Source organism: Thyridium curvatum, assembly GCF_004353045.1.
Source record: "Thyridium curvatum strain D216 chromosome Unknown NODE_74_length_206198_cov_80.914379, whole genome shotgun sequence".
Taxonomy (NCBI): domain Eukaryota; kingdom Fungi; phylum Ascomycota; class Sordariomycetes; order Thyridiales; family Thyridiaceae; genus Thyridium; species Thyridium curvatum.
Genome location: NW_022156829.1, coordinates 1 through 206,198, shown reverse-complemented (window position 1 = coordinate 206,198; position 206,198 = coordinate 1). Strand labels below are relative to the sequence as shown.

At 56.5% G+C, this 206,198-nt stretch overlaps 53 protein-coding genes across 53 annotated transcripts; 22 read left to right on the top strand and 31 right to left on the bottom strand.

The window, feature by feature from the left end:
* Positions 1–3,493: 3,493 nt before the first annotated feature.
* E0L32_009824 (uncharacterized protein) lies at positions 3,494–5,374 on the top strand (the record flags this gene model as incomplete). The annotated part of the gene is made up of 5 exons (XM_031144829.1): positions 3,494–3,835; positions 3,893–4,018; positions 4,072–4,231; positions 4,285–4,887; positions 4,950–5,374. The coding sequence occupies 5 exons, from the start codon at positions 3,494–3,496 to the stop codon at positions 5,372–5,374; spliced, it is 1,656 nt and encodes a 551-aa protein (XP_030990473.1).
* A 16,310-nt stretch (positions 5,375–21,684) lies between these two features.
* On the top strand, positions 21,685–24,085 carry E0L32_009823 (uncharacterized protein; the record flags this gene model as incomplete). Its single annotated transcript, XM_031144828.1, has 8 exons — positions 21,685–21,719; positions 21,778–21,810; positions 21,879–21,920; positions 21,979–22,278; positions 22,346–22,573; positions 22,632–22,668; positions 22,728–23,722; positions 23,833–24,085. 8 exons carry the CDS (start codon positions 21,685–21,687, stop codon positions 24,083–24,085), a joined length of 1,923 nt encoding a protein of 640 aa, XP_030990472.1.
* A 4,219-nt stretch (positions 24,086–28,304) lies between these two features.
* Positions 28,305–30,455, bottom strand: E0L32_009822 (uncharacterized protein; the record flags this gene model as incomplete). The annotated part of the gene is made up of 1 exon (XM_031144827.1): positions 28,305–30,455. One exon carries the CDS (start codon positions 30,453–30,455, stop codon positions 28,305–28,307), a length of 2,151 nt encoding a protein of 716 aa, XP_030990471.1.
* Positions 30,456–31,771: 1,316 nt separating this feature from the next.
* On the bottom strand, positions 31,772–34,749 carry E0L32_009821 (uncharacterized protein; the record flags this gene model as incomplete). The annotated part of the gene is made up of 3 exons (XM_031144826.1): positions 31,772–31,873; positions 31,947–34,568; positions 34,648–34,749. 3 exons carry the CDS (start codon positions 34,747–34,749, stop codon positions 31,772–31,774), a joined length of 2,826 nt encoding a protein of 941 aa, XP_030990470.1.
* A 2,009-nt stretch (positions 34,750–36,758) lies between these two features.
* Positions 36,759–37,169, bottom strand: E0L32_009820 (uncharacterized protein; the record flags this gene model as incomplete). The annotated part of the gene is made up of 2 exons (XM_031144825.1): positions 36,759–36,985; positions 37,085–37,169. The coding sequence occupies 2 exons, from the start codon at positions 37,167–37,169 to the stop codon at positions 36,759–36,761; spliced, it is 312 nt and encodes a 103-aa protein (XP_030990469.1).
* A 581-nt stretch (positions 37,170–37,750) lies between these two features.
* On the top strand, positions 37,751–39,229 carry E0L32_009819 (uncharacterized protein; the record flags this gene model as incomplete). Its single annotated transcript, XM_031144824.1, has 2 exons — positions 37,751–37,869; positions 37,996–39,229. The coding sequence occupies 2 exons, from the start codon at positions 37,751–37,753 to the stop codon at positions 39,227–39,229; spliced, it is 1,353 nt and encodes a 450-aa protein (XP_030990468.1).
* A 293-nt stretch (positions 39,230–39,522) lies between these two features.
* On the top strand, positions 39,523–40,437 carry E0L32_009818 (uncharacterized protein; the record flags this gene model as incomplete). The annotated part of the gene is made up of 1 exon (XM_031144823.1): positions 39,523–40,437. The coding sequence occupies one exon, from the start codon at positions 39,523–39,525 to the stop codon at positions 40,435–40,437; it is 915 nt and encodes a 304-aa protein (XP_030990467.1).
* Positions 40,438–41,193: 756 nt separating this feature from the next.
* Positions 41,194–43,677, bottom strand: E0L32_009817 (uncharacterized protein; the record flags this gene model as incomplete). The annotated part of the gene is made up of 1 exon (XM_031144822.1): positions 41,194–43,677. One exon carries the CDS (start codon positions 43,675–43,677, stop codon positions 41,194–41,196), a length of 2,484 nt encoding a protein of 827 aa, XP_030990466.1.
* Positions 43,678–44,680: 1,003 nt separating this feature from the next.
* Positions 44,681–46,426, top strand: E0L32_009816 (uncharacterized protein; the record flags this gene model as incomplete). Its single annotated transcript, XM_031144821.1, has 3 exons — positions 44,681–45,048; positions 45,110–45,241; positions 45,301–46,426. 3 exons carry the CDS (start codon positions 44,681–44,683, stop codon positions 46,424–46,426), a joined length of 1,626 nt encoding a protein of 541 aa, XP_030990465.1.
* A 485-nt stretch (positions 46,427–46,911) lies between these two features.
* E0L32_009815 (uncharacterized protein) lies at positions 46,912–47,682 on the bottom strand (the record flags this gene model as incomplete). Its single annotated transcript, XM_031144820.1, has 1 exon — positions 46,912–47,682. The coding sequence occupies one exon, from the start codon at positions 47,680–47,682 to the stop codon at positions 46,912–46,914; it is 771 nt and encodes a 256-aa protein (XP_030990464.1).
* A 1,651-nt stretch (positions 47,683–49,333) lies between these two features.
* Positions 49,334–52,438, bottom strand: E0L32_009814 (uncharacterized protein; the record flags this gene model as incomplete). The annotated part of the gene is made up of 2 exons (XM_031144818.1): positions 49,334–50,618; positions 50,838–52,438. 2 exons carry the CDS (start codon positions 52,436–52,438, stop codon positions 49,334–49,336), a joined length of 2,886 nt encoding a protein of 961 aa, XP_030990463.1.
* A 1,462-nt stretch (positions 52,439–53,900) lies between these two features.
* E0L32_009813 (uncharacterized protein) lies at positions 53,901–56,340 on the bottom strand (the record flags this gene model as incomplete). Its single annotated transcript, XM_031144817.1, has 2 exons — positions 53,901–56,049; positions 56,309–56,340. 2 exons carry the CDS (start codon positions 56,338–56,340, stop codon positions 53,901–53,903), a joined length of 2,181 nt encoding a protein of 726 aa, XP_030990462.1.
* A 5,963-nt stretch (positions 56,341–62,303) lies between these two features.
* Positions 62,304–63,916, bottom strand: E0L32_009812 (uncharacterized protein; the record flags this gene model as incomplete). The annotated part of the gene is made up of 3 exons (XM_031144816.1): positions 62,304–63,208; positions 63,265–63,570; positions 63,649–63,916. 3 exons carry the CDS (start codon positions 63,914–63,916, stop codon positions 62,304–62,306), a joined length of 1,479 nt encoding a protein of 492 aa, XP_030990461.1.
* A 2,204-nt stretch (positions 63,917–66,120) lies between these two features.
* On the bottom strand, positions 66,121–68,005 carry E0L32_009811 (uncharacterized protein; the record flags this gene model as incomplete). The annotated part of the gene is made up of 3 exons (XM_031144815.1): positions 66,121–67,178; positions 67,298–67,937; positions 67,997–68,005. 3 exons carry the CDS (start codon positions 68,003–68,005, stop codon positions 66,121–66,123), a joined length of 1,707 nt encoding a protein of 568 aa, XP_030990460.1.
* Positions 68,006–69,260: 1,255 nt separating this feature from the next.
* Positions 69,261–71,144, bottom strand: E0L32_009810 (uncharacterized protein; the record flags this gene model as incomplete). The annotated part of the gene is made up of 4 exons (XM_031144814.1): positions 69,261–69,528; positions 69,611–70,137; positions 70,196–71,017; positions 71,130–71,144. 4 exons carry the CDS (start codon positions 71,142–71,144, stop codon positions 69,261–69,263), a joined length of 1,632 nt encoding a protein of 543 aa, XP_030990459.1.
* A 919-nt stretch (positions 71,145–72,063) lies between these two features.
* Positions 72,064–73,680, top strand: E0L32_009809 (uncharacterized protein; the record flags this gene model as incomplete). Its single annotated transcript, XM_031144813.1, has 5 exons — positions 72,064–72,079; positions 72,126–72,304; positions 72,358–72,370; positions 72,412–72,553; positions 72,612–73,680. 5 exons carry the CDS (start codon positions 72,064–72,066, stop codon positions 73,678–73,680), a joined length of 1,419 nt encoding a protein of 472 aa, XP_030990458.1.
* Positions 73,681–75,064: 1,384 nt separating this feature from the next.
* On the bottom strand, positions 75,065–79,654 carry E0L32_009808 (uncharacterized protein; the record flags this gene model as incomplete). Its single annotated transcript, XM_031144812.1, has 1 exon — positions 75,065–79,654. One exon carries the CDS (start codon positions 79,652–79,654, stop codon positions 75,065–75,067), a length of 4,590 nt encoding a protein of 1,529 aa, XP_030990457.1.
* Positions 79,655–87,238: 7,584 nt separating this feature from the next.
* Positions 87,239–88,302, bottom strand: E0L32_009807 (uncharacterized protein; the record flags this gene model as incomplete). The annotated part of the gene is made up of 2 exons (XM_031144811.1): positions 87,239–88,032; positions 88,149–88,302. The coding sequence occupies 2 exons, from the start codon at positions 88,300–88,302 to the stop codon at positions 87,239–87,241; spliced, it is 948 nt and encodes a 315-aa protein (XP_030990456.1).
* A 988-nt stretch (positions 88,303–89,290) lies between these two features.
* On the bottom strand, positions 89,291–95,129 carry E0L32_009806 (uncharacterized protein; the record flags this gene model as incomplete). Its single annotated transcript, XM_031144810.1, has 2 exons — positions 89,291–91,843; positions 91,911–95,129. The coding sequence occupies 2 exons, from the start codon at positions 95,127–95,129 to the stop codon at positions 89,291–89,293; spliced, it is 5,772 nt and encodes a 1,923-aa protein (XP_030990455.1).
* Positions 95,130–97,166: 2,037 nt separating this feature from the next.
* Positions 97,167–98,000, bottom strand: E0L32_009805 (uncharacterized protein; the record flags this gene model as incomplete). The annotated part of the gene is made up of 1 exon (XM_031144809.1): positions 97,167–98,000. The coding sequence occupies one exon, from the start codon at positions 97,998–98,000 to the stop codon at positions 97,167–97,169; it is 834 nt and encodes a 277-aa protein (XP_030990454.1).
* A 1,697-nt stretch (positions 98,001–99,697) lies between these two features.
* E0L32_009804 (uncharacterized protein) lies at positions 99,698–100,558 on the top strand (the record flags this gene model as incomplete). Its single annotated transcript, XM_031144807.1, has 1 exon — positions 99,698–100,558. One exon carries the CDS (start codon positions 99,698–99,700, stop codon positions 100,556–100,558), a length of 861 nt encoding a protein of 286 aa, XP_030990453.1.
* Positions 100,559–101,654: 1,096 nt separating this feature from the next.
* On the bottom strand, positions 101,655–102,250 carry E0L32_009803 (uncharacterized protein; the record flags this gene model as incomplete). Its single annotated transcript, XM_031144806.1, has 2 exons — positions 101,655–101,971; positions 102,178–102,250. 2 exons carry the CDS (start codon positions 102,248–102,250, stop codon positions 101,655–101,657), a joined length of 390 nt encoding a protein of 129 aa, XP_030990452.1.
* Positions 102,251–104,080: 1,830 nt separating this feature from the next.
* On the top strand, positions 104,081–105,733 carry E0L32_009802 (uncharacterized protein; the record flags this gene model as incomplete). The annotated part of the gene is made up of 1 exon (XM_031144805.1): positions 104,081–105,733. One exon carries the CDS (start codon positions 104,081–104,083, stop codon positions 105,731–105,733), a length of 1,653 nt encoding a protein of 550 aa, XP_030990451.1.
* Positions 105,734–108,811: 3,078 nt separating this feature from the next.
* On the top strand, positions 108,812–110,146 carry E0L32_009801 (uncharacterized protein; the record flags this gene model as incomplete). The annotated part of the gene is made up of 1 exon (XM_031144804.1): positions 108,812–110,146. The coding sequence occupies one exon, from the start codon at positions 108,812–108,814 to the stop codon at positions 110,144–110,146; it is 1,335 nt and encodes a 444-aa protein (XP_030990450.1).
* Positions 110,147–111,233: 1,087 nt separating this feature from the next.
* Positions 111,234–113,444, top strand: E0L32_009800 (uncharacterized protein; the record flags this gene model as incomplete). The annotated part of the gene is made up of 2 exons (XM_031144803.1): positions 111,234–111,495; positions 112,420–113,444. The coding sequence occupies 2 exons, from the start codon at positions 111,234–111,236 to the stop codon at positions 113,442–113,444; spliced, it is 1,287 nt and encodes a 428-aa protein (XP_030990449.1).
* Positions 113,445–114,151: 707 nt separating this feature from the next.
* Positions 114,152–114,768, bottom strand: E0L32_009799 (uncharacterized protein; the record flags this gene model as incomplete). The annotated part of the gene is made up of 2 exons (XM_031144802.1): positions 114,152–114,405; positions 114,504–114,768. The coding sequence occupies 2 exons, from the start codon at positions 114,766–114,768 to the stop codon at positions 114,152–114,154; spliced, it is 519 nt and encodes a 172-aa protein (XP_030990448.1).
* Positions 114,769–118,448: 3,680 nt separating this feature from the next.
* E0L32_009798 (uncharacterized protein) lies at positions 118,449–119,455 on the bottom strand (the record flags this gene model as incomplete). The annotated part of the gene is made up of 4 exons (XM_031144801.1): positions 118,449–118,500; positions 118,617–119,086; positions 119,149–119,195; positions 119,254–119,455. The coding sequence occupies 4 exons, from the start codon at positions 119,453–119,455 to the stop codon at positions 118,449–118,451; spliced, it is 771 nt and encodes a 256-aa protein (XP_030990447.1).
* Positions 119,456–121,156: 1,701 nt separating this feature from the next.
* E0L32_009797 (uncharacterized protein) lies at positions 121,157–121,465 on the bottom strand (the record flags this gene model as incomplete). Its single annotated transcript, XM_031144800.1, has 1 exon — positions 121,157–121,465. The coding sequence occupies one exon, from the start codon at positions 121,463–121,465 to the stop codon at positions 121,157–121,159; it is 309 nt and encodes a 102-aa protein (XP_030990446.1).
* Positions 121,466–122,130: 665 nt separating this feature from the next.
* Positions 122,131–122,781, top strand: E0L32_009796 (uncharacterized protein; the record flags this gene model as incomplete). The annotated part of the gene is made up of 1 exon (XM_031144799.1): positions 122,131–122,781. The coding sequence occupies one exon, from the start codon at positions 122,131–122,133 to the stop codon at positions 122,779–122,781; it is 651 nt and encodes a 216-aa protein (XP_030990445.1).
* A 524-nt stretch (positions 122,782–123,305) lies between these two features.
* E0L32_009795 (uncharacterized protein) lies at positions 123,306–125,323 on the bottom strand (the record flags this gene model as incomplete). The annotated part of the gene is made up of 4 exons (XM_031144798.1): positions 123,306–123,461; positions 123,540–124,142; positions 124,208–124,588; positions 124,679–125,323. 4 exons carry the CDS (start codon positions 125,321–125,323, stop codon positions 123,306–123,308), a joined length of 1,785 nt encoding a protein of 594 aa, XP_030990444.1.
* A 571-nt stretch (positions 125,324–125,894) lies between these two features.
* Positions 125,895–128,621, bottom strand: E0L32_009794 (uncharacterized protein; the record flags this gene model as incomplete). The annotated part of the gene is made up of 4 exons (XM_031144796.1): positions 125,895–127,038; positions 127,096–127,901; positions 127,961–128,224; positions 128,472–128,621. 4 exons carry the CDS (start codon positions 128,619–128,621, stop codon positions 125,895–125,897), a joined length of 2,364 nt encoding a protein of 787 aa, XP_030990443.1.
* A 650-nt stretch (positions 128,622–129,271) lies between these two features.
* E0L32_009793 (uncharacterized protein) lies at positions 129,272–129,886 on the top strand (the record flags this gene model as incomplete). Its single annotated transcript, XM_031144795.1, has 2 exons — positions 129,272–129,364; positions 129,437–129,886. 2 exons carry the CDS (start codon positions 129,272–129,274, stop codon positions 129,884–129,886), a joined length of 543 nt encoding a protein of 180 aa, XP_030990442.1.
* A 224-nt stretch (positions 129,887–130,110) lies between these two features.
* Positions 130,111–130,790, bottom strand: E0L32_009792 (uncharacterized protein; the record flags this gene model as incomplete). The annotated part of the gene is made up of 4 exons (XM_031144794.1): positions 130,111–130,201; positions 130,257–130,308; positions 130,372–130,477; positions 130,557–130,790. The coding sequence occupies 4 exons, from the start codon at positions 130,788–130,790 to the stop codon at positions 130,111–130,113; spliced, it is 483 nt and encodes a 160-aa protein (XP_030990441.1).
* A 1,336-nt stretch (positions 130,791–132,126) lies between these two features.
* On the bottom strand, positions 132,127–135,257 carry E0L32_009791 (uncharacterized protein; the record flags this gene model as incomplete). The annotated part of the gene is made up of 2 exons (XM_031144793.1): positions 132,127–134,662; positions 134,716–135,257. 2 exons carry the CDS (start codon positions 135,255–135,257, stop codon positions 132,127–132,129), a joined length of 3,078 nt encoding a protein of 1,025 aa, XP_030990440.1.
* A 735-nt stretch (positions 135,258–135,992) lies between these two features.
* Positions 135,993–139,503, top strand: E0L32_009790 (uncharacterized protein; the record flags this gene model as incomplete). The annotated part of the gene is made up of 2 exons (XM_031144792.1): positions 135,993–135,995; positions 136,087–139,503. 2 exons carry the CDS (start codon positions 135,993–135,995, stop codon positions 139,501–139,503), a joined length of 3,420 nt encoding a protein of 1,139 aa, XP_030990439.1.
* A 586-nt stretch (positions 139,504–140,089) lies between these two features.
* On the bottom strand, positions 140,090–143,581 carry E0L32_009789 (uncharacterized protein; the record flags this gene model as incomplete). Its single annotated transcript, XM_031144791.1, has 9 exons — positions 140,090–140,686; positions 140,744–141,064; positions 141,121–141,344; positions 141,540–141,757; positions 141,830–142,213; positions 142,601–142,802; positions 142,866–143,033; positions 143,103–143,160; positions 143,264–143,581. The coding sequence occupies 9 exons, from the start codon at positions 143,579–143,581 to the stop codon at positions 140,090–140,092; spliced, it is 2,490 nt and encodes an 829-aa protein (XP_030990438.1).
* A 1,087-nt stretch (positions 143,582–144,668) lies between these two features.
* On the bottom strand, positions 144,669–145,956 carry E0L32_009788 (uncharacterized protein; the record flags this gene model as incomplete). The annotated part of the gene is made up of 2 exons (XM_031144790.1): positions 144,669–145,414; positions 145,629–145,956. 2 exons carry the CDS (start codon positions 145,954–145,956, stop codon positions 144,669–144,671), a joined length of 1,074 nt encoding a protein of 357 aa, XP_030990437.1.
* Positions 145,957–146,420: 464 nt separating this feature from the next.
* On the top strand, positions 146,421–147,954 carry E0L32_009787 (uncharacterized protein; the record flags this gene model as incomplete). The annotated part of the gene is made up of 2 exons (XM_031144789.1): positions 146,421–146,637; positions 146,696–147,954. The coding sequence occupies 2 exons, from the start codon at positions 146,421–146,423 to the stop codon at positions 147,952–147,954; spliced, it is 1,476 nt and encodes a 491-aa protein (XP_030990436.1).
* Positions 147,955–148,111: 157 nt separating this feature from the next.
* Positions 148,112–151,596, bottom strand: E0L32_009786 (uncharacterized protein; the record flags this gene model as incomplete). The annotated part of the gene is made up of 4 exons (XM_031144788.1): positions 148,112–150,390; positions 150,439–150,670; positions 150,720–151,524; positions 151,577–151,596. 4 exons carry the CDS (start codon positions 151,594–151,596, stop codon positions 148,112–148,114), a joined length of 3,336 nt encoding a protein of 1,111 aa, XP_030990435.1.
* A 388-nt stretch (positions 151,597–151,984) lies between these two features.
* On the top strand, positions 151,985–153,128 carry E0L32_009785 (uncharacterized protein; the record flags this gene model as incomplete). Its single annotated transcript, XM_031144787.1, has 4 exons — positions 151,985–152,362; positions 152,418–152,624; positions 152,681–152,839; positions 152,892–153,128. 4 exons carry the CDS (start codon positions 151,985–151,987, stop codon positions 153,126–153,128), a joined length of 981 nt encoding a protein of 326 aa, XP_030990434.1.
* Positions 153,129–158,255: 5,127 nt separating this feature from the next.
* On the top strand, positions 158,256–160,559 carry E0L32_009784 (uncharacterized protein; the record flags this gene model as incomplete). The annotated part of the gene is made up of 3 exons (XM_031144785.1): positions 158,256–158,260; positions 158,421–159,969; positions 160,035–160,559. 3 exons carry the CDS (start codon positions 158,256–158,258, stop codon positions 160,557–160,559), a joined length of 2,079 nt encoding a protein of 692 aa, XP_030990433.1.
* A 1,242-nt stretch (positions 160,560–161,801) lies between these two features.
* Positions 161,802–162,740, bottom strand: E0L32_009783 (uncharacterized protein; the record flags this gene model as incomplete). The annotated part of the gene is made up of 1 exon (XM_031144784.1): positions 161,802–162,740. One exon carries the CDS (start codon positions 162,738–162,740, stop codon positions 161,802–161,804), a length of 939 nt encoding a protein of 312 aa, XP_030990432.1.
* Positions 162,741–163,355: 615 nt separating this feature from the next.
* On the top strand, positions 163,356–164,326 carry E0L32_009782 (uncharacterized protein; the record flags this gene model as incomplete). The annotated part of the gene is made up of 2 exons (XM_031144783.1): positions 163,356–163,955; positions 164,036–164,326. 2 exons carry the CDS (start codon positions 163,356–163,358, stop codon positions 164,324–164,326), a joined length of 891 nt encoding a protein of 296 aa, XP_030990431.1.
* A 711-nt stretch (positions 164,327–165,037) lies between these two features.
* Positions 165,038–167,188, top strand: E0L32_009781 (uncharacterized protein; the record flags this gene model as incomplete). Its single annotated transcript, XM_031144782.1, has 1 exon — positions 165,038–167,188. The coding sequence occupies one exon, from the start codon at positions 165,038–165,040 to the stop codon at positions 167,186–167,188; it is 2,151 nt and encodes a 716-aa protein (XP_030990430.1).
* Positions 167,189–168,025: 837 nt separating this feature from the next.
* On the bottom strand, positions 168,026–170,890 carry E0L32_009780 (uncharacterized protein; the record flags this gene model as incomplete). The annotated part of the gene is made up of 4 exons (XM_031144781.1): positions 168,026–168,588; positions 168,648–170,252; positions 170,312–170,813; positions 170,870–170,890. 4 exons carry the CDS (start codon positions 170,888–170,890, stop codon positions 168,026–168,028), a joined length of 2,691 nt encoding a protein of 896 aa, XP_030990429.1.
* Positions 170,891–172,640: 1,750 nt separating this feature from the next.
* Positions 172,641–173,180, top strand: E0L32_009779 (uncharacterized protein; the record flags this gene model as incomplete). Its single annotated transcript, XM_031144780.1, has 1 exon — positions 172,641–173,180. One exon carries the CDS (start codon positions 172,641–172,643, stop codon positions 173,178–173,180), a length of 540 nt encoding a protein of 179 aa, XP_030990428.1.
* A 235-nt stretch (positions 173,181–173,415) lies between these two features.
* Positions 173,416–179,752, bottom strand: E0L32_009778 (uncharacterized protein; the record flags this gene model as incomplete). The annotated part of the gene is made up of 3 exons (XM_031144779.1): positions 173,416–174,611; positions 174,967–179,256; positions 179,551–179,752. The coding sequence occupies 3 exons, from the start codon at positions 179,750–179,752 to the stop codon at positions 173,416–173,418; spliced, it is 5,688 nt and encodes a 1,895-aa protein (XP_030990427.1).
* A 3,123-nt stretch (positions 179,753–182,875) lies between these two features.
* Positions 182,876–185,245, top strand: E0L32_009777 (uncharacterized protein; the record flags this gene model as incomplete). Its single annotated transcript, XM_031144778.1, has 3 exons — positions 182,876–183,024; positions 183,139–184,669; positions 185,201–185,245. 3 exons carry the CDS (start codon positions 182,876–182,878, stop codon positions 185,243–185,245), a joined length of 1,725 nt encoding a protein of 574 aa, XP_030990426.1.
* A 1,286-nt stretch (positions 185,246–186,531) lies between these two features.
* E0L32_009776 (uncharacterized protein) lies at positions 186,532–188,283 on the bottom strand (the record flags this gene model as incomplete). The annotated part of the gene is made up of 1 exon (XM_031144777.1): positions 186,532–188,283. The coding sequence occupies one exon, from the start codon at positions 188,281–188,283 to the stop codon at positions 186,532–186,534; it is 1,752 nt and encodes a 583-aa protein (XP_030990425.1).
* Positions 188,284–197,286: 9,003 nt separating this feature from the next.
* Positions 197,287–198,664, bottom strand: E0L32_009775 (uncharacterized protein; the record flags this gene model as incomplete). The annotated part of the gene is made up of 3 exons (XM_031144776.1): positions 197,287–198,311; positions 198,369–198,429; positions 198,533–198,664. The coding sequence occupies 3 exons, from the start codon at positions 198,662–198,664 to the stop codon at positions 197,287–197,289; spliced, it is 1,218 nt and encodes a 405-aa protein (XP_030990424.1).
* A 2,181-nt stretch (positions 198,665–200,845) lies between these two features.
* On the top strand, positions 200,846–202,576 carry E0L32_009774 (uncharacterized protein; the record flags this gene model as incomplete). The annotated part of the gene is made up of 2 exons (XM_031144773.1): positions 200,846–200,953; positions 201,068–202,576. The coding sequence occupies 2 exons, from the start codon at positions 200,846–200,848 to the stop codon at positions 202,574–202,576; spliced, it is 1,617 nt and encodes a 538-aa protein (XP_030990423.1).
* A 1,577-nt stretch (positions 202,577–204,153) lies between these two features.
* On the bottom strand, positions 204,154–204,669 carry E0L32_009773 (uncharacterized protein; the record flags this gene model as incomplete). Its single annotated transcript, XM_031144772.1, has 1 exon — positions 204,154–204,669. The coding sequence occupies one exon, from the start codon at positions 204,667–204,669 to the stop codon at positions 204,154–204,156; it is 516 nt and encodes a 171-aa protein (XP_030990422.1).
* Positions 204,670–205,564: 895 nt separating this feature from the next.
* On the top strand, positions 205,565–206,198 carry E0L32_009772 (uncharacterized protein; the record flags this gene model as incomplete). The annotated part of the gene is made up of 1 exon (XM_031144771.1): positions 205,565–206,198. A coding segment is annotated over one exon (634 nt), but the record flags the coding sequence as incomplete, so codon positions are not given.

Here is a 206,198-nt window from a genome sequence, read left to right as displayed (position 1 = left end):
GGGGGGGGGGGGGGGGGGGGGGGGGATGGATTTCAGATGCATATGGACGGGAGCCCGCAGCATGGTGATACTGGGGATAAACAACATGAGCAATCACGGTCTTAGGCATACTCGAGAGCTAATCTCATCATGACAACGTAAATTGCGAGGCATTCATTGATTGACATGTCACTCATTAGCGCCCGCTTCCACCGGCCCCACTGACACGCATGCACCCGGCGCGGGCCGGGACCCCAACGATCAAAAATGTGCTGACTCCACTGACCGGATCCAACTCCATCATCAGGATCGGGTTTTCAGTTCGCAGGGTGCGGGAGGGACAAGAAGATACGACAATCTCGACCGGTGAATTATGCGGCAGCATCGTACGCGGGGAGAAGTGCACATGATCAAACGTATCTCGCCTCTTATCGGTTGGAGGTGCATGAAGGTGGGGTGGGATTGTCCGGGGAGCCTACGGAGGGGGGTTAGGGAAAAGGCGTCCCCAGGATCTGCTGCTGCACCGTAGCGTGCAGGGCGGGATGCTGACTGCATGCGTATGGCAAGATAAAAGACACCACTCAAGTGTCGGGGAGAGATAGAGAGAGGGAGCGGTGTGCGCAAAACGCCAAAGAGGTGGGGGGGATTCCTAAGCCAACCGGTAAGGAAGTGCAACCATAACACGGCAAGGAGTTCCTCCGCCGTGGAAGGCAACCCCAGAATGCCCGGCCTGTCCCCTATTACCGCGTGATGACCAGCCCTGTCGCAGTGTATGGCCGCCTCCCTGGGACAAGACAGTACAGGGCGGCGGCGGCGGCGGCGGCAGGCCGCATCGGTGTGAGGATGGCCCACGCCATCTCCAGCCTGATCGTGTATACCCAACTATCTCCATGCCGTGGAACATGGGGTGTTGTGTGTCTCTCTCTTGACCCTGTCCTTCTACGGAGAAAATTGCACTTTTTCTTTCCCTTCCTTGTCCTCTGCGTGAATTTTTGCGAGGGCTGAGGCACCCGGATGGAAAGGGATGCGGGAAGATGCATTATTGGCAATGATGTTCGGCCAAGGGACAAGCACACACATGTGGGATTGCGTGTGGCTGTTTTCTACATCTCGCACCTTTGTTTGTGCAACTATTTTCTCGTTGGTGCACAATCAACCACGTGCATGAGGGATGACGGTACGGCACTTCTCGAGGTATTGTGATCGGAACTGGGTGCCGATGGTGGTACGTCAAGTACGAGGAGCAGGCAGCCGAGTCCAGTCGTTATTCTTCGACGGTCACGGCTGACGGCGTAAGAGAGATGTCGGCGACTCCAGGTTCAGTTCTGGCGGCTGCCTTCATTTTTTTTTCCGTTTCGTCCTGGCCGCGACCGAGGCCGGCCTCGATACGGTCCATCTCGGCTAGAGGACTGACCACCCACGGAGCAGCATTTGTTAGGCCATCTTCAAAACACTGCTCACGTTTGGCGACTCTGTCCTGGATGGGCCCCCCACCCGGTTGTGAGCTCCTTGAGAGAATCGAGTCGAGGCTACATGAATGCCAAGAGCGAGGAGGCACACACACACACTTGACCGAACGCGGGATGAGAGCGGGTAGCAACACGCCATCGGCCCTCTGCCTCGCTATTCGAGGAAGTACTTGTAAAGAGGTAGGTAAGGTAAGGTAGGTAAGCGAGGGCCGGGCCTGGAACCAGCCCAGAGCCTGGTCCCGAGAGAGATAGGCTTGTTTGATGGCGAAACAATGACAAGCAGGCCTCTTCCATGCCCGCGCGCCTTGGCAGGCCCAGCAGGAGAGCAGGCGAGGCAAGTGCAAGCTACGCATGACGGCAAGGGTCTGCAAACTGGGAAGGTACTACCTGGCCCTGTCAATTCTGGGGACGAGCCCGTTTCTCCCTGCAACTCGAGCTGTCTTGGAAACACTTGCAGCCTGTTATCAATCTTTTTTGCCGTGAAAAAAGGCGAGGCCAACTGGATTTTTCTCTCTTCCTTGGTCTTTTGGCGGGTCCATGAACGATCCAGCATGCAGGTTAGGACGTGGAGCTCTGAAGCTTCTTTCTCATGTAAGACGCCTTGGCGCTCTCTGATGAGTGCGACAATGGTGAGTTCCAGGCCACGGCTCGACCTTATTTCACTCCCGAGTTGATCGAAGCGAGGCGACGGGGGCCGGGGCGCGGAAAACCGACGTGGATTCCCAGCTTCTCCCGAGCCACGAGAAGGAAGCATCAATGATCTCAACTGATCTCGCGGAACAGACTCCACCGTGGCCCTGGAAAGGACAGATGCACAGAAACAGGAGTGTTCTCCGAAGCCTCTGGGCATTCTCGAACGTCGATTGTGTTTGAGAAGGCGTGTTTCCACACAGCAAAGGAACGGGGCCCTGAGAGGCGCGCACCGAGGGCTTGAGAGGCTGAACCCGCGCGCCCAATTAGCCTGTGGAGCGCGAACTGTCAGAGGAAACTCAATTACTCCCAGGTCTCTCTCTCTCTCTCACTCCCGGGCGGCGGACCCGCTGGACCACGGCACCTGCACCTTTTCTAGTGGGTCCCACCGCCCGGAACTGTGACAGCCGCAGCCCCTTTCCCACACACCAGACCCCTGCGGCCAGCGCTAAGGCTCGTTTCAGACCTGCCTGAGATCTCTTCGGCGATGTGCAAAGGTACGACGCAGAGGAGATCGGGTCTGAACCCTTCCACTGGGGGAGATCTCTCTTCCGACCTCTGTGTTTCCTTTGCACGCAGACTTGCTGGCGTATCAACCCAGACAGGAAAGGCGCATCTCCGCCCCTCCTCCTCCTCCGGGGGGGCCCTCGCCGTTCGTCTCCCCTTTGCGGCTTGATCCCTCCGCGACAGGGCTGGCGGCTGAAGCGTCGCGACGTGTGAGAAAGCTGAAAATCTTGGCAGGTATGCAGGGCTACCGCTCTGCACCGGCCCTCTGCTGTTCCCCTAACAGTCATGACCTCTCTCCTTGTCCCCGCTCGTGACCGTATAGACCAGGGTTCTGAATTCGGGACCGGCTGTGGCTCGTCTAGGAAGTCCCTGCCAAGGCTCTGCTCCCCCGGCATGCTACTGCCAACCTCTTGTGACCAACAACAGACTTTTAAGGTTATCTGTTCATGCTTGGCTCGAATCGTGTTCCTGATCGACTCTATCTTCCTTCTGCTATTTTGCCTCTTTGTCCATTGGCCGTCTTTGGCCAGGTGCCTCCCTTAAACGATCTTTGACAACGGCAATTCAAGCAGGGCGAGAGGCTCTTATCACTCATATTCGCCAATTTTCAGTGGAATAATTCAAAAGCGCAGCTTCGAAGCCGGAGGGACTGCGGTTGAAGAGGGACTCGGCTCGGATCATCAAGTTGATATTCAACCTGAGCTAAAAGGGTCTTGTGTGTTGATGGGCGTACTGGGTCAATGGTACCGCGGCGAAGTGTCACCTCAGACCCCTTCTGGGCTCAACACGTGGGACCGTCGCCGTTGAACAGGGTCTTCGGAAGGTGACATTGTACGCAAAGAGCGCAAATGTCAACATCATCACAACGAGCAGGGGCAGCTCAGGCCGACGATTTGTTCTGCCCTGCTTCTGCCATACCGCAGGCGATGGCTAACCACACAAACACCTACTTCGGCCCGGGTGGGATCCTGAGCAAGATGGAGTCGGTGGCCGACATATATCCCGTCGGCCAGTCATTATTACGACGAGGGGACCGGTTGAACTACTACATCGCGCTGGCGTGCGTCCTACTAGTCGCCTACTTCTTTCGGTCAAAACGAGAGAAACACGTGGAAGCGCCGTTCTTCAAGGCTGGGAAGTTGAAATGGATCTTTGATGCTGAGAATCAGATTCGGGCGAGCTACAACAAAGTTTGTTTTTCCAGATACTGTACCCCGGAAAGACGTCAATGACTGACCAGCATCAAGTTCTATAATAAAGTGTATCAAATCAAGGCGACGGAAGGCCTTCAGGTGTTGATACCACCGAGTCTTGTGGGGGAACTCAAAGGTCTCCCTGAGGATGTCTTGAGCGCACAAGAAGCAGTGCGCGAGGTGCGGCGTCATAATCAAACACTTGCAGGATGTGATGCTAACTCTTCGAGCAGGCTCTGATGAGCAACTACACAAAGTTCTCGCCAGGTGAAAATAGCGAGCTGCTCTCTGCACTCGTCCGGACGAAGCTTACACACAACTTGGCACGATTGGTGCCCCAGCTCAAGGATGAGCTCGAATACATCACGGCGACAGAGCTGTCGGAATGCAAGGGTAAGTGCTTGCGGCATTTTTGTACGATTCTCTTTACTGATATCACGGCCCAGACTGGACACCGGTGAAACTCCAGCCGTTTGCCCTCCGAACGATAGCTCGCTTAAGCGGTCGGGCATTTGTAGGTCCGTCTCTGAACCGCAACGAGGAATGGATGCAGACAAGCATCAAATATGCCATAGATGTGTTCTTGTCTGTGGTGGAACTACAATTCTTCCCGACGTGGATGCGGTCTGTTGCCCAGCACATCGTGCCGCATATCCGCAAGACGAGACGGAACGTCGCGAGGGCCAGGGCGCTTCTTCAGCCGATCCTGGAAGAGAGGGTGCGCGACATGGACGCGCCTGGCTTTGAAGCCCCCGACGATCTCTTGCAATGGGTGCTCGGGTCGTTGCCCGAGGAGCGGAGGACAGACTACCAGGCTCAGACCGAGCTTCAGCTCATACTGAGCGCAGCATCAATACACACGACCAACAGTCTTCTCGTCGACTGCTTCTTTGACCTCGCTGCGGAGACTGATGTCCAGGAAGAACTACGTCAAGAAGTACTGGAAGTCGTGGCAGATGACGACGAGTGGTCAAAGAAGGACTGCATCCCGAGGTTGAAGAAGCTGGACAGCTTCATCAAGGAGGTCCAGCGAACCTCGGGCAACATCAGTGAGTAACCTCTTCGCCACACAGCCAAACATTGACAAAGTATCTAACCAAATTGCTCCTAGCTTCCTTCATCCGCAAAGTCATCAAGCCCATCACCCTCTCGGACGGCACCTACCTGCCCGCGGGCACCAAGCTGCTGGCGCCGCAGACGGGCATCTCGCACGACGCGCGCTACTTCCCGGAGCCGGAGCGCTTCGACGCGCTGCGCTTCTACCGCCTGCGGCAGCAGTCGGACGACGACGCCAACCGGCACCAGCTGACGTCCCTGAGCGACGTCAACCTCAACTTTGGCGCGGGCAAGCACGCCTGCCCGGGCCGCTTCTTCGCCGGCAACGAGATCAAGCTCGTGCTGGCGTACTTCCTGCTCCACTACGACATGAAGCTGCGCGACGGGCAGGACCGGCCCCGGCCCGTCATGATGATGATGACCAAGACGCCGAACCCCAATGTCGAGATTGAGTTTCGGCGGCGGTCGTCGGTCGAGTGATAGGGGATTAGGGGATGTGATGTTATTAGAGAGGGGGGAATACCCCTTAGGAGATCGGATCATGATCATGGGGGCCAGAAAAAAGGGGGGAAGGCGAAAAAAGCTTACCGCATAGACAGCGAGCTCCGAAGCTGGTGGCAGTGACAAACAGGTCGGACGGGGGCCGGGAGCCTCTGTATCTTACCATAATGACGAGCACTTGCCACCGGGGACAGGGAGCCGTAAACCGCGGGATTGGGTTCGCGAGCGCTGGGGAACAAGGACTTGGCGCAAAAAAGCCAACATGTACTGAGACATTGGCCTAGAAGATGTCATCTAGACTCCGGTACGAGAAAGAGAGATGCCCTTGCGCATTGACTCAACATATCTTTGCAATCCTCAGTGGTTCCCCCCCCCCCCCTCCATGCATGCATGCACGCATTGCATGAATGATGAGAAAGTCTCTCCCCGCTGCCAGCCCTGTCTGCACCTGTCAGAATAGAGTTGTGCAACCGCATAAGCGCCGATGGTTGGGTTGACTGGAGCCTCTTGTGCGACGCGAACGAGCCCGAGGAGGAGGGCAGTTTCACCAAGTCCATTCGAGAAGGTGGTACTTTTACGTTCACGACGAACTGGCGATACCCGGTGCTGGTGGTACGATGGGGACCGTTTGGAGGAGTTCGGTTCCTTGGTATTCCAGGGGGTGGTCCAGCTCGTCCCTCGTGGCATAGCCAAATTTAGATCCTGGTGGTCTCTCGGCGTGACACACACACACGTACGTTGTCTCTGGCCGAGTTTCATTGGACTGGGAGCGATGTTTTCCTGGGCATCTTGGGAGGGAGCGGCGATGTGGCCATCTTGGGGGGGACGTTGTCCAACTGCAGCAAGGTTCTCTCATGATCACATCGGAGCCCAAGTTCCAAGTTCCGCCGGGGCTAATGGTACGACTCTCACTGGGAGTGTAAGCCCTTTTTGAAGAGTTGCACGAGACTTGTGTCCCGTCCGGAGATGCCCACGGGACGGTGTACATCTTGGAGAACTTTTTGCGTATATGCCTCGGCATGATGGATGCTCATCTCTATGAGCAAGACGAGCAACATGCATTTAGCTAGACTCTTCAATATACGAATCCTGTGACGTTACATTTAGTGTGAATTTGACACGGGCATTTCTTTCCAGGACGCCCGCCGCTTCCAGATAACCTATCATGAACGGATAGAGTCTATGCAAGAGATTCAAAAAGATATCGACGTGTCCAACGGTTTGAAACATGGGTTGAAAAGAGAGACACTGGTTGATCAACAGGTACTACTACCTACCAGTCGTGGGACCATGGCAATGCCGATCTGAATGCCTCTTAAGAGTAAATACAGACAAACAGCCGATGCTCCCGAGCGGCACCGAACCCACGGACCCGGCTTTCCAGCCCGAGAGGACAAGCGAGACAACTTCTCCGCCACGGTCGAGTCCCTTCTCTTTCCCATTTCCGACTTCTTCCCAGGGCTGATGAAGACTTCTTCTGCATTGCTCGAGCCACCGCACCACCAACAACAAGAGCCTCTCATGGCCGGATTTGGCCCATCAACATCTGCCGACATGAGCAAATAGCCCGGAAATAAGGAAACCTCATGCAGTCATTCACTATCACAGCACCAATAAACCCCCCTTGCAAACCCCCTTGCGATCATCTGACCACATGGGAATGTGATACCGCCAAGCGAGCCCTGCCCTGCCTGTGTAACCTGATGCAACCCCCTTTCCCCCCTTTTCTCACTCTCTGAGTTGTCAAAACGGTCTCTCTGTCTCTCTCTCTCCCCTTTAGCCGCGCAACCCTGAGTGGTGGAAAAGCCAGAATGCCTGTCAGCAATCCACTTTCGCTTTTTCCCTCTCTAATAAGGAAGAGAGGAAACCGACTCGGGGACCACTTTAAGATGACTTGTATGACTCCTTTTTTTTTTTCTGCATTGAACACACACACATTTGCCGCGCTTGGACACCAGGCAGGCAGCAGAATTAAACGAAGTCCGACACTTCCTCTCCGCCTCTGCAGGGTGACCAAAAACATGCACGCTCTCTCACCCGCAGCACTGTCACTTTTGGCAGACAAGAGCAAAATATGACATGTAGACAAATGAAAACACCCATGCGGACAGAGCGGGAACGATGGATCGTTACAGAAAAGATCCAAGCAAGGCATGCCAGGACGCTTACTGTGCATAATACCTAGTGCTTGAAAGCGTCTTGATGAGTTATGCGCGTAACTTGGAAAGAGAGCGGCGACAACGTTGGCAAGCTTCGGGGGGACATGTGTTACACCAGATGACAAACTGCCGCGTGTAAGAGAGTCGGTGCAACGGGGGGCCCAATATCAGAAAGACGAGATAATAAGCGCCAAGGAAAAGGGAAGATAAAGTCTGTCAGCAGGAACCCCCCCGGTCAGAACTTCAACCTCGAGCTGCTTTAGGTATGTCCGAGCAAATTAGGGCTTAGCCTATCTCGTGCACGCCTTGACGACTCTTGTCCCCAACAGCCCGTTTCAAGAGGATGAAAGACGACATGGTAATCCATCCATTACTCACAATAGGTAGGGTCCGAGCTGTTCCGGCACTTGGATACCCAGATACCAGGCAATATCACCAAAACGACGTACAGCAATCTACAACTCCGCCACAACCGTGACCGTGTTCGTCACAGACATGTAAACGCACAAGTATCAATACCTTCACCTCATCCGCAGTCTGGCCCAACATCCCCATGCGCACTTGCACAGGATCACACGTTCCATGGCATCGGGCAACCGTAGATCAGGACCAAAACCACTTCCTTTGCAACAGAAGATCTCACATCACTCTAAGCAACTCTCGGTACGCACTCCACCGACAGCCCTACAGTCCCGAAGCGAGGGCCCGGATGGGGAAAGAAAAAGGTCCAAGAAGAACCGAAAACAGCCCAATATAGACACGAACTCCCGTAGATCCCTTCCCTGATGCATGCAAGGAGGGAATCCGACTTTGGCACTTGTACAAATCCAATCTTAGAACCGTAATTGACAGCAAACATGGGGGGAGGCAGTGCAGATGTGACAAACCCGTCCAATAGGCCTTTTTTCCCCAAGAGACAAAAATCCTTGCCGGTTCGGGGAGCACGTCCTGCTTCTTCGGTGTTTACCTCGAGTTCCCGGATGGGGGAACTGGGTTCCAAGGGTTCACCTGTCAGCTTGTCAAAAACCCCGGGCCGGGGGGGCCAGCGAGGTGAGCCATGGTGAAGGTGAAGACCCCAGCCACACATGCCGATCGACCGTACAGCGGGAACCCTATGAGATCGAAAATCCTCACTAGAACGACCCCATAATCATCGAAATTGGGGAAATGGTTCAAAATCCGACGTGGGAGATCCTCCCCCCCCAAAAAAAGTATCGAAAGTAACAGTTTGCGTTTTTGCGGTCTGACATCGGGCCGTTCATGACGTGTTCAGCTCGCCTGCCAGGGCTGCTCAGCCCCCCCTTCGCGACCCCTAAACTCCAAACCACTATTCCGTACAGGTCAGCCCGGCGAGCAATGTAAGACAAATGTCCCCAAAGCCAAGAGCGACAATTCCCAAGGCCAGCCACTCAGGAAACAGAAATCGACCCAAGGGACCTTGCAGGTCAGCAGGTACAAGCTGGCGAGGTATCTATTGTTGCATTGCCAGCACTGGCCCAAACAAGACGGGGAAGAAGAAAAAGAAAAGAACACAAGGATTGACATAATTTTCGATTTACTCCGCAAATGATCGCCAGCTACTGCACCATGTAAAGTGCGGTGACATGTAAGGTGGTAAAAAGGAAACAAGCTAAGCAAAGGCTTTCGGACTATGCCGAAAGATTGGCCCAAACGAGATGTGCGAATCCCTGAATGTGTCTCCTTTCCTCTCTCAGGGCTGCTACTTGCAGGGTGATGTACAGGTTCAGGTTAGAGACTGTACAGCAGAGTTAATAGACGCAGACGTCGTCTCTCAGGACCACACCGCCTTCCGAGCCGTGCAAGGCTGAAAGGCGGACGGCGGTCGGCTGTTGGACGGGCAAGTACCAGACGTGCTCTTTTCTTTTTCACCTTTCTAGAAGGCTGAGAATTGATGGCGAGCGGGAACAGCTTAATCGGCCCGCAGCGGGAAGCGGGAAGCGGGAAGAGGTCTCTCCTCTATCTTCATCAACCGCGACCCGGGTGCAGCAAAACGACAACGGCACGGCAACAGAATTCATGTACGTCAATGACCCTGGAGGCTGGCTGAAAAGCACGGCACGATTGGCAGGTCTGCGGTCGCACAAGGGAGAAGAGAAGGTAATGCCACGGGCTGCCATCCGGAAACCCATCCTCCCGTCTCCTCCTTGCCTTTGGGCTTCAAATTGGCCGTCAGAGACTAGTTAGATAGCTGAGGTGTTGTCGCGCAAATAACCAAGAAAAAGCCAGGTACGAAATTGAATGCATTGGGTATTGGACCTGCCGCTCTGTTGGAGAGGCGGGCACCAGCATCGGAACCGTTTCCTTGGTCCAACCCGTACCTGGTTCTGTCACACGCTTCTATTTGCTCCTGTTGTTCGACCGCCAGACGCTGTGTAAGGGAGGTAAGCTGGAGACTGGGATGGGGAATATACATGAAAGCAGCGGTAAAGGGCGAGCAGGTGATCATCCCAGAGGTGCACCTTCCCACCGCCGTCCTCCCCCATCCCCTCCCAGAGCACCGCTTAAGCAAGATCAAAGGATGCTCGCCTCGATTCCGCACAGAGCCACGGACTAGAGGGATACACAGCGCTCACTTCAGCCCGGACAAGACTGGTCGCATTGCAGGATGGGTGGTCCAATTCCGCGGTGTGCGCGCGAGGGCCGCAGAATGGAAAGCCTCCTGCAGGTATCGTTGAACAGCATTCGACAGCAGAGGTCTGAGCAAGGCAGGCCCTAGGAGCATATGGCCCTGCTTCCCTGCACGCAATACCGCCTTTTGCCCTGCTTGACGAGAGATGCTGCTATTGACGCTTGTTTGTTTTTCTGTGCTGCACATGCTGTGCGATGCGACCAGCCTGTATTGCTGCCGGCGCCGGGGCGCGAATCAAAGACGTCGCAAGGGACGCGGGAAGAAAAGGGGGGGGAGGGCGTCATCTAGTGACCGAGAGCGGTCTGCGATGATAGCCTGCATGCAAGCACTTGAGAGGCATGAGAAGAAGAGAGGCAGTGCAGTTGGCGCGTAACGAGAAAGCCACTAGGCTTTGGATAGAGAATCCCTGAAGGCTTAAAAGAGTGCGCGCCAGGAGCATGACGAAGGAAGCCCAGTGTTTCTGCATTCACCGCGCGTGCAGCACAAGGGGAATTCCCGTTGCCTAATCCCCCCACAATCCTCCCAAGCAGCGCCTTGCGCCGTACCCGTCAATCAGATCAGTCGACGTGGGTGTTTTCAAACCAGTCCCCGAGGCTCTGAATAATCAGAGACAAAGACCCTTGGGGCCAAGACAGGAGTCAAAGTCAAAATATCGGCCGCCTGGCTTTTTCAGGGATCAAGCACGGGGCGAAGGATGGGGACACGCGTCCGGCATAGATGCATGGCTTTTTTGTCAGCATCTTGTTGGTTTCTGTCGGGTGCAGAGGACGGAAAGACCCCAATGCAGGCATTCAATGCATCGCGGAATGACGGCTGTGTCGTGGTGCAGCTGTTTGACGGGCGTGCCCTTTGCTGCGACAGGAGCTGGGTGGTGCCAACGCCTAGCTCGGGCGACAAATGCCACATCGTGGCAACGGGTGTTGCAAAGACATCCATGCTCTCAGAGCAGCAGAGACGCCCAGACCAGCCGAACGTGTTGCATACCAAGATAAGGTACTATTGAGTCTTCCGAAAAGGCTCCACCAGCGGCAGTCGGTGATCTGTCATCACCTCGGCTGCCAGCCGCACTCCGGTCGAGAGGTGGTTGGCGTGTGCTTGGCCAACCTGCCATTCGCTTGCGGACAGGTCCGTGGCATTGTGTCCGTTCCGTCCACCGGTCGCCGATGACCCTTCCCTATCTTGGCTGTTGTGCCCGTGGCAAAGCTGGGAAGCAGAGAATGCATTGTAATAGGCTTTCTGCGGGTCACATGGTCAATGAGAGCGACGGGGCCAAGAGCCTTGGAGGAGAAGGAGAGAGATCTCACCTGAGGTAATATGCAGCAAGGATTGCCTCTTTGGGCAATTCATAGAGCCAGTCGGGGAGGAGAGTTCGGTGGTGGATGGATGTGATGCATGCATGCCAGGGGCCGACCCAATGTCTATTTTTAGAAGCAAAGACACACAACACAGATCATTGAACCACCTCGCACAGGCACGCACCATGTCGATGCCCGGTCAAATATCGGAAGAGAGTAGAGCGCCGAGCCAGGGAGACATCAAATGGCAGCTAATGACCTCGGCCTGCCACCTGTTGGCACTTCCCTTGGAAGAGTGGCCCATCATCATAGGTAGTGAATTCCGAGAGAATACCCTTCTCGTCGGTCCGTTTCCTCCTCGAGGGTAGACAAACAAACAGGGAAGGACATCGATCATAGCAGCGATGAAGACTGAACGGGGTCAGACGCAGCTTGGACCATTCCCTGCCAAAAGCTCAGGCTACCTAGTTACCTGGTATCAAGATGCCGACTTGATCTGCTCAGCGCAGTTGCCCTTTGTTAGGACTAGCCTAACTAACAACATGCACTTGCCTATCCCGTCCGGCAACGACAAACGAACCTGCCGTCCAGAAAAAAAGTACGCGATGGCAAACTACTACGCTCCTCCCTCGGTTGTTGCTGCTTGACGTCCCTAGCTGATTTCCCCTCACTTTCGAACCCCTCCGAGCCCCTGTCCTGTGCTGCAAGCGAGCATACAAGTACATGGTCGTCGGCACGATCAGGTATTTGCTGGCGAGGAGGAGGAGGAGGAGAAACATCGAGACAAGGGCTTTTTGTGATGCTTGCAGGGCCAAGTGCGTGCCAGGTTGGCCCCTGCTTGATTCTACCAGCTACTGCATGACGACAACAAGCATCCTCCCCGCCCCATGCAATGCAGAGCCTAGCAGGGGGAGGAAAGCGTGCAAAAGGCGAGGAAGCTAAACCCAGCGAGTCGAAAGCGCGCTGCAACTAGCACCGTTGCCCGCCTCTCCGCTCCTTGCTCAACGCCCCAAGGACCGGAGGGTTTAACTGAGGTCATCATGGTTCGATGTCACAGCGGCGCCCCGCTTTATTATTCTCTAGCCCTTCCATGCCGTCTTCCATATGCTCTTTTTTCTGTGTGCTTTCAGCTGTTTCAGGCAGGCCCCGGCTCTCATGCTACGAGACGAGTTCCTTCGCTCCATTGGGCGTTGTTTTACCTTCTCAAGGGAACTTGTGTGTGTTTCTTTCCTTGGCCATTCCTATCCGGCCCGGCGCCGCCATAGAACAACAACTCTTCCCAAACGCGCGCCGGCGTCAAGTTTAAACACCGCAACGGCCTCTCTAGCCGGCTCCGAGCTCCCCAGCCAATCGGCCGATCGACACATATCTCAGTAGTGTCTATAGGCACGTGCGGTAAGCTCGTGCTTCACATGCCTCCAAGAAGGTTTGCAGGTGGAAGAAAGGAACACCAACCAAAAGTGACTGTGTGATGTCAGAACATGGCCTGTAAGCGATTGACAGGGGAACAAATGGACCAGAATCTCCGATCCCCGATCGCGCGCGTGTGTGGGTTCCCAGAGGGTGATTCGCATGCTGGGAGATCAACGGACCTTTTCTTTTTCGTTTCTTTTTCTGCCGGGGCACTTCTCTCGCGCGTTTGCGCATATAACCTCCAGATGCAGGCCTCTGTCCTGTTGATCCCCTAAACTAGAATGTGTCCACCACCCGTGATCGATACTGCTAGGAAGGCGAGCGAACAGTTACTCCGCTCCAGACAGTAACTACAAGTACAGCAGAGTGCATACCTACATCTACAAGTAGTAGGTATCTCCACATCTTCCCCGCCCAAAAAGGCACAACGAAAAGAAAAGGGACCCCTGGATCAGCTAGGTGTCTGGAGGAGAGATCCATGCACCCTATGGAGCCTCCCCTTCGCCAAGCACAGGCCAGCTAGCGAAAAGATCAGGGATTCCACGTCTCTGCAAGTGTATCACAATGACCAGAGACCTGAGACTTCTTGCACCACCTACCAGACAAGTAACCAGTTCCTACCTAGCCTTCTCTAGGCTCTGTCCTCCGGCGGCGCGGGGAAAATCGATTGGCCAACCCTGTTTCTGTTCCAACAAAAGTCGCAGAAGACACCGCATCAGAACACTGGGCCTGACCGCCTCGACAAGGGAGCGCCAGGTCCAATACAGTCTAGCTGACCAGACGGTGCCCAGGCAGCCGAATTTCTCTGGCAATTTGATCCAGTCCTCCTCAAGTTATCAATCCCGTCCGACGCGACACTGCAGGACCCCTTCCGCGTCGACCAATCCCCACCCCGAGCCCACACATCCGTGCTCGCCCAACCACGTTGAAAAAAAAGTGATCGACTTTTCGACCGCGCCATTCTGTTTTTCTTTTCTCCCCTCAGCGCACCGGCTAAAAGTGCCGGTTTTCGTTGAGCGGAGAAATTTCCATCTTTTTTTTGCCATCAAGATTGGACGTAGAGGACAAGCTAGCTGGATGATCTGACCCTTTCTAACCCTCTTTTGCCCAGGGTTTGTTGAGCCCGTGGCAGCAGACAACTGTTCATGATATGATGTGACCCGTCCGATTCCTGACTCATCTGATACATTTTGGACCTGTGGCTGGCTGGTCGTTGCGCATGGCATGGCATGGCATGCACATGGTTGCTGGTGTGTTTTGTATGTCGTGAACCTTGTGATAGGTTGCGCTGTAACCCCCCCTTCTCTTGTCTCTGAGGAGCTCGGGATATCGGCCTAGCTATCCTCGAGCCTAACCCACCCCAAGGTTTTGGCTAATCAAGAAAACAACACTTGGTGCTTGTGCTAGTAAGGCCGGCACTATCGAACCTTCGCATGCTCACCGACGGTTCTGACCTGCCATCTGCCCGGCTTGATCCATTTTCGAGGCCACAACCCCTGGCGACGAACGAGATCTGACAAGGGCGGCTCTCTCCTTGAACGTGCCTGGGGCCGCTATGGGCCGGCTGTTGGCACACCATAGTTCGGTCGCTGAGGTCATAAGAGGTCATCGTGACGGGTCACAGTCAAAGTCAAAAGCGCTCAGTGGATGGGCGCCCCACGCCGTGTCAAACAAATGACTTTATGCCGCCCGGAGCCAAAGGGCTCCTGAAACGTTGCAGTCGTAAATTCGCCGCTCTGAGTGCTGCTTAGGGGTCGAAGGTGAGCGGCAAAGGGGTTGAACAGGCGCTAAATACGAAGGACCGCTAAATTGTTTTGTTGATCATCTTTCCTATGTTAGTCTCATGCCTTTCTTTCATGCTAATTGTGCTGTGGTAGACCACTTCTGTGAGAAATTTCTCCCTGCGGTCGTGGTTCGGTCGCCTTACCGAGGCTAACAAATGTTGCCAAGCTTGGACTAATCAAAAGGTTAAGGATAATAATAGAAACGGTTCAGGCCCGAACTAGACTAGTGGCCAGCGCTGGTCTGGTGTTCCTTGGGCAACTGAACATGCGATTGTGGGAAGCTCGGGTTGAGATCATGCCGGGGTGGATGAGTGAATGCACTACAACGCCACAAGGGTCCTGTGCATGGGCAAGAAAGCTCCAAGCTATGTCATATGACTGCTGCGCTACACATGGTCAGGTTACTCATCAGAATGATGCCGTGATGCTTCTTGCTTCTTGTACGTGCAGGAAGATTCGGTGCGAGGATCGGTGTGGCAGTGTCTGTGCCGTGGTCGCCGAGCCGTTGCAGGAAAGTCCGCGGAGACCGGAGCTGCTGAGCATCACGTTGAATAACTAATCGTGATGGCCAAGTAGTCCAAGCACCCTTGGAACCCTTCTCCAAGGCATGCGCTCGTGAGATAGCCCATGAGGTTTGTAAGAAAGCCCTAATGAGGTACGCTTCCGTGCGTTGTCCACAGGGCTTGGTTACATTGGCGGGTGATCATGAAACATAGCCTTTCTTTGACGACCAACCTGAGATCATCTGACAGGGGTGTTTTTGACCGATGCGAAATTCGGAGCACCTGAGACGGTGACTTGTGATTGGTGACAAGACAGGACCGCGTCGCGGGGAGGGCCATACGGAACAATTGTGATACCTAGCTTGATAGTCCCTGGTATTTCAAAGCGGTAAGGCTAGCGTCAGGCTGTCTGCCATGGGGAGCCAAACGGCACGTGGATTGCATCCCAGTAGATAACCATCCGTATTGTGATACAGGCGCAACGCTTTCCGTGTTAGAGCTGGGCTTCGGCGAACTACCCTCTGCGACTGGCCTATCGATGCAGGGATAGGAGCTGTGCACGGGGCATGGAGGAAATGCGGCAAGCGCAGCCAAAAAAGGATACGAGAAACTGGCGTTTCATCCAACCAGAACGAGTAACGGACAGACGGTGATAATCCGATCTACCAGCATGTGGCGACCAGGGGGCCTGCACGACAGCAAACGGCATGTCTCCCAGGGCCAAACCCCTGGTCCAGGACAAGGATCTTCATGCGGGGCGGGATTTCCAGACTAGGGCTTTGGGCTTGGTGGGAAGAAGCCTCGCCAGGGGAGGCTCAATTGTGAACGGCAGCCCATCCGATAACCCTTTAGACAATATCCGCCGCATCCATGCTGACTTTCGTGTTTGTATGGAAGGATGATGGCCCTAGAAACGCGGCCGCGCTTGCGTAAAATGCCCATAGTATTGTCTTTTTTCTTTGGCTCCTGGTTTGTCTCTAAGTGCCCTTAGCGTGTCGGTTGGCCTCTTCTGGGCTGAAAAGGTGTCTCAGAAATGCTTCTCCACCTGTGAAGGATGTACCTTGTAGGCGGAGGCGGAGGTGGATAGGAACTATGGTTTTAGTTTCCGCTACCAAGCTCCTTTCACAAATAATGACATAGCAATTGCTCATCGGCTTGGCCCGCGGGAGGTTGGTGCCACGATGGGTTTTCATAGATCTTCGAACAAGCACCGAGGTTCACTGATCTGGTCTGTGATGGGCCCGCACGCCTGCTCACGGAATCAGAGGCTGACTAAGTGGAGAGAGAGCGCAGGGGCTCAGGTGTTGAATGACTGATTCGGTGTTGCTGATCATAACTCTGGAAGTTGTCGTGGGCCGTCCTTTACCTGCACCCCGGACCCATGGCATTGGCAGATTGAGGGTATTGTCTGGTGACGCGACGCACCCATACCTGGACATGGTTGACCTCAAGATCATTTATTGTGTTGTCGTCTCGGAATGTGATTTGATAGGTGCATCGTGGGCCGAGAATTGAGAGAAAGAGTAGACACATCTGGCAGGGTAGCGAAGGGTCCGGCGATGATCTCGGAAGACTGGCGGTTTGAGAAGATGCCCGTCATGCACGGTGAATGGTGCCATCAACACCCTCCTTGTAGTGGATCTGGTGGGACAAGTCATGCCTGATGCCTCGGAACCCAGTTTTCTGGGTTATGCTGGAACCTACCAAGAGCGCGAGACGAGGCGTACCTGCCTCGATAATGACATTGATGCCGGGGACCTGTGCTCAGCTTTGACAATGGCGCCGCCTTGTCCTTCACGAGTCGCGTGTGAAGCACTCCATGTGGGCCGCAGTGATCCCAGACAAGCCTGCGGGAGCGATGCGGCAGAGAGGAACACCCGCTGCGGCGGAATCGTTGGCACCCCTCGCCAGCCCGGGGAAGGGAAAGGGGACAGAGTGCTTGTGGCCGCGTGCGGAGTACCATGGCAGAGAGGTCTGATGCCGCGGTTGCCTTTTCGCAGGACGAGCGTGATATCGTGCGCACTTTTCATGGAGGGAACATCGTTTCGGAATCATATCAGAACGGTGGGCGAAGGCATATAGAGAGCCGGGATATGTCCCGCATCGGGAATCGCGGCATGGCACGATGTGAAATCGGGTGCCGGGGACGATGGTTTATTTGGCGGAGTCGAAGCAATATCCTGATCAACCATGGGTCAGAAGGGAGTGTGCGAGCATACGCCAAATTGAGATGGTCATGTCCTGCTGATCAAGTTCAAAGAGGTGACCAAGCTGCAGGTGGACTGCTTGGACACTGCAGGAAAAATTGATCGGGTATTCTGGGCGCATGCAGCACATCGTCGACTGTTGTTCTAGGGTAGAAGGGCACAAAGGCGGTGAGGTGAGCGTGGGGGAATACTATCATGGGCGAAAGTCCTGAAGTGGTAACGAAGAGTGATTCACAGACAGGCAAGTACTTTTCCCTTAGTCGACAGATACAGTAGCTCCTTCCTTGCAGGTCGGATGCATTTGAAGCGAACGAGGAGAGTGCGACTCTGCTGGGCCAATCGCGAGGGGGAAGGGACACATGGACGACAAGGCCTGGACCCGGCCTGGCTAAGTTGCTTGCTTGCATCTGATAGAGGCGAAGCGCTTTGGGTACAGATGCATGCCACCACACCAGAAAGCTCCAGAAAGGCGAATCTCCATGTCGAAAGCAGGCCAGCATGCGGAGCAGTGCCACCCCTAGGACTGTGCCGCAGCGGTGGTGCTGTCAAAAGTTGGTCATGGAGGAGAAGGTTCCAGCAGCGACTACTGACGAGAGGGAAAGCATCGGCTCCAAGCCTACGTTTTCCGGGTCATACCAAGGACCGATATGGTCCGTCCAAGCACGGCAAGGAAAACTCAGAATAACGGAGTCTCATGCAGCAATTCGGACAATAATAGAGTAGTTCAGCTTGTTGCCGCTGAGAAGTAACAAGCCATCCGGGCTGACGTCCAAGACCGCAGGAGGCAGGATACGGTAGCCGAACGGACGGGCCTCAGCTCAAGCGAACCTGTGGAGCTCGAGCGGCGCGCAACTAAAACGCCACCACTGTGGCATGGCTTTGGGCTTGGCTCCATGACTGTGCAATGGGAAAGTGCAAGCAGGAAAGTATCAGCAAAATAAGGCCGAGATGGGTGAGCGATGACACGGGACGTCAGAGGGAGAGGCCGGAGATGCCATAGACTGAGAATAGCAAGAAGCTTCTTTGTTCGTTTTTCTTCCCACTTACATCCCGTAAGTCCAGTCTGTCCAGTCTTTGAGGCAATGAATGATCCCGGTGGAAGAAATCCCCGTCCTGGAAACGTTGTTTCAGCCTAGCAAAATCTCGGCGTCTCCGCCTCAGACGGGACCAACGATGGATAGCACCCGTCTGACGGGCAATATTTTACACACTAGAGTACCTACTTGCAGTAGGTAGTTTACCAGGACGTACTCCGTAGTTTACAACACAATGAAATACTGAGGAGCGGAGCGACAGGGCAAGACGGAGTGGAGTAGGATCCGTCGGTTTTGGGGCTAAGGGTTCAACTTTTTTGGTACTTGTAGAGTCCCATGGCAACGACAAGAGCACTGTGTGGTGTGTGTGCGCGAGAGAAAGCCGTCTCTGCACATCCAGACGCCAGATCGATGATGGATGGGTCTGTTGCAGATCTATGGCACCAGCTGTGCTCCATGATCTGAGTTGTTGGTGTGGGCAGAATGTCCACTTTTCCTCCTCCCTCTCCTCCAACATATCCGGTTGGAGAGAAAAGGGAGACTGTATTTGCGCACAACTGCACGCGGTGCAGCATTTTTCTAACAACCTGCATATGGCATCATCCTCATCATCATCGTCATCACCACCACCACCACCACCACCACCACCGTCAAGGGATGGATGGCAATACCGGCGGGAGTCAGTCGGTGTCACTCTACTCTGGGGTCGGAAGACGCCGTTGTAATCGTGGCGGCATACGAGAGCATCATCCACGGATGATGCTCCTCACGCGTGCTGCTGTCCGTTCCTTGTGCGCACACACGCCCTTGCGCCACTGGCGGTGGCCGGTGTCGGTTTTTTTGGGTTTTGTACTGGCTGGAGCTTGCTTGTGAATGTGATGATGGTTGGTGCTTGCTGCTGGTGTGCGGCCGAGCAGTCCCCGGGCGGCCCCACGCCCACAGAGGCAAACCCAGGTCAAAGTCCCAAGGCACCGGCTCCCTTGGCCGTTGAGTGTTATTTTTAGGACTCGCCTAGCCTGAGCTAAGGCCCGTTGCGGGCTAGCAGCGCCGCCTTTTGCCCGCTCTAAGCACGATACCCATCCTTCTAGTCTGCCCATCTCCACGAAATGCAAACAACATTTTGGCTGTGCTCGAGCCACGGCGCCTTACTCTTGCCTCTCTCTTCAGCCAATCTTGCCCATTCTCCAGACATGCTTCCCACGCTTCGTACATGACACCCCTGTACCTCATGCACGGGAACTTCCCTATCTGTCCAGAGTTATAGCCTCATGTTACCGTCGCTACATAGTCCGGTGGGCCCTGGATTAAGGTCGGAATCATCGTCCTCTTGGACCCTCTGTGCTGGTATGGCATGGAGACATGCCCACCGGGACGAGGAAGTGGGGAATGAGATTCAAGAAGAGTCGGAATCAGAGCTTCTCCAAAGAGGTTGTTCTCCATCTGTACTTGTCGTCGTCCACCGGGTGAGGACAAGCATCCAGAGGGCTCTCCATACACGTTGACCGTCAATGACACGAGTTATCGATGCCGTGCTGTGATCTTGAGGACAGAAGAGGTATGTGAAACATGCCCTTTGACACGGATGAATGCGCTGAGGGATCAATGTTTCTTCTTCTCGTGTAGGCAAAGCTTTTTTAATCCAGGTTGGGGTACCTGTCTGACAGGACATGGCACGCATGTACCTAGCCAATTCCCAGCCCTTGTGACGACGAAAAGAGTTACACCCCTTCGCAATTCCATGCTTGAGCAAAAGCATTGGGCCACCGCTCTGGTGGCTCCCCACACCTGCAGAGGTACCTGGAGTACCAGTACCCTGCCTGAGCGATGCACCCAGAGGGCCACCCACGTCCCCTAAAATACACCCCTAGTCAGCTGCTGAGTGTGGACACACCCGGCCACATCCATCCCAAGGGAATCCACCCGTCAAATCCATGCCCACCCACCACCTAACGCGCTACCTGGTCTACCCTACTGGGTAGTACCTCGAACCCCCCCCCCCGGAGCAACGCAACAATGCGCGGCGGCCAGCACAATGGAGGCCACATCATTCGTCGTCTGGTGAGCCCAGCATCGAGGGCTACCTTCCTTACCCACCCGCCAGCCCTGGGGCCCTGCCCTGCCACTGGAGAAAGCGGAAGAAGGGGGGGAGGGAAGGCACCACTCGCTCACTCCATCTCCCGTCGCCGCCGCCGCCGCCCAAAAGCATGTACCCTACCCATGAAGTCACTCGCCGTCCGTCTTGTCTCGTCCTCGCTAGGCTCAGGCCGGGTGGTGGGCGGTACTCGGAGCTCCATTGTTGGGCCTGCTGGCCGCCATGCTACTCGTTTCTTTGTATTTAATTACTGTCACGTCCCCTCCCTCCAACGCCACGGCCCTCTCCTCCCCTTCCTGATCGATCAACAGATTCACTATCTCAGCCACGTCGCTGCAACGTTCACCACTCACCTTCGCTTGATTCTCAATCTACTCTAGGAAGTCCTCGTTGGCTCCTGTCACTCGCTTTTAATTTTCTTTGATTACGGTTTGGAGACTTGGAGAAGATAGCCGTCTTACACAGACCCATATCCTCTCACCCCAAATCCCAATACAGCTTTCCGTAGTCTTGTATCAGCCTCTCTCGCACATATATCGAGTCCTTCTGCTGCTGCTTTCCAGCACAGAACCTGATCAAGGCTTTCCTCTCCGTACCTGCTACGCCTATGGAGAAGCATATCTGGGCGACCCTCTAGTCTTTTTCCCAAACTAATTCACCAACACTATTGTATACGATCGCTACGTCCGCAAAGGGAGGAAGATTCTCACCAAAGGAGGGAACGAAGCCCAGAGCCATCACGACCAACACCACCAACAGGCAGGCTATCGGCTATCCCGTCGTCTTGTCCAGCAGCCACGGCGCCTCTTCCTGTCAACTCCGGCCCGTCCTGTCTTCAGCTGTGCCTCTGACCCGCCTCTATCCCCGGCTAAGAAGACTGTCTCACTCAGCTCATTAGACGGCTTCATCAAGTGTGCAGCCTCTTATAATAATCTGACCAACCTCTGCAACTCGTTCGCTACCCGGGCACGAAAGTCATTTCGTGTCCACCTTCGTGTAAGTCAGCCAATATCAAGACTGCCACGCGCCATCGCCAACTCCCCTGGGACTTGCACCAGTACTCCCTTCACTATTAAGACTTTGCCAAGGAAACTGACCAGGTCTCCGGCATCTAGTTACTTTCGTTTTAAACCAAAAACCCCGAACGCAGCAATGGCTGGCCCTGGCGGTGGTCCTCCTCGACGGAGGTAAGTAGTGAGCCTCGTACCTTGCTGAAGGAGTGTGGTGCTAACGATGAGTCTTCAGCCACACCAAGTCCCGGAAGGGCTGTGATGCGTGGTATGTAGACACACCGCTCGGAAAAGTGTTCCAAAGAGACGATCCGGGAGACTGACCTTGGAAATCAGCAAACGCCGCCACATCCGGTGTGACGAGAACTTTCCCCAGTGGTATGTAGAAACCTCCTCCAGCTTGGACAATAAAACAGCCACTGATGCCTATGTCCAGCCGCAACTGCACCAAGCACAAGATCCGCTGCCCCTACAATGACATTCCTGTCCCTGATGATAGGTCTACTACCCCCGACAAGCCGGATCTCATGTGGACCCCGGAAATCGAGGCCGTCATTGAGCAGTGGCAGCGCACTGGCATCTTCCCGTTCCCGAGCCTCAACATCTATCCGGCGCCCAACCCGCAAGTCTTCACTGTCGAGGAGTTGCGCCTGATCCACCATGCCGCCTCCATCAGCCATCAGTTGAGGCTCATTGACGCCGACGGCTTCACTATTTGGACCCGCCAGATTCCCACGTAAGGATGAGTCCCGGTTGGCTTTGAGAAGTAGGGCTGAAGGCCAGAGGCTAACGAAGGCTTCCAGAATCATCAAGATCGGCGCAACCCAGGGTTACGTTATGCATTCCCTGCTAGCTTTCTCCGCCATGCACCTCGCTTTCCTCACCGACTGCCCATTGGTCGGCAACATGGCTTATGAGCACCGTGGCATCGCCCTGAAGGGATTGCAGGAGGCCATTGGCACTTTCTCGCGAGAGACCTCCGATGCGATTCTCGCCGCCTCGCTCGTCCTCTCGTGGCAAGCTACAGATTGGTAAGCAATAACTCTGCAGCCTTCCGCATCAGCGTAACAAGGGCTAACCTCGATGCAGGCGGAGCTGGACCCAGTTGATGCAGGGAACCCGTTCGGTAAGTCGTACAGAGTACAAGATGTGGCGCACCATCCCTGACTTTGAGTTCGCATAAAGGTTATCGAGGCCATGGACCCCTGGAAGCACGAGTCCCAATTCGGTGACTTCATCGCGGAGAGCAGCACGTTCCCAACGGCCCCGCCCTCGCCCACCCCCGACCACAAGCCGAGCCAGCCGCGCCAGGAGGACCTCGACATCTTCCAGCACACGCTCCTGCAGCTTCAAAAGGTCGAGACACACCTCAAGCAGCAACGCGGGGATACGAAGGCTGTGCAACAGCTGATCACCTTCGTCAAGGGCGCACGCAAGGTCAGCCCGACCCTCTCGGTGGCCCAGCAGTTCGAGCGCCTGCGGCCGTTGCGGACTTGGCTCTTCTGGCTGCCGGTCATGTTCCTGCAGCAGACCGGGGGCTCGCCAAGCGCCCTGCTCGTCATTGCGCACTACTACACGGCCGCTCTGCTCATGGAGCGTCTCTTCCCCGAGATTGGCGCTGCCTACTTTGGCAGTCTCTCCATCGGCCCTGTCGAGGAGATCGCCCGCCGGCTCCTGTCCATCAATGTCTCTGGCGGCTCCGAGGGCGACACACAGAACGCGCTCACCCTGATGGAGTTCCCCATCGACACCGTCAACGGCTTCCGCCAGCGCATGGGCTGGGTGCAGCCCACGCGCACGCCGTCCTTCCCGCAGTTCAACCCGCCCAACTTCTACCGCGAGGATTCCACCCCGTCGCAGATGCCGCCGACCTCGGAGTTCCTGCCGTATGCCGACAGCCCTGCGTTCAGCTACAGCACCGAGGACCTGTCGATGCTCAGCGCAGATCCCGGCCCGAGCGCCGCCAGCGCCATCAACCCTCTGCACTTCGCCAACCCGCAGTACCTGAACATCCCGAGTCCCTCGTACGGCGGATACAGCCCCGCGTCCAGCACCTTTGGTGACTTTGGCGACGGCGCGTCGATGGGCTACAGCGACAACGAGGAATTTGCTACTTATGACATGGCTTCTTACCCTTCGGCCGATCCGATGATGGGAGGACACAACAGCTATGGTGCCGGGTTCGTCACTCCAATCCAGACCGTGTGGATCTAGAGTCTAGATGGTACACCACACCGGCCGCCCTCCAACCGGTTCGAAAGGGCAAAAAGTGATTGACCGTTACGCCCAGGACCCCCTTCATGACAAGCACACCCACCTATCCGCCACCCGAGGACCCGTCCACGCTCCTGTCCACCTCACTACCTGCTGCTGCACCCTCGCCATTCCTCAGGTCCGAGCCCTTCCACATGCTCCCTCTTCCCGAGTCACCCGTCCCCAACTTGGGATTCCCGCAGCTCCCGGGCCATCGTCACAATCTCTCCACCTCGTCCGCCCCGACACCCGGCGGTGACAGGGAGAAAGGCAAGGACAGAGCGACATGACACTGCTCTTGTGCCTTGCCTTCTCTCCCAATGACTTCACTTTCTCAAACCCCCCACCAAATTCGACAACAACCCTTCTGGAAACGCACATGCAACCCACGCTCCTTAGCACACACGATCGTTATACCCGACAACAGCATCAACACGTCAAACCAACTAGTACGACTTTCCTTCTGACGCAATATCCACCCCCCAGGGCCGCATGGCCAGGTTCTCATTTCGAGACCCACGACGCTCCTTTGTCCAACACAACCAATGATACCCCGGATCATAGACACTCCTTTCTGTTTTAATTAGACGCTCCTTTGACGACCACCACAACTCACGACGACGACTTGCATTTTTCGGCATAGACAACCATATTACACCCTACAAATACGCTCCTTACGGACATGATGATCAAGATACCCCCCTACTGCATAGCGACATTAATCTAATTTTTTTTTGGCAACGTTGAGCGTTCTGTTTGTCCCAGCCCTTGGGATAAGGGGGGACTCAAAAGCACACAAGAGGAGAAGGAAAGAGAGACACGCTGGCGCGTGCTCAAGGGAAATTGCATTGGGCGGAGTTCAATCTGTTTTTGGTATAACAATGCTTTTGTTTTTGGTTACCTGCTTGTTGTTGTTTTTTGTTTTACACGATTTCGTTTTCTAGCAGAGCGATTTCCTCTTAATCTCTATTGGAATGTTTATTGGTTCTTTGGAACATAATGCCGCCACCCCTGAATGACCAGGGGGCGAGAGGGCAGATGGGATCACCGGGTATATCACAGGAGCTTTTGTTCACGTCTTGTCTGGTTTCACTTGCATTTTGGATGAACGTCTCTTGTTCTTCTTGGATCATGAGCGGCTGCTGCTACCACTATTAGAGTGGATGCTTCTCAACGCTTAATCAAACATGGATAATGCCTTTCCACAACTTGTCCCTCCCTTGCAGGATCTCTCTCCCCCGTGGTACATTGTGAGCTTGTATCTCTGCGAGCCGGAGACTTGGACGGAATCTACCGCAGGTCCTAATGAAGCCCAGGCCTGGCCACCCTGCAAGCCAGCGGGACTTGTCAAATAAAAAAAAGGCTCTCGTACCTTACCGGTGCCTTGAACCCCCCTGTCCTCTTGCGAATAGCCTCTTGTGTCACCGTGACGAGCCTCTTGCCAGGCGACGGGGTTGACGCCGATCTGGCACCGGCACGTGGGGAACAAGGAGCCGGGTCCTATGCGGATCCCCTTGGATTGGATGAGTAGTTTAATCCCAAACAACTTCTCCTTTTGGCGGCAGCCTACGGCGGGCGTGTGTCACCGTCTCCGGGGCCTTGGGCTTTGCTGCTTCGAGCTAAGCCTCTGGACTTGTTCAGGTGGGAAAGGTCAGGCTATGAAACGTAGCTTCATTCTTCTTAGGACCTCGGTGTATTTTTTTCCGGGGAGCACGAGCGTGCGCCTGGTGTCTCCGTCTCGCCTTGCCTTATGACGGGACGGTTTTGCTTCCTTCCCCCGAGTCTAGCCTTGGTGTAAGTCGGAGCAAGACAGAGTCCCCCGGCAACTCTAGGTAATTGTCCATGTGTCCACACAGGTACACAGCAGCAAGCCATCGTCATGACGGGTGTCTGTCTGGCGTGTGGTCCAAGCCAATTCCACTTCAATGGTTTGTTATACTTGGCAAAAAAGGTCAAGCTTTTTAACAGTTTGTAACTATTGCTTGTACGAGTAGTGTCCTCGACCCCCCCCCCCCCTCCCCCCACTGCTAGGGAAACCTCTGTGGCGCCCCCGTAGCCGGTTGTAGCAACCCGCCGCCCTAGTTATGTCACGTTAAAAAAAAAAGATTGGGGACTTGTCCTCTCCCCCCCGAATGACGAGATCATCGGTACCTAGGCAGTGCTGCCCTACACCAGCTGAAAGCGAGTGGAGAGAGAAAGAAGCGCGGTTAGGGAGGACTCGAAGAGAAAAGTGGTGCGACACACACGCGTGTGGAGTTGAGGAACGGCAACCCGGTGCGTGCTCAAACTGGCGCTGGGGCTGGTGCTCGGTGCTTGCTGGCATGACAGCCTCGTATTCACGGGTAGGGCCCAAGTTGACAGTGGCAGGCAGCCAGGGGGGGCGGGCGCTTGACCTTGCCAAACCAATGGGCGGAAAATGCGGCGCCCAGCACACACAACAGGCGGAGCACTCCCCCGGCCGTTTTATTAGTGGCAGCAAGCAAAGCAGAAAAAACATCGCGGTTCTTGCCATCATCTCCCCCCCCCCCCCAGGACAGGGCTGGATCTCCTCCTCCTCCGGTCCTCTTCTCCTGGAGAAATGCCAAAAATAGACATACGCGGCGCCCACGCACACGCCCGGAGACGGCTGACTGTACGGAGTAAGTATATGGGGCGGTGGTCGGGAGAAGGCGGTTGTTTGGTAGGCTGGTGTACGGGGACGAACCACCCCGGAGGCATGGTCCGGACAATGACCCAAGAGAGACCCTTTCTTCCCCCTCGCGGGACTCTGGACAAGACAGACCCGACAGGGAGGAAGGAGGCCATTCATTTGTTGTCTAGTTGATACGAGCTTGCACCGCGGCTGCGGCTCTCCCCGCTGTTCGGCGCCTCTCTCCGCCAGGAACAAGGCACAAACAACCAGGCCCGTAAATAGATACGATATCCTGAAACATGACGTTTTTTTTTTTTTGGAAGGTTATGCTTAAATCGCTTTTTATCAGATCCCGTTATTCTCTTCGCCTCGAGCGAAACACATACGTTCGTGAAGAGCGAGTGGCGGGTGGCGGGCGCTGGGCTTCTGTACAATGTTGTTTTGTTTTTTATCCCGACTGGGTTTGGTTCTGCGCTGAACCTCGTATTCACTTTTCTTTCCCTCCCCCCGTTTCGCCCTGTAGGCACTCTCCTCTGGTCCTCACAGAGAAAAGACAGATCAGCAGTGAGAGATGGAGAGAGAAAGATGGAAAATTAAGCAAAAAAAAAAAGAAAAAACCCGCGGCATTAGCCAGCCTTCCTCGTCGTGATATCATTCGCTCCCCCCCGTAGACAGACGATCGTCCTGAGCGGTACGCCCACGGAACACGGAACAACAGATGGTACCTTCGAGGGAAAGCGGGCAATGCGGCTGACTTCTCTGGGTAACTCGGCACAGCCGTCGTGCTTTCGAGCAAGAAAAGCCAAGGGCAACGTCATGAAAGTCCTCTTGCTCTCCTCTCCTCCCCCACCCCCCCTAACCAGTCGAAACATTCATTCCCCCCCAAAGCAAAAGAGCGAAAGGACTTCTGACCCCCTGCCTGCCTGCCCATCATGAAGGCTTCAATTTCATGATCCTGCTCGTCCCTGTCCGCTGGGCTGTCAAACTGTGATCGTCACATAAGTAAGTCACAAGGGGCCGGCCCTCCCCAAGTTCCCACAACGCACGCCCGGCGCAAGCAAGGCAAACTTAAATCAACAAGGAACCACAGCACCCGAACGCAGCTATGCCCTACTATATCCCTTCGAGGACAAGGGAGCAAAAACAGCAAGGTTATGCTCTATCCTAACCTTCCCCTTCCATCTAGGTATCCATCCCCCCAAGGCAGCAGGACGGCCGGCATCAGGGCCAACCCCCTGAGAATGCCCGCGTCGAGGACACATCAGGACCCCCCAAAGTGAAGACGCAGCCCGGGAAGATCCCCTCCCAGGCATCCATCCTCCTCTGCTAACAAGACAAACTGCTTTCAGTCCCCCAAGTCCCTCCCTCCCTCCCTCACGTTCACCGACACGTACGTACACCCCGTCGGACCCAGACGCAGACGCACTCCCCGACGAAGCGGAACCCGTCCCGATCACAGGTTCCCACACGACCGAAACCCTAGTCAACGCTCGAAAGACCTATCACATCTACTAGCCTTGACTCAGCTGCTATGAGACAATCTCCATCGTTCGATTCTTGCTTCGTCTCTAGATCCAAAGGGGCATCGTCAGGGGGGGAGGGGGCGTGGCCCCAGCTGGGCAAAGGTACTTGATCAAGGTACAGGTACATCTGTTGGGTCACAGACACACACAAGACTACGGCATCCTATGCCAGAAGAAGGATAGGGATGCATAAGGTCCTTCTCATTTCTCTGCTCTCCTCTAACCTAGCATTGCCAGCATACCGAATATTTCCACAGCTTGCGATACCACCTAGTGCGCCGCCCCTTTCTCTCCATCCCCCGATACTCTGACGACAGTAACCAATGAATACCCTCTTCACCTTGTCGACCATCATCACTCCCTCCTTTTGCATCCAGGTCTTGCTGCTTCCCGTGCCCGATGTCGGCTTCTCGTGACATAGGCAACCCCAAACGCTGGAATGGGCCCACGAGTGCATTTCTTCTCAAGACGCTTGGTCGACCACCCGAAAAGGACTAGACCGTTTGAGATACTATGCCACCGACTCTTGTTGTTGTTGCCGTGCGTGCCTCTGTGATCCACAAGGACATGTTGGGCTTGGGCAGAGTGAGGGTCGGTCAAGGCAGCTGTAGCAGACTCGCACTGCTCTGGATAACCACAAGACAGCTTCCTGCCACGCCTCTGCGCACCCACCTCCAGACGGTCCCCGAAGCTTGGGAGGCCCGTACTGCAATCAGCATGTCTCAAAGTCGTCTCTGCTGCGTTACGCGCGGTGTTAGCCTCCGACCTCCTTGCAGATCCGTCCATGTGTATGGAGACTTCTGGGGTGCCGTACATGAAGCCTGATGCAGGTGTTCTTCCATTGATTGATCCAAAAATGGCAGCCTGTGCATCAATCCCCCAGTTGGTCTTCGGTGTAGACTGTTCGTTTGCACCCGGCCCATGATTGAGAGTGAGTCCCGGCAAATTGACAGGAGAGCTTGCTGCATCGTCTGTCGGGACATGGCGAATACTGCCATGGTGCATAGGTGATGCCTTGCTACCAGGTGAGTGATGACTGTCTTGTTCGCTGTCCACAGGCTTTTGGAAGAGAGCCTTGGTGCTGCATTGCGTGTCGAGTGACGATCTAATGGGCTCTGGGCCTTTGATCGACTCACCAAGACAGGCGTATCCAGGTCTCAACGGTATGCTGGAAGCCACGCGACGAAGCTTGCCGGCAAGCCCGCTCTTGTGAACTGGGATCTGTGAACGCGGCATGGTTCCGGCAGAAGAACACACCTCTCCCCCACGGAGGCGAGGGTCTTCGACAGCACCCCGAGAAGAAGCAGCTCTGGAACCACCACCGGAGCCACCGCCAGGGGGACCCCCGTTGGGAGGTTTGGGAAGCGGTTTGTTGGGAGGCGGACCTGGAGGAGGCGGTAGCGGAGTAGGATCGGAGCTTGGCACCACGCCTTTGTTCAGCCGGCTCGCGTCATCCTCCGAGTACTGGCTTCCAGCTTCGCTATAGAAGCTTACCACGGCACGGCCACTGGGGAGATCATCAGGAGCGTTTGTAGCATTGGGTTTTCGTAAGTTATTGGAGGGAGCTAAGTCTGCGGTAAGCAAGTCTGCCAGAGTCGTCGAGCCATTATGATTCCACGGGGCGAGGGTCATTCGTGGCTCATTTTGATAGGGCAACTTGCGCTTAACGGCATAGTACGCTCTGGCTTTGCCCTTTGCCTCGTGATCCGACACCGAGGACTGTGAGGTTGGGGGGCTCTCATGCTTTGTAGTCACTAAACTGGACCGCCTTGAAACATTGGTTGATGCTGTTGGCGCCACCGGAGATGCGTTGGTTTGCATCGCCGCACTGCTCGTGCATGATCGCTTTTGCTGTTCTTCTCGATCTCTCTGGCCGTCATTTTGAGCAGACTCCGAGCCGTTCGGAGGTAGAGTAGAGGAGGTGCTTGGTTCTTCTTGGTCTTGCGCGTGATCCTTCGCAGGATCGTCCGAAGCCGGTGGCGTGACCTTGTCCTTCTGCTGCTTCTGCTGCGGCGGCTCGCTCTCGGTGCCCAAGGCATTCTTGATGGCACCCCTTCCAAAAACTTTGGTCTTGCCCTTGCCGATGGACTTTTTCAGTGAATTCAGGTACTTGAGGCGAGAGGAGCCCTTGGGCAAACTCTTCTGGTCCATTGAAGTACATAGGCAGTTATGAGTCTCGTTTGGGGGGCAGCCACAAGTCCTGCCGCACCGACACCCGGGGTCGCAAAAACATGGCGGAGCATCGTCTCCGTTGATGGCAGGCGCTGGACATGAGGTCAGATAGGGAGTCAGGGCCAGCACTCCAGAGGCCGCACGGCCGGCAGTAGCAGTACGTTGGTCAGACGTACGTGGGACCTTGGACCTCGCAGCCTCCTCACTTGATCCAGAGTCGGTCTGTAGAGCCTGCTGGACCTGGGGATCTGGAGGGTCGAAAGTAAGCTGCATGTGGCTGCGGCGGATCCAGAAAGGGAACCGTTTGCGGAGTCTCTTCTCGGGGATAGCCATTATCAAGACCGGAGGCAGAGAAACGGATCGGATGGGACTTTGACTGCCGTCCACGACGAGCCAGGGCAAAGGAAGAAATGGTAGTCGAGTTCCGACGAGGGGAAGAGGGAGAAAGAAGGATGCCTCGGGCTATTCCAAAAAGCCAAGCAAAGGAGATGACGGTGGTAAGAGAGAAAAGAGAAACCTCTCTATCGATGTTTCGCCCACAAAGCATGAAGCACCAAAAAAAGCGAGGCAGTGGGAGTGTCGAAGGATGGGACAAGAAGAGGGAGAGAGATGGGAGAAACAGGACAGAAAGGGTTGGGCATGTTCCAGCTGCATCGGGAGATAGTAAACAAAGCACCATCAAGCCTTGCTCCTGCCATTGCTGACACGAAGGAGGTCCTGGGGAAGGCTCGAGCACAGAGGGAGCCAGTCTTGTAAAGAACGAGACGCGGTTGCGAGCTGCGAGGCACCAGAGGGAGTGTCCTTCCAGAACTTCATATCGCACTTGAGGCTGGCACCTGTTCTTTGCGCTGCCTGACATGGCAAGCGTGGATCTGTTAGATGTCTTCATGTTGCGAGTCCAAGTGTTGTCGGTAACGGATCAGATAGGTAGGTCCCAGGTCTCTGCAGTGAGAATAGAGAAAGCGCTGAGCACGGTTCTGAATTGTCAGGTCTGGTATGCAAGCCTCAAGGTGATATGACCACCCACGTCTCCTTGCCCGTAGGGGTTGGACGACGACGCCTGCCCGGCTCAAGTTCAACTAGGTAGATACAACAACGCACACAAGTCCTCTCTCCCGGTGACTGCCGCAGATGCTTCGCTCAAGAAAGATATCTCCGCCCTGCCGTCTGAAATGGTTTTTTATTTCTTCTCGTCACAGGCTGCACCTGTGCTTCTGTTGTCTGTTCTCTCCCCTTGTTTTTATTGTCGCCCGCCCATGTCTCTCATTCATGCATAACCCATTAGAGACGCCCCCCATGATTGTCAAGAAAAAAAAGCAAATCTATCTAAAGCGGTGACCTTGATTGGCCTTGTTGATGAAAGGGTTTCCTGCCATGTGTGAATCGCCGCCACGCTAGGCCCTTGTGTTTCGGTCGTATTCAGCCAGTAAAAGGGAGTTCCTATCAACAGAATAATACCGTATTCCATGCTGCCCAGTCGTAAAGTCCTCTTCTCGTTGGATCCATCAAAGTGTTGAATGATGCGATCGCCCGGCGGAGCAGGCAGCCAAGTACATCCGGCAAACGAGGAAGGACAAATGTGGCCAAAGTCGGCACCGCGTAACTATCTACCTATGCTATGTGATGTTGGTGATGAAGGAAAATGAGGCTCAAATCGTGTAGTTGGCTTTCAGCACCTCGAGATCCTGAGGATCCATCTGCTTGATGAAATCGTCAAATTGAGGAATGATTTGCCTGTAGACGTTGATGGCCTGACATAGATGTTAGTTGGCGAAAGGCGAGGGATGGGGAGAAGAAAACAAAAAGGCAGCATTGTGCACTTACATTCTGGAAGACATCATGGAGCTCGTGCTTAGCGGGGTTGCGCAGCTTGATGTCTCGGTAGCGCGCGATCGCGTTGAAGTAATGCAGCAACACGCTCTCCATGGCCTGAGGGTTCTGGCCCACGACCATGGTGAAGCCCCTGAAGGCGGTAGCCTTCTCCTCGGAGGGGTCGACGTCATCCATCGAGTTCAGGAACTCTTCAGCAAACGTCGGCAGGTGCGGGGCGAGCTGCTCGTAGTTCTCGAGGCCAAGCCGGCCAAGGGCGATGGCCGCATTCTCGTTGACACCCTTGGGCACGCGAGGGTTGGAAATGATCTCGACACATCGCTGCAGCAGCTCCTGGACATACGGCGCCATGTCCTTTCCATGCTGCATGGCAATCTCTCCAGCACTCCAGCACGCGTTATTTACCACGCTGAATCCTGCGTCGATCTCCTCGTCAAGGATGTTATCCAGATCGAGCTGCTTCAGCAGGATAGGGAAGAGTGTGTTCAACATAGGCTGGAGTTGGGGGAAGATGAAACGAGCACAGTCGCCAAGCAGAGCATAGGCAGACTGCCTGACCTCGTCGGCAGGGTCCTCCATACAGAAGCTCAGCAGCTCGAAGAAAGCTGGCTGTGTATCGGTGACCAACTCACTGGCCTTGTTGTCCTCCAGAGCCTGAATGACGGCACTAAGGAGATCCAGGCTGGTGACAAGGAAGTCCTTGTCCGGCTGGTCAAAGGTCGTGTTGCTGGCAGCTGCCAGTGACTGCTCCAAGTTCTGATGGATGATGTTGATACATCGTCTGAAGATGGGCTGGGCATAAGGTGAAAAGGAGTCGCCCAGTGCCATCGCAACATAGGAGAGGCACTCAAGGAGCGGGAAAAGCTCGCGCGACTGGTCGGTCACCTTCTGCCACCTGTCTATCAGGGCCGGCATCAACTGGCCAGAAAGCTCTGGGTTCGCCAGGAAGGGGCCGATGCACTCGGCAAGCGTCTGGACGCAGTCGTAGAGGATGTACATGTTGCGGTCCTTGTACTTGCCGAAGCATCGCACGAATTGCTGTATTATGGGACCGCAGTAGGGCTCCAGCGTCTTGCCCGCCTTCTCCTCCAGGTTCGCCATTGCAGAGGCTCCCGCTTCCTGCACCTTCTTGTTCTTGTCCAGCATCTTGTGGAGGATACCCTCCATCATCGGCACAAAGTAGGTGCTCTTCTGCACGGGGTCAGTCAGCTCGGCTGCCCACGAGGAGTATCTTCCCAGGGTCCAGCAAGTGATCTGTCGAACGACAGGCTCGGGGTCCTCGAGAAGGCTGATGAGATAGGGGACAAGCTCCGGCAGATGAGGCTTAACGGCCTCGATGCAGCCCTCGGCGACTGCACCAAGCGCGAGGACGGCTGCCTCACGGTAAGGCCACTCCTCGTGCTTGAGGTTGCTGGTGAGGTACGGTAGAATGCACTCGAACACGGGATTCCTAAAGTCGCGCGCAAACACGTCGAGGGCGGCGGCGGAGCACTTGCGAATGGTCCACTTCTCGTCAGGGTTCTCGTCACCATCATCGAGGTCGTCGTCGATCTCGCCCTCCTCGAGATCCTCGTCCATGTTGGCCAGCTTCTCGTATGCGTTACCGTTCTGCGCGGCATCTGTGGAAGCCTCAGCGTTGACATTGCGCTTCAAGTTCTTCTTGGCAAACTGCGGCTTGATGTCCTCCTCTCGGTCATCCTCGTCCTCGTCATCTGATGCGCCGCCCAGGAGAGCGATCTCGTCACCGCTGTACACCATGCACTTGAGCAGGACGGGGATGATCTTCTGGATGTAGGGTCCGAGCGCGGCCCAGAGCTCATCGTGTTCACCGACGGAAAGCCAGAACTCGGCGGCCTCGCAGGCCAGCTCCTCGTCATCGCTCTGCTGCTGGGTGATGATGTAATCGACGAGGCCAGAGATATGCGGCTGGAGCTTGTCTGGGCGGGTCTCAACCAACTGGACAAATGCGCGGCATACCTGCCGGCGCACGTCGGCGTTGGTGTCGCCAGCAAGAATGAAGAGGTGCTGTAGGAGGTCGTCGATGCAGTTGAGCATGGCCTGCGACTTGCGGGGCGTGAAGACGTTGATGGCGGACAGGGCCTGGGCGCGGACCTTGGGCAGCGGGCTCTTTGTCGCCTCGATGAACTTGGGCAGCATGAAGTTGAGAGGCCGCTGGCCGTTGTGTTCCCGCTCCAACATCTTGACGTTGTCCTCGCAGATCTTTGCCATGGCAGCCATGGCGCCTTCCTGCGCTTCGGTGGAGGACTGGCCGCCTTCGTTGCCAATCATCTTGATGAGGTCCTGCAGCAGTTCCGGCCAGCTGTAGACACCTCCCCTCCTCAACAACTCGGTGGCGATGTTTCCGGCATAGCTGCGAATCTGCGCGTTCTTGTCTTGGATGCCCATGGGCACGGCGAGCTTGATCAAGGCCAGGCTCTGCTCCGGTATTTGTTTGTAGTGCGTCTTGATGTTGTTCTTGATCATGATGGCCGCAGCAGATCGAACGACATGGAAATCCGAAGCGGAAAGAGAGACACCCTCGGGGGGGTCAACGCTCGAGAAGAGGTAGGCAAGATAGTTGTTGATATCTGGCGAGGACTTGGCCTGTCCGAGCATCTAGACAGGGAGGGGCACGGGTCAGTCGCAGGTCGCAAGACACTGGCGAGGGCACGCGTAGTTCTGGGAAGGTACTTACAATCTCGGCCTGCTTCTGGGCAGCCTTGTCGAAGCCGCTGAGCGAGTCCTTGAGGCATGTCGCCAGAGTCCGCAGGGACTCGGGCACAGGTTGCCAGGCCATGGTCGTCGAGTACGGTGATTGTGCAGAGAGGGGGGGCCTCGAGAAGCCGCGAGGGCAAATAGAGGGAGGTAAAGTCAACCGGGGGCAATCCAGCGACGAAAAGGGCACTGGCAACAAGGCGCAGATACCTCTGGGTGGTGTCGCTGGTCAGATTATCGACGGTGAAATGGCAGTGTGTTTGAATATCGTGGGGAGAGGTACCCCGGGCTCATCACTGCAAGCTCAGAAGTTGGTCAAGTTCGAGTGGGGGGGCCTTCACCCCTCTCAGCCTTTTTTTTTCTTTCCTGGCCTGATAAAAAAAGCTGGAGACGGGCAAAATTTGATGCAAGCACCTACGGACGAGGCTAGTACCTGGGAAGCTTAGTAGGTACCTAAGTAGGTACCTGAGAACTTCAAATATTGGGTCTAGCACATTGATACGTGCCTCTAAGAAAATCCGAGGGCGTAGAAGACACCTATTCTTGTCTCCAACTAGCATTCCACCTAAGATCTTCAACTGTTAAAGTCAGAGTTCGTTGATCATCTTGCTCAATTGAGGGCTAGGTACGGCATTTCCTGCCGGAAGGGTACCCTGACTTCCGGCTCTCGCCAGGAACTGGTGACAGCGGGGAACAGCGCCAGAAATGTTGATATCCAGGGACCTCAAGGAACCTTAGCCCCTAACGGTTTAGCGGCTGCTGGTCTTGATAAAATTTAACCTACAAGTAACCCAGGGCTTGCATTTCTCTGCTTGACGGAAAAAGAAATCAATTCATGATCGGCTCCTCTAAAGCAGAATATTATCTGATGGATTAGATGGTGTACCTCTACGTAGCGCGGCCAAAAGGTGTCACAGTACTCCATCCACTTGATGATGACATGTATCGGAGGGGAAGAGGTGCAGAGGAGTTTGCGCTAGAGCTCCAGCCCTGCTCCAGCCGAGTTTTGGCTTGCTGCTCTCTCGCACACCTGAGACAGGCCAATCGTGAAGAGTGGAAGCCAGGTCACCACTGCGCAGGCCGGATTGCTCGAGAAATGTACCTTTGTGAGAAGAACGAGGTGCTCATTGAGTCCACTGACGTTTTCGTGTATCACGACACCTCTTAGTTCTCTCCCGTTGCCCGCGTCGACATTGCCACGGCAAAGGCAGTGATACCCTCCGGCTTGCTGTCAACGACGGCAGATTGCCGTTGACAAGGTCATACGGTGATCACAGCCGGCACGGGGCTTCTCGCTTTCCAAGGCTAGAAGACTAGATAGGAACTAGAAAACAAGAGGCCACGGCGAGGAGTTGAAGAAGAGAAAAACGATCAGCAATAAAATTATGGGCGAGATGTGCAGATCAAACTGTTAGGAGTTCCTTCTGAAGCTGGGGAGAAACTCTAACAGCAGGGGTAGTGTTTTACGTGTCTGTGTGGCCGTTGTCTTCTGCGACGCCCGTGGGGACAATACACATTTTACTTGACTGTTGATCTTTGATTCAATTTCTCTGAGAAGCATGTAGAATGGTCTTGGGTTATTTTCGCTGGTGAGAACAGCTCTTCCATTTCCAGGCTCGCCTACCCATCCGCTTCCCGTCCCATGTTTGCTCCCGCGCAGGGAAGGTCATGCCGTAGAAAGCGGTTTGTCTGGTGCTTCCTGGCCAAACACCCACGTCCATGGCGCCCGTGGTGCTGCTCTATTACTCCAACCGATACCCGCCTGCGACCGGCCGGTTGCACTGCAGCAGGCGTTTGCCTCTCCGTACTACACTGTCGCCTCTCGAGTGACTCGTATTGTATCCATGCAGCTCGCTACCGGCAGCTTGTAGCGGTGCAGCAACCGTGGCGAGGGATTCCGAAAATAGCTCTAGCTGTCTGCCTGCTCTGCTCAACTCGTGCGCGTAGAGGGGCTGCACACGATCCGGTCTGGCCCTTCCTGCCAGGCCAGAGCCCTCGTGAGGCCCAAGCGCCGCGGGCATCCCAAGCGGCCTCCGTCCGTGGCCTGAGAAAGCAATGTTTGCGTGGTACGCCTCTCGACCGACACGAGTTTCACGAGCTGTTCACCCCGTTAGGCAAGGGGGCGGCGCCCTGCGCCAGGTGCTGGATCCGGGGCATGACGACCTCGACGACCTTCCTGTAGGCCTCCATCTCCTCCTCCATCGTGCCTCCGAGGCCGGTGCTGGCGAGACTGATCGAGTTGCTCACGTACGTGGGCAGCTGGGTCTTCTTGGCAACCAGCTTTGCCAGCCTCGAGGTGAACTCCAGAGTCGCCTCGACTGTGTACAGCGGGGTCGACAATGGTTCATTGGCGTTGAATCTCTGCGGTGTCTCTGGTCAGTGGCCTGCATAGAAGGATCGGGAGATTCACAATATACTTGCATCCGGGAGAGCGTAGACGAACGATCCTATGGGGGTTGGTGTCCCTATTTCTTCGGCGGAGGCGGTTGTGAGGGAGAGCATGATGCACTTGGCTTGTGTGGTGATTCGCACAAAGATTCTGGTATCGAGCGAGCGCGGCAAAGCCACGGATAGCTCGATCGTCTCACTCATCTTGAGATGGACAAAAGAGTCTACGACAGGTTTCCAGTTTGTGCAGGACAATATAGGTAGCTTGGCCAGTCCCACCAGGCAGTCCTGAATAAGGTAGTTAGGTAGCTCTGTGTTGATGATGTCGACAAGAGTCCGAGGTCGCTGAGTGGGGTGCCATTTTAGCACTCTTCAGCACCTGCAGTGGGCCGTCCAGTCCACACAGGCCGACTTCTAGTTATCATGTTTGATAGAGATAAGATGGAACCCCAACGTGTAAAAAAAACTCACCACAAGTTATGCACCACAACTATCTTTGCGATATCATTCTGGTTCTGTTTCTCCTCATCTCTAGGTGATGTGAAGGCTGTATTGGTGGATATGCACGTCGCTTCTGGGTTGCTTATAGGTTGAGTTGGCTGATCACCTCATCGCTCTTATCATCACGGCTCATCTCCCTCGTCATCAACACCCCGGCGTCCGGACAAGCCTCCAGCTATAGTTACAAAGTGAAAATGGCAGATCCACAGCCGTTTGAAGATGCCCCTGAAGATGGCAGATGGAATGGCGTCGAAAGCGCAACAGACGACCCGGAGGAGCTCAGAGTCATATTCTGTGCCATGGACTCGTTCCTGTGAGTCCTTCCTTTGTAACTTACATCGATACAACGATCCATATCGGGGCTCGATTACGATGAACAGATGTGCTCCAGCTTCTTCTGCATCTACATACATATTCTGACTGAAATACAAACCTACAGGCAGTACGGCAAAGCCGCCCACTTCAACTGCACCCACCTGCGCCGGCAGTCCTTCTACGCCCTGCCCCAAGCGCACTGGAAGATGCTCGCGGACCCGCCCTTCTCCTACCTGGACACGCTGGACAAGGTCGACGAGGCCATCGACTCCAACGCCGACCTCGCCCGGGCCATCGTCAAGTTCGGCCTGCCCGACTTCGTGGGCCCGCGTCCGCCGGGCCGGGAGCTCTCCATGCCGGACGAGTGGGTCGGCGCCGCCAAGCAGAACGACATCGACAAGGCGCGCAGCACCGTCCGCCAGTTCTACCGCGACTGGTCCGCCGAGGGCGCCCGCGAGCGCGAGGTCTGCTACGGGCCCGTCATGCGGGCCCTCGAGGACGAGCGCCGCGCCCGCACCCTACTGTCCTCATCCTCCCCTCCCTCCTCCCCTTCTCACAGCGGCGGCGGCGGCGGAGAAGAGAAACCGCGGCTGTCCGTGCTCGTCCCCGGCGCCGGCCTCGGCCGCCTCGTCTTCGACCTCTGCCGCGCGGGCTTCGACGTCGAGGGCAACGAGATCTCGTACCACCAGCTGCTGGCCTCCTCGTACGTTCTTAATGGGACCGCGCGCGCCGGCCAGCACACCGTCCACCCCTGGGTGCACACCTTCTCCAACCACGTCAGCCGCGCCAACCACCTGCGCGGCTACGCCGTGCCCGACGTGCACCCGGGCCGCGAGCTCGAGGCGCAGGTGGCGAGCGGGCAGGGCGTGGGCACGATGGCCATGTGCGCCGCCGACTTCCTCTGCCTGTACGGCGACGCCGCGCACGCGGCCGCCTACGACGCCGTCGCCAGCGTCTTCTTCCTCGACACGGCGCCCAACCTGGTCCGCTACCTGGCGACCGTCTACCACTGCCTCAGGCCGGGCGGCCTGCTCGTCAACGTCGGCCCCCTGCTCTGGCACTTTGAGAACAACGCGCCCGGCAACCACGGGCACGGGGACGACGGCGACGGCGAGCACGACCCGGGCAGCTCGTCGGGCATCGCGGACCCGGGCAGCTTCGAGCTGTCGGACGACGAGGTGCGCGCTCTGGTCGCGCGCGTCGGGTTCGCCGTGGAGCGGTGGGAGACGGGGATCGAGGCGCCGTACATCCAGGACGCGGACTCGATGCTGCAGACGACGTACCGGGCGAGCTCGTGGGTCGCGAGGAAGCCCGAGGCGGGACCCGCCGAGGCGCAGATCGGCGACGAGTATCAGTGATTGTACGGATGGGCGGACCTCCTTGGCGGAATAGAGAGAGGGTTCAAGAGATATGCATTGGAAGGTGTTTTTTTTTAAGGGCGTACATCCATGGAACAGACGGAAAAGGACAAGACGGCGTTCAAGTATAGCATGACTGGCAGTCAGTGCACCGGAGATCTCCAAGGGCAGAGGACAAGAATTTGAAGACCAATGTACGTCTCTCAATATAGAGAAACAATTACAATCCGAAAAGAGAAGAAAAAAAAAACTCCATAAAGATCCCTATGCCTGTGTCTACTGCTAATCTAAACATGTTTTCCCCAAACATCCACACACGCACACCCAAGCACCACTCAACTCAACTCAACTCGACTCAACTCAACTCACAGCTTCGACTCAGCAACGACATTCAGCTCGCCCCTCTGCCACATCGCGCCGCCGTCGATCGCCAGCGTCGCGGCGTTGACGTGCGCGCCCGCCCGGCTGCACAGGTACACCACCGCGCCGGCGATGTCCTCGGGCCGCCCGAGCCGGCCCATCGGGTTCCGCCGCCCCAGCTCCTCGGCCCCGCCCCCGATCTCCAGCAGGCCGTCGGCCATCTTGCTCGGGAAGAAGCCCGGCGCGATGCTGTTGACGCTGATGCCCCGGGGCCCGAGCTCGAGCGCCAGGTTGCGGCCCAGGTGCAGCGCGGCCGCCTTGCTCGCGCTGTACCCGTACGTGCCGTTGCTGCCGAGCGTGCCGACGCCGAGCCCGGCCACGCTCGCCGTGATGATGACCCGCGCCGGGTCCGCCAGCCGCTCCTCCCTGCCGCTCCTGGCGGCGACGGCCTTTTCCAGCAGCGGCGCGAAGAGCCGCACCGTGTTGAACACGGCGCGCACGTTGAGGTCGAGCACCTTGGCGATGGCGGCGTCCGGGTGCGTGTCGAACTTCTCGCCCCACGTGGCGCCCGCGTTGGCGAGCAGGATGTCGACGCGGTCCGTGTGCGCCGCCACCTGGTCGACGAGGCGCTGCACGCCCTCGACCGTCGCCGAGTCGGCCGGCACCGAGATGGCGCGGGCCCCGGGCGCCAGGTTGGGCAGGGCGTTGAGCGTGGCGACGGCCTGCTCGCAGGCCTTGGCCTTGCGGGACGAGATGAAGACCTTGGACGCGCCGGCCTGGAGGATGCTACATGCGTGCGAGCGCGAGAAGTTAGTGAAATGGAGGCAGAAGAGATCGGACACTTCTAAAAGAAACGTACGCCGATGCGGCGCTGAGGCCGAGACCCCTCGAGCCGCCGGTGATGACGGCGACCTTGCCCTTGAGGGAGAAGAGGGAGGGGAAGTCCTTGAGCTGCGCTTCGGCCATGGTTGCTGGTCCCGGTTGATCCGGTGTGCAATTGAATCAAGGTAATAGGAGTGAATGAATAGAGGAAAAACAAGAGAGGAAAGGTCAATGACAAGGTCCGTTTATCCAGGTCGTAAAAAGATATTAAGAAAAAGCGACCAATCCGGGGTGCCGAGGCCCCCCCCGTCACCACCTCTCCAAGCTCCCGAACAGTTTGCGGGGGATGATGGGTAGCTGCAAAAGGTGCCGAGGCTCGCCAGTGCCAAGGGGCGAAGAGGTGCGTCAGGGACTGGCCCCGACGCGGGCTACAGGACCGAATTAGGCAGTCTACAGCGGCGCCGGAGCGGGTGCTAGGAGCTTCCGGGAGAATAGCGGAGCCCCTTGCACTTGAGGGACGCCATTCCACCAGTTGACCGAATCAATATACTTTCAGGTTGTGAGGACATACTCCGTAGAAGGTGTTCCAACGGGCATTGTCAGCCTTGCAGAAAAAGAAAGATGCATATGGGTATTGCTACGACTGCTCCTTATCGAACAATCCGGGATCTCCGATCTAAGTAGGTAGTTAACTAGGGCATAGAATGCATATGTGAACCCTAAACGAATAACCTCCAACCCCCAAGCAAACTTGTCCACCCTGGCAACGAGTCTCAATATTCCTACACGTCGACGAGCGCGCCCTCCCGCGGAGCACTCGGCTGCTGCCCGCTCACAGCACCAGCCTCGCCTGAAGCACCGGCGCCAGCACGCTCTCCATTCTCAGCGCTCTGCGACACCGCCTCCGCACTCTTCTCCTGACCCTGGTCTTGACCCTCCCCCCCTGCATTCTCTCCCGCAGCCGCAGTCGCAGCCGCAGCCGCAGCAGCAGCCGCCTCCTCGGCCCTTCTGCGCTCCTCCGCCTCCCTCCGCTCCCTCTCCTCCCGCTCCTGCGCCTCCAGGTTCGCAATGTGCCGCTCCGCCACGCCGGGAGCGATGCTGGCGAGGAAGAGGAGGCCGGCCCTCTCCGCCCGGCGCACCTGGTTCATGAGCCAGTTCGCATTGTCGACCCTGTGCCGCGCCACCATCCTCTCCGCCGCCTCCCGCGGGTCCGGCTGCCGGTCCGCTCGCGCTGCTCCGTCTCCTGCACCGGCACCAGCAGCGGCACCAACACCACCGCCGGCCTGGCCCGGCGCCAGTGGGGCATTCGGGTCCTGCGGGTTCCGCGGCCGGCCGTGGTTGTCCACCATGGGGAGCAAGCCCTCGAGGTGCCGTCGGAAGGGGCCGAGGGCCTGGGGCGCAAAGTTGTCCAGCAGGCCCGTGTTGAAGATGAAGACTATCGTAGCGAGGCCGATGACCAGACTCCAGCGCGTCCAGCTCCAGTGCGGCGAGGTAAAGCACCAGATCACGACGGCCATCCTGATGAGCAGCCAGATGTGCGGCCACATGGCCGCGATGGCGCCCGCTCCGGGGTTGTTGACTTGTAGAGGGGGGCCCAGCGGCGGCATGGCGGCCTGTTGTTGCTGCTGACCCTCCTGGGCCTGCGCCTGTGCCAATTGCTGTGCGGCATGTTGCTGTTCCGCGTTCTGACGCCACTGCTCTACGATGTCGTTTGCCGGGTGGGGTGTGCCTGCTCGTTGAGGTGGCTGAGGAGCATGAACTGCCATCAACGGTGAGGTTGCAGGGTGAACCTGTACATGTACGGCTGGTGCAGGTGCAGCTCGTACAGCAGGAGTATAGAACGCCTCGGCATTATTGTTGATGAGAAGCGCCCGGGGCCCGCTAGGTGATGAGAGTATATACACCTCTGGGCGTCCCGAGGTGGCTTGTGCTCGCGACAAAGCGCTCGACATAGCCTGGGTCGGTGTGACGAGCAGATCGGGCGTTGCTGTTCTGCTCCTAATGCCATAATGATGGCCCGGGCGCAAGCCGGCGGGCACGGTCACCCCAAACGGCATCGGGCCATTAGCCATACCGGAAAGCGAGGCGCCCGACGCACTGCGGTGCATAGCGTTCGTCATGATCTGAGCGGCCTGGTTTGCGTCGGCCCCGCGGAGGATGTTTTGCACGTCTCCAACCGACAACGGGCCCCTAGGCGGTTGTGTGGTGTTGTGGACGTGCGCATGTTGGGGCTGCTGGCCCAGACCAGGACCAGGACTCTGTCGGGCCTGGTTCGCTTGAGTGTTCATCAACGGTCCTTGTGGGCCAATGACACTGCCATCCACAGTAATGCGCCAAGATCCGTTGGGTAAGACTCCCTCTCTCACCACCGTATGATGGGAAGGCTGGCCTGCTGGACTGTTCCGGCCGGTGTTATCGGCCTGACCGGCCTGGGCATTCCTCGCCGGATCGTGAATACCGTTGAAGCCCATCGCTGCCCTCTCCCGTTGATGCTGATTAAGCAGAGGTCCTAGGTTCGGCTGGCGATGCAGTTGGTTCATCCATCCCATAGCATTCTGCATCATGTGCTGTTGTTGTGCCAGAATTTGTTGCTGCTGGGCGAGAAATGCCGGCGGCAGGTTCGGGTGTGCTTGGCCCGGCTGCTGGGGGACCGCAAACGGTGACTGTTGCGTAGCAGGCGGCGTTTGGCCACCGAGAGTGAACCGCGCGTTCATGTTCTGTGCTCCCGGGAGGCCGTGTATATGTACATGTGCATGTGCCGGGTGGGCGTGCGGCGGGTGTGGTTGCTGTTGAGCATTGTTTGCCGGTCCCGGTGACGGTGTTGCTGTCGATGCTTGGGGTGCTGGCGGTGCAGGATGCGAGGATGGCTGGGAGGAAGTGTCTCGGAGAACAAGGTGCAAGGTCTGAGCCTTGCTCTCGCGAATCTGAAATAGGAAGGAAGTTAGCAATTCCTCCCAAGAGCGAGTGGCGATTGGAGAGGTTGTACGTACGGATGCAGCACCAAAGATGCGCTCGAGCGATGCCTGGTCATGGTCCAGCACACGACCTCGGTGGATCAAACGGAGCTGGACGTCTTGATGGTTCCCGCCACCAACCAAGCTGCTTCGGAGTCTGTCCTTGAGCCCTCCGACGGTAGTCGCTGCAGGAAGATCGGCAATGACCAATGGGTTCGGGACGCCCTGCGACGGCGAGACGATGCGCAGGTCGACAGCCAGGGGCTGCTCGTCGCCTGCCTGGGCGGGCGACGGGACGGTCGGTTCGGCCATTGCGTCAAACGGAAACTACTGCCCAAGAGGAAATACTCGAAAGGGTTGGATCTGAACTCATTTGACCTCGAGGTCACAGATCGGTGCACTCGGATGCCTGCCTCGAGCTCGCACGAGGGGGTTTGGATGATGTGAGCGCAAGGTATCTCGTTACAAATCGTGGAGCTGGGCCCAAGGGGTCACGTCGTCAGGACTCATGCTTGGCTGGCCGGCATGATGATTGCAGTGTGATGAGTAGTATGTCCTGTTCTTCTTCTCTCTAAGAAAAACTGTAAGGCGATGGAGGGGACTATTTCGACATGGCCTGGCCCCTTTGGTGAGAAGTGTCCTTTGCTTTTTCGTCAAAGAGAGGGACGGACTGGGTAAGACGGGATGGGATGGATGTAACTACCTGACTTACGGAGTATTAGAACAGCATAGATGAAGCTCCAAAGTTCCACGTATCCAGGTACAAGTAGTACTGTACTAGATCCCCCAAAGGTAGGGGCTACACATGTCGCCATATGTGGGACCGCGCGGGTTCGGGTACTGGGTACACCCATCTGTAGGGGATCCCTGAGCAGCGTCTTAGGTACTGCATTGGGGGCTAGCATTTGGACACACCTGGAGCAAATCTTGGAATGGAGTAACTCCCGTAACTAGGTACTGCTGCAGCTCCTCCGCCCGCCCAGAGCGGTCCGTCTCGAATGATTGACACATGCGCTGCACTAGCAGTCTAGCACTCCCCTTTCAACCAATTCTCACGCGCCAAAAACATGCACACCTTTGCGTCATTACCAGTCACGAACTCTTCGAGACCCTCCCCTCCATCACAGACGGCCGAGCTTGTAATCCGGGGCACAAAGGGACCTCTAGGGCTATTTTATTAGCACGACTTGGGCCCCCGATTGCTCCCTCCCCCTCCCCGGAGTCGCTCTCTACGACGCTGGCGGACCCGGATCGCGATCCCATCGCAGCCTCTCGCCCCATCTTCCTTCCAACAATTCCTCTCTGCGAAGACACCATGGTCTCGGTCATCATGACGCCTGGGTTGAGCGGGGCGAGAGGCCGCTGCACCTCGTGCCTCGCCCCCAACAGCTTCCTCCTGACCCAGCGCTTCCAGTCCCGTGTCCCGACCGTCGCGACCCGTCGGCTGATGTCGCAGCAGTCCCCCAAGCGGCCCAAGTTCTCGTCCCGGCTGAGGACCGCCTTGCGCAATACCAAGGTCCAATGGTATCAGATCCCTGTCGGCTTGGGAATTGGCTTCTTGGGCCTCGTCCAGTTCTACAAGGTCAGCTCGCGAGAAAAGGAGGCGCAGGAGCAAGCAGCTCGCGGGGGTGAGCCCGAGAGCCGGCCTAAGAAGCGGCCTCGCATTCGCCCAGATGGGCCATGGTACGCATCGAACGTGCTGCAAAAAATTATAGTGGTGCTTGAGTGTTGACCAGTTGCACAGGCAGGTTCAGGTTATGTCTACACTGCCGTTGAAGGCACTCTCCAGACTATGGGGCAGATTTAACGAACTGACCATTCCGTACTACCTCCGTGTTCCTGGCTTTAAGCTCTACTCTTGGGTGTTTGGCGTCAAGTATGTGGCGATCTATCTACACAATTCTTGTCGCCAAGTAAGTGGCTAACGATCCGCAGGATTCACGAAGCGAGCGAGGATGATCTTCATGTATACCCCAACTTGGCATCCTTCTTTTACCGACAACTCAAGCCCGGCGTTCGACCACTTGACCCGGACCCTCACGCTCTTCTGTCCCCCGCAGATGGCGTCGTCCTCCAGTTTGGCCAGATTGAGGGCGGCGACATTGAGCAGGTCAAAGGCATGACCTACAATATCGACGCCCTCCTGGGAGAGACCACCCCGTCAACCTCGCGGAGCTCAAGCGGGCTCTCAACTCCTTCCGACAACCAGGCCAGGCACGGGGAAAAGACTCTGACCGCCGAGGAAGAGCTCGTCAAGTCGGACGAGGAGTTTGCGCGCGTCAACGGCATCTCCTACACCCTCCCCAACCTCCTGTCGGGCCCGGCCATGGCCCAGCCCCACGAGGAGGCCACAGACCAGTCCGTCAAGCCCTCGCCCGTCTCCGTCTCCGAGGTCCGCGCCGACCTCGCCCTCGGCGAGAAGCCGTGGTACTCGCTGCTGTCGCACGAGTCCTCCAAGACGGCGCTCTACTACGCCGTCGTCTACCTGTCGCCGGGCGACTACCACCGCTTCCACTCGCCGACGAACTGGGTCGTCGAGCGCCGCCGCCACTTCGCCGGCGAGCTGTACTCGGTGTCCCCTTACCTGCAGCGCACCCTGCCGGGCCTCTTCACGCTCAACGAGCGCGTCGTGCTGCTCGGCCGCTGGCGCTACGGCTTCTTCAGCTTCGTGCCCGTCGGCGCCACCAACGTCGGCTCCATCGTCGTCAACTTTGACCGCGAGCTGCGCACCAACAGCCTGACGACCGACACGGCGGCCGACCGCGCCGCCGAGGAGGCCGCCGCCCGCGGGGAGCCGTACTCGGGCTTCGCCGAGGCGACGTACGAGGCCGCGAGCCCCGTGCTGCACGGGCACGCGCTGCGCCGCGGCGAGGAGATGGGCGGCTTCCAGCTCGGCAGCACCATCGTGCTCGTGTTCGAGGCGCCCGTCGCCCGGGCCGACCCCGGCGCGCCGGCCAGCGGCGCCGGCGGGGAGGCCGGCGGGTTCCACTGGCAGGTCGAGAAGGGGCAGAAGGTGCAGGTCGGGCAGGCGCTGGGGCGGATCGACGAGATTGGGTTTTGAGAAAGATGAAAGGAAAATAAAATAAATCAAGAAATAATATAGATGTGCGAAGTGAGAATGTGAAAGTTGAGTGAGATCCAATGTTACTACAGGTGGTAGCTTGTCTGGATGTGTGTGTGCATGTGCATGTGTGTGTGATGTGGTGGTGTTGAGAGTCGTGTGTTCTAATTGTTCGAGTGTTTGCACATGGACAAGCAGGCGTTTGTTGCGACGTACATGTAGGTAGTGTTCAACTGGCATCACCCCCTCGTCTAAATCAAACAAGTCACGAAATACAATGCGTTCAACCAGTCAAGCAGTTGTTTGCCAATATACGGTCTTCTTGATTTATTTGGTCTCTAGCAAGGTCTATAACCAAGTCATATAATCTCATTTGTTTTCATCTTTTGGGAGAAAAAAAGAACGAATTTCAAAACTCCAGATTTGCCCCAATGCTTTGTATATCAATCAAACTTTCATAACCGCGTCCTCCTGAGCCCGGACCCTCAGGCGCCGTAGCTCTTGTACGTCTCGGAGAAGGGCTTGAAGGTCTTCTCCTGGCCGGGGGCGCCGGGCCCGCCGTTGCGCGCGCCGACGACGAGCTGCGCCGTCAGGCGCCAGGTCTCGGGCACCTCCCACTCCTTGCGGACCTTGTCGTCGATGAGCGGGTTGTAGTGCTGCAGGTTGGCGCCGAGCCCTTCGGCCTCGAGCGCCGTCCAGACGACGAGCTGGAGCATGGCGCTGGAGTGGCCGGCCCAGGGCGCGAAGCGGTCGGCGTAGATGGCGAACTGCTCCTGCATGTGCCTGACGACGGCGTCGTCCTCGAAGAAGAGGACCGACGCGGCGCCGGCCTTGAAGCCGGCGATGCGCTGCTCCGTCGACGGCCACTGCTCGGCGGGGACGATGGCGCGCAGCGTCTCGGCCGTCAGGTCCCAGAGCTTGTCGTGGTGGGCGCCGAAGAGCACGACGACGCGGTTCGACTGCGAGTTGAAGGAGGACGGCACGTGCTTGAGCGACTCCTTGACGATCTCCTCGACGCGGGCGGGCGTCAGGTCGCCGAGGGACTTGGTCAGGCCGTAGTAGGTGCGGCGGTTGCGGACGTGCTCGAGCACGGTGTCGGCGGAGAGCTTGGACATGGCGGCTGTGGCTGTGGCGGCGGGTGTGGTGGAGGCGAAGGGGCGGCGGTGTGCGGCGGTGATGGGTTTGGCGGTAATAACGGCGCTGGATCTGAGCAAAGGGAGTCTGCTGCGGGAGAGGGCAGTTCGGAGTGCGTTCATGGGGGGGGAGAGAGAGTGGGAGATGCTGTCTTGGGGTACGAAAAGGGAGTGATGGGAGATGGGGGTTGGGAAGGAGGAGGGTCCGGATCTTTATATCTTTCTGTTCCGGAGGAGAAAGGCCTTCCCACGCTTACCTATCGATTACTTACCGTTCCCTCTCTCTCGCTCTCCATCTCTACTCTACTCTACTCCTACGAACGTCTCGGTATCGAAACATGCGACCCCACTGAGGGGAGGGAATTGCGCAAGAGGAGGAGACGAAGGCAGAATACGCGCGCGGGGAGAAAAGACCAAGACCCATCGCCAAAAGAAAAAAGTACCTTGGGGTACAACTGCCGCGCTGCGCCGAGTCGTTCTCGAGTAAGGGAAAACTATGTACATAGGTTAGTCGAGTTACCTGGTGGGGAGCTAGGCAGGTCGGTGCCGAACAGAACGGGACGGGGCTAGATCGGCTTGATCTGTCAACTACTTAACCACACACGCTTCCAAGGGGTTCCATCCGTTCCATCGTGTACTTCCCTTTCCAGAGGGGGGTACTGTTTGCGGTGAACAGATACTGGAGACGGTTGTGCAGTCTTGTCGCCCGTGTCCCCACTGGCCATGATGAGTTAAGCAAGACAAATCAAGTCCCGATGGAGCCGATACTTCGTGTGTCTGTCTGGTTGCGTCCCAACCCATGCGAGTGTGTGTGTACAGGCCTAATCCAGTGCTTCTGGGGCGCACTGGTGGGTTGAGCTGTCACAAAACAATATCTCTCCGTTGCCTTTCTTGAGTGTTGTCGTTGAAGTTCCTGTGTCGAGTCCTCGAGGCTTACAAGCTCTCGTGATGCCGGCCGTGATGCAATGCAGTGACTCTCGCTGTCCAGTTTGTTCACTATGAAAAAAAAAAGAACCATTCAGTTCCAGGTGTCTACCTCTGCAATCAAAAACCTCCAGATTTACACCTGATACTTCTCCCGCTTATCGCCTCCTCAGTCCTCAGTCCGAGAGCCTTTCGCACTTTGTGAACCCGTGTAAGTCGATGTAAGTAAGCAGAGCAGAAGCATGTCAGCAAATCACATCGCGGCTACCAGTGTGCGGCACATACCGTAAACTGATCGCCCCGGGTGCAAATCGTGCAGGGGCTGTCAGATTCTTAAAAACCAGGGCAAACCGGGCCCCCGAGACGTGGGTACGCTGACTTTTCTCCCCGGCGGCCAAGGTGGCTGAAACGGGCAGACTTCATCGCGCGCGGTGGCCCAAAGGGGAAAAGCTCTGGGGGGGGGGGGAGCAAACTGACTGACGGCCCACACAATCTTGGGCTGGATGCGCGCGCGCAGCTGACAAAAACTCCAGCTTCAACGAACTGTGGTTAATCAGCGGAGAGTAGGCATGTCAGCTTGATCGCAAATACTTTCGTACTCTACCTGCCCTTGCTTGGTCAGAGTTGCCTCTTGAGGTCTTTGACATAGCGCAGTGGTTTCGATGTCTCTCACATCAACACCATGCAATGAAAATCAGGCTCGGCTTATGTGCTTACGTGCCTCGCCCAAGTGCTCGAGTCTTGTTGCGCTGTGTTAACCTCCTGAGCCAGCTTTGACTTCTTGCGGAGTATCGCTACCTATTGCCGATTGCTTCCCCTCAATGCTATCAGTCTATCTGGGCATCTCAAGTTACAGAAGGCTTTGAAGGACCGCTTCGACCCTCGGAGTGACGTCGATGTGACCCCTCGCAAAGGACAGCAAATTCCCTTCCATTCTTTCATGGTGGACTGTCAAAGGGTTCACCTTTGTGAGGAGCTGCGCATAAAAGCCCCTCAGCTCCATGGTGGTCCTTGTGTCCAACTGCTCAGAAAACCGGTAATCCCGTGCGCCTCGGGCAGTCTCGCACGTCGCGGACTCGACGGAAAGACCTTGCAGCTCGAGAAAGTGGCGTAGCCTCCAGACAGATGGACGCTCTGCTCCTCCTCCTCCTCCGCAAGAGAGGAAGCCCTGCAGACGACCGAGGAGGTCGAGTTCAGGGGGGACATGCATGAATGCGCCTGGCGATGCCGCCGGCCGATACCTCTTGTCGAATACGGCCATGAGATCCCCCTCCTCCCACGCTCGCCAGAATTCCTCGAAACTGCACGTGCGGTCGGGCCCGGTGAGCATGCCGATGTACATTGAACTCAGGCGCGCTTCCTCGTGCCGGTCACTACATACGACAAACCCAAAGTCGAACCAATGACTATACCCCGTGTCCACGGGTGGTGGCCATGCATGGGCGTTGATCAGGCAGTAAAAACGGAAGCAGTGCATCTTTGCAAAAGGAGCCAGGTCCCCGACGTCTTTATGCCGGTCCTCGGGGGACAGGTACTTTCGGGCTCGAGCCTCCATCTCTTCCATCTGGGCCCTAGGGCAGAGCGCGCGAGGAACCGAAGGGTGGCCGTCCGGCAGCTCGAAGCGAGCCCGCAGTCCCCAGAACCAAGGGAAGTATCCTCCCCTGTAGCGCTCGGGCAACTCGTCGAATTTCTTGGCTATCGCCGCGACCAAGTAAGTGTTGCCGCCTGGATGCGATCTCCACTGGTGAAGCTCTTCGCGAGTGATGTAGTAGCGATGGTATCTAAGGAGGCCGGCAAAGACTCCAAGCAGGTGCGATTCTTCCCCCTTGCTTTGGCATCGGTCGAACCAGTAGTCCTGCCGTGCACCAGGGTCCGTCAGGATTGCGTCCTCGACAACGTCCTGGTAAAGGTAGTCTGCCGAGGTGACTTGCCGCATGTTGCATTTGATGAGGTGTGACAACGGCATCTGTCTTTCGCAGGCCTCGCCGCAGAACACGCCTCCTCCGCAGTGAGAACATCGTCGAGTGGTTTCTCTGTCGAAGCAACCAGCACATCGTTCCGCCCCGGTCTCTGTGGGCGTGCTGGCCTTGCTTCCAATGCTGGAGGCATCCTCGTCTTCGACGAGATCCAGGTGACTAGCCACAAACATTCCAGCATTAGGCCCTTTTCAAACATCCACAGAGGGCGGGGAATATGGGGTAGCAGATTCAAAAGCAATGCGGAAGGGAGGTGTTGAGCAAGACTACCGGGAAGGAGAAGCTCAGAAGGAGGAGAAACAAGGGGGAAGGGGAAAGGGGAGGGCGGACGGTGGACGTGAAGAAAGTAACAAACTACGCGCGCGACAAGGAACGCACCTCTTCTGCGTGGCTCGCATATAAGAGCTTTCAGCTCGTTGTCGGCGGAGGTGCTCGGACGCGCCGTAACTCTGCCGAGGACCGTCTCTGCCGTTCCCTGGGATGGCAATAATCGAGCTGCCACCAATCGTGGACTCCTTGACCTCTGGTCTCTTTTGAGCCGGAGACCTCGCTCTGCCAATGAGTTCCTGCCGCATCCACGATGTCACCTCCGCCACAGCCCCAGACAGCATCTGCAGCTCGCCTTGGCCCAAACCATCTCCGCGGGGGGGGACAGTCCAGCTATGGCTGTAAAGCTTGCCATGACACCCACGCGTCTGCAGGGCCTGGAAGTGGCAGAGGAACTTGGAGCACAGTAGACAACTGTACCTGCTGCACCCAATGTAGTCCAACTCCTTCCCGTTGGCGACTTCCTCCGGGTGGAGGAGGACAAAGAGTATCGTCTGGATCTCGGCGTGCACTTCCCAGGTCGGGGATCTGAGTTTAGAGAAGTCGTTCAGCAGTTTGTTCTTCGTCCACCTGCCCTTTGAGCCTGGCCGCCCCATGAGTATGTTCACCTCTGCATCGTTCAGCCGTCGGTTGAGAGCGCGAAACGTCTGGCTCAGACTCCACTCCTGCCGACATGCAGTCGAGACCTTGCCAGGCTTCGGTCTGACCACCGGGATCAGGGACAAGCAGTCAAACCCGGGCACTTGCCTGGTTGCTGTGACAAGCACCTGAAGGGACGTCTGGAGTCGACCCAGAAAGCCGATAGCCTGGCGGAGCTTGTCGCCCCCGGGGCCAAGGGCCCGGAAGAGCCCGGCAGGAAAGGTTCGGTAGATGACATGGCCGAGGCTCACGAGACGACGGTGTCTCTCCAGGTCCGGGTGGCTACCGCTGAAGAGAAACGTGGCCAGCAGCTTCAGGCAGTCCTCGAAACCAAGCACCACTGCGTCCGTGTCTGGCGGAAGAGCACTGACGGCAGTCGACTCCGGCAACGCATTTTGTGGAAGAAGGTGCCGGAAGCTGTGCATGACTTGCCGCAGTTCGGCCACGGCAGTGTTCAGTCTCGACGACTGGTGGCGAAGCAGCATGTCCCGGAGTGCGTGTATCTGCTCCTCTGTCTGATTATCTGCGAGAATTTGCATTAGCAAGACCTTCATGAGAGGGGGGGGGGGGGGGGGCTCCCTCCTTCGACAAACCAACCCGGAGCAGCAGCAATGCCATCGAGCGCTGTGCACAAGCCGCCCAAGAACTTGGACAGCAAATCGCCCCGGGAGAACCCCGAGTTTATCGCGACAAAGACTTTGGCCTTGTCGGGCCAGTAGACCATGCGGGCTGGCGACGACGTGAGAGCCTCCCTTCGTGGACGAGACGGTCTCGGATAGCCTGTTTAGGAAGTCGCGCCGCAGGCGATCCAAGTCAAGGTCACCGCCGAGAGGAGCATTCCTGGCTGAGCCGCAGTCGTCCTCGGCTTCATTTGGGGATGCATCGCCTTCGAGCTCGTGATACAGGGTCTTGTCTTCGTACTGGCGACCGCTGCGGAGAAAGAGCAGCTTTGCGTACGCGTGGAGCTCCTTGAGTTGGGCCTCAGCCAGGCTCTGTCCCGAGTGGCTCCCCATCTCCCATGAAACGGAGCAAGATAATCCAGGGACTCTATATCCCTCTTTCAGGGGCAGGAAAATGATGGCAAGTTCAACTGGGGGAAATGGAGAGGCAGATGAGGACAGTCCTTGCGCAGCATGTTGGGCAGCCAGGGTGACCCCTCATGCAACATATGAACACCGTTCCCAACCGCCTGCTTGAGGAAACCAGCCAATGGCATGGTGAATGGAATAACAGCATCCCGCCATGTGCTCCCACGCTTTCCAGTCAAAAGGCCATGAACGAAGCCAATGCTGGCCGTGGCATTACAGCAATCGCGCCATGTTCTGATGTCGCCGGGGGAAGGGGCCAGACGATCAGAAAGGATCAGAGATGATCAATGTATCTATCATAAACAGCCAGCCACAAACGGCACTTTCTCGTAAAGTATCCGGATTTCAGCGAGCCCGAGCAGCATTTCGCATCTCGGGGGGGTATGTAAATAAGCTCCCCAAAAGGCAATTTCCCACCATTGAGGTCTTTGTACCCCTGTGCTTACTGTCAGACGGATATAAACACGGGCCTGCGGCCTGCTCGCGAGATGTCCGCCCCGGACCAGAAAAAGGCCGGGTGCCAAGCCCCGAGTCCGTCTTAACCCCGCGCCGCCGAAAAGAGACCGGACAAATACGTGTCTATTCATATAAGAAACCCAGCATGCCTTTCTGAGATTGATACAGACAATCACACACTTGCTTTTCGTTTCAGTCGACGGGCAGGGTGTAAATCATATTTCACACAACGCGACACTTCATCGGTCTTTTGATAATCTTTTTTGATTCCCTCATCAAAAAGCTATGTACCGCTATGGCCCCTTGAGCCTCTCGTCTCTGCACCTAGCCCATATTATACTGTTCCCCGCCAAGAGAAAAAGGGACAGGAAGGAGAGGACCGAAGATTATATACAGCCCTTCCATGCAGCAACAAAAAGGCAGAAATCCGACTCGGGGCAATGAACGCCGTGCCGCGTCGAGTGAAAATCCCTCTCGATGCCCATGGTGGGAAAGGGGGGAGAAAAGAAAGAAGAGCACGCAGTAAGGTCGTTTCGTTCAATGCCTGTCGTCTAATGCAAAATAGTAAAGGAGGAGAAAAAAGGAAGTTCTGCATCTTGTTGCACCCGCGCTAGGTGCAAAGGTAGGCACAGTGATATGCCCCAGCAGATGTTTTCGAGGGTGACGGGGTTAAATGCTAAAAATGGTTTGTGGTAAAAGCACTCCCGATATGCCGCTCAGTCTAGATGGTATAATTTTTCCCCGCCTCTTCGATGCTGATGATGATGCGAAACCCGGCTGGTCGGAAAAAAGAGTTTCCATGCATGGGTGGGACAGGGAAACGGTAAAAACAAAAAAGGATGGAGAGCAGTCATGTCATATGTATGACTGACAGATCCAATAGGAAAGGGAGGAGAGAGAGAGAGAGAGAGACGAGTAAGCAGGACCAGCTTCACCACGTCTCGGCAATGTACTGGCCAGCCTCCTTCTTGAGCTGCCAGTAGTTGCGCGCCTCCTCGCGGCCGAGGTTGCCCTTCTCCATGGCCACGTCGACGAGGGCGTCCTCGACGCCCTCGCCCATGCCCTTGCTGCTACCGCAGACAAAGACGCGGCCGTCGACCGAGTTGATGATGTACCAGACCAGGTCGGACTGGTTGCGCACCTCCTCCTGGACGTACTTGCCCTCGCCGCGGCGGCTCTGCACCACGCGCTTGACCTCGTCCTCGTGCACGCCCCACTCGCCGCTGTAGATCTCGTCGACGAGCGAGTCGCGGATGCCCTGCAAGACCCAGACCTTGTTAGCGCAGTTGGCCGTCTTGAGGCGCCGCTGCACGAAGCCGCGGAAGGGAGCGATGCCCACGCCTGCACCAATAAGCAGCATGGGCCCGTCCGAGACGAACTGCTTGGCCAGCGGGTTCGACATGAGGCCCTTGAACATGGGCACAAACAGCTGCGGCTCCTTGACGCCCTTGGCGCGCTCCTCCATGAACCTGAGGGCCTGGCGCTGGAAGAAGCCGGAGCCGACGCCGTTGCGGGTGCCCGTCTGCCAGTCGTGGGTGGTGTGCACGGTGACGGCGATCTCGACGATGCGGTGCTGCTTGCCGTCGCGGACGGAGAAGGACTCGTGGGGGTCGTTGGAGAGCGAGTAGAAGCGGGGCATCAGCTGCTGCAGGTGTGACAGGATCTCGTCTAGCGGCGGCTTGGAGCTGGGGAAGGCCTGCAGCAGCTGAGCGAGGGTGATGTGGGGGCCGGTCCTGAAGTCGCAGAAGACGCCCTGGCCCTCGCCCGAGCAGAGGAAAAACAGGACCTTCCTCTCGGCCTCGTCGGTGGCATGCTCCGCCAGGATGCGCAGGATGGGCTTCGTGGGAGGGTACGAGGCGATGTCGCAGCACCATGTGAGGATGTCCCGGCGGGTGGTGACCAGCTGGCGGGGCTGATCCTCGCCCCAGACCGTCGGCCACCGGCCCTTGGTGGTGCGCAGAAGGACGGGCTTGTTGCGGAGGTATCGCGGGATCATCAGCAGGTCCAGGATCTCGTCGACACGGGCGTCCTCGTTCGGGGCGGTGATGCCAATGGCGCCGCCGACCTTGAACTCGCCAGCCTCGAGATCGGGGTAGTTGGTGATATCAATGTCGAAGTGGAAGGTGCGCTTCTCGGCACCCTGCTTCGTCAGCTCGCGCGTGTTCTCGATGCGGGCGGGGAAAACGTGGTATGGAGGGTGGGGTTGCACAAAGGAGGGCGGTTGGATGGATGTGTCGAGGTCCTCGAGTCTGAGGCTCTCCAAGGTCTTTTGCGCCTCTGCAATCGGGGTTTCGCTGTCATTGTCGTCGCCAAGGGAGATGCCAGAGTCAGTGGGAGAGAGCGAGGGGACCGAAGGCACCGAAGGCTGGCGTATGGATTCCAGGAAGACGGTTTGCTCGGGGTAGTCGGCAACATTGGTGAGGCTGGTCGGGATCTCGTCGATCTTGAGGAGCAGGGAGCGGAATGCGTCATTGTCGGGCAGCTGCACGCGCTCGTACTCGATGCCTTCCTTCTTGCCCTCCAACTTCATGCAGCAGCCGCCACCGCAGCACCGGTTGATCAATTGGGCAGTGGACTCGCCCGTGATGCGCTGGATGTCTGCTGCGCTCTGGGCAATGAGTCTGGTGGAGGCGCGTCGGCGTCGTGGGGGTTCAGGGTGGGGTTCCTCCAAGTCGTGCTCGTCGGCCGACTCCGAGTATGTGAGAGAAGGTGCCAGCGAGGGGGAGCTGGGCTCCTCTGGCACGCTGTTGGCCGCATTCTCGGCAAGAATCTGGTCCACCCGAGAATGCATGGCTGCGGTCATTCTCCCAAGCTTGCGAGGCGAGTGGTTCAGAGTGGGAGGAGCGGGAGTGCGAGGCGGAAAAGAGATGGAAGTTGAGGTGGGCGGCGCGGTGAGAGTAGAGATGATGCGCGAGTTGAGGTGAATGGAATGGTGGTTTTCAGCAAGCCGAATGCATGGCCGAGTACGCAGTGCCAGAGGGAGGAGCGGTCGAGGGAGAGGCCGAGGTGAGTGGCGGCCCAGGTTGTTGAAGAAGAATTGACCAGACGATAATGACGCTTTCAGATTGGCGCTGGACTGGCTGTGTCAGGATTATCAGATGGACAGTCAGGAATTGGCTAAGCAGGTGCGTGAAACGGTGAATTGCAGATTGATAAGGACATGCACAGATCAGATAAGGAAAAACTCAAGCAGGTCCTGTGCCCTGAAGGGGAAGAAGGGGTGCAAGGTGTGCGTGGAAAGAGGAGGAAGAGGGAATCAACAAGAGACGAGGCGAAAAGTCAGGAAGGGCGTGACAAGCCTCTTTTGAAGTCTAAGAGGACTAAGAGGACTAGCCGTACCGAAGGGGATGTTCCAAGGCTTTGCCGAGCATTTCCTCTGTGGATCGGCCAGAATCGTAAGTGCAGAATACCAAAGTACAAGTAGTACGGAGTATGAGCAAAAAAGCACACTTTATTAGCTCGGTTTTCTCTTGTGGTTCTGGGTTCTGGGATGAACCGTGAGGGAAATGCTGGGGGAAAGGACCAGACGCCGGTCCAGGCCACCGTATCAACCAACCCTGGGCCGAGCAATCAGATGGCCAGAACTGGGCCACAAGCCGGTGCCTCTCAGGCTTTCTTGCCTCCTTCTGAGCGGGCTAAAAAGGCTCGCACTGTGCGGCAGTGGACCCGAGAAATGGACCCAACAGGTCTCCATCTGATAACAGCAGAGAAAAAACTGCCACTAGCGCTGCCTCGCCGCACGCCGGGGAACTCTTGGAAGACCTGCATTTTGCGGGGAGTTGCTCCGGTGGGAAAGGTCACCCGCACGTGTCTCTCTTGGGGCGGGCGAGATTCGTTGACAGCACGTATCAATTCCATCATATCATCCATCGGGGTTGATCATTCGAGGAGCCTGACTAAGAGGGCCCCTGAACCCCTGCCTCATTCCCAGCCAAGACCCCTGGGAACAATGATACATGGATGCTTCAATCGGCGACTTGATTCCTCTATTCGGGACGAGTCGCTTTACTTTTGGGGTGTTTTGGTTCTTTGTTTCGTTGGGGCAGCCGAGGGGGGAATGGGAAGTGTAGGGGAATCAAAATTTGGGTGTGCGACGATGGGGTGATGTCGGGAGGAGCTCATCCCATTGCCACCCGATCCCCAGTGCGCGCAAATCCATTTTTCCCACCACACCACCCAAAACGAACCCAAGCGACTGCCACTGCCGAACCGATCCCGCCTGCTCAACCTGCTGCTGTCCTACCCGTACACTCAACTGTAGTCAGAAGCCAATTTGGGCGGAGCAGATGGGGGGTCTGATCCGAGGAAGAACCATCCTCCAGTCCTCATCCTCCCATCTCCCCGACCCCATTCCCCGTCCCGTTTCCCTCGTGTGCGGGTCAACTCCTCGGATTGCGTGCACATGACCGGCCGGCGGTCTCTTGGAGATGCCATCCCTCCATCGGGGACCAACCTGCAGAGCCGACTGCCATTCCCCCATTCCAATCGCCTGGCCTCCCAGAACCCCCTCTTCTGCAATCAAGAAAAGAATGAACCGGAAAGCTTGAGCGCATACCGCTCCCTTCTCCGGTTTCGTGATCGAGGGACAGAGCCGGCACATGGGCGGATGCTCATGCGCCGCCAAAGTTGCTAAAGTTCTTCCCCTGCCCCAGCGCCTAGTGAAGGCACCACAATAAAACAGCCACTCTCCTGCACTCCAGGTTTCTGTCCGGCTTGCTGGGAATTCTGGCAATATCCATTATTTCTTCGCAAAGGCCCCCCCGTCCGTGCTGGCTAATCTCTCGGGCGGGATTAATAACGGTGCCTGACGCGCGCACGCACATTGATCACGCCTTGGAGCATGCGAGTCTGCGCGAAATTTGGAGCAATTGGAGCCCCGGACAAGCAAGCGCCGGTCTGTTTCGCACACTGTCCTGGACTGGATTGCATCGTCGTGGAACCGAATGACACATGTCCTGAGGTTTGCAGCCAATACCGGGTGCGCCTGGTGAAGGCCGACAGCAGGGCCTCCGAGATCGGGTGGTCCTTTGGGTGGCCATGCAAGTCATGGCTGGCTGGGCTTCAGGCCAATGACAGAATGATCGACGCTGCTAGGGCCCTCCGGTTTTTCCTTGGCAGCCCGCCCAGTAAAAAATCGAAACAAAACGCCCGAGACCCAAGTGCGGTTAATCAATCCCACACTTCAACCCTTATCTGATTCCATCATATCTCATCTAATCAATCTGCCAACCCCCCTATTCCCCCCCTACCGAAATGACATTCCACTGGGACGCCAGGCAGGGGTCGGGGAGATTTTGGCCGGATCAGATAAGATTCGATGGTTCCAGAAAAGCCCTCCTTGCAAACATGGTTGCTTTTTTTTCTCTTGTCTCAGTCGAATCCCCATCGGCGCTAGGTAGCTCAGCCCTTTTGCCCTGCTTCCTTCTCAACCTTCTCTGGCCAAGAGCATTTACGAGGTTCATCTCCCTGGTTCCACCTGTTCTCATGCTCCTCCATGCTTTTCTCCTCCTTCGTAAGCGGACTCCTGCGGTGACCGACTGCTCCACGAGGATGCCCCTGTATCTCCATGCTCAGGAAACTGGAAACAACTTGGGTCTTTTTGATCCCCTCCACTTGGTGCGGTGGTCCTACTCCCGCGGAAGCCACCCGGGGGGGGATGTTGTGTGTTTGGCTGGCTGGGAAGTGCCGGCATGGAAATTCTCTCACTGGCTTTGTGTGACGTGGTTGTACAAGTACTCTTGTTTGCCTAGGTATTAGTGGACGAGAGAATCTGATAAGCCAGCTGGTCTCCCTTGGCCCCGTGTCGGTGGCTTTTTCTTGATCGCCCATCGTCAGGCTAGCGTTACATTGCGATGCACAGCACTACTACCTGAGGGCCACAGGTACTTGTAGACCGCCTCACGCGTGCCGTGCGAGTCCTTGCGCGCGTGTCCCCTATTCCCATGTGTGTAAACTTTGCCCTCCCTGGCGATGTCCTGTTGGAGGCCGTCTGGCGAATCGAGAAAAACGTTGTTCTCTTTCTAGCTGCATCGTCATCCAACCACGGTAGGTAAACCACCGGTATAACCGATCTCGTAAAATTCGAGCTGGTGCGTGGGAAAAGGGGAGGCAAGTACGTAAAACAGAACATCACGAAACAGGTTGCGAAAACAAGAGACGTATCACGGACCTCTTCCCCTGGGACCCCTTGTTGCTGGAGAGTAAAGGCGCAGCCATCCACGGCATCCGCCGCCGACGACGCGTACGGAGGTTGTACGTAGGTAGGTACTTCAGATCCCATGGAACAACCCCTTGCAGAAAAACGCTCCGTAGCCTGCCCTGCGAGTCACCTTACAAGTACACACATAGGCGCACACCCCCAGCCCAGTCCACCCAGTGTCTCCCACACGGACGGGCCCCTGTATGAGCCTCGCGCGTTCCTGGTCAACCGCAACCAGACGGCCGGGTTTTTGCTGCTGGAGTGGATAATCCCTCTCTTCTGGGCTCTCTTTCGACTTTCGGCTCCCCTGGCTGCCGGACCAGGGTAAGATGAGGCGATTCCTCTGTCGGGACATTTCCTGATTGTTGGGAATGGGGACAGGAACAGGAAAGGAGGCTGACGACTCCTTGGGCACCCCCCCAATATTCCGTGTTCGTATCCTTTATTGAAACTGCCGTGTTTCGATGGATGATTGGTACTCCTACCTTCATCAGGCAGGGGGGCTTTGTCTCGTCTATCCGTCATGGGCCGGGAGAAACAGGCTCGTTGCATCGCCCATGGTCCGAACAGACATCGAGGATCCTCTTAATTCCCTCAGGGCAGCCGAGACTGGTTCACAACACAAACCTTGCTCCCGGATGAAAGGTACGTCAGGGATCGTTAGGGGGTGTAGGGTGTAGTGTCTACAGGTAAGCAACAATTCTTGTCGGACAAGGCAGGAACACTCTCTATCGCGAACAGTGCCGGTTCACTCTGCCGAGCGTTCCCATCTCTGACCTCCCCTTCCCCCTTTGCTCTACGGGTCCTGATGCACCCTTGCGGCCATGTGAAACTGCTTGGTGCGACTTCGTGGCTCGGCTCAGAGCTCTCTGGACTCCGGTCAAGCCGTCTTCGAAGACTGCTCCTGAGTAGTATGGGTTGCAAGCATTACATAATGTATAATTTGCCAGCCAGAAGCTCTCCGGCCGAGATTGAACCGCTCTATTAGCACTTGACATTGACAGATAGTTCCTAGTTTGCACAGAGAGGGGTGAAGCAGCCGTCTCCCTCCGGGATCAATATTGTACGGACGCTCTGTTCCAGGGGAGGACACGCTCGTTGGGAAACAGAGATCAGGGGACAGGACAGGCATTGACATGTGACGCACAGAGCAAAATGACACACTTCTTCTTCTGACTTGTCGGAAAAGTCCCCCCCCCCAGCGGCAACAGCATGCATTCTCAACAGACTCAGTTATCTGCGCTGCGCTGCGCTGCGGAATAATAACCCTTGCCTCTCGTTCGTCCTATCAGCGCGTCGTCGTCGAATACGTTGGGGCCACATACAAGACACTTGGCAATTACAATCTGCACCAGATCAAATGAGGTCTGAGTAGGCAAGCATTCTTCCCGACCTCCAGGCCGTGGCATATTTCAACTTTTTGGCCAGCAAAGGACCAGGGTTGTCGACAGGATCGAGATAAAAGGGCATTAGTCGTCGCCCTAGGGACTCCGTCGTGAGTATGCCGCCGTCCTTGCCGACAGCCTTCTATCAAGAGATCAGTCAAGTCAAACTCCCGAACGTGCGTGCCCTGGACTGGGCGACGCGTACTGGCAAGAATGGGCACCACCCAGCCGGAGAAAAAAGTCCAGTTCGAGCCTGTACTCATGATAGCGCGCGCATCATCTCATAAGCATTGACAACATTGGGGGTTCCGTCTGCGAGCCCCCCGGGCATCATCCGAGCTCCCGGACCCGGGCCGGAAGGGGAGCACCGCCCCTCTCTCTCTCTCTCTCTTCTCACTGCCTCCTATCCTGCCTGCCCTTACCGATCTATTACCGCTCAGCTCCCCCCCCAGCCCAGCAGTATGACCCCCGAAAGCAGTGGTGCTCCTAATTAGTCGGCATACAAGACCGCCCCGGGGGCACCGCCGTCACCCCGTGGGCCCGAGACTCCACCACCACCCAAAGCTCCGAGTCTCCCATCGTCACGACCGAGTCCCACTACGGCACCCCCAAGGCGCCCCCAAGCCCGGGCCCGGACTGAGCGAAGATGGGATTGAAGACCCGCAACCCTCTCTGAATAGTGCGGAGCTGCCGACCACATTCGAGGAGCCAGTTGAAGAAGTGTTTTTTTTTTTCTTTTTGTGGAGAAACAAGAGAAGAAGCGCTCGAGAGGGTGGCTCTTTGACACCTAGACACTGCAACTCAAGAGGGGATACACCCAATACAGCGCCCATGAGGAGTATAACGGAGAAAGACAAGTCTCCTGGACGGGCGGTGGCAATATCCACTACAGCAAAGGTCAGAGCAAGGGTGCATTGCAAGTAGTAGATCGAGCAGTACTCTCACAGTGACCGAGCCGCACGTCAACTTGAATGCCGGACAAACCAACCAAGCTTTGTCTGCTAGAGTTTGACTTGATCCACAGGAACAGAAGAGCAAGTGATAACAATTAGACGTCAAATTCACACCAAATGGACAAGAACCAACACACAACACCTCTCTCGGACAGCAATTTCCATTATTCTTTCCTAAATAAGCCATGCAGCCCAACGCCGATGACACCATCAGGGCGTATCATGGGCAGCCTCGACTCTCGGGCAGGCCCCTCGTAGTCGGCGACATAGTCAAGGTACGTCTCAATGGGGGGAAGAAACCACCTGCGCAAACCGCACACGAATGTGGGTATCAAGCGTCCGGCCAAACGAGATAATTCCCAGTATCAAAGTCCCCCCCGCCAAAAAACCAGCAGTCTCCCTGTAAACTCCATTTCCGATGAAAAAAAGAAAAAGAGCAAGAGAAAAGCCAAAGTCTGCCTCCCATTTTTGTGGGTGCACATGGCTTTGCCGACATGGTGTCGTCTCTCCTGTTGGTCCCCGCCGTTTCGCTAATGCTCCGTTGGGGTAATTCCAGATGCAAATGTGTGTGGTCGACCGTGAAAAAAAAGCAAAGGAAAAATCAGGTTGTAGTGTGGTATCATAGTGGTATATATCGTGTCAGTTCCGGGGATCTTCTGGGCTCCCTCTTTTGTGTTGTGCCCGAGCGTTTGTCTGGCCCCCGGTGCCAGAATATCAACGTCAGCACCAAAGCAAGACCCGCTCGCCCTTCTCTCATTGACCTCGACCCTTCGACCTCAACCCTTCGTAGTTGGATGTTACGTCCGGTTCGATCTCGTACTGTCGCTACGGTCTCGGCCAGCACCTTGACGGACAGCATCATGGTAGCTGGGAATCGGTGGACCGTCGATGTGTGGCGTGGTAGTGTTAGCCCGGAGTGTCGCTGCCGAAGCACCCCGGCTTCGTCCCCCTCGAATCAGAGGCGTGCTGTCGCTATCAGAGCTGTTCCGACGACTGCCGGCCTCCGAATGCTCGGGACTCGTATACTCGGGTGGTGGCGGGTGGCTAGGGTGGTCGACTCCGAGTCCAACCACGGCCGTGCCTCCTTCGCCAGCGGCGCTACTGCTAGGCTCGCCGGGCTCCTCATTGGGCATTAGCTGGGCAAGTGAGATGTCGGTGGGGCTTCGCACCGGACCCGGGCTCGTGGGTGGCAGCATGCGGAAGTTTCCTGACCGAGAGCGATTATGAGTGTGCGTGTCGGAAGGGTTGGGCTGGGTGCGGTAGGTCTGAAGAGATTGGCTGTAGCCGTGGCCTCTAGCCGGTGCACCGGTGTAGCCATCCTTCCTGCCTGATTCCAACAGGATGCTGCCTTGCTCGGAGCCGTACGGCGGCGGAGGCGCGAGGGAGCCTGTGACCGGTGCGAGCCCCCACTTCTTCACATTGGCCTCGATGAAAACAAAGCCGGCCTGACCGAAGTTGACATGAATCGTCGCGGGGCCGGTGGCGCCTATCGCCGGGAAGAAGTTCTGAGACTTGAGGCCGTGGACCACATCCTCGAGCTTCTTGCCGTTGCGCGTGAAGAAGATCGTCCCGGTGCGAGGTCGATATCCTACGCCGATGACATCTCCTTGCACGTACTGCGGACCATAGGAAACGGGAGTGAAGGGTTGGTTGTAGCGGCGGAATCCGGAAGAGAGGTAGCCAACGGACTGTTTGTGGAAGCCTAGAGGATACGTTAGCACGGGAGCAAATAGGCGACGATCAAGGACGCAAACGTACCGGGAAGCCTGAACAACGGGTACGGTTTCGTTGCCATGCCGATGCTGAGCAACGTTGACTCGGGCTTCTCGTACAGCTTTGCTTCCCAGTAGTAGACCTCGTTCTGTTTGGGCACCGGTAGATTGCTCATGACGGTACATTCAGAGTCGAAGAACTCGATCTCGGTGCGGCCTTCGACAAAACAGTTGGCGATCTCGAGCTCGGGCTCAAACTCCCAGGCAGACACGCCCTTCTCTTGTATGGCAAGATACTGCGATAGAGAGATGTCGGTCTGTGCGGACTCGGGTGGATTCGCTGCGATAAATGCTGCAGGTGGGATGTCAAGGTCAGTATTCGTGGTATGGAATGTAGCAGAACAGGAAGCTTGTCTGGGGTTCAACGAACCTTTTGCCCTCAGGTATTCCGTCCGCTGCATCTCGTCCATCGTCTCCAGCGCCTCCTCCTCCTCCCGCGCAAAGGCCTGTTCGTCATCGTACTCGCCCGGCCGGCCGATCCTGTCGAGGAGGATGCGTCCCGATTGTGTGTAGCGGAAGAAGTAGATGATGAGGAAGATGAGGGCGATGAGGATGGCGGAGCCGAAGGAGGACAGCAGGCCGATGACGACGCCGCTGAGGGCGGAGCCCCCGTCGCCCGGCCGCTCGTACGGCGCCATTGTGATGTGGGCTCGTTTGGATGGACGAGGGAGAAAGGAATGACCGGCTGTGTGGTTGTTTTGAAATCGTCGTGTTTGGGGTGAGGGGATGGTTGCGTCACCGGCTGAAGTCGGGCATGCGAGGCAGTCGTTGGTCGTCTGAGGACGGCGATAAGGCAGACAAGGGAGATTCAGGGTATTTGGTCTATTCTGAGGGGAGGCACGGCAAAGAAAAAGAATCGAGGCTGAGGAAAGGATTCGACGAGTCTGAGGACTTGGAGATGGTGGTGAGGAGAGGAGCGGTTGGTCAGGTGTGGTGATCAGGTTTCGGTCGGGGGGTGGTGGTTGCGCCTCCAAACACAAGCCGACGTCAAACTCCCAGGCGCTGTGTCAGTTCTAGAATGGCTGGCGCGGATCCGAATCCTCCGCCCGCAGCAGTGCGCCTGGACCAGACCCCGTTGGAGATTGATTGATCGCTGAAGGGCCTCGAAGCGGGGGGGTTGAAGAGAGCAAATGTACCGGACGTGCAGGAAGGCGAATGCCTATTGAGGGGAGGAAGAAGAAAACAAACGAAACAAACAAACTATGTGGGTGTGTGTGTGTATGGAAGGCTCGTCGTCAAGAGTGAGTGAGTGAGTACAAGAAGTAAGGTAAGAAATGCTGTGCAATCTGCAATCCAGGCGGGAAAGACATGAGGAATGTGGACTGGGGAAAGGGAAGACGGAATGGCCGCCCGCCATGGGACGGAGTGGGTTCCTCTCTCTCCGCCAGCTGGAGGCGCCCAGGCGACACTCACTCGTACTCCGTAGTGGTCACTGGTCTCGCAGCAGTGTTCCCCTCTGCCTGCCCAGGAGCGAGCACTGACTTGCGCCCGCCCTGCCCGTGGTACCCGGCTACTACTCGTGCTGTGCTGCCAAAAGCACCCACTATTCTCCCCCCCAAAACTCGGACGGGCATCAGGTTAGTTGCAGATGGCTTGGCCCTTGACTCTCCGACCTGAAGTAGCGGGGACTTGTTATCGTGCTTTGGGCTGCTAGGTATCCCCACACGTTTTCTCGAACTGACTAGCATTTCCAGCCAGTTCGTCGAGTATCTTGGACAAGGTGCCCCAGTGTTCTGGGCCCTGAATTCCTCCCAGTGCGTAGGGCCCTGTCTGACGGATGACGCTGCTGCTTGCGACGATCCCTTCTCCACAGTCCACCGCCCCAGGCTGCGGTTGTGGTATGGCAAGGCATGGCATGGCATTCAAGGCAAATACAAGTACAAGTAGTAGTCTTTCTTGATCAGAGTGGATTCACAGCTCGTCCGATGTTGGACAGGGCGAGATACTCGAGACGAAGACAAACCTCTTGTTGCTCATCCCTGCACTCGTGTATTGCAATAGTCACCTGTAGTAGTGCGTCATGAGATTAGTTACATAGCTGCCCTTCCCTGCCTTACTCACCACGCAAGGAGGACCTGGAGATGCCTCAATCATCTCAGCTCCTCGCGTGTTCATCGGTCCCCTATCGCTTCTTTTTTCTTCCCTTCTCCTTTAGCCTCTGATTAGGTACGTGACACATTCAGCAGCAAGGCACCCATTCTTTGCTCCCGTTGCATCTGTGCATGTCAGCCCGTAGCGCATGAACCTAAGGCCTCGTGCATGTGCGACGCCTTGGAGTGGGTGGGGATCGTTCCCGTCAGTCAGGGCCATCCAACAGCCAATCGTTTCAAATGCATTGTAACCAACCGCACTCCCTTAATTCCAGGTCGTGCAGAGTGTACGTTTCGGTGGACTCAAAGGGTCGGACTTCATATAATGCTACGGAAGAATCGCAAGCTCAATGTTGAACAAGTAGAAAAGACAGGGAAGAGAAGAGAAGACAAACATCCAGACCCTAACTAGGTAGTCAGTACATGGATCTGTGCACTCGTCTGCAGAATTCGAAGCTTAGTTACCCCGTACACCGCTCCCTCGCTCAGGGACACACCCATGTCCTCGTTTGGTATCACGGCTAGTTAACCCCGGAGCGTAGCAATGCTTGGACCCTGAATTGTCGCATGCCGACGGCCGACAAGCTCCTTGATGAACGCTCCTTGATGAACGCTCCTTGATGAACGCTCCTTGTCTTGGGGGGTGTTCCAGACTTTTAAACTCTCGATCCCTTCCCTTATTGATCATTCCGCGGTGAATAAGCCATCTTCCTTCCCTTCTAAAGATAATCTAGAAACGTGCAACCCGAGTCTCACACAATCTTGACCGTGGCCCTCTTCGCCCTGCGCCCACGTATCATGGTCATCGCGGTGTGGAACTTGCACTTCGCCAGGCCCAGCCGGGTGTAGTCGCCTCCTGATCTGCCCAAGACAAGGAACATGGAGACCCCGTTGGGCCGAGCGGATGGTACCGAGTCGACTGCTCCCGAAGCCAGCCGTCTGCTTTCACGTGTCTGGTTCTCTCGCGGAGGCGCAGCAACAGCTCCGTCGCCGCCCCTATCGCCGTGTCCTGCTGGAGGAGGAGGTTTCGACGGCTCGCTGCCCGACGAGCAGCTCTCGCCGTCAGTCGTGACCCAAACGTCTTCTTGTGGGCTGGTGCCGTCGTCTTCAGGACCGTCGCGCTCCGAAGACGACAGATCGCTGCTGCTGATGTGATCGGTGCCGGCCATTCTATACATGAAGGTGCCTACCAGGAGGCACCATACCTTGCCCGATACCCGAGGCGGAATCTGGCCTAAGCTAGCCGTTCCCTTGTATCTCTTGACGCTCTCTCCATCCTGTTCCAAGAGACAGTCGACATCCAGTAGCCATGATCTGCCCCATGACAGATGATAGTTAAAGTCGGAGGTTAGTGGCCCAGAACCGCTCTTGAGAAGACCATGCAATACAAACCCCTCCAGGATGATGTGTCCAGCGCTCACGACACCATAAGGGTTACTCCCTTTGACAGTGCAAGCTGCCTCTACGACCGACGCTTCTTCACCAAAATGTTGCTCTAGAGTATCGCTGGCGTACCGGGTACTACCTTGCCATTGGACACGCCAGACAATAGAAGCCCATGTCCAGGAAGGCCCCAGATACTCCGCCACTTGCGGCTGCAGGACCTCGTCTCTGAGCCACCGCATTCGATACCAGCACAGCTGTGCCAGCAGAGAATCACCCCAAAGGCCACCCAGGTATTTGGCGCCCGTCATCCTTCCATAGAGTGCCGCTATCCCACTGATTGCCGGGAGTCTGTCCTGTATGTAAGTGAGGTCTCGTTGGCTGTACGCATGGACAGCACTCTCCCAGAACAGATATTGTCGGTGGCCTGGTCAAGCCAATCGGTCAGTTCAAGAGATCGATAGGGGAAGCCTTTCCTTTTCGGTCATGTAGCCTTCTGTGGTGAGAGGAGAGGTTCAGAAGAAAAGGACAAGTTACAAAACGAACCTTTGAAGAACAGACGCTGTATAGATGGAGAGATGGAATTGTCGGACGAGAATCGTTCTGGAAAATGGTGTTCTCCTACTATCTCATCTCGGCAGGTCCAGGCCAGGCCATCATTGTTGAAATGAATAGCTCGCGGTGATAGCACTGACTCCTGGTAAGCCCAAGCCCGCGTAGTGAGCTTCCCAGTCATTTCAGCTGGGGACGTAGATGATAATTGTATCCACTTCACAAAAATCTTGTGTGGCTTCCCACCAACCCGAACGGGGAACGAGATAGGTGACCATTTGGGGTCGCGTTGTGTGAGGAAGGGAACGTTATGGCTCGGGGAGGAGGCAGTCGATATGGTTAGGAAAGAGTTCGAATAGTAGTCGCCCATCTTTGCAGCTTCCTCTTCCCAGTCCTCCGGACTGTCCTGGACGATACATAGCGAGTCGATCCAGATGAATCGGATTCCCAATTTGCGTGCTACTGTAATTGCTTCAGCAAAGACAACGGGCAGATCTCCGAATGGAATCCGTCTAAGCATATTATCCAAGCTAGAACGTGTCGTCTTGAGAGGTTGGAGGTCTGGGTCTCCCCAGCAGTGACTCAATGTCACGTAATGAGCCTTGATGGCCTTGGTTTCGACTAGTTTAACATCCTGATCCCATGTTCCAATATCGAGTACACGCCGTGGCAGTGGCTGTATCTGATGCTGACAGTGCGCATGATGTCCTATACACTCTGAGAGGTTCTTATTTATAAAAGATACTGCAGTTGAAATGTCAACCCGTTTCCGGTAAGGAGGCAGACACCCTGCCGATGTGGTCTGAAAGAAACCATGAGCGGAGAGTCATTCTGGCGACCGTGGAATCTCTTACTGGGTGTGTTGTGTATACAAGGTACCAGGCCAATGGGCTAATACTGCCCCAGACCGTCACGGTCATCCTCTCCGTATATTTCTGCCGAGGACTCACGGTGATGTGAGTCAATATATCCTCGAACTTATAAGAGATTTGTCTAAACACGCGACAAAGCGGACAATCTTTATCAAGAGTCGCGAGCTTAATACCCCTCATGTAAAGTTGCAGGAGCCTTTCTCGGTTGAACCCATTAAGCTCGTCACATTGCTGACAGCATCCCTCTATTGGTAGTGTCGGATGCCCGATCTCCCAGACGACTGCGCAGAGCGGGATGGAGTGTTCAAACGTCCGTCCTAGCCGGCGTATTGAGGTGGCATGTAGAAATTGACTTGCAGCTGTGCAAAAGTAACAACCAAACTTGGCATGAGGGAACGCTTCTTCGCCGCTTCTGCGATACCGTAGACGTCCTCCGCGGAGTCTTCGGCGGACGAGAGGCCGAAGCTTTGCCATCGCAACGAAACCCGGTTGACTTGATTTGAAGGGAAGAGAGGAGAAAAATTACGAGAGGCCCGGGTTCTGTAGAGGGGTCTCACATCTTCAGGCTCACTGCAGAGGCAGCCTGATGAAGAGAACCAATCACAAGAGGTCAGTTCCAGCTCTGCAGGGGTGGCGGTTAGCCAAGGCATCTTCACAGGCGAATAATCGAGGCACTGCAACCGCCTGGTATCCAAGCAGTCGTGTCGTTGTTAGTCATGAAAATGTACCCCCAAATTGCGAAGCCAATCATTGTACTGGCTGAGTCCCTACCCTCCACCACCACCTCTTATATTTCGCACGCGTAGGAACTCATCAAACCCATGCACAGCAGGGCTGTAAGAATGGCTCGAGATATCGGTCATCAAAGTTGAGTTGTCATACATTGCATAAACCAAAAAGAAGGACCGGACCAGTCCCAAGTAAGTACTTATCTATCTTAGCCTGAACCGCTCCTAGTAAAGCACATTCCGTCCGCTGTCCCCAGCGCCCATGAGAAAACCTCTCTTTCCATGCCGTAGACGTGGAGAGAGGATGGGGATGAGATAATATAAGACGGAAAACGCCCATCGCAAACATCTCCCCCTTTAGCCCTCCATCGGCGCAACCGGCTTGCCGGCGTCGACGATGATCTGCTCGTCGACCTTCTTGCCCACCTCGTCGCCGTACTCCACCCGCTTCCACGTCGTGATGCGCGCCTCGTTGAAGTCAAAGTCGAAGACGCGGAGCCTGCGCACGAAGCCGCCGTAGCCGCCGTAGCCACCGAACCCGACACCTCCGGCGTAGCACATCCAGAGCGCGGGCAGCTGCTTCTCCGTATTCATCGACATGGCGCAGTACTCGTTTGCGTGATCACTGCAAAAAAAGAGAAACATCAATGTCAGCACAGGGTTTCCCCAGAACGAGGCCAAAACGTTTGTCTGCGGTGTCAACTCACTGTCCACAGCTGACCATCACGACGCCCTGCTCGACAAGGGCGTCCCGGAACCCGGAATTGTACGTAGGCGCCGTGACGGCCTCTCTCCACTGGCCTTTGAACACCTGCTTCGGGTCTCTGTACTCGGGGAGCGGGATGTGGATAAAAGCGACGTCCATGTGCACGTGCGAATACTCCTTATGTTTCGGCTTGAGGCTGTTGGCCGTCTGCTTGAACCAGTCGATCTGGTTCTTCTTGAGCCAGTCGTAGCCGTGATACTTCTTCTCATCGGGCGAGTAGGCGTGGGTGTCGAGCAGGTAGACCGTCAGCGCCGAGTGGGTCGTCTTGCCGCGACCGAGGACCTCCACATAGTAGTTGCCCACGCCGTCGAGATCCTCTGGCCCAGCTCGAGAAAGGGAATAGGGCAGGGTCTCTATAAGAGACATCTGAGCGGCTCTTGGCAAGGAACCCTCATCATCATGGTTGCCAAAGATACAGGCATAAGGTATTTTACGCTTGATCAAGAGCGAAGCGTACTTGAAGATGGCCTAGACATCGTTAGCAAGCGCGCCCTCGCTTACGGAGGAGAACCGTGGTTGAACCTACCGACTGCGCATCTGGTGCAGTTTCGCCGTTGACCTGGTCTCCACTAAGAACCACCATATCCGGGCGTTCCTCATCGAGCATCTTGCTCACAAAGTCCAGAGTCCGGGGGTCGGCCTCACACTTGCCACCATTGTAGCTGTCCGGAACGGCCTCTCGACATGCGCCGACGCCAGTACTCAGGTGCAGATCCGCCAACTGCATAATCTTGAATTTTCCAGTGTCATGTATACGGGGCTGTGGCCTTTGAGCCGGCTGCTGGGTGCCTCGGCGGATGGTGATGTGCGCCGCGGGAATGGACCCCGAGTCCAGAAGCAACGGGACGCCCACTATGTTCCAGCCATCGCGTGCCTCCACTGCGTCATCCCCAAAGAGCACGTCGACGCCTGTCACTGCCGACTTGGAATCGCTCGCGTGTCGCTTTGCCGACCTCTTGATCCACAATCCGGACGGCCTGGCCTCCCACCTTTCGTCCTCTTGGCCCTTGACACTGGAACCCGGGTCGAGTCGGCCCACCGTGATGTCCATGACAACCTTGTCGTCAGGGGTTAACTCCTCCTCTTTTTTCCTTTGGATATGCACATATGCGGTCGACGTGAGGGCCTTGCCGAGGAAGAGGTCCTTCTCTATGCGGTGCCAGCTGTCGCCTTCGAGCTTGCATGATGAAAACGGGTTGATGCCAGAGCATCTCGTTATCGTGATGTCTGTGATTACAATGCCTGGGTGGTGCTGTGGTAGATATTCGTGTATTGAGGAGGGGAGAACGCGAAAATTGCGGTCGAGGAAGAAGAGGGTGACGATGGTGACGATGGCGGCGGCAGCCACCTGCGTGATGGTCCGAAACTGGTTGCAGGAAGATCCTTGTCAGCCCAAAAGAGTCGCCTGATGAGAGCTCGCGCCTCCTCAGATTGGTTGGGAGCCAAGATAGAACACTTACAATGCGCCGCGCCATGGTTACAAAGCTCCCAACGGTCCAAAGAGCCGCCGCGGAAGGCCCTCACGGGGGGAGCAGCCTCGCCGCTGTTGACGGTTATGAAGTATTTGGGATGTGTGCCGAGGACATGCCCAACGACATATCACCTCATGTCGAATGGGGGGGTGTAGAAAGCGTCTTTCCAAGGCCGGGCAGGGTGATGTATGAGGAGTGTTCAAAAGTTCTTTCTCAAAAAAGGTTCGAGATGAATGCAGGCCTTGAAAGAAGGTGAACTGAGGACAAGTTGTAGCGCCGAGATCTGATTTGCCATACCGGCTCTTGGCACAGTTACGAAAGTGGATTTCCTGGGTAATTTAGCATGTGCCCAGCTCTTGTCGATCCATTCAGGGGAAAGCTACAGTGGATTTTGGGCAGCTGAGGCGCTGTTTAGGGGACCGGTAGGCGCACTTACCGCCTGCCAAAAGCGGTAAGGAACTCACTGGCGTTCTAGAATCTGAAATCTGGGGGTATCCGCTGACCCACTAAAAATCTAGGGCCGAAGTTCAAAGTTGCTGCATCTTACAGGGAACTGAAGGATTGCCAACTTTGAAGAGGAGAGCCATTCAACTTCCCATATCTTTAAAGAGAGTGCCACCTGATATGTTCGGAGACAACCCGCATCATATGAAAGCCTGTTCCTAACACCGAATCTACTCACATGTGGTCAATGCCTTCGCGCGGGGCCTTGATGGCCTCAAGAGCGCTGCCCTTGCGGCAAAGGTCATCCCTTCAGACTCCCTTTCACATAAGCCGAGCGTACTCATTCCCACGGACTGTACAAGGTAAGAAGACTGGTTTTATCCCAAGAGAGAAGTTCAAATACCTGTTTGCTCTCATTAGACCTGTCTTACAAAACACAATCATCGTCTCATGATCTCACAAAACCCTACCCCTGAACATGCACGCGACACTTGGTCCCCATTCTCTGCCTCGGATACTGACTTGTTTTTTCCTCAACAGAGCACGATACTGTCTTCTTAGAAGCCCCTTACAAGGGTGGAGAATACAGGCTTCATCGCGCCGGACCGCTCAAGGCCGACGAGCCCGTCCAGCTCAAGGACGCCAGGCGCACCACCTTGGACGCTGCCCACATCATCGGCAAGTCGTCTCGCGATGTGATCAAGACTAGGAAGGGCCTGGTATTCCGCGTGCAAGAGCCAACTCTGGGCTCATTCATGCTGTGCGCTCCCAGGGGAGTGACCCCCGTACGTATATCTCTCACTTCACACTCTGCCCTCCCACACAGCTCTGGATGAGAGCGGCAAGACTAACACACAAGACCACTCCAAGATATACCCGGCAGATGCCAACTTCATCGTCAGCCTTCTGGATATCAACCTCCCGGTACCGGGTGAGGACCCCGACGCCGATGCACAGCCCCCCTTTGAGTAGGTCACCCTTCTGATGGAACCACATGATGATCATTACACTCATTCAACCCCACAGGATCTTCGAGGCCGGCACCGGCATGGGCTCCCTGACCCTCCACCTCGCCCGTGCCATCCACGGAGCCAACCCGCCAGTCTCGCCGTCCCTTCGGCAATCCCTCGTTGATGCACCCTATCAGCGATCCAATCACAACATCTTCACCTCGCCCGCGGACCCGGAACCCTCCTCAGACCCATCATCCACCTCCGAACCCACCACCACCACCACCACTGACCCATCTTCCGCGACCCTCAGCCACCACACCCTGGACTTCCCAACCGAGGCCCAGTCCCAAGCCTGGGAAGCCCACCTCTCCTCCCGCCGTGCCGTCATCCACACCCTCGACAACAGACCCGCCCACTCGCGCAGCGCCCACAAGAACGTCCGCCGCTTCCGCCGCGCGCTCTACCTCCCGGACATCGACTTCCACATCGGCTCCGTCCAGTCCTACCTCTCGGCCCGCCTGGCCGCAGCAGCAGCAGCAGCAACCTCCGCCCAGACCTCCCCCCTTTCCTGGCTGGAGGAGGAGGAGGACCACCCCTTCCTCGCGCACGCCATCCTCGACCTGCCCGACGCCTGGGACACGGCGGGCGAGCTGGCGATCCGCTGCCTCAAGCCCGACGGCCTGCTCGTCGTCTTCGCCGCCCAGCTCACGCAGGTCGTCCGCTTCGCCGCCGAGGCCGCCCGCTCCGGCGCCCCCGTGCGCCAGGAGCGCGTCGTCGAGCTCGCGACCAGCACCGTCGCCGGCGGCTCCGGCGGCGGCGAGGGCACGCTGTCGTCGAACCTGGCCGGTACCGGGGGCCGCGAGTGGGACGTCCGCCTCGTGCGCGGGATCAGGAAGACCGAGGCGGCCGAGGAGGCGGGCGGCGAGGTCGTCGACCTGCAGCAGACTCCCGAGGAGCGGCTCGTCACGGTGTGCCGGCCCAAGGTCGGCGCGTACACCGCCGGCGGAGGGTTTGTGGCGGTGTTCAGGAAGCTGGAGACGAGGAGCAGGAGCTGGGTGTCTGGCCAGGGGCGGGTAGATGCTGAGGGTGTTGCTGCTGTGGAGCAGAAGGAGATGGAGGTGAGGAGAAGGGAAACGGAGTGATTAAGAGGTTGTTGAGTTGGATGTTTGATATGTGTATAGATGTGAGCATGACTTCCTATCATAATGCTGTAAGATAAAGATCGTGTATCAAAGAAGGACAGAGATGGGCCTCATGAATCATAAAACAGAACCCTGAGTAGATCAGACTTCGACCCAACATTCGTATGGGGCATACTGCTCGGAAAGCCTGCCACCGTGTTCGAACCGTACCGTTTGCCTCCAGAGACCAAAGACATGGCTGGCAGAGAGTCAAGGTAGAGATGTGTATGAAGAAGACCAAAGCATATCTCGTGTTTCCATGCGTTGCTATCTTGATTTGCTACAAAGAGGAGGGGGTATCTCTCAGATGACGCTCGCTGCGAAGTCGCTCACTCGCTCTGCTCGCTATGAATATAGGAAACTCCCAGACGAAAGCCCAAGCCGAACCAATTACCCGATAATCAAATCCAATACACATACGTCAGTCCGTCCATCCGTCCGTCCGTCCACACTCAAGACCAGTTACCCGACCGAGTCCGAGGCTCACAACCTGCACTTCCCCAAAAGTCTCTCTCTCTCTCTCTCTCTCGCGCCCCAAGAAACGAAGAATGAACCTGGCCCACATCCGCCAGCATGTGTGAGAGACCCGCAAGAAGTGCAATGGAGCCAGCATTGCCACCATTAAGAAAAGGAAGCCCCTATTGAGACACAAGAACCATTAAGAATTCCCTTGCCAGTTTGAGGGTTTTGCAACCCGCCTGCTAGCCAGCCAGTGACGATGACAGTATTTGTGAAAAGGGGAGACAAGGAAAGTGAAAAGAAGAGCCAGATATCTCCTTGAACAAGAGAAGATCGCCCGAGTGTTTGTTGAAAGAAAGAAAAGACGCCCCTCTCTCCCAATAAAGGGGGTCCCGTGAGGGGATTGCGAGGGCGTCTTGCAGAAAACGCCGTACTGATGCCCGGCTATCCTGCGGTCTTTGTTCGTAGGGAAATGGGCCGAAGGCAGAGCTGGCTCTAGCCTTGTCCCGTGCCGTTGAAAAGGCTGATAATGTATAAGAATTAAAAAGACCTCGGGCTCGCGCCCTCTCTGATCTTGAGTCCTCCCTCTGGGTCACATCGATGTAGGCTTTGAATAGGATAGTGTAGCCATCCAGTACAATATGATGGATAGCCAGTACAGAAAATGTTGCAAATCATCAGTCGCGAGACTCGGGGTCTGTATAGATATGTCGTTGGGATGCCGGGAAGATACAGAAACAACATGGACAGATAACGTAGATATATAGAAGCGCATGGTCGGATGATGCGCCAAAAATAAAAAATAAAAAACGTCGCTTGGTAAACGAAGTTCGTAAGTCGTAGTAGGTGTCGTAGGTCGTGTAAAAACAAGGTAAACATTGTGGAATTAAATGCTCGCCACCCGCTTCACATCCGGGACCCTGGCGTAGCAAACCGTGAGCTTCAAGCTCGTGGCCCACTCCTCGCACTCGGCCAGCAGCGACCGGTCGTTCCAGATGCTGCCGGCGATGGCGCCGACATTGGCCGCGGACCCCTCGTAGCAGCGCGCGTGCCACCAGCGCCCGACCTTGGCCACCATGTTGGTGATGCTCTCGTCCGCCACGGGGCTCTCGTCGCTCATCATCTCCGCCAGGCTGCGGTCGTCCTTCTTGGGCCTCCTCTTGCCCTTGTTGTCCTTCCCGGCCGCCGTCCTCGCGGCGGCGGCGGCGGCGGTGGCGGCGGGGCCCTCCTTGCCCACGTCCGACGGGCGGCGGGCGATGGGGCTGGCGACGGGCACGCCCACGCGGCACGACTTGACGTCCGAGAACCCCCGCGCGGCCAGCATGCGCACGATGGCGTCGGCGCAGGACCCGATGCTCGTCTCGGGCGACCGCGCGTGGATGCGCTCCTTGAGCGCGCGCACGGCCCGGCGCGTGCGGGGCCCCATGTTGTGGAGGTCGAGGTCGAGGATCGACAGCTCGAGGTAGCCGCCCGGGCGGAGCACGCGGCGGGCCTCGGAGACGACGTTGCGGTAGTGCGCCTCGGGCGCCGCGGCGGGGAACCGGAAGACGACCGAGGTGAAGCTCTCGGGCGCGAAGGGGAACCGGTGCGCGTGCGAGGTATACTGGATCTGGTGGTGGTTCGGCGGGCTCAGGGGGAAGGCGGCGGCGCTCTTGTGCTCGGCCGGCAGGGGCGCGCGCGGAGAGAGGTTGAAGAAGGTCGCGGCCGGGTAGGTCTCGGCGGCGTAGAAGGACCAGTCGTCGTTGCCCAGGCCGTCGATGACCAGGATCGAGTGGCGCTTCAGCGAGCCGATCACCGGCACGAGCTCGTCCCGCGCGGGGCTGAAGAGGACGTGTCCAAAGGTGAGCCACTTGCTGACCGTCATCGAGCCGACGCGGAGGTTGACCTGCGAGAGGGGAGAGTTGTCCTCGGAGGACTGGGAGCAGGAGCTCGTAGTCGACGCCCTGGACCTCCGTTTGGTGCCCGTGGAAGCTCCGCTGTTGCGCTTCGACATCTGGCTCAGATCGCCGCTGATGTTGCGGTCGCCATACCCGGACACAAACTCGCCGACCGAGAACGGAGTCAATGGGTTCGCGTCCTGGTCGATCGCCTCGTTAAGTTTCGACACCACCTCGGCCTCGTAGATGCTAGAGGTTGCCAAGGGCTTCTCGGCCATCATGGCATCTACGCTCTTCGCGGGGTTTGGCGGCGGTGCGTAGACCGGCGACTCGAGTGGCTTGCCCTCCTCCTTGGCCAGCCTTCGCCCATACCCTTCAAGATGGAACGGCACTCCTTGCGAAGAGCCAGCAGACGGTGGGACCTTCAGAGATTCCTCACCGAGGAGGTCATTGTACTCATCCCAGATCTCGTCCTCAACCAAGGGGGCATGCGCATCCCGGATGATTGCTGTCGTGTCGGCGTAGCTGAGCATTCCGGAGCTGCTTGACGTGGTGCATGCAGTATCTTGGGAGCCCTTGCGCGGGGAGAATCTCAAGAATTCGTTGGCAATAGGATTGTTGGCGAGGCTATACCCTGCTGGTGGCGCGCGATGGCCATCCGAGTCAGTCGTATCGACAGTCGCGGTAGAACCGTCCCGGGTTAGTTCCGGTGTCGATGGCTTTGGTGGGCTCGGGCCCTTCGCTAGAGAATCCGTATCGACTACGACACTTGTCTGAGGTGGCAACTGCAGGCTGATCCGGTTGAAGGGCCTCGAAAAGCTCTTCGAAGATGTCTGCTCTGGCCGGGCGCTGATGACCTTGGGGATTCGGCCAACTTGAGGCAAGCGACTGGGACGTCCTGGTCGGGGAGGGGATGACTCTGTCCTGTCCGCTCGGTCCTGGGCAGGGTTGCTAAGCTGAGGGCTGTCAGTTCCCTCAGAACCTTGCCTTCGAGGCAGCTCTGCGGACCTGGCGAGACTTGGGACCGCAGAGTTCGATCTTTGCCTTGGTAGTCTCCCCTCAACACTAGGTGAAACGCCTCGACTCTCGATTGTCTCCTTGGGTGGTAGGTGCAGCACCTGGGCTTCACGTAGGATGTTCTGAACGGCAGGGATGTCCACATCATCTTCCTGCTCAGATGAGTCCATCATCGTGTAGAAAGCGACCGGCTTCGGCTCTTGCTTCACCTGCACGACCTTCACGCTCGTGGCCACTCTCGTAGCTGCCTTTGGCTGCTGCTGCGCAACTGCAGGCTGGCTCTGGGAACGGCCGAAGAGGTTCCACTTCCTGGGAGACCGCGTCCTCTTGGTGAGCTTCTTTGGCGCGGTGGCCTCCTTGCGTCCCCGTACTGGTTCCGGGGCAGGCTCCATGATGGAATCATCGGACATGATGGCAGTGTCCAGGCTACTGATGGAAGGTTGAGGGATACCCTGCGGCGGGCGGACGACAATCGGCTTCGGTAGGCGGATCTGTGGCTGGTCAGGTGCTTGATTGAGGCGCTGCATGGACCGTCGAAAAGCCAAAGTCGACCTCATCGCTACTCCTTCGAAATCACTGCTGTCGGAGGGCCGTCTAGAACCGATTGAAGAGGCCGTGGTTGTTCCACGTGGAAAGGCAGAAGGCCAGAGTGTTTGGCGTCCGTCCCGGGATGAAAGCGAGACCTGAGAATCGTTTCGAGAGTCGACACTCGGCCGGCCGAAAGGCAGACTCTGGTTACTCTCGGTGCGGCTCAGTTCAGAGCTGGTGTTCCTGTTCTCGATAACCTCGCCACTAGAGATGACAATGGGGTTCATCCTCTCCAGAAGGAACGGATCATGGGACTGAACACTGCTAAGACTCTCCTGAGATGATCCAGGAAGCTCACGGGAGCCAGAACCACTGGTGCTACTTCGCCTTCGGTGCGAACCAATGCGTCCATAGCCTTCATGGCCAGTACCAGCGGCCGGGCCTTTGCGGGCTTTCTTTTCCTTCTTGTCCACCTGGGGGATGTCTGACGTGGTTTTGGTGCGTCTGCCAAACAAGGGAAACCTAGTCCGGAAGGTTGACACGCTTGGACTGGGAGTTCTTGTGGTCCTGCCGGCCTCCTGGGCCTGAGGTTGGGGGATCTCTCTACTGGAGGCTGCTTCCTTTCCACGGGGCGCTTTGGAAGATATCTGGGGGCGGTCTACATTAGAAGCCGAAGCCGGGGTCACGGATCTGCTACCTGCGCTTGGTGGTGCCGGGCCGACGCTCGTTCGCCTGTTCTCTGTGAACGAGCTGGAAGACAGGTTGCTATGAATGACCGGCAGTGGAAATCCAAACTGGGAATGAAGATCCGGGGTGCCATCTCTGCTCGGACGGATGGGCGGCGTGGCGCGTGGAGAAGTCACAGGCTTCTGCCTCGGAGCGGGAGAAGCTTGCGGAGGAGGAGAGATAGGAAAGGGTTGGCTCTTGCCTCGAACCTGCTTGGAAGCAGGAGAGGCATCCTTCTGAGGGCTGGCCTTGAACTTCTGGGAGGATTTCCTTGGCGGCGGACTGGGAGGGGGAGGAGACAGCCTCTTCTTCTTCGTCTTCTCCTTTCTGTCCTCTGCCCTCACAGTCGAGTTGGACGAAGAGCTAGTCGACAGCTCCCGGATGGTGGACAGATTGGCCTTGGTGATTTCATCTTCCTCGTTTGTGCCCCTCCTCTGTCGTACCTGCGCCGGGCTGCTATGTTTGATGGTCCTTGGGCCGGGTGTCCGTATCGGCGCAACCAAGCAAGGAGACTGAGAAGAGATAGACGTGGGAGTGGTATCCCGAGAGTAGGGCCCTGGCCCGGGAGACTCCGAGAACCTGGTGGATGGGCTCCCACTGAACCCGCTGAGCTGACTGCTCGTGCCCGAGAACAATGGAGTAGGGGGTGGCAAGTCCTGGGTAGAAAGCTTGTAAGGAAGATCCAAGCCCAGGCCATCGGGCGTTGCAAAAGGCCTGACATCCCGATACCTGTCGAGCTCAGGGTATATCGTCACAGTATGAGCCGACGTCGCCGGTAGCTCCACTGCCTGTGCAACCTGGATCTCCATCGGGCTGGCGGTAATGAAACGGTCGAGGGTATGGGACGCGGATGAATCAGGTGTTGCCTGCGAGCGAGCTTCGCCGGACGAGCCACTGCCTCTCTCCGAGCTGGAATGAGAGCTGTCGGGCTGCGGGTTCGCCGGGCCTTGGAACCAATTTGCGGATTTCCTGCGCAAGACGTTGCGGGGTGACTTCGTCCGGGGATCGGCCAACTTGGCGGGCGGCGATGCAGAGGGAATGGCAGTCTGCGACGCAGACCTGGAAGAGACAGTACTGCTCACGGAATTCCAGGACTGGTTCTGGTGTGTAAGTGGCGGCCGGCTTCCCTGGCCCGGAAGAGATGGACGTCTCTGTGAAGGAGCTTGCGGTATCCTGCTGGTCGTGCTCGGCCTACTCGCGTCTTGCCTGGAAGGCCGCACAGTCGCCATGTCCTTTCGCGGTCTCGATTCCGGTCTTGAAGAGGTCCTGTCCGTGCTAGAATCCGAATGGCCAGCGACGAATTGCGAATGTTGCCCAGGACGCAACATCTTGGTCGGTTGTAAGCCAGGTCCACTCCTGGAAGCCATTATATATACCTAATCCAGATTCTCAACAGCGTCTTCCAACATCATACAGCTTTGTTGTATTAGGCTCGCATCCTAAAGGGTAATCGATCCGCAAGAGGCCTATTGCCACGATATCAGTATGACAACAGAAACACGGTAAGAATATCGTGGTACTGCATCAGACAGAGAAACACCGAGTATGGGTTTTCTTACTTGGATGGAGAGCTGAAGCCTCGGCAAAGAAAGTCCCGGATTGTTGTGCAACTCGAGAGCGGTTCGAGACGATGTACAAGCGGCTTGCCAACCCAGGTTTACTAAGCCAAGATGCGCGATCCGGGTTGAGGCTGATATGTCTATATACGGGGCCTCCCCTGGATTTGTGTATGTGTAAGATTGATGCGCGGCAGGCCGACGAGAGATTGTTCCTCAGCAGCGGCGGAACGATTTGCGCCGGGTGGTGCAGGGTATGAGAAGCAGTCAATGCTGTATGCCCCGAAGAACGGCTCGGGTCCTGATGGAGGGTAGGGAACAATTTTCTTCAGCAGATGGTGTGGTGGGCTCGTGGGGTGGTAGTACGAGTAGCCGGCAGAGGGGATGGGCGTCTAAGTGAAATCCTGCCGCCTCTCAGAGGAAAGCGTTGTCGTAATTCGTAATGCAAGCCGTGCTCCTAGGGTGGTATTCGTGTGAACGGGGGGCGACTGCTCGACTTGGAAGTCAAAGGGAGAGAAGCCGGGAAATGGAGAGATCAATGACAGGTTACGGAGACAAGAGAGAAAGAAGGTAAATATCAACAGTGAGGCAGTGGGATGCCATGAGCAGTGCGACGACTATATTGGTTTATACATCGACTACTCCGTGCTCGGCTTGACCTCGCCCGCTTGCTGCGTAGACCCAGCGAAAAGGACAAGCTGCAGCGGAGGTGTGCGTCTATCACAGCCAAAGAACATGGGGATGAAGCCGGGGTCAAGGACATCGACGAAGGCTGCCGGGATGTACGGTACCTCTTTGGGTTCTGCCAGGAACCCCAAAACAGATCACAGATGGGACAATGACAAGCGTGGCGTTTGCACCCTTGTCGATGTACTTGAACAGGCCAGGGCCAAGGGCCAGGTTGAAAGGGCATGCTGGGGATCACGCCTGTAAGTCAGGTGTCTCCGGGAAGGAAGAGGCATGGCCGGTCAACCCGTTGGATTGGCAGAGCAGGCGTGCATGTGGGAGCAGATCATACAGAACAGTCCCACTCCTTTGAGTCACCCGAGAAGGGCCGGCCTAGACGGCCAGGCCAGCCAGCCAGCCAGCCAGCCTTTACGGTACCTAGCGATACTGGCACGACTGGTCTTGTCTGTCGAGTAGTTAGGTAGCTAGACTTGCGAGAGAGGGGGCGCGGGCCGTTGAAGTGGAGACAAGGGACTACCCTGACATTAACAGCCGTTCACTAAGGTCGAAGAGCACCGGCGGCCCACGCCTTGCCGTTTCCACTGTAAGTCTTGGAGACGGCGTCGTCCTTGGAGCGGGCGAGAATAGGACGCGCATGATGCCATGATTGCCCGTGAGTGGTGAGGGCAGGTGGGAAACGGGGCGGATCAGCAGAAGTTTCTTCAGGTCGGTACCAGACGCACCAACCGCGCGCTCTCGCCAGTCTGTGCGAGCAGACTCTCTCTCTCTCTCTCTCTTTCTCACGCTACAAAGGCGCTGCCTGCAGCAGCGAACTGCGCCGCCATGCGCGTAAAAGCCAGGCCCTGGGAGATGCATATCTCGATGCCCTATGAGATCGCTCAAGTGGTGCCTGACGAACGCCATTGGGCAGGCGAGCCCTGTAACCTCGCAGCAACCCCTGCAAGAGACCCTGAGGTTTTCCTTCGAGAGGCCTCTGGTGCCTGCACTGCTCTCAGAGGCTGCTGCTGAAGCGAGAGACAACGATCGTCATGACGGCGATGGCGGCATGGTCGGTTGCATCATCTTGCGGTGAACAGTCGAGCCTAAGACACACTAGAAGAAGTAGGAGAGGGCACTTGATCAATGTGAGCCCGGTAAAAGAGTCGGTGAGACAGCAATGCCACATGGTCAAGGGCTCTCTTAGCTTCCAGGCATGGCGTGGGCGGGGGAGGAGCGCACACAACGTCCACGCGGAAAGAGAGGAGGATGGGAGAGACCACTTCGTAAAGGTGTGTGTGTGTGTGTGTGTGTGTGTGTGTGTGGGTGGGTGGGGAGGCAGCTGGGAGAGAGGCCATATCGGATGGAGGAAGGTCTGGTGTTGGCGGAGGGGGGAAAAAGAAAAGCTGGCCTGGGCTTCGGCGGGTATTGGCGGGGACACTTGCTCTGTTTGCTCTCTAGTGTCGCTTAAACCAGCGCCTAAAACAACTTCAGCACCGCCATACTGACCTCACTTCAGGTCCATGGGTGTCCAGACGATTTGGTTGGGACTTCCTCTCAAGCCATGAAATGCCGCCCTCTGGCCGACAGCTAACCACTTTACACGTCCGTTCCCTATGGCTGGCTGTCATCTCCATCTCTCATCCTACCAAGAAAACCGCAGATCGGACAGATGAACGCATTACTGGTCGATATCCGCCAGTCAGATGCCCATCCAGAGACGGCGTGTTTCCAGTTATGCAAGATCTGGCGATTGCTGCTGAGCAGCGCGTTCCCTCCAATCCTGAGGACTGGCAATGATGCTGCAGGCTTCACCCATGCGTCGAGCTGCATATCTGCATGTCTCACTCTGGCGACCAGCCGACCGGTCACTTTTAGCACATCCGGCACGTCTTCCTAGACCTGCATGTCTCCAAAGCTAAGGAACTAAGGAACCCTCAACGGCGCTTGTCAGGCCAGCGGGCGTGGAAACGAACGACCAACATTACTTGACTATCCATAATCCTTAGGTAACAGAGGTGTCCGTATGTATCGCACCGTAAAAGGACTCAGTCTGCGAACAAATGCTGATCCTGGCGGGGTAGGTAACCAGCAGGGACAAGGGTTCCGGACAAGGGTACGGAGAGACGGGCACCATTGCAACAACGTTGTCACCCACCCTCCAGCTGCTGCTCTTTGAACCACATTCTCGACGAGTGTCGTCCTTCGTTGCGTTCTGGGCTTTTCTCCTCTGTCCGCCGCAGTTGCCGTGCTGCTGTTCTGACCGTCCGAGCACCCTGTTCTTGGGAAAGGATGGGCGGGGAGTTAATAAGATCCCATCCTCCTGGAAACCAATGCTTCCTCAGGATTGCTCATTTTCGCAACCTGTACGACCCCAAACAGAAATGACAGTAACTGTTCGTTCGACAGGAGCCTTCACACCCCTCCCCACCCTCTTCATGGTTCGGACACCAACTGCTAGGCGCCCACATCCCCAGCCTCGCGACACCATTCGTCGCCTGTCGAGGTGGCACCTTGTTTACTGCCCGCTGATTTTTGTGATTGGATAGCTTCCTGCATTTTTGGACCAATCACTCCCGTCACTCTCCTTCGCTCCCTCGCTTCCCCTGAGTCCCGCCGAACCGGTGTCTCAAAGGAGCTTCTGCCATGCTACTGCATGTCTCTCCTTATCTACAGGAGGATCTCGCGATCTGCTCCTCCGACCAATGCCTTCGCAGTCTCCTTGCCTCATATCTCACCTTAATCTCGAGGACCAACATGATTGTCATCATGGTCTAAAAGGGGGGGGGGGGGGGGGGGGGGGGTGGGTACACTATCATAATTCCCATTCTTAGTCAGGCTTGACATCCTTCCGCGGATCCACTGAGGAAGGGAGTTTGAAGCCGGGCGAGGCGGAAGGGAGCCGGATGCACCATCTTTGGTTCTTTGCAGGCAGGCGAGAGTCAATTTGCCCTAATACCACTCAGGGTGCAAGCATAACACTGGTGGACATTGCCCACTCAACTGTGTCTCCGTATCTGATATGGAGAACCAACATCTGATGACTGCCGTTACGACATTACGCCTGGCCTCGAGACGCAAGCGTTTCAGCGATTGGGAAACGCAGCGTGTAAGGTAGCGCGACCGAAGGCCCTGTCCGATGCGGCCAGGGACAGAAATAGATTTTGCTGCAGGCCGATTCGCTGTGAGCTACTCCGGCTGGTATGCAGGAGTCGAAGATCACGCCCTTTTGATGGCTGGCAGTTGTCCTGCCTGCCGAGAACCAGTTTTAGAAAACTGGACGGATGAGAAGAAATCCGTTTTTGCCTTTTCTGTTTTACAGCTGCGGGTCGAAAAGGACGGCAGACCGACCTTTGCTCGCTCACCTGGCATAGAAGCAAGGCGAACTGGTCCAGCTGAAACGCCGCACTTTAGCGTGGCGAGATTGATGCGCTGGCAACGACGGCGAAAGTCAGCTGCGAGAACTGGCTTTCCTGCTTTTTTTCCCTTTCTTCACCTGGTCTGAGGTGAGAGGCCGCTTGGCCGCTCAGGCCCCCCGCCGTCCCAGATCCAATCTGACAAGGATGGCACCGATCGCGAATGCAACTCATCTGCAGCATTACCAAGTTTCTGGGATCGCCGAAGAGAGAAAGTGTGGCGAGTGCCCTAGTTTATCCCTGGTCGGCTGCCTGCCAACAAACAACTTCCTCCTGCACTCCGCCACAGCCAGGGGACCGCCGAGTGCCACCGTTTGCCCCAAAAAGGCGTCGTACTCGAGGCGAATAATGGAGAGTCTGAGGCTGGTGACGTGGCAGGCGACGGTGGCTGTTGAGCCCTAAGCGAATGCACGCTTGCTGGGACCTTGCATGGTATGTGTACACTGTACGTACGTAGATGGGGACCCGACGCCCGCGAATCGTTATGCAGGCTAGGGATTCACCGAAGGCAGACGTCAGTCTGCCTGTTTCTGCGCAATGCTCTGGCTCTCGACCCTCGAGAGACGAACGAGGAGAGAGAGAGACAAGGACAATCGATGACAGTCCTTCCATATTGAATGGGCGAGAGATATCTCTCTCTCCGCCAACGAGCTCGAATCCGCAATTGCGCAACCCCTGCACTCAATCCCGGACACCTCCATCCCCCAATGATAGCTGCCAAGAGCGCCATGACCAGGGGTCAAGTCCAGGTGGGCAGGGGTCTCGTAGAGTCTCGTAGATCTCATTGGACGTCCGAGTGAGACAGCCAGCGGCAGAGCCTTTTGGTCTCTGGCGTCGCAAAGAGGTAACGTGATGGCGAGTTGGTGTGAAGGCATCGACGTTGGAGCGTCGGAGAAGGGAGAGGGAGGGAGAAGCGCATGCAGGAATACGATGACGGAGCTGTGCGGTCTCCTGCTGGGCCTTTTTGCGTGGCCTTCTGGGGCAGACGGCGTCCTATGAGACGCATCGCAGACCGTGATCACGGGGTCAACCTGGAAGGCCGTACACATTTCCTCCTCTCTAACAGGTTTCTAGTCGTCCAGGAATGCTGACAGCGGCGTATCAATCCAAGCGCGACCTGTGCTCAATGCGGGATTAGCGCGATGCTTTGCCGCAGCTGACAGGAAGGACTCGCTTCTCGAGAGGTCGATGCTCTCCGGCTCCAAGCTTACGGTGCTCTCCATTCAGATCGCATTTATCCTGTCCTTTCCATCTCTCCCCAGACTACGAGACTGACTGGCTGGATCGGTCTGGTCTTGAGGAAGCCACTCTTCTTTCAGCCGGACAGGCCCGTTCTTGACGATTGATGAGTTGTCATAATGCTCTCTTGTCCTTTCGAGGCAGGAGGGACATCGGAGTGAAGTCCCAGTGTAGTCGTCTAGCGTTGGCCATAGGATGAAGGAATATCAGCGAACAAAATAGCATACAGCCATGGAAACTCCCTCCGGTTTATCATATGCTACTGGCTAGTCTTTCCAAGTGGACCTCTGCTCCGTGAGATATGCCATATAGGCGCTCGAGTGGAGAATGCCGCTTGCCATGACCCCCTTCTCCGCGAATGGTCTTGCATTCTGAATGACTTCTCCGCTCGCTGCGCGGACTTATTGCGGGCACGCCCTCTGGCTAGGTGCCGTTGACTTGTAGCTTATAGGTAGTTAGGATATGTCTTGTGTGTGTTTGATATCAGTGCTCCGGGTCCTTTCTGCGAACAAGGGCCGGCCCCCATCTCCTCACTCCTGCGGGGTCCGGCATTGATCGGCCATCTCTCCAGGTCTCTCGAGAACTGTCCTCAACTTTGCCAAAACAAAACCATCCCGATGGAAGAGGTCCCACTTCGTGAGAAGGGGGAAAGGGGGTGTAAAAAGGGGCCATCACGCCCCAAAGGAACGACCCGCGCCGCATCCCGCTCGCGGAGGAAGAGGAGGATCCCCCTTTGGTGGGCCGCCGCCGTCACTGAGCGGTCTCTCTGCTTTAAGTGACGGCAGGGTGCCGAGCTAAAGGGGGACGGACGGGTGTGATATGCGAAGCCACTGACAGGGCTGGACGTTCTCGTCACATCCCTCCTTCTGCATTCGGACAGGATCGCATGGAGGTTTGGTCATGTGGTCCCATCCTTTCCACCTGAGCGAAGCACAAACGCCGAGTGTCTGTCCGGTGCTGTCGTTCGTTGGGGGGGAGGACATGATGCGGGAATACTTCTATTGGGCTGGCCGCACTGCCTTTCGGTTCTCGCACTCTGCCCTATCAAGTACTGCTTCTTTCCCGGTGGAGAGGAGGGCGTTCGCATCGGAACGGAAATCGGACATATCGTGACGACAGGTGAGGGAGATCGTCATAGCAACGACACCTTGCGCTTCGTATGTGACTGTCGCTTACGGCAGATATTGATTTCTATGTCTATTTCAGTCTCGAATTCTCGTAGGAACTCTAACACGCGTCGGCGTGCTCAAGCCGATGGCTGTCATTGGTTTGTATGCTCTTTAGGAAGAACGACAGCGGACTGTAAAGCCAGCAGCGCAAAGAGGCTCGGGATGGAACCGTCATCGTTGGTGCTCCTAACCACAATCCCCAGGATAAATCAACACCTGTAGAACGAAGGTGTGTCGACTACGAAATAGCTCGAGCCATTCGGTGAGCAAGAGCAGCAGCCTCCCAACTTTTGCGCGAAGGCCTCTGCCACTTTATCCTGATATGCTTTACGTCATGCTCAGTCTTAGTTGCAGCCGTGCATAAGCCCTTTTGTATGGAGCAATCTTGTGGTCTTTCACACATGAAGTTGGACTGTTTTGGGACAAAGGGAATATATCAAAACATTGAGAGCACTTTTTGCCATTTTCTTATACAGCTTCCCTTTGACTTTCTATCCCAGAAACGCCAATCTGACCACCAACTCCGCAATCCCCTCCTCGTCCATAAAGATCTAGAAAGACCAGAGAGTAAAGTTTGAGAAGACAATGAAATTGCTTAGTATCCCCCTTTCTCAACAACAAAAAAGACCATAGTAAGAGACTATCTTGGAAATCTCCCAGCCTTTCCCATCCTCCCTTTCCTCTTGTAATTGAATAATGATACAGACGTCCTGAATTTCCCCAACACAGAGCCTCTTTTCACAAGTCTCCCTTGACAGGCTCCCGGGCTCCCTCCATCTCTAGGCTCCTGACAGCCTCGGGATATCGTCACCTCACCGGATTCGATTTCAAGCCGGCAAGCATCAGGCCACCAGTCGAGGTACCGGCATCTAGCTCCTGAACCTCGCAGCCCTGGCCTCGGCCTTCCTCCGCTCCTCGGGGTCATCAAGGATGTTCCTCTTCTGCTGCTGCTGGTTCTGGCCGCCACCACCACCGCCCTGCCTCCTCTGATTCTGGCCCTGGCCCTGACCCTGGCCCTGCCGGCCGCGGTTGTCACGCCGGTTGTGGTTGTTCCGGTCGCCAAACTGTCTCTTCTGGTCCCGCTCCCGCCCACCGTTGTCGTCGCCGCCGCGGCCCCGCTTGCGCGAGGGCTTGCGGTCGGGCAGCGCGCTGTCCAGGCCCTTGACGTTGGGACCGCTGCTGCCGTTGGTAGCAGTAGCGGCGCTGGCGCCGGCGTCGACGCCGAAGCGCGCCGCGCGCGCGGCCTTCTTCTTGGCGTCCTCGTCCAGGTCGGCCGCCGCCTCGCCGGCGGCCTTGTCGTCGTCCTTCTTGGTCTCCTCGACGACGAGACCGAAGCGCTTGGCGCGGGCGGCGCGCCGCTTGGCCTCCTCGTCGGCGTCGGTGTCGGCGAGGTGCTGGGAGAGCAGCTCCTTGGGGGCCTCGGGGACGGCCTCCTTTGTCTCGCTGGTGGTGGTCGTCGCCTCGGCGCTTGCGGCCGCGGGAGCGGGCGCGTCAGCCGGGGCGGCGGCTGCTGCAGGTGCGGGCTGGGCTGCGGGCTTGGCTGGCTCGGCGGCCGGAGCGGAGGCAGCAGCCGGCGCTGCTACTGCTGCGGCGGCGGGAGGCGCGGTGTCCTTCTTAAGGTCATCGTCGTCATCCCAGTCGATTTCGTCTTCGGCGGGCTCGGCTGTGATAGACATACACGTTAGCAATTCGGGAACGGACCATGATGGAGAAAGTCGTTCGAGGAAACGATTGTTGCGATGGGAAAGCAATGAAAAAAATCGCATGGCGCAAACTTACCAGGGGCGGGCTTTGCGGCGGCGCTGCCAGCCTTGGCCGTGTCGTCCTCCTGCAGTCGCGCGACCAGGTCTGCCTTGATGCCGGTCTGCGCGAGGCCGCGGCTGGCGAGCAGCTCCTTGAGGTCGGCGACCTTCATCTGGGCGTATGCGACCATGTTGAAGGTGTGTCTCGGTGCGGTTGCGCGGGTGGGTGGAACAAGGCTGAGACGGGGAGCTAAGGAGTCGAGAGTCGAGGCTATGGATGGCCCTTTCAAGGAGAAAGCGCGGAGTGAGAAGGGAGGGATTGTAGAAATACTATCGCATCAAAGGTAGTGACCGAAATGCGCAGAAGTAGTAAGGTTGAGAGCGGGTTGGAAGGGAGGAAGGAGATGGTGTTGATGTCGCAGAAGCAAGGGAATATAAAGAGCTTGCCGCTTGCGACACGGGCTGGCGCGCAGTAGTAGAAGGAGCCGATAATGGATAAGAACCTTGGAAGGGAGGGAGCTACCAAGGGCAACCAACCCATTGAGCCATTCAAGTCCAGTGAGCGTGTCCGCAAACAATACCCTCAATAAACTCGCGCGACCCGCTCATTGGCTGAGCCGGTGATGCAATGCTTATTCAGCAGAACATCGATCAATGCTAACAATAGCTTCGGTCGAGTCCAGAGGGCATGTGCATGCAACAAAGGGGAACATTGAGCATTGTTTTCAATACCAACTTGATCAATAATAACCATTTTCATTAATGTACCGGTTTTGGTATGAGAAGTTTCAAAATGCAACGTCTACCTCGCAAAGCGGATGCCTCAACTGGCTATGCCAATATGCAAGCCGTCGCAAGAGTCAAAAAGCAGTAAAACGGTAGATACATGCAGTCAAAACCGCCGCCCATCTTGAAATATGTACGCAGTTCCTCATGCCACCCTTTCTCTAAAATGCAAAATGAGCAAAAAAACAAAGACACGCTGATATATCCCTCGCTCGCTCTCATAAAAAAGTATGTAAAAAATGAGGACCTTCCCATAAGAGAAAAGAGCCTCCCTCCCAAAGTCCATCTATACACAACCCCCTCCCCGCCACCCCCTTGACCACCTAAGTACACAAAAGAAAGGGGAAAATAAAAACGATTCACAAGAACAAGGGTATTCGACAACAAACTCACTCAGGAGATGACAACCTCCTGCGCCACCAGCGCCAGGATCCAGCTCGCCTCCCGCGCGCTCGAGCACTGGAAGCACCACTTCTTGACCTTGCCGCTCAGCGCCCCGGCCTTGGGCACCACGCCCACCATGTTGTTCTCGTCCCGCAGGTCCTCCCACACGTTGAGCACGATCCCCCGCGCGCCCAGCCTCCCGAAGCACCGGCTGCCCAGCACCACGTCCAGCACCACGAGCGCCTTCTCCCCTTCCTTCTTGGGGATCGACGTCACGATGATGCGCTTCTCCATGCCGTGGTACAGGTTCAGCTCCTGCCGCATCCCCGGAGGCGGCCGCGTGATCTGCAGCAGGCAGTTGCCCTGGTCCTCCCACTTGGACGCCGACACGGCCAGGTGGCACCGGATCCGCAGGTTGTCCGACCCCAGCGCCTTGAGCCCGCGCGTGCTGCCCTCGGCGAGGCTGACCGACGGCGACCGCGGCGGCGTGCCGCCGCTGGCCGACGACGAGCCCTCCGAGGTGTACAGGCTCGCCGCCCCGCCGCTGCCGCTGCCGCTGCCCACGCGGCTCTGCTTGTCGACCGACGACTTGTCGATGTTGAACGACAGGTTGCCCCCGCCCGTGAGCCGCTTGAGGAAGCTCGACGCCGACACGCCCGTCGACGAGCTGCCCTGCGACTGCGACGGGGCCCGCGTGGACGCCCGGTAGCTGTTCTTGCGCCCGAACCAGCTCCGCCTGCGGCTGCTCGTGTCGTCCTCCTGACCTGCGTCCCCAGACGCGGCGGCCCCCATGCCGAACGACCGGAAGCGCGCCTCCTCCTCGAGCGCCTTGAACTTGGCGTTGTTGAGGCGCGACTGGTGCACCGCCACGTACAGCGTGCCCATCTCGCTCGCCGAGGGGGCGCGGAAGCGGAAGATGGAGCTCTCGATCTTGTTGAGCTTCGAGTACGGCCGGACAGGCGAGCGGATCTCGAGGTCGACGACCGTGCTCTGCCGGATCATGACGACAGGCGTCAGGTCCAGAGCGATGAGGGGTCTAGTTTCATCATTGGCATCGCCCGGGCTCGGCGAATTGCGGTGTGAGTGCGAGGCATCGAGGGGATACGCCTCGAGAAGACCTGGCTTGATGACGATCGAGCAGGGCTCTGGGCTGATGTCCTTCCAGATACCCTTGCGACTCGACCAGTACGATGTAAGGGCGACCGACTTGGTCAGATATTCAGTCTCGCCCTCGGCATTCTTGTTCACGCCAACCTGCGATGCCGAGTGGGAAGGGGTGATGCTGCTGTCGGAGATCACAGATTCTGTGGGGTTTGGCTCAGCGTTCTTGATGCTAATGCCGGGTAGCGTATCAGGGATGTCATCCTCCTCTAGCTCGTCGCTCGAGGAGTCGTCCGACTCCGACCCAGAGCTCTCGGAACTAGCAGAGCCCTCGGATGATACGTCAGATGGATGGTACTCGTGTTTCAGAGGAGATGAGGTCCGGCGCTTGACACGGGAGCTTGAAGTCAGCTCGACGGGTGGCGAGGCGGAAGACTTCTTCGGTGTGAGGGTGCGGTGGATTGGGGGAGGCGGTGCGCCATCTTCGCGGAAGGGAGTGCTGTTAGGAGGTGATGACTTGGCCAACCTGGCTGGGTCAGGTCGCATGTCCTCCCGAAGTGGCCGGCTCGAGTCCTCTGGTGACGAATGGCGAGCGTCGTAAGGAGCAGGAGACTTGTGGTACGTTGACTGGGTCGGCGTCTTGTCGGGTGATGACTCTCCATTCGGAGAATGCGTCGAAGTCGGAGTGGTCGGCCGACTCTGCCGTCGTTGATGGTATCGACTCGGCGTCTTAGGTGACCTCTGATGTTCCAGGCCCGGAGCAGCTGGCGGGATAAATGATCGTCTCGTTGGCGAGGCTTGCGGCTCGTCAACCACACTGGGCTCGCCCAGAGGAATGTCATCAACGTCCAGTTTGGACAGGGCCGTATCCTCCAACCGCAAGAGCGCGGTCGGACCCGGAGCAAAGAGGTCTGGAGGCGTCGGCTTCGTGCCCAAGATGTCCAGCCACTCCGTAACCGCCTCGTCGTCCTCAGCAGTGAGCGTCAGGAGCTCGTACCACTCCACCATGTTGTGCGAGCCCCGGATCATGGCGACGAGCGACCGCGAAGACTGCCCTCTCCGCGCAGAGATTTGTCCCGCCGGGACGGGTGGGAAGAGGAGCCATGATTGCCCGTGGTGTCCAGTCTCGCGGATGAGTACGTCACCGGGGTCTCTTCGGTCGTCCGCCTTGTCCCTGAAGACGAGTTCCACTTGACATTCCAGTCGCTGGCCGCTAGAGTGGGAGAGGTCCAGCGAGAACCAGTCCTTGGCGTAGACTTGGCGTGTCCGGTCGACGTGCACCGAGCTGATCGGGGCCAGATTCCTGAGGTCGCGCGCGCGCGTCGGGTCAGTATTGTTGGCGTCTTCGTCGGCTTTGCGGGCCATCTCTTCGCGGTGGCGCCGGCGGGCCTTCTCCTGCAGCGCCTCCAGCTTGACCACGATTTCTCCATCGATGAAACCGCCAAGAATCAATCGCGCTCCCTGTTTTGTTTGCGTATTAGTTTATCATACGCGGTCAATTCATGATGCAGCATGCATTGCAACCAACCTTGGCAAACTTCAATATCCACTTTATCCTCACCAGTGGCCTCTTCAGTAAGTGGGCCACGTCAACCCTCTCGCCATTATCGTCAAGCACATCTCCCTCCTCATTCAAAGGCATCGCGCCGACGAGCGAGTCTTCATCGCCGGGTCTCCCAATCAGAGGGGCAAGGTTGACAATGAGATCCTGAAAGCCGAGGCGCCAGACATCCAGGTAGTTATCATAGACTGGATACACGCTCTCCAGCCATGTGAGAAGAGCTTGAGCGTCATGTAACGGGACGCGTTTGTGAAAGTTCCTCAGCTTCTCCAGCGCGATGCCCATGCTGACCACAGACTTGGACAGGCTATCTGTTTTGTGCGATCCAGAAGACTTGGGATCGAACAGGTCTGTGGGTCGTCGCGAGTCACCATGCACGAACTGCGTGAGAAGGACGGGCACGACACCGTCGACAAGAGTCTTGAGCTCTCTGGAGTAGAGGTTCTCGTCTTCGGCGAACTCTCTGAGTAGGTCATCCAGCGTAGCATTGTCGAGCTTGCTTGTTTTTCTGTGAAGGCTTCGAGCAACTCTGATACTCTTTGTCCGCGCTGGCAATTGGGAGTCGTCGGGGAGCGAGAGGACGGACACCAGGTCGGAATGCTTGGTCAGCCGTCTCTTGAGGCCAGACCTGTTGCTCTTTTGGCGCGTCAAGTCAGTAGCCGTCAGGGCGGTGGTTTGAGTGATTGTCGTCTGCGAGACTGTCGATACCGTATCTGATTCGTGAGTGCTGTATGACGCCTCAGACACGATGGTAGATAGCTCGTGCATGCCGTTGGTGGGAGGCCTGCGCTTCGGGTATGTAGCGGGAAGAGAAGCAGAGTCTGTTGTAGTTGACTCGGTGATCGTTGACAAAGTCGGGTCGGGTGACGGTGATCTCCCCCTGGAGCCACCAATGGAACGGCGCCTAGATGATTCGTATCTCTCAGAGTCATCTTCGTCCTCGGTAAGCCGGTCGTCTTGAACAGTGTGATATGTCGTTGGCATGAAGTTGTGACCTCCAGACTCGCCCCGGAAAGCCTCCCTCAGCGCTTCCCGGAAAGTCTTTTTGGCACTTCCTGTCTTGAGCGGCGAAGCGGCACTCCTAGTCGCCATGCTTCTCTTCAGACCGCTTGACTTGGGGGTTGTTGAAGAAGCGGCATAGCTATCCCTCTTTGGCGTTTGCGGCGTCTCCTCATGTCTCTTCTTTTCATCAGGTTCCTTGGGGCTGATGTTCTCCTGATTCTCAACCTCTTCTGTCTCTTTCGGCGTCGTCTCTTCCTTAACAGCTTTAGGCTCTGGGGGAGGAGGTGGCGGCGTCTGCTCCTTGGCCTCCTTGGCCTCTTTATCACGAGAAGTAGACGTAGATCGCCTCTTGGCCTCATTGTCCCGAGAGGCGGACGTGGACCGCCTCTTCGCCTCGTCCTTCCAGTCCTCCTCGACCGAGTTCTTCCGCGGCGCCGGAGCATCTACGAATGGATCGACGGTCCCGCTGAGCCAGCTCTCAATGCTCGGCGGCTGGTTCACGACCGGCTTGGGCGGGTCCACCTGGTTGTGGATGATCTTCTTGCCCTCGCTCATCACCTTCTTCAACACCTTGGGCACCGCCTTCAGGCTAGGATTGCGCTGCGCCTTGGGTCTCCGCTGCCCGCTGCCACCGTGCGGGAGGTCCAACTCGCTGAATGCAGAGTAGCCAAAGGGGATATCGGCGAGGGATTTGCCAGGGGCACTGGATGGCTCGTAAGCTCCAACGGAGCTGTGATCGCCCGCCGACGAGGCCGAGTCCTCGTCTTGTTTTGTTGTCGCTTCCGTGACGCCGTCCGTTTGGGTGCCCGTGAAACTAGAGGCAACCTGGCTCTTCTTCGACTTTGACGCTTTGCGAGATTTCGGTTTCCTTGTCGGTGTCTCTACAGTAGACTCTGGCTCCTCAACGACCTCTATCCGCTCCGATGGCGAGCGATCACGTCTAGCGCTGGGGATGCGAGTACTACGCTCCGAGCCTTTCCTCACTGAGGAGTTATCGTCATTTGCTGACTTGGGACCTGGTCGTATCCGGATACCATCGTCTGGTAAGCTCGAGTTCGATGGCGTCACCCGGATCCCATCATCCTCATACGTCTTCTTCGGTTTGGGGCTGGGCTTGGCGTCCTCCACTCCCGCCTCTTTCTCGCTAGTCTTCTTCTTTCGAACGGGCCGCACACGAATGCCATCACCATCGCTCTTGCGACCGCTCTCGGCGTCTTCTTCGACCGTCACTGTATCCCCATACTTGGTGTTGTACGTCTTCACCTTCGGACTCTCCGGTGGCTCGACCCTCGTCGCCCAGTCCTTGATCTTGTTCTGCACTGAGGGGTTCTGCGCAGTGCGCTGGAGGAAGTCCCTGGGTATGGGTCTGCCCTCCGTCTTCGTCTTGGCCGGTGCTGTCCTCGGCGGGCTCTTCCTCCGCTTCTTCATCCAGTGCTCGTCACTGACGATCCTCTTCTTAGGAGGGCTTCGCGTCTTCGGTGTGTGCACTGGAGTATCGGCTGCCCCTCCTTCTTCTTCTCCGTCCTCCTCCCAGTCGCCCTGCGCATGGTCCTGCCCATCCTTGGACTCCTGAGACTCCTCGTGGCTGGTCTCGCTCTTGCCCTTGTGGTGTATCGCCGGCGCGGACCGCCGCTTCGCGCGCTGCCTCATCTTGATGCGGATCCGGTCCTCCTCCGTGACGCTCTCCTCGTCCAGCTGGGCGCCCACCTCGGTCGGCTCCGTCGGCGTGGCCTCGGGGTCGCCGCCGCCGGCCATGGCGGCGGCGTTGGCCTTCTGCCAGTTCTTGACCCGATCGCGCACGCCGCCGGGCTGCTGCAGCTTGCGCACCGAGGTCTGGCGCATCTCCTGGCGCAGCTCGGCCCTGACGGCTGCGGCGTCGATGCTCCTGCGCCGGGCGGCGGCGACGCGCGCGGGCGTCTGCCGGCCCAGCAGGAAGTCGCTCAGTAGGGTGGGCTGGGGCTTCATCGTGCTCGAGCGCTGCCTGTTTGCGCCGCCCGCGCCGCCCGCGCCGGCGGGTGCCTTGCGGCCGCTGGAGGAGGAAGGGGTTGCGCCGTCATCGTTCTTGTTGTTGGTGTTGTTCGGCGTGGCCTTCTTTGCGCCGCTGGCTGGGGACGAACGGTGAGGGGTGGAAGGGGTGGCAGGCCCCGGTGATGGGTCGTCGGGAGGTGGTTTGGGCGATGGCATGTTCTAGATTGGTGAGTTTCTCCGGGTTAGCTACATTCCTCGGTAGGAGGCGGTTTGCGATCCGGAATGCTTCGAGGTCGGGGTTCCTGCGGCCCTAGTAGGTAGGCTAGGAGACGATCACCTGGGGTGGGAGACGACCATCCGGGAGGGTTCAGATAGGAAGCAATTGGTAGATAGGCTGCGCAAACAGCAGAGAGAAGAAGCAAGTCAGAACAGACACACACACACCTAGGTGAACCGCATGCTGTCGGGCTGAGATTTGCTGATCGTCGCACAGCAAGGTCGCGGGCAGTAGTCGGGAAGGAAAGCAGTCGTCGTCAGAGCCTCGCCTAGCAACCGGTAGCGCCCGCGGCGGTCTACAACGTCAGTTGAGCTATTCGAGCTGGTGCGTAGGGCTGGCTGTCCACGCAGTCTATGCCTCTCTTCTGCAGCGTTGTCGGTCGGGGCTGTCTCTGCTGGTCATTGGGTGAAGCGCATTGGCGAGATCTCGCTACAAAAGAAACTTCATCTCGGGAGGAAGGAATTATTCCCTTTGGTCGGAAAGGGAAAAAAAATGGCTGCGGGCAGGGCTGCTCCAGTGATGCTGTGCTGTACTTTGCTGTGCTGTCTGCTGTGGAAAGACCGGGAGCAGATCAGGAAACCTGAATAACATGGTTGGCCTCGGCCAATGAAAAGCGCCGGTGAGCCCAGACATAAACAATGGCATGAGATCGAGGCATCCCTGTTCTTATGGGGGGGTCACCCAGCTCATCTGTACCGGCTAGCGCATCCCGCTAAACCCCCAACGGCCTAGGAGGCTCGCTCAGCAGCGCATGTGTACCCGCTCTAGGGCCGGCCGGGCTCGCCCATCCCTGGAAGCTCCCGGCTTTGGCCCCTCTGGTACCACTCGAGCCCACTGTGCGGTCCACCATCCCCCTCGGCGGGGCGCCATTTTCAGCAGCAACCTCCAACCGAAACCAAGATATTAACTGCACTGATCTGCCCAGTCGGCGTTGATCTCCAAGATTTGGGCCATCGCCAATCCGGAAAGTTTATTAAAACTACCGAGGGGCCTTGCTTTTGGTGGTATTGCACGCCGGTAGCGTCTCTTGTTGTTCATGCGTGGGCATTTCGCATCGCAGAGGACGCACATATGCGCATTTGGCTGTCAGATGATGGGCTTGGGGATATTGTGGCTTTTGCACCTCCATCTCAGTCCACCCATCCATCACAATACGGTTTGTCTGTCTGTCCATTGCGACACACTCTCCTTAGAAGGTGATATGTAGCAAAAGGGAACAAGTGGTCACACCCTCTCTCTTCCTCGGAAAGTGCGCCATGCGTCGAGTCGCCCGAGCCGACAAGCACTCTCTGCATGCGATTGTCCATGTCGGTGCCGCCGCCGCGGGCCTTGATTTGTTGTGATGACAGGCTGTGCTAAGGGAGGGCAGGACCGGGGCTGACATCATCCAGCTACAGACCAGGATCAGACACATGCTGGGGAAGCCCGTAAGACAGGACATCCTGGACCGTCCAATATCGTCCCGTGCAGCCAGCATCCTCTCATCGCCTTCGCTTCCCTTCGTGCCGCTGACAGAGTCCGAGTCTGGTACCGCGTAGAAAGCGAGTAGCTTGGACTTCCTCTCTCGGCGAAGGGGCGGCTGTTGCGACGGAAACTTGCATCTTCGACATGCAGCAGTTATTATCCTATCTGCTCATGTCGGTATGCTGACGGGAGGTAAGCTTAAATCAGCCACTTCACACATACTAGAGCGGGGACTTTGGTCGAGAGGTTTCAGCCAAATGAAGACGTTTCAAATTATGGTGCGAAGCAACGAAACATAACGACATGCTGGATCGACCAGGCCAGAGTAAACAACAAAACGAAAACGAGCCACCGAATGCTGTGTGACTGAGCATCCATCAACGCCACCCATGTAACCATGCCTGTGATGAACAATGCTGCAATCAATGCCTCAAAAAAAAAATGTATGCCAGAACGCCATCTAATGCAATGTTGACCAATCTCGTGTTCGCATTCCATCCCACAGCCCGTGATCATATCTCCTGAACGGGCAGCACAAAGCGTACCCTCTTCTTGGGCTTTGTGACTGGTGCTTCAGTAGCCGCCTGCGTGCCGCCTTCTGCGGTGCCCATCTCCACATCGTCCTCGGCCTCCTCCTCGATAGACCAGACATCAGGACTCGGCTCCCGCCAAGCTCTTGGTGATTGTCTTGTGGGTAGACTTTGAGTCCGCTCGCGGAGCCCAACTGAACGACGGGATCCAGGAGGCCCTGATCCAAATCGTACTGCGGAGCGGCCTCGTGACGAGGCATATGAGTTCGATGGTGGCATAGACGATGACGACGAAGAACCTGGTCCGGGAAAGCTATTGGGCGACAGGAGCGTCGGTCTCGACGTCTTCCCTGCAGAGGCTTTCTTCCTCAAGCCAGTAAACTCGCGGAGGCTGAATGGAAGATTGAGCGGGAGTCGGTAGCTTGTGCCGAGGCGAATGTACTCTTCCCCGTCATCGTCGTCGTCGGTTGTCGAATCGGGATCGGGCGAGAGCCGGCAAGGCGGAGAGCGTGGGGGTGTTGGCGGCCGGGGCGGCGGTCGGCTCAGGCCTCCCAGCGAGGAGGGACTCACAGACCGGACGATCTCAGTCTGGTTCTTGGGGTCTTCGATGCCGGCATCCATATCGAGGTCCATCATGTCTTCGTCCTCCATAGCGGGCGCAGGCGTGAGAAAGTATGTGAGAGGATCATCATCTATCAGGGCAAGATCAGGCTCGTCCTTGTTGATATTGTCGTGGTCCATCGTGCTACCGATGTGTACTTGAGTAGGGGGCCACGAGTCCCGCCGTGAGCGGCTGCCAGGAGTGGGAGTAGGCATTGTGTAGTACTGTGTTGATATTTGAGGAAATTTCCCGTTGAGAACAACAGGACAGCGAATGGTTTAAAAGTTGGTCATCCCAGGATGTCATTCACGGTAGTGACAGGCAGCCATTCCTCGGTGCACCTATGACTGAGATAGAAGTGGCCACCTTAGGCAGAGATGATAGCCTTAAGTAGATATCTCTCGAGAAGCAGATCCGGGATGCCCGACTTGGGCCTTGTTTATCAAATTTGATCGAGTCCAAGTCGGTAAGAAGGGAACCATGTATCGGCCCGTGAAAAAAAAAAAAAGGACAATCTGCACAACGGACGAGTGCCGATGCAGTGCAACCATGGGAAAAGGAGAAGAAGAAAAAGACCCAACCGATTGCAGTAATCCTATGCGTGCAGTACTCCGTACTGGGAGGCCAGGCCGATAGTATTATATAGATGCGTGCGTCGAGGGCTGCAAGCTCATGTGCACAGCTTCAGTCTGCTGGTACATGCCAGTCCATTCCCTCGTAAAGTGGCCGCTGTCACCGGCGAATATAGGACCAAAGGGGGGCGCATTCAGCCAGCCTTGTGAAGACAAAGGAGGGTGGTCACCCAGCTCAAGGTCTCACTTCGCGGGGCAGCTGCTGATGAGCCTTCGCACGTGCAGGGATCCAATAAGGGTCGATGAATCACTTTCCGACATCCCTGCGCCTCCCTGGGAAGGGCGAAGTGGTGTCCTGAACACGCAGCTTTGCAAGCCAAGGAGGTCATCACGAGCTGAAGCGGGGTTGCTTATCTGGACTGAAGAAAACCCTGTTCCAAGCAGCCGGTTCTTCTTCACCCTTCCACGAAGAAATCACATAGAGATATGTGATAGCGCAATCAATCCTGCTTGTGGGAAGCCAAGGTCGTGATGGAGCCTCGAGTAGTGCGTCCGCTCGGGGACCCGTGACAGCCTCGGGCGGTCGGATTACTCACTAGGGTGAGACACAAGACAGCCACACAATGCGCAGCCGTCCCGAAAGGTTAACCATCTGACTGTGCTGCCCACCACAAGCCACTCAGATGGTGCCGACTAATCCGGAACAGCAATGAGATTCTGTTGAGCGAGACAGCATATTCCGGATTCGTATCATCTGTGTGCACCGGCTTGGGAATGACCTGCGCATTTGATTCGCTTCAATAAGCAGATGCTGAACTGCGACCAGTCAATGGGCGAAGGCGGCAAAACGTGCCTTGCATGATGTGCCCATGCTGTCGCAGCCCAACAAGAGCTTTCTCGAAAAGTTGCATCCATTGAACGGTTCCTTGCCCCGGCATTGTCGATCCGGGTCCAGGATCGAGTCGACGATGGGAAGGAAAAGTGCAGTTTGAGCGAACAGCCGGGGGCCGCTTCTTGAAATCCAGGCACAGGCAGAGTAGCCAAATTTAGCATACACCGTGTTAGTCAGAGAATCTCCCGTCTTGGGCCCTTTGAGGCAACCGCGAGGGTTGATCCATCACGTGCATCTTGCCTTTTCACATCGTCACTCATGTTCCCGCAAAGCACTTGTGGATGGCTCGATCAATCATCTGTGGTCTGGTCGTTCCATTCTCGACTTAGTTCGTCATTAAAACCTCATTTGCGAAGCCTTGCCCGGCCAAGCTGCCCCTTCAAAGCCATTTCAGACGTTACTCCGTCGCCAGCTTTTTGACGTGCCCAGGCTTGGATGCGGACCAGACATGACACAAATAGATGCCCAAGAGCAGATACCTCTGCGCCTCATCACTCTCAATATACGATACGCAACAACGAGTCCGGCAGCGGAGGAGAAGCCGTGGGAGATACGCCGTCCAAAGCTGTGCTCTCAACTCAGTTTCGTCACACAGGGCCATGATAATGCGTTTGTGTGTCTACAGGAAGTCCTTCACGCTCAACTGGTTGACATTCAGGAGAGCCTAGGTAGTTCCTGGGCTTCCATTGGCCGGGGCCGTGACGACGGAGTGGCCGCCGGGGAGTTCTCCCCTATCTTCTACCAGCCAAGCAAATGGCAATGTGAACGACAGCGGATGTACTGGCTCAGCGAGACGCCCGATAAGCCCTCTCGAGGATGGGATGCCGACCTCAACCGTGTGGTGACTGTCGGTATATTCCGGAGCCAGCTCAGCGCTGCCCGTGTCATTGTCATGAGCACCCACTTTGACCACCGGGGGACCAAGGCTCGAATCGAAAGCGCCAAGCTGATCCTCGACATCGCCGAGATGTGGACGCAGGAATACGGAAACACACCAGTCTTTCTTGGGGGGGATCTCAACAGCACTCCGGATGATGGCGGCTACAGGACCATCACCTCACCGCCAAGGGGCATGGCAGACATATCGGAACTGGTGTCCAGTGAACGGAAGTACGGGAACCACGACATTACATACACTTCGTTCGGAGAGCCGAATGAGACACCCCAAAGGATTGACTTCCTATTCGTCAAGGAAGCCGGCAGCCGATCCGATTTTCTCACCTTTGGGATCCTCGCTAATCGGTTTGATGACGACATTTACTTGTCGGATCACCGGGCGGTTGTCGCTGATGTGTCACTCCTCTTGTAGGGAGTGAAAATGCCTTCAAGAGGACTGAAAACACATTCAAAACAATCCCTTCACTTCAACATCGTCTATAAAGTGGCGAGCAAAGTGAATTGTCAACCTCATCAGATGATATGGTCAATATCGATCTGGGAAATCCGGTTCCCGATGCCCGGTCTCTTCAAGAACGCCCTCCACGGTCTACCGGGGCCTGCCTCTCCTCAAATGGCACCCTCTTCTCTGCCACAAAGCAGAGGGTTGGCTCTCGGGACGGCTCCATGGCTTTCGGCCATTGGGGCACGTCTCCGGCAAAAAGGCGGTGTGGGTTGACTTGCATCTTCGCCGCTCTCCAAAGTCTTTAGTGCCGATCAAATTGTCTAGATGCAAGCTCTTTAACAGACCATTGAGAAGCTCCATATGAGCTAACTATCTTTGCTTGGCTGCATACACAACCATTTTCCTACTACCAATTGCGGCGCGGATTGGTTCAACGTTCCGGAAACGGTGGGATGCTACGGTTGTACCGCTGACCGAATCGTGAAGGATCTGGGTTGAGCAACTCGCAGCTCGGGTCTCAAAGAACCACAATTCGCTGGTGAGCCCATGAGTCAACACATGCTTTCCTGCATGCGTTTATATCATCATCAACAAACCACCATTGGCATCATAGAGCAGGCAGCTTTACATAAGCAGACTGTGAGGCACGGAGGTTCACAGGACCTATGTGGTTGGTGTGCTCGACGGCCACACCCTTGCAAGTGCGTCAATGCCTTATATGCAGTGTTCCCACCCAGCCGTCAAACCATGGCCATCCACGATTTCTCCAGGTGTACACACCTTTGTGAGTCAGATCGTTAATCTGGGCCACTCTCCAGTTTCAGGAGCTTGGTTTCAGCGGATGGCCAACAATACTTCAGCAGTGAAACACGAGTTCTCCGCAACTGAGCTGGCTGAAGAAGCAAGTGAGTGGCCACTTGACAGACAGAATGGTGCTTCGACGAGTGTTGCATATGGCATCAATGGCTTAGTAATGTGAATGCCGGCAAGGCAGAGGAAGCTAGGAGTCAAGCTTCGAAGTGCACCGGCCCTGGCTCCGATTGACCAACATTGCTTCTCAGCTTTACAGTGACGTGATCACCTGGTCAAGCACGATAGCGTCATCATCTAGGATGAGGCTCTGTTCCTGGCGATGAACTGGTCCGCAGTGATCTGGTAGATTGAGCACAAGATCGTCACTGACTAGCCCCTTCACTTGGACGCATGAGCCAGCTCGGATCCTAGACGCTCGTGTCGACGGCACGGGAGGTTGCTGGAGGCAAGTGCTGAGACTACTTCCCTTAGACGTGCCCTGTGCGTTACGTTCGGCTAGCGACTGCTCACAAGTGCTGCTCCTTGATTCGGCGGAGTCGGCCCAGAAGAGGATGGCAGCGTTCGCTTCTGTGCTGTGATAGCAGGAGCGTCGGGGTGTATGATGCAGAGAGTCTGCACACGAAGACAACAGACCCAATGAGAGGGCTAGTCGTGGCCTGGCGGCATGCTCTGATTGCACTACCAGCCGTCGTTGCCTGCACTCCGAATGGTTGCCTTCGGTGGGCCAGAAGAAAAAAACAACCCTTTGATAAGGAATGGGTTGAGAAGATGACGATTTCTGCCGAGAGCACGCTGTCCCTTGTTCTGCACAAGCTCCTCGAACTGGTTCCAAGGACCGAGGACCATGTTTGCAGGCTAGCCAGCAGCGAAAGGGAGGTCGATCCGAGGCCGAGGCGTTCGAAGCAGGTGCAGATCAGTTTCCGGTGTAGATGTTTGAGCAGTTTACTGCTTCTCAGGTCACCACACCATTGATACCCAAGCACCAAAGTAGGACCGTGGACCGCTGGGACGAGTGGCATCGGGCGCTGAAGCAGCCAGCAAACTGCGGTCGTTACAGGCCCACGACGCCGGGATTCGTGCTCTTTGCAACCCCGGTCAAGGTTCCCTCGCGCTGCACTGAGGTTCTTTTTTGGCCGTCCCATCAGTGCTTCGTTGCTCGACGCCAACCCCACAGTCCCTCAATCTTAGCTCTGGTGCAGGCCCACCAGGACGGTCCAGGGCCAACAGATCCAGAGGACCAGCGCGAGCCCAGTTGACGCCTTACGAAGCTACGGGGGGATCCTCCCACCCACAGTCGGCCCCCCGGCGCAAGCTGGCTGTTGTACTTTGAGGCTGCAAAGTACCTTGCAGGCTTGCTGGAGTAGCAGCGGTACATGGCAACTAAGGCCCCCCATCCTGGTAGACAGGCGACAGTGTCCACGGGGACGATTGGATTTCATCGTAGTGATCGTCCTCGAGCGTTACTGTAAGTAAGATCCCGGTTGGTTTTTTCCCATGCCAGACATAAGTCGCCTCCGCAAATGATACGGTCGGGCCACGAGACAGAGCAGATCCTGACTCGAGTGGGCAGCGTGCAAGGTGAATTGTTGTCCGGTAGCGAAGAGCGAATTCCAGTGTCCACGTCTGGTGCATGCAACACACTGAAAGGGGGACGAGAGGAAGCGGAGGGGGACATGACAGAGTACCTAGGTGCACAGCAGCTGGAAAAACGACCGTTTCTGGAGCAGCACAATTCGGCCAGACCAGCGAGCCAGCGAGCAGCATTGCATTGGTGAGCCAGTCGAGCCAGTCAGTGGGTCCCCTTTAGCTAGTGCTCCACCAAGCTTCGTCCCGCGTCCCGTCCGTCGTCCCTCCCTCCATGAGCCACAGAGGAGGGGAGGAGACCTTACGAAGTAGGTAAGGTACGTACTCCGTACGGAGTAGTTACTGCGATCGAGCGAGAGAAGGGACGCCGTCTGACACCTGGCAACCGTTCCTAACGTGGTGTCACATTCCCCCCCATTTGCCCATTTGCCCATTCTACCTAGTTAGTAGCAGATCCTCCTCCACAGGCTTTTGAATATTTGGCTCCCCTTGGTTCCCGTCCCACCCCCAACTTCCCATCCCCCCCTCTGGTCTGGTCTCTACCGGCCGGCTGCTCTGCTGGTGGTGGTACCCTAGAAAATAATTTATTAATTATTCCTTGCGCTGCTCTCGTCTCGATCGAACATCACCTCTCGCACACACCACCACCGCCGCCCAGAGACAGGACTGACACGTTTGGTGGTCTGTCAGCAACCCATCATACTCGTGGGCCAGCCCGCCTATTCTCCCTTTTATTAATAGGACCGCCACCTATTCCCCTACTCCCCCTCAGCACCTCCGTCGTCGCGATCTTCACCTCGCGAGAATTCCGCAGACGATCCAGTTCCAGAGCTTTAGCCCGGGGCTTACGCCTAAATCTTGGATCGCATCACATTTGTCGGATCATCCCCACTTACACACCATATCTTATCGCTGATCTACGCTCAACGCCCATCCCTCCTACCAAGCGATCTGAGATCAAAGCACCCACCAACGCCTCCTTCCAGAGGCTTCGGCCTCTTTTCTACCTCTTGTTCTCCCTCCGCTTCAGACCTTGCCCCTCGTCGCTCTTTTCCGCCTCGACTTCCACAGTCTTGACGAGACGCCGGCGCCATGTCCAGACGAGACAGCCTCAGGGCCAACACTGGTCACGTAGCTTATTGCGAGGATGCAGACGAAACTGGTGAAGCAATCGAGGGCACCGAGACGTACGCCGCTTCTGTTGTGCACAGCCCAACGAAAGAGAGACCAAATACCCGAAAGACGCGGAAGGGAGGCTCGGCATCCCCTCCCCATGGATATGACGACTCGGACTCGACCGCACATCCCCGCCGCTCGAGGAGAGAGTCAATGACGAGGCCGCGAGACAAGGAGAAGGAGAGGGCGGCGACCTCCAACAGCAAGAAGACGGTGACGGCTCGCCCCCCGAACAGGCACTCCAAAACCACGCCCGTACCAGTCATCGACAGCTCCAGGCGAGCACGAGATGACCCCTACTACTTTGGAGTTGAGACAGGCGCCATCACCACGCCTGCTTCGTCCCGTCCTAGGGCGTATACGTCCAGCCAGAGGCCCGCCAGCTACTATGGACCAACCTCCCGGCCGCCACTAACTTACAACAAGTACTTTCAACCCCCACCGCCATCGGCTGTGCCGCCGACGTCTTTCCCGCCCCCATCGTGGGCGGCAGCTGGCCCCGTCAGCTACCCTATGCCTCCACCGCCGCCCCCGATGACGGGCCACCCGCCCGAGTACTTCGTTCCCCGTTCGCACAACTCGCTCAGCTCGCGTTTTCAGCTCAACCGGCCTCAGTCGGCCATGTCTCACCGCCCTCCGGCCAGCATCGGCTACCCTGATGACTATGAGCAAGAAAATGAGAGAGGCGGGCTCGTAAGACGAGGATCGACTCGAAAGGCGAGGGAGGAAGAGGATCGCGCCCGGATGCCGCCACCTCCCCGGCCCATGTCGGCTCGTCCCTTGTCGATTCGGCCATCTCCATTCGCCCCACCCTCTTACGGATCTCGCCCAAGGCATATTGCCCACTTTGATGACGAAGAGTTCGATGGAGAGCCCGATCTTTACCAGGATGTTCCTCCGTTGGCCGCTTCGGTCTACGGCTCTCGCCAACGGCCCAGTCTTGGCAACCCGGCCGTCTCCTACGAAGTTGGATCTTACTCAACAGAAGTGGCAGCTTCTGGCGGCAGCCGCAGGAATTCCTACTACAACCGGCGTTCGTTGTCCTCGGGCAGCGGGTTGGAAGAGAAGCTCAGGGAGGCCGCTGCTTACCAGGATGATGTCAGTGGGGGCCCTTCCCTACCCTTGACGGCGGAGTCATTACGCCAAGCTGGCAAGGCAAGCGCACACAGCCGATCCACCAGGAGTTCGGGCAGCCACGAGGAGAGCGACTGGCGTCAGTCTGCCACGACACGGACGACAAGGTCCAGCAATGATGAAGACGTGACCATCCGCGTCAAGGGATCCGCCGTACTCAAGGTCGGCGGCGCCGAGATGCAATGCCAGGATGGCGCCGAGATCAACATCAGCTCGCGAGACAGGCCCTCGGTCCGTGGTGGCAGCAGTGACAAGTCGAGCTACATCGACATTGATGACCGGCGCACCAGGTTCGAGCGGCCAGCCATCAAGGCTCCTCGCTCGTCTTCGCAGGCAGGTTCCTACGGTCGCACGGCACCCATGCCCATGTATGACCCCTATGGGTATCATTACGAGTACGCTCCGCGACATGCACCCCCAGAGAACTGGCTCTAGAGGAGTCATCACGGGGACGGCCATGGAGAGCTTTGACGGCCACTGGTCGTCACCTGCAGGCTTCCCCGGAAGACGAAGATTTATGACGACAACAATCTCCTGAACGACGAAATCTCATGTTTACTACATTTTGCATATTTTACTCAGCGATTACGTGCGAGCGAGCGATGGTTTTTTTTTTCCCTTGGATACGGCTAATTCTCATTTCGAATTTCTTCCTGACCCAGCATGGAAGTGCGACGTCTGGCATGTCCGACGCATCACTCGGGCTTTGCCTCTTCTTTCGATTCCAATGCTTCTTTTCTGTAGCCTGTGCTACCTCTGCTATATCTCGCGACACACATCTTGCGTCATTGTCTTGATAGCGGCATGTTTGATACCCCTCCCGAACAAGGGCGCAGGCACTCAAAAGCAGGAGGATCTGGCTACATTTCCCCCCATCTCCTTCAGAACCTGTCACCGATTTTGACTTTCTTTACTGGGTCATGGGTTTCTTCTTGGTCTCTGTACACACCAGATTGACGAACGCAAGATGGCGGTGACTCGAACGAGTCGAATAATTCCGGTGTCTTGGATAGCAAAACGCCGTTAATCTTGTTATTTATTATTCAGTTGCCTGCTTTCTGCTGGGCCATTTGGAGAGACTGTGTGAATCCTAGTGGTTCCTACGGTTTCAACGTCTGGCCCCCTTTTCATATCATTTCTTTTCCTTTTGCCCCCTTTGTTTCTTTTGGCGGCGCCATTTCACACATGACTTTCTTGGGTTTCTCCCGTCCTCATCACGAGTTATGGCTGCGCCATGGCTCGTGCATTGGAACCTCTGTACTGAAGCTTGTCTTGACAATTACGGCATTGGCGCAGACATTTCTCCTCTCTTGGGGGGGCAATGGATTACTACTATAGATCTGTACGGCAGTGAAGTTCACACTTCTTCGCGGAAGGGCGGGTTTCTTGCATTTCTGCAGAATGAGGGCGGTTAGCGGCATATCGTCTTTTTTCTTTTACATTGTGTGGAGTTCCAGGCCTCTGTCCAACGTCCGTCGGGTCACGCAGGGAGAAGAGGGGTTTTCTGTGCTTCTGGACTACGTAATGCCTGGGAACAAGGTTGTCCTTCTGCTATCTGCCGAGACACAACGTTCTGTTCTTCGGCAGGTAGCCGGGTTGCATTCTGGACTTCTCCCCTCTGCCACCTGGCACAGGACTTGGAAGGACGCGCGTCTGGAGCTGCTCGGCACAGGGAAGGGGGACATGCAGTCGCAACCACCCGTTTTCTACAGCTATTCTTTGCAAGGAATGAGGGGGGCGGGGGGGGGGGGGGGGGGGGGGGGGGGGGGGGGGGGGGGGGGGGGGGGGGGACGAGAAACTCATTGTCGGTATAGATGGGCAAAGCTGGTGGGCCGGGGGGCTAATGAGATGCCGGCTTTCACGTTTTGTTCTAGGAGCCGGGTTGGTTATTTTGATGCTGGGAACAAAGGGGCATCGGGTTTATCTATCATTGGAGATTGAAATGACATCTTTCAGACACGAGGAGGGGGATACTGGGAAGGGAAGAACAGATTTCCCACACGACTCGTTCTATTTTCATAGTCTACGATGCTAGGTAGTCGCGAGAGAACAGCCCTGAGAGAAATGCGATATCAGGTGCTCGGCTGCGGAACCTGCTTCAACAAGAATGTATTCAACAATGACCGATATTGGACAAGACTGAGTGTGCTGTATGTGTGTGTCTTTTGCTCGTCTATGTGAAACTGGGAAGGGGCTAGGGGTGGGTGGCTGTTCGTTATGCGTGTGCGCATGGGAGACATGTTCTGGAAGGTGTGTTCGAATCGTCTGGATGACAAGGGCTACGTACAAGTATATCACTCCAAACCTATCATCGTATCAGTCAAGCCCCTTGGAGTTCCCTAGTACCTCGACCGAGGCTCATCGTTCGAGAAGGCCACGAGTTTTGCCTCTGCCATGGTTGGTAGTGTGCCGAGTCTCTCATGAGTTTCACATAGCACCCGTCACCTTCCGTCAATACCTAGGTAGTTACTCAAGAGCCAGGCATGCACATCCCCCTCTAAAGAGACACTGTGATGGGTGGGATATCTCACCACTTGCAGCGCAAGCTACGGGTACAACCCGCGACCAGTGGTTACAGACTTGCAGTGCAGTGATATCCATGCAGGCATGAATCTGGTGGTGGTGGGTCTTGTTGTCGATCTGCTACAGAAAAAAGGCCAAGGCCCGAAAGGAGTTTCCGCTGGCGCCGGCGCTGAAGCGTGGTGGAGCGCTGCCGTCTGGAAGGAGTCGCCTTCCGAGCGTGTGGGGGCCATGGATGTGTTGCCCTGCCAGCCACTCCTTTTTTGTTTACATCGACGTCACTGCACCCACCTCCAGGCTACCGCGCAATCCGTCCATCGCTGCTGAGCTGCAAAAAGACCTTCTGCGAAATCACCAGGGAAGTGCGATAACCAAATATTATCTGGCGTCTGCCGCAGGTCTCTTTAGGAGGAAACGAGACTCTTTTTGCCCGAGGAGAAGAATCGTTTTGTTTGGCTCTCGAGGGTCAATTGATAATTGGACAAGGGGAAGCCTGACTGTGTGCACCAACCTCGCTGTAAATCCCCTGCCCGCCAGCACCAGCCTCGCCCATTTCCCCTGTGGTTGGTTTCTGGGGGAACAAGAACACCACGACAACCGCCAAGTCGTCGGCTCACCAGTCCCTCTCCACCTCCATTCACTCTCTGCGCTACTCATCTGCCCATCAATCAATCTATTGACGCCTGCATTTTTTGCATCAAGCGTAGAAAGACATTCGCGCTTGCATCACGACATTCCAGTCGAACCAGCATTTCCCCTTTCGATTTCAGCTTTGACAGGCGCCCTCTTCCCTACGGCAGCCTGAATTGCCCTCTCCCCACCGTCGACCTTGGCTGGTCGACCAGCTCCAAACCAGCCAAGCTCGATCTAAAACTGCATCACTTTTGCGTCTGCGACCATTCCAGCGAGAGCGGGCTCACCCGTTTCCACGACGAACATCCCCACATTCCAACTCTGAATCCGCTGAGACATCTCGAAGCCAATCCAGACATCATGGCTCCCGCAATCTTCAGCTCCGTCATCACCCACCTCTCCTCCCGGACCCCGGACGCCGCCGCTCTCGGCCCGCTGGCCGCCCGCGCCGTCCTGACAGCCCGCGACGGAGGCAAAGAGCCTGACCCGGAGCGCGGCATCCTCCACGCGGGCGACATCAACAACAACGCCCTGTTCGCCCTGTTCGGCATCATCGGCGCCGCCTTTGTCTGCCTCGGCATCTGGTTCTTCTTCTGGGCCAGGAACGGCGGCTTCTACTTCAAGGAGAACGACTGGGACGACTACAAGTCGACCGTGCTGCGCCGCAAGGGCCCCAACGGCACCATCCTCTCGGGCGCCACGCCCTCCACCCAGCTCGGCGGCGGCAGCGTCTACAAGGACGTCGACGACGGCAGCACCGAGGCCGACAACACGACCGTCGTCACCGCCACCACCGACTCGACCGGCCTGACCGGCATCACAGGCGGCGTGAGCGACTTTGCGGGCCGCGAGAAGCGCCGCAGGAAGCGCGAGCAGAAGGAGCGCGAGAAGGAGCGGCGCCGCGAGGACAAGGCCCGCGAGAAGGCCGAGCGCAAGAACCGCGAGAAGACGGGCCGCCACGTCAACGAGGAAGGGGTGCTGGTCGACGAGCACGCCGAGGCCGAGGCCAAGAGCCACCTGCGCAAGTACCGCCACGAGAAGCCGGCGCGGGTGGGCGGCATCAACAAGGAGGCCGAGGGCAGCGCCTGGGACGGCTCGACGAACCCGACGCACTCGACGGCCTCGGCCACGGAGAGCACCGTCACGTCGGACCTCATGAGCAACCGCGAGCGCACGCCGACGAGCACGCCGACCAAGAAGAGCGCCGGCGCCGGCGGCATCCGTAAAGTCTACTCGAGCGCCGACCGCACGGCCGAGCGGGAGGGCGAGCGCATCCGGGCCGAGGCGCGCCGGCTGCAGGAGAAGGGCCGCGCGAGCAAGAAGGCGGGCACGGCGTCCAACTCGGCGGCCGGGGCGGCGGCGAGCGGAGGAGGAGCCAGGCGCGACTTTAGCTGGCAGCGGGCGGACGACAGCGCGGGGCTGGGCCGCGTCGAGGAGCGGCCGTACTCTCGCGGCGGCACCACGGTCCCCGGCTCGTGGGCCGAGAGCGACGTCGGCGTCGACCGCCCGGACACCTCGCACGGCACCAAGTCGTACCGGTGCGTCATCCCAGGCCTGTCGTCGAGCTCGGCGGTCGAGTCGGCCACGGCGTCCGAGGCGGGCAGCACGGCGGTCAGCGACTTTGCGTACCAGGACGAGAAGAGGAAGAAGAGGGGCGGCGCTGGCTACCGGCGGAACAGGAATGGGATGGAGTAGAGTAGAGTAGAGTAGAGCAGAACGAGGGTCGGGATGGAACGAGAGCAGGGCGTCGGTAGGGATGGGGTCAGGTGTTGTTGTCCCCATCGTGCGGCATGGGCTTCGGAGGGAGGGGGGTTGAGGGAATGTATTCATGTGCTTTTGGTTTTCTGAGGGATGATACGGGACAACAGGGAAGAAGTTGAGGGGTTTTCATGACCTTTCCTGGCTTCGTCGACGTTGATGATGTTACATTGCTGGGCGTTTATCAAGGGATTAGTCTTTTGCGAATGTTGATGTTTACGTAGCGATGTGTTCGACCACCGATTAGTACATAGATAGAATGAAGCAACCTATGAATTACAATGAGTGTAGCATCCGTTGCGTATAGTCCTGTCGATAAACGTGGTACTGAGCCCGTTTGAGCAGGAAGGGTTGGTTAATCTGCTCTTGAGCGTTAGGCACTATACGACGTTGAGGCTCCGACATGACAATGCCCATTCAAGCTGCTTGATGCCATTTTATTGTCGTCGATGAATGCATCGGCTGCTTCCATTGTGGCTACTGTCTGGTTTTTTTTTTTTTTTTTTTTTTTTTTTTTTTTTTTTTTTTTTTTTTTTTTTAGATCTGTTGTTGCTGTCAAATTTCCTCGTCCCGGCGCCTCATAACAATGGAGAACTTGAAGGCCTGACTGCACTCTTCCCACTAGCATGAGACTGCGTTCAACTTCACTTCAGAATAATTCCCTCGGCAATGAATAGGGGAGAAAATGGGCAAAGTCACACGAAGGGGTGGGTGACTCAATATCAACAACACACTTGAGATGGACTCATAACTCGTGGTTCACCGCTTGGAAGCTCACAGTAGGTGACTTGCTTGACTGGGACGCAACACTCACCCGCCATATTCGCAATGAAGGGAGTACTTGAAGAAGCTGCCTTGAAGAGTGATGATCTTCTTCTTCTCATCAAAGCTAGAAAAGCCCCCCCTTTTTTTCTCTCTCTCTGCTTCTCGATTAAAGCAACGAGCTCGATATCAACAAGCGAAGAAGAACAAGCCATTTCGACAGACGAACAAGCGAACCAAGTTAGAGTCAAACCGCCGAACCATGTTCGGCTTTAAGAAAGGGGAGGGGAAGAAGAAGATGGACGAACCCAAGAAAGAGGATGAATGGGTCCGTCTCGGAGATCCAGACCAACCCTCGAGCATCGAGGAGGACTGGTCTGGGACGCTGAACCAGCCGACGCCCAAGCCGGCTGGCATCTTGGCCTGGGCTTTGGGCTTTGCTCGGAGCGTTGCAGCGAAAATAACGCCCAGCGCTGGCAGTGACATCGGCGAGGAGAAGAAGAAACCGGAAAAGCAGAATGATGGTAAGGGCCGAGGCAACGGCAGGAGCACGCCGAGGAGGAAGTGAGTTATCCGCAGTGGCAAGACCGAGCTGCAGCTGCGCAGGTCAAGTTTCCTCGTGGGGACGGTGCGGAAACCTGCTCGACCTTGAATACCTGGGAAGGCATATATCATCATGCATCGAGATTGAGCAGGATGGACCAATCCACCCACACCCCTTCCCCCCCATTATAAAGATTTGGGACAGAGCACTTCGCAGAAGGGAGCACTGCTCCTTTTCGGAATGTCCCCGTTCGACAGTCTCTCACGGCCGGAATCAGCTTAGAGATTCTGCTAACAGGCGATGCAGCAATATTAGCTCAGGTGTGACGAGTTGGGAAAGGAGGAAAGGGGGGCGGGCATTTATGAAATCGCCAACATCGAATCCATGGTAATTCTGCGCGTTCGACTCATCTCTTCGAAATTAGACTTTGATATCCATCGGACCTGCCAGAAACAAACCCTCTCATACACTCTCGCAGCATGCTCGCAGCATGCTCCGTATCGCCGTCCTGCACCGCCCTGTGGTGTATAAGAAGGCAGGCATCCTCCATCTCCCCTGAAGTCTTGCTCCCATCTGCTTCATCATCAACCATCACTCTCCTCTGACGACTGGATTTCCCTCAAACTTTCATCTCTCTCGTGCGTGAACTCGCTCGATATTTCCTGCCTGCCCGTCTCGATTCCGCGAAATCGCCTAGTCAGAGTAAGTTATGCCAAGTATTCCTCGTGCCTTTTCCCACCCCTATCCTGCCAACTCTCGGGCAAATGCCTAGCATAGCCTCTCAGGCGCATGTTGGCGATGCTGAGCCGACAAGGATAGAATCATCCTGATTGCATTCGAGAGCAGGCCAGCCCAGAGCAGGGTAGACAGCGACAAGGGCCGACTAACACACAATATCTTCCAGGCATCCCAAAAACCGACCGTTCTGCCGAGATGACCTCGATCGAACCCATGTTCACCATGGGTCTTCCGGACAGAGAAGACGCCATCCAGAGGGATGGCACAGACCACGCCGGCGATTCCTTCGCCGGAGAGATCGTCGTCGTCGGCTGGAGAAGCATCACACCCAGCAGCGGCGGCGGCACCCCCAGCAGCCCTACCATGACCTCCAGCAGCAGCGACACCAGAAGCTGTCCTGCGGGCGGCAAGGACCAAGACTCGCTGCTGCGCCGCCTCTCCTCTCACACTCCCGATCTCGACCTCTCCATCGGCCTCTCCGAACTCGACGTCAACATCGGCCTCCCCGACGACGACGAGGACTCCTTCCCCGCCTGCGGCTGCCGGATATACACGTTTGGCAAGAGGGGGGACCGGACGACCTGCGGCATCTGCCAGATACAGCGGTACGGTGCCATCCTCGACAGCGGCCCGCCTCCCTCGCCGCAGCCGGCTAATCCTCCGCATCCACGGCCGCTACCATCGCCAGCTCCAACCAGCAGCCCGTTCCGCCCCGGCGCCGACCCGGACGCCATGCTCCCGTCCGAGTCCGAGCCCGGGTCCCCGCCAGAGCTGAGCGGCTCGCCGGGCTCGCCGGACTCGGAGGAGCCGGTGGAGGAGGAGGGCCCGCAGTACTCGGACGAGGACAGGCGGGAGATGGTGCGGCGGTTGGAGCAAGGGTACACGCCGATGGAGCAGGCCATGATGTACATGTTCCTGCTGCGGTCGTGTGAGCGCCGAGGAGGGTTCGTGCCGTGGCCGGGTCTGCCGGCCCCCGTGCTCGAGTGTGCCCGGACGATGGGCATCGTCCCGAAGGAGAGGAAGAAGAGGAGGAGGAAGGGGGATGAGGAAGGGCCAAAGCGGCCAAAGGGTGATAAGGGGGAGAAAAGAGAGAAGAGAGGAAAGAGAGACAGGAGGGAAGGGGGAGAAGGGGGAGAAGGACTGGATGACCTGGGAAGGCAGGGGTGGGGAGGGGGCTCTTGGATATGTTGAAGGGATGGAAAGAGTGTGATGGAGATGTGAACAAGGCTATGAAGAGTCTTTTATACCCTAGAGAAGTTCTCAATTTTTGCAAATTCGGTTCGATATGAAACCTTTCCCATGGTACCTCGAGCAGATTTTTGAAAACTTTTCTCAAGTGTTTGACCACTACGCAATTGAAACTGGATGCTTTATTAAGATACAGATACCTTAGGCATCATGTCAATGCCCTTAATCCTGTGTGCCTTTTGGTAACAATCAAAGAGACATTCTGCATTGTGTTTCCTGTCATGCAAGACAGCTTCCACGGTATGCATAAGCTGGACATCCAACCACGACTTTTACAAGGAAAATGTTTTGGATTCTCACTTCATGCCAATAGTAAAATGTATTGCGCTCTCCTACTTGTTTGCCACCGATGTACTGACTTCATTCCGAGTCCTGACCTTCTCCAGGTGCGCGAGATCACACACGCCGCCCTCACCGACATGGGTTCATCTCTGCGCCCAGAAAAACGTACGATTTCAACTATTCGCGGTGAATGCGCTGCAAAACGCCTCAGGATACCAACTCGAGCCACGGCACGACGTGATACGGCCCGAGTTGGTACCCTGAGGCCTCTTGCAGCGCACACACCGCAGATAGTTGTCCTCGGTTTTGACGCCAGATGTATCAGGGTTCATGCCCTGAATGTCGAGCTCGAACTTATCTTGATCGTACTAAAGTGAAACTCGACAAAAGACATTGGAATTTGCGATCACAAAGACCAGGACTCGGCCGTCCTTCTCCACGTATCGTGTCTCACCTCCATCCGCAAATGCCGACACCGCCTCGCCAAAAGATTGTGCCAGCAATTCCTTCCCTTTGACACTGTTGTCATCAAGCTGATGGTCCTCCTTTAGCGGCAGTACCGCACGCTTAGTCTCGAACAGAGCCACAGCGTCGTCCCGCACAAACGGAGGATCAGAGACGTCTGGCCTAGTATGCAAATCATGTGCTGCCGCAGACCACGCCGCAGTCGAATGACTTCGTGATCAGGTTGGCGAGGGCGGAGCGCCACCAAAGCCCTACCTCTGCTAGTCTGATGGCGGCCGCCGATCACCTCGTTCGTGAGTGTGTCCCGGACATCCATAGCCGGAAAGCCAAGGCTCAATTTGATGGTGGCTCTCGAGGTGTCGACCTTGGTGACCTGTCTCACGCACCGATCGTCCTTCCCATGGCCGTACTTGCCGATGAGCTCTCCGATTTCCAGCTGGCCGGCCCAGTGGGCCGAGGTCGAGCCCCGTGGGAACACCACACGGAACGCCATGTGCACGAAACCCAGGCCGGATGCCATGTTCCTGATACGCGGGTCGGATAACTAGGCCTTCCCGAGCAGACAAAAGTGGCTGATGACCTTTGAGAGCTTCAGCACCAGCGGGTGCCAGGACTTGCTCACGGGTATCTCCATGGCGATGGAGAAGAAGGCAAGGACCGTAGACACTTCCCCTTGTCCCGTCAGAATGGTCTCGACTGACCCGAGGCAGTCTCGGGATGAGCAAGGTAGTCGAGGTACTGCTGATCGTATTGCTCGCCAGGGCAGTATCGGGGTCAGCAAGGCAGTCGAGGTACTGCTGATCGTAGCTCGCCAGGGAGCGGTCGATCTGGCCAGCCCGTGGCCGATAAGAGCAGCGAGTAGCCCTTGTCTCTGGCGCCATCCTCGGCTTGATCGGCTTGATCCTCCAGCGCGTTTCGTTTCATAGTGCGCGTCTTCGTGTCAAAGTGACGTGCCGAGATAATGGCCACGTGCTCGAGTGCCTGCTGTGTCTGGTCCGAACCAGGCGCCAAGCGGGGATACGAGCAGGTCTTGATTGTTCGGGTGTTGTCCCTTGTGCTTCGCCGGGCGACGAGCAGTCTGCGCACTCTTTGTGCACTTCTGCGTCATACCCAGGATAGTGGCAGGCGACCAGTTCGGACCAGTCCACCAGGCGATCTTCAGACTGCCGTAATCATTGTTGAGGCCCAGGAACAGTGTCGCGTACATTGTGATGAAATCTCCTCGTCTCGGCAGATGCTTGGCCTCGATAAGACCAAGGCGTCTCCCGGTTCATGGTGGTTTGTGATAGTGATAAAGGTGTATATATATATAATTCGTTGGCAGAGATTTGTCAATCAACTACATGCCTGGCACTTCAGTCGTGTCCAGGCTGCATGTTTTGACAGTCTCGGGATAGAAAGGCGGCAGGCATGTAACAACCGGGACTCGGCGGCTCGAGATCCTGGGAGGACCATGCTCGTGAGATCGGAGCATAGAAAAGGCCAGATGTGGAGACCAGGTCGGCAGAGACGAGCAGTGCCTGCCCGCAAGGAGGAAGAGAAAGAGTCGCTCAAAAGGCGATATGGCTCCACGGAAGTCACCGTAGACCTGGAAGAAAACGGGGTCAGCTAGGCGTTGTCCGACGCGGGCCATGTGCTGTCCATGGAGTTGATGTTGACTTACGGTGTCTCGGGCGGGATGCCAGCAGCTGAGTAGCTATTGACCACAGTGTTGTACTTGTCGATTGTTCTTGTTGTCGCACTGGTGAAAGACAAAGGCCCAGGATGACTGCATGACCAGAAAACTTAGCAAACTCCTCACTCATATCACGACCAGGTGCAGAACTTACAAGGAAATACTGGTCAACAGTAATGACAATCGCATGGGACTTGAGCCAATTGGCTCAGGTCGTCCTGGTCGATCCTTGAAGTACATGCAGTTAGCGCTGAGCAGGAAGACACCCAGAGTGCAGCACGGTAACATGGGTAAGAGGAGTTGGATGCAGCTGTTGGTAAGATCGAGTGACATACCTGAGGTATCGCTTGGACTGACCAACCTCTCTCTGGATCTCCCTTCTTGACAATGACGATACCATAAGAGCCAAGAGATGACTCTCATTCGCCAGCAACAAACAGTCTTGTCAGGATAGATGATGGAAAGGTTCTGGGGTGTACAAGAAGGTCAACACTTAAGTCGACAGAACAGTCAGTGTTGACTCAGACGATGTATTTGGATGGAAGTGAGACAACACAAGAGAGAATGGGAGCTGAGCCTATATGTGGTAGAGTACGAGATGCTGTGCAGCAAACATTAACGAGAATCATTGATGCATTTGCTCTCAAGTTGCGCAGTTTGTCCATCTGCGCCCGCTAGTATTGATTCTAGAACAGTCCATGCTGGCTCATAAGGGTAGGTTTGCGGTCGATCTCGGCAAACATAACAATTCAGGTGACCTTGATGATAGTTTGTTTGATGAAAGCTTCGATATGCGGGTTGTACAGGTGGCACCCGGCACATCAAGTGTGGAGGCAAACCACTCCTGGTGTCACTGCTTCGCATAGCGGGCAAGCATTTCTGTTCTTTTTGTCTTGTTCTGCACAGCAAGCTTTGTCCTTGGAGGAGAAGTGATTGTTGACGACACAACTGCAAACTGTCCAGCAGAGGCAGAGCCAGTTTGCCATTTGGGAGATTACGGGCAAAATGTGTTCTACCTTGCTTTCGGGAGTGTGAGAAACATGGTTGATGTTGATATGCGCGGTTGGAGATGCTGACAGCCCCAAAATCGTTGACGCTGTATCCAAGCACTGATGCCGGACCCCATGGACAAATAGAACTGGGGTGGTAGTTGATGTCATAGCAACACCATTCACGATGCATCTCTTAAGTGCCATGAGCATAATGACCCACGATGGAATATCTAGTGAAAGACAAAGTTCTCGAAGTAACCAGTCAACTTTCGCAACAGTAATCTGTCTGATACAGGAATATTTGCTACAGTAAAACACCAGTCTCCACTGCCTCCTGACATGTATTTTCCTATGACCCCAGCAGCAGCGCAGCAAGTTGAATGGTGGGAAGCAGATGAGGTCCTGATCCACTCAGCCCAAGTTGGGATGCTGAAGTACACCCTCGACCATTTTGCAGTAGAAGAGCTCGTCCTTATGAATAGATCATTCGCCACACTGCTGCTCTGGGCTGTGCCCAAGGGTAGGCGCTCTCTAACGTAGGCGAGCTCCTTGGTGAGGGTCCGCTAGTCGTCGTCCTTGACGTTTAGATCCAACTTTTGGCCGCTCTCGGTGTAGTAAGACCTCTTGAGCAGGTCTTTGTGGCCGAGCGACTTCTTTAGTTGTTGGCCACTTCCAAGGATGTTGACAGCCCTTTGCCCCTCCAGGCCAGCCACATCAGATGCCATCTGATCTAGTTTGTCGGACTGCCGTCTTCACGGACGCTGTGTCCATGGTGTCGTACAGGTCGGCCCCCTATGGAATCTCGAAGCCTCTCTCGTCCTCTTTTGTACCAGTGTAGAGCCACATTGTACAAACTGATAGTGAAAGTGTCGGATGAAAAGTCTTCGTAGACAATGCGAGCGAAGCTGCACATTTCGAGGCAGAAGTTGCCAAAAAGAAATTGTGATTTTGACCTTCCTTGATCCGAGGGTCTAGGCAACTCAAGGGGACAGTGGGATGAAGCCAGAAAGAGCTTCTTCCTTGTACAGACAGGATACTCATACAAATCTGTAGGTCGAAAATGCATGGCATAATTGCATGCAGACTTTCCTTTCATGTGAAATGTCATGAGCATGTTGATCCCCCCCTATAATTCTCAGAAATGCTTGAGAGATGCAGTCATCTGTGCCTCTCCACGATGATCCCACCAGTGATCCATGACTTCATGAAGGCTCTTCAAGACAATGTGTTGGAATTTAGACCACTCGTGTCTGTTGTTCGCTTTGGGGATGAAAAGCTGACCGGAAATGCTTTCCATGAAGTATCGCCGGAGGCAGGACGCCATTGGCCGGTGCCGGGAAGGTCTCGAACGCCATGTTGCAGTCAAGGATGGAATGGTACAAGCCCGGACCCACTTGTCTTTGGAGGCGTGAAGAATTCATCAGCAGCGGTGCAAGCGCGGCTAAATTGCTGTGATCTTGAGTTGTGAGGCTTTGTTCCGCCGGTCGTATCTGGGCACTCTGCTGGCACCCCAGCTGGTTGCTGGCGACCGCTTCAGGGCGCTTGAGGGTTGCTGCTGCTGACACTCCTGGGAGTAGACTTTTGACTGTTGAAATTAAGGTATATATATATAGAAAAGAAAAAGAAAAAGAAAATAAAAGAAGGGGGGGAGGATAGGGAGGAGGAACAGGGCATCTTGAGGCCTGGGGATGCAGGATGAACCACAGGTTGTAGCCCTGCTGAACAAGCCCGGCCGGCAATCCGGAGACAGCACGCTCATCCGGCTTTCCACAACGAGTATGGTCAGGCAGAACATGGCTGACTTTGCATCTCTCAGCTGCTGCAAGCTGATGAGCAAACGCGAGTCTAAGGTGCCAGAGTAGACGCTCGTCAGACACCATAAAAGGAGCAGAACATCTTGATAGTGGGACGATGCCCTGGGAGTTGTAATTTGCCAAGGAGTTGCGCCAGCAGGTCCAATATGGTCCGTAGCCGCTGGAAGTCGTTGATCGTGGTAGTTTAAGAAGAGGCTCTTCGAGGTTGATGCTCATGGTCTTGCCGAGACCCAATTCAGAAAACAGCCCGCAGTTTCCGAGAATTTCTTGACTGGCTAGCACGGCTCGGCTGGTGGTCTCATTCTCCACGGCGCTCTTATTCTTAGTGCACTGGTTGACGATGTACTCGGAGTCCGTCTCAACGATGTAGCTGTATTCAGACGCTTCGTAGCTAGCTTCTTGTTCTTGGCCTTGCCCACCAGCTTGTTGAGAATCAGTACCACGTCGGCGGCGGTCTTGCCAGATCCTAAAGAAAGAGCGTCAGTCAAAAGCAGCACCACAGAATGCGCTCAGATATGCCGTACCAGTCTGGGTGACACCGATGACATTGTGGCCATCGTTGGTGGCAGGCAGACAGTACATTTGGATTGGTGTCGGGGTGACAAATCCAGCCAACTCCACATTGCGACGCATGGCATGGTGCAGACCCTCGCCGTCAAAGATGATCACAGGCTTGACCCGGACCGGGCCCTCCTGGGTAAGTTCGATAGAGGCGATCCTGGCCATGTCAGATTGATGGTGAGGTGAGATGGAAAGGAGCACGGGTGAGCCTACTTGGAGAAATCAATACCTCCCGATGTGCGACGGCACGGATTCGACGAGCTTTGATCCGTGCATGGCAGATTCAGCCTGGGACCGCCAGCTGCCGAACCGCACACCTTGAAAGTCTGGCAACCATTCAAGCTGTGGACAATTCTCATCTCGTCGTTCTGATAGACGAAGCGGCGGTTCAAGAATTGCCTCAGGGCGTCAAAACAAACCCACGACTCTGGACCCTGTACCACTATGCAGCGAGTGGCATGGGAATTGGCGAGCTGCTTTGCACCCGGCGGATCATTGAACTTCTTTCAAGCAATAGCACGCTGGGTGGCCTCTATGGAGCTCTGAGAAGTGCCGTAGATGGTGCGCAAGAGTGATCCCCAGATCTAGATGCACATGTTAGTGACAAGAAAAATATGTCTTTCAAGTGAATGAGAAAAGATATGGCAGCCATGCTTAGTAGAGAGGAGTTCACATCTTTCTCAGCTACTACTGACTTGGGCAACTGCGAAGAGGTCTCTTTCATCTCGATCAGTTTGGGCTAGGAAAAGGACATAACTTACCAGGCCAACAGGAGCCCCTTGATTGCATTGATCTTGACTGAGATGGAGTGGGCCAGATGGAAAATTCTCTCTTTGACGAAGTCATGAAGTTGTGAGCTCTGATTGAGGAAGTCACGATCAGAGTTGATGTCTGCCGGGCGATGATGGCTTCAAAGAGAAGGAAAGAGCGATAAGAGGGACCAATGAAGGAAGTTGAAGAGTGAAGGAGACGAGAGAACTAGGAAGGAAGGATGGTGGTGATGTCTGAGGTGGTGTTGAGGTTTTGGGTTGTGCTGGAAAGAGTTGAAGTGCTGAATAATGGATTAAAGGGGATATATATATGCAACAGGCAGGGAAGTTGCGCCTGGGTAGGGTGAGGTATATATATATAAGTGTGAGCGAGACGCTTTTGACGGGAAAGTGAAACGAATGTCAGTTCACTCCCATGATTCTGACTGTCGCCTCAGGTTGGCCTTGAGTTGAATCTCACTTTGTTGCGCGTCAGAATGAGGCGTGAGGTCGGTCGCTGTCCCTTTGAGTTCCTACAACAACCACCAGCTGTACTTTAAAAAGGCGCGTGGCTGGCCCGAAGAATTTTAGTGGAGCTATAGAGAGGGACTGATTCACTGTTTTTATCTACTCCTGGCCCTATGGTACACTCTATGACTCTCCATTCACCGATACTGCAAAAGCCCTTGCCAATGGGATTGCACATGCTCCCGCCCCCCATAATATAACGCCCAATCCATGCTCGGTCCTCTTTACACAATATCATACAAGCCCTGACAAGTCTCATTCCTCATCTTCGGGTCTAAGCAGCGTATTGCCCAGCTGCCTGTAATGCCGATCCGCATACACCAGGCCAAACTCATCCTCCCCTTCTCCCAGAGCACCGCCTTCCACAATCTCGAGCACTTCGCCGAGAACAACAACATGGTCCCGCACGGGCACCAGTCCACCGCTAGGCTCGTCCAATAACCGGCACCGCAGCGCAAACAACACCCCAGGGCCGGTAAGCATCCCCTCCTCTCCAACATGGCACTTGGCCCCTTCCAGCCCTCGCCACACAGCCTGCGCATCGGCATTGCCCTTTCTATACACCTCTGCTACCGCGCCGCCGCTCTCGTCACCCCTTAGTATGTGCACCGCGAAGCGCCGTGTCTCCCGTATGGCTGCCTCGGTGCGGCTCGGCACGGCGATGTTGAAGGAGACGGCTGGCGTCGGCTTCAGGCTGAGCGAGGCGAGCGACGACATGGTCAGGCCCAGCGGTGGGTGGGAGGCATCTGGGGCCGCTGTCGTGCACACCGTGACGGAACCAGCCACGAGACGCATCAGGGCGCGCTGCTGCTCCGGCAAGGGCAGGTCGGAGGTTCGGGAGCCGTGGGGGTGGACGGATGGCTGTCTCGGAGGCAAGACCGCCCATGACTTTCGACATGGTGGTGTACTGTGTATGTTTCGGGCTGGAGGGCACACTTAGCTTCTATACGACCATATATTGACAATTGGTATACATACACCAACGTAGTAACCTTACGGGACCTCGCGCCGCCGCCGCCGCCGTGACATTGTGACTCGGCAAGCCGGCATGGCCCGAGGATCGCAAAACCGCAGCTACGCACCCGGCCGCGGAGCCAAGCACGCTGCGGCTCAGCATCTCATCTCCCCATCAATGAGTGTAGACGGGGGTGTATAGAACCAAGATACGAAAAACCAATTGCTCGTTATGTTCGGCGCAACATGTCGGTACCTCGGACTCGAAAAATTGTAGGTGTGACGTTAATGGCACAATCAGACCAGGATAGCTCGTTATCAGCCCGCTTATCGCGCAGCTCCCCAGCCCCATGTTGGTGCGATAACGATAGCGCATGCGGCTCATCCCGGCCGCCGTAGCAAATTTTCAGACCACTCGGGGTCAATTGGGGTGAGGCCAATCGCGACACTTGCAGATCTGCTCACCACGGACGGCGACAAAACTCGAGGAGGACAGGAACACAACCGCCGGGCGACATCCAATCCACCAGCTCGCCCAAACACACGCCTCCGAAACCAAGCTTCAAGAGGCCAGCAGCGTTCCAACGGCGCTCCGCCAGGCCCGCAGCAATGGCCGCCCACCTCCCCTCGAGAGGAAGCCTCCTCTGCCGGCGCACCACCACCTCATCACCCTCCCTCCTGCTCAGCTCCTCCGCCTCCTCATCACGAACCAGCACATCCCACACGGCAACGAGCAGGCCCACGCCCTTCTCAACGACCCAGCTCCGGCACGCGACCCTCGTGCCCCGGCCCCGCCGGCCCTACCACTTCACGCAGCTAGTCCAGCTCTCCGACGGCAGCACCTACACGGTGCGCACGACCTCGCCCGTGCCCCTGCACCGCTCGACCAAGGACACCCGCAACCACGTGCTCTGGCAGCCGTCGGAGAAGTCCCTGCGCAACGTCGAGGTCGACGAGGCCGGCAAGCTGGCCGCCTTCCGCGAGCGCTTCGGCCGCGGCTGGGACGCCGCCGAGGCCGAGGAGGTCGAGGACACGTCGACGCGGGCCGGCAAGAAGGCCGCCGCGGCCAAGGCAGCTGCGGCCGAGGCCGAGGCTGCCACTGAGGCGGCCAAGCCCAAGGCTGCGGCGGCGGAGGACCCGTTCGATTCGCTGGCCGACTTGATCAGCGGGTATGCCGCGCAGAGCGAGGTGCCACGCGGCGGCGGCCTGAGTGCCAAGGACCAGGCGAAGAAGGACAAGGCCTCCAAGAAGAAGAAATAGATGTGATGCTGGCGACGACGATGACGAGCTGGTTTCATGTGTACGATGGGAGGCGGATAGATGATCGTGTGTTGTGTTTGGAAAACCTCAACTTGTACCAACAAGGCACCCTCCCTCACCAAGGGAAGAAAGCATCCCTTGAGGGAGATCTGTATGTATCAGACAAACTCAATGAAGGATGTGACCAAACAACATGGTGGTGGTTGCATCCTATTTCTTCTATGTACACTACTTTGCAAATAACACAACCAAGCCAAAAGAGCACAAGAAAGACAATACCTGCCTTTTCTCGATCCGCCGCCCTTGATGAATTTGCCCATTTCTAAGGAACACAGGGGAAAAAAAAAGGTATGGAGAGTTTTGAGCTAATCGGACGACCCAGCGTGTGGATTGTCGGGGAGTGCAGCATGGATATCCTTCCAAGGGGAAGACGACTCGTCCTCAAAAACGCTAGGCTCCTCCTCACCACGCGGCAGAGGCACTTCATCCTCCGTCGACACCCCGGACGCAAACGACCCATACCTCTAATCAGAGTCATCGTCGATCCTCGCCCGCGCCCGGTCAATCGCCGTATCGCCAGCCGGCTTGTCCGCAGGCTGGAAGACGGGCGGCTTGTAGAAGGCTGTAGCGTCGTCGTCGGCATCCAGCTGCATCAGGAACGTCTCCCACTTCTCAATCAGCTAGTCGCAAACATATCCTTGTTAGCACACCTGTCCAGTCGCCCCCCCAAGTTTGGATACCAAGGCAACTAAACTCACCTCCTTCTGCGCCTCGACAGCGCTCTCCAAAAACGTCTCCACCCCGCTCTTGAAGTCCTCGACCTTCTCCCTCTCGAACCGGTCCAGCTCGGCCCGCATGAGCCGGCCCATGTCCTCGAAGAGCAGGCGCGCCTGGTTCACCTTCCGCTCGGCGTCGCCCACCTCGGCGCTGACCTGGTTCAGCCGGTCCTGCTGGCTGCGGCCCTGCCGCAGGAGCTTGTCCTGCGCGGCTTTGCGCTTCTGCGCCTCCGACTCGGCCGCGTGCCAGCTGTAGAAGGCCTTCTGGCGCTGCTGGAAGGCCTGCTTGACGCTGCCGATGAGGCGGATGTACTCCTCGATGATGATGCCGAACGTCAGCACGTCCTGCTGCGCCTGGCGGTCGTAGACGTCGCGGATGGTCAGCTGCAGGTCCGACAGGGCGTCGAGCGGGCCCGACAGCGTGGGCGAGAGCTCTACGGTGGAGAGGGCGTGCAGCGACGACGAGAAGTCGCCGGCGGCCTCGGCCATGGCCTTGCGCTGGGCGACCATGGCGTCCATGGCCTTGAGGAGGGTCCGGAGCTGGTTCTCGAGGGCGTCGAGATAGATCTTGCGCTCGTGGAACCACTTTTTCCTCCAACATCAGCGACAAGTCCATAGCTAAGTAGAGAAGTCGAAAATATCAAACTCACATCATCCTGCTCAACAAACTTGTTGCCTCCACCGACACTGATGCCCAGGCTGCTCAGCATGCCCTTGCTCTCGCCGAGGTTCGGCTCCTTGCGCTCCTTGTGCTTGACGTCCACGTTAAAGGCCTCGCTCTCCAGGAACAGCTTCAGGTCGGCGTCGTGCTGCAGCGTCGGGTGGTGCGCCGTCTTGTTGAGCATCTTCTCCAGCGCCGCCCGCCTCGACTCGACAAAGTTGCTCTCGAACCGGCCCATGGCCTGCTTCTCGGGCGGCGGGGGCACCACGACGCCAGGGTTGTTGGCGTGCAGCTGGTTGTAGAGCCACAGGAAGTCCTTGTATCTCCTCGGCACGACGAACTCGCTCTGCTTGTAGGCCTTGGAGGTAGTCTACCACCACGGAAAATCAGTAAAGCTCTCTCTCTCATCTCCCTATTCCCCTCCCCCCCACCCCCCAGGTAACCAGTGATTCGAACATACCTGCGTCCGCACATTGTAAACCATATGCGCCGTGCCCGCAAAGTCGCCGACCTTGTGCGGGTCGCCCACGGATATCACAAAGCTCGGCTTCGCCGCCTGCTCCACGCTGACGCTCGGCCTGCTCGCGCTCTGCACGCCGCTCGGCGTCGCCGGCTGCACTGGCGGCGGCACCCTGCCCCCCATCGCCCCGTCGACGAACCGCGCGCCCTCCTCGTCGTCGCCGATATCGTGCGGGTCTCTGATGCGGCCCTGCTGCGTCGCTGCCGCGCCAGCAATGGGAGGCATCGTCGTGCGCAGCGGGAGCTGCTCTTTGAGAGGCGGGGCGGGCGGCGTCGACTCGGCACCTGCACCAGCAAGAGGTCCGGCGTCGTCGTCGCCGCCACCGCCAGCTAGGGGGCCCGCGGCCGCGGCGCCGAGGGGACCTAGAGGGTCATCTTCGACGGCCGTGAGGCGTGTGGGCTGGGCGACGAGGCGGCGCGGCTGGAGGCGCGAGGCACGGGCAGAGGAAGGTGAGGACGTAGTAGCTGTGGAGGAGGATTGGCCAGCGGCACCAGCGGATGACGGCTTGGAAGGATCGGACTGGGAGTCGTCCTTGGGGATCTGGGCGGGAGCGTCCCCCCAGGGGGAGTCGTTCAGGGGGTCCATTTTCGGGTGCGTGAATGGAGCGCAGACCTGGACCACCGGCTTGGTTGTTTGGTGTATGGTGAGGTTGCCTGATGGAGTCAATTGCGGCTCACCTGGGGGAATACGTAAGGTGTAGTGGGGATCAAGCTTGGAAGCTAGCGACAGCACTCAAGCAAGGTCTCCGTGTTGGAGGTGGTCAGTGCGCCGGTCTCGGGCTTGGTATCAGCAAGCCTCACAACACACAACACACCGAACAATCTAGACACCCATATCACGATACAAAGCCCGCAGTCGATTGAATAAATTTTCACATAGAATCAGCATATGGGTGGAATTCATTCTCTTTTGAAGTTCTATCGCTCAAATCAATCACTGGAATTTATTGCCCTCGCCTTTGACCGCTAACGCCAGTAACCCCTGACTCTGACAGCAATCCACCCGCTGACCATGACCATCCATCATAGCCTTGAAATGTTTCCGTGAACGTGAAAGAACACAAGACTGAACCCTAAGAATACAAATTTTCACACCCAACAAAGGCTCCAGATGAAGCCTTAAGAGCGACTATCCCCATGAATCACTAGCATCTACCTCATGGGTCAAAATAGCCACCAGCAACCAAGAGGTTCATGCGCGTGAACTCGACGCTGAGCACCGGCGTCTTCTTGGTCGCAAAGGCGGAGATCTGGTCAGCAGTAATCATCACCTCCTTGCCCTTCTTCTTTCCAGTTCCTCCACTCGTCGTGGCCGCAGGTGCCGACTGCGCAGGCGCTTGGCCTCCGACAGTGATGCTGCGGTCTCCCGTACCTCCGCCAACAGCGATGGTGTCGCCGGCTGCGCCCGTCCCATCCGCCTGCGGCTGAGGAGCGGCCGAGGACGGTCCGCCGAGAGTAGGGACCTTGGTGGCGTCCTTCGGCAGATCAATGTCCCAGACGCGAACGGTACCGTCCAGACCGCCCGAGGCGAGAACATTCGACTCGACACTGAAGCTCAGGGACGTGATGCCACCCTTGCCGTGGCCGCGACATCGCTTGATGCGGGTGCCCTTGTCGATATCCCATAGGATGATGTTGCCACCAATATCTGCGCTCGCGAGCAACTTGCCGTTGGGTGAACACTCCAGAGCGCTGATATAGTCGGCATGGTGGTTGAAGACCCGGACGCACTCTCCCTTAGGCACAGACCACATCCGAATAGACTTGTCCGACTCGTCTGAAGCAGAAAAGATGTAGGTCCCGTTGGGATGCCACGCGATCCTGGAGATAGGAGTGTCGTGTCCGACAAAGATCCGCTGTGCTGAAGCATGATCCTGGCTGTACACACGCACAGTCTTATCCCAGCCAGCCGTCGCAAAGTAGTGGCCAAGAGGACCCCAAAGAACCCTCATAACCGGTCCGGTATGACCCTTGTAGATACACAGTTGACTCCAAGTCTCGAGAGACCAGAGACGCACAGTGCCATCAAAGCTAGAAGAGAGGAGCAGTTTGGCATCCGTTTCGGGAGCCGGCTTGTTGTTATCAAACGGGCTCTTCTCCATGAAAGGGACCGCATCCGAGAATGAAATGCCCGAGATCGGGCCAGAGTGGCCGATCAGCTTGCGATTGTTGGTCGTTTCCTTATCTCCGATAGCCTTGGATCGCAGCGGCTTTCCGTCTATGCTCCAGACCCGAATGTACGATTCAGAAGTGCCATACGCTACAAGCTTATTGTCCTTTGAAAAGCTCATGCAGTTCAAACTACGACGTTGTTAGTACAGAGAAGGAAAGCCTATCAACTGGGTAGGTTGCACTTACCTGCCGCATGTATTGTGAAAGGTGAACATGCAGACCGAGACGGGAACGCCAACTCCTCCGGTGCGGCCCTCGATCTTGAATCGGTCGCGGTTCTCCCGAATCTTTTGCATCTCAACCACGACGTCCTTGGCGCGAGACGGAGGTAGTGGAAGCTCAGCTCGGGTAGGACCGTCGGCACTCTCCTCGCGCTTAATCTTGCGATCGAACTCGTCCACCAAATTCGGCACTCCATCAGCTGGAGGATGCCTGGCATCTTCGTTCTCAAGTTCGGCACGCACATCATCCCGCAGTTCCGGCTCCATCGGCATGGGGCCCAACTTTAGAGGCGCGTTTGCGTTAAGAACGTCCCGGTTGCTGACGCCCGTGAAAACCCCGGGAATGCCCTCCTGCGCGTCGATGTCATCGAGCTCGATGTTCTGGGCCCGGCGATAGATGGCCTCAAAACTGTACTGCTCGATGGGTCCTCGTGCAGTAGAGTCGACGGAGCAGCGCTCCTGGAGGATCTGCGAGATGACAAAGCCGCCGTTGTCTGTCTCACGCTCGAGGAAGTGGAGGAGCTGGCCTGCGGCATGTTGATTCAGGGGAATCTTGTAGGAGTTCTCCATATACAGCTTAGTCGTGTGATTCTCCTTGATGTGGGGTGGCAAGGTAACCGATGCCAGCGTCTTGAGGTCATCAGAGTGGACATTCTCAAAGTGTGGCTTCAGCGTCTCGAGGAATTTCTTGGCTTCGGTGCCGCATTGTTGCGACACGAGATCGAGATATGAGTAGACGAAGATAGGCCAGAGAACTTTGGCAAGTTCGAACTTGAGGCACAGCGTCAGTTTGAGGCTAGAAAAAGCTTGGAGGTGAGGCCGGGATGTACCTTGTATAGGTCCAGACCATTGTCGATCCAGTCCTTGAGAATATTGAAGGCCTTGGCGTACCGCTCAGGGCCCATATCCTGTACGGTTTTCCTGATAGGCCTACCATCGGATCCTGTGTGAGCCGACTCCTTTCTAAAAGTCGCTTCAGTCTTGGTGAAGCCCTTCTTAAGGAGATAGTCCGTCACCTTTTTGAACACAAAGCGATCACCACGGTCATCAGTCTGTCGTTCATCCATTTGAAAGAGAAGCCACAAGGTCTCAGGCTGGGGAAATGTCCGATTGCTGGAGAAGAAGGAGAGAGATGAAGGTGATGAAGAGGATGGTAGATGGAGGGCTGGAACCAGCGAATGAAATGGGAATGATCAAAGGAAATTGGGAACGCTCAAGGAAATTGGTAGTGATCAAAGGAAATCTCAGGTTAAGTGCAGGACCGTAGTAAAAGGCAAGGCGAAATGAAGGTGAGATAGAGGTGGAAGTGAAAGTGAAAGTGAGAGCAAAGTCAATACTCACAATCTTATTGAGGTCGGAGGCAGAGGTAGTGGTGTTCGTTGTCCCTCCACCGGTGTTGCCCCCTGCAGGAGCTCCTCCAGTACCGCCATGCTGTGATGGGCCAGCATAGGAGCCAGCCGGAGCCGCTCCAGGCGGGCCTGAGCCTGACATGGCCTCGGATCGAAACTTTGCCTGAGGTTTGTCGATTGCTTGGAACCTCCTGTTTATCCTTTGTCATACACCATGCCTTGGTGAACGTGCTTCCTCCGGCCTGGCTTCGATGGAGTGTGCCAAAGCTGAGACGTGGCCGCGTATTTCGAAAATTTGCCGCGTGCAGGCCGAGCCTTGAGCTCTTTTGGTATGAGTTAAACAGACTTATACAGTGTACTTTGATAACGGATGGCGCATTACACAGCGAGTGCGAGCTTGGAACATGATATTTGATGAGAGTGGTCGAGATGAAGTTGAGTTGGATGCGACTCTGTCGCGACTGCGAAGGCATAAGTGGGGAATCAGCGTGGTTCCCATACATGATTGGGCGAACCAATGCGCGGCTGCAAACTATTCCTTCTCGAGCACACTGGTGGGTCCGTCGTACTTGACTCCAGCAAAGGAACTTGTTCTTGGCAAGCCTGAGCTTTGACTGGGGAAGCTGTAATGGGTCGCGGGGTGCGCATCTTTGAGCTTCGACTCTGCTGCTCTCAACCTTATCCCATTGACAAGTTTTCAGACCACACCTCCCTTCAAGATATACTCCACGTGCAGGAAACGATACTGCGTTGCCATCAAGTTCCTCATACATCCATTCCACAGCATCCAGCATGGAAGAGTCCTCTCAGCCCGAGCCGGCGCAAGACGTCCACAAGCCTTTCACCAAAGCCGAGCGCATGCAGCAACTGAGCGAGATCGACTATGTAGGTGGCCACTCTGCCTTCCTCCTCCTACCATAATTCGCCCTAGATTGCAAGACTGACAGCGCGCGACAGGATATCACAAAGCTCCTCACCCTCACCAGTGACGCCCTCAAAGTCCTCACGAAGCCCGACTCTACCACGCCCAATGGCCAAGGCGACAACGGCGCAGCGGCAGCACCCGAGAAGAGCCCCGAGGAGCAGACGGCAGCATTCAAACAATCGATGGACGCCTTCCTCTTGACGCTGCACTCGGTCGACGTCCGCCTCAAGCGCCAGATCATGGGCCTAGAAGAGGCTGGCATCATCTCGCTCAAGGAGAACAAAGGCCAGGCGTCGCTGGAGCCCAACGGCATCGGCAACATTGGCAACCTCGACGTCGGCTGGCTCAATAGCCGCAGCAACAAGGTCGAGCGCGACATGGAGGCAGAGCTCTGGGAAAGGGCCAAGGAGCACCTGGAGGGCATCTCCAGCAGCACAGATGGGCAGGAGTCGTCCACAAAGGACATCAAAATGGAAGGCTGAGCTTCCATGTATTCGACCAGTGATTATGCATAGCGTTTGCAGGCGTTGGCAGGCGTTCAGGGCAGGAAGGGCATTTCTGCGTACCCAGGCAGGCAGGCGGGCACTCCATGATGCAATCATGAAGGACTTTTCGATTTTGAGAATCCGAGCATCAAATGCTAGTCACCACTTTTTCGCCCAAACGCATTTTACCATCCCGCCCTCCCACACCCACCATGGCCTGCTCAAGCCTTGATCGCATCGCAAGGCTTGTCGAATCCACCAACAGCTAGGTTACCCGATTCGCTATCCTCCACGAACAGAGACGAGTCGAGCCTACAACACGGATCAGTATCCTGTATATACGCCTGGCGATGCACAAGGTACTTACAGGGCATCATAAGTGATGCAGTCAAAGTGCTCCTGGCTGGTGCCGATTTGGACTGCTGAGGGTCAGCATCGCATTGCCCGCACGAGGCCTCACTTCATGGGCAAAAACGCCTTACCATATCGACCAAAGTACGAAAGACAGCCCTGCTCGCCATTGCAAGCAAACTGGCACTTGAATGCGCCATAGGCATCCATTCCGCCACCGGCCGTCAGGCCAAGATACTATTGGACACCGTCTCAGACACTTTCATCCAAGAGAAGACACGAGTGCATCAGAAATTGCAAGGGAAGAGAGTCTCACCGTAGTGTGAAGGGCATGTTCAGCGGCCCATGTCCGGTCGGGCTCGTAGTTTCTGCCGGAGAGGCCTGCGGGAAGGACGGACGAGACGTTGACGTATTTGATGTCAAATGACGGGTTGGAGGCTGCCGCGCCTGAGGTGCAGGTCGCTCCGATGGCATCGGTGCCGGTGGGTGCGGCTGCGACAAAAGCGACCAGACCAGCGGCCAGGCCGGCGAGGACGGTCTTGGCGATCATAGCTGCAGATAATTGAATCCGAATCTCCAGTCGGGTGGTGAGAGCTGTGCTGCTTCTTATGTTGTGTGAGGCGTTGCGAGTAGTGGTGGGCTAGTTGAGAGCGACAGTGATGATGAGATGAAATGTGAGATCCGAGAAGTAGAGCAACCAGCCAGATGATATGAAGAAGATACTTTTTTATAAGTGTCTGAATCAATAAAGCACAGGATTCACATCTACAACAGTACACCTACACCTTTCTTCCACTCCTCTCCTGGGCCCTACGAATAGGACCTCGAGGATGAAGTCCGACTTCCTCCCGGTGTAACCGTCGATTCTCACCATCGCCGAGATACGTCCTCGCACACTCCCCGATTTCCTCCCACCTGCAGCCCCAATTCCCCTCCGCGAGTTCCAAGTGCTAGACCTCTGAAAGAGAACACTCCTTTGCTATTCCCGTCTAAATTCAACTTCACACTTTGGGCCTCGTGGCCTGCCGGCTAATTACCACCACTAATATTGATTCCGTAGGAGCGCAGAGGGGGCGATCCCGGATGAGTTGCCCGGCTCCCCTGCGGCACACTTTTTGACAAAAACAATGTCTCATTGTTCTTTGGAAGAAATACAGGCGTCAGAAGAAACGGCAGCACATGACTGGCTCGCACACATTGCTTATCTGGGTTTATCATCAGGGGTATGCAGCAAGACTTGCACGGCATATATCCCGTTCACTCTGTGTCCAGACCCTCTCTTGATTTGCTGCCCCCCATTCCGTGGTCATGAAACGTGATGTGGTGTTCTTTTCCATAAATTTGAGTTTTAGAGACGGTATTAGTATTCGACGCAAACAAAACACCTTTGCCTCCTATTCTCGCACAGCAGTACCAAAAGGGGCAAAGTACAAACACAAGCTCACGGCTGAGCAACAGCGGCCGTGCTGACGATGCAGGTTCAATCCGACGTGGAATCTGGGATCGTAAACCCAATCAAGTCCCCACGAGTGTCAGTCTCACCTAGAGTGCTGAGTCGTCTGGAAGCCTCGCAGTCAGCCTTCACGTCCCACAGGCCTACTCAAAGAGACCTCATAGGCTCGCACAAAAGAATACCGGATTTGTCATTATGCTGCTTTGCTCCTCCTGGTCACTTCGTCCAGGAGAAGATATTATATACTTGACTAACCAATAGCCACTCGGGCCGCCCGTAAAGAATAATGCATACAGTGGTGCGCGTGTCCGTAAGGATTCCAACAAAAGAAAAAGCAATAATGTCACAAGAACCAACCCTGCCCATCAATGTACCCGTTGGTACCGTATGCTGATTACACTCAGGAAAACCATCCACTTTCCCTGAAAGGATCTCACATCATGAAGCTCTTCCTCCCCTCGACCAGACCAACCCGGCGCTTCGTAACCCGCACCCACGTCGGAGCGTACTGCCACGCCTCGTCAATCGCCGGGATGACGCCCTTGGTGTTGGCATCGCTCCAGGAGCAGGTCACGAAGCCCTCGAGGCCGCTCGCGACCCTCTTCTTCAGCTCGTCCGGACCACCCATCGCGTCACTCAGCTGATCCGAGACCTCATGCGACCCCTCGACCAGCAAGCTGCTGCTGCTGCTGCTGTCCTCGTCGTCCCATTCTACATCCACAACCCACGTCTTATCCCAGTCCCTGCGCCACAGCATAAACTCGTCGATGTGCCTGCTGTCTACGGGCCCGTACCGCGAGTCCCACTCCTTGTCGGATCCGTGGACATGCACGCTCGCCACCGGCTTCTTGAAGCTCAAGAGGCAAGCGCGCGTGTCCACCGCGTCAATCATGAGAGTGGCCTTGTTGTTTCCAGGGGCAAACGTGTTGATCGTGATCAGTCCCTCGTAGCCCTTCTGTGGCGGAATTCCTGGCGCGATGTCCGGGTTCAGGTGAGGCGCGAGTTCGGCAGCGTCGTAGCTGCATGTGACGAGGGTGTCTGAGCCGTTGCCGTGTCGGCAATCGAGGTGCTTGCCCGCCGCAGAGGGGATCTGAGAAATGACGGGCCTGATATACTGCTCAAGCCCGGTATAGACAACCTTGGTGGCGCCAGTGTCGAGGTCAAGCTCCTGAGCAAAGTAGATCTTGCACGGGTTCGCTGGCGAGAACGGGAAAGCAACCAGGTTGTAGATCAGGGTGCCAGCAAAGACCAATAGCAAGAAGAGCGGGACATGATGAGTGACCCGGTGAATGAAAGGGGTGACGGGCAGCAATAGCAAGATGCTAAAGACAGCAATCAGCAAGTAAGGAAGCAGGAGCGGACTACCGTCTTCACCAGTCTGGTTGATACTGTATGACAATGCAAGAGCAAGCGGAGCAGATAGGATGATTGTGAATGGTCCGAGCAACAGAAACTGCAGGAACCAAGCCGAGCTGGGCAGGGAACCGGACCAGTTCTGCTCGTGGAGGTAGGGCTGGTTCGGTCCTTTCTCGGTGTCGCGCCGGCTGGGATCTAGCATGTTGGACAGAGTGCGGCGGTAGCCGGTCGAGAAGGTGGTCCTGGCATTGTCATCGTTCGATCGTCCAATAAGGGCTGTGGTCTCTGTAGGTCCCTCCTCTTCATCCTCCTCATCCCGAACAGCCGACTCGCCCTCAGCCTCGTCTGCACTTGGCGCAATGAGGGAATCGCTGTGGGGGACGGCATGTAGGTGATCACGGACCTCGTCATCATCTTGCGCCTCCAGGGCGAATGTCTTCCGCTTGGGTAGAGCAAGGAATTCGAGAGCTCCAACGAGCGCCGACAGGAACACCTGCGACTGCCAGAAGACAGCAATGTAGCCAGAAGCAATGTTGAATCTGTCTTCAAAGACGGTGGCAGCAACAAGAGCCGTCCAACCGATCACAAAAAGCCAGAAGTGGGTGTATGCTCGATGAAGCGCGCTGGGCCTGGCAAAATCAGCACCCCGCATGATGGTCCAAAATGCAAAATAAAACAGTGACAATGACATGGCCCAGACAGCATAGGAGCTGCTATGAACAATCAGGGGGTTGACCTTCCTCAATAGTAAGGCAGCGCCAACTGTCAAGCCGCCAGCGACGATCAAGGCAAGTGGGAAGCGGAAGAGACCCTTGAGTCCTCCGGTGGAGACCTTCTCCCGGTCTGGTTCCTCGCCGATCCAGACATATGTGCTGAAAATGTAGTTCTTGTCGCTTCTGTGCACAAGGTAGGTAATGAGTAGCAGTGCTAGCGGACTGACAATGAGGATGGTGAGAGACCATGCGAACATCGCTCTAAGACGGAACAACACAAGCTTCTCCCCGAAGAGGTCGAACCAGACCCCACGAGTGGGCTTTCCGTTGGCAACCATATCCTTGCGGCCGTCTGGGCGGGGTCCAATAAACGTCTTGCCAGTGTCGCCGGACAAGCCGCTGACCGTTGCTAGAGATCCGGAGAGCATGTGCCATAGGCTCTCCTGAGAAGCGTGCCGTACGTCATCTTGGTTCGTGTGGTAGAGTGAGCGAGGACTGTAGAAAGCCATGTCGATACCTCTGTGGCCGAACTTTTCCCAGATGACATAGTCCGTCTGGCTCCTGATCATGCCAAGCTTAAAGCTGTCGCTAGAAACTACCGATGAAAAGGGGTGAGGTGCGCGCCGGTACGCATTTGTGACCTCGGTGTCGGTGGCCCTGAAAACTGTAGCACGACCTCCAGCCCCAGCACCCTCGAGGTTTAAGAAGGTATGGATGAAAGGGAGGAGCGGGGTTTTGCCGAATGCTCGAGCTCCGTTGAGTAGATCTTCCTCGCCATTGTTAAATAGAACAACTAGACCTCGGCGAGGCTTGTTCTGAGGTACGGTGAAGTACCGTATGAGCTGAAGACAGGTGATCACACCCATGCCATCATCAGTGGCACCATAGCCAGTCGACACCCTGTATCCTGGTCAGTAAAAATTCAGCGTAGCCCAGTACGCAGTGCAACATACGAATCGTAGTGTGAATTCACCAATACACCTCCCTTCCCGAAGGCCTTTGCACGATGCTCAATCTCGGCATACGGCTGCTTCCACCAATCACCTTCATCGTCGTCCTGGCCGCGGATGTAGACCATTACATTGTTGCCCTCAAAGTACGACGGGGGCTTGCTCGTCTCATTGAAGGTGATGTTTGACACAATGTCATTGAATACAGTCGCCTGGTGCTCAGAGAGAGATGCAGAGGCCGGCTCATCGGTCTCACTAGACCAGGACACGCCATTGGAGTCGAGGATCTCTTGGGTCCGCAGCAGCAGCCAATCGCGCACCCTGTCGTTTGCGCGGCTGTTATAAGGATGGAACTCTTTGGTCAAGCTGGCAAGGTCGTGCCACGCCTCTGTCATATTGACGCCATGGGGTAACTTCTTCTCCGCGGGGACGGAGGGCACGGTGTTGTGGACAACCAGGATGGGGATGAGCAAGGCGAGGTAGATGACGGTCGTCCAGAAGGTGACCTGGCCGGGCCGGAACGCGATGGGATTACTCCACGCCATGTTGGCGAGACTGGAAATCAATGGTAACAGAGCATGCGATGTATTCTTCTCTCCCTCACTTAAAGCAAACAATTTAGGAGGCGAGCTTAGTCGAAGGATCGAGTAGGTTGAGGAGTTGGAACAGTGAACATTGAAGTCGTGCAGCCCAGGTCCCACCTGTAGATCGGCCGCCGAAGAACGGCACGGGACCTTAGCGCGTTCGACGTCACCTCCACTGCCTCCAAACCACTAATCCATGGCGCCCATCAAGGTGGGGGGAACATTCTCCATCATCAAGCCAACATCATCAGCAAAGTCAGGGCCTTTATTGATGTACGTTCAGTCAACAAGTCCAGGCAGAGTGATTGAATGTTGCATCACGTAGTCAAGATGTACGACAAACCAAACAGAGATGGACCAGTCATATACATGACTGCGTGCGAGTCACCTGAAGATCAGATGAAACTCGTTGGTGAGGTGGCTATTGTTTGCTGATTGTTGTCCCCGCGAATCTCCTTGACGACTTGCTGCCTTTCTTGATGCTCAAGACCCATAGACTGCCTCAAGCATACCTCCAAGATCGGTTGCAGCTAACCCTTCTTGATTGAGCCTCATCGATATCGATCAGTCGCGACTGGCCTTTCTTGCTGCCTTTAATCACCTCCTCTGCACCACATGGCCATCTCCGACTTTTCTTCCACAAATTGACTCTGATGAGGATCTTGTCACTTGGTCATCAGAAAGAAACACGGCAGAATGGTACGTGAGCCTTTGACCCTTGTATTTCATGAGAACGTACCACACGTATTTTTTTTTTTGTTCCTCCACTGACCAACCACTTCCATGATAGGATCCTCAGGATGATCGAGATGCTCGCACCGAGCTCTTACAGAGCCTCGCATCATGTTACGAAGACTACAAAGACTTCAATCCGCGAAAGGTCGAAGGCACATGCGAATGGTTCTTCGATGACGACACATTCCGAACATGGCGCGAATCGAATACTTCCGCTTTGCTATGGGTCTCAGCCGGTCCTGGCTGTGGGAAGTCAGTGCTATCACGGGCCATGATCGACGAATCTTGGCGACTATCTTCAGGTCACATCACGGCAATAATTTGCTACTTCTTTTTCAAGGATGGAAACGAGGACCAAATGACCAGCACAGGAGCTCTCAGGGCTATACTTCATCAGCTCCTCGCTCAGGACACAACCAATGAGCTGATGAAGATTGCGTTGCGTCATTTCAGAACCCATGGCAAGAACCTGATGCTCAACTTTTCTGCGCTATGGAACGTCCTCATTGAGTGCGCCCGCTCTTGTCACCTGGTGTGCGTTCTGGACGCTCTTGATGAATGCGAGACAGAAAGCCGTCGCAAACTCATTGACAAACTTCTGAACCACTTTCAGTCGCTGGCACGTGGCTCAAACCCTTCTCACTGGATCAAATTCCTCATCACCAGCCGACCTTATGATAATTTGGAGGCATCATTCAGAAGACTCACTTCGGTAGCATCATATCTTCGCCTCGATGGCGATGACAAGCACACTCATATCTCGGCCGACATCGACCGTGTTATCGACGCCAGACTTGAAGACATTACCAATGGATTCAAGAAGGAACACCGAGACGCAATCTCCCATCGCCTAAAGAGTGCAGAGAATCGCACATATCTCTGGCTGTACCTCACGTTCGACATCATTCAACGGAGCCCTTCTGAGTACGGACGGCTGGGTGACATAGAGGGCCTATTATCTACAATACCCTCTCAAGTCTCGGATGCCTACGAGTGCATCTTGCAACGAAGCAAAGACCGGGAGCGGGCAACGATACTCCTACAAATTGTACTTGCTGCTATGCGACCATTGACCCTGGACGAGGCAAACATTGCATTGACGTCAGCCCTGACGAACTGCCCTTATCGAGCCCATACGGATCTTTGCGACGCTCTGTGGCCAAGAGACACCTTCAAAGTCGTGGTTCGGAACGTGTGTGGCCTTTTCGTGAGCGTTTACGACTCTAAGCTGTTCTTCATACATCAGACTGCAAGGGAGTTTCTTATCAGTTTCAATCATCAGGGCCAGTGGGGTGGACGTCTCAAATTGCCAGAGGCGCACAACACAATGTTGCAGGTTTGTCAGGCTTATTTGAACCTCGAAGACCTCAGACAGCAGTCCGATAATGTTGCCCGCTACAATACTAAAGCCCACCTTAATGACGAATTTCCATTTCGACCCTACGCTGCTCGCAATTGGCTTACGCATTGTCAGTCAGCCGACGACTGCATCACAGACCAAGCTGCAAGGGGTGTGGTCAGGCTCTTTGAACTCGACAGAGAGAGCGTATTCTGGGAAAACCGTTACTATTCATCCTGGCATCCCTATCCTGGACCTCCCCCATGGTGGGATTTGGGCGTGCACTCAAAAGACTGCAATGGCGTTATTCTGGCAAGTTTCCTTGGTCTTGGGTCGATTGTTGAATACATGTTGGCCAAAGAGAACATCAATGTCAACGAACTGGTCGAACCGGGACACTGTTCTGCACTCTACGTTGCATCAGTGCGGGAGCACATAGACGTCGTGCGAATCCTGCTTGAGCACGGCGCTGAAGTTGATATGGTCTGTGGCGAGGATCGCATTTCGGCACTCTCCGCCGCATCAATGGAGTGGGATCAAGACATCATGAGAATTCTGCTTGAACATGGCGCTCATGTTGATCTGGCCTGTGGTGAGAATGGCAATTCAGCACTCCTGTCCGCCTTCCAGAAATGGGCGAGCGATTGCTCTTCCGATATTATTCCGGCTCATGCTGAGGTTGAGGTTGAGGTTAAGGTTATGGAATTGCTGCTCAAACACCATGCTGATGTGAACTTCAAAAACAAGCATGGTCAGTCGGCCCTGCATTTCGCCGCAGCCGGCTCGAGATACGAAGCTGCCCGGCTATTACTTAGAAATGGCGCCGATATCGATGTTCAAGACAAGAACCTCGACACAGCCCTGCACGTCGCCGCAAGGACGTCAGCCTGTAACGTCGTGCAGCTATTACTCGACAGTGGTGCCAACAGCGATATTCGAAACTCGCAGCTTGAGACACCCCTCCAGCTTGCCCTTGGGGCGGGTAACAACTGGACCTACCAAATGGAACGATGTGTTCTATGCAAGGATCTTTTCGAGGGCGACGATGTCGAACCATGGGAGGAGCTTGTGGCAACGCCATTGCATCAAGCTTCTAAATCCACCTCCACGGATAGGATGATTGAACGGACACGCAACAGTGAAATGGCTCAGATACTGATCAAAAAGGGGGCCAATGTTTTCATTCCAGAACCTTACTACGGTACAACATTGCAAGCAGCCATAGCCGGAAATGTCGACACACCAACCATTCAGCTTCTACTTGATAAAGGAGTCTCAATAGATCATCTGGGTGAAGGATTCGGCACAGCATTGCGGGCCGCCTCACGTCTGGAAAGGATCGACGTTGTCGATCTATTACTCGACAACGGCGCAGACATCAATCTACTAGGTGGCCGCTATGGCACAGCGTTGTGCGCTGCTTCGTACACCGGGAGCGTTGAGACTGTAAACGCGCTACTTAAGAGGGGCGCTGAGATCAATCCCCAGGGTTCACTTTCAGAGTCAGCATTGCAGGTCGCCTCACGTCTTGGAAATGTCGAGGTTGTCCAACTCCTTCTCGACAAGGGCGTAAACGTCAACCTTCAGGGCGGCCCTCATGGCACAGCGCTAGGCGCTGCCTCATTCACTGGGAGCATTGAGATTGTTAAAGCGCTGCTTAAGCGGGGCGCTGAGATCAACCCTCAAGGTCCGAATTCAGGGGCAGCCTTAAGGGCCGCGGCGGAGAGTGGAAATGTTGAGGTTGTCAAGATATTACTTGAGCGAGGCGCTGATGTCAATCTCGAAGACCAGCCTCCTGGGACCGCGTTGCAGGCGGCGACAAGGATTGGACATGTTGAGGTCGTCAGGGTCCTTCTGGAGCACGGAGCTCATGTCAATACACAGGCTGGGCGATATGGCACAACTTTGCAGGCTGTCAAAGACAGCAGAAACCCCGAGATCATAAGGATGTTGTTCATAAATGGGGTTGATACCCTCTTACAAGGTCCTGCCGGGGAGGCGATACGAGCAGCCATTTTGAAAGACTTGGACAAGTTGCCCAGATATTACAAACTGCTCGGCTTCGTAGAATTTAGGGGACTGTCTGCACCAGTCGGAAATTCTGTTTCGGAGTGGGGAAGTAAGGAGTTCTGAGTAATAAATAGCTTTCAAGTAGACGATTGCCATTCTGAAGAGGAATACAATTTCATGCTCAACAGTCCTGAGCGCAGCGCATCCTACAAGCCGTCGAGGCCATCATTGTGACGGGGAAAAACCGACGGTTCGTGGCTGGAGAGCCGCCATAAGGCGATGCCATTGATCCAGTATGCAACATAGATTTCACATAGAAATGCTTCCCCGAAGACAACGGATCCAGTAAAAACCACTTCGTATTCCTATCTAGCGTTACAGGACTTCCAGCCTATGAGAAGAACGAATAACACAAAGGTCAGGATTGTCATCTACAATACAGTTAGTTTTGCAAGCGTGGGCCGCGTCAGGCCCTTTTCATCAAGAAACGACAGAATCTTGGTATTCGCTGGCCCGTTAAAACAAGTAGGTGTTTTGTTTTCTTTTTTTTTCGAGTGAGTATTCAACTTCAGAACGCTTCCAAGTTTTTTGTTTGTTACTTTTTCGAGAGGCAGAAAGGGGGGGCGAGGGGAAGGAAGGCGAGCTTCCACAATGTTGTAGCAGCACTCGAGAGTCGGGGGGTTAGTCCGCATCAGAGGTTCGTGCTCATTCAAGCTCCGGGAGGAGGAGGCGGTGGGGGTTGGTCGCTGGGTGGAGGCGGGGGCGCGTCGCCGGAGGGGGGAGGAGGCGGCGGCGGAGGAGCGCCGGCAGCACCACCAGAGTACTGAGCAATGAGCGCATTGAGGTTGCCAGGAATGCCTGGAGGGGCGCCGAGGCCAGCAGCACCAGGCGCTCCGGGAAGGCCAGGGGGAGCACCCATGCCGGGAGGTGCGCCGTATCCACCGTAGCCCGGATAGCCAGGGTAGCCGCCAGGCTGAGCACCGGGAGCACTCTGTTGCCAAGGAGGAGCAGCACCGCTAGGAGCGGCGGCTCCGCCATAGTTGTTCTGACCGCCGCCGTAGTAGTCATCGCGTCGGTCGTCGTTGTTGCGGTTGTTGCGGTCACGAGCCCAAGGAGCAGGGCCGCCAGATCCGCCACCACCGCCCTCACCGTCGCGATCAGGGCCGCGACGCCAGGGGGCAGGGCCGCCGGTGGGACCACGTTGCCAAGGCTTCGCCTCGCCACCGCCGTTGTTGTACGAACCAGGTCCGGCTTCGATACGGGCAGGCGGGCCACCAGAACCGCCGCCGATCTCTTGCATGAGTTGCTATGGCTTTTGTCAGCATCCCTGGAGTAAATACCATGCAAAAAGGGGAAAACGTACCTCGTACTCGCGGTCAACGGCATCACCGCCGCCACCAATGCGGCCTGCAGGAGGTCGGCCACCCGGTCCATCGTTGCGCCAGCTTGCACCTCTCTGCCGGTCAGGGCAATCACGGGCCATATGACCAGCGTTACCACAGACACGGCAGATGATGTTGGCAGTGTAGTTCTGGCGCTCGGGGCAGTCGTATTTGCGGTGACCGATCTGACCACAGTTCTGGCAAGCCTGGTTCTCGTCGTCACGAAGAGTACCGTTGAGGGCAGCGAGCTCACGAAGCTGGTTGCGCTTCAGCTCGTTCTGGCCTTCGGGGATGGAAGCGGCCTATAGCAGGTCAGTAAGTGGCATCTCTGAAGGAAAAGGGGAAATGATTGACTTACAGTCTCAATAACGTTGTGGATGAGCTTCTTGGCCTTGTTCACCTTCTCCTCGGTGTCTGCCATGATAAGGCAGTGCAAGTCCTCCTCCTGGTTGCTGGAATGAGCGGCATCTGAGCGTCCTTTACCCTCCTTGACGGAGCCTTTGCCACGAATGGCAATCTTGGCGCCCGACTCCGACTCCATCTTCTTCAGGGTGTTACCACGGGGACCGATAAGTAATCCAACTTTAAAATGGAAAGCTAGTGTTAGTATGTGGTCAAGAAGGGGGAAAGCGACAGCAGTCAGGTGAGTTTGTTCAGTTCAAGAGAGCAGGCCTGCGAGGCAGCGCATCGGAAAAGCTACGTGCTGCCTGGCAGATCTCCAGATGGACAAGAACGAAAGGATTGTGGTTAGAAGGGTTAGAGGGTTAGCAATCATACTGAAGTTAATCTCCGGGTAGTCATTAACCGGCACGTAGACCTTCTCCTGGGTCTTGGTGGGCCGTCTGTAGTCCTGAGGTGGGTGGTAGTTAGGAATGATTTTCATCGCCTTCTCGATGAGCTTGTGGCGTTCGTCCTCGAGGCGCTTTCGGTATCTGTACTCCCTCGTGTTGACACGTCGACCATGATTGTCGTACTGGGGCGCGGGTGAGGGAGATCTGAAACTCAGGTTAGTAACGCTTGTGAGACGAATCACACGGGAAAGAGTTCGAGTTGCTTGAGTTGCTTACCGGTCGCCATCGGCGGGAACAACGTCATCGATCTTCAGCTTCTGGCTGATCTCCTCGATGCGAAGATGCAGGGTGTAGGCCTCAAGCTGTTCGCTGGTCATGTTGGCGACAATGGCAGTGGGCAGACCCATGAGGCCGGCGGCCTTGTTCTCAGACGCATCACCCCAACGGTTGCGCTTCTTGCGGCGGCGAGGGCCATCGTTCTCGGTTCGGGGTTCGGGGCTGCGACCGCGCTTCAACTCGCGATCGCCGTTGGAAAAGCCATTCGGCTGGCTGTCGCGGTCCTCTGCAGGTTCGGCGTCGCCACCAAAGCGGCGCGTCTTGCCCAGGGGAATGTTGTTGGATCCGGTGATCCCTTGGTTTCGCCAAGCCATCTTGGACAGACTATGACAGAACAGCACAGTCTGGGGATGTGAGGTGAGATTCAGAATCAGAGGATTCTGACGATGAAGGGGAGAAGAATGGAGGAGTGGATGGAGTCGAGTCCGAGGCCAGCAATCTTGCCCAAAAACTTTAGCCTGTTTGGTAGACAGTCACGTGGCGATAACTAGACAGACTGATAAAGCTCATTGTGGCGACAAGCTTCAGTTATCGCCGATAAGCCCCTCATTTCGTGGCACTCTTTTCACAAGCCTCGGTTTGCGCAAAGAGCTGTGTGCTCAGGGAGTGCAGTAGATTGTATTCCATTCACACATTGAGGTCATGCTTGGATGCCAGAATGGCCCTACTCGCCTTTGCATTGAGGATATCTGTCCTATACTAGACCTTTACTTCTTGGCATCAGCCTGCATGCCAGACTGCACCCAGGCGCGAGACTCTTGCTCCCTCTTCTCAATCTCTTCCTTGGTCAGCTTGTCAAAAGCAGTGTGCCTCGTCGGGACGTTGCGGCCCTTCTCGAAGCCAGGGCGCTCCTTCAACTTGTACAGCCAGTTCTTGAGGCTCGGGAACTCGTCGATGTTGATGCCAGCCCAGCCTAGAAGCATTCATTGTCAACACTCTTGCCTGTGTCCGTAGACTCTGTATCAATGAAACTCACTAGCTGCAGCAACCCAGCCCCAGCAGGCGACGTCGGCAATAGTCAGGCGGTCTCCGACAATGAAGCCGGACTTGGACTTGGCCAGGTGTGTGTCGAGGGTGCGGTAGAGGCGCCTGGTCTCGTTCTGGTACCTGTTGATGCCGTACTCGATCTTCTCAGGGGCGTATCCTATGGTACAGGGAATTTGATTAGCAATTGCTCCGAGCACACGACGTTCTGCTGTGATTGAGTACTCACTCGTAAAGTGGTTCGCCTGTCCCTGCATGGGGCCAAGACCGCCCATCTGCCAGTGGAGCTGCAGCCTGAGTGTCAGCACTTTGTTTCCAGAAACCCATAGAAGCTCTCTGTGTGCGCGCGCATGCACATGCGCATCATGACCACGACCACCAAAGACATACCCAGTTGTTGGTCTCATAGTACTCCTCGGTGCCCGCGGGGTACGAGAACTTGTGGTCCTTGTCGTACCGGTCGACGAGGTACTGCAGGATCGAGCCGCTCTCAAACAGGCGGATCTTCTTGCCGTTGAGCGTGTCGGTCATGGCCGGGATGCGCCCGTTGGGGTTGATCTCGAGGAACCAGTCCTCCTTCTGCGTGTTCTTGCCCAGCTGGATCGCCGTCACCTCGTACGGCAGGCCCAGCTCCTCGAGCATGATGGACGCCTTGATGCCGTTGGGCGTGCCCGTCGTGTAGAGGTGGATGTCGGATTTGTCAGCCATTTTGAGGAATTGCGATGCCAGTTGTCGAAGGCGCAGGGTCATGCCAGTTCTACGAAGAGAGATCTACTTTGGAGGGAAGAAACACTAAGAGCTAAAAAGCGGGAGAGGCGATGGCTACTTGTATTCAGAAGCAATGGGCCGCGTTCCATTCCCCGGCTCCGTTTCAAGACAGCTGCTGAGAAATCATAGGGATGGCGTCATGCAGGCTTCATGTACATATTTGGCTTGGTTTGGGGGCGGATGGGGCTATTTCTGGGTATCTTTACCATCTAGCGGCCATAATTTCTATCTACTGGAGATCTTGTTTTAGTCTTGGCTCCTGCGATTGAGTTTCCCCTCATCAATGCGGGATCTTGTCAAACCAGGTCAACGTTAGGTAGTGTCGGCAGCCAGTTCTAGGTGCGTGGTATCGAGGCTTGGGTGGGGTAGATCGATCTCCGAGGCCAAAGACAGGCAAAACTAAGTTTATCCCCAGTCGGTTTGTCTCCTAAAAGCATCGAGAGGTTGTCAAGGTGAATGACAAACCCAGCCAATCCTAGATTAGTAAAAGCTGTCAGAGCAAAATCTTGACAAATGCAACAGAAGGATACAAGTGAGGTTATGAGTGGGTACTATCAAGGTTCTGACATGCATTATGACATCCGGGGAGGGATCGGCTGATTGGAAACAGTGAGTCGGTTTGTAGGCACGCAAATCATTCCCGTTCTATTGTCCGGCTCTATTGCTATTGCGCACGCAACTGTTCTAGGGACCTCCGGAGAGGTTGAGCTTTGCACAGCCCCTCAAATTGGACTCTGCCTCCTACACATTCTGCGTAGTGCTCTCGCCTCCAAGTCGGCGACAGGTCTGCGCCTTGACGGGGACGTCTTGCTGTCATGCCTCGCAAGCACAGCGTCAAAAGATGTCCGTGGGGCGAGCCGCGCAGCCTATGATTGCCGGACTTGGCGCTGATGATTGTGACCCTTCGAGTCATCTCGAAGTCGACTCTCGGGTCCTCGAGTTCTATGACTCGGTATGCCGTAGATCCTGGAGGGCCTGGGCTTTATGGTTTCTCGGTTTCCATCGGGGAATTTGGTGTATCCAAGTTTCAGATCTTCTTGAATCTGCCCTGCAGCCAGCAGCGATGCATCTTGAGCTTCCTCGCCCGGTTGACTAGCATCCTGCGGTCGACGCCCAGGTTGAGAACCTCAAACTTGGCAGGTGTCGTTGTCTCCTCAGAACCGTTGAGCTGCCCCGTCCAGATACCAGCCAGCTCGTCCTTGTCAAAGAAGTAAACGCGGGTGCCATCGCCACGGACATAAAAGTTCTCTTCGAGGTACCGCCCCTTCCTGAATCGGACTTGAGCAAGGTCTCCTCTACCATAGTCGCGGAAGCATACTTCGCCGCCAGGCTTGAGGAGCCGATACACATTGTCCACAGCCTTCTGCCACTGGTCCGGGGCGAGGGCTGAAAAGATAAAGACCATCACGGCGACATCCACGGACCCTTCCTCTAGGTCGGGCGGGAGTACATCGCTCGCAACATCCCAGACATCGGCCTGGATGAACTGGGTATCGTATTCAGCGTGTGCCCGCATGACGGCCACTGCCTTTTTGGAGAAATCGCAAGCATGAACTTTCAGCTTGGGATTCTTGTTGTTTGCGAGGACAGGAAAGGCCGTGTTACCGGCACCGGCGCCAATCTCCAGCAGAGTCATAGGTCCAGCAACCTCCTGGACTACGCGGCCGAGGATTGGGAACTCTTGCTGGAGCCATTTTCGGTCCTTGAAGAAGTTGGCCGTATTGTTCTTGTAGAACAAATCCCACCACTTCGCCGGGTCACCGTTGAATCTCCCTGGACGATCGTCAGCAACGCCATCCCCAGAAATTTGTTTGCAAGCAAGAAAAGAGATGCTCAAGAAGCGTGTCAGATGGGAGCGAAAGACTAGAATGCTACTTTTGTCATCATGAACTCAGATGAACTATGCTATAATTTGTAAATCATCACAAACGCCTTTTGGGCGCCGCTTCGAACGTATTGAAGAAATTGAGAAAGGCTGTGTACTTACGTTTGTCAAAATCGGAGACAGGGGACCCGCGCTGCATGGCATACTGCTGCTCAGCATACTCCTTGTAGGTGTCATCAACCTCGACATGGTCCCAAGCATTGAACTCAAAGACATCGTCAGACTCGCCCAGGAAGCGAGACCCAAACTGGAACGGATCGCTCCGCTTCTGATTGTACTGAGGGTCATGAGATCGATGAGGCGGGAGGCTGCCATCCTCAGGCGTGCTGATACTGACAGCAGCCACGCCCTCTGCAAGCTTTGCCGTGTCCGCCTCTGCTGGGCGAACCGACACCGACTTGGTAGGGATGTTGGGCGTTTCCACGACCATCTTGGCACGCTTCTTGAGACGTTCAAATCTCAGTCAATAACTGCTCCCTATGCGGTAGAGATGGATGAGTCGTTACGGGTGCTGAACGACATATCCGCACTCGGAGACCGGGCGCTGTGCGTTGAGGCCTGAAGAGAAAGAAGGTAAGAAAAAAATTTGAGGTGAAATTTTGGTGGAGCTTTTGGGGGTCGCGACTGTGGCTGGAAAAGTCGAGACCCGCTAGATTTTTAGTGTGGCTTTATCTGATCCTTGTGGTGAATCACCTCGCTTCATCTAAGTGGTTCTTTCTTCACATCGAGAGACTTTATCTCAAAAGAGAGCATTTGAAACGATACATAGTTGATGACATCTCATTGATGTTGACTATATGAAGCCATAGCCTGGTAACTCCTTCGCCGTGGACTCTCGCGAGGCCGCAATATCAAGGCCTCCTCCCAAGGCTTCAGCCCAGCTCGCCGGTGACAATGAGTGAGCCAGGGCCACAGGAGGCTATGAAGTTTGAGATTCTAAAAGCCTTTGGCAATGGCCCGAGGCTGGCTAAGCTCGCTGTTGCCGGCAGGAAAGCCATCGAGACTCCAAACTTTGTCACAGTCACCTCCCGTGGAACTGTTCCTCATGTCACTCCAGACAACCTCACAAAGCATGACTTAGTCAATGCCTCGTACTTTGGCCTTGAAGACTGTAAGTCTGGCTTCCATGCCTTTCTCGGATCATACGAGGTCACTAACTATATCCATAGTCATAGAGCTGCACCAGAAGAACCCAGCAAGACGACCGCCCATCTTCCAGACACCGCCTTCCAAGTCCGGGGCTTCTCCTTTATATTCCTTCACAGGGACACCGTTGTCTACCATCTCCGTCCTCGCGCCCCGCCGTATCCCGGCCGTCACTGCGCCCATGGGAAACGGCAACGACTTCCTCTCCGTCTTCACGTCGACCGGGTTTAGGAACCTCACGGTCGGCGAGTACGCCTCCGCCATCGACGCCCTGCGGCCGGACGTCGCCATCGCCATGGCCGACCTCACCTACGGCAACAAGAAGACGACCCCCCTGTCCAAGCGCGCGATCCGCATGGCCGAGCGCAGCGACGACTGGATCCACAGCCTCGCCAATGCCCTCGGCCAGACGCCGTCCGGTACCGCGCTGTTCGCGCCGACCCTTCCACTCCCTTACTCCACGCAGTGGGAGTACCTCGAGACCCTCTCCGAGATGACGGACAGGATACGCGGCCTCGCCGTCTACGACGTCGACATCATCCCGGACCTCAAGGACTACCCCCCTCTCCTGCCCCTGCCGCGCCTCTCCCTCGACGCCCCGGTCTCCCCGCACCACATCCTCCGCCAAGTCGCCCTGGGCGCCGACATCCTCGCCCTGCCGCTCCTCAACACCGTCTCCGACTCGGGCGTCGCCCTGACCTTCACATTCCCCCCTCCCCCTCCCTCATCCTCCAGCACCAGCCCCATGCCGCTCGGCATCGACCTCTCCCACGAGTCGCACCAGACCGCCCTCGCGCCCCTGATGCAAGGCTGCACCTGCTACGCCTGCGCGGCCCACCACCGCGCCTACGTGAACCACCTCCTCTCGGCCCGCGAGATGCTCGCCTGGACCCTGCTCCAGATCCACAACCACCACGTGCTCAACGCCTTCTTCGCCGGCGTGCGCGCGAGCCTCCGCAGTGGCGAGGAGCAGTTCGAGGCCGACCGCGAGGCCTTCATGCGCGCCTACGAGCCCGAGGTGCCGGCCGGTAGCGGCAGCCGGCCCCGGGCCAGGGGGTACCACCTCAAGAGCGCGGGCGGGGACGACAGGTTGAACAAGTCCTCGTGGGGAAAGTATGGTGACGGATCTAGTTGGCCGGAGCCGGAGCCGGCGGCGGGAGGTGGGACGCCTGCTGGGATGGACGGCGCGCCCCCGGTGCGGAGCACGACGGAGACGCCGCTTGTGCCGGAGGGGGATGCGACGGAGTTGGATCAGAAAGGGTTTGCTGAGATTGATAGGTAGTGGTAGTCGAGGCGAAAACACGAAGATGATGCCAATGCTAAAGATGCACGTGGAAATGAGTCGTACTCTCATACTAGAAATATTGCGTGGACAGCAAGAAGCATATGCATGCCATTACTGTCATTGTAATTTGGTTCGAACACCTATGCATTGTATTCTACTCAGCTTGTGCCCCCTCACCCTCCTGTAAATCCACAGGCGCTCGAGGCTTCTTCTTTTTCTTCTTGGGCTTGACCACCTCCGCGGACGAAGCCCCTTCCTCATCAGCAGGCGAGACAACGGCAGCAGCCCCATCACCACCCCCTTCCTCGTCCCCAGCGACGGCGGCAGCGGCCTTCTTCTTCTTCTTTTTAGGCTTCACCGCCACCGCGCCCTCCGTCCCATCACCACCCCCCTCAGCCGCCTTAGTCTTCGCGCCGCTGCTGCTCTTCTTCTTCTTCTTGACCACCGTGCCGCCGGCCGGCACCCCCTGCGCGACCTGTATCCTCTCGTTGGCGCGCTGCATCTCGAGCCGCAGGCGCTCGACCTCCCTCATCGCCTGCGCCATCTCCGCCTCCTCCCTCTGCTGCCTCTCGTAATCGTACGGCGCGATCGTCGCCGCCCCCGGGCCGCCGCCGCCGCCGCCGCCGTCCTCAAGGCTGAGCGATCCCAGGCTGCTCGAGTCGACCTGCAGCAGGCCCTGCTGCTGCTTGAGCCGCCGCGCCCTCGACTTGGTGAAGCTGTCCGAGTTGTTCTCGGACTCGTAGTTGCGCGCGGGCGTGTTGGCCCCGCTGCCCGTCCCCGCCAGCGTCTCGTCGGCGGCAATAATGACACGCTGCCTTGGCGCCTTGGGCTTCGGCTTTGAGCCGCCGGCGGCACCTGCCCCAGACGATGACGGCAGAGAGCTGCTGAGCTTGTTGAGGTCGAGCTGCATGATGGGTATGGAGTCGATGTCCAGGTCCGGCCCGTTCTCGCGCTGCAGGATGTTGTGGATGGGCGTCGACCGGCCCCCCAGCCCGCTGCCGCTGCGGCTCGAGCCCTCGCCGCCGATGTAGAAGGGGTCGTCGCGGTTGCGCTCGCGCCGCTCAGCCTTGCGCCGGGCGAGGATGTCCGGGTCGAGGTACGATTCCTCGCCGGCCTGCTGGTAGGAAGTGCCGACTTCTGTAGGCGCGTCTTCGAGCCTGTTGATGGCCGGCTCTGCGGAGGAGATGCTGGTTGGTTGTTGGCGCTGGTGGTAGTAGATCTTGAATTCGTCCTCGTCTTCGGCGAGAAAGCCTAATGAGTCGGCTTCTGCGAGAAGACCGGGGAGGTTGAGATGGATGGGGGCGTCGAGGTCGAGACCTTCAGGAAGCGGCACATTCCTCTGCGCGCCTGGGGCGACAGAATTCAGCTCCCAGTCGCTGAAGAGGGTTGGGATGGCTTGGGTGAGTAGCAAGGGGGCATCTTGCTGCACCTCGTCAGTTGACGTGGACTGGCCAGAGGCAGCCTCTGCGGTGAGTTTGAGCAGTTCAGAGAACTCGACAGCCCGCTCCTGGACCTCGAGATTGGGGTGTAAAGTCAGAGGCTCAAGGACATGAATGATGCGGGCCATCAGGAGTGATATCCTCGACTTTCTCTCCGGCGTCCAAAGCTCTCTTTCGTCTCTCGTGACCACCGAGAATATCTTGATAATAGCCTGCACGCAAGCGGCTAGCACCTGAGGAGATTCCGTTCTAGGGACCATCTGCAAGAGATAGCTGAGCGTATCATCCGGATAAGACAGCTGGATCGCATATTCTCCCAGAATCCAGGCGATGGGGCGGAGGGCTCCCGAGGTAGCAGGATAGTTGACAGCAGATTCCGAATTAAATTGGGCTAGAATAGCCTCGGCAGTACTGATCGTGGCACCTCTGACGGCCCTGACCTTGACAGCCACATTTCGAAGTTCATCTCCTATCCTTTCAGATATTTCCGTGGCGGTCGCTTTTGACCTGGTCTCATCGAGATCATTATCACGTCGAGGTGCCGTCGGGGCAGTCCGAATCAGCTGTGTAAGAACGTCGATGTACCAGTCAAAGTCGATCAAATTGTTGTAGTTGTTTTGTGAACACATGGTCAATATCCTCCCGATAACATCGACCTTGTAGTCCAGGGGCAGTGGAGGAGCATCGCTGTCACCACGAGGCGGCGTCACGCGCGCCTCGCTTTCGTCGTCAGACTCGGCCCGGAACTCGATGGGCTGCGCTTCGACCCGATGCTCGGACGAGGTATCGGACAGCTTCAGTTGCCTCATCAAGCGGCTGACTATTGATACTAGGTTGTCACTGTTGACGAGCCCCTGAACCAAGTCCAGGGCTTGGATCCGAATTGTGATATCTGGACTGTCTATGCACTCCAGGATAGCGTCCTCCTGTTCCGCAACGAGCAGAGGATGTGTGGCCACAATCTTGTTGAAGGCGAGCAGAGCGACATATTTCACTAAGTCTTGTCAGTAGAGTACGCGACATTGAGGGAAGATCGACTCACAGTTCGGATCTCCGTCAATCATCACCATGCCCCTGAGCTTGCTGACGCAAAGGGAGGCAATCTCTTCGGTGCCGGAAACATCGTCTCCGCTCCCTAGAATTCCACCTTGTATGATGCCGTTGATACATTCATACAGTAGAGACATGGCTGGGGTGGTGCGAATGAGGTCTGTCAAAGGCGGTAGTAATTTTCGGACCAGGCGCGGTTCCAGGGGTGTCAACGTGGCGAACTGCTGTGCGTTAGCTCTGCAAATTTTAAGAGAACAAGGAACGAAAACTCACAAGCTTGATAAGCTTGATGGCCATCCAGTTGTTGCCTCCATCAACCAACAACTCAAAGAGGCGAGGCGCAAGAGGCAGGAAGTCATGAGGTCGCCGAGAGCCCAGCTCACAGACGACATTAACGATAGCAGCTGTGACGCTCGGATCCTCCTCGTTGTCCATCAGGCGCTCCTTGATCTTCGGCCACGCCGCCCTCAGCGTCTCGGGATAGACCAATGCTAACCTGTACAATGTGACAATGGTCTTTTTTCGAATGACAGGATGAGTGTGGCTGAGGCGTGGCAGGAGGTCTGGCATTACAGACAGTGCCAAAGAGGGCGTGATGATATGCGGTAACGTCGCTATCGGTAGGGAGATGATCGTTGTCGAGGCCGCTGCGATGTCCTTCTTCAGCAGGTTCGTCGCGAGCATGAGAACTTCGGTGTCGGGCCGGAAGCTCTGGACAGCCCCGAGGTATCCCACCCTCTTCTGGTGATACTTCGGAGAAGACATGACCTCCAGCACATGGAAGGAGGCCCATGACATGTCATGCCCAACCATCTCGAGGTATATGAGCTTGAGCAGGGCGGTGGCCTTGAGGTCCATGTCCTGGCTGCGCACCTCGGCCCGGCATTCTTTGAGACTGTTCTGGATGTACTCCCTCTCGTTGCCCTTGTGATTTCGCAGACCTCTGATGAGGTCATAGAGAGATTTTTCGAACCTGCGCAGGCTTGTTAGTGTTGTTTGGGCAGCACAACCAGAGTCTAGAGTGGGAGCCGTACATTGTCGCGAAGCTGCGGCCAGAGGGCCGACTTCACCGTTGGAGCTCCGGACAGAGCAGCAAAATGTGGTGCGAGTAACTCAGGCAGGGGTGTCACTCGGAACGCAAGACGGCCATAGTAGGGAGGCTGTTAGAGCTACTGTTGACCCAAAGAGTAGCTCGACGTCGGCCGGGGTGTTGTCTGGTCCGCGTCCGGAGTGATGGTCACATTTACGGTTTAGGTGGGCTGTCGACGAGTTCAATGTGTGCCCCACGTAATGGATGAGCTCGCTGGATAACTGAAAGGCTAGGCCTGATAGCGCGTGTCGGGAGAATTTGTGGGGAATTTACTGAGCTGACGTCGGATTAATCGACCAACCGACCTTCACGATTCCAGATAGCTTCAATCAATCAATTCGACCTCCTGAAGAGCTACTCGACCAGTGTCCGCTGCTCGCAACCCTCCCCATTGCTCGATCGCCTCTCGCCGGTCGTCTTTTCGGAGATTCAGAAGCCACTTTTGGAGATGGCACCGTCACTTTTCCAGCCTCCGAGCCACCTCTCGCCGGCCGAGGCTCTGCAACTGTCGCAGCAGGCACCATCTGTCCTCAAGAGCTCCCCGAGCTCCATCAGCTCCTCGCCGTTCGTATCTCTCTTCTCAGCGCCCGAGTCCGGCGAACTATGGGTCAAATACGAGAACCTACTGCTGTCATGCCTACGCACTGGCGATGAGACTTCCGCACATGCATGCCTCGAGAGGCTGGCGAATCGGTTTGGGGACGACAACGAGAAGATTATGGGGCTCAAGGGACTTCTCAAGGAGGCCGCTGCCGAGAACCCATCCCAGCTGGAGAAGGTCCTGCAAGAGTACGACGCGATTCTGAAGGAGAACGACACGAATATTGTGAGGACACCTGGGCGTATGGGTAGGGGTTCACCAAAGCTGACGAATTGACCAGCCGATTACCAAGCGTCGAATCGCACTGCTACGCTCTCTTGGCAGGACCGCAGATGCCGTCACTGCATGCATTGCGCTGCTTGACTTCTCGCCAACGGATGCGGAGGCATGGTCAGAGCTCTCCGACCTATACTTTTCGCAGGGCATGTATGCGCAGGCGATCTATGCCTTGGAGGAGGTGCTTGTGTTGACCCCGAATGCGTGGAATGTCGGTTAACATCCCACCCTTGGTACTATCGATATCACGCTGATGACAAACTACAGATTCATGCGCGATTGGGCGAGTTGGAGTACATGGCTGCCACAGCCCCCGGTGCGACAGAGAATGGCACCTTGAGGTATCTCGTCGAGGCGATGAAGCGTTTCTCCCGCAGCATCGAGCTCTGTGACGACTATCTACGTGGATACTATGGACTCAAGCTTGTAAGCACGTTGCCAAGCAACCGGCTGCTCGAAGTGCTGACAATAGTGCAAGGTTACCTCCAGGCTCCTCAAAGAGCCCAGCAAATCGGCAAGGCAGTTGGATGCAGACGACTTCGCCGTGCCTGATACTGCCACCATTCAGCGGTTGAGCGAGCTGGCCACCAAGAAGCTGTCCGAGATTGTCCGCCGCAACACAGCGCAAGAGCCCCGGTGGCGCGGCTACGAGCAGTCTGAGGTGTCAGCGGCCCGAGAGCTGCTTGCCAGGGAAACGGCTGACGTCGTGAGGTGATACCAGCTCACCGGGATGGCTGTGCAAAACGAAACAAGACGACGACGAGAGTTGGGAGGGTTTCAGGATGGCGTGTTTTGTCAACATATCGGATGGATGGCGAGCGATGAGTCAGGACCGGTCGGGTGCGGGAGGATGAGACAACAATAGCAGCAGCAGCAGCAGCACACAAAACCACACAGAGTGCGCTGTTCGGACGCAGATACACGTCCAGGGGAGGGGGACATGACGCGGTGGAGATATCATTGGTGCCTTATTATATCGCAGACTGGCGACGCGCGCAGAGTGCAGTCAGTCCGTTGGTGGAGATGCTTGGGCACTGCTCGGAGGTGCGCTGGCTCCACTTGGGCTCCGGCGCGGCGCTCGCCAGTGGGGTCTGTCTGCGGTAACACACAGGTGGTTCCGTTTTTGGGAGCAGGGAAAGGGATCAGTTCAGCAGGACGAATACCCAGGATAGCGAACCAGTTAGACTTGCTTTCCCAATAACGACTGGTTGCAGCACGCCGGCGAGCCAAGCCGCATTGTGCATTTGGGCAGAAACAGCCCTTCATACCTGTTGTGTCAGACAAAGGAAAGTGACCGACCCGCATCCGAACGGCGGACCGGGTGCGTGTCCCCTTGGCTTCTATTCCCTATGGGTATCCATGGCTGTCCGTGTTGGCGATGACGTCTGCCGTCCCCCGTCGTCTGTAACAGGCATGTGCCATTGCTCTGCGGCATGCACCTCTGGCAGGAGCATCACCAGAATAAATGGAGTTTGACCGCTCTGACCGCCGCGACGACTGCTCAGTTTGGCATCGCTCGCCCCTGCCCATCGTCGCTGTTCAAGAGGAAATGATGGCCCAATGTTGCCGGCGACGCGGGCCAGAAGGGAATCGCCAATCCGCAAAGGGAAAAAAAGAAGGTGGATTAGACGCAGTGACAGCTTGGGAAGACACGGGTCCCCCTTTCTACTTAAGCATCGTGGACCCGGGCGAGGAAAAGGAGGCATGGTTTCCCGTAGTCACTTTCGTAGATCAGACACCATGCGAACAGCCACAAGAGAATATTCCATCTGGCTCGTCCTCGCTACGTGACATTCCGGCGCGACTCGAGATACCTGAGAGTAGCAGCAGCAGGACGACGGACACAACACGCGACTAACACGGAGAAACCCTGCAGGCTCGTCTATATCGAGCCCATCCCGGACCGGCCGCTCCTGAGCCTTTGAGCAACCTTCCTGGACCACCAACCCGTACGTTGACTCACAAAGCACAAGCGAAACCTGGCTCCATGATGTGGCATCAACGAGCCCCCGAGGCGGCCGCCTCGGAATGCCCCCAGAGCCAGTGAAAGACGACGGTCAAGAGAGCAGAAGCTGTGCTCGCCGTGGCGCCGTGGGCATACGGCGAGGAAAAAGAGGAGCAAACACCGACTCACCGTTGCATTATCACATCTCCCGGGCAGGCGAGCCCAAGTCCCAGAGTCCAGACTCTGCTCGGTGCTCCACCGAGTCCACAAATCCCACGGGAATATCTGGTGAGTCGTGCAGCTTGTCGTGCTTGGTTCACTGCTGTTCCGCGGCGGACGCGTATGTGTAGATGTCCAAAAAGAGGAGAAGCCCGACTGGCTCTCGTGCTCGGCGTGGAGACGACTGAGGGAGCGAGAGAGGAGCTTCTAAACTCCTCGCTGCCAGGAGAACATGATATCCAAGAGGATCAGCCACCGTACACCTGCGTCGGTCGCTGGAATTCTCGGTGGAGGTGGAGACGACGAGCGACGGAAGCGAGGCGCCTGCACTGCGACGGGATATCTGTCTGATGCGGCTGCTGGCAGCACGGAAAGGTTAAACCTGACCGCGAGGTGACCCTGGCTAGACCGGATCCAGAACCAGTGCCCTCATCTCCACCTTTTTGGTCGAAGCAGGGAGCTCTCACGACAGACGACAGGGCATCAACCATCGTCAAATCCAGCCCCGGTGTGGAGGAACAGGACAAGGGACAGGGAGTGAGCAGTTGCGCAAGGGAGTGTTTCCCGACGACGAGAGGGAATAAAAAGAGGAGTCATCTGGCTACCTGCCCGAGTAGCTGATCTGACCCTGTCCAGGTTTGTTTCGCTGTTGAGTGTTGAGTGTTGTGTGTGTGTCTGTGTGTCTGTGTGTCTGTGTTGTTGGTACGCACTGCCATCATTTCATATCCATCCCTCGCTCGCTCACTCAATCTCGCCCATCACAGCCAGGCCAGCCAGTCCAGCCCAAAAGAAGAAGAAGCGGCAAAAAAGTGAAAACCTGCCCTGGCAACGATAGCGGCATTGCTTTGTTATTTTGGCCCCCTTTGCTCGCTATAGGCACCACCACCACTACCACCACCACCGCCCAGTACCGGCCGCCAGGTACCTTTCATACTTGCCTATTGCCGCCAACCACAGGGGACACCATCCATGCCTGAGACGTACGAAGCGGCGCACAATTACATATCAAGCCCGGATCGCCCCCAACCTGATTGACAGCTTATAATTCTCTTCCCCTTGTCCCAGCCCAGAGCAAGCCAGCTTTCTCTTTGCTTTTTTTGTGCACTCATACGTTTTTTTTTGACTTGCGACGAAGACACTGCTTGCTTCTTTCTGTCCGCCTCTTTTCGAATTGTACAGGACGGCAAACTTTGCGAACGTTGTTTGCTATTTGGAGAGCAGATCTAGTTGCATATACTCGATTTGTTTACATTAGCGACTTGCATCCACAGCACCGGCGCAGCAGCAAACAATACAAACAACCACAACTGTTCAACCACAGCGACAACGACCGACACTCGTCAACAAAGAAGAGTACCCGCTATATCGAGCGCCCAGCCGTCGCGCGCTGATCAAGGAAGATCCGGGCAGAGATTGTCTCGGCCTTAAATGACTTGCAGCAGCCACCAGCAGGCCCTGGATTTTCCACAACGTCAAGCCACACACACACACACGACCGGACTCCATAACGACACTCACACCAGCGACACCAACGGCCAGGCTGTGTGTGTGAGTGAGAAGAAGCCTCAGTGAGCAGCAGGCAGCACGAGCGTTGGCGACCCGACAGACTCGCAGGGGTGGTTTCAGAACCGTCCAGAAACCGGTGCGAGATCCACACACCACGACCGAAAGTGGTCATCCGCCCTCGCCCCAAAAAAAGAGACACAACAACACAGGCGGTGCTCCAAGCAGCATTCCACCAGAACTAGTGGTAAGAAGACAGATTCCCTTGTTTCCCGAGTTATCGCATTCCTTGTCGGCGGTTACGCCGATTGCCCATTCGCAGCGATGCACTGGGCTTTTGGCTTATCTCGCTTCAAATTGCCTTTCCTTCTTTCTCACGAACAGCGCTCTCTCTCCTCCTCCACACAGAGATGCGCTTCGGCTCGAATCTGAGACCAGTGGGCGCTGCCGGGTCCCTAGTGGGACAAGGCAAGTCCCGCCCGCGCATCCGAGGGAGCAAAAAAGCAGCCAGCCAGACAGCCCGACCGAGAAAAAGCGTGGGGAGCTGCTGGGCTGAGAGGCTAGACTGGCGGAGCAAGCAGCAGCACGCACCAAGCTGGGTGCTGGGATTACCCGCTGTCTGCCCTCGTCATTTGTTTTGTTGTCCCACGCTTTGGTCTGGGCCCGCCGCACAGTAGCGCCTGCATGCCCCTCCCTCTCTGGCCGTTTTCGAGAGGGGAGCAGAGGGAGAAGAGTGACTGGGAGCCCGGTAACCCCTCACTCACTCACTCACTCGGTGGGCCACTTCCTACTGCGTGGGGTGTTGATGGTGCCTGTCGCTGCCGCTGTCACTGCCACTGCCACTGTCATATGAGGACAGAACGGGTGCCTCTCGGTCTCATCTCCACCAGTCTCTCCGCAAGTACCGGCCCACCATACCTATATCGAGGCCTCATTATTGCACCGTACGCCGTCACGTCGGAGTCTGGTGCTGGGATTTCTGGTGTGATCCATCATCACCCATCCATTCGCCCAAGGGAGACACACGGACCACCGAAGCATCCAGACAAACACATCAGGAAGCCCTTCGCCGTTTCAGCTGCTCCAGGTACCTTTTGTGGGCGGTGGTGCAATCGGACTGCCTTTTGCCAAGCTTGGGTACTTGAGCCAAGGGAGGTCGAGGCATCGCCTGCAATACATCTCGTCTCCTGTGCTCTCTCTCCCTTCATACAGAGGAAGAGACGAGGACAGAGTTCACTCCTGCTGGATACCTACCTAGCCCATCTGGATCTGGACGACCCGACTCGCATCGCGCTACTGTAGGCTTCCTCTGGCAAGTGCTGCAGCCTAATAAGCACCAACTCTGCACTCCCGGAAGAAGCTCCGCCTTCTTGACTATTTACTTTCGAGTACCCTCTGGACGAAGCGTCGGCCGTCACCCACAGCAACCTTGAACCCACCGAGGCGAGCCGTCCACCCAGCTTCACCGCATCTATGGCAAATACCCAATCCACATCCCTGCTTTGCGCCCAATCCCGCCAGCGCTGATTTTCTTGCCTGCAAGGGTGCAAGAGGGGTGGTGCCCGGCCAAGGAACGACACACCTCTTTTGAGACAAATATTCTGCCGGGCCATCACGGTGCAAATCCGCTCTTCATCGCCCTTCTTGCTTGCCTGCTGGCCCTGCCAAAACAACAGCGTCTTCGGAGCCAAATCCAGGTTTGCCTGTAAGCCCCGGCATCATCAGCAGATCAATTTCTCAGAGCTCCGCCCGTCGCACATCTGCTCGGCACACACAAGAAAGAGGGACCATAATCTTTGCCCGGGGGACTTTTGCACAACAGGGCAGTGGACACGACAAGTCTCACAGACCGCACACACACACACACACAAGCTCGTCGCCCGCCTGCTCTCAGACTCTCCTCCCACACAAAAATTCCTCGGCGCCCCTCATTTGCGACACTGCGCACTTCTGCACACCCATACCATTTCCTCGTTTGCGCGCGATCCCACATTCGACAAAGTCGCTGACATCCATCCGCCTCACTCCCTCACCTGGTCACCGGGACTGTTCCTTAATATCGCTTTGGGCCTAGACTTTTGACCGCCTCTTACTTTTTTACCCAGGATTGCCTTTGCTCCGATCCTCTGTGCAGGTTGTCGCGAGTGAAGGGCGCTCCCCGCAGATCCCAATCCAATGTCGTGAGTTACGACCCGTAGAGAAACAGATTGCTTTTGATTTTCTTTTACTACTATTTCCTTCCGTTTACCGGTTTCACTTTTGTTCTTCAAGCATACATACCAAACAACAAGATCGCGCTACAGTGCTGGTCCATCTTGCTAACATTGCACCGTGCTCAAGGGGAAGTCGCGCTACAGCGAGCAACCAGCCGATATCGACCAGCTCATCGCGGTCACATTCCGTCTCAGAGGAAGAAAGACATCTGGGCCGCGGACACCATCATCACGGATACCCGAGCTCGGCTGAAGGCGAGGACCACTCCAGCTGGGACGACGACGAGATTTACGACGACGACGACGAACCGTCCGACGACATTGAACCCTCAGACTCGGCGTCGGCCAGTGCAGATCTCCGCCCTCCTCCCCGTCACGCTCCCCACAGACCACCGCAGCGGCACCCCTCACGACGCCACTCGCGGCCCCCGGTCCAGCAATTTGCATATCGGGCACCCAACCCGCCCCCGATGAGCAGCGACCCGTCTGACGACTACGGTGCCCCGCCTTTTGGCGGCCGTGGCTACGGCCCTCCTGGCAGCCACTACTACGGCGGCGGCCACGCGGGACCAGGCTACGCACCGAGCCATGTAGGAGGCGGCTATGCGCCCCCGAGCCACTACGGCCGAAGTGCCCAGCAGATGGTGCACTACAACAACGGCTACGGCAGCAATCCGTTCGCGCCCATGTCGAACGGCAGTGGAGCAGGCTACTTTGGCGGCGGCGACCCGCGGTCTCCCTACGACATGGTGCCCTACGGACAGCAGGGATTCTACGGTGGCGGCCCTGGCTACCAACCCGGTCTCCCGCCGCACATGCAACCATACTACCAAGTACCCCCTCCGCCGCCCACCGAGGCCCCAGCTCCTCCGCAGACTCCGGCACCTCCACCGGAGCCGAAGCCGGACCCGGAAATGGAGAAGATCAAGGCCCAGCTCGAGCTCTACAAGAGCGAGCAGGCCAAGAAGGAAGAGGCCCAGAAGCAGAAAGAATTGGAAGACAAGATTAGGAGAGATGCCGAAGACGCGTTCCAACGGCGCATGGACGAGATGAGGAAAGCGCAAGAGGAGGCCAAGAAGGAGATTGAGAAGGCAAAGGCGGATGCCGAGCGCGCGGCGAGGGACCGGATAGAGGCCGAGCGCAAGGCAGAAGAGGAGAGGCGGAAGCTCCACGAGGAAGCCATGGCTCGCGTCGAGCGCGAGGCCCGAGACAAGATCGAGGCGGAGCGGAAAGCCGACGAGGAGCGGAAGAAGCGCGAGGCCGAGGCCGCCGCCATCGCCGAGGCGGCGATGAAGGCCAAGATCGAGGCGGCCGAAGCGGCGGCCAAGGCCAAGGTCGAGGCCGCCATCAAGGCGGAAGAGGAGGCCAAGGCGGCGGCCGCCAAGAAGGCCGCCGAAGAGGCCGAGTGGCGCAAGAAGCTCGAGGAGGAGGCCAAGCTCAAGGCCGAGATCGACGCGAGGACGAAGCTCGAGGCCGAGAAGAAGGCGGCCGAGGACGCTGCCAAGGCCGAGGCGGACAAGAAGGCCGCGGAGGAGGCGCTCAAGAAGCGGCTCATGGAGGAGGCGCAGGCCAAGGCGACCGAGGAGGTCACCAAGAAGGACAAGGCGCCCATCAAGTTCAAGGACGCCGTAGGACGGAAGTTCAGCTTCCCCTTCCACCTATGTCAGACGTGGGCTGTAAGTTGTCCATCACCCCAAATTCCTTCTGAATCATGTGCTGATTATCTATTCGTTGCTGCTAGGGTATGGAGGAGCTCATCAAGCAGGCCTTCCTCCACGTCGACGTCATCGGCCCGCATGTCCAGGAGGGCCACTACGACCTCATCGGCCCCAACGGCGAGATCATCTTGCCGACGGTCTGGGAGAAGGTCGTGGAGCCGGACTGGGCCATCACGATGCACATGTGGCCCATGGACAAGGTGCCGCTGCGCGGCCACCCGCCGCACCCGGGCGGCGTCCCGCCTCACCCGGGGATGCACGGCGGGGGCGGCAGACCGCACGGGGCGATGCACGGCATGCGCATGCCGTTCATGCCGCAGGGGGTCAGGCCTCCGGGCAGGGGGCCGGGCCCCGTGCCGCCGCCCAACTGGGGCACCAACATGCGGCCCATGTCGGGGATCCCGAGCCAGATGAGGGGCAACATCGAGGTCATGACCGTCGAGCCGGGCGACAAGAAGAAGAAGAAGAGCGGGTCCAAGAAGAGCGGCGGGGGCATCCTGGGGGGCATGTTTGGGCCGCCGCCTAAGAAGTCGTCGAGCAAGAAGTAAGTCTTCTCTCTTTCTCTCCCGTTCTCTCACTTGAGGGTGTGATCTGTCGGGCCATGTCTTCGTGGGGGAATTTGGTCGTGAAGGATGTGTTGCAGAGGGTTTTGTCGCGTGAATGATCTTTGATGGCTGACTTGTGATCTGTTTGTGTGTTGTAGGAAGCCCAAATAAACTCGACGACCGGGTGATGAGGACCACGGAGATATATGACGAGACTTCTTATCTTGTTATTCATGTTCTATGCATACACCTGCTGTTTCTTCTTGGATGACCGGGCTTGGTTGGGACTTGGTTGGGACACTCTGGAATGCGGTTTTTTCTCCAAGTCGTTTTTTAAAACGTTGATATCCCCCCCTTTTTTGTTTGCAACTTTTGGTTCTAGTTCATGACGAAGCACTGTTATTTACCTACTTGTTTTGACTTTTGTTACGATTGCATTGTTCTGCGGAGTATGTTAATATGACTTCCGGCTGGTGGGGGGGCGGGGAAGCGGAAAGCTACTTGTATGGTCGAGGCGTGCGTGGTGGGCTGGTTGGTTGTTGGGGGGAGGAGCGTACACATTAACAAACATATCGGGCTTTTATTTTTATTATTTCTTCTACCAACGAGGACAACGTGGCGATTTCATGCTTTTGAGAGAGAAGCCGGGATGGGCACGGACGTACTCGAGCTGTGTGGACAGACTCACAAGCTCGTGTATCTTGACGTCCAGTTTCCTAGCCATCGTCTACTTTTGGAGAGCGATTCTTTGCTATGAGCAGACTACTACTTTGCGTCCATTGGGTTCGGCTCCGCTCCATTCTTAGAAGATCTTTTATGTATCCAGCGTCTAGCGAGTGTTTTGGCTTTCTGGGGGTTTTTGTTGTTTTTCATGCAATACAGAGTTACAAAGAATGGACGTTCATCTGATTGCCTTTTGGTGTTGTTCAGGCATGTTTTGTCGTGCTTGATACCAGTGTCAACCAGTACTGCGCAGGTATTCTGGTCTGGTTTGAAGTAAGTGGTGGGATCTATACCTGGATTCTAAACTGTCTATCCTTGTCTATTCGACTCGTAGTATGCAGTGTTTGTACAGTAGAGCGCACGCACTCTTGACATGCCTTTTCCCCTTCAATATCTTACATCGGGGGCAGTCTGCCGGGCTCTAACTCGGTACTCATACACCATGACAGCCCCCTTCTATTCGCTTTTTTTATACTGGTACACACCTATTCACCCCGTTCTTCCCCAATCTGCCATGCCTCCTCACAACTTGGAACCAGCACCACCCCCTGCAGGCCCCAGCTTCTCCCGCGCCCGCTTCTCAAAGGCCTCGATCATCAGCTTGGCGATCTCCTCGCCGAACTGGCCGGTCGCGAGCTGGAAGACGGGGTTGGCGAACTTGTACCGGATGGCGAGCTCGACCCTCGTCGTCGTCATCGCCGCCACGCCGCCGGACTGCCTCCTCGCACCCGCACCAGAGCTCGCTGAAGAAGAAGAAGGAGGAGAAGAGGACTCGGACTCGGACTCGGCCGAAGATGACGGAATGACCCTCCACCGCGTGACGAGGCTCTCAAAGGTATCCCCCGGCCGGCTCTCGCGGGCCCGCCGCGCCTCGGCGTCGGCGTCGAGCCCGATGTCGCGCAGCTCCGAAGGAGAAAGCGTGGGGCTAGCGCGGCCCGAGACGGCCTCGACGACGTACGTGGCCGGGTGGCAGTACAGCCGCGAGGAGTAGGTCTGGGTCAGGGGCCCGTAGCCGACGGTCAGGGTGCCGCGGCGGGGCCAGCGCCTCCCTCTTTTGCGCTGCTCTTGCTCCTGCTCCTGCCCGTGCTCGTGCTGCTGCTGGTGCTGGTGTGATTGTTGTTGGTGTTGGTGTTCGGTGGTGGCGGTGGGTGTGTCGACGGAGGCGGAAGTGGGGAGCGGGTCGGACCACTCCGTCACGCGGGAGGCGTGGCAGTGCGGCAGGAAGGAGGCGTAGGCGTCGACGTCGGCGATGAGGTCGTACAGCGGCGCGGGCGGGTAGGGCAGCGTGCGGGTGACGGTTATGGTCTGGCCGCCGCCCGAGGAGGAGGAGGTGGACGAGGACGGGTTGAGGGCGGCGGCGACGGCGGAGGGGAGGGAGAAGAACGGCCGCCTGCTGCTGCCGCCGTGGGCGCAGGCGAGGAGCGGCCGCCGGCTGGGGAGGAGGAGGACGCGCGGCGGCATCGTCGGTTGGTGGCGGAGGGGGAGTAAGGTGGGCGATATCTACGTCTTATCCTATCGCATTGCGTGTGAGAGGGACTGGTGTGCTGATCTGGTGACCGTAAAGATTGGAATGAGTGTGAGGTTTGTGCGTGAATGAATGAATGAATTGGGTCAATTAAGAGACATGGTGTTTTGTCGCGCGCAGAATGTCCCTTCCGACAAAAAAGAATCCACGATGTCATTGACGGCATCCCATTCCCCCAAGGAAAAATGGAGTAATACTTGTCAAAGCGTGAAGCTCCACCTTACTTACCGTATTAGTGAACTCCTACCTGATCCAAGAGATGCTCCGAAAAGAGGATCCCCACTGTCTGTCTCCCCCGTCTTACACAAACCGGCGGTCGAGGCGCAGATGCCGATGCGCGTGACGCTTTCTGCGTCGGAGCTGATGTGCGGCATTTTGAGGATAATGTTCTCGATGGTAGCTGACACGGAGATGCTGGAGCACTAAAAGCTGGCACCTTGGTTGGGTTTTTGCGGGGGAACAGAGGTCTCAAGTCCTCTAACCTGCTACCGCCGCCGCCGCTATTGCTTCCCAGAGCTGTAGCAACCTTTTAATCTATCCTGTCTTTCAGAATGCCAACAGACTCCGAAGGCGTCGCCAGGTTGTACGGCAACATGGCCGAGTACGAGAGCACTCGGCTCGCAACCCACCCGATGGAGCGCGAGCTCACCCTGCGGTCCATCCGCCACTGGCTAGCCGCCTCCGTCTCTGCGCCTCCCACAGCCGCCTCGTCGTCCAGGCGGCGCATCGCGGACGTGGGCGGCGGACCCGGCAAGCTGGCTTTCGCCCTCGCCGACGACGGGTGCCACGTAGACCTCGTCGACCTGAGCCCCGGCCTGATCGAGCTCGCGAGGGCCGAGCAGCAGGAGCGCGCCGCCGCCGCCGCCGGCAGCAGACCGCTCCTCGCCAGCATCGCCGTGGGCAACGCCCTGGGCGGGCCTCCAGCGGCGCTGCCGCAGGGCTCCTACGACGCGGTCCTGCTCCTCGGGCCGCTCTATCACCTCCTGGACGAGGCGGAGCGCAGACGGGCGGTAGAGAACGCGTGCCGCCTCGCGAAGCCCCGGACGGGCCTCGTCTTCTGCGCGTTTGTGAGCAAGGAGGCGCACCTGAGGGACATTGCTGTGCGCGACCCGGCGAGGATCGTGGAGCAGAGGGACTTCTACGCCAAATATGTCTGCAATACCTACTCGTCGCATTGAACTACGTGCTCTACTGCACATGCTAACCGTGGCTTTTTTTCTCTTTGCCCTAGTTACTCGACGGCCATTACCAAAGGTCCCAGGCATCTCACCCAGTTCAATCGTTCCACACCAGCAGTCGGTACGTCCGCGACTTTTTTGCACGCCACTTTGTCGACACGGCTGACCTCGTCGAACTGCGCTCTACCGAGGGAATTCTGGGCGGCGGACTCGACGCCAAGCTGGTCGATGCCGGTGACGAGATCGTGCAGGCATGGGCCGACCTGCTGTTTGAGAAGTACTCGGTGAACGAAGAGCACCTTGGGTGTGCCGACCATCTGCTTGCAGTTTTGCGTAGAAGATAGGCCGTCCCTCGAGTGATCCTTGGTGTGCTTGTATTAGCCATTCCTCTACAACAACTCGGTTTAGGTCTGCATGCATATGTCCTTGTCAGGCTGGAGCATGAAACACTGTTGCCTGCGTCTTATATATCGGGACGGAGCCGAATAAGTCTGTCCTTAATAAGCTTTTTCTTTTCGAGATTTTGGCACTCTGGGACCCTGGAATCCCTGCAATGGCAATGCGGAGCCCGCAGCACCCGCAACGCCCAATGAGCGGCAGCGGTGGCGCCGCCGATTCGTGTGTCTCAAACTGGGCCGCCCATTCGTCAGCCTCCGTCCATCACCCTCGTCCTTCTTACTCTCGAGGCGAAGGATTCACATACACCTCACTTTAGCACTCTCTCTCCTCTCCGTCCTCTCCTCAAAGTGCCCTCTCTACCGCATTGTCCGACAATGGCACCAGGCGTGCCCTACGGATCTCGGTAGCTTTGACTCTGACGCACAGAGGAACGAGTACCTCATAGGCGGCGAAATCGTGTAAATCAAACATCGCTTCCGGAGCAGCCGCTGCGCGGGGTCTGTTCTCAATATATCTATACGAAGGCGACACAACTCCAACTTCCCTCGGTTCACACCATCTAGAACCAACCCAATCTCCCTCCGAAACCATCCATACTCGACCCAAGTACACGCAGTAGAAAAGAAGAAGAAACAAAAGAAAAAGTCCCATCCGCAATGGGCAACCAAACCCACCCAGTCGACTCCACCGTCGAGGAGGACCAGGACCTCGAGCAGCAGCGCCGCCACACCACCGCCCACGCCGCCTCCTCCTCCTCAGGCAACATCGAGCCAGACGACCCCATCGCGCCCTCCGCAGCCCCCGACGGCGCCGCCCTCTCCGAGCTCGAGCAGGACAGCCGGCCCTCGACCCCGCGCTTCATCCAGGACGAAGGCTCCTGGAAGCGCTGGAAGTGGGTGCCCTACCCCGTCCGCCGCGCCCTCCGCGCCGCCGCCCGCTGGGCCCAGGGCCCCCCCGACGGCGGCCGGCCCTGGCGCATCCACCCGATCTTCCCGGAGGTGCAGCACTGGCCCATCAAGCTGCTCGACCGGCGCGTGCCCAGGCGCCGCCACCGCGCCGGCCTCGTGGTCCTGTGGCTCGGCCTCTGGCTCATGACCTTCGCGCTGGTGATGCGCGCGGGCCTGCAGGCGACCGAGATCGCCGGGTGGGGGGAGCCCGGCGACATCGGCTGCGGCAACACGTACTGGGTCTCGGGCAACGGGTGCGGCGTCAACGGCAACGACTGCCGGCCCTTCAACGGCAGCGGCTTCGCCTTCCGCTGCCCCTCGAGCTGCCTGAGCTACCAGGTGCTCAACCCGCGCGCCGTCGGCGACCAAGAGATCAACTACGCGCCCTTGATCATCGGCGGGCCCCCCCGCGCCGACTCGGACGCCGCGCCCGTCTACCGCGGCGACTCGTTCATCTGCGCCGCCGCCGTGCACGCGGGCGTCATATCCAACGCCCGCGGCGGCTGCGGCGTCGTCTCCCTCGTCGGCCAGCAGAGCGGCTTCGTCGCCTCGGTGCGCAACGGCGCCAGCAGCTTCGGCTTCGACTCGTACTTCCCGCTGTCCTTCACCTTCGAGGAGGGCATCGACTGCGAGGCCTCGGACAACCGCTGGGCCCTTTTGGGAGTCTCTGTCGCCTTCTCCATCGTCTTCTCCATCTTCGTCTCCTCGCCCGCCCTCTTCTTCTTCAGCATCTTCTCGGGCGTCTTCTGGCACGTGGGGCTCGCGTCGGACCCGCCCCCGCACAGCACCGTGCCGGCCCTGCTGTCCAACCTGCTCGGCAAGTACCTGCCCGCCATGCTGGCCGCCTGGGTCATCTACGACCGCATGGGCGTCCGGAGGGCGCTGACGGGCCTCACGGCGCAGCTCGAGAAGACCTTCTTCTGGCTCGGCGCCTGCTGGTTCGGCGCCCTCGAGAACGTCTCCTTCTCCTGGATCCCCATCTCGCGCCTGACCTCGCACGACCTGAACCAGCAGCCCGGCGCCAAAGCCGCGCTCGCCTTCATCGTCATCATCCTGGTGTGCGTCGCCGCCTCCCAGATCTGGTACTTCCGGCAGGAGGCGCGCCTGGTGAAATACCTGCAGCTCTACGTGCTCTTCGTCGCGGGCCTGCTGCTCATGCTCGCGCTGCCGGACCTCAACCTGCGCATCCACCACTACATCCTCGCGCTGCTGCTCCTGCCCGGCACGAGCATGCAGACGCGGCCCTGCCTGCTGTACCAGGGCCTCCTCGTCGGCCTCTTCATCAACGGCGTCACGCGCTGGGGGTGGGACTCGATCCTGCAGACCGCCTACGCCCTGCAGGGCGACTCGCAGACGGGCTCGCCGCTGCCCGACATCGCCGAGCCCGTCATCAGCCTCGCCTCTTCTGCCGCCACGGCCGCTGCTGCCACGGGGGTAGCGGCGGCGGCGGCGGCGGCGGCGAACCTGTCCACCATCACCTTCACGTGGGGCCCGCCGCCGCCCGGCCCGCGCTACGACGGCATCAGCGTCCTCGTCAACGACGTCGAGCGCTTCCGGCACTACTTTGCCGACGGCGAGGACATCCAGGCCCTCTCCGCCGTAGACGGCAGGAACGACAGCGACACCGAGAACAAGTTCGTCTGGCGGCGCCGCGCGGGCGAGCGCGTCAACGAGTACTTCCGCTTCGCGTACATGGAGGGCAGCCAGAGCTGGGACTACACCAAGGCCGGCGTCTGGAACGAGGGCGGCGAGTGGGTCGAGATGAAGGCCGGGCCGTCGAGGGTGAAAGCCCGCCGCGGCCTGGAGAAGAGCCGAGGTGGCGGCGCGTGGAAGGTCGAGGGGGAGAGGAGCGAGTTGTGAATTTTTTGTTCTTTGTTGTGTGTGAGGAGCTCAGGTACAAATGGGAATGGGGAATATGGGAATGGAATGGAATGGATAATTAGACTTGGTTTTGGTAGAAAGGAAGTGAGTGAATGCGAGACGGTCAGACGGGAAGACTTTGAATGGCGTTTTCTCTAAGCGTGTTTGGTTTGATATTACAAGTACAAACGAGGGCTGTATAGGCAGGCTTGTTCATGATAGTCATCACGCATATATTCAGATATCCCAATACTCGGCACCACAGAGCGTATCAAACAACCTTGTTGTCTCTTTTCGTATCTCACACAGCGATGGGGACGCATGACCTGTCTCTCTAGCATATTTGCCTGGCACAACCGTTGACCAAGAACTCTCTCCCATTTCATCAAAGACAAACACGCCTCATTGCTAAGAGAACAAATATGTTGGTATCCAAATATTCAAATTCCGAACCTTGCCCAACTCCAGCGCGGAAGAAATGCCACCAGAGTCAGAAAAAGTTACGCTTTCGTTACATCATTCAGCTCGCACTTGTTATCTGCGTGCGGTTGTCTCCCTCCTGTTCTCTGTTCCCGTCCTCCCTCTCTTCCTCCTCTATCCCGCACACCAATTCCTCCGCCGCCATTTCCCCATCCGACTTTCTAGCTTCTTGTCTGATGTGTCAAGGCCGGTCTAAAAGTACAAATCACTCAAATGGCTCTCTCTCTATCATCTTTGTCTGTTGCCGCACATCTTTTCGGAAAGCGTAGCCCCGTCCCTACGAGTAACACACCTCTTGTGCTACCTCGAGGACCACATCGTGCACTCACAATGCAAATCAGTCATCCTCATCAACGATCATGACACCTCCTCGCCCTCGGCCTCTTCCCTAAACTTGATCCCGCCCTCGACCCTCACGCCGTCGCGCACCCACTCCGTGCCGCCCACCTTATCCAGCGGCCACCGGCTGCGCGCCCTCTTCAGCAGGTTCTCGGTGATCTCCATGGCCCCCAGCAGGCCCTTGGCCTCAAATTTCTTGACGTCGCCCTCGTGGTCGCCGTCCTCGCCCGCGTACTCGACCCAGCGCCACTCCACCCGGGCGATGCGGTGGCTCGTGCGGCTGCGCATGCGGTGGGCGTCGCTCATGCCCGGGTGGGGATCAAAGGGCAGACGCGATTCTAGTAGCGCATACAGCAGCACACCGAGCGACCAGGCGTCAATGGCCTTCCCGTCGTAAGGCTGACCCATAATCACTTCCGGCGCCGCGTAGTCGTCGGATCCGCAGCGAGTCTCGAGCTTCTCGTCGTCTGCAACACGCCTCGACAGCCCCATGTCTGTCAGCGTGGAGACACTATAGGGATACGTTGCCCAGTCTATTGACGGATCGGCGAGGTCGGCGGGTGGTATATTGACAAGGACATCTGCGCAGTTGGGTTAACATTTACATCAGAGATCTTGATAAGGGGCCGTGGTGACTTACTCTCTAGCTTGATGTCTCGATGAACAATCCGCCTCTCGTGTAGGTACTTGACGGCGCCGACAAGCTCGGAGAATATCCTCCTGAGCAGGGGCGGAGTGAGAAGCTCACGGTGCGCCGTCGCCACATCAAAGAGATCACCGCCGGGGCAGTAACTCAGCACGAGGATCGCCCGCGTGGCTTCGATATTCCACGCCTTGAGGTGTATCAACGAGGGGTGATTTATGGACTGCATGATGTCGAGCTCTCGTTTCAAGCTCATCTCGATGCGATCCTCTGACGCACCGCCCTTTGGCCCGTGCTCGCAGACTTTGACAGCGACTAGTGTCCGCGGGGGGTACTTGTTATGTAGCTCTGGCGTCAACAGACCCTCCGACAGCGTTGTACTTTCATCGTCGGCCGGCGATACCTGGCTCGTAGCCAGCATCACGCGGCTAAAAGTACCCTGGCCGAGAGCCTTGACAGCTCTCCATCGGCGCTTCTTCCCGTCGAAGCGTCCTCGAGCTTCGAAATATTCATGGCGCTGCTTGTCGTCTGATGTCCGGCCGTCACCCGATGCTGAGTCGCTCGAGCGAAGAGAGGACTCGCTCGGAGGCGGGGTGGGCGGCTTCTCAACTGGGGTTAAGCCCCGAGCCTCGGAGAGGTGGGGCTCGCGCCGCATATGCGGCTCAAGGGTTTCTGAGCCAGCATCAACCTGCACATGAGAACCCGAGACGGTCACCATGCGCTTAGGAATGGCGAGCGGATCCGGGACATAGTCACTAACACTCCTGTTACGAGTATGAGGTTTGAAGGGATCAGAAGAGGCAGCTGCCGCATCGTCACCGGATGCAAGACCCGCGTAGGTCTTCCTCTTGATCTGATTCGCGAGAGCTGCGGAGATGGACTCGCCCGTGCTAGTCACGAGGACCGCGCCCTCGGAGGGCGTAATCATGACAGGCGCGTCTCGGGAGGGAGGGCGACCAAACTTCTTCCATGGGCCCGGCGAGTCGCTCGAGAGCAGCGGGGAAGGTAGCGGGGTTACGTCGCCCATGGCAGTGATGACCGGACTCGGAACGGTCGAGCTTGCGGCCGAGTAGCCACCAAACGCGGCTTTGAGGCTCGGTGTGCGCGAGATTGGCTTGAGCGAAGAGCTCGACGGCTGGCGGTGCAGGGTCAAGTTTGAAGGCCGATGCGAGCCAGGAGTGCCGGTCGCGGTGCTATTGAGGCTATCCGTCCGCGGGGGAGGTCCGGGGTGGAAATCGGTGAGGATGCGTAGAGCGTTGCTGCTGAGAGGGCTGCGCTGATAACGCGCCGGCTCTTCGGCGCCGGACAGATCTAACCTCTGGGGTGTCGACGGGCCCGGCGAGGTTTCGGGCAGTGGTGGTGACGGCGCTATGGTGTTTGTTCGGAACTGCAGTTGGCTGGTCGGGAACTGGGGCGGAGATACGTCGAAGGTGGGCGTGGGGAGGTCGGAGTCGATAGGAAGGGAAGAGTTGTTGTCACTCTTGGTGGTTTCTGTCGCATTGTGCCAGTTGGGCTGGTCTGCGGAGGCTTTTAGGTCGCGGTCATGTTGCTGTCGGTGGACGTCGCCTTGACTCTTGTCTGGAGACTGGGAGGGTGGTGGCCCTGAGGTCATGACTCCGTCGCACAGCGCTGCAGTGGGACCCCAAGCTCATATAACGGACGTCCAGGTAGTGGGTGTCTCGAGCCGACGAGTGAGAGACTAGGCGCGGCGGCGAAGAGGGTGGTTGCAGGGCTGGATGTGTACGCGGCGGAGCTGCAGATGACCGTATCCGGGGCAGGCAGGTCTGGGAAGGTGGCAGCGTTGGTGATTGGAAGGCTAACGTCAGAAAGGTGAGCAGAAATGTCGTGGGTCTGGCCTGGCCTTGCGGGGCCCAGTGTGCCAGATTTAATATAAAGCTTAACAGGTGTCGCAAGAAGCTTGTGCCCGAGCCTGTTAATTGCTACCTTTGGCTTGTCTTCTCGTACCGCCCTGGGAGAATCGGGAGGTGAAAGGTGGGCTGTGCGCGAACAGCAGGCAAGGCGGCGGCAGGCAGGCGGGCAGACTTCTCGTGCGATTGAGGCGTTTCCCGCGTTCGTTTTTTGCGAGCCGGCGGGCGGCGGCCATGCGTCAAAAGTAACGTAGCGAGCCGGGTGGGTTGTGGAGAGAATGCACTCTGTTTGGTGCTGGTATTGGTGTTGGGAGCGCCCCAGAGATGACCTCCCAAGTACTAGGCCGGTACCTGCTTCTGCGAGACAGACATGGGGTTAGCATCCCAATACCTTAGGCCAATCGGCGACTCGAGGACAAGAGCATTTCTGACTCTCTGGTTTGAGTCGACCAGAGCAGAAGACTAGCCTGTCTAGCGAGTAGCTTGGCCTTGTTGGTGGAGGCACTCACGAAGCTTGAAGGCCTAAATCTCCATCCCCCTGCCAGGTATTGCGAGCTGAGGGTCTAGCGGATCAGTACTTGGCGGCGAATATGTTATTTATCGCTGGATACCCACTTTGATATCGAAGAAAGCGCACCAAGCAGGTGTAATTTGACCAAGTCGAGAATGGCGCCGTGGATATTGATTGCGTCGAGTCAGGACTGCGGATCAGTGCCTCTGGACCATTTACCCTCCCCCCGCTGCGATTCACAGGTGCAAGACACAGTGATGTCAACAACGAGTCAAGCAGCCAATTGAAGCTGGCTGGGATGGCAGAGGAGGGAGCACGTGTCGGACGGCAGAACAGAGAACTCAAGCGATAGAATTGCCAGTGTGGTAAATGCTTAGGATGGTGATGATGATGATGATGAAGTAAGTCAACAACTCTAATTTGGGGAAGGACCCGACCCGCGAGCGCGACGCATGCTCCTCGTTCGAGGCAGGTGCGTGTGGGTGGAATGCACGCAAGCGCCTACCGCAATTGAGCAACCACGGGTCTCACTCAGCCTGTGCCTCATTTCAGCGCCTGCATAAGGTACATGCAGGTAGGAAGGTATCCAAGTAACATTGCTCACATACGTATCCTCACAGGCTCTCAGAGACACTTTTTCACGACGCACCCGCTAACGCCCATCGCCAAGTCGCTTGCAGCAGAGTGGATATTCGTATAAGATAGGTACCTACCATAAACCCGTGTTACACTGAACTGCTTGTATTGTACAAAGTAATAGACTCACAATTGGTTACCCACCACTTTAGGCACGCACAGTGCCTTTGTTAGGCACCTAGTTTTGGAAAAGGTCTTTTCCCAGCTTCATGATGGGCAACACACAGGCAATGATACCAGGACAACTCGATCTAGCCAATGATAAACTCTATTGTTCTAGGAATGCAACAATGTATTTTTATCATTCTTATATTGTATCTTGTGACCAGCTCTTGATGTGGCTTGTAACAATTGAGCCTCGTCTGACCGGGGGACAAACGCCTCCTATAATCTGAATCTGGTTTCTTCTGTGGTCTTGTCCTCAAGCTCATTGTCCCTAACTCAAGTGTGCTTGCCCAGGATCAAAGTAAACATTCAGACTATATCACTATCTCGACAGCAGTATCAGTGAGCAATATGTATGCCTGTGTATTTCTGAAACTCCCAGCTGGTTGAGGGTCAGTGAGACTCTGATATGGTTGATCTCCCCAGTGATCAGTTGCCATTGATCGATTGACTGTTTTTCGGGCCTATCAAGGGGCAAATATTTCCTTGCTTTGTGGACGCCAACTACACTTTCTTCTTTCTTCACTTTTGTCATATTATTGAAAGATATCTTTGTCAAATAGGATCCCTGTGGAAGCTGCAGATTATGTAAGATGCCAACGCAATCACCCGGCAGGCACCCACGTTTCACCGATCCCTCAAAATATCATCCTCAGCGACCGCGAGCCTCAACTCCAAAGTCCAAAGAAAATAACCTATGTCCTTGATCCTCTCGCTGTCTCTCTCTTACACACACACAAATCTTCAAAGACAACTTCATTCTCATGCCGCCAGTCGATTCCCTTCACTGCTACCGTTCAGTATATCACCATGACTGAGGCCGCCCCCCTCACGGCAGTGCGCGTCTCCTCCTCACCTGAGCCGCTTCCTTTGTTCAAATATGAAGCTCACGCACCTGGTATCCCGGACGAAGGTTACCTCATGATAAACTTGACACATGTCGTGCTGACCGCCACCGGTCTTGTTACGCTATGGCTCTTGGCCCTTTCGACGAAGCACGGTTACTTGAACACACTATATCGGATTGCAGCCAACAGAAGTCGCCGAGCAGAGTACACATACTACCTACGGGGCTGTGTGCAATACCACATGGCCCACGCTCGGTGGAGATTCAAGCTCATCACAAGCCACACTTGGTGGTATCTGGCATATGCTGCTGATTATGTGAGAGTATACTCCTGGTGGGCACTCTACCTCATGGAATGGGCGGGACAGTGGGCGTGGTATCTGGTCCTGTACTCATGGTTTCTCGTTCTGGTCACTCTGTGGAGGTTCCGTGTCGTCTGGGCACTCGATGGTATTGATCGATGGGGTTGGGATATCAAGAGGAAACTGCTCATTTCCTCATGAAAATCAAGCGATTCAATTCTTGTTGTTGTTTTTTTCGAAAGCGCGGAACAGCATCTGTTTTTACCTGCTGTACTTACTGTCTTATCCAAACGTCTATGTCAAGCATGATCAAAGATAGATAATGCTGATCCTGAAATACAGATAGTTAAATGTCACACCTGAAACTTTGAAAACATAAAAGTCAATATGTACAACATAAGAAACTCCCTTTCTGTTCCATTTGGAATTATTGACCTCACGAGAGATCGAGCTTTTGCGCGACCATAAATGTGACCTCTTTGTTCCCACTCTTACGCGCCAGATCCAATAAACTCTGCAGATCTTTCGTGGACAGGTGTGTTTTGAGTTGACCAAAGAGTGTTTCCACCACTTCCTTGTCACCATTCGCAACCGCCTGCCGAAGCATCTCGGTATTCACATCTGCATTCTTTCCGAGTAAAACATGAACCATATCCTTTTCACCGTTCTCCGTAGCAATGAGCAGCGCTGTACGACCAAGCTTGTCTTTCCGATTGGGATTCGCTCCACTGTCAAGCAGTTTCTGAAGTATCGCGATGTTCCCTTGGTCGGTAGCCACGTGGAGGACAGTTTGGTTCTGCTTGTCGCAGGTATTGATAAGATCTTCAGAGTTCCCATCCCCGACTAGAAGATTGACAATGTCCATCTTTCCGCTTTCCACGGCTGGGAACAGTGCTGTCTGTCCGAGTTGGTCTTCATGATATCTGTTTGCCCCCGCTTCCAGTAAACTCTGGACCAGTAATCGATTACCTCTTTCTGCTGCCAGATGTAAAGGTGCTCTCTTCAATTCGTCGTGGAGGTTGACATCGATATCTGGGGCACCTTTGCTGAGCAAGATCCTCGCAGCATTATCCTGTTTGTTTCCGATGGCAATCAACAATGCTGTCCGACCTTTGTAGTCGCAGCTATTGACCAGTTCGTATCTGAAAGTACGCTTCACTGTCGACTCTATGGCTTCATTGTTCACTGAGCCTGCCTCGATGGGTGGATCTTCATCGCTTTCATCAGCTTCGCGCAAGCCTCCCTCCTCGCCGTCCCTACTACTAGGTGCTCCATCGTCGCTACTTTGAACAACTTGCTCTTCGGAGACATCTGTGTTGTGGTGTTCATCGTCTGTTCGGATATCTCCGGCTTCGTTGCGTTCTCGGCCTTCATTTTCGCTATCCTGACCCGCGTTGTTCAGACCGGAGCTGGTGCCGTCATTGGTGTCTCGGCCGTTTGTTCCTTTTGATCCCAGACTGGCTTTGCTTTTGGAAGGTTCTCCTTCCCCGTCTTTACTTGTGAGAGAAGCGTCAAGATTCATACTAGGTCTGTCGTCGCCGTGAGTTTGCTCTTCCCTGTGGCCGTCGCTTCCTTGTTCTAGAGGGTCCCTGCACCCAGGAGGGACGCCCGGACCCCCCCCCTTCCAAAGCCCTTATAGGTGAGGTTAACGCAGTCAGTCGTCGGGGAGGAAAAGACCGCTATGGTCAAGTAGGAAGAACACGAGATTGTTCCGAGGTGGTTCGGGTTTCGATTCCCTGACGAAGTAATACCTTCTGATAAAATTTCGGGTTTGGATCCCCTGACGAAGTATTACCTTCCGATAAAAAAACCGAACGACAACACGCCACCACCTCGTCGAGCACGGCAGTAAAATCTCTATTCAGCGATTTTCGCAGCAGACTCCCCTCCGGGTGAGTCTGTGAGCTTTTTGCTCCTTTATTATTATTATTTTGGTACGTGTTTCTGCATGCTGGTGAGTCGGCCTGGTTCCTTTGAACATCGCCACCTTCATCATCTTCCGTTTTAGTTTCATCGCTGGAGCTTTGGTCAATTTCGTCCTCCTTTGTAGCCGAGGGCCCCTCTCCGTCCTCCTCTCCATGCCCCCCCCCCTGCTCCTCTCCGTGCTCCTCTCCGCCCTCCTCTCCGCCCTCTTGCTCCCCTGCTTCCTCCGCTGTTTTCTCGACTTCTCCTTCTTCTTCGCTATGATTGATTCCTGTGTAGTCCTGCTCCAGAAGCAGGCTGATAGCCTTCGTGTTTCCAGTCTTCGCAGCCCACAGGAGCGGTGTTCGCTTTTTGGAATCTGTGAGATTTGGGTCCGCTCCTTTGGAGAGAAGTAGCCTCAGGACATCATCTTTACGATTTTCCACAGCCAGGCCAATGGCTGCCTTTCCATGTCGATCCCTAGCATTCACGTCCACACCTTTATCCAGGAGTAACTGGACCATAGGAAGTGAACCTTGCTCCACCATCTGCAAGAAGAACTCCTCTTTTTTCTTATGATGGAGCTTCAGATCAACCTCCTTTCCCAGCAAGTAATCAACTTCCTTTTCCAGCAAGTGGCGGACGATCTGGTGATATCCTTCCTTCGCAGCGAGCTCCCAAGCCTTTTTCTTGTCGCAATCACGGGCGTGGGGGTCTGCCCCGTGCTTGACTAAGACTTGCACAATTTCCCAATTCCCCATCTTGGCGGCCTGATGCAGCACTGTTTGCTTGTTTTCTCCTTGGATGTTGGCATCGGCGCCATGGTGAAGAAGCTTTTCGACTACCACCGCGTTGCCTTCAAGCACGGCGAGGCACAGGGCTGTTTGGCGGTCAGGATCGAGAACGTTTAGCAAACTCTCATCTCTCTTCACGAGAAGGTCAACAAGTGCTCCATTTCCGCGTTTTGCCGCCCAGTGCAACGCCGTACGTCCCTTCCCATCCTTCACGCTGGGATCTGCCCCTTTTTCTATCAGCGCCTGTGCAATGATGGGACATCCCATCTCGCCCGCAAAGATCAGCGCCTTCTTCCTTAGAATCTTTTCTTCTGACACGCTCTCTTCGTCCTTCAGGAGTGCTTCCACTATGCTCTCGTGGCCTTTCTCTGCAGCAACCTGCCACGGTTTCTTGCTTTGATCATCACGGATGAATGAGTCGGCGCCACACTCTCGCAAGAGCTTGACAATTTCCAAAGAGCCTCCCCAGGCCGCGCGGTGTAGCGCAGTCTGGCCATCATTCCTCGACTTGGCATTAATGTTGGCTCCTTTGCCAACGATCTGTTTGATAACTCGCTCTGAGGCACGCTCTGCCGCTGGATGTAGAGGCAACTGTCCGCTTTTGTCAGAGGCACTGACGTCTGCGCCATGTTCGAGTAATACTTCCACCACGTCACTATGACCGCCCCAAGCTGCAAAGTGTAGAGCAGTTCTATCGTGCTTATCCTTGATGGCTGAGTCTGCCTTTGCTTCCAACAGTGTTTGGACTATGGCACTATTGCCATTCATGGCGGCCAGTGACATCGCAGTCCTCCCAGTCGAATCCGTATGGTTATGATCAATCTCATTCTTGATCAGTAGGTCGACAATACCAGCATAACCCCTTTCGGCGGCGAATAGTAGAGCTTCTCGACCCATCCACTCGTCGATTTCATTCTTGTCATCCTTGTTTTCGAGAAGAAGAGATACAATCGACTCGAACCCATACTCGGTAGCTCGCATTAAAGCGGTGCGATTTGTGCCGTCTTTGAGGGAGATATCCGTACCTTTTTTAATCAGGATCTCCACCACTTTGTGATGACCATTCATGGCTGCCAGATGCAACGCTGTCCAACGCTTGTCGTTCTGAAAAGTGGCGTTCGCACCCTGTTCGAGGAGAACACCCACGAGTTCGACGCAGCCTCGCCGAGAGGCTAAGAGTAATGCGTCATTGACAGATTTCCTGTCCTGAACGGGCGCGTCGGGTTCTGACAATAGAAGTCGAACCACGTCAGCATGGCCTTTTTCCATTGCCTTTTCCCAAGCTTTCTTCCCATTGTAATCCGTAATAGTTGTGTTCGCCTTGTGACCCAAAAGCAGGTCCACAATAGGTTTGTGGCCATTCTCGGCTGCAAGCATCAGTGCCGTCCGGCCCATCCAATCCCGAGAATCGAGAGTCAAGTCCTCCGCACGTTTAATCAGCGTGCTCACCACCTCCTCGTGCCCGTTCTGTGACGCGACCGACAAAGGAGTACGTCCTCTAGAATCGGGTATGTTTGGATCTGCCTTTGCATCTAGAAGCGCAATGACTGAATCTAAAGCACCTCTTTCCGCTGTCAATAGTAAAGCGGTTCGATCTGCTTTATCTTGGACGTTGTGTTTGAACTGGTGGACCAGCAAAAGTAGTACCATTAGATCCGAGCCCTTTTCAGCTGCAAGTAGTAAGGGTGTTCTGCCAGAAGTATCTCCGACGTCCATATCGTACTTTTCTGACCTCTGGAGGAACAGTATCGCAATGTTGATTTGATCTTTGCGGATAGCCAAGTGCAAAGGTGTTTGGCTTCTTTCATCCTTCAAGTGCAGATCCGTCTTTTCAGCTAGTGTGTAGAACCCAGAGTCAGGACAGTCATGCCCAAGAGCAAGAAGATACTGCCAAAAGTCCCTCTGACGTGCCAGATCCGGATAAAGGCGGCAGTACCGCCTGTATCGCCTAGACGATGGTTCGTCGCCAGTTTCGAGGTTTTCCATAGCTATGTGCAACGCAGTTCGCCGTTTGGAATCCAAGATGTTTGCACTGGTAATTCCGTACTTTACAAGGTGCTGTAGACAGGGATTATCGCCTGTCTCTACAGCATAGTGAAGAGCCGTGTATTTTTGGTTGTCTTGGAGATCCGGGTTTGCGTGGGCGAGTAGTAGTGCCTGGACGGTCTGCTCGTCCAGCACTCTAGTTGCAGTCATCAGTGCTGTTGTTCCGTCTGCGTCTTGCAAATCCGTCTGTGCCTTAAGATCAAGAAGCTTGTCTATGAGCTGGCGATTTCGACTTTTCACAGCTAGCATGAGAGGTGTGCGCCGTTGAAGACCATCTCTGGGGTTAACATCAGTCGCACTGCTTATCAGCCTGTCGAGCGATTCTGGGAGTCTAGTAGTAGCAGCTGCAGCAAATAAGATGGTGTTCATAGCAGAGTTTCGGATGGCGATCTGCTTGATACTGTTGAATAGCATGGCAACAATTGCGAAGTGTCCGTTCTTCGCTGCGTGATCGAGGGCCGATTTCTTCGAGTCTTCATTGAACTTGAGAAGTAGTTCTGCAACCACCTTTTCAAACCCCTCTGCTGCTGCCCAATCGAGGGCCGTCCTCTTGTCTTCATCGAGTGCTTCCCAGTCACATTGAGTGTCAAGCAACTTTTTGACCGCCGATAAATGCCCCTTCCGAGCCGCTAAAATCAACGGTGTTTGCTTGTGTGTATCTTTGCTGTAAGGATACGCCTTAGCATCAAGTAGAAGTCTTATGGTTTCGGTTCCGTTCGATGCGCCGGTATAAGCTGCACAATGCAGCGCAGTTCGGCCCTGGTTGTCTCCATTATTCACATCAGGCGATTGTTTTGCGTTGAGCAAACCCTCGACAATCTTATCATGGTGGCCCATAGCTGCCCAGTGTAAGGCGGTGCGCCGAAGTCCATCTTGATGGCGAGCATCCGCTCCCTTTCCCAGAAGCTTATCCACTGTAGTCTTCAGGCCCGCTCCTGATGCCATGCTGAGCGGTGTCCTATGATTCTGGTCTTCGGGATCGATATTTCCGTCCTTCAGTGCGCCAATAAGCAACCCAGCAAGGTGCTCATTCTTATTTTCGATAGCCCAGTGTAAAGCTGTCATGGCTTCCCGCCCCTTGATGCCAGATTTGGCATTGTTCTCATGGAGCAAAACGGCTGCTTCAGTGCGCCCTTCTCTAGCAGCCAACAGCAGAGCCTTATCTAGCTGGTCTTGAGAAATTGACTCACGTCTCGCCATCAGTAGTACCTTAAGTACTTCGTGATACCCTTTTTCTGCTGCCAGAAGGAAAGCACAATGGCCATCCTTGCCCCCAGTACTGACTTTAGCTCCATGGCCGATGAGAGACTTTGCAACCGGCTGGCAGCGCACTTTGATTGCGATATATAGGGCGGTCTCTCCATCCTTCGTCTCTTGGTCGATGTATGCAGACTCTTGAGCCTTCTTTTCGCCAGCTTGATCATGTGCTACACTTGCACTTTGATCATTACTAACGTCGACCTGATCGTGGCCTTGATAGGCTTGAGGGGACGATGGGGGTTCATTCTCCTGGCATCTCTCCTTTTTGGAATGCTCTAGAAGAATGTGATGACCCTGTCTTGCTTCCCTTGCGCTGCGTAATGCAGGGCATTCCTTCCTTCCGAGTCTGTATCAGTCAGGGGTGCACCTTTTTCCAGAAGGAGCTTGACTAGACACTAGACACTCATTGCCAAGTTCAGCAAAGAGATGTAGTGCTGTTCTCCCTTCCGTATCGCGTTGGGTAAGGCAGCCCTTGCGTTTCTCTACCAACAGTTCTGCAATATTGAATTGCTGTTTCTTAGCAGCAAAATGTATTGCGCTTGACCTCGAGCCATCCAGTTCATCGGTACCTAAGCTCGCTGGGTGCAGTGGGTTTATCAAAAAGTCTTCGGCATCACCGTTCTCTTTCTGTCCCAAGACCAGTTTGGGAGGCGAAAACCCGGGCTGGTTGTGTTCAGGCTGTGCACAGTGGGCTAGTAGGAACTCGACCACAGACCGAGCCAGTAACTCGTCATCAATACCCAGAGCGAGAAGAAGTGCATTGCCAGCCATTGACGATATTGTGCCGGAATCACTTGTGTCAGATTCTATTCGGCCCCCCTTTCGATTTATGAGTGTTAGGGATTTTGTCTCGGTGCTTTCATGCTGCTGGATCCATTGCTGGATATCTTGAAGATTTGCATTTCCATAGAGAAATGCTTGACAGCTTTGCGAGTTGTTGCTTTCACGATTCGGAGAGTCGACTATGGTTAGTTTACTTAAATCATCTCTTCGATGGGGGCAATGTCTCGATAATCAACCATACACGTATCAGCTTGTGAACCAATCTGAATCTACCAGTGTGTACTGCTACTGCTTCAAATATCCTTTTTGCACATCCTTACAACTCTTGCTTGGGGTCCGCTGTACTAACAAGTACAGGTTCCCTAATGACTGGTTTTTGTCTAGTCCTGTCTTGTGCACCGCCGCGTCTGTTGGCTGGTCGGGGCGTGTTGTTGGTCATATATGAACCGTTGATTGGCATGCTGGCCAACCAACCATGATCGCCCAGTTGACCTTTGCCTAACTGACATGTCCTCCATGGGGATTGTGTCCTCTTTTCAGTTCAGCGCAATCGAATGCCTCTTGACCTATGCTTGTTAACTTGCTTTTTTCTTCCGATCGCATTATCGCCTGCTGTGAACGCCAGTCATCGTGCGTGTGTCCTGCATAGTTTCGAGGCTTGCCAAGCTTTGGCCCTTCTATGCCACTGTGACTGGTCCTTATCGAGAGTGCAGGGACACAAGCGCAGACCTCCGAGCCAAGAAACGCTCAAGAACTAACAGAACTATTCCTTCTTCATCTGTCCACAAGACAAGTAGCATTTCTTCAGCAAGCTTGCTAAATCTATGTACTGTACACCTGACTGAAACTAGCCGTATGTTATTAGTGACCAATCGAGTGTTTCCTCAGAGTAGTTGCTGAAGCTCTGTAATTGCTCTGCACGCCCAAGTATGTCCTCACGTATAAAGACGGAGGCAAACGGAGTGCCATGTGGACGCTACGGAAATCGCGCGTTTTCGATCAGATCACCAGTTCCAAGCAGAAACATGTCTTACCACATCACAATGGCTGACCAAAACGGTCAATGACAAGCATGCTGGAGCCTCTTTCTATTTAAAGCACGTTTTTGATCTCCGAACGGACAGGGTCCGGGGTAAAAGAGGTCTGGCGCTACGCCCTGTCAACTTAGCATGCCAGGCCACGGGGTCCGCCTGCAACAGTGATTGGCTGGCCGCCCGGAGTGACCGCTATTTTCGTCGGGGGACTTGTGAGGTACATGGAAGTGAGTTGAGAGATCTTTTGTCTTTGAGATTGCCGATCCGTTTCCCGTTTACTGACAAGTTGGGCGACAGTTTGGGCGATCGCTGTGCCTGACCGCACCAAAGGAGATATTGTTTCTCCTTAAAGCGATGGTGTTAGCTCTGAAATGCCAATATTCAGCATAAAGAAAACAAAAAAGACATGTTCTACTTGTAATATCGCATCAAACACGGGACATGCAATTATGATGCGATAAATATGTGACCGACCGACCGTCTGCATGTCTCAGACCGCGATATCGCTGACAGCACCCACATGCCGCAAGGTATTCGAGATATCCCAGCGCAATGGTCAAGATAGACGAGGACGCTACAGCAACGCTTGAAATCTGCTGTCTACTTGAGGAGGCAATTGTTGGGATGTCCTGGACGATCCCCTGCTCTGCCTCGGCCGGGCCCCGACTGCAGAAATTGAACCCGCTCCGTCCGGTCGGGCAGGGCCGGCCCGGTTCGCAGTGACTGAAGCTAACGATCGGAGAATATCATGGGCCCGACGGTATGAAGGGGTTCCATCTGGAGCTCCCTTTCTCTCACCCGCGTGGAATCTTGCAAGAAGCAAGGGTTGGAAACTGAGCGGCCTGCTCGGGACGTCGGCAAGACTCGTGATGTCAGGCAACGCGGCCTGGAGTGGGGGAGAAGCTCCTCCCAAGCTGCTTTTGCCAAGCTCCTACGTCCAGAGAGCCCTGAGATTGCCTCTTTGCCAGCTCTAGCAACAAACGCTCCGCCTTTTCTGGCTAGCTGGGTGCTTGGGATGCGTGGCCATTGGCCATTCCCCCAGAGAAGAGGAATACGCGTCGTACGCTTGCTTGATCTTGATCATACATGCATTCGTCAGATCCAGGTAGCAATCTTGACGTCGCCCAAGACAAGTCCAGTGGGATCAGCGTGCAGGCAGCCGCAGTTCGGTTGGAGAATCCATCCCTCAGGCCTCAGGGGGCTTTAAGGGCAATTTTTGTCCCGGCTGGACCGGCATTCGCTTGCACTTCTGGTGGTTCTAGCGCCGTCGAGTTTCACGCGTGGGACCCGACAATCGCGAAAAATGACGTAGACTCGAACCGTCTTGTCCAACGGTCGCCGGCCTGTCGCCTCTTTGCGATTCGCGCTGTGGCTTTGCGATGAGGCGTTTGGATGTCCGTACGAGGCAATGATACGTAATGCAAACGAAATGCATTCCGCCCAGTCTGGGAAACACAGCATCGTCCCATCACACTTCGTCCTATCTATCCTCCAGTCATCCCATCAATCCCACCTTGCAACCAGGTAAAACGCAGGCCGAGGCAACAAGTCCACCACCATTGCCCCTGAACGGGGAAGAGAGCGGGGGTGTTCGTCACACCCTGGAGCTGGAGGGAGTGTCGTGTGGCCTTTTGGAGATGGAGGTTCATACATAGAGCTGTCGAGTTGCACGAACCGTTATCGTGGACTCGACTCGCCTTCATTCTCGCATCATCCATCATCGTCCTACGGCGGTTTACAGCTAGCGATCTAAGGGTACCTCCTTAGCTTTATTAAAAGCTCTTATCAAACTTTAGCGTCATACTTCCCGAGCCGCATTGCTCCAAGGTTGACTCCCGCCGTTTAATCGGGGCGAAAGGGACCTGGACCCTCACCTCTTAACGCATCCTATTAATTTTCATCCCGTCTTTTCCACGTCTCCTTATTCTTCTACCCTACGGTCGCAGACAGACGCAGCTCTCGCGCATTGCATACGAACCGCTTTTTCTTGTTTCCGTGTCTCTGGAAAGGGGGCATCTCTGCGCTATCTGCCGAATGAGCGGCTGAGAGGGCCAGAACCGGACCCTGAACCAAGACAATGGCCACCGCCGTCGAGCCCCTCCCCAACGGCCTGCACGACCACATCCTCCGCCCCCGGCCCAGGAAACCGGTGCACTCGCAGCTGTCGCAGCTGAGCAATGCGTCCTCCGACGGGCCCGTAGACGGCATCGCCACCGGCGCGACGAGGTAAGACATACCCACACATCAGACATACAGACCAATGCATTTGTTGGCTTGCTTGCTTGCTTGCTCGTACGGAGAATCCACGCAGAAAGGCTGACCCCTCCCGGGAACACACAGTGGCCGCTCGACGCCCGTCCCCAGCGACGCCCTCCCCTCCGTCAAGTCCCTCTCCTCGGCCCGCAAGCAGGTCCGCGCCGAGCAGCGCCGCCGCATCTTCCCGACCATCGAGTTCGCCAGCCGCAAGTCGCACTTTGACCCGGAGTCCGACTACCGCGACTTCCACGGCTTCTTCAACCTCTTCTGGATCAGCCTCGCCATCATGGGCATCACCACCATGCTGCGCAACTGGAAGGACACGGGGTACCCGCTGCGCGTCCAGATCTGGTCCCTCTTCACCGTCAAGCTGTGGCACCTCGCCCTCGCCGACCTGTTCATGGTCGCCTCCACGACCGTCTCCCTCGCCCTGCACGGCCTCGCGCGCCGCGCCGCCCCGGGTAGCTTCATGACGTGGAACCGGGGCGGCATGGCCCTGCAGAGCATGTACCAGTGCCTCTGGCTCGGCCTCTTCGTCGCCCTGCCCTTCGCGCTCGGCTGGACCTGGACCTCGCAGGTCTTCTTCCTGCTGCACTCCATGGTCCTGCTCATGAAGATGCACTCGTGGGCCTTTTACAACGGCCACCTGTCCGAGGCGGAGAAGCGGCTGCGCGCCCTCGACGACCCCTCTACGGCCTCCAAGGCCCCCGCCTACCTATACCCGTCCGCCGAGAACCCCGAGGGCGGCAGCTCCGCCAACGGCAAGGCCGCCGCCGACTCGGACAAGGCGGAAGACGAGGACGAGGACGAGGGCGAGGACGAGGTCGCCCAGCTGCGCGAGGACCTGGCCCGCGAGCTGACCAGCCCCATCGGCAACATCACCTACCCGCGCAACCTGACCTGGCGCAACTACCTCGACTACCTGCTCTGCCCCACGCTGTGCTACGAGCTCGAGTACCCGCGCCTCGACAAGATCGACTGGCAGTCGCTCATCTCCAAGATCGTCGCCGTCTTCGGCTGCATCTTCCTCTTGACCGTCATCTCCGAGGAGTTCATCCTGCCCATCCTCGTCGAGTCCTCGGCGCGCCTCGACGCCGTGTCCGCCCTCTCCGCCGCCGGCACGCCCGCCACGGCCCACCCTTCTCTAGAGAAGCTGCTCGTGCTCGCCGAGACCATCTCCTGGCTGCTCTTCCCCTTCATGCTCACTTTCTTACTCGTCTTCCTCGTCATCTTCGAGTACGTCCTCGGCGCCTTCGCCGAGATGACGCGCTTCGCCGACCGCCACTTCTACAGCGACTGGTGGAACAGCACCGACTGGATGGAGTTCTCGCGCGAGTGGAACGTGCCCGTCTACTCGTTTCTGCGCCGGCACGTCTACTCGGCCTCGCGGCCGCACGTCGGCCGGTCCCAGGCCATGGTCTTCACCTTCCTCATCAGCGCCGTCGGCCACGAGATCGTCATGGCCTGCATCACCAAGAAGCTGCGCGGCTACGGCTTCGTGTGCCAGATGCTGCAGCTGCCCATCGTCGTGCTGCAGCGGACCAGGTGGGTCCGCGGCAAGAAGACGCTCAACAACGTGTGCTTTTGGTGCTCGATGATCATGGGGCTGAGCCTGGTATGTTGCCTTTTTTTTTTTTTTTTTTTTTTCCTTCTTCCCCTTCCCTCCCTTTCCTTTGCTTTCCCTGCTGCTGCGGATGTATGTGCCACGGAACCCTTTTTGCTGACATTTGGCGTGTGTGTGTGATGGTGTAGATCTGCTCGCTGTACGTGCTCGTATAGACCTGGGCTTTTCTTAGTTTCTCGTGGTGGCGGACAAGAGGGGGATTTGTCTTGGACCCATTGCATTCACGGCAGGCTTGCTTGGAGGAGGAAAGAGAGAGAGAGAGAGTGGGAGAGAAGAGAAGAGAGAGGAGGAGAGAGAGGGGGGGAGAGAAAGCAAGAAAGAGCATAATACCGAGATACCCCGACACGACAAGACCCTTTGTCCCAGGTCCTGTTGTCCCTTGTTTACATATATCCTTTTTATTTTTTTCTTCCAGAGCGGAGGACGGAGTACATAGCATCCCGTCCGCGTTGTCATCAATCAAAAATCCATCCAGCAGCAGGGTCAATTTGCTTGCATTTTCTACTACTATGCATTACCTAGAGGACCGCCACTACGTTAACTGCCCTAATGAATGACCTTGCTTAAATATGTTGTTGTTTCGTCATCCTCTAGCACCATCTCCATACCTAGGTAGCTTGCAACCGAAGTTCGTGATAGGACGCAGCATCAGACGGCGATACCCCTCGAGTACAAGTACATAGATATGCACCAAGCACATTTGTTTTCACAAACCGTTCTTCCACGCACACACAGAGATTTGCAGTAGGGCTGGTAAAATAAGATCCATATTTCTCATAGTATTCATAAAGATAAAAAATGGTAGGTAGGCCGCGGACTCTCCACCAACCATTACTGCCGATCCCTTATAGAAAAAGACGGTAGAGGTAAAGTGTGAGCAACTCGGAAACCCCACCAATGTGATGTTTGTAGATGGTGATGTGATCGTTGATATTCCTTCGTCAGAGAAACAAGACAACAAGAAGGACAGACTGCAAATCCCAAACCCGAATCAAATGACCAAAAAGAAGGCATACTCCCAAAAAAAAGTTAAGAACACCACCCAAGAGACGCCGAGGTGATGATTTCATTTCCATATCGTTTGCCCGGAAGGCCGACCCCCGTGACAAAAAAATCCAACACAACAAGATCCCGTATCCTTGAAAGAAAATCCTGTCCTACCTGGCCCTCTGCCAGCAGACACAAACTCGGGGCCAACTAATATCCGTCTGTCCTTTCTGTTTCTGTATCTGTGTGGGGGGTGGGCCTATTTATGATGTAGTTATATAAGTATGTATGTATGTCGTGTAGATGACGTTATAAATGATGATGACGATGATGATGATGGGGGGGGTTCGTTATAGAAAACAAGAGATGATGAGAGAACACGCGAACAGTTCTATCCCCCAGCTGAAGGGATGCGCCGTTCTATCAGTACAACAACAAATGAACCTTGCCCAACCTGGCCAGGTTCTCATGCTTCTTTCGCTTCACACAACAGCTCAGCTCGACTCGACTCGACTCGACTCGGCTCGGCTCCGGCAAGCGCATTTCGCGACTCGACCGCCTCTCGACTCCGATTCTCGCGGGCTGGGCTGTACCGCCACCAGGCCTCACAAAAGCCCAGCGTACTTCAAATCATTCTCCCTCCCATGAGCAAGGGCGTCGGTCCGACAATCTCTACGCAGAAGAGTTGGTTCAAGCCCATCCATCCGCGGATCATGCCATACAACCAACCCCCAAAAGTCTTTGCTCGGAACAGGGTAAGAAAATTGCAAAGAAGTAAAAAAGGCGAGAAACCCGCAACCGGCTCGGGCTGGAGGGGCCGCACACACACACAGAGACCCGAAAGAGACAAAAAGAGCTCTCTCTGTCTAGTAAGCATACGCGCTGCTGTACTTGCTCTGGATAACGTCGTCCTGCGTGTAGTACTTGCCCTGGTACACGTGGTCGTAGGCGGGCGTCATCTTGACCTTGTCGAACCCGGCGCCGGGGATGTGGTGGTGCGCGGCCGACGACCGCGAGGGCGTGTAGTACGCCATCTCCTCGACGGGCACGTACCGCGCCGACCCGGCCCGCCGCCGCCCGTACTCGTCCTGGTCGATCGTGTAGACCTTTCCGTGCGACGACGAGCCGCCGCGCCGCGGGCCCTCGGGCCGCACGACGTCGTAGTCGTAGCTGTCGCGCCGCGGCCGCGACGACGACGACGACGACACGTGCTTTGAGTAGTGGCGGGATGAGGACTCGGGCACGGGCGGCGCGGGCACCTCGGGCGGCGAGAGGCGCTCCGTGGGCATGGTCTGTGCGCGGCTGAGCGTGGGCGGGCCGCGCGGCGACGACGACGACGACGGCTTGGGCACGGCCATGGTCTGGGCCTTGGTCAGCGGCGGCGCGCGGAAGGATCGCGAGGTGGCGCCCCGCGGGTCGTCGTCCGACTCCGACTCCTCCTCGACCGTGGCCGTGAACTTCTTCTCGTCCTGCGAGGCCCGTCGGCTCCGAGGCGGGTCGGTCGCGGCCCGCTTGAAGGCGATATTGTCCGGGTTCGGGAACTGAGGGCTGAAGGAGGAGACCTCGGCGTACGGCGCAGGGGCAGACTTGCTGCCTTTCCTCCTCGCAGCCATCATGTAGTCTGCCGCGTACCCCATGGTGGCCTCGATCTTCTCCTCCAAGGGCTGCACCTCGATCTGGCGCGACGCCTTGCGCGACGACTTCTCGCGCGTCGGCGTGTCCGAGTGCTTCTTGCTGCTCGACGACGACGACTTCTTCATGAAAGCCCGCACCTCTTCGTCCGACTCGGAGTGGTGCTCGAGATACGGCTTCCTGGTGCTCCGGTACTTCTCCTGCGTGTCTACCCGGCGCTGCTTGTCGCGCTCCTTCTCCCGCGCCCTCTCGGCCTCCTTCTTGATGCGCTTCGCCTCGGCGCGCTTTTCCCTCTCGCGCATCTCGCGCGCCTCGAGCTCCAGGGCCTTCTCACGCCTCTCGCGCTTCTCCTTCTCCTTCTGCACCTCGCGGGCCGCCTCGCGCGCGTCGCGCTCGGCCCGCCGCTTGTCGCGCTCCCGTTCCCGCTCGCGCTCCTCTTCCGCGGCTCTCCGCCGGTCCTCCTCCCGCCTCGACGGCTTCTCGTAACTAGCCGTGCGGCGCGCCTTGCGGTCCTCCTCGTAGACAGGTTTTGACCGCGTCGGGATGTCTCGGTCCCATGACGACGAGAACTGCGGGCTGCTGTGCTGGTAGGGCGAATACGGCGAGGCGCCGGGAGGTGGGCCAGGCTTGAAAGCCGGCGGGGGCTCGGTCGTCCTGACGTTGACGTTGTATTCGTAGTAGTTCTTGGGCGCCGGCCTCGTGGCCGACGGATGGGGACTGCTCTTGTAGGCCTCGTCGCGGAGCTTCTTTATCTTCTTCTCATCGTCGTACTCTTTCCGTTTGTTATCGTCGCTGAGGATCTCCCAGGCTTGTTGCACGCGCTGGAACTCGTCCTCCTTGACGGCCTTGTCCTCCTTGGAGAGGTTGGGGAACTTGTCCGGGTGACAGGTGAGCACAAGCTTGCGGTAGACGGTCTTGATCTCCTTGAGGTCGGCGTCCTCCTTGACGCCGAGGGCTTTGTACGGATCCGGTGGTAAGGGACCCATGATAGATGTGTGTCGAGGGCCTGAAAGTTCGCCGTCGTGGCTGCTTCCAAGGGGGCACAGATCTACTCAAAGATCTTGCAAGTTCGAGTGAGACACGAATCGTCGAGATTGTTCTTCACACAAGGTTGACGACGTGGGGGGGCTCGATGTTACAAATCGAGAAGTCGTAAAGTCGTATGCTTCATAGAAAAGAGGTGCGCTGTGTCGGTGTAGAGGGACTCGACGGGGAACACAGCCGGATTAAGTAGTGTACAACTGTCCAAGAATTACAACAGGGTGGGACTTGACGAATGCTCTTTGGCCGTGAATTGGCGTGCAGTGTCGACAGCCTTGTGTCCGTGAACAAGGCCGATCCGTCACAGGCAACGGCTGACAAGCGGGTTGTCCTCTGTAGACTGGACGAGGTTCGCTTCAGTCTGTCGGTGTAGTCACTACCAGAGTGAGGCGAGGCTGGTCGTGTAATCCCAAAAAAAGAATCGACCCAGTATCGAAGAAGGGCCTTGTGCGTTGGTTTGACAGGCAACAGAGCGTTGAAAGGGTACAGACCTGCTGTGTAGGACGGAACGGTGGCAGTGAAAAGGGCTCGTGGTGGTGATGAAGTCACTCAGGTCCTAGTGCTGAGCGGTGGTGCTGAGTACAAGAGAGATGGCTGGGGGGGGCGGCCAGAAGGGCGAGCGGCGCCTGGGCGGGATTTTGTTTGGAACCTTGGGGATCTTGGGGGAACCTCTGGAACCTGTGGAAGGGGGGCTGACGGGCTGATCGGATCGTTTTACAGCGGGTGGGCGGGCCCTAGGGAGCGGAGGGTACACGGGTGTGGTACGGGTGCTGACGGCGCGTGCTTTTTAGGGTGGGCGAGGGCCGGGGCGCCTTTTTAGGCGTGGCGTGGTCCAAGGCGGTGGTGGTGTGGTGGGTGGTGGGTGGTCTGTGATGACGCTAGCTCACTCACTGTGAACTCACTCACGGCCGACTGCCACGGGTACCCATCAAGTGGAGTGCTGTGTGTTTTGGCGGCGGCTGTTAGTGGTGCGTCCAGTCCCGGGCTCCTGAGTGGATACGCTGGAGCACTGGGGCTTTCCTTTGGCCGCGGTCCGTTTTAGCGGGAAGAAGAGCGAGGATGGTGGATGGGCGACCTGCGCGAGGCGAAATGCAACCGACTTGCTCGTGCTGTGCTGGCTTGCTGGCAGCTGGCTCCTGGGGTGGGTGTTCCTCGTTCGTGATGTTGTTTGCTGGTCCGGGGGTGGGTTGCTGCTGCTGGCCTGCGTGCTGGCTGCAGGGATGGGGATGGGGTGACAACAACAAAAGAAGACAGCCGAGAAATGGGCGAGGGACTGATATGGGGGCCCTGCCACAGATGCCACAGAGATGCAGCCCACTTGTAAGAGGCTGCGAGAATCCGGAGTAGATGACGACGTGCTGCGGTCCCTTCCCGTCTCTCGGTTTCTTTTTCTTCAACAGCGCCTTCGTTCGTTTTGCTCGCCCGCTGTCTACTCCGTAGTTATCTGTCTGTCTCGCCTCTCCCAGTCAATGGCCTTAGGTCCCCAGTCCCCCGCTTGGCTCTGGGGTTGCGAAACGGCTACCGTGTCGGAGATTGGACCAGATGACACTCGCAGATGCACCACCAGGTTCCGCTGCTTTGCTTTTTCCCACTGTACACACACACCCTTCACTCTCTCCCTTGCCTTGGAACGGCAAAAGACAATGGCAGGCGGGGTGCGGGCAGCAAATCGGCTTGCCCAGAACTCTTGGTCCAGTTTGACCCGGTCCAGGACTATTGGCGGGGGGTGGCCGATAGCTGTAACTCGAGAGCGATAAAGATTTGAGAACGTTTCCAGTCGGTGGTCTAACAGAGAGAGTAACGAATGGTCCTGCAGCGAGCAAGCGTCCGGTACGGGCCCGGGGGGGTACAGCGACAACAGATTGGCCTGGACCAACCAGCAGGGAGGACAAAAGCAGGAAAATCCCTTGGAGGAAGGGTATTGATGCAATAAAGCGCCCTCCTGGTAAAAGCAAACACGGGAAAGGGGTTGAAAGAACGAATCCAAGTTCCCTTTCTCTCGACTGTCGCAATCTGATGTCGAAAAAGCTGCTCAGCGCAATGACGTCGGTCCGAGCCCAGCGATGGCGGGCGGAAGAAGTACCTCTGCTGCTGTCTGGATTGGCACGCAATATGCGCTGGCGCTGCCTCTCTTCAAATGTAAATCAAACCGCTGGCGTTTGAGGATCGGCCAAGTCTGCAAGCCAAACAATCGCCCGGAACGGAAACAAAAGGTGGAGAAGGAGATGATCAGTGAGGATTGAGGATGCCAGATGCGGCTTGTGAGTTTGGAGCAAGGTGAGAGAGAGTGTTGATCAGGACCGGGCTTAGAAGGGGGCAGCCGCCGCAGCGAAGCAACAACTGGGACCGGTCTCTGGACTGGCGATGCTCAAAAGCCCGGAAGGAGTAAGTACCAGAGGAATCTTCAGGGCCGTGGCTTCTCTTCTTTCGGTACAGAATTTGTTGGAGGCGAAAACGACTCGTGGACTCTCCCCGCCCTTTTTCGTGGGGAAAAAGCTCTTTTGGTTTCTTTTTCTTTTCCCTATTCCTATCAGTTCCCCCTTTTGTTGAGGCGCGAGTCGAGGGATCTTTTGCCTGGAGGAGGCAATTTGGCGATAGCTGGAGGTGTGTGTGCTCCCTGTGGTACCTGTAAGGATGTGTGTGTGACCCTTCAAAGTGGCTGGGCGCCAATTTGGTGGTGGTGGCAACAGGAGGCGAGCGTTAAGGCGACTAAGACGACCCAAGGTGAAGGCGTAGCCGAGGGGCGATGCCAGCTAGGTTTATGAGCCCAACGGGCTTACAAGGTGAGTAAGGCGAAAAAGGTGTGTAAGCACCTGGGAAGAACGTATCGTTGCCGGAAGAAGAAGAAAAAAAAAAGCAATAATAATACTGCAGCAGAGCAACCAAATGCCTGCTGATAACAGGTCGGCCAGGAGATGCAAAACAGTGATCTGCCTCGCCTTTGTCATGAAGGAATTGGCGGTGTGTAAGAGGGTTTTGGTCCGGTTCAGTTCAGCTCAGTTCAGTTCAGTTCCGGTCTGGAGCTCCCGGACAGAGGAGAGACACAGATAGATAGACAGCTCGAGATCTTGCAGGCGTCTTCTCGTGCGTTCTCTTACCGCGAGCGTTCGTGCCGTTCGGCCTTTCGGGGTCGCAGGGAGATAGATAATGCTGTGGTCAGCAAGCTGTTTCTGGTCTGCTCGTCCCCAGTTGACCTTTGCTATGCCGGCGCTGCTTTCGTAAGAAAAGAGTCCCGATACATGCAGGCTCTTGCAGGCAAGGTAACGTTGTGGTTTCGTATAGGTCCGGGAGAAGTCAGCTTTCCAACGCCAGAAAGCCCAATGTGCGGAACCGGGCGGTATAAGTTGAGCGAAGGAGGGTGAAGTTGATAGAAGCACAGCAAAGTCAAGAGTTCCAGAGTGGACGGATTGATGACATAAACCCTCGACTACTGGTCATAAAAGGGAGACAACCTGAATGAGGCCCGAGATTACCGGCATTGTCTATCTGTCACCTTTCTGGATGGTACATACAAAAACAAATAGGAACCCTGCCCTTCTGGCCGCTCGTCGCGGCCACAGCAACGCGAGCGATACTCGGCCGCCGACGAAGCTGGTCGCCCGCGGGCCACCAGGGGTTCGGTTGCGAGGCCACAGATTCTGGAGAAACACCAGCCCACAAACTGGACCCCCTCAGAGAACGAAGCTCGAAAGGCTCGATACGATAGGACCCGCGAAGAAGGAGGGAATAGCACGAAAACCCCGGCTCAGCTAATGCAGCCCTCAGTCGGGGGTGATGGGATAATCAGATCTGAAATGTACGTACAGCCCACCCCGGCACAAACAACACATGACGGCTGTCCTCCGTAAAAAGGTAAACTGGGGTGATACGAGAGTTGCTATCATTGGAGACACCCGCAGAGTATGGCTGCGCTGTTAGCCAGTCTAGTTGCGGAGTGATATGCGTCCCAGGTAGGTTTTTGCCGAGCTCATCAGTTGATCCCTTCCCCCCCCCATCTCTCGTCCCAATCAATCAATCAATCGACTTGTCGCCGGAAGCGCAGCGTCTTAGTGGACCGCTCCGGCGCGGGACAAGGGGGTGTCGAAGGGGAGCCGAAGTGGGCGGCATCATGAGGCCGCCTGTCTTGTGTGAGAGGGAAGCTCGAAATCGTTAGTCGACGGCTGATCTCCTGTTATCTCAAACATCACCAGAGGTTTTTTGTTCCTGTTGGTATCAGTTGACGACTCTTCACCGACAGATTGCTACGCAAGTGGGTGCAATCAACGGCCACGAGCCTCACCCGGTTTCTCCGGGCTTGTGGAATCCTACAATATCCTGCCTCCTCATCAATCTTGGACCCCAATAAAAGGGCACGGCAAAAACTGCTGCCCAGAAGGAGTAAGAGATATAGTGATCCAGGCACAGCGAGAAGGAAGCACAAAGCCTCCTCCCCCACCAACAAACATACTTGTGCGCCATACTATCCAACCGGCAATGTCTTTGTCTCCCCCATCCACAGACGACAAGGTACATACCATGGGCCTCCCTCCCGCAGAGACGATCCGGAGGCCCACGGCTCGGCCCCTGTTGGCGTAGCACGTTGCCAGGTCTAAACCGCCTACAGCGAGGGCCGCGTGCGCGCGCCCTGAGGCCACGGCCAAGAGGCCGTCAAAGCAGGGCCAAGACCAGGACCAGGCAATCATGCAGGCGGAGCGTCCGCGGTCCAGCCAACAAAATCGCGATAACCTTGCTTCTGCGACCCTTGACTTGGCCACCAGTGTATGGTGCCGCCTGGTCTACTAGCTATCCCTCCTTTGGCACAAGCAAAATCGTGACGAATGGAGTCCAGGGGGGGAGAGCAGCTCACGAGACTCTGTCGAGAATGGGGTAGGTAGCAAGTCACAGAGGGTCGAACTTGTTCGTTCGCGCCGCCCATGGGAAGCAAGATGCATGTTTTCCCCTGCATCCAGCCATTCACAGGGCTGCTGCCAGTGGGAAGTGCCTCTCTAGCTGCATGACACCATTTTCAGGAGTGGGACAGGTTGGATGCAGCTTTCTTGTCACATACAGATTGGTGGAAGGGTGGGAGCAGAGCGGCTCCTCTCTCTCTCTCTCTCCTGGCCATTGTCTGGCTCTGGCGCTCGTTATCGATTATCACCCCATCCAACCAGATTGATCCCCACGAGATGGATGCATGGGGATGCGTTCGACTACAGAGGTCCGGCAAGCCCAAGAGACAAATCAGACATATCAAAAGGCGCACACACTCTCTACTTCCAGGATGGAAGGGGGGGAGGAGATGCTACCCACGCCTCATGCGGCCATGTCGAGACCCGCGAATAACGCAGGTACATGCCTGACAACAGGAGAAGGCATCCATCTCAGCCCGCGGACAGTGGGAGTGCGCAGGCCGCCAAGCAAGGAGAGGCCACGCGTGTCTTTGCCATTCTCTTTCGCTTTGGAGAGATATCATAGGAGGAGAGCACCCAAACGCTTGTGTCAACGCTTGTGTGGACGGGCATGCAAATCGTCAGCTAGGCCGTGGCTGATGAGGGCCAAGTCCGTCCCTCCCTCTGCTTTCTTACCCCGCCAATGCGTATTTGTTCCGCGTTTTTCGTCAACAAGCTACCCTTTTAGGACAGGAGACAACGATCCTTGACGGTCTCCCCCGCCCGCCGCCGGAGACAATCTGGACCATCTGGACAATCTGGCGGTGACCAGACGCACGCCGCGCGCACCGCGCTGGTATGCCTTGCAAACGACGTGGGCCTGCTTCCACTCCGAGGATCCATCCAGTGCAAGGGCTCCGTTTCGCTGGTGAGCTTTGGTCCAGTGATGTCCGGACCACGGGCAGGCGAATCACAGCTGTGTCCCAGGGCGGGTCGCTCCCGAAAGGGAGGGCTCCACAGCGCCACTCCCCGTCCGTGTCAAGAGGGACGGACTGGCAAAGCGGGGGAGGGGGGAGGAGGAGCCGCTGGGCTTCCTTTTTTTTGCGTTTCAGCACCACATGGTTCTTTAGTTCTGTACAAGTTGTACCGGGACGATCTCGAGAGAGAGGCAGGGCAGGGAGAACAGAACCATTGCCGGGCCAAGATAAGCGGTCAAGAGTCGTGCAAAGATCGATTGGACAGTGATCGGGAGACGCCTCTCCTCTCCTCTCTAGTCAAAACTCCACACTGTGAGACTGGAGTGCCTCCCTTGTGCCCCCCCTTTGTGCCGTACGAAGCGAAGAGGACGGGCCCCTTCTACCTGGGTTCGTGGCCGGTCCCCTTCTTCGCTTGGTTATCGCATCGAGCGGCCGGGCTATGCTGCTGTCGTGGCTGGCTGGCCTGGTACGCCCTTTCTGCGGGCACTGTATCTTCCTACCCAAAGAGGAGGACGACAGGGGGGCGCCCGCCGGATCGACACCTGGCCTGCCCATCAGTTCCCTCGCTCAAGCAACAGTGATTGCCGCCCGCGCGCGGGGGAAAGCAATGTCACCCTGTAAATCCAAATCCCGTCACAGCGCCAGCCGTGCGACTCGCTGCGCGGGCGGTAGATCTGCGATCCAGTCGTTGGTGGTCCATCTTCCCAAGTTGATCTGCCGAGCAAGCCGTTCCGTCCAGCAGAGACCGTTCCAACAGACATGCTGATCACAGAACAAAAGATCCTGAGGCACTGGTGACGGGGAATGGAGAAACATCCCAAGAAGGCTCACGTCGGTTGGCGTCAGTAGTCTGCTGCAGAACGACGGTTCAGGAACCACTAGAACAACTCTGAACCACGGGCTCGGCCATTCTTAGTCTGCTTTACCATCCAACTACCAGCTTGAAATACCCCGCCACGAGGGCAAACGCCGCCGGTGTCTACTTGTACTCTGTGGCAAGGTCACCAAACCCACCCGCACGATCACAGGTTGTACATCCGTACGCACTTGGACCTGTAGAACTTGGGTGGTTCGCTTGTCGGACAGACACAGGCCGAATGGGGCGTGCGTCCTTGATGACTACACCTCTCCGTCCTGTAACGCTTACGTTCATCACTTCTGTCTGACTCGAACCAGCCCGGGGATCTTCGCTGCGGGATCACGAATCAGATCTCCCTCCCGGCCGAGGCCGTCAGCACTTAAAGAGGTACCTACACTAGGATTCCGTGGGAGCAAAAACTCTGCAAACTTTGAAGGGGACTTTGTCGCTGTTGGTGGTGTGTTGCGTCAAGAGCGGCCCCGGAAAAGGCCGTCGTTCCAATGTCTCTTACTAAGGCTTGTAAGGTTAATAATACACAACACCCAATCTCTCAAGTCAGCGGCAACTAAGATCGGGACCGTTGGGGTGATGAATCGATGCCTGGCGTCCCGTACCAGGTGCCAAGGAAACATTTCAAAGATTGCTCCCGTCTGATCTTTTTTACGTTGTTGGACTTTTTTACATGTGCATCGTGAAAAGCTGACTCGAGCCAAGCCCGCGCCGCTTCGTGCACAAAAAGTCACCCAGCTTCCACTCCACAGACAAAGTTGCACCGCCTCTTCTTACAACTTCTATTTTCAAACGCCCGGGTTGCAGTCATACACGGCGCCCGCTTTCCCTTCAGCTTTTTTTCGGTAACCAACAAGAATGCTGCCTAGACGATCGGACAGGAAGTAACATGTTTTTGTCTGACGGGGGTGTGAGGCGTTGTATACCTTTGAAACTCATTGATATGGTACAAGTAGTAGATCGCCACCGAAGCGTACCATATCTCAGCTTTGAACTCAGGCACACGTGCAGCTACCAACGGGGACGGAGGGGGGGCCTCTCTCTCGGCCAGCGCGATTCGTCCGTACAGCTCCGCCGTAGTACTCCGGTCTCTCCCTCCAAATAAAAATGGCGCAACCGCATAGGCTGACGGGTTGATGGCAATCGTGCACACATTCAACCTTCCCCGGTGGTGCTGCTGTGCTACCCTCCATCCCTTGGGTGCCAAAGGGCAGAGAAAAAAAATGCAAGGCCCAATCGACGATTCTCCCTCAGGGGACGATTGGTCCTGCCCGCCAGTCCAGAAGCGCTAGAATCCCGTCACGACGGGGATGAGGTGTGGTGTACTGAGCTTCGCGGGGGTTGGTCCCCTGGAGGCAAGCGACTGGCACTCTGACCACACACCCCCTTCGTCTCCTACGTGAACTCTGGCCCTCGTTCATGGATGGGAATGGATGTGGAGGGCTGTCTTACACACTTGGATTGCACATGTGCTGAATTGCAATTTTTTCTCACACAAGGTACAGTCACCATGATTGGGCCGCGTCGTTTCTTGACAGGTGACCATCCCAGAGTGCGACTACCCGTTGAGTGCGACTACCCGTTGACTGCGACGAGCTGTGCAAAAAAAAAAGCCCAGGAGTGTAATACGCGGGCCGCTCGGTGTCGTCTGACAAACTCGGCGCTTGGATAAATATCGCCGTTTTTCTATTTGGTGAAACCTCATACCGCTTTCGGTGTGCTCAGTGGATGCCTACTACAGGGTGTAAGCTGCCTGGTGGTGACCATCCTTCACCATAGCCGTGAATCATAAGTACTCATCCATCACCTTGGGATCCCGGGCCTGGTATTGTATTAGGTCAGATGCAACAATCACGGGTGTGCCACACTGGTTCCCAATGAACCACGGCCATTTGCTTCCTTTTGGAACCCTGTCCAGCTCCGCTGTGTGGTGCTTTTAAGATCCATATATATCGAGAGACAAGTGACGTCTGAGAATGTGACAGATCGGGAAGGACAACCTGTTGCCTGCCTTGGAGCGACATCGTTGGGCCGAGATGGACTAGGGCACGTGTTATCCTTGGTCTCAACCCGATGCCGGGATTTCTGTATGCACCCTGCTGGATGATATGGATGACGGCATCAAAGATAGCTAGCTCGTTAATTCACCACGGATATGCAATCATGAGCAGAGCACAATGGTGGCTGGGATGGACCATAGATGAGGAGATATTGTCTCAGCGGGGTAGAAACCGGTCAAGCTGGCTCTGGCTCTGGCTTGGCGACGGGTAGATCGAGATCTACCACGATCGGCTTATTGAGCCTTTTTCCCCCGACGTGCGGGTAGCTGCTGCCCATGACGGCACAGTTCACAACGCACGTCTCCCTCCGGCCCATACGCCCGCTCAGCGCAGCCCGGTCACATCGAGCCGAGAAGTCCGGGTCTCCGCCGAGCCCAAGGGTCCCACTTCCGGGACGGGCCGTGTCCGGAGACAGCTGTCCATCCTGTAGCTGGTTCCCATGACTCGTGCGTAGATCGGCGGCAGCACTCGCCTCCGCATGCTGTGCCGAGACAGACGCGGATCCGTCGTTGTCGAGCGCTCTGTTTCCGTTGCGTGACGTGAGGTCGAGGAGTGACATTTTGGTGTTCCTGCCCGGTCCGGCAGCACCCGGATCTTGCCACCGCTCGACCGACAGCTCGCCATATCTGACGTTTATGCTCCCACCTGGCGCACCAGCGATGTCCCAGGTCACGCGTTCCGCGCCACGACCCTCGTGGACATGGCCGCAGACCGCAAGCCGTGGCCGGACACGCCAGAGCGCTTGGCGGAGGTCTTCGCAGCCGAGGGCTCGTCGCTGGCTGGCAGCTTCGTCGCAGTGTAGATGCGGTGGCGTGTGGGTGACGAGCACATCTGTATCTAGAGGTATTGCAGACCAGACATCTTTTGCCGACAGTGATGCGTGGTACTCCTGGAGAGACGGCAGGGTTTTGCGGTTGCTCGATAGCTCTGCATCTGGTCTCCAGGCGTCGGAGCGCTCGTAGCTAAAGGCCCACGCGCCGCATCGGGGACTGTACGGCGAGCCGAATACCTTGAAGACAGTTTGTGGGCCTTTGGGATCACGGAGACGAACTGCCGCTGAAGTGTGGTTGAGATAGGTCAGTGACGGACTGGACGTGAGCAGGTCGATGCATTCTTGCGATTCTCTCGCCTCCTGGTTATTGTGGAAGTATGCCCCATACTCGCGATAGAACTGAGAGTCCAGACCGAGATCATGATTCCCTGGACTGAGGTCAGGCAAGTTTAGAGACATCATGTTAGTTTGATGCTTCTGCGTACCTGCGATGACAATCTTGGCCTCGAACTCGGCCTTTTCCAGCCACTCCACTGCCTTCTTGAGCTATGACACCACAATTAGCGAGATGCATAGAGAAGGATGAATAGTGAAGTGACCCGGAACGAAAAGTAGGATGGCTGAACAAAGACCCTGCGTCAAAACTCACCTCGCTGTAGCTCCCTTGGTTCGTCAGGTCCCCGGCATGGATGAGCACATCGCCTTTCGGCAGTTTGACTGTGCAGTTGTGTGTGTCTGAAACACACACAAACCTAGTGCGTTTAACCTTATTTGGAGCCATACCGCTTGCTTGAGCATCAACGTCATGGACTGCAAGTGAGCTTGGTGAGGTTCACGTGGCGACCCTTCGTGTCCTGCTCCGCGTTGTCTCAAGAAAGGCACGGCTGTGCTTTCTCGCGTGATTCCGTGCCGCCTTTACATTCCGATGGTCCCAAGGAAGTGTCACTACAGTCAAATCTGTTTCTGAAGCATGCCTGTTTCTGGAGCATGCCTGTTTCTGGAGCATGCGAGAAGTCTCTTCCCGTTGCTGTGCCCGTTGCTGTGTCTGGAACAGGAGTGTCACGGTCGAGGGTTGAGATTCGACAGTATTCGTTGTTGTTCAGATGTTGATATTTTGGATGATTCGCAAGGCCGTCAATTATTTTCCTCAAGGGCCCGTGTTGTCCGATGAGAATGAACCGGCTGGTAAGAATGATCGAGGAATGAAGAGAATGAATGAGTTTTGTGTGTCAGAGTTGACGATGGTCAAAACTGTGATCCATGATTAAGGTAGAGATCGCGCCTGCCGTGTTCATTTAGTGCCGGCAAGTCCTGGTTAGTGCTACAGTTTGGGTAGTCACACAACCGCAAGTTCTCAATCGGCAATGCATGTCAAGTTCTAGAAGCCATGGCATATCGAGCGCGTCATTCTCTTTCCATGGTCCTCGATCACGGCCTTGTCGTGTCTCGGATCGATCTCAAAGAATGAATGGACCCTGGCCCTCTGCCTGCCATCGAAGCTTTCGTCGCTTTGAGAACGCGAGCAGAGTCGTATTTCTGGTGGCTGGAAGGCTGGAGTCACCAATCGCGGCACTGAGAGCGGAACCCCCTTTTTCAACCTCACCCACTCATAGTGCGCTTCTTAAGCTTTTGGTGGGGATTTCATGTCATCTTCGGGACGGGGACCCCTACTCGCTTGCTGGCAGGCGGCCACTCAGAGACGGTGTGCCCCTTTTCTTCCTTTGATTATCTGGGAACAACCGCGCTCGCCAGCTGGCCTCGTAGACTGCGCTGTTCGAGGACAATCGGATCCCTCGTCCTCCTTGCCAGACGTACGGCCTGCATGCTGCGGGCGTCAAAGGTGCAGCTGGGAGGACTGATGGATGATGTATGACAATGCAACGGGCAAAAGCAAGTAAAAAGCTGGATACACACACCGCCTAGTGGGAGCTCTAGCGGGCGCCGTAGACGTAACCACTGGAGGCGAGAATGTAGTCTACAAGTGAAGTGGGAGGAAGAGAGAAAAGAGGGGGAAGGAAGTGTACAATACCTACTCCGTAGGTAGGTAGTGTGCATGTGCATATGCAGGCTCGCGATCTGATCCCCCATCAAATCGACCAACCTTGCTGTTTGCTGCTTTTACAAGTATTACCCACGTACAAACACATAGTTACCCACGGCCAGTCCTGAGATAGATTTGAACGAAGGGCAGACCCAGCGACAGGATTGGCAGCGGAGAGCACGACCACAACCTGGAAAAGAAGGCTTGTCAAACAATCGGCCTTTCAGGGGTCATCCAGGCTCATCACTCATCCTTCACTCGCCATTGCTGGTCTACTTGTAGGGAAAGGCCCGAGGACCCGCTCCCGTCTGTTTTTGGCGGCGTCCCCCCGCCCCTCAAAATTGGCCTGGCTCCTGGCTTCAGGTTTGGGCCTGGCACGCTTGCATGCTTGCACGCTGCCTTCACGCCTGGCCACACAATTCACGGCCATCCATCCAATCTCGCTGGTCCCGATTTGTCTCCTTCGAAGCAACCCGCGACTTTCGCTTCACCATTGATGGTCCCCGTCGGCCAATTGTCCCTTCTTACAGTCATTGTCTATCGCGCCTGCGCTTTTCTCTTTTGTCCGCGGCGCCCTTTTTGTCTTCACCGTTGATGGACCGGTAGCACTCGTCGGGACCCGGCCGCGCAGCACCAAGACCCAGGTACTCTGGGAAATTACCTGGGATCGCTCGGGGGGCTTGTTGACCAGATAAACTCCTGTGCCCATAAAATAAAAAAGATCCGGGGCCAAGACTCCAGCCGCTGGCGACTGCCTTCATCACCCTCTCCGACGAGAAGTCTACGCGATCCAAGATTCCTCGACAGTCCGTCGTCTTTGCTGTCGCCCGAGCCGTCTCGCTTTCCCCTATTCCCATTGCCGCCGCTACCAACACACGCCTCGGCCGGAGCGCGGGCTAGCCCCTTTGCCAGCCGCCGACCATGGCAGCCGTATCTGCTGCCCCAAACACGACCACGCTCACTCCTCCTAGCAGTTCTCACGGGAACGGCTACTCATCATGGGATATGTCGGCCTCTGGTCCCGCAGAGGTGAGTTCGACAGCGCCCAAATCTCGCGAGAGATCATCCCGGTCGCGCCAATGGCTCCAGCCTGCACACTGCGCCGTCTTGTTCTACCATGGATGGTGCTAACCTTGAAGATAGGAACCGGCCGCGACGAACAATGATGGTGCGAACGGTTACTCCCGGCCCCCTTTCGCTCAACAGAATGGCAACGCCTCACCACAAAAGCACAGCGCTGCAGAATTGCACAGCACTGCGAAAGGATCCTCGATGCTATCACCGCCCCACAACCCCGACAGCAAGAAAGCCGGCAGCATCAAAGAAAACAACAGCCCCGCAGACAGCTTGCTAGATCTCTATGGCAGCAACCGCAGCGCCAATGCCTCCGGATCCGACTCGCTCAAGCGCAATAATGACGAGCTCTACTTGTTTGAGCACGACAGCTCCAAGTGGATCCACAGAGACAAGTTGGCTAGGATAGAGAGCGAGGAGCTGCAGGCCGCCGGTATTATCATCCCCAAGGGTCGCGCCCGCAGCAAACCCCGGAGAGAGCACAGCCAGGAGCACATGGGCCGTCATAGGAGGGGGACGGATGCGGACAGCCATACCGAAGGCCGATCTAGGAAGAACTCGGCCGCCACGGTCGACGTCAAGATATCTGGATACGCCGTTCCCAGCTGGGATCTGAGGCTGCCAGAAGAGGCGGCGGAGGATGCGGACGGCTATTTCGTCCCCAACGGGGGTACCAAAGGTTCGTCTCGCATACCAGTCGCCAAGACCAGTCCTGCCCCGATCGCAGCCGAGCATATCGAACGGGACGTCCCGATGACTCGCAAGCGGGATAACAGCCCCGGTGCCGAAGACACCATCACGTATCCCAAGCCGCGCTCACGGACGGGGAGCGAGAATGCTACCGAGGCGTCCAACGTGACCCTCCCAGCCGTCAAGCGCTCTGTCACGGAAACGTCACCAAAGAAGAGCGCTGCAGGCACGCGAAAAACTTCAGCGCCAGCGAAGACAGGGGCGGCAGGGAGCCGACCCAGGACCCGGAATGGGACCAAGGACTCCTCGAACGGGAGCCAGACGAGACCAGGGACCCGTTCTGGAGACCGCGAGCTCTCGGGCCCTCTCTCGCCCGGGAAGCCCATCAAACAGCTTGAAGGAGATCCGCCATGGATGATCTCGGCCTACAAACCAGACCCGCGATTGCCTCCAGACCAGCAGTTGCTGCCCACTGTCGCCAAACGTCTACAGCAGGAGAAGTGGGAGCGTGAGGGCAAGTTTGGGAACGTATACGACAAGGAGTTCCGACCCCTCAACGACGAGGCCTTCCTGAAGCCTCCTGAACCCGCGGCGATACCGGCCGATAAACAATCACTGAAAGACGACAAGGAGAAGACCGATGAGTGGCCGCTGAAGCCCGAGGCCAGAAGTCCGACCCTGGGCCAGGGCCGCACCGGATCTTATTCGACCATCCCCAAGATCCAGGAGAAGCCGAATGTCAGCCCGCTTCCCAGCCCGAGGAGTCCGAACATGCAGCAGCAGGGCCAGTTCCAGCCCATGGCACAAGCGCCCGATGCGCGGCAGGATCAGCCACAGCCAGAGGAGAAGGAGAAGGGCGGCGGTTGCGGCTGCTGCATTGTCATGTAACCAATACTGTATGCGCTCTCGCCCCGCCCCCCAACCTCGTCCGCAAACCAACACATCTCGAGATCCTACATACAGCCACTCTTCAGGATACACCATCACCACCACCACCAGCAGATCTACGTCCTGCTCAACATCACCACCGAAAGATACCAACCTGCTTCGCCTCGCCCGCTACACCTGACGACGTAACGAATTTTCTTGCAATAGCCCGACCTTGCATTCGACAGCTTGTAATTGCACAGCATACCGCTTTATTTTACACCACATGCCATCACATCCAGCCCCCCCGGGCTGGCACCGACACACACCTTACTATCCCTTTTGTCATTGGTATTTTGGGGACCTTTTTATTTCAGCGTATTCAGCTCGGCTTTTCCGGCAGCACCAAATCGACCGCCCAGGGAGGCGCGATTTGAGCTTGTTTGTTTTTGCTTCCCACACCAACCATTTTGATCAAGCGGAGTTCCCAAGGCGCACACACCTGCTTTTGTTATTCGGGGGGTTATTCTGCTCGGGCTCGTTTCGTCTGAATCTCCAAGTATCAGAGCCCCCGTCTTCTGTCCCCAGGCGGCCAACTCGTAGGGTCGACTGCCGTTCCCGACATTACCTCTCTTGCGGGATATATCAGATATCTCACAACATGAACAATCCCGTGCCAACCGCTGTTGCTGCGCAATATCGCCAATGCAGCAAGCAGTTGTCCTTGGCAACATAGTCTCCGATCAGTTTGAAGCGCCGCATGGTTTGCAACTCGGCCGATAACACATGGCTCACCGCCACCGAACGGGAGAGGGAAAAGGAGAAAGAGGGGGGGTTTTATCAGGAGATCCTACTACGGGATATACATTACCACATCATTCTGCTAATACCCATTGCTCTCCGCCTTGCCTTTCTCTTCTGACGGGGCTGACTTTTTATATGGGCGAGCTCGACTTTTTGCGAGAGGGAGGAGGATGCAGGGGAGTTTGGAAAGAAGGGACGTTCCAGATGCGGATATGATGCGGTAGAGTAGAGAGACAGAAGCACAAGAGACAGGAGATGATCTTCTACATTCTGATTGCAATGGTCCATCGATGGCGTGTGCTGTGTGATAGATGTCGGTATTGATATTCATTATCGTATAAGCTATCGAACATGTGAAGGTAAGTAAAAGGATCAGATTGAACAGACAGTGAGTCAGACCATTTTGTCCAAGGCTCAGATCCGTGGGACAGCGAGACGCCTATTGAGGTGCTTCCTGCCTCGTTCTTCTCGGACCAAATTTCTAGTAGCCTCCCTGTCCACAAATTGATATCGACTGCTGCGCAGCATATTTCTCTGTGTGTATTTGCACGATCACTTTCCAAATCCTATGCAAACGATCCTCGCCCAACGATTTACACTAATCTCACACGGCCCAACCATCGCGCTCATGGCGGGGGACAGACACGGATCAAGGCATGCCCATATCTCCAAGCCGGTCGTTCCCTCGACTCATCTCCTGCACCGATATTTGCGAACCACATCAATCATACATAGTCAGGGTATCGATTCGAGCACGCAAACGGCACTCGTTGTACAACGTAGCGCCCTCCTATTCAGGGGCTCTTCTTCCCACCGCCGCCACCACCGCCACTCCCCTTGCCCTGATCGCCGCCCTTCCCGCTCGCCCTCCTGTACAGGATCTCGTCGACGATGCCGTGCTCCTTGGCCTCCTCGGCCGTGACGTACTTGTCCCTCTCCATCATGTCGTTGACGGCGCGGGCGTCGTACCTCTCCCCCGCCTCCTGCTGCCCTCTGGCCCCGAGGAGGCTGGCGTTGTTGAGGTGCCGCCGCACGATCTCGTTGACCTGCTCGCGCACGCGCTGGATCTGGTTGGCGTAGATGAGGATGTCGGCCGCGGGGCCCTTGGTGCCGCCGAGCGGCTGGTGCAGCATGATGGAGCTGTGGGGCAGGGCGTAGCGCTTGCCGGCCTCGCCGCCGAGGAGCAGGATGGCGGCCATGGAGGCGGCGGCGCCGACGCAGACGGTCGAGACGGGCGAGCGGATGTAGGTCATCGTGTCGTAGATGGCGAGCCCCGAGGACACCTCCCCGCCGGGGCTGTTGATGTACATGGTGATGGGCTTCTCCGGGCTGTCGGACTCGAGCCAGAGGAGCTGGGCGACGATGGCGGCCGAGACGGTGTCGTCGATGGGGCCGTTGAGGCAGATTATTCGTTCCTTTGGAGGGTGATGGGGGGTTCAGTTGCCTGTTGAAGGGGGAGGGCCAAGGGGGACGCGGGAACGTACTTGTAATAGCTTGGAGAAGATGTCGGCTTTGCAAGTACGGCGATGTTAGCATGGTCTTTTTGGGGGTGGTGGTCGGGGTTTTGTGCTGTCAATTGGGCACGAACATGTTCGCCATCCGCCTGCCTGTGCGAGCCGTTAGTAATGCGGGATCTATGGACAGCGTCGCGGGCGCAATCCTACCGTCACTTCAGTGATGTAGGGCATGGGAATCGACGCCGTCGGCGGCTGGGTCGAGAAGCCCGGCGGGAATTGCGAGAAGCGGCGGCATTGCCTGGGCGCAGTGGCCCGGAGGATCCTCCACGCCGCCCTCTGGCAGTTCATGTCGACCGTAGACTCTGTACTCGACAGACGATACAGGCTGTCAATGTCTGGCGGGAAAAGTGTCGTGTGCTGTGTTCGGGGGCTGCTTGCTTGCTGGATGAATGACGTTGAAGCTCCTGTGGGGAATTTTCCGTTTCTCTGCCCGCCCCGACTTCGCGCCAATGCAGTGACGCGCTTCGCTTAAACTCGGTGCGAGCTCCACTAACTATTACGGCTCCCAAATTGGCAGGGGTCACATCACTCTCTTTTTTAGCTCGAGATACGAGGAGGCATGATTTGAGATGGAAGACATTCTAACCTCATCTCCTCAACTTTTTCACGCCCCTCTCGCTGGAATGAACATCTCAAAAAGGCCACACATACGGTAGTGCAATCTCTCACTACTGGTTATGAGCTGGCGATGAAGTCATGCGCAGCGCTACAGAGGGCCGGGCGGGCTGCGGCCGAGGGCTCCTCACGTCTCCGGGGCTCGTCTCACGGCGCGGCTGGAACTGCGCAGCCCGGGTCTTATAACAGCCTCCGGCGGACACTGAAGGTTGTAGAGGTGGACGGCAAGAAGGTCGTCACGCTCACCGATCCGCTGCCGGCACCCCAGGCCGCAGATGCGTCTTCGCGGCCCGAGCCTCCCGCCATGACGAGGCCCTCGCTGCCCCTGTCCCCCGTCACCAACGACGAGATCGCCAAGGCGCGCTACAAGTACAGGCACCCGACGCCCAACCACGCGAAGGAGGACGGCGCCTTCGACCCGCTCCTCAACCTGCACCGGCTGCTCAAGCGCAACCCCTACGCCTACGCGCTGGCCTCGCCCGTCCGCCACTGCCCCGTCACCAACACGACGCTGCCCGTCTTCTTCCACCAGCAGTTCAAGCTCGTCGCGCACACCGAGACGGGCGAGCCCTGGTGGATGCCCTCGCACTTCAACCTCGGCAGGGGCAAGCAGTTCCAGCCGCGGGCCGACCCGACCGCCGCCATGCCGGGCAAGGGCGCCTACGCCCTGGCCCGCGGCGAGCTCCTGCGCGCCATGTCGCCGCCGC